A 268,898-nucleotide genomic window follows, 5' to 3' on the forward strand; every position below is an offset into this window, starting at 1 on the left:
CCCACTTAGCTGCTGTGCTGCAGCAGACATGGCCCAGGAGGGGAAAGGGCTGTAGGTGTTTATACATTGGAATGGGCTGCCCAGGGAGCTGGTGGAATCACCATCCCTGGAGGTGCTTAAGGAAAGACTGGAGTGGCACCCAGTGTCCTGGTCGACAAGGTGGTGTTCAGTCATAGGTTGGACTCCATGATCTCAGAAGTCTTTTCCAACCTAATTAATTCTATTATACCTGCAGCATCTGAACCTGCCCATAAATACCAACCATACTCCCCATACACGGTGGGAGGGCTTGGGGAGTGGGGGAGGTCCTTGCCCTCACCCGCACATGGAGCGTATGAGGCTTAACATGCTGCGCCGGGGATGTGCAGGAGTTGGGATACAGAACCAGGAACCCGCCGGGAGCCCACCGGGAACCCTCCGGGCCGCGCTCGGAGCCGGGCCGGGCCGGGCCGCGACCGCCGCCCGCCTGTGAGGGCGGCCGGAGCACGCGCCCGTCCCCATGGCAACGGCGCGGCTGCGCGCCAGGGGGCGCTCTCGGCACCCGCACCCCCACACTGCTCCCCGCAGCCCCCGGGCCGATCCCCCCGCCCTGTCCCGACTCCCCGGGACCCCCCGCCCTCACCCTCCCTGCGGGCTGGCGGGGACAGGCACTGGTGCGGAACCCCTCAGCCCTGGTCCTCGCTGGCACTGCCCATCCTGCGGCTCTGCGGAGTCCTCAGGACACTCCCGCAGCCCACCGGGCAGGGCAGGGATCCTGTGGCACCTGGCTGCAGGTGGGCACGGGAAGGGGTGGGCTTGGAGCGGGTAGGGCAGGGGGAGGTGTGGTGGAGGCAGGGGTGGGCACGGAGCGGGCAGGGGTGGACACGCTGCGGGCAGGGCAGGGATAGGTATGGTGTATGCAGGGGTGGGCGTGCTGCCGGGGCGCTTCGCCGCGTGGGCGCACAGACCTTCCTTGATGGAGCAGGACAAAGGTTTTGTTCTTCTCCCAACAGTGCAGCCTTGTGCGGCCGCGGGCAGCGGCGACAGGCAGCAGCCAGCGCGGCCCCGTGCTCCCACGCCACGGCGCAGGGGGGGAGTTTCTCCTCCTTTGTCCGCTCCCGGCCAGGCAGTAGCCGGTGCGCGGCAGCGCCGGAGCAGCCGGGGAAGGGCCTCGGCAGGAGCCGCGGAGGACGGCGGCCGCGATCCCCTCTGGCCCGGCACAGCCACCGGCTCGGCCTCGCCGCTCTGGGAACGAGCAGCGATCCCGGGGGAGCCAAGCACTTCATGACGGGAACCCGACCAGGCAGCGGGGACGGCAGCTGCGCCCGGGGACGGGGAAGACGGCAGCATTGGGGACAAGGACACTCGCGCCCCGTCCCCACCCCCGGCGCCCGCCGTCGGCCATGGGGAACGGCATGAGCCAGGTAACGGGGAGCGCTGGGGCGGCTGCTCTGCAGTTCGGCCATGCCCGGGCGGCTCGTCCGGTGCCGGAGGTGGGAGACCCTTACCTGGCAGCTGCCTCTGCCGTGCCAAGCCACGTTTCACCTTCCGGCACCGGATCCGGCACAGGGCTCGGCTCTCAGGCAGTTTGTTTATCTGCCGGCAGAGCAAACCGGAGGTGAAACAGGCAGGGACGCTGCGCTGGGACTCGTCCCGACAGCTGCTAGGGGGGTGTGGAGGGCAGGGGTCACAGCGAGTTCCTTCAAGGAAGGGGGGAACCTTTCCCAACACCTTTAATCCCAAGGAACTAGCGCCAAGCACACGCTGGGAGCCCTTTATGACCCCGAGTCTGCTGGTCCCACATCCCGTGCTCAGCGGGCCTGAGCTGGGTATGGGGCTCAGCATCACGGGGCAGAGGGGATGGGCACTATTTTATTTATATGCTGCCCCGTTTTTTCCTCTGAGGATAGGGTCAGCAGGGTGCTGGGGACAGGCACATGCTGTTTATTCATGGTTCAGTGTCCTGCCCTTGGGAGCTGCCCTTGCTAACTAGCACTCTCCCACCCGCTCCTCTCAGTGCCGCAGCTGTGAGTTAAAGGCCCCCCGTCGATAGGAAATTGATCTAAAATCGCAGGAATCACAAAAAAAAAAAAAACCCTTCTTTAAGCTGTTCAATCGAGAGAAGCGTTTCCAAATGTGAGCAGTGAGACAAGTGTGAGTCCAGCTGTGCTGGTGAAAATCACCTCCACCTGCCCAGGGCACCAAATATTGCTGCAGGGAGAAGCTGGTGGAGAACTGGCTGGATACAGGATTGAACTCACTGCCCAGGCAGTGAGTGAGGGAGAATATAAAATAGCTCTGGCTGAGAAGGTTTGCAAGGTGTCCTGCTTCTGCATCTGCAGTGCTGTTAACAGGGGCCTTGTCAAGTAATTATCTTTTCATCATGAGAAGTGGAATTTCCCAGGGGAAATGAGCTGAAAGCACGGTGTCCAGAGCAATCTGTGCCTGGACTGTGAGAAATGGGCATCCTGCAGTGCAGAGTGAGGGGAGCAGAGCTTGGGGCTGGGAGGGGGATAACCACATCCCCTGCAAGCTTCTCTGTGCCTGTTGCTTTCCCATCCCTCAGGCAGCAGGGCTTCCACGGGTCACGGGTGTAGTCCAAGGCTGTACAAAGGTGTATGTGCAACTTGCTGAGCTCAGGTAATAAACCCCAACGAAGGATTTATTGATGATAAACAAGAGGAGCATAATAAAGCTGTGTCTGGCTCCCAGCACCCATGAGAGTGCAGTGCCAGGTTGTTGCAGGTGCTGGGGCTACATCCAGCCCCTCATCCTGGATGCCAGTGCAGCAGCAGCCCTGGGAATGCGCAGGTCCAGCTGCACTGGCACCATTCCTGCCCCGGGGCTGGCGATGGTCATGTCAATGCCAGAACTTTGGCCCCTCCAACCAAGGTCACTGCTTCCCAGTGTGGGTCCCACAGTGGTAGCACAGCACAAGGTCACTGCTCACACTGCCACTTTCCCTTGTGTCCCACAGATCCTTCCCGGCCTCTACCTTGGGAACTTTGTCGGTAAGTGGAACCCAGCTGCTGCAGAGATGTTCTCCAGCTGGGAAGTGGGGCTTGCTTGAGTTGGTGTCTCCCTGCCTGCAAATGCTGCCTGACATCCTGCCTGCACCCACCACCCTGCCTGTGCCCACTGCTCTGCCTGCACCCATAGCCTGCTCTGCTCTCTCACCCAGTTTGGGTTGGCAATAGTGGGAGTGAAGGCACTGCAGGAAAAGCAAGGCAGAGACCCCTTGCCTTTGCATGGTTTCCTTATTTAACAGCTGCCCTGAGCTCTTGAGATACGTGGGGGAAAGGAACCAAGGAGGCAATATGGATCCTGTGCCAGGAGCAGAGGAGCTGGTGGTGCCACACAGATGCAAGGGAGCAGGACTGGGGCACTTCAGGGTGATGCTCCCCAGTTTTGCAGCTGTAGAAGAGGCCAGAGGGGACTGCCCACCCTCAGGAGGGAATTTCCCAGAGGCAGTCACCCCTTCTCACACCAAGTCACTATTTTAAGGGGTTTTCATTGTCAAGGGATAGTTAATGACAAGTGTTGGCATCTGCCATGACAAACCAGCATTTATGAGTACTCCTGCCTCCTTGATGGCTCCTTTGTGAGCTTGGTTCCTTCTGTAAGCGCTGTGGAAATTTAAAACCACTGGTGTGAATTGTTAAGGAAATGTCACTGGAGTGGCAGCCCTGTCCTCCCTGTGCCCCATGGAGCACTTTGGGTTGGGCTGGGTGGGCTGTGGCTTGCTGGGAACGGAGGGACAAGGGCACCCAGCTGCCAGGTTCATCAGGGGGTTCCTGTGATCAGCCTCTGCTGTGGGGCCTAAGCCTGATGCCATCCAAACATCCCTTATCACTCTGCCAGGCAATCCAGGGTGACAACAAGATTCTAGGCCTGCAACATTAAGCTCACAGAGACATTTTCTCCAACTGGAACCTTTTTCAGCCCTGGTAAGCCTTGATTCCAGTGTCACCCCTTGCTGTCACTGCCTTCTGAGGCAGATGGGAAAGTAGCGGGTGCTTTGTGAGTCCCCCAAGAGTCCCTATCTCCCTCCCCACACAGAACGAAGCTCCCCTGCAGGGCATTTCCCTTGAGACTCACTCCTATTAAAATTCACATCATGCCATTAGCACATCACGGGCTGGGTTCCTGAGCCAAGGTTTTACACCTCGTGAAAGTTTAGAAACGCAAAAGAATGAGATGGGGAAATGTTTCCCTTCCTCTCTGCTGCGTTTGCAGCATCTGCTGGTTGTGGCATGAAAGGGAGACACTCGGAAGCTGCTCAGCAAGACAAGCATGCTCCCCTCCCTGTGCAACAACTGCTGTGCTAGACCAGAGGCCAGGATCACAGCCAGAATGCTGAAGAATTGGTGAGAGGCAGGGCATTGCCCCAAACAGCCAAGGGCACCCCGTTTCTGTCCACACAGCTGCAGAGAAGACTGCAAGTCACTGCCCAGGTGTTTTCTACGGAAAATCAGAGTTGATGTAAATTGCTGCAACTCCACTTCAATAGTTCACAAGATAAAGCAGATCTCTCAGGCTGCAGCAAGTCCCAGTGCTACGTATGTGTCTGCTCAAGGAGGTGTGGGCAGGGCACAGGTCTCCTCCCAAGTGGGGACAAGTACAGGCAGGAGGGACACTGCCTGCTGACTCAGAGCGTTTCTGTGCAGGTGTGAATGGTTCAACCAGCATGAGCAGCAAGGACGAGGGATCAAGGAGAGGCCTCTGGTTTGGGATCATGGGATTGGCATTCCAGGTTTCCATGTTTGCCCATGTCTGCACTGCTGCATGTGGGGGTGGGATGCAGTTGATCTGCTGGAGCAAGGCTCTGTGTGCTGGCTGGCTGCAGAAGCAGGGTGGGAGTGCTGTGGGAAGAGAAGGGTAGGAAATGAATACACGTTGATATCTAGTTTTATCCTTCAGATGCCAAAGACCTGGAGCAGCTAAGCCGGAACAAGATCACCCACATTGTTTCGATCCATGAATCCCCCCAGCCCTTGCTGAAGGTAGGGTCCTGCATCAGAAGTCACCATGTAGATTCCTGCAGCTCCTTCCATGCTGCATCTTCCTTCCCCCTCTGAGCATCCCATGGCATGTACACCTCTCCTTGGTCACAGATCCCAGAGGAGCTGGGTGGCCCCCGGCATGGGAAACTGGCTGTCTTGTGGCTATAACCCGTCCTTGAACGCTGACAGGAAACATTTTCCAGCTCTCCAGACTCCTCTAGTTTCCCATCCCCTCCCACGAGTTGCTGGTCTCCCCTTGCCCTGCCCTTCACTCCAGGGAGAGGGTGGCCCCATCCCCATGCAGGGGGATGCTGTGTGGGGGGAGCAAAACCCTGCAGGCAGCTGTGGGCAAGGAGCAAAGGCACTGCCAGCTCCACTCTGACCATGTATGACACCCTGGCTGCAGTGCCTGAGCTTCTCCCTCTTCCTATTCTGTCTTCCAGGACATTACCTACCTCCGCATCCCCCTGCCTGACACCCCTGAAGCCAACATGTGAGTACCCTGGGGTGGCTGGGGATGTGCGGGGAGGCAGGAGGGCGACCAGAGGTGAGGGCTCACAGCTTCTCAAGCCCTCAATGTGCTGCCTCCAGCTCCTCAAGCACAGCAACCTACAGGTTGGAGATGTGATGCCACAGTGCAGGGGACCACCTCTGGACCCCAACAGCATCCCTGTTCAGTGACTGCTGTGAGGGTATGAGCCCTGGGGTGAGGCAAGGGGCAGCCACTCTGCAGCACCCATGGAGAAGAACAGCAAGCATCCCCCTGGGAAGTGTCTGGAGAGGGGAGAACACATAAAAGTTGTGGAGCCAGCTGAGGGCACAGGCATGGCTGGAGGCATGAGCAGCCATCGTCCCACTGCCCCAGCATGAATCACACAAGTCACAGGGCAGCCCTGTGCATCCCCAGCACAGTGCCCCCCTCTGTGTCCCCAGCACAGAATGAGCTGGCAAGTCCACCTTTCCTTGGGAGCAAACAGCACTGAGCTGCTCAGGTCTCAGCAGTGGCTGGCAGATCCCCTAAAACAACTCAAACATGCAGGACTGCTCTGCCTGCAGCTAAAAATGCTGTTCCACCCCTGAAGTTCTTATTCTGTCTGGTTTATTTTTCCTGCTAGCAAGAGGCACTTCAAGGAATGCATCAGTTTTATCCACCAGTGTCGCCTGCATGGAGGGAACTGCCTTGTCCACTGGTAATGCTTCTTCCCCTGTGCCCATTGCTGTGTCCCCCCAGCTCAGCAGTTACAGCCCCCAGCCCCTCACTTTAGCTGCAACCCCTGATCAGAGCCAGCCTGTGCCAGAGGGCTCTGTGCCAATAGATCCACTCAGGATCCACCCTTGGCTGTGGCTTGTGACTCAAACCCAGTGGGATTCAGGCAGTCCCGGAGCCGGGGCAGCTTTTTGCTGCAGCTGAGTGCGCGGGATGAGCAGGAGTTTGGGGCAGGCGGCCAGGCAGTGGCTGCTGTTCCCATTCCCTGGAGAGGAGTGGGTATTTATAGGCACTGATGGCCAGGACCTTGGAAGGGCTCAGGCCTCTGGGAGAGCAAGTCCTTGGAAAAGAAGAACTGAAATATCTGAGGGAAAGGGGTGGAGGAAGAGGCAAGCATGGGGTCAGGGTGTGTCGCTAACCCCAGCCCTTCTGCACTTTCCCTTGCCAGCCTTGCTGGCATCTCCCGCAGTACCACCGTGGTCGTTGCCTATGTCATGGTTGTCACGGAGCTGAGCTGCCAGGAGGTGCTGGATGCCATCCGAACCATCCGGCCCGTCGCCAACCCCAACCCCGGCTTCAGGCAGCAGCTGTCTGAGTTCGGTGGCAGTGCAGCCCGCAAGGTGGGACAAGCCTCTGCCACCTGTGCTCTGCTCCGTGGCTGAGCCTGCCATGGGTCTCAGAGCAAGGACAAGTCCTGAGGGGACTCAGTTTCTTCCCTGCTCCCCTTGCTGGCAGGCTTGGACCTGCCCTTGTAAACCAGCACCTTATTTTCCTTCTTGCTCCTTCCCCAGGTCCGCAGGCACCTGAAGCAGAGGTATGGGATGTCCCCTTTCAATGACGAGGAAGAAATAAAGGCCTTGCTGCCAGCAGGGAGAGAAGGAACATCCAGGACAGAGGGAGCTGTGCAAGGACTGGTCCCAAGAGCCAGAGACATGAGGAGCACAAGTCCCTTCCTGCTGCGGGTGAAGAGGACTTTCTCCTGCATCCCGGCTTGTCTGAAGTGACCCAAGTCAAGGGAGAGCAGTGAGAATCACCCAACAGCCCGGGAGAGAAGAAGGAGATGCAACACAGTGGGACAGGGAGCACTGGGCAGAAACCTGCACAAAGCCCAGCTCCTTCTTCTCTTCTGGGGTGGGAATGTACCACCCTCTCTCTGGGCAGGTTTCATGGACACTGTTGGGCTTTGCAGCACATGCTGGGCTCATCCTCTTCACATCTGGCGTGCTGGGGATGTGGGTCTCTGCCCCTGGGTCACTGCGGGCTCCTTTTTGGGGCAGAACACGGAGTCTCTTCTGCCACAAGCCAGTACCCAGGTGTTGCCAGGTGTAGCACTTGGGTACCCACTGCATGGGCCTCAGGGTGCACGGGAGAACCAGTGCTCCCCTCAGAGCGGTTTTCCCACCAGCAGCACAAGCTCCCAGCATCCAGGTGGCTGGGGAGCAGCGACACAGCAGTGTACCAGCAGGTAATGCCACCACACAGGCTCCCAGGCAAGGGTCCAGCTCCAGACTGGCCAAGCACAAGCCCTGAGCAAGCACTGTAGCTTTAGGAATCCATTGCAACCCATTCCCACCCATCCCAGGGCACAATCTGTAACGGGTGGGAACCAAGCATTTAACCTGGCCAGACCTCACTAGAGCAGAGCCTTAAGCCATTTTGCTTAAAGACTTTCTATGTCCCCCAGTAATAAACACCCTTCTCTGTGGTCTGACTCCCCTGTGATGGCCGGGTTGAAACGGGGGTGCCAAGGGGGAAGGTGCCAGCACGGGACAGGGCTGGAGCTGCTGCTGGCCCCTCTCTGGAGTGGGCTGGGGACACTGGCATGCCTGGACAGGGCTCACCCTCCTGCCATGTGGGGAGGTGACAAGGGAGGCTGGAAATGTGAGCAGCAGGGCAGGGCTCTCTGGGGTCAAGCTCTGCTCCAGGAGAGGTTGGGAGCAGCAGGTGGGAGCTCACCTGGAACCTGTTTCACTGTAGCCTCTCCAATCACTGGATCCAGGAGCACCAGGTCCAGGAGACTGCTGGCTCCTGCTGCTGGGAGTACTGGGAGCCTGGCACCAGCTGAGTATCACAAGTCCCAGACCTGTCCCATTTGCACCTTTTTCTGGAGCAGAGTCCCAGGTGGGAAAGATTCTGAGGATGCCCAGCTGGGTCATCAGCATTGTCCCTGTTGGGACTCAGAGCATGTTTCTAGGGTCCCCCTCATCCCTGCCACCACTCTCCTAGGGGGAAGGGATCCCCCAGGAGACAAAGCTTCAAGACCAGGGTTCCTTCCTGCTGCCAACATCTGCCTGCTGGGCTGGGTGCTGTCTTGGGGTGACCCAGGCAGACTGGGAGCTCCAGCCTCTCTGGATAGATACTGGGCAAACTGAATAACCAGGGGTGCGTTATCCTTCACTGCTCCTGCACCGTCCGCCATGGGATCCCACTCTCCTCCCAGTTCCTTCCAGGGTGCTCTCCCCACTCCCTCGCCCCCACACCAGGCTCTCCAGCACCCTTTGGCCCCCCAGCACCCAGCAGGGTGGTAGCCCTGCAGCCCAGGACCATGCACCCAGGATGGACATGTGCCCCATGCAGAGCTGCACCCCCTCACACTGGGACACCCTATGCCAAGGTGTTTACACCCAGAGATTCATTCCCCTGTTCCCACCATAAATCACACAGGGCCCTGGCCCCTCCAGCTCAGTTTCACAGCACAGCAAAATGTATTTATTTTGGCAGATCTGGTTTGCGCAGCTTGGAAAAACACGGGCAAGGGCAGGGTTAGCTATGAGTTAATGTTTGACTCCTTTTGAAGCTCGTTTTGGCATGAAAAGTTTAAGGGTTAAGCAGCTTCAGCTTCCCTGTGCAGGGAGAAGCGTGGTGAGGAATCCAGTGGGGAATCTGGCTCCGGAGTATCCTCGCTGATGCCCGGGTAATCAGATCCCCCCGGGTCCTGCGTCACCAGGCGGCTGCCACGCCACATGAAATCCCCAGCCAGCCGATAAAACTTATCCTGGCAGGCTGGGGCTGACAAAGGAGCCGGCGGCTGCGATTATCTCCCGGCCTTGGATGTAATCAGTGCAAGCCACTGGGAGGCTGTGCAGTGACTCCTTGCCATCTCTCTGCTTCCCAAGGCAGAAAGGGCTGATGTGGATCCTCTGTTGGTCAGTCCCAGGCCCTTTTCCCAGAACGTGGCCCTACAGCTTGCCCAGATGGGGGGCACAGGGGTGCCTGGGCTTCACTTTGTAACAAAGGGGTCCCAGACAGCCTCAGTAAGAAGAGAAAACCCCTGCCAGCTGGGCTCGTTCGTACACCCCGTGTGGCCCCATGTGCCCTCTGTGCCACGTGGCTGTTCCCTGTCCTCACATCCTCTGGGAAAGCCCAGGACTGGGCTCTCTGCCACTGATTATTCATTTGGAGACTTTGCAGCCCCAGCAGCTCTCAGGCACTTCACTTCTCTCGGCGAGAGGTGACTTTCTCTGACTCAGAGCAGAAAAGGAGACCTGGGGGACTGCAAAAGGAGACTTGGCGGGCAGCAGCCAGGCAGAGGAGCTGGGTTTCCCTGCACAGCGACATGGGGCCCTGCAGCAGTGATGGAGGAACCAACACCAGTGTCACCTCAGGGTGGCCCAGTGACCCAGCCCCTGCCCTGCTGGGGGCCAGTAGGGAGCTGGTGCAGGATGTGTCAGGCTCTCACCCCGGTCCCGGCAGCCCTTGGCACAGCTCATCCGCCCTTCCCACCCGTTTCCCGTTCGACTAAGCACCAGAGCCCCACGAGGCAGATGTGAGCATTAGAGCAGAGGAGAGATTTGAGATATGAGATATGGGGACATGTGACTGTACACACCGCCCTGGAAACCCCGTGCTGTTCCCGCAGCTCCCCGCAGCTCCCCACACCCATGGAGTGAGCAGCTAGTCCCACGGGAGGACACAGCCCCTGGGGCTGGGACATGTCCGGGTCCCCAAAGCAGGAAGACAAGGGAGTAGGGTCCCTTGTTGCCTTCGGGGAGCTGCGGGAACTTCGGGGAGCTTCGGGGAGCTGTGTGGGAGTCCTGACAATTTTAGGGGAAGCTCTTGGGAGGGGTGCAGGAGAGTTCCGCGTGCCTTCTGGTGTCTTGTCCCCTCTCCCGTTGATACAATGCGCCTGCCCCTGTCCCGCGAGTGCAGGCTTCCTGTGTTAAGAAATACACTTCGTGCAGGTCTCTCGGTATGTAAATTATCAGTGCGAGCTGCACATTGTGTTCTGCATGGCAGGAAAAGGCTGGAGCCCCAGGCAAGAGCCGGGAATGGGCGCCCCCCCCGTTGCCTAACAAAGGGCACGTCCCGGGGTGCGGGTCGATCACCCAGAGGCTCCGCAGGAGCCAATGAACAAAGGGAAGAGCCAAAAATCACCATTGGTGTACATGGGTGTACACACTGTGAGGTTCTGAAACCTCGGGGATGCCTTTGCTGGGGGTCCCTCCCGGAGGCACCAGCTCCGGCTGTTGCCAGTGCTGTAACCTTCAATTACGACATCACTTTTTCCTGAACACGGATGTATGACGCTGCTGCGTGGGGAAAAGTGGAGCAGAAAAAAACCTTTAAGACCGTCCCCTCCGCCGTGGGGCAGTCAGAGCCGGCGGCGTGGGCCAGGAAAGGGAAAGTGAAAGCCGGAGTCGCTTTCGGTTTCGCCGCCGGGCCGCGATGGCGGAGCCGGGGGCGCCCATGCGGCTGAAGGAGTGGCTGATCGCGCAGATCGACAGCGGCCGGTACCCGGGGCTGCGCTGGGAGAACCGGCACCGGACGCTCTTCCGCATCCCCTGGAAGCACGCAGCCAAGCAGGATTACCGGCAGCAGGAGGATGCTGCGCTCTTCAAGGTACCCCGGGCTCCCCGCGGCCCCCACCCGGCCCTGGGAGCGCCCGTGGGACTGACCTCCGGGCTCCGTGTGCACTCCCGGGGCTCCCCATTGCCCTGGGCTCCCCACTGCCCTGGGCTCCCCACTGCCCTGGGCTCCCCTCTGCCCAGCTCCGTGCGCACCCCGGAATTCCTCACACAGCTCCGTGCAGCCGAGCTCCATGTGCACCTTACAGGGCACTCTGTGCGCAGCGCTAGGATTTGGCTCCATGCACACCCCTGGGACACAGCGCCCAGCTCCGTGCACACTCCTGGGGCTCCCGGCTGCCCAGCTCCGTGTGCTCCCCTGGACCCCGCGCCAGCCACTTCCCCGCAGCCCCCCAGGACACACAGCCCCCGTTCCCCACTTCCCCCTCAGCCCCGGTGAACTCATGTTCTGGTGGACTCCCTTGGACAGCCGAGCCGGGGGCCAGGTTGTGGCAGCCCCCACAGCACAGGGCCCCCTCTGTCCCTCAGGCTTGGGCCGTCTACAAGGGGAAGTACCACGAAGGGACGGACAAGGCTGACCCCTCCACCTGGAAGACGCGGCTGCGCTGCGCCCTAAACAAGAGCACCGACTTCCAGGAGGTGCCCGAGCGGAGCCAGCTGGACATCTCCGAGCCTTACAAGGTGTACCAGATCGTGACTGACAGAGCCTGTGATGCAGGTATGTTCCTGCCGTCCCTCCTCCTGTGCCAGATGTGGGGTTGATACCTGAACCATGCCTGTACAAGCCCCGTGCTCCACAGACATTACCCTTCCTCCCTGCTCCTCTTCCTCTACGGGTGTCCCAGAGAGCCGGCTGTCTTCCCTGGGGCTGTTCCTGCCGTTTGCCAGGGGTTCATCCATTCTTTCTTGCTCTCTGCAGAGGACAGTGACACACAGTCCCCACGCAGTGAGGACCAGCAGGTGAGCCTACCCTGTGCCATCCAGGCAGGGGAGAAGGTGGGACCCTCAAATCCCCCCCTCACCCATCAGCTGCTCCCCTGCTTGCACACTGCCTGCATCTGTCCCATGGGGCACTGGTGAGGGTCCCCTGTGCTACGCAGCTGCCAGACCCAGGCAGGGGACCTGCTGGTTCATGGTAGAGGCAGGAGCTGGCTCAGGATCCCCCACTGGCAGCTCAGCCCTCACCAAAGCTGCTCCTCCCCCCAGGGCAGCATCGTGGGGAGTCCAAAGAAGGAGGAAAGCCAGAAGGACATGCTGGAGACTGCCCACGTGTCTCCACAGCCCCGGCTCTCTGCCCATCTGACAGAGCGAGGTGAGGAGGGTCCCTCTCAGTGGGATAAGGCTGGGGGCAGGGAGCACACGCTTCTGCCAGGATCCTGCAGGGACTGAGGCAGGGGCTGACAACTCCCACCCTACCCCAGCAAAGCCATGCCCTTAGGGGATGTAATGAGGCCCGATAATGAGCAAACACAGTGGGAAGTGTGGGCCCAAAGCCTTGGGCCAGGAGAGTGCCTGGGAGCCATTGGGGTAACTGCCCATGTCCTTTCGCCACCTCATCTCTGCCCTGGTCCAGGGTGCCTTGTGAGGGGAGTCTTCTATGGCTGGAACCCAACCCATGGCCAGCTTCTTCCTGGATCCCAGTCCTACCTCCCTGTGGAGGATGTCAACAATTCAGGTAGGAGCCACGCTGGTGGGCAGTGCCTTGGGTGGCTGCACCAGGCCAGACTGCCCATGAATTGACCTCCCCCTTGCCCCAGACTGCTGGCTCCACATCCGCCTGTACTACTGTGATGTGCTGGTGAAGGAGGTGACCACCCGCACGGCCGAGGGCTGCCGCATCACCACCAGTGCTGTGCCGGCCGACAGCGAGCACTTCTACGGCCCCTCCTGCATGGAGCAGATAAAGTTCCCCCCACCGCAGGTGCTCAGCGGCCATGGCCACGTGGCCTGCATGACCGACGTGCTGGAGCGACTCCTGCCTCACCTGGAGCGCGGGGTGCTGCTGTGGGTAGCACCTGAGGGGGTCTTCATGAAGCGCCAGTGCCAGGGCAGGGTGTACTGGAATGGGCCACTGGCCCCACACAAGAACTGGCCCAACAAGCTGGAGAGGGAGAAGACCTACAAGCTGCTGGACACACAGCAGTACATACAGCGTAAGTCCTGGGAGACCCTGCTGCTCTCAGGAAGAGGGGCAGATCCTGCCCTGGTGTGGCTGATGGGGGCTGTGGGGACCCCGTGTTCCCTGACAGGGTTGGTGTCTTGCAGAGGTGCGGGAGTACCTGAGCAACGGGCAGCTCATGCCGCAGTACCAGATCTACCTGTGCTTCGGGGAGGAATACCCCACCAGAGCTGGGCACCCCTTCCAGAAGCTCATCATGGCTCACGTGAGTACCCACTGGGGCTGGCACCCCCGAGTACCCCCGAGCCAGGCATGGGGACCATTGTGATGTGGGGACACGGACCTGTACCCATCCTCCATCATTCTGTGCCTCCACAGGTGGAGCCGGTGTTTGCACGGGAGCTCTTCCATCACGCCCAGCGCTTGAGGCCGACGCTGCTCTGCAACTCCCCCCAGCCCTGCGCCCCTGGCACCTCCAGCCACGTTCTCCATGTCCTCAAACAGCTCTGCCAGCCCTGAGCTGGGTGGGAGAAGAGAGCCCAGTTGCCATAAAGTCTCAGAGAGGGAGGCTCTGATCCCCACGGCACCACTCCAACTGCATGTCCCGAGGCAGAGTGCACAAGGTGCTCAGCGTGTGGGACCAGACAAGGATGGATGTTAGCTGGGGTGGGCAGATGCTGCTGCCCCTGTGATTGCTGTATTTATTCCCCAGGAGTCCCCCAGGTGGGATTTGTTTGCTTGCCTGTTCAGCAAGCTGGAGCAGACCTGGCTCTGTCCTTGCACCTTGTGCTGCCAGGACTCGCCATTAGCAAACCTTAGAAATAAAGGTTGTGTTTTCATATCGGTGTTGGGGGCTGGCTCTGGTTTTGGGGGGCTGGTGCTGGTCCAAGCAGAGCACGGGTGGCTGGGGAACCTGAGGGCCAGACAGAGCCTCATGTGGGCAAAGCCAGCTCAGCCCCAGCCACAGGGAAACAGCGTGAGACAACCCCCTGCCCCAGCGCTGGCTCCAGACCTGTCCTGCCCCTTGTCCCAGCCCTTTGGCAGGGGTGGAGGCAGCAGTGAGATGCCTGTTAGCTGCTCTGCTGACCCAGCAACACAGAAGCCTGTCCTAAAGGCACTCACTACCTGTGCCTCAGTTTCCCCTCATGAGTGGTGTGATGGGGCTCCTGGGGCCCATGCTGTGCCCAGAGTTTTGGGAACAATGCAGAGACCTGGACAGAGCACAAGCCCAGGCTGGGAGCAGGGGCTGAGGCACTAGGGTGGGCAGGGGGCAGATGGGCATCTGAGGGCAGGCAGCACCCTCAGTCCTGCCAACATCCCTCACTCAGCCCCACTCCAGCCCAGCCGAAGCCCGGCTGCACGCCGTGAGCAGGACAGGATGAGAACCAGGTCGTGGGAACCTTCCGTGGGAAAAGGGGCTGGGGGAGCCGGGGGCTGTGCCCGCCTCTGCACTGAGGCTGCCGCGGCCGTGCCAACCCCGGGGCCACTGGCTGCTGGCCGCAGGCCTTGGCGGCGCATCCGTCCGTCTGTCCGCAGGGACCAGTGCTGGACGGCAGAGCCCCGCTCCGCCCTGGGCGGCCCCTCAGAGGAGGGGCCCGCCGCCCCCTCGCCGGCCGGCGGGTTTTAACGGGCCGTGCTGGGGCCGTGCGGCAGAGCGGGATCACAGCGGCAGAGCGGGATCAGCGGCAGCGCTGGAACGGCGGGGGCCGGCCGGGAGGATGCAGCCGGACCTCCCCGTCGGCGACGCGGCGCTGCGCAGCCCGCCGGCCCCTGAACCGGCCAGCGGCGCCTTCCCCAGCGCCGAGGCCACCAAGCCACCTTACAGCTACATCGCCCTCATCACCATGGCCATCCAGAGCGCGCCCGAGCAGCGCATCACCCTCAGCGGCATCTACCGCTACATCATGGGCCGCTTCACCTTCTACCGTGAGAACAAGCAGGGCTGGCAGAACAGCATCCGCCACAACCTCTCCCTCAACGAGTGCTTCGTCAAGGTGCCCCGTGATGACAAGAAGCCGGGAAAGGGCAACTACTGGACCCTCGACCCTGACTGCTACAACATGTTTGAGAACGGCAGCTTCTTGCGGCGCCGCCGGCGCTTCACCAGGAAGAGGGGCCTCCGGGAGGCACCGGGCACTGAGGGAGACGAGGGGCGCGGGAAGACCCCCAGACAGCAGGCGCGAGGGCTGCCCGCTGCCCCGCTGCCTGAGGAGGGGAAGGCAGAGGGGGGCTACACCTCGCCGTCGGCCACAGGACGCCTGCCGAGCCCTGCCTCTCTGTCTGAGGGTGCCGGGGTGCCGGGGTGTGCTGAGCCCTGTGCCCGGCGTCAGCCGCCCAAGGCCAGGCAGCCCTGCCTGTACCTGCCGGACATGCCACAGCCCAAGGGGCCGTTCTTCACACCCCCCGAGAGCCGCCCGCCCAAGGAGACTGTCTTCGGGGGGCTCCCGGCGGCGCTGCAGCTGCCCCGGCCAGGTCAGTACCCATTGCCCAGCGAGCGCCCGGCCCAGCACCAGCACCCTGCCCTGCTGCCCGCTCTGCTGCCCACCCAGCACAGGGACCCCCCGCAGGACTCGCCGGCTACCCCAGACACCCCCCCGGGGCAGCTGGAGGGCAAGGAGCTGGCTGCCCCTGGGTTGGGGCCATGTCAGCCATTCGGGCAGGTGCCACCTGCATTTCCTGGCAACCTCCTCGGCACGAGCAAGCCGCCCTCATCCTGCTTCCTGGCGGAAGAGGGCTACACACAGCCCCACCTGCCCGTGTTCGGCTCCTTCAGCCGGCCGGGCCCCGAGGCGCTGGGCAGCAGCTACCAGTGCCGGGTGCAGGCGCTGAGCTTCTGCATGAAGGAGCGGCCCTGCAGCACAGCGCTGGAGCATCTCCTGGCTGCGGCGCCCCCGGCCCCTGCCGCCCCCCGCCAGCCACCCTTCGGGGCCATGGGGCCACGGGCAGGTGAGCAGAAGGAGCCATGGGGGCCGGGGACCGCGATCCCGCTGCAGGGGGGTAATGGCTACCCCCTGGGGCTGCCCCCCTGCCTCTATCGGACACCCGGCATGTTCTTCTTCGAGTGAGGGACTACCCACCCTGGGACCACCCAGCACCCAATAAAACACATTCCCCAACGCTGCCTCTGTGGTCTCTGTGCCCCATTCGAGGTGGGCAGTGGGCAGGGGCAAGCTGGGGACCCTCAGCCCCAGCTCAGGTGCTGGCTGGGGGACACGTGTCCCCAGGGCGGCCTGGCACAGCCCACATCCCCACCAGTCCCTCTGTCAGTGATCACTGACTGGATGGTGAGGCCATGCGGGGACGGGGCATGGCCTGGGTCAGGGCACCTACACCCAGGTCTTGTGTCCCTGGGAGATGCTGGGGACAAGGTCCTGCCACATTGTGGGGCCAGGAGCCCCTGAAGCGCCATCCCATGGTAGTGCGAGGGAACTTTTTCCCTGGGGGTCAGGGGAATGTGCTGCAGCAGAAGTTATCCCGCAATGGAGCCCCACTGTCACCTCCCTGTGCCTGGGACCCCTCCAAGTTCCTGGCTTTGCACAGGGTGTCACACGTGGCACAAGTGGCACCAGCCTCAGTGTGTGGCCCTCCAAATGGACCCGTGTTGCCCCAGGCAGACTGTGGGGAGGCACCAGGGGCTGTGGCACAGTGTGGAGGCTCTGCTATGGGGGGGACAGACAGGGGACAGGGCTCCCTCCCCTCTCTGTCCTTGCTTGCGGCTGTGCCAGTGCCTGGCTGGGATTCCAAGAAGTCCCTGCAGACTCCAAGACCAGGGCAGCCCCAAAGATGGGCTGTGCCAGGGGCTGCAGCTCTGATGGGAACAGCCAGGAAAGTGGATTCTTCCGGCCTGAATCACGCAGGGTGGCTGCCAGTGAAGAGGCACCAGCTGAGTCACCACTGTTGACACTGGGCTGGGCACAGGGACATGTCCCAGCTGGCCAGGCTGGGGGACACTGGAGTGGGCAGGGTCCTCACACAGTCCTAGGATGGGACCTGGCCACCATCCCCTTCCTACACAGCACTGGGACACCCGAGTCAGCACCTCTGAGCACTGAAGTGGGGCCAGAGTGATGCTGGCAAAGTGGGGGGCTGTGCTTGTGCCCCCCATCCTGCCAACTCCAGGATGGGAGAGGGATCTCCCCAGGAGCAGCAATACCCAGACCCCATGGCACAGCCAGCCCTAGGATAGACACAGGGCTCGCAGGGGCTCTCCATGCTGATGTGGGGACCAAATTTGTGTCAAAGTCCCCCCATCTCCCCAAGGCTAGCAGGACTCCAGTTTGGCTAGTCTCAGGGGTCTCTGCGGGGGCCGTGCTGGCACGGAGGGACACTGCCGTCACTCGGGGACCGGGAGCACTGCGGCCGCGTCAGCTCTGTTACCAGCCCCCAGACGGCTGCTGCTGGGCCATGGCTGTGTCCCAGCCCCGGGCAGGGCAGGGGGGGCCGCCCTTCATCATCGGGGACCGCCACTCAGCCCCGGGCCTCTCTTTTCTCCCTTTTTTTTCCCTACCCAGTGGAAAACAATATTTGAGCGCCTACATCATGCTGGCGTCTCCGGAGCGGCCGGCGGCGAGAGCGGCTGACCTCAACCCCCTCCTTCGCACGGTCCCCGGGGGCGCGGGAGGAAGCAAACGCCGCAGCCATGCCCAGGGGCCGTCTGGTTCCCACGCAGCGTGGCCAGGCCCTTCGCCCGCCCCGGCTGGGAACACACGGCCCCGGCTGGGAACACACAGCCCCAGCCCCATGCTGTGCCCGATATGGGATCCCTGTGCTGGGAGCAGTGTGGCGCATCCCACTGTCCCTCAAACTGCAGCAGCTGCTAGGGATGGGGACTCCTGTCCTGCACAGCCTGCACTGCCCGGGAGTGCAGATCAGAGCCATGTGCTCTGCCAGTGCTCCCCTTTCCCGCCCTCACCCCGACTGCCGGTCATGGACCCGCTGTTCTCCCAGCTCTGCCTCCTTCCTGGCTCACTCCCGGCTCGCTGTGGGTGGCCTGGCCCCCTGCCCGCTCGCCCGCTCCCATCCTGGGCTGTGCCGTGGCCGGGGCTGTGCTGCACCCAGTCATGGGGCGAACCTGCTGCTGCTGTCGGTGGTGCTGCCAGGTGCCAGTGCTGGAGGTCTGCCCACTCCCCTTCCCTCCCTGCACTGCCTGAGGGGCTCCTTGTTTCTGCAGGCAGGGTGGGTGCCACAGGAACAGGGTGCATGGGGAGTGTGTGCTGCTCCAGGCTCCAGGGATGGATGCTGAGGACACACGTGTGCACACCCAGACTGCCCTGTTCATCCGTGGGGGTGATGAGGACCCCACACATAAGGGATGGAACTGGCTGCTGTGGCCTGTGCTGGATCAGGAGCAGCCCTGTCCATTGGCTCCAGTGGGACCAGTCCACTCTAAGCAGCTTCAGGGGCTCATGAGCCCTGTTGGCTGGGAACATAGGATGGGATCATGGCTACTTCCATGGGTGTCAGCCATGTGGCCCTACTCATTCAGCCCCAGTGTGTGTCTCTGTAGGGTCCCAGGGTAGGAAGGAGGAAGCTGGAGAAACCAAACCAGGCTGCGGGGTAGGGGTCCCCCACCCTGTGATGTGCTGGTGTCTGTCCATCCCTCTGCCTCAGATGTGCACACACAGGGCTGTGCTCAGGAACACATCCCCTACAGCAGCTCAGGGTGCCAGGAATGTCCGGGGCTGATGGTCCATCTGGAAGCCCCATGGCCACCCCGCAGCAGGGCCCTGCAGCCCCTGTGGCTGGCCGGGGCCAGGGCCGGGACCAGAGCAACGCGCGGCTCCTGGGGCCAGACAGGAAAGAGACGTCACTGCCATGGAGCGTAACTCAAACCAGATGGGGCTGCGCTGGCGTCCAGGCCTGCGGGGTGGTCACCGACAGGAACCGGTCAAAGGCTGCCGGCAGGAAGCGGCTGGGAGGGACGCCTGCGGTGGGAGCCGGAGTCCAGGCTCTGGCAGCTTTAACCACTTCAGGGCCAGCCACAGCTCCCCTGGGCAAAGGGGTACCAGTACCCCCCAGCCCTTGCCTGGGCATCCCACCCCATATGGGCAGATGCTGAAGATGTGAGGACGCCGCTGACTGCTGATCCATCCACCCGTCCATCCAGTCGCTTCCCCTTCCCCCATCTCCCTGGGGTGCTCAGAGCCGTTGGGTGTGGAGACCAGAAACCCTTGGCACCATGCCTGCACAGCCCTGCCCAGGACGTACCAGGTGGTCCCTGTCCACAGCACAGGCTGGACCCATTCCCTCTACCACAGAGATGAGACGCTGCTTCCCATCCTCATCTCACTTATCCTGTGACTGTCAGGCCCCACAGGTGGCAGTAGGGCCTCCCCAGCCCCCCGTAGTGGCAGGTGTGGGCTGTGGCAGACCTGTACATTTATTTACAAGAAGGCGAGCACTGTGGAAGGCTCCATTATGGGGCAGGGTCCCACCAGCCGTGGCTGCTGCCTGGTGGGGACAAGCCTAAAGCCCCTTCCCCTGCTGCAGCCAGCGGGGGTGAGGGGCAGCATCTCCCTGTGTCTCTCCCCAGTGTTTTTTCCAGCAGGCACAGAGGGCACAGGCAGCTCCAGAGCAAACACACAGCCTTGGCTTGGCGGGGCTCAGCCATGGCAAAAGCCAAAGCTGAAGGACCTCTTGCCAACCCCCCATCCCCTCCTGCAGTGGGCAAGGCTGAATGCTACAAACCCCAGGGGATGCCCATCCTCCGGCAGCACCGGGGAGGCCCAAGGGATGCAGGCAGAGAGGACGGGGACGGGACAAGGCGCGGGAGCAGGGGCAGCACCCCCTCCCCAGTCCCAGCAGGTCCCGCGGAGCCCCCGCACAGGGCGGGGAGCTGGCGGCCGCGGCCGGAGCAGTTCCGGTGTGTTGGTGGTCGGGTGAGCGGTGCCGGCCGGAGCGGGGAGCGCGGGCCAGCTGCTCTGCATTAGCCCGCCTCGCTCATCGCGCTCTGCCGGGGACGGGTGAAGCAGAGGTTGTGTTTTTCCCCCGCTGGCAGAACCGAAGGGCAGGGAGGGCAGGAGGAACACAAAGCCTCCTTCTTTCCTTTTCCTCCTTCTTGGCTCCCAGCTGGGGACGCCGTTGGAAGCGTGCTTGCTGCTTCCTCCCTTCCTGTCCGAACAGCAGCTCGGGGCCAGCTCCGCTCCCACATGCCCAGCTGGCCAGGAGGAGGTGCTTCAGCCCCGGCTCCGGTGCCAAGGTACCAGGGTGGGGGTCCGCGGTGCCCTCCAGAATCATCGCCGAGCCACAGAGCTGGGAAGGGAGGTTGGGCAGTGCAGGGGCCAGCGGCAGCGAAGGCAGGGCAGGGCTGCGGCATTTACAGGCAGAGAGGGCACATTTCGAATCCAAAAGCAGCAAGCACCAGGTGGCCGAGGCAGCGGGATCACACCGGAATGGCCTTCCTCCTCCCCGAGGGCACGAGAAGGAAGCGTGAGCAGAGCAGAGACGCTGCAGGTCGGGCATCACGCAGCCGGGCCAGGGCCAGAGATGAGATCAGAAACCTCCACTCCGGAGCAGCCTCACAGTCTGAGGAAATCCCGATGGGAGTGAGGAGGGCTGGAGCCTCAGGAGCCCCAAGAACACTGCGAGCATCCCCAGCGGTGATGTGGTCCTGAGCGCAGTGATGCCGCCCGGCGTGGGACCAGCTCGGCAGAGCTGCTCCAGACTGGTGGGGGTCCCTCTCAAGTAGTTCCTTTCTGGCCTCGGCTCCCCTGGGAGCCCAGCTCAGATGCCCAGCGCTGTCAGGGACCCCGAGCTGGTGATCTTCCTGAAGCGGTTAGCAGCACACACCCCGATGAAATTTTTCTGTGAAAGGGAAGAGGAAAGGTGCTCATCCTCTGGCAAGGGCTGTGGCACTGGAGGTTGAGCCAGACCCTGCTCTGGGGCCTGACACTACTCCTGCCCCCAAAAGCTGTTCTTGGGATCGGCTCAGGAGTAAACACCACATGCCTGATGGGGGTCTTACCTCAGGGGCATCCCTGCTCAAGAGTCCCCAGCCCTGTGTCCCAGCTGCAGCAGCACACAGAGACAGAGCATTCTCCATGCTCCAGATGCCATCCACCAGGACAGGCAGAATCTGGCAGCCCCCTCCCAGCCCCCTCAGAAGCTGCTGACCCTCATGCCCTTGCCGGCCCCCCGCACCTTCCAGCGCCGTCTCATGACGTATTTCCTGAGCAGCACTTGGGACTTGAGCCGCCGGTTGCAGCGTTTGGCCTTTTCTGCCAGATTATTGAGCCAGGGATGCTGCAGGCACTGGTCAGCACTCATCCGAGCACTGAGGGTGAGAGGATTCTGTGTCAACCCTGCTTGAGCTCCTCACCCCCAACCACCCCCTTCTCCAGCCACTCCAGAGCCCCAAAACCCCATAATCCTGCAGGGAGGAACCAGAGGGAAGCATGTGCTCAGGTACTGGTGGGGCTGGGCAGGACCCAAGGGGTCCAACACATCCTGCTTGGGACAGGTGTCCCTGGAGGGATGCAGGACTCTGTTGGGGACAATCAGAGTGGGGCAGAGCCCCTGGGTTTCATTCAGTGCAGGACCCAGGGGATGCCGCATGTCCTGGTGAAAAGGCAGCATGTGATACCCGGGGCCGCTCTGGGGATGCCCACCCCAGGACCCCATGGCCACTGCCAGCCTCACACCTCTTATCCTTGATGATGAGGTTTGAGACAAAGTCCTTGGCCTCATCGGAGACGCTCTCAAAGGTCTCCTCGTCGAAGTACCAGTTGGCAGCCAGGACGTTGTTGAGTGTCTCGGTGTCGTCATCACCCAAGAAGGGGGAGAGGCCGCTGAGCCTGGGGGTGCAGGGAGGTGAGGAGTCAGGTGCTCTCAGGCTGCATCACCTCCCAGACCCCCGGAAGAGAGCCAGTCTGGCCAGGGCTGCTCCAAGGATGTGCTGGCACTGTCCTGTGCTCCTGCCTGCAGCTGGCCTGAGCCTCTTCCTGCCCCCCAGCCCCCAACCTTACATGGCCATCTCCCCATCCAGGACCCCCCACCTGCCACCAAGCAGGCAGGTGCTTGGGGACAGCCCTGCACCCAGCAGAGCTCTGTCCCAGCACCACAGCTCCCCAGCATGGCACTGGCAGCCCCTGCCCAGCCCTGACATACAGCATGTAGGTGATGACGCCCATGCTCCACATGTCCGTGGAGTAGGAGACTTGCTCGTAGTTGACCACCTCAGGGGAGAGGAATTCAGGAGTTCCAAAGTTCACTTTCAGCTTCTCGTTGGGATTGTACCTGCAGCCAAGGGGGATGCAAGTCAGCAGAAGGGGGACAGGCTGCTCCCCCAAACCACTGCCCCTCTCTCAGCAGATGCTGCCCTCCCCAGGTAGTCAGGGAGAGCTGTGGCCAAAGCAATGGCCTAGAGCAGGTCCTGGGGCTCCTGGTACCCAAAGGCACACAGAAATGAAGGGTGGAAGGGGAACAGGGACAAGGGACAGAGCTGAGGAAGAAAACCTCACCTTCGAGCCAGCCCAAAGTCGATGATCTTCACCATGTGCCCAGTGGCAGCGACGCAGAGGATGTTCTCAGGCTGTGGGGACAGGGTGACCATTGCCCCACCACTGAGAAAGGGTCCTGCAGCTGACCCGCACCAGAGCAGTGCTGACCCACAGGCACCCCTCCCACTGCTAGCCAGTGTCCTGCTGTCACCCATGGCCCTGTCATTGTCAGCCCCCAGCCCCGCACCTTGAGGTCGAGGTGGAGGACGCACATGTGGTGCATGAAGCGGATGCCCTCGCAGATCTGCCGGACGAACACCATGCAGTCCACCTCCGTCAGGTGGTAGTCGTCGTCGATGATCCGCTCGAAGAGCTCACCACCCTCCACACTGCATGGGGATGGACCATGGGGTCACTTTGGGGCGAGCTCCCTGCCCCGAGCCATCCTCCTGCAGAGTTCCCTGCCCTCCTGGGGACCCTGGCCCAGCTCCACCATGGAGATGCTGAGCAGAGCCAGGGTGGGATGTAGCATGTTGGGGCTGGACAGCCCCAAGGTAGGCACAGGCACTCACAATTCCATGAAGAGAATGATCTCCCGGGGTGTTTCGATGGCGTCGTAGAGCTGGATGAGGTTGTGGTGGTTCAGCTGGTTCATCACGTCGATCTCCAGCAGCACCATCTCCTGCAGAAGGAGCCGCGGGATGGTGTGGGGTGTCAGCCCTGGCTGTACCACCGGGACAGGCTGTGTCCCCACACCAGGGGGGCACACAGAGCATAACACTGCCACCCCTGCCCAGTGCCTTTCAGACCTTGTCCTTTGCTCCCTGCTTCCGGATCACTTTGGCTGCCAGCTTGAGCCCCGTCTCCTTCTCCGTGCACGTGTGAACTTCACCAAACTTGCCCCTGGCAAGGAAGGCAGGGAGAGGTGCCCATGCCATCAGCCACCCAGGCTGCTGGGGACCCTCACGCTGCACTGGGGTGCTGCTCTGCACTGGCTGAGGCACCCATCCTGCCCAAGGCACCCACCCATCATGACCAGAGGAGTCCCACTGACACAAAGCCACTGCCCAAGGCTGGAGGGCAGCTCGGGACAGGCCAGGGGAAGCACTAGGGCCCCTCCTTACCCCCCCAGGATGTCCTTGGAGTTGAGGCTGAACTGGGAGCTGACACTGGCAGAGCGCAGGGTGACGGTGCGATGTGCGAACGGCGCTGGTGGCGGAGGGACATCGTCTGCCCAGAGAGAAAGGCTGAGGTGAGAAGGGAATCTGCTGTCCAGGGGACCCCACTTGTGGGTACCCCGGGCTGCCCTGATGTGGGGTGAAGACAGGCACCCAGCCAAGCCTGTGGGTACAGGATGTGGCCAGGTATTGAGTGCTGGGCTGTGACCCAGGGGCTCCTGGCTGGGGCTGCACTGGAGGATGCAGCAACCCCTGAAGGCTCCCTTGTTAATGCCCACAGCATTGTCCTGCTGCACAGCACCAACCCTGTTCCATGGCACTCACCCCGCTCCATGGCACCCATCCTAATGCATGGCACCCACCTTACTTCATGACAGCCACCCCCACCATCCCACGTCGCACTTATCCTTTCCAGGCCATGTCATTGTCCGTCACCCTCTCCAGGCCAACTTTCCTCCATGCCACCACCTCCCGTTCACCCTTTCAGGACAGATCCCACTCACAGGGCACCCCATGCACCCATTCCTGCACCACCCTTTCCCAGGTGAGAGCAGGAGCCGGCCTCACAGGGATCCCCACAAGCACCCACTGCCCCCAAGCCCTGCCATCCCCACAAGGACAGTGGTGCAGGATATGAGGACATGCTGTGCCCTGCCACCAGCCAGACAGTCACTGTCACTCCCCAGGCTCCCCTTCCTCACAGTCAGTGTGACCAGAGCAGGCCAGGAAGGGACGTGACATATTTAGCCCTGTTTACAGTGAAAGGGGAGCTCGAAGGCCACCAGGCAGGTGACAAGCCAAGGACAGGAGCTGGCAGCATGGAGGGCAGTATGGGCAGCAGGCAGGGCCATGGGGTTCCCAGGCTGTCGCTCCACAGAGGGTCCAGGGGGGCAAGGAAAAGGCAGGTAACTCATGGCCTTACCCAATATCTCAAAAGAGTCTTCCTTCCCAAAATCAGGGGTGAGGTAGGGGCTGGGGGGTGGCTTTGCCTCCACCAAAGATGGTTGCACCCCAGGTCCAGGCTGCTCCGTAACCCCAGCAGGATCTGGGGGCTGCCCTGTGGCACTGGGCAATGTCCTCTCCCGTGGGGTGCCAGGTGGTTCCAGAGGCTGCAGGTCCCCCAGGGCTGGTGGGCCAGAGCCAGGCTCTGTCAGACCCTCTTTTGGCTCCACCATCGTGATCTCCTCTGCTATTGTCTCCATCTCTGCCACCTCTGCCCAGGGCTGCTCCTCCCTGGAAGCAGGAGTGGGAGGTGAGCAGAACCCAGCCAGCAGCTCCCAAGCCCAGCACCCAGGGACCCAGGGCTCCCTGGAGCAGCGAGGGGGATCCCCCCCATCCCAGGAGGGGGCGGGTACCTGTGGCAGGCAGCTGGGCAGCTCAGGCTCTGCAGCAGGACTGGGCGTGGGGGCTCGGGGATCGTTGGTGGCTGTCCCTCTGTCTCCTTGGACTCTCTCTCCCCTTCACCTTGACCCTTCACAGCAGCCATGGCCGCTGCCTCCATGGGCTCTGTAGCCCTATCCCCAGCCTCTGCTCCAGCTGTGGGAGGCTCCACCTCCGCAGCTTTTTCCCCTCCATCCCGAGCCTTCGCAGCCACTGAGACCTTCTCCTTTGTAGGATCTTTCCCTCCAGCTCCAGCCTTTGATGCAACTGTGGATTTTTCCACCTTTGCAGTTTTCTTCCCTCCATCCTGTACCTTTGCAGCTGCTGGGGACTTCTCCTTTGCAGGCTCTTTTTTGCCTCCACCTTGAGCCATTTTTGCAGCTGGTGTTTTCTCTGCCTTTGCTGTTGCCTTTTCTCCATCCTGAGCCTTGGCAGCATCTGGAGCTTTCTCCTTTGCAGGAATTATGGCTTTCTCCTTCACTGAAGCTGGAGCTTTTTCCTTCACTGGAGCTGGAGACTTCTCCTTCGTGGGCTCCTCTTTGCCTCCATCTGGAGCCTTTTTAACTGCTGGGGCTTTTTCTGCCTTTACTACTTTATTCTCCCCACTCTGAGCCTTTGCAGCACCTGGGGCCTTCTCCCTTGCAGCAGCTGTGGTTTTCTCCTTTGCAGGCTTGGTATCAGCTGGGGCTTGTTCTGCCTTTGCATCTTGCTTCCCTTCATCCAGAGCTTTAGCAGTGGCTGGGACCTCTTGTTTTGCAACCACCGTTGCTTTCTCCTTTGCAGGCTCTCTTTTGCCTCCATCCTGAGCCTGAGCTTCAGCCAAGGCTGTCTCCTCAATAGGTTTTGCCTTCCCTCCTTCAGAGTTTGCTGCAGCCAGAGCCTTCTCCTTGGTGGGCTCTGCTTTTCCACCACTCTCAGCCCCTGACCCACCAGTGGCTTGCTCATTCTTGGGCTTGTCCTTTCCTTCATCCTGCACCTCAGTTACAGCCAGGCCCTTCCCCTCCATGGGCTCCTCCTTCCCTTTCTCATGTTCTCCCACAGCTGGAGCCTTCTCCTCCCTGGGCTCATCCTTCCCTCCATCCTTAGCCTTTGCAGCAGCTGAAGCCTTTCCTCCTTTGAGCTCTCCTGCAGCCAGAGCTTTCTTCTTCCCAGGCTTATCTTTCTCATCCTTCCCTACACCCTGGGCCCCAGTGGCAGCTGGCACCTTCTCCCCGATGGATGCTGCCTGCTTTTCATCAGATACTGCCTGTCCTCCATCATGCTGCACAGCCGAAGCCTCCTCTCCTGGGACTGCTTCCCGTCCATCCTGGGGCTCTGGAGCAGCCAGAGCTGTCTCCTGCTCTGGCTCTGTCTTCCCTCCTCCAGCCTCTCCTACAGCCTTCTCCTGCCCAGGCTCATCTGTCCTTCCGTCATGTGCCACGGTGGCAGCTGGCACTGTCCCCCCAGTGTCGGCACCATCCGCCGCTCCGCCCTGCTCCATGGGACGCTCCAGGCAGGAGGCGGCTGCCCTGCGGTGCTCCCGGTTCGGCGACGCTCCTGCGGGAGAGAAAGTAGCAGCTGAGGGCTCGCCGGACCCGACGCCCTGCAGAGGGGACGGCAGGACTCGGGCAGTGGCTCTGCTCCTGCAGGGATGAGCTGCTGCCATCCAGCCGGGAACTGTGCCCCCGCCGCCCAGCCGGCGGCTCCCCGGCTGGTGGCACCGAGCCAGGGCCCCCACGTGGCCACCAGTCCCGGCACCGTCCCATTGTGCCCCGATATCTGCCCCGCGGTGACTGATCGATGGCCTGACCCCGGCACCTGTCACCGGGTGCCTGGGGCCTCCGACGTGCAAACAGCCAGCGCGGCGCGGCCAGGGTGACAATTTAAGGCCACATCCCACCATGGCAGGGCCGGAGACAGCGGCTCTGGCCCCGGTCTGGCAGTGGGGATCAGGAGAAGTGAGTGCTCCCAGCACGGCCCCACTACTGCTCCCCCTGAACCACACAGGAGGTCCAGCCATGCAGGCAAACCCCATCTGCTCAGGGGCCACACAGACCCCGCACCGAGCAGCCGCCTGCGCTGCTCGTCCCCCTGCCCAGGGGTAACCGGCTCCGCCATGGGGACCTGTTGGTGCCCTGTACCTGCCTCGGACTTCAGCCCAGCACCTGATCCTCAAATCCCCGTTCTGCCCTGGGCGCCACTGCCCTCCTGTGCCTGGTCATCTTTCCTCACCCTGTCCCAAAACACTCCACTGTGCAGCCGTCCAGAGCCCAGGACAGCCCAGCCCGAGAATAAACCCAACAGCAACCATCCCAGTAACAGGGAAGTTGCTTGCTGGTCTACTGGAACAGGAGGTGCAGCAGAGCAGTCCCTGGGAGAGCGTTCCCACATCCCACAACTCAGCACAGGAAGCCCGTGGGGATGGACGTGTTCTTCCCAGGGCTGGGGGCTCCACTATCCACAGGATCCCCACCACCATGCCCCAAGTCAGAAGCCATGGAGACCCCCCCCGGCCCCTTTACCTGGGTCCTGGTGCAGTGGGTGGTCAGGGGGGCAGCATCCGCACTGTGGCAGCGCTGGAGGGAGCAGCCTCTTCTATCCCGGGTGTAACGGAGCCGGATTAGTGGGGCAGAGGAGGATCCTTTACAGCAGCGGGAGCCGGCCCGCTTCGCCTTTCCCAGCACCTGTTACTGCTGGAGCCCGTTCAAAGGACACGCCACTCTCGCCTGTCCCCCGTGGGCTGGGGACACTCAGAAAAGGGGCAGGGGACAGGGACGGACTTGCCTTCTGCTCCAGCACAGCACCACAGGGAGCGCTGGCACTGGACACAGTGGCACCCCAAAACCATCCCACTGGGGTGGCCTGGGTCAGCTGGACAGGGTCCAGGTAACTAAGGCCCTCTAAGGTGCCCACAAGTGACACAAGGTGGCCACTGGCCAACCCATGGGGATGGTGGCTGGGAGTAGCTGGTGATGGTGCTGGTCCCCTGTGCTGCTGAGCTGTGGCCAGCTCTGGCCACTGGCACTGGCCCTTTGGGAGAGCAGCTCCAAGGGACCCTGCACTCTGTGAGTATGATGTGGCACCTCTGGGCACTGCCACTGGGCCTTGATGAAGGTGACAGCAGCTGGGAACTGGGCACTGGCCAATGGCTGCAGCCACCCCTAGGAACCAGTTGAAAAACTTATTTCTGCAAAATCAAGTGTTTTGGGAATCAGGGTAAGAAACAGAGGAGCTGGAGGCTCCAGAGGGGTTGGGCTGTGTGTATGGGTGCTGCACAGACATTGCCAGCTCCTTCTGTGTATGGGTGTTGCACCCCAGGACACACTTCAGGCACTGCACAGGGCTGGATCCTGGTGTGTGCTGGAGGAGCAGGGCTCTCCCCCGGGCTGGGCTGGCCGGGTGCCCCCAGGGAGGCTGAGGTTACCCTGGGCTCCTCCAGCCTCAGCCCCTGCCAGCTGCCAGCCTGGTCCTGCCTCCCAGCTCCCCATCCCACAGCCTCAGGTCCTGCCAGACACCAAACCTGGCTGCTTAAACCTTGCTTTGCTTTCTCCTCAGTTTAAACCTCACCTGTGGCAGGGCTGGAGGCTACAGCAGCGAAGGTGGTGGGGAGGCTGCCCTGGCCAGTGCCATCCCTGATGGAGCTGAGTCAATGCCACCAGCATAAGCAGCAGCAGCCCCCCAAGTGCAGTGCTCACTTTGCCTGCAGCACCTCTCGGGGGGACCAACACGGCCCAGGCAGTGCTGCTTCTCTGCATTGCCAAATCCCAGCTCCCAGTGAGCCACCAGTATGTGTGCCATGCATGGTCTGGGGTCAGACTTTGTCAGTGCTTCACATGTGGCATCGAAAGCGAGACAAGCCAGGATGGGAGCACAGCTGTTCCCCTGTCCTTGAGGTACTGCTGTCGCACCTGTCCCTACCCTGGCCTCAGGCACCCACCATCAACACCTCGATGCAAGAGCAACACTTGCTCAGCAGGACACAGCTGGGGAATCCTGAGTAGACACGGAGCTCTCTTGCTCCAGCCTTCACAGCTCGGATTTGTGGCTTCAGCAAGGCCAGCTCCTTTTCTAAAATCCATGGCAGGACTTGGAATGTGGTGAGGACCAGCAGGGATAATGCAGGAGAGCAGGCACACTGCTCCAACTCTCTGATGTGCTGATGCAGTTGAGTAGAAGCAGAGGTTGGAGCACCACCAGCATCCACAGCTCTTGGTGAGGATGACACCCATGCGGCCCAGTCCTGGCACAGCCACAGCTCCTGTGATGAGTGGGAGTCCCCACCTTGGCCTCTGGGAGGGCCACAGTCAGGAATAACTGGTCAGAAGCTGTGCCTGACCAGCAGGGACTCTGCCCATCGACTGTCATCGCCAACATACACTTTTGGAACTGCCTCTCCCTTCCTCCAGCAAGGGCTGCCAGGCACCTGGAGGCCATCAATGTCACTTCAGGCACATACTGCCACCACTCCACCAGCTTTCAGATCTGCACCCTCCTGGCAAACCCCAGGTGGAAGCAGCATATCCATGCCCAGGCACGAGGCAGGAGCCACGCTCCACAGCCCCCTTGGCGCTGTTGGTGTGGTGGACACTGGGATAAAATTCTCCAAGGAGAGCAGGAGCAAGCACCTAGACACTAGTCAGCCTTTCTGGGATGCCTGCAATCTTCCACACTCCCTGGGAGCAAGGCTGGTCTGCACACAAATCCTTAAGACAAGGTGAGGAAGCAAAGCCCTGAGCGTGGGTACTGGGGAGCCATGGTTCTTCAAAGGCAGTGGGTGACCATGGTTTGGCATTATCACAGATAAAATTCATTTGTGGGCAGAGAGAAATAAGCTGAAATTAGACCTTTGGGAAGAAGGAATTGTAGAATTGAAGGGCAGTATCTGTTGCACTTGGTCTAAAACCACACACCCCAAGGAGAAGCACAGTGCTCTGGGGCTCTGCAAACCAGCCACCACCCAGGCTTAGGGTTTTTTTTCCCCTTCCCATTCAGGAACTTAAGCCAGAGCCTACATTGGCTGCAGCTGGGAAACAGCCTGTCCTGGTGCTATCTGGCAGTGCCTCAAGCACGCTGTTCCCTGGCGACGCCGTTGTCACAACTGCGGCAGCACACTTTAACCTTTACGGTTACCCTGGGAAGGGAGGCTCTGCGGGGCCAAAGCCGGCCCATTCCCGGGAAACCCTACACCCCGGCTAAATCGAGCAGCAGGGCAGGCTGAACAACATCCCCACCTGAATCCCAGCCATGCTGCTGAAACACAAACCAGCCGGGCCGTCTGGCTTAACTGCTTCCATCAGTACCAGGGCTTCCACCATGAGCTGCCATCGTGTCATGACAGGTGCCAGCACGGTAATGGGGAAAGACAAGGAAAAATCCCAACATCATCAAAAGAGCATCCAGAGCAATGTGAACACCACCAGCAGCAGCACCACCAGAGAGTACCAGGACCTGGCTAGGTCCAGGAGTCCTTGCCAGGCCAGGTTCACACAAGCAGCCACCACTCTTTCCCAGTGGAGACAGAAGGGAGAAACAAAGCTGTGATCTGAGGGCATCATCAAGCCTTTTCATAAGAATTTATTCACCAGATAATTTGATCTTGCAATTCAACATGAAAGTCCAGGAAAACATTGTCTGCTTTTTAGTTCCAACTCTGTGTTCAGATCAAATTATTTTGATAACAGATTGAGTACAGCTCAACTAGAAAGGGAGCAGAGGAAGATTTTGTACCCAGATCTTCTCCCCTCACCTCCTCCCCCTCCTTGCTCTCAAGGCATGCACATACTGGTGATGGGCTTTGAGTACTGGAAGATGAAAATGTTTCTGCAAAATCCACACAAGGAGAATATAGATTTTACATCAGTTTCTCAACCTACCCTGACTCTAAAGGCAGGTACTGGAAGAGCACTCAGTTAAATCCCAGTCTCTTGCTCCCGGTCCTGTAAATTTATTCTCCCCAGCACTGGAAAAATCACTGACCACCAGTTCCCTGCTGAAGCCTTAGCCAAATCCCATCCTCTCCAACATCCAGCTCCTTCAGGACATGATTTTTATACACTTTGTACACGAGAACAGCTTTCCCACCGTGACACCACTTCCCTCCTAATTAAGAGGACAGGTCCCACACCCCAGCCCGTGAGAACCTGGTGGGTGACTCCAAGCTCATACAAACACCCCAGGCCCTTGGAGGCCCAGCTGCCTGAGGTTCCTGCCCCTGTTTGCAGTGCATGGGGAATACAAGAGGGCATGTTTGGGGGAAGACGTAATGTCTTTTATTAGACCCAAATGATACCATTGGGGAAAAAATACTGCCAAGCTGTCAGGCACACAACCTCTTCCTCAAGACAGAAGAGGCCATGTAGGGCCATCAGGGAAATCCAGCTGCTTCATCCTTCAGGGATCAGTGGCTGCTCCAGTTCCATGGCCTCATGATCCTGCTTGCCTTCACATTCTTCAGCAGCTCATCATCATTCCAGCTTCCCCCTGACTAATCATAAATATTTGCTGCTCCTGCTGCCCACACGCTGCCTTCTCCAGAGCTGGCACTCGAGGAAAAAGGAAGGGCTCCCTGACAGCAGGTCTGAGGTTCTGTAATGTCCCTAGCCAGTACCAGATCACAGGGAACAGCTCCACCGTGACAGAAATGGGGATAAAGCAGACAGATCACATGGATTTTAGTTTTCAAGAAGAGGACGCTGACATGTCCCTTGTGCTCCAGCCACTCCTGCAAATTTTCACAACAGCAGTGACAGCAGTTTTTCTGGCTGTCCTGTAACTCTCAGCTCAGTGACACAGGGCTATCAGCAAAGCCAGAAAAACGTGGCTGAAGACAGACTGGGTCAAGCTTTTGGGCCAAGCTCTGCCCCAGCTACACAAAGATCCTCAAGAGAAGGGAAGGAAAAGCTGAAATTTGAGCAAAAAGGAGCCATTTCCAAGAATCCACACTGCCACAGGGTCATTCATCCTTTAGTGCCAACATACTTCCCCCCAAGCCTCTCATTCTCCAGTTCCTCAGTTACTAACTGCACAAAGTGGGGATGGCTTTTCCTCTTTTAATCCCAGCACTGAAGTTTTAGGTTGATGCTCTTTGAAACACTCCCATAGAGACCCCAGCTGTTCTGCAATGACATCTCTTGAGCATCACACTTTTTAGGATAATTCCTGCAGAAACATCATCCCTTGGCTACAATAAATGTTCTTCTTGGAATTTAGGTCTCTAAGGTCTTTCTTTCACTGTTATGTCTCTCAATCTATAGGTAAAATAGCAATTGCTTGATGTACTTCAGCAAGAATGAGACAGCACCTCTAACCATCCCCTTAGCTGGAGTCTAACACCAAGTCTGAACTCTCTTTTTCACCCAAAAATCTGAACAAAAAGCTACACACTCTGGGAGTACTTCAACAGTATACAAATTCAGAAGAAATGAAATCAAATGTTTTTCATAACCACCAAACAAGAAAGTTTGTCCAGTTAGGACAAATTAATTCTCAGTTGTCCTTTTCCCCCCTCTCTTCTAAACAGCAGTACAGTAGCAAGCACCTCTGCTTACAGGTGTTTCAGCAAGATATAAAGGTAAAAAAAAAATCAGAGCACAATACTAAGTTAGAAATAATTATTAAAACTTTAATCTAGATGTGTCCACTCTTCACAATGCCAGCAGTTTTGTCCTCTAACACATTTGAGCACTTGGGCTATATTTAGCTCTGCTCACTGCCCAAACTGGCCAGAGATGCTGATGGCTCTGTAGCCAAAAGACCTGCACTGGCAGGAGCTGGGGCAGCAGCTTACAGCAGGTCACTTGCCAGATAAATGGTTCTCCAAATAGAAGAACTTCAGCTATAAAACAGCAAGATGGTTTAATGCTCTAATAGACACAGAGAACTACTTTAAAGCGTGGGCAAGATTTATAGTTGTGGTCATCTGAACATTAACAAGAAAGGCCAGACCCACGCTACGCTGGCTTGAAGGAGCCTCACATCACTTAACACAATTCAAGCTTAATGCAGACTAAAAGGCTAAAAAACAGACACTTGAAAATAGTCCTTAGTGTACAAACACAAGGCAGCTCTGCCAGATGCACACATCTGTGCAGTCAGCCTTTAACAAAAACTTTTCTGCAGGAAAGGGCTTCAGCCCACTAGCCAGAGACAGCAAGCAGATTAGGAGTTTTTATTTAGTTAGGTACACAATATCCATAGGCAATATCAAAACTTAGTTTAGTCTCTAGAGAACACAGAGTCTGTATATGCAGCAAGGCCAGGAGGCACTGCTGGGATGTCATGGGCTCAGGTGGAGTTTAACTACTCAGTACAACAACAGAATCAAACGTAAGAGTTCAGACTGAGCAGCCATGGAAAAACAACTGCTCCCTCTCTCCTACCTAGGGAATGGAGAGGGATGCTCCCTCCTGTTATCACATCATCAGCACCGGAATCTGTCTGAGAAGTTGGGAGACTTTGGCATAGTCAGTGGCTGATCACTGGGCTTCACTTCCAGGCTGCGGTATTTGCGTATTGGGTTTGCCTTGTGAACCTGTGAAAAAATAAATATAAGCAAGGGCAAAACAAAGCAAATGGTTGCAGTTGTGATGAAGCTGAGCTTTGCAGGTGAGCCGTGGAGGAGGTGAAGGCAGGCATCTGCCTGAGACCACCACACCACCCTGGGCACTGGAGTGAGGGACTGGGAAAATGCACAGCATATGTTGGGGTTATAGGTTTTACTAAGATCATTCTGCTTTGATAACTACACGTATGCAGCTCCAAAACTCAGCCATCTCAGAACAGCTGCCTTCTTTGTTTACATAGTTTTGTAGGTTTGGTTTTTTTAAACCAGTTGTGAAGATGGTGAGTTGTCAGTTTGCAAAAGGGAACCTTGGAAAGGCAGTTTGAGCACAGCTCAACAGTGACATTAGCTCCTTAAGGATAATTCCCACATTCCTTTGGGTTACTTTATAACCCTTGCTCAGAAACAGCTCACTTACCATTTCTTGTCTTAGCTTAGCAATTTCTTCCTTTTCACGCTCCTCTTGTTGCTGCCTGATCTGCTCCTCATACCTTTCCCTTAAGGCTTCTGCGTCTGCCAATCGCTTTTCAAATTCTTGCCTTTCTTTTGCTCTTCTTTCTGTTGCCAGCTCAAAGCTTTCAGGAACTACAGAACCAGAAAGGCTCTCTAAGTTTAGAAATAGAGGAGATAACATTGGTTCAAAGACAGTCAGGTAAAGCAGAGCAGTACTAGTGTCAATGGAAGCCTCCCTTTGGAGAGCTTCCCCTTGGCAAGGGTGGTTAGGAGATACCTCCAGGCTTCAGGAAAAGGGAAAACTTTACTCCCAGACGTGAGCAGTGTTAATGCAGACGTCACCCCGTCACGGGTGTTCTCATGGGAGGGAGCAAGCACACAATTGTTAGTACAAACAAGGTTTTGGCTGGTTTTACGCCCTACAAATCTCAGCCTACCCAAGCAGTAGATGCCTTCATCTCATTAGAAACGGGAGGGAAAGAGTGACAGTGCTGCAGAAATGCCAGCTGTCTCTACAGGGAGCTCCTCACATTCTCAGTACCCTTATCCTGAGCTGGCACACATCAATCATCTGCCAATTGCAGCAGAGCTGCTAAATACAGCTGCCATGCTAGAACAGGACAGGGGGGTGGAGAGGAAATCCCCCTGCTCCCAAGGGACACAAGCTGTTAGGCAATTAGTTGATTAAATGCAAGGTACTATTGGCTGCGCTGATGAAGAAGAGGCAACAGCCAGAAAAAACATCACTTAATTGCATCATTTCTGAGCTATTAGCCAAGCCCGTGTAGCAAGTACTCATAACTCTACCTGATAACATCTTATGCTCCTTTTTGGGCACAAAAGGCTCCTGGTACATCACTGTGTTAGGACGAGCTTTAAAACAGGCTGCTTCTTTCTGCCTTTTCAAGTCTTCTTTAAGCTGCAAGAGGAAGAGAGCACATCAAGTGCCAGGCAGAAAGAATCCATCTCCCCATGACCCAGACTCCAGCACTCCCTACACTGGAAAAGCCATGTTGACTTAGTCAAATCATTTCCATAGAAAATTTATTAAAGCCAAAAAGTGGTGTCACTTGTTGCCCAACAGTTTCTTTGCCAAATATAGCCTGAAGAAAGTTTCAAGTGTCCACTGTAGACTTCATGTGAGAAAAGCAGTATCTTATTTATGTGTCAATATACTCCTGGAGATAGTCAGCAAAGGGATTCAGCTGCACAGAGCTGCTACTTAGAAAACACCCACAGATGCTCGTACAGTTGTGGTAAATACCATCATTTACCATAAAGTGAGAAAAAACAAAAAAAAAACAACCCATTGACCACTCCTTAACCCATAGCCAAGTACAGAAAAAATCCTTGCTCAAACTCAGCTACTGATTCAGTTCAAGGAGGACACTTTCTGTAGTCAACCACAACCCCATCAGCTGCTTTAAGTCTGGTCATTCCTATTATCCTTTTCATCCTACCTGCTGTTTCCAGCTCTGGAGCTTGGCAGCTCCCCGTTCATCCACCTGCAGATGGAATGGTTCAGGCTGAGTTGGGGTTTTGACCTTCTTTTCTGGCAGTTTAACTTGGTCAAAGTAAGGCAGAGGCAGTGCTTTGAACTTTGGCACCTGAAATAAACAACTCAAAATATTTCTCGTCCTTTCCTTGGAAGTTTAATAGACAACAGCAAATCCTGCCACACTTTTTTTACTGAAGGAGTGAAATCCAAAGTAGCTTTTAATTCTTACCTCTTCCTTTTGTAGTTCTTCTATTTTTTTCTCTTTTTGTATTTGTCGCTCTCTGTCCCGGGCATCGAAAGAGAAGGGGCAAACTTCCACGTGCCTCTGCTCTGGCATTTTGGGTTTGAAGGGCACTCCATAATGTGGCATAGGATTAGCTTTGATCACAGCCACCTCTTCTTTTTCCTAAAGGGATATTAGCATTAGGATCTGATGTTTTACTTTTGTATAGGCTGCAATTCCTGCCAAGCAAAGCCACAAAGAGCTTTGATTGCACTCCTTTAATAAGGGGCAAACAAACAGTGGACACTGCAAAAATTAGGAATCCAACAAGTATCAATTTACTGGCAGCCTGAACCACAGGCCCAGTTCTTCCTTTTTTGAAACCACTCTCAATTCTAGTACTCATCCAAATTAGACTGTAATTATTTAATATCCTCTTGACAAGAAGGAAAGGAAGAAAGGTGTGAAGCTTTCAAAATCCTGCTCCCCACCTCAGAGAGAAGAAAGGTCATGTGTAGTATCTGCCTTCAGTAACAGAATAGGGAAGGATGAGAAATCTAAGCAGTCCACTTCCCTCATTCATAGCAGCAACACCTCAGAAACCCTTATCAGTGCCCTAGCATTTAAATTATTTTATTTTTAAAAATAATTCAGTTTCTGTAAAAGGAGCAGCAATAACCAGATTGCTTGAAGTGAATGGCACAGGCAAAGGTAACCCTGGACGAACTGCTCACAAAGAGGGAAGGGGCTTCCAGCCCCAGAGCATCCCACCCACATCCAGAAGCATGGCAGGCACCACAGTGAGACCTGAGCCTGGCTCCAGCCTCGTCACAATTGTTACCTTTTCTTCCTCTCTGCCAGACACACGGGTTCTGCTTTTCAAGGTGAAGGCTGGAGACTTGGGGACTGTAACAGGAAGTGCTTTCTTCTCTGGAACACCCTGTTCAGAAGAGCCAGCAAGGAGTTACCCAAGGCCAAGTGCCAAGAACACGGTACAGAGAAACAATGTGACAGCACAGGACATAGCCATTGCAGTTCTTACCTAATGACAGACACTGTTTTCTAAGATCATTAAACACATAATGCCACATAGCTACAAGCATTTTGAAGCTCATTGCCACTCCAGTCCCAAGCCTGGGTGTTATTAAACTTCTTACCACAACATCCTCCAGGATTTTTGTGGGACATGGCCTGGAATGGAATTCGAAGCGCTCTTCCTCCTGCTGCTTCTTACTCTCACGCTCCTGAATCCTTTTTTCTATTTCCAGCTGAAAGCCGATGGGTTGGGTGAGCTCCTTCACAGGAGGTTTCTTGGGCAGGAGCGGCCCACCTTCAAAGATTTTGTGATTGAGTTCTCGTGCTTTGAATTTGTACCTATGCAGGAATAATGGAGACAGTCACCAATTGTATATTAGTGCACAGCTGTAGTTAGCAATTCCTCCTTTGCCTTTAAAACAGCAAGATTAATAAGGAAAATCTTACAGATTGTTTTCCTAGAAATCCAAACCTCTGCCTACAGGCAAGTTTTGAAGTGCATGCAGGCTGCATTGCTATATTGGGTTTACTTTACTCATCAGAAGCTGTGTTCAATCCAAGATCAGGTCTCCTAAAAGCACTTCCTTCAAAATTAATTGTTTATATTTCACTTCCCTACAATCAGAGCTAAAGAATTACGAACAACCTAAAGGAATATCAATGGTGTATGCTCATTCTTTTACACAAAAGGGTATTCCAGAGAAGTGATATTTTGGTATCTGTAACATATTTCTGGTGTGGTACATTCATCCCCTGGAGGACTAGAGTAAGCCTTTACTTACTGCTGAATTTTCTCTATCTCCTCTTCTTCTAACTCTGCAGCAGTTTTGCAGGTGACAGGTCTCAAGCGGTGCTTTGTTCGGAGCACTGGTGTTTTGGGGTGTGTGATCCGAGCCTTCACCGGCTTTCCTGAAACTGAGCCTACAAATTCAAGTCACAGAGACCAGCAGTTAACGGCAAGGCCTGCAACAAACACAGGCCATTTGCTCAGAGTAGTCAAAGCATCTCTTGCTCTACCACCACACATCTGTGGACACAGCCAGGACCACTCACCTTCCTCAGATTTCCTGCTCCTCAAATGGTAACGAGGGGGTGTGCGTTTTTGGAATGCTTCTACCTGCTCAGCAAAGGACACATACTCTGTTGTGGCTTCTTCAAGTTTTCTTTTGTTTCCCTGGGACAGATTGAAAGGTTTGGGGACAGTGGGCCCCTTCGGCATTCGCACCTGGAGACAGAAAACCACAGTCAGTAATGGCCAGGAGGCTCTGATGACATTTCCTATCCCCATGGATGCACAGTATTTGTCCCTTCCTCTCACTGCAAAGAAGTTAACACTTCACATTAAGCACAAGTGTTAACAGTCTGAACATGCACAAGTTATATTGGGAAACTGTATGGAGCAGATTAAAGCATGAAGTGGAATGACTGGAAGATCTGACACTAAAGGGCCCCTTTTTCCACAAGGTTTCTTTGGAGTCTTGTGGCAACACAGACACACAGGAAGTTTGCAGTCGGGTTTGCACAACACCTGCCTCTCCTGTGGTAACCTCTCTGTGGGTCATCAGCCCAAGCATCGCACAAGCAGCAGGGAGGTGATGGCAAGAATCAGTGAGTTGAGTGCTGGCAACACTCTGGCTCTCACCGGAGAAGGGGGATGCTTCCTCAGTACTGCTGCAAAATCCAGCTCCTTGTACTCATTCCCAGGCTGGCTTTCCACATTCTGTTTAATTCTATTCTCCGTGCAGAAGTGGAAATCAATTGGCTTCGTTACTTGACCAGCAGGTCTCTTCATGGGTTGTCCTAGAAGAAAAGCACATGTAAGGACTGGAAGCCTTTTGGTGTGGGGTAGGATTTGTGGAAATATAAACAGCATTTAATTTCTAACAACTAGATAAGTTTTTAAAGAACTCATCTTTAACTTTTCAAAACATGACATAACCCAAACACACCTGTTTCCAGGCAGTTTAGGGGCTGATCTACAGTAAAGGGCTCCTAATATTTATTGCAAAGTCTGGAATGCTTGTTTTCAAAGGTACTTGCACAGCTCTCTGCAGCACTCTCCAGCTGAACCCAACACAGCTTCATTCTGCAATTCAGGCAGAGCCCACCTGCTCCAGCAATAGCTGTTTTCAGATACTCCTCATTCTTCTTCCGCAGCTCCATAACCTCCTGCTGCAACTGCTGCATCTTTTCCAGCTCCTGCTCCTCTGTACTCTTCTGCTTGCTAGAACGTTTGGTCCTCCTGCAGAAGCACATTAGAAACTAAGATATGCCTTCCTGCTTCCCTGATTATTAGCATGATGTTAGTGCAAGGAACATGCTTATCTCCAATGTCACTGCAGGAGCATCACAGGTTGTAAAAACATCCTCTTTAGAACAGATCTGCTTGGGTTTTGTTTTTTCAAGGAATCTCACAGCTAGCTGCTATTCTGCAGACCCATTTGCTGTGTCCATTCTCAATCCGTTAGGAAGAACAACTTTTTCCTCAAAAGAAAAGCAAAAGCTTTCCTGTGCACAGCTTCAGCTGGTGAAATGCATTTCATCCTAATACTGTTGCCTTGACACGGTGTTTACTAAATGTGATACCATCACATGCTAAGTTGAAGCTGAAAACACTCAGCCAGGACTGTCACCTAAATCAACTGTGATTAGCAGACAAGTCACAAGAAAGCCACGTACTTCAACATTGTTGGCGTGGAGGGCATGGTCAATTTGCTTTTCCCTCTCCCTGGGGAGACATCAGAATCCTGCAGGGGCTCTGTCTTTGTGGATGCTTCTGTCACCTTCTCTCTGCTGCCAGAACTAAGAAAACAAGTTGTTAGGGCAAACCCCAGGAATAAACTGTGTTCTAAGTAAATGACCACCTGCAGTTCTCACCATCATGCATAACCATCCCAACACCTGGTGAGGTCTAAGGTACGCCAGGCTGGCCTTCCCTCACCCCAGGCCCAGGTATGGACCATCCAGCTTTCCCTGGTACTCCAAGGTTGCAGAAGGGAAGATTAATTACTGAGTTTTTGGAGAAGGGAGGTATACCGTAGATCATTGAAGTACAGTGGTGTTTCAAAGATCACACTTCAATTTCCTGACCTCAAGCTTATCACCATATGATACCTTAGTGGTTAAGTTAATTTGAGAAATATTTTAGCTGTGACTCTTTCATAGCTAATGACTGCCTGATGACTTCCTGATGGATAAGTTCAGACAAATTTAAAGCTAACTGACAGACACTGAGTAAGGAGTAAGAAGGTGAAGAAGCCCATGCTTGTTTCATTCACATCTCTACCTCCAAACAGAGCAACTCCTTCAGCATTTACAGCCATTTCTTGTTTATGAAACCAGTATCAGCAACCAGTTCCAGCCACCACCCCCTAACCTTCCTGTAAGAACCTTCTCAGCCAGGTGGAAACCCTTTGCAAAGAAACAGTTGTCTCCCTTTTCACAGCCCTAAACAGAAGGACTTGGATGACATACATTCTCATTTTCTTCAAAGGTGGAACCTCTTCCTTATTATCCGAGGCATTAGCAATTCTCTCTGCTTTGATTCTGCCCGGCTGCTTGCGCTGCTGGGTTTTCCCCTGCTTTGTAGCCAGTCTCCTGCCCACTCTAGAGTAGAACAGAAAGCAGAGGTCAATTTTCCCACAGATCTGAGGAGACACCTGACTTGGATAACACTTTTTATGTCAGAGTACCCCCTAACTCCACCATATAAATTGTGTTTAACACAACGATCCAAATGCAGCACGATTTATTAAAGTTTAACAATCCATAAACTAAATATTCTTTGCTATACATGAGCATGCAGAGCCCTTGCATTCATATCAAGAGTGAGTTCTGGCCAAGTCAGGCAGATATAAACAAAGAAACTTTATAAGCCACCTCAGTTTCAGATATCCTCACATTCCAGAAGGTCCTGGTGCTGCCGAGTCTCATTTGACAAGTATGTGAGACACTGCATTACATTTCCACCCTGGAGACTGTCCCTCCAGCTTAGCCTGCAGATCAGGTGTCCCCATACACGATCTCCATACTGGAGAACTCCAGCCCCACAGGATGCCCCAAGAACAGCTAGAACTGCAGATCCTGAGAGCAAGGACCTGCTTAGTTACACCATCATCAATCATTGTACAAACTGAACACAAGTATTTCACCTCTGAGGGGCCTCTGCAGGGGCAGCAGCTGTCCAGGTTGCCAGGGACCCAACAATATTCTGAGAGACTGCTTTAGCCTGGGCACATTCTGCTTCACCATTGCTTTCACCTGAGAAAGGGGCAAGCGTCAGCTCATCTACATACACAGAACAACAAGAAGTAAAACCACATGAGACCTTGCAGAAAACAGTTTATGAAGATGGCCCCACAAAAGCCAGACAGAGGCCTTTCCATCTGGCCAGCGAAAAGCCGGTAAAATTTATTCCCTCCCTGCTACACCATGCCAGCTTACTCATTGCTACTTCTTGTGATGGGACAGAAGACAGAATAACATCAGGCTTTGAAAAAGCAGGGCTGCTGTGTGAGGCCTTTGCCAGATTTTCTGCAGGAGGGACATTCTCCAGATTGGCTTCTCGGTCTGTAAGGAGAGAAAGACTTTCACTATACATACTGTTAGGAACTGTTAACAATACCCCAGAATATCATTATGAGGTTAACAAAGTCAAGTTACAGATGACAAAATTTAAATACAAAAAAAACAGAACAAAAGAAAACCCGTGCATGATTAATGATGCAGTTAACAGTGTGATTAATTGGCACAGAAGCCAGGCCCTAAACAAGGGTCACACCAAGGTGTCATCCAATAAGGAAACCACTCAAGGAATTGGAAGCAACTTACCAAACCAGGAGTCTGCATTGTATACATCATCCTCACTCAGAGTTGCAAAGTTGATGCAGACATTTGGGACATCAAAAGAATAACGGGATTCTGGCTTAGACATCTTCACAGTCACACTGTCCCCAGGAGTCCTCTGCCTGCACCACTAGAGCCATTTAGACAACAACAGGGTATCAGTGGAATCATCCCCCACCTCTTTTCCTCTGCAGGGTTTCTCGAGAAAGGCATTGGGACAGCCTTTGGTACATCCCCCCTTCTTGCACTTCACACCTTAGGGCAGAACTCCTCATGAACAATGCAGAGTTTTATTCTACTGCTGATCTGCAAAGCTAAGGAGACTTTACCACTGTTGAGATTTGCAGGTTCAAAACTGTCAGAAAGATCAAGTTTTGACAGGGATTAGAAATACAGACAAATAGAATTGTATTTTTTAAGAGGAAGTAAATGATAAAGCTTTTCCAGAGAGCCATTGATTTGCACTTCATTCCCTCACCACACACAAAGAAGAGTTCTCACCCTTACAGGATTTACAAAGCTGATGAGATTCACTCCAGAGCACCGCAATGCACAGCCTCTCTCCCTCTCTGAAGGGCTATAAACAAGAACTAATGACACAAAGCTGCTCTTCTATAGAATAAATTGATTTTCAAAGCAGGAAGAGGGCTCTGTAGAGCATTGTTACTGGGCAAACAGTCAGAAGGAGGGCAATGTCAGGCCTCTTGCATTCCATAACACTAGCCCGAGGCTGGCCAGGCTATAAACAAACTGAGCACTGTGACCCGTGTCAAACAGTCCCTACAGTTAATTAATGAAGCACTGACAGCAAGAGGAGTCCCTGTGTCAACAGGTGATATTAAACTCAACAGGAACAGGAATAAAGCCAGTGACAAAGTTATAAACCCTGAAATTACAACAAAACCTTTTTTGCAAAGGTGCTTTTGTGATGCCTTCAACAGCTGTGAGGCAAAGCTCACAAGGATGTTATAAAACACTCCCCAAGGAAATCACCTGAACTTTGCTTTTATGAACCCAAGAAATTCCAAAGCAGCATATTCCTAATCCACAGAGCCTCAGCCCTAAACCACCTGTCTAGGCAGACCACACATGGTTCAAAACCCAGATGGTGTTTCCCAATAAATAACAAAATGGTCAAGAGTAAAGCAAAACAGGGTTTAGGGGGTACCACACTGGTCACAACCACTGGCCCCCGAGGATGGATGCACCAAGAAGCCTCTAGCTCCCCAGAGCAGAACTGTGATAGTTAAAGGGAAAAATGTCATTAGAGAAGCACCAGCTACACAGCTGGGAAGATGTCAAGGTAGGGCCCAAAGAAGGCAAACAGAAGAATTGGAGCCAAAACCAACTGTAACTGAGCTTGAGACATGGCTGGAATCAAATGCTTTCCTACTGCCCTTAATCAAGATAGAATTTCTGTCAACACTTTAGACTTTTTTTAAAAATCAAATGCGTCATCTGCATTCTCCCCTCACCCTCTCCAGTCAGAGGCAGAGCTCTGGGCATCATGTTTCACAGCTACTTGTGCCCACTGCTACACTGCTGCAGTTTCCAGCTTTTTACTGTGTGGAGTCCATATTCTTCCATAGTGTCACCACCCTCATCATTGACGTCACTGCTGACCCCTTCTCTCTCCCCTCTATCCCAGACAGAAGAGAATACTCAGGAAAAGAAAAGGATTGTATCACTGCCTCAGTTTCATACTCTGTTTCTTGAAAGAGACAACAGGGAGGTAAAAGTTATTATGACTGAACTCCAGAGAGTCCATTTCAGTCAGATGAACTCATGGCATCCACTTCTCAAATCCCTACATATCCTCCAGGTCCTGCCCAGAACAGGATTGACAGTGAAGCTGCAGTTCACTGAAAGGCATCCCGCTCCTCCGCCCACCGACTCAGCTAGGACAGGGATCAGCCAGGAATGCTGCGGTGATTTATCGCTCCTGTGCCCACCATGAGGCATCTGCAATCCCAACAGGCTCAGCCAAGCACAGCCCGACACCCGCTGCCCACTCCCTGCACACATTTTAAAACACCCGGTGGTGATTTTGACAGCACAACCACATTTATCTCAATACAAAATTCTTTCTCGCAGCATTCATCCACCAGGAGGGAGGCGTGGAAATTTTTCCTCATTAATAGGGACGTTCCCTAATTAGCAGGCACTGCGTGCATTTCCCCAAGCGTGATTATAGGCATGCTGTAATCCTACATGGATTTAAAGTATGACCCTGCTCTCCCCCACATTCATCACCTCCTGTGTCGACATGGGTGTCTGCAGCAAGCCAGCCAGGGAACCCTCAACCCCTGTTCTGCAGGATCAGCTTTCACCTGGTTTGCAGAGCTGCTGGGGCAAGAAAGGAGGATCTGATCTTCTCGCTTGCAAAAACACCCCAAATTCCTTTTATAAAGAAGCTACTTAATTAAAACCTTAGTTTTCTTTCTAGGTCTGCTCTCTCACTGACCTAAATATGCCTCCAGAGCAGCACAGCCACATCCACACGGAGGAACAGGCAGTGGGTTCCTCTGGACATCAGGTTTCTTTTGAGTAACTACACTTTGGCACGTTCCAGAAGAGTGCCTTGGCATGGTTTAGATTAGTTAGCTTTGAAAAAGGATTACACTAAATTGGAACAAGCATTCCTATCCCAGAATAAGACTGATCCAACAGCAAGTGCAATAGGTATTTTGGAATAACTTCACACCTCACTCTAATCCAAATTAGCTTTAAGATACCGACACAATTCCATCACAGATGTGTTCAGCATCTTTTTCTTGATATAGTTGTGAATTTTGTGCCAGCAGCACCCACTGCCTAGACAAAGGAGCCTCCCAGCCATACAGGCCATGGTGTTGGAGATAGGATGCAGCATTCCAAGATGAGAACTCAAGGTCAGAGGGAGAAAGAATGGAGGAGTTTGAGTTTGGGAGAGTAGCAAGGACAGAATGATAGTGATAGAGACAGGCTGTGACATGACAAGTGGGAATAGCTTCAAACTAAAATATGAGAGATTTAGATTGGATATTAGGGAGAAAGCCTTCCCTGTGAGGGTGGTAAGGCTCTGGCAAGAGTTGCCCAGAGAAGCTGTGGCTGCCCCATCCCTGGAAGTGTTGAAGGCCAGGTTGGACAGGGCTGGTCCAGTGGAAGGTGTCTCTGCCCATGATGGGGGCATTGGAACAAGATGAGCTTCAAGGTCCCTTCCAACACAAACCAGTCTGGATCCCAAGGAGGGCAGAGAGATATGCTCTTTCTTGCTACCTTGCAATGTAGATAAGGCCCTGGTGAACTGGAGATGATGCCTTATCACAACACAGCACTGGAGCTTCACGAGTTACAGGTGTTACTTATGGCAATTCCTAACAGGATCAGAAAGCAGAAGAAACAACAGCAGACACACAAGAAGGCTATTCTAAGCTACATCAGCAGATAAACACAAAGCAAGCTGATCCACATGCCTCAAAACCCAAGACAGGCAACCAGGAATAAGCAATAAGAGCTTCCCCAAGGCTGAGGCAGCTGCATGGGAATGCGCTCTAGCAATTCCAGGGCTTTCTGCTGGGCTTCAACACCAGCTACCACTTAAACACAGGATGCCACACTAACCAGGCAGCTTTAATTCAGCCTGGCAGCTTCTTTATTGTCCTGCAAACCAGAGTTTTCCATTCCTTTTATTGGGATAATAACCCAGACAAAGTTCCTGAATGTTTTTCAGGGGTTAACGTGTAGGTTGGAGCATTAGAAAGGGCTGTAACTCCCTCTCTGAAGCTACAGTCCTGTCACCACAGCCTGGTTAGAACCATCCCACCACAAAGCCATCACCGGAACTCCCTCTGCACGATGCCAACAGCTTCAGAAACTCATCCTTCATCCTTACTTTTCCCTGAGCAGGGTTAAGTGAACACTTACAACACACTCTGGATCTACAGCGTCTCCCTCCTCTCTCATGCCCCTTACTCAAAGTTCAACGGAGCTTTTCTGCAGTACAAAATCAACACTGGATTCATCATCCCCCAGAACGCTGCTGTTGCATCATTTAACGCTCAGTCTGGAAGACAAAGCCTTTAACTCGCCCCAGGTGAGAAATAAACCCGCAGAGAGCTCCGCAGACCCCCCCAGCGGCAGCCAAGGGAGGGGTGAAGTGCTAGCACAGCCTTTGCACTGCTAACGGCCCAGACCCGCCCCCATTCCCAAAAATAAACAGCCCCGACATCTCGTGCTCCCTAAAAAAGATCCCACACGTTTCAGAAGACATGAAGATGGGACACTCTAAGAATAGACGTTCAAGGAAAAGTAAATTATTTTTAGCTAGTATAACCTCAACTAATTGTTAGAGTAAGTTGAAGGTCCTTCAGTTTAAAAAAAAAAAAACCCTAATAAAAATAGCTCCCCTAATGCTTTTTCTGTTACTTAGGCCAGGTTTTCGCTGGTTTACTTCCTTCCTTTTCCCGGGAAGCAGGATTTGGACTAAGAAGAATTAACAGAGATTTACACCGTGAAATACAGAGTTTCATCGCATTTCGCGATTGTTTAAAGACTTAAAACTTTATTTCACTCCCGAGGCACCCACCCCACCGTAAGGCACACGCCTGGCGTTCCCGTACCGCGATCCCACCCGGAGAGCGGGAACCCCCCGCCACGGCGGCTCCTCCAGCTGCCGGCCGGGGGCCCCGGGCTCAGCTCTCCCGGGGAACGACGGGTTCGCAATCAGCCCCCGGGGCTCCGTTACGAGCCCGCCCGCTAAGCACCGCGACAGCGCCTCTGGCCACGGGCTGAGCGGCCGGAGCCGCCTTCCGCCTCCGCTTCCCAGCCGAGACCTCGGCTCCGTTACCAATACCTGGGCTCGGAGAACAGCCGCATAGCCACGGCCGGAGCGAACGGCCAGCTGTGGGGAAGGGCTGAGGGTCGGGGAAGGAGGGCGAGGCCAGGAGTGCCCGGCCGAAGCCCCCAGACTCACCTCGGCAGCGCCGCCGCCACCCCGCGCGGCCGCTCTGCTGCCGCCGTTAACGGATTTCAAACAGGGCTCGGCCGTCCGAACCCACCAATCAACGCCCGGCTCACGCCCTTGACGCGCGCTGATTGGCCGGACCGCCTGGGGACCCGGATAAGCAGACCCCGCGCAGCGCAGTTGTGCTCTCCCTGCAAAGCCTGATGGGAAATGTAGTAATTGCGTGCTCGGACAGCGCCACAGTGACCGGGCGAGAACCGAACCACAACTCACATAACGCACTACGGGACACACTGGGCCAATCGGGAAAGGCGGTGCTCTGAGTGTCGTTCTGGACGGCCTATCAGCGGCCGGCGGGCGGTCCCCAGGGCCAGTGTCAGCTGAGGCGGCCGCGGGGCCGGGCAGAAACCCACCGGAGCTGGGCCTTGGTGCTGCGGCAGTATCCGTGTCCGCTGCCCGGCTTCCACCCGCTGCTCCTCACCAGATCAGCCCTTCTGACTGCTGGGCCCGGGGAAGGCGGCTTCCACCGCCTGGTAAGCCCAGCCAGGTTTCTCGATGCTGTTAGGAGAAAGTGCTCTTTGCACAGTGGCGTTATCGACCCCAAGTGCTGCATAATCTTCCCCGTGGCCTTGGAGAGGGATGGGTTAGGCCCCGGCTCCCACAGTGGCTTTCACCGCTCCAGCACTGCCCGCATAAACCTCCCCTCACAGCCCCATCACGGGCTCCCTGAGCACTGTGGAGACGCAAAACCCCGCACGTAAGTCCCGGACTGCGGTGAGGGGACGGCGGCCGGGCCAGCAGGGCGCGGCGGGAGGGGATCCCGCCGCGGCCGGCAGGGGGCGCCAGAGCTCCGCCCTCATCCCGCGCCGGCGCACCGGTCCAGCCGGCACTGCGCAGGCGCACCGCGCCCCCGCGCCGTCCAACCGACGCTCCTCGCCCAGCCTCGAGGCACCGTGCGCATGCGCACCGCCCCTTTGCTGCCCCCTCCCACCCTACCGCACCCCCCCGGTCGCTCGGCGGGCGATGTGGAAGGAGCCCCGGCACTGCTGAGCGGGCCGAGGCCCGGCGGGGCTCCTGGCGACCCCCGGCGTCACTGCCAGCCGGGCCCGCGCGTCAGAGCCGGGAAGGACGCGGACCCTCCGTCGGCGGCTGAGGTGAGGGGCGGGGTGGGGTAAGCCTTGAGTGACGCGCGGCTTAGCCAAACAGCGAGGCCGCTGCCGGGCCCCAGCCCCTCGGCGCTCTCCTGCCCGCTGATTGGCTGACGTGTCGGCCGCGCGGGCGCCGTGCCGGCCCTCGTGCGCGGCCCCGCCCCCCAGGTACGGCGACCGGTGGGGCCGTCCGTGCACCTGGGGGGGGCGATCCGGTGACTGGGGGGGGGGGGCGGTTCGGGGATCTGGGGGAAGCAGTCCGGTGGTAGGGGCGGCCAGTCCGGTGGCCGGAAGGACCGGCTGCCCCCTGCTGCGCTCCCGCCTGCCGCTGCCCGGCGTGTCACCGTCCCGGCCCCAACGGCAGTGCGCCGCTAACCGTGACTGGAATCGCTCCCGTAAGGACGCAGGGCCGTGCGGCGGCAGCCCCGGTGGCGAGCGCTCGCCGGTTTTCAGCGGTTTATCCTCTCCGCCTGCACGGAGCGAGGGGCTTTGGGGCGGCGGGGGCTGCGATTACCGTCAAACCGGGCGCCCCTGGGGCTGCCGTAATCCTTGGGTAGCCCTGCGCGCCCGCTGCCGTCGCTGCAGCGGTTGGGTAACGCTGGCGGAGGGGGGCGGGGGCGCCGGGCCCTTTAACGGGCGGGGCGAGGCGGGGGCGGTGCTGTCTCGGACCGGGCCGACCCGCAGCTCCAGCAGAACGAGAACCGCCTCCGCCCCGGCCCGCAGCCGGCCTGCCAGGCGCAGCCCGCACCCGGTGAGACCTGGGGTCTGCTCGGAGCGAGCCTGGGGGTCCTCGGGGCTCGAGGCTGGTTTCTGGGGAAGGGGGTGTTGTGGTCGGTCCTCCGTGCGGCTTCAATCTGGTGGCCCTGAGCCTCGGCGTAGAGCTGCGGGGTGATCTCAGTATAACGATAAGCTATCGGTGGTAATGGCGCGGGTGCATCTAAGAGCTGTGGCATTAACCGTTTCGGTGCCTCTCTCCTCCTCTGTGCTAAGGTCAGATGCTTCCATCGGTCGTGAGGAAGAGGAGTGGAGTCGAGACCTGCTAAGTGCTGATCTGCTTGTGCTCCGGACCATGGACTCATTGAGGGTCTCCCAAGTGTGAAAATGTACAGCAGTAACCGGGAGTTAGTGATTGACTTTGTTTCCTACAAGCTCTCACAGAAAGGATACAGCTGGAGTCAGCTGGAGGAGGAAGATGAGAACAGGACTGACTTTGCAGGGGAGGAGGACGAGATGGACGGCGTCCTCAACGGGAGCCCCTCCTGGCATGCACCCACCAGCCACATAGTGAATGGTGCCACCGTGCACCAGAGCAGCCTCGAAGTCCGTGAGATCCGTCGAGCAGCCGATGTGAGGCAGGCGCTGAGAGAGGCGGGGGATGAGTTTGAGCTGAGGTATCGGCGGGCGTTCAGCGACCTCACTTCCCAGCTCCACATCACTCCCAGCACAGCGTATCAGAGCTTTGAGCAGGTAGTGAACGAACTGTTCCGCGATGGAGTGAACTGGGGCCGCATTGTGGCTTTCTTCTCCTTCGGAGGAGCCTTGTGCGTGGAGAGCGTTGTCAAGGAGATGCGGGTATTGGTGAAACGCATTGTATCTTGGATGACCACGTACTTGACCGACCACTTAGATCCCTGGATCCAGGAGAATGGCGGATGGGTAAGAACACCTCTCTGTGGTGGGGGTGGCTGCCCATGCCCTCCCTCGCTCCAGGCTGGCAGTGGGGCCAGTCAAACCGGAGCGCAGCTCCCTGCAATGTTTGTGCTAGAGCTTGTCCTACACCTTGCAGGGAGGATAAAGGGGTGTGCGGTCTTGCCTTCTGCGTTCTTAACACTCCGTTCCAAGAGGGTCAGCCCACCGTGTTGACACAAACAGTTTGTGCTTAAATATGTCTTTCTCCATCCCTGCTTTTTCTCCCTCTCCCTGGATGTTATGTAAAAGACCTGCTTTTCCAAGAGCCTTTGAAAATCTAATGTCATCCAAGCTTGTTCTTCAAGCAGAGCCCTGTCTGTGGGGCATGTTCCCAGTGTCATTAACAGCAGGGAGTGGAGCTTCCTCCTCTCCAAGGCAGTGTTGTGGTGGGCTGGCTGGTGGTTTGCCGAGGTAACAGCTACTTCTTCATTCTGGAAACAGCACTTGCCTTGCTTATGGTGAAGTGAATCCCACAGCAGATCCCGGTGGTTGGGTGGGCTTCTGGGGCTGTCTGAGCTGGTGTGGTGGAAGCCAGGGCCGAGGTGGAGGCAACCTCTGTGCTGGGGAGCTGCTCAGCCCGCAGCTGCTTTTCCCTTGGCAGGGAGCAGTGCTCCCAGCTGCCCCAGCAGCAAACCCTGGGAGCTCTCAGTGGTGAGGTATTAACATGAATAAGCATTTCTTCAGGAAGCATTCTTGAAATGCCGGGTCCGGCTGTGCGGTGCAGCCTGGGACTGCCGGCGGGAGGTATATGACCTACAGATGTCTGAGTTTTCATTTGGCTTCTGCATCTTAGTGATTCCCTGCTGGTGTAACCTTTACCGATTCCCACTGGAAAGAGTTCATGCTGTCAGGCATTGACATCTAAGCAGTGGGGAATTGCCTCCTTCCTGGGAGCTGAGGCCTCTCAGCTCCCTTCAGCTCACAGCCCATCGGCAGAGCCCAGCATTTTGGGAAGGGGACAGGAGCCTTTGAGCCCAGCATTGTGCTCTGCACTCTCCTGACAGAGGAGAGGCTCTCCCCAGCTCCCTGTGCCTGACCAGCAATGCTGGGGACCCCGGAGAAGAAGGGGAGCTGGTGCACCCAGGGAGAGGGAGCTGATTCAGGAACGGTGCAGGAATTCCAGGAATGTGGCCGCCCTGGGGCACTGCCTGGGTGGGGCTGCTCAGGCAAGGAGAGGAGCTTGGTTTCAATTAATAACCCGGGATCCGCTGGCCATTTCATCTGGCTGCATTGTGGCCCATTAGCTCTCTCATCCTGCAGATAACCCTGGCCAAATGCAGAGTTCCTTTCCCCTCCCTCTGCCTTTGGCTTTTAGAGCCACAGATTAGTCTTGGAATTGAGTGATCAAACTGAGGTTTTCAAGCTAGTGTGGCTGTTGCTGTTAGTGACGGATTGGGCTGTATCCTGGAGACCTAGGCGATAATGCAATCTGATTTTTTGTAAATGAACTCTCTGGGGGATTTAGATTAAATCACTGGTGGAAAATCACTGGTCCCTGCTTGTGGGGAATGAAATACCTCCTCCCTCTGTTCCCCACCCCCAACCATCATGATCCAGACTCTTCAATTTTTTTGTGTCTGTCTCTAAATTAATTGTTTGGAACAAATATTTGTTCAACAGATTGCGGAAGGGTCAGGACTCCTCTCTATCTGACCCGCCCACCAGCTCTCTCTTTGAAAATCGCCGTTTCCCACTCAGGGGACCGCCTTGCTCTCTTGTTCTAACCTTGAACCAGGCTTTTAACTTCCCTGCCCAGGCTGTGCTGCTGCCTGGGCTATGCTGGGAGCTGAATGGGAGCCAGGCAGAGTGGTGAAGGCCGGAGTGTGGGGAATCCACACCACCAGCCACCAAAAATCCAGCGCTGGGCAGTGTTGCTACTGCCAGCCTGTTGCAAACCCTGCGTGCTCATTTGACATCTTGGCTGTAGCTTTCCTCCACTCTAAGCTTTCATCATGTCCCTTCTTGGAGGCAGCCATGCCACTCCACGCCAAGGGACAGGGGCCATAAGAGCTCCGGAGTGCCTCACGTGTGGGGAATGCATGGGGATGCTTCGCTTTCCATCGCTCTCGCGCAATTCCAGCTGCAGGGAGAAAGCCGCTGGCCTGCTGCCAGCTCTCCCTGCAAGAGGAGTGCCACCCTGCCCTGGCTGTGATGGAGCCATCCCTCTCCTGCCGCCGTGTTTGCACATGGAGTCTGATGCATTGGAGCTGTTAGAGCCTGTCCCATTCAAACAAAGCACTCCCGAGAGGTGCAGCAGGCAGGTCCTGGTGAGAGGGATGCAAGTTCTGGCAGGTCGGCCTGGCAGGGCCCAGGTGGTTTGTGTTTTGGAGCACTGCAGCACTTCTCTTCCTGGAAAGCCCCTCTGAAAGAGGGAAGGAGCATGGCTCCATCACAAGTGCTGCATAGCCCGGTTGTGTAGGAAGCTCTGTTTCATTCCCCACCAGTGGAACAAAGGCAGCATCGGAGGGCCACAGGCTGCAGGTGCCTTTGGAGGCTGCTGTGTGCTGGGCTGTAGCAGTTCTCTTGAGAAATCATATTTTGAGGCAAGGGGAAATGGTAAATCTTGCTCCATAACGTTAACATAGGAGTGTTTTGTCACATTTACTGGCTCTGCCTTGGTTTGCCCTCCTCTCTGCAATCTGGCACTGGGAAAACAAACAAACAAGAACAACCCAAGGGGAACATTTAATAATCAGCCAGAAGAGAGTCTTGGCAAGCTGTCACATCCAAAAAGGAGGCTTTCCTGGGGCAGTTGCTTTGACCAAGACCAGGTCCCACTAGCTGTGAAGTTCACATGGTGATGCCAGTGGGGATTGGGAGTCATGGAGGGAGAAATCTGGTGAATGGGAAGGAAGGAGGGGGAAGCGCAGGGTGAACGAGAGAGAGCCTGGCAGGCAGAGATGTACTGACCGTGCTTAATCTGTTTGAGAAAGGAAAGTGAGCAGTAGATCCTGCCTGGCTGTGGCCCTCCAGTGCATGACAGCTTTTCCTTCAAGGTTAAATCTACATTCTGAGTGGGATTTAAGGAAGGTTTTCTGGATTGGCTTGGAGTTAGATCTGTGGATGTAGAGTCAAGAGGTTTGTGGGGCATATGGTGGGGACCAACATGAAGGGACTGTGTCAGGCTAGGACTGAAAGCAAATGGCATCTTTAGCACCAGTCTGTCACATGTGAATCCCAACAAACTGGGCTAGGCTGGTGGAGAATGAACTACTTCCTGCGATGGCTCAGTGCTTCCTGGGTTCTCAGCTGACCCTGGCCACACAGGACTTGGTGTGCTGGGACATGTGTTGTGTCACCCTGCAGTGGACTGGAAGCTTATGATTCTCTTTGGGGAAAACCCTTTGAAGATGTCAATATAGCAAGCTCATTTTTATCTTTCTGATTTTTTTTCTGAATGGTAGGAAATGACTCAGCCTGTGTCATATGACAGCACACAGCTGGGATTTCGTCCTGTGCTCTGGCTCCAGGCTCCTCAATGCTTTCAGGTTGGGAGCTAGACTTTGATTCTCAGCTCTTTGGAAATACATTTTGGCCTTGTGCCCCAGGTATCCTGCACAAACTGTCCCTGCCACTACCACATTGCCTGGGAGTGTTGTTTGCCAGAGTTCTGCCCTTCTGAGTGTTGCAGGTTGGGTTTCGGGGTTGCCCCGGCACTTCTAATCCTGTTTGAGATCACAGCCATCCGTTCCATGTGGTGGCCAGTGTGCAGAAGAACTGACTCAGCAGAAGAGTCTGAGCATAGCCAAGGCCATGCTTTGCACTCTTGAAGATGAGTCCTATGGCTTCATCTCAGGCTGAGAGAATTGGGGTTGTTCAGTCTGGAGACTGCCAATGCCTAAAGAGGCTCCAGCGGAGCTGGAAGGGGACTTTGGACAAGGGCATGGAGTGACAGAACAAGGGGGAAGTCCTCCCCACTGACAGAGGGCAGAATTAGAGTGGATATTAGAAGATTCTTTGCCCTATGAGGTTTGTGAGATATTGGCACAGGTTGCCCAGAGAAGCTATGGCTGCCCCATCCCTGGAAGTGCTCATGGTCAGGTTGGATGGGGCTTTGAGCAACCTGGTCTGTGGAGCTCAGCTAGACTATTGCTTTGCACTTTGTCCTCTGTAATTATTTTACAGCCTTGATCCCTTGCAGCTGAGGCGATGGCCCCACTATCATCAACTGCTTGGGGTGAAAAAATTACTGTCCTCTGGCCAGTGGGGTCCCCAGTGTCCCTTCACAGTCCTGAGTGTTCCTCCCTGGCTGTGGGAGCTGGCAGCAGTGTCCTGGCTCAGGCTGTCATACCTGGAGCAACCAGCCTAGGTAGCTGTATCCTCGCTGATGGCCGGAGATCTGGGCTCGGTGTGCAGATCCCTGGCAGCTCCTCATCCAGCCTTCGACCTGGGAGGCTTTTCTGCAGTGCTCTCCAGGAAATGCCATTGGAATGACTTCCACTGCAGCTTCCTGCCCGGCCCGCAGCAGCATTCCTGCCGCTAGACCAAGAGCGATGCAGAGGCTGATTTCAGAGCTTTGCTCTTTACCCCCTTTACTCGTTCTCCTTCTTTGGGGCCCTGCCTGTTTTCCTTGCTGCCTCTCGGTGTGTGGTGCAGTTTGATTACGTTCCTTAGATCTGTGATTACAGCAGGCGCCTGGAAAGCCAAGCTCCTGCCCGTGGCTGGCTGTGGCTCAGAGCAGCCCACTTAACCCCGGGGTCTTTGAGCGAAAGGGATAGCGTTTCCTTCGCTCCCAGGGGAGCCACTGGCAACTCTGATTCGTAAAGCACTCTGAGGCTCTTTAATCCGAAGAGCTGAGTGTCATTTAAAAAAAGACCTGTGAAATAATTAACAAACTGTTTCTTGCTGCTCTGTGTTCACAGCTGCTCTCAGTAATGTCATTCCGCCTGCTCATCCTGCTCTTCTCTAACGCTGGAGCCGGGTCCCTGGAGCGCTGCCCAAGGTCTCTCCTTGTTTCAGCAGCAGTGGGGTGTCCCAGCACAACAGAAGGGGTGGGTGGGAGCTTTCTTTTCCCCAGTGGAAGCTGCAGCTTTCTGTACGTGTCTGGGCTGCTGTGCCTGATTTCCGTGGAGCTCTGGTATGGTTTGTGTACGTGGTTTACCCCCGGGAGCAGCGACACGCCTGCGGCACACACCGGGTGCAGCTGAATGGTGGTGTGGTGCTCTAAGATCTTTGCTGAAGCTGAGAAGGTTTGGTTTCCTTTGGTTTTTACCAAGCAGCTGATGGCTGTAAGCACAGTCCCATCTTGATGTTACAAGGAGTATTTCTCTAGGAGCTCTTTCCCCACTAGCTGTAAAGCCGGAGTATTCCCAGGAGGAGCTGGGGGAAGGGAAGGAATGGATATCAGTTGTAGAAGTGTTGCAGACCTGGTGAACCGAGAGGCGAGGGATTAATGGTGGCTTCTGCCGTGGGAGCAGAAGGGGGCTGGGTGCAGCTGCTCTGTTCCCTCTCGGGACCCCAAGAGCAGCTGGGATGTTGACCTACCTGCTGATTCAGAGCGTAGGTATTCACTGCGGGTGGCTCTGCCTTGCAGTGGCAGGAGAGCAGCCGCTCTCCTCCACCCTCCGCTCTCCTCCTCCACCCTCCCGCAAGGGAGGGATGTTGCCCTTAAACACTATTGTTCTGAGCCACTAAAGATTAACGAACAGAGTGGAGGCATGAAAGGGAAGCGGAGTCCCTCAGTGCCAGGGCACTCCTTGCTTTACTGCCCTGACCTTGGACAGGGAAACTTCCTCCTCCCTGCTCCTCACCTGGAAGGATGTGCGGAGGGGTTCTTGGTGCGAGATCTCTCTGAAGTCCTGCTCCTAATCATCCTTGAGATGCCAAGAGCTCAAGTTAGGGAACATGCATTCCAGAGGGGTGGGAGAGCTTCCCCCACAGTGCACCCATGGAGGGGGGCAGTGGGGCAGGCTCAGGACACGGGCTGGCACCCGTCATGGTCAGGTGGGGAGAAGGGTTACTCTGCCGCAGCGGAACAGCCCAGCGGAACGAGGGTGCCGAGGGCTGCCGGGAGGCAGAGCCGTTAGCAGATGGCTCCAGCTGGGCTTACCGGGGAGCAGGTGTGGGTTTCGGGAGCAGCCTTTTAAGAGAGATGTCAGTTTTGAACCCGGGAGGCTCAAGGGGCTGAGCCGTGGCTGCCACGACTCGCATGCTGGGGAGCTGTGACCTAGTTGTGCTGTAGAAATGCTCGGTTTATTTTTTATTTTTAGGTATTTTGCTTATTTTATCCTCATGTTTAATTTAGTTAGCAAAAAAAGAATCGGAGGGCTGAGCAGTGCTGGGAAGGACTGCCTGCAGGCGGGAACGCCCGCTGCAGCTCCGTGCAGCCAGCATCTCTCCAGCCGCCCGTGTCTTCTCTCGGACACGTGCTCACGTGTACCAGCCCAGTGCTGTCTCTCAGGATCTCTTTAATGGGAAACCCAGTGCACTCAGCGCTGCTGCCTGCCTCCGGGGTATCGAGGGAGGGAGGGAGGAGCGGGATTCGGAGCGTTAACCAGAGAGGCTCCCGTGGCCACAGGGACTGTTTGAATGTTGTGCTGGAACTGGTCTGCCTTTCCTCTGCTGCTGGGAGCAGGAAGCTGGGGGAGCTTGGTGTTTCAGGGGGCTTTGGGCTGGTTACTTTTTCCACCGTTGCTTGCCTCTGCACTGGCACAGTGTGCCCAGGGAAGGGTAATGGGCTGTATCTGCAAAGAGGGAAGTTTCAGGGGGTTGTGCGATTCCCTTGGGGAGAGCTGTTTGAATTTATTGCATTATCCTCCTTCCTGCTCAAGCTTGTGTTTCAGCTGTGTCTGCAGACGTAGCTGCTGATTTAAGTAGATCCAATTAGTAGCTAGCTCCTGGCAGTAGTATCCTGCTTGGGGAGATGAGCCCTGGAGATGAGGAGCCTCCGGTGGGAGTAGGGCTAGGCTCAGCCTTTCAGCCCCTGTTCCTGATCTAGGATGGACCCAGAGCTCCCCGGCTCACAGCCCTGCACCTGAGCTCAGAGGGAAACTGAGGCAGGTGTCCTGCTCTGTGCTGTGCCTGGCCAAGAACAAAGAGCAGGCAGGTTCTCCCTGCCTGTACCGCTGCCAGACAGGTGCTCTTAAGACTGAAATCAAATACTCCAAAACCTGACAAGCTGGCACCAGGCAGGGCTTGGAGCAGGAGCTGGAGTGTGCAAGGAACCTGTGGCCAAGAGCTGTGCAGTGACCTGGCTCTTGGGGTAGGACTTGAAAGGGAGTTACTGGAACTGGCTGCTTCCTGAAGGAGCATGGAAGGGTTTTCTTCTCTGCTGGAGGATGAAGGGCTCTTTGGGAAGCTCAGAGAAGAGGTCTAGGCTGGCTGGCATGGAGCTGGTTTGGTTTGCATGCAGCTAGTACCATGATCAGGTGGAGCAGGACAGCTGTCTGCGTTGCTTCTCTGAACGATACCAGTCCAATTTGCCCATCTCTCTGGTTTGTGCCACCATTGAGGCTGAGGAAGACTGGCGACACTACCAGTGTTGTGCAGGGAGCATGTCTGGTGGCAGTACGTGGCATTACTGCCTGTGTGTGACTCGTGGTGAGCTGGCTCAGGGTTTGGGCTGGGATGTGGGTGCTGGGTGTGTATGTGGCCCTGGGTAGTGCCTGGGTGACATATGACTTACATATGGAGAAAATGAGGTGTTGCTACCTGTAAATCAGCCATCATGGAGCGTTGCAAGTGCCTCCATCCTGTACTTGTATGGCTCACCAGTGTATTAAACTTGCTGGAGAGCTAATGTCTTTTAATAGAGCAACTGACCTCATTTAGAAGCTTCCACTGCACCAGCCAGTGATTATTTCATGCAACAACATGCATGGAGGAGCCCAGGGCAGAGCACAAAGTCTCCTTCTCATGCTGCATCGCTCTCTCTTGTGTTTGCTGCATCAGCTGCCTACTGTGCTTCCTGCCCTCAAGTCAGCAAGGATTTTGCTAAAAGGGACTTTGTGGCTTGAATCATTTGAAATTTCATGGAACTAACAGGAAGTGAAAACAGAATGAGCACATCTTCCTCCTCTTCCTGCGCCTCCACCCTTTCCCCTTTTTCATTCAAGTGGCATGTAAGAATTACAGCAGCCTCGTGAGGTGCCGGGGCTGAAGTGGGAAGTGGTAAAGCTTGGCCGTCGCTCCTCCAGGATGCTGGTGGACAAGTGGCTGAGGCAGGAGAACCAGCAGCTCTTCTCCAGGATCTATCTCCTCTGGGGACCATCCCTGCACCCAGCCTGGCTCCCTTGAGTCCTGGTAACGCCAGCATTTCCTGTGGGGTGTGTTTGGTGAGGCTCGTGGTGCGGGTGAGGACCGGGAAGAGCTGTCAGCATCGCCCACTCACCCCCTGGCAGGAGGGAACGTGGCTCAGCAGCCGGGCACACGTGAGCATGGCACATCTCCCCGGCACAGGTTTCCCCACGGTTACACAAGGGCACGATTGCACAGGAGCTCTGACGTCCGGGAAGAGCAATGACAAGGTGAAAATTGAGCTCTGTTCTCTGGGTGCGGGTGGCCCTGCTGAGGTGCTCTGTCCGGCGCAGCGAGCTGGCCACGGCCCTCTGCTCCCCAGCCCCACAGGCGGCAGATAACCAGGACATGAAAGCAGGAGCCTTCCCTGCCCCCAGAGCGTGCCCCTCGCACAAAGGCTGCTCTGCTGCGGGGCTCAGACACCATCTGTCCGGTGGGGAGAAGCATCAGAGAGACCGTCTTTCCTCGGACTATTCCACTTAATGCCCTTTGGAAAACAATCCCATTCCCAGCAGGTGCTAATCTCTTGAGTGGATCCGGCTCAGCCAATGTGTTCTTCGCTGTGCCTTTGTACCAGAGCCATGTCTCCTGCCAGCCTCTCCTGCCCTGCCGAGCGGGCCTGGTGCCGGCCGGAGCTGCGGCACCTTCGGGAGCCCTCACCCCCGTTAGCTCTGGGAGGAACACTGATGAAAGATGGATGCAAGTGGATTAGTCACTCACATCGTCTCCGGCTTTAATACACATGAATGTTTCAGCAGATTTCTGGAACGGAGAGCGCAATTCCCTGCTCTCCATCTCGTGCTGTGCACAGCAGTCTCCCGGGGCAGGGACGGGGGTTACAGCTGTCACCATAGCCTCTTTCATGTATTTGGAAAACGCTGAAATTGTGCTGAATGGTGTGGGGTTATTGCAGGTTCCCTGGAGCTGGTGATGAAACCAGTTTGACAGGAGGCTGCCTCGGCAAGGATTAGGGCTGGAATGTGCTAGTGAGGGTTTGGTTCTGGTTAGAAAAGAGCTAGCTCTGGCCTGGGCTAGGCTGGAGCCCCACAGCAAAGCTCGAGTGAGAAGAGAAAGAAGAGGGGACGTTCTTGTTTAATTGACCCTTTTGAATTGATGGCTGCCTCCTTCCAAGATGCAGGTTTCAATGAATGCCCCGGGACTTGGGCAGGGACAGCACCCCAGGGCCCACAACACCGCAGCACCAGCTCCAAGGGCAGGAAAGGCAGGAGAGGCAGTGGGTGGGTGGCATTCCCTGCCATTGTCATGGAGATCAGCAGCTGCTTCCCTGGAGGTCACCATTTGCATAACAGTTAGAGCTGAGTCTCCGGAGTATTTGCACCTGCAGCTGCTGTCCCCAGAGCCCCTTCCTCTCTCTGTGTCCCAGAGCCCCTTCCCCACCCCATTCTGAGCCTGCTTGGGATTGCTGGTGGGGACCAGTGGGGTGAAGCTGCAGATCTTCTCTGCCCATGGAAGGGGGATTGGAACTAGATGGTCTTTAAGGTCCCCTCTAACCATTCTAGGATCTGTGTTTCTATGGGGAAGGTCAGACCTACCTTGGATGGCAGGTTCCCTTGCCATGCTTCTGAGTCAGGTGCTCACCTTGACCTCCACTGCCCAGCACTGCAGGCAGTCCTGTGACCTGTGCAGTCACACTCTGTCCCTGCTGCCCTCCTTTCAGAGCTGGGAGTGGTGGGGGCCACACATGGACACAGCATCAGGGGGAGCAGGACAGAGGGAGAACATCCAGGATGTCTCTTCCATATATATCACAAAGGGACCCACAGAGCTGTGTTTACAGGATGCCAGTGGCAGCCTTTGGGAATACTTATGTTTTCTTTTATTCTTAAAGCTCTCAGCTGCCTTTTCCCCCCTGTGCTTCACCTCCAGGTTCACATATGCCAGCCCCATGTGGTGAGCTGGCAGCCCAAAGGGGCTCTGGGAGCAGGTTGCTGTCGATGCAGGGCTTTGTTGTGGTCTGTACAGAGCTGCTGCCTTTCTTTTTCCCCTCCTTGTCTTGCTGCTCAGCACAAAACTGTTCCCAGCATCTCATTAACAAATGTCTGGTCATCCAGATGACTCTGCTCCCGGCCGGCGGTTGCTGTTAGACCTCTGAGCAGGAACACAGCTGTACTTACGGTGAAGGTAAAACAGAAACAGCCTTGTTTTCAAGGGAAACATTGCCTCGTGATGAGAATGCCTGGGTTGGGAGTCAGATGCTGTGGCTCATGCTGCTGGCTCGCACACAGCTCTGGGAAAGGCACTTAACCTCCCTGTACCACTGTTGATCCATCTGGGAACAATGCTGACTTATCCCACGGGAGGTTTTGGGGAACCAGCTAATTTTTGATAAAACACATGAGGATCCTTGGGTTGGAAAGGCTGTTGTGTATGCTGAGGTGGGTGCTGGGGGTGTCTGTCTCACTGGGCTCTCTGGGTATCGGAGCTGTGGGGAAGCTCCAAAGCTCCTTCTGGCGTCCCAGTCTCTGTGTTGAAGTTTGACCAAGTGCCACCAGTTCACCTGAATACTCCCAGTAGAGCCTGGCTCTTCTCTGCTGGTTTTCAAAGCTTTGTCCTGGTATCTCGGTGACCTCCATACCCTTTACCCCCTTGTGCAGGGCAAGGTTTGAGCCCCAAACTGCCAGAGCCCTCCCCTCTCCACTCTCCTGCCTCACCAGAGGCCAGATGGGAGTTTATTGCCCACATCTGCTTCCTTCACCTGCCCCCATGGCTCAGTGTCACCGAATCCTCTTTCCCCAAGTGCTGGGGCTTATCCTGGAAGAGGAACCTGCTCTGCTGACCCTGAATGGGATCCAGCAACTGTTCTCCCTCAAGCGCGGGCAGCACTGGTGAATGAAACGAACCAAACAAATGAGAGCCTCAAATTTTAGGTGTTCACTTTCCCATGCCAGGATATGAGTAGCATCTCAGCCAGATGTCATGCTTCTTTAGTCTGCTCTCCCACCTGGGACAAAACACTTTAGGTCAGACCCATTCCTCTTGCCTTTTTGCTATGGGTTTGTGTGTGGGCACTGGGCAATGTTTGAATGGTTGCTGCATCCCCCACAGTGCTGGGTTGCAGTTGGAGGCTCTGTGAGTGTCCAGAGAACTTTTGGCACTGCAGAGCCTCCCTGCCCCAGCTCTGTGGGGTGGTGGAGCCTGACTCTCCAGGTCCTTCTGCCTCCGGCAAGTAGCATGTGCAGCAGGAGGGAAACACCCCCTGCCCCATCTCCTCCAGCAAGTGGTCATTTAGGCTCCAGCAAGAAAATGTGGATTCCTTCCCCAGCTCTGGGGAGGAGAAGCAAAGGCAGGGGATTGCCTCATGCATAGGAATAAGATCTCTGCTTCCTCATCTCCTGCTCCAGAGCATCCTCCTCTCGGACGTGTCAGTCACCCGGTGTGGGGAAGGGGATGTGACGGGTGTTCTGATGGAACAGCCTGTCCTCTCTGGTGGAAGAGGCCCACGGGTTGAGACACTGACGTGCTGTTGCTACCACAGTCCTTGTGATCAACTCAGGAATTCCAAATATTTCCTCTCAGATAAAGGTGACTGGGGGAGGCCAGAAATATCTGGACATGTCTGGGCAAGCCTGATATCCAAACACCAGGCCAGAGAGGTCAGGATCAGTCCTGGAAGTGCTGGGCTTCAGGTGCAGAGCAGCCGAGGCCTGGGATGGTGTGGGAACAGAGCAAGCTGCTTTTCCCTAACCTTCAACCCACCCCCAGCATGGGCAGGGAGGACGCTCCTGCCTGTTTTTCCACTCCCTCTGGTCTGGGATCTGGTTCCCAGGGGACACATCTGGGATTGAAGTTGTGCAGGGGCTGAGCTATCACAGCTCTTAGGGTGATTTTCCCGGAGAAGGGCAAGGCGCTCTCCTCGAGTTCCCTACAGCCCCCAGCTGTGGCTCCAGCAGCTGCTGCTCCCTTCCAAAGGAAAGGAGAAGGGCTGATGTCCCCTCCCTGCCTGTGCTGGGCTCTGGCTGTGCTCCTCTCCGCCTGTAGCACCCGATAGCACTGCGTTCACTGTGCACCATTTATCTCTCCTTCAGCAAACACTTCCTTTTCTTGGAAGCAAGGGCTTCCTGGAACTGCCTTTCCCCAAGCTCGGTGGCACATGCCATGGAAAAAGCAGCGTGGAGAACCGGCTGCCAGCCCTCCTTGGCTCCCTGCCCTGCCCACGGGGCCCTCTCCTGGTGCCTGCCCCATGGAGAGGCAGGGTATGTGTGTAGCCCTGTCCACCACTGCAGCCTTCCTGGGCACAGTGGAGATGTCCCTGCCATGGGTCAGGAGGAGCCTGTGGAGATGTGTGGGACTCTCAGTGGGGCAGGTCCTACCGAATCCCTGAGGAAAGCAGATTTTCTGGGGAATACATCACGAGGGTGCAGCCGCCTTCCTTCAGCTGAGCGCTCTGCAGCATCAGGTGCTGTGAACGAGTGGTTGGGACACGTTGTCCAAGGGAAGGACCATCCCTGGAGCAAGGGCCCTGGCACTGAGAGATCAAAACATATGCCGAGTTGGAAGGGACACACAAGGTTCATCAAATCCAGCTCATGGCCCTGCACAGGACAGCCCAGCAATTCCACCATGTGTCTGAGAGTGTGGTCCAAACACTCCCTGAACTCTGGTTCAGGCTTGGTGCCATGACCACTGCCCTGGGGAGCTGGTTCCAATGCCCAACCAGCCTCTGGGTGAAGAACCTTCTTCTAACACCCAACCTAAATCTTCCCATACACAGAGGTTGTAGGGGTGGTGTTTTTCGGACAAGTCTGTGCCTTCTGCCCCAGTTCCCTGTGCCCTCCATCCCTGCAAGCCTGCTATCAGTTTGCTGCCACTGCCATGCCCTGTCACAGCTCCATTCTCATCACCAGCTAGCAGCAGAGGGATTTCCGGTATCTGTAGAATTTAAAATATCCCCTTCTTGGGTTTGGGCTCTTCTCCTGTCCCTCTCCTGCAGCACATCACTGGCTGTTCCTGCGTTAGTGGGCTAGCAGCAGGCAGCAGCCCTCACTTTCCTCCCTGGACAGCACCTGCATGTGAGCTCCATCCTGCCCATTCCTGCAGGACCAGGACACAGTACAACACCTCCACAGATCCCGTGCCAGCTGGCAAGCATGATGGGAAGTGAGCTGCCTTCTGCCACTCTGTGTAGGTAGTGGGAGCCACAGGGATGACTGTCATATCCCTGAAGAGGACTCTAAGTGAGGTAGAAGTAGTGATGTGCCCCGGGGTGAGTTAGCAAAGTCCCTGTGTCCCAACACTCTGCCCTTGGGTCTGTGAGTACCTCCTCCTCATGGTCACAGGGTGTGGAAGGCAGCTGGGGAGGTGGCTGGTGGGAGATGGAGAAGAGCTTTGGTGGCAGAGGTGGGTGCTGAGGTGCACAGCTCATCAAGGACCAGATTCCCTGTGGTGGGGAGGCCTGTGGCCATGGAGAGGGACACAGCCCAGCTCCCTCGGAGTAAGCATGCAGGTCTGCTGCACACCCTGCTGTGAAAAGCTGTTTGTGAGCTTGGTCACAGGTGTGTGGCAAGGTGAGGAGATGCCCCACAAGCTGTGACCATGCTGGAGCTGTTCGGTGGGAGCTGGGAGACGTGGCACCATGTTCCATGAATGAGAGGCACCTGGATGCCAGCCATGACCTGTAGTCCTGTGGCTGCAGGCTGTGGGCAGGCGTGGGAGGCAGCGTGCAGGCAGAGCAGGCAGGCAGGGATGCTCCCCCTTCCTGCGCAAAGGCTGTGGTGAGGCGTGACATGAGCACAGCGTCAGCCGGGCTTATCTCTGCTTTCCCAGAGCAGCCGGGTTACTGGAACTGCATTCACTTATCAGGGAACAGGGGATCTTACTTGGAAGATGGGCTCAAGGTGCGACAGCATCAAGGCCCTGCTGATGCTGACCTGCTGGTGATCCCTGAGCCTGGAGCTCGCAGCTCCCTCTCTGTCCAGCCCTGCAGCTCCTGCTCAGCCCTGATAAACCTGAGAGATCCTGGGCCATGTGTTTCCCTGCTGCCTGCCCAGGGCGCCGTCCTGCCCTGCCGTGTGCGGCTTAGGGACCCCAACAGCTCTCCTTACAATGGGCTGAGGTCTTCCCAGCTCCTGCTGCTGCTGGAGATGAAGGGCTGGAAGCAGCCAGCTCGGACGAGCTGAGCCGGAGTGACTGCATTCCTGGCCAAGCCTCATGCTTGGCCTGCTCTCCTGAAGCCCTGGGAAGGCTTGAGCTTGACGACCCAGTGTCTGCCTTCACCACAGGGATTCGTGAAATCCAGCTCGTGTTGTGAAGTAGCCTGTGAGGGCCAGGACGTGGGAGTGGGACATGGGAGGCTCCGCTGTGGACACAAAATCACTGGGAGGATGCACGGTGTGGGCTCCCGCAGCCGTGGGCACCAGCCCTGCTGCTTCTTCCACAGGCCTCGGCCAGGGAATGGAGCCCAGCGGGTTCCCACTGCAATGATTTCTATCACACTTGGATGCTAATTTTAGAGAGCCAAGAGCACGTGATGCATCCCCTGCCCTGCCCTCATGGTGTTCTCCTCACAAATCCTTTCTGGCATCCTCTTCTCTCATGACTGTGCTTCCCCACTTGCCCTCTGTGCATGATGCAGAGCGAGGAAGCACAAGGCATCTGTCACCTGCCCGGTCCCCACCACCGCTTTCCTGCCAGCCCTTTCCCTCCATGCTCCCCTCCCACCCCTCTGCTCACCACTCTCCTCTTTCCACAGGAGCACTTTGTGGTCCTCTATGGGAACGATGCTGCTGCCGAGGTGAGAAAAGGCCAGGAGACCTTCAACAAATGGCTCCTGACCGGGGCGACGGTGGCCGGTGTGCTTCTGCTGGGATCCCTGCTGAGCCGCAAGTGAGCCGCCATCGAGCCCCCCGCAGCCAGGACGGCTGCGCCTTCACCGCCACATCCACTACACTCCACTCCCGAGCACCATCACCGGCGCAGGGGGGCAGCCCCTCCATCCCGGCCGAGCACCCTGCTCCATGGAGTTTTCTCCCTCGTGCCGCCAGCTCCTTTTATTGTAGCCCGTCTTATTTACTGTTCCGTTGTGTTTTAAAGGCGCTGAGGCCAATGCAGCACTTCAGCCACCAGCTCCCAGCGCTGGGGAGATCCAGGCAGCTGGGGAGGGCACAGGCTAGAAGGTGTTCCAGCCCTGCAGGGTTCTCCAAATGATTTGGAAGAGAATAAACAGACTTATTTTTGCATGTGTGAGTGCGTGCGTGTGTGTAGATGTGTCACTAATATAAAGTTCCCCAGCCAGAGCAAGGGCCAGGCTCCGTGCCCCCGTCTCTGGCATGCTCAGGCACCAGGAAGAGGCAGGCTGCCCGATGGGATGGAGCTTCCCTGCAGCATCACTATCCTGTCCTTGCTTCTCCAGTCAGAGCTCGTCCCTGCAGCAGGGGGAGCAGGAGGAAGAGGCAGAGGCCAGGGATGAGGAGCTCTGCCCTTGTTCAGCCTCATGCGAATTCCCTTCTCCACAGATAATGAGCTGCTGGGAGCTGCGGCCCATCCCAGATGAGGATGGTGTGCCAGGCCCAGGGCTGTGCGTGGTTTGAAGGGTTCTTTGTCCTCTTCCTCCTCCTCTCTCCAAATGTAGATGGCTGTGGGACAGTGCTCATCCCTTCCCAGCCTGCTCCTCTGGGTGGCAAAGGAAGGAGGCAGGAGAGGGGGAGAGTGCTTGTCCCTGGCACAAGGGGCTTTGCAGAGGGCTGGGTCTGTGGTGTCCAGGAGTCCAGAGCTGGGGATTGGAAGGGTCAGGGGAAGCACCTTCACAGGGATGGCAAAGCCCAGGGAGCAGCCGATTCATGGGATGAGCTGGGAAGCAAGCCCAGAGGAGATGGGAGTGAGGGCTGGCAGTGGCTGAGTGCCATCTCCACCCCTGGAGAGCCTCTTTGGGGGCAGCAGGAGCTGTTAGCCTCTCCGGTGCTGTCCCACGTTTCCAGTCCCATAGCGCAGGCAGTCCCCATGCGTGGCTGTGACGGGTGCATGCAGTGACTGAGGTGTCTGGCTTCCCTCCCCCCTCATCCCCACGCTGCTCCCGCTGCTGCCGGAGCAGGGAACCTCCGGCCTTTGAGCTGAAATTAGCTTCCAGAATAAACGCCCTCATCCTTCGGAGCCCACCGCGGGCAGACACAGCTGTCCACAGCTTGTCCATGTACATACTGCCCGTGCTCTGCTGTACATATATGAGTAGTTTTTAATTCATTTGTGAATACTATTAATGCTATTTTTGTTATCTTGTCTGTCCGTATTTATGTGTGGGGCCGTGCTCCCTGCAGAGGCCAAGCTGGGATGGAGGTGGGGGGAGAACCGGAGGTTCCGGAGGGGTTCACTTGGCCACTGAGCACGGACTCGCGCTCCCCATGTCGGACCCACTCAGATCCCGCACGGGGAGCACGAGGATTAGCATTAGCCCATTGAACGCTTCGGTTTGCAGGTGGAGGTGAATCCACAAATAAATTTGTCATTCGAGCTGCTGGTGGTGCTGTGGTCTTTGCAATTGTTGGGAATTGGAGCAACTGTGGGCTCAAAGGAGTTGGCTTCAGTGGGATGGATGCATGGATGGATGGATGGATGGATGGGAATGACGTCCTCTCCCTGCCCAAGGAAGGATTGGGGTGCTCCAAGGGCAGTTTGCTGTGGTCCTGAGGGATGGTGGTAGGGTGGGGTGGCACTAAGGGGTGATGGGGACAGGAGAGTCCAGGGCAGGCTCTTAGCTGGGCTGGGGGTGCTGGTTTTGGGGACATGGGCTCAACACCCACAGTCGCGTTGGGAGGAGATGGGCAGGGGACTCACAGCCTCACTGGGACCCACAGCCCCCCGCATGCCCGGGACTACCCCTCAAAAGAGCACCTTCTCTTTGTGCAGGGCTCATTCTAAGCCCGGTTTGGACCACACAAACACTCGAGCTTTTTTGGGATGCCACAAGCATGGGGAACTCCGAGACACCCCACATCCCTCTCACGGCAGGACGCGCGAGCTCAGCCTTCCCCAGACCCCCCTCCCCTGTCCTTTCCGGGGGATCCCCGGGGCGTGGGGACGGCGGCCGGGCCCTGGCGGCTCCATGGGCCGGCGGGACGCGGCGGGAGCCCGTGGACACGAGCACCATCCCGTGGGCAGCGCGAGAAGCGGCCGCGGAGCTGCGGGGAGCGGGAGCAGAGGGACCCTCATGACCAACATAACCGCGAGGACGCGGGGGAACCCCAGTCCCCGAGGGCCACTAGCCCCGTCCCCAGCCGCCCTGAGCCCCCCCCCCCCACGGGACGGACCCCACGGCACAGCCAGAGCCCCTCGCAGCCGGGGACACAGCGATGCCTCATCGAGGAGAAGAGAATGGGACCCTTCCTGGGAGACGCGGCTGAGGGGGCTCCCCAAGACACCCCACAACAGACCGGGCTGAGCTATGTTCCCGCTTTAATCCCTGCCGAGGGTGGGGGGTCTGCGGGTCCCAGGAGTGGGCGGCTCTGCCGGCCACGGGGACACGATGGCATCGGGATGGTGACAGGGACACGGCTGGCGGGGGGCCGGTGGGTTCCCACGAGGCCGGTGGTCTCATGGCTCGTACTGCAGATCCGTGGTGATGAGCACGAAGCCCTGTAGGGAGGCAGGGTGAGAGGGGGGATATGGAGCACATGGGGGACACGGGGGTAAGGGGACAGTGGTGGCACCCACCTGCTGCAGCGAGATCTGGGGTCTGAGCAGGCTGAGGCCATGTGGGAGGGGCAGGGGGATGCCAGCCTTGAGCCACTCTGTGGGGAGACAAAAGTCATAGCAGGGGGTGGCCCTGGTGCAGCTGTGAAGGGGTGGGGACAGGATGGGGACAGCACTTACTGTTTGCCTGGGGCACCCCAAAAAGCCACAGCCCAAACTTCAGCAGGGTCTCCAGACGTTTCACCTGTGGGACAGGCAGGGTCTGAGCCCAGCACAGAGCAGGCAGAGGGGTCCATGGTGCAGGCAGGGCTCAGCTCCCCGCCAGATGTGCCATGCATGGGCTCCACACCATCCCAGATTCTCCCCAGACCCTGTTCCCAAGGTGATGTGGAATCCAAGGCTCCCCTTGGCTTCCCTGGCACAGCCACTCACCTCCACTGGGCCCACGTTTGATGCCACCTGTGTCACATGGAGCCTGGAGGACAAGATCAGGGTCAGAGCCAGGCACAGGGATGGGAATTGTCCCGTCCCAGGGTAGGGACAGGCGGAGCTCCATGGTGGGACCAGGACCCCAGCAGAGCTGGTCCAGGTGAGGCCCTACTGCTAGGGCAGCTGGCACAGATACAAACCGGGGGCAGAATGGGGTCTGAGCAAGCAATACGGGACTCAGAGAGGCAAAAGGACAGAGGTGGGGAATGGGGAGCTCTGCAGGTATGTCCCAGGGGAGCTCAGACCCAGCTCAGGGTCGGGCACTAACCCTGTCAGTTTCACAGTGCCCGCGAGCCTGTTCCTGCTGATTGTCGGCTTCCCCGTCACGTTGGCATCCTGCAGCAAGAAGAGATGTTGGAGAGACCAGGGCAGTGCCTGCAACCTCGCATCGCCCAGCTGGTCCCAGTATCCCCCAGCATGGCCCCAGCCAGGAGGACAGGCACACCAGCCCCAGTCAAGCCCTTTGGAGTCCCCTGGCTCCCTGAGCCGTGGCAGCAGCAGCCACTCACGATGTTCAGCAGAAAGGCAGGGACACGGGTGGCATTGGGCAGCACCACGAAGGCCTCGGCAGAGCTGAAGAGGGTCCCGTGCAGGGCATCAGGACGGAAGGAGAGCAGGGGCTGCCGGCGGGCCCAGAGGTGCAGCTCCATGGGCTGGTCTGGATAGCGTTCCTGCAGCTGGGAGGGACAGGGCAGGGATGGCACAGAGCCATCTGATCCCCACCATTGCCCAGGTCCCATGTGCATCACTGCCCTGCCTGTGTCCTTGTCCTGCCTGTATCCTATTCTGTCTGCATCCCATACTGCCCTCAACACATCCCATTTCCACTGCACCCCATTCCCTGTCCTGTCCCTCATGCATCCCATTTGACCTCAGTGTTATCCTATGTCCCATCCCACCTGTGACCTTTCTCTCCTGCATTCCATCCCTCCTGTGCCACATCCCCCATCCCATCCCTCCTGCATCATTTTATATATGTTCCACCCTCCAGCATCCCATTACATCTTCTGTTCCTCCTGCAATCCCATCTTGTGTCCCATCCCACCTGCATCCTGTCCTACTCCGTGTCCTTTCTCTGTCCCCTTCTCCCTGTGTTCCATCCCATTCACCTGGGGGGAGAAGATCTCCATGCTCTTGGTCTTCAGCTGGAGCGGGAACTGCCGCGGAACCTGGAAGGGAGGGAGGGATCAGGGTGCTGGGGCTGAGCAGGGGTGAGCACGGGGACACCCCAGTGGGACCCCAGTGGGGACAGCTCTGCCCTCCAGCATCCCTACCCTGCCACTGGAGATGTTCCTGTGCAGGGCCCCGGCTGTGAAGTACGTGAAGGCGGCTGAGTTGGCGACGAACTCGGTGACGGCCAACAGCAGCATGGGCTCTTGTGCCATGGGCAGTGTCTTGGGCAGGGGAGTGGGCAAAGCCACGGGCAGTGCCATGGGTAATGCCACAGGCAGCGCTACGGGCAGTGCTGGGGGTCTCTGCTGGTACGTGCCCACCCTGAAGATCTCTCCCTGCAAAGATGCACAGATGGATGTGAGGATCAGCCAGGCTCCCCTGTTCCCAAATCTGGCCCAGGGGTGCCCAGGATGACATTACCTTGAGGGCAATGTCCCCATACTCCTCTGTGATGGTGGGCGGTCCCAGCAGGGAGTGGTCAATGGCGGCAAAGGTGTCCAGCTGGGTGGACACTGCAGGGACACAGGGGTGGTCAGGAGAAGTCAGACCACCAGGCTGCCCGATGGGGTGGAGCTTCCCTGCAGCATCACTATCCTGTCCTTGCTTCTCCAGCCCCTCCCACAGCCGGGCTCTGTCAGGATCCGGCCCCACAGTGGGGTCATGCAGACCCTGCTGGGCACCAGTCCTGTCCACAGTCCCCCAGGACCACCCTGCCCTTCCCTAGTCCTGGGGTCCCCTCACCCACCTTTCATGTGCTTCAGGACAGCATCCAGCCTGTCAACGCCTCTGTGGAGCACAAGGCAGAGCTGGAAGCAGAGCAGGGTGTCAGCAAGCCAAGGGATGAGGGTCTCCAAGCCTCACTGGGCTGTGGGGAGGACAGGGACACCCCAGAGCACAGGCGCCAAGCACCCACCTGCTTGTTGAGCTGCTGCCGCAGGGTTCTTTGGAGCAGTGGTGCCAGCAGGTTGTAGAGCCAGCTGCAGGGCAGAGTGGGGTGCTCAGATCACCTCATGGCACCCACCCAGCCTCCCCCAGCCCACCACTCTGGCTGGGGCACCAGTAATCCTTGCATGCCAGGGACAGGACCAAGCAGGGGGCTTGGCATCACCTGTATCCGTGGTGAAACTCCATGTGCAGGTCGGTGCCCTGGGTGTAACAGCCAGTGGTCCAAACCGTGGGGTGGCCGCTGCCGTCCTCACTCACACCCAACACCGCTGCCATGGCCAGGTCCTGCATGCGGAGCTCCACAGAGCCGCTGTCCTGGCTGGGGACAGAGTGGATGAGCACAGGGACAGCGGTGACATTGAGCCGCCCTGAGTCCCTGTCCCTGTCTCCATGAGGACTCACACAGCGCCCATCTGGGCTGCCCAGTCGGCGCTGAGCTGGATCCGGGCGCGCTGCACCGTCAGCCTCACCCCCACATCCTCGGCAAAGTCCAGTGCGGATTCATTCATCTGCAGTTCATGGATGTGAATCCTGCACAACACAGGCAAGTTGCACTCGCGGCTGTGGCTGGGACAGGGATGGGGACAGAGACAGGGACGCCACAGGTGGCTCTTACCGTGGCACAGCGTAGGTGAGAGTCCCCAGGAGTGGGGTGTTGTAGGAACCTGTCAGGTTCAGTTCATGCTCCTTCTGCAGCATCGACTGGAGCAGCTCCAGCCCAAAGCGCCGGCCTGGGGCAAAGTGGGAATTTGGGGTGACACCAAGGAAGGGAATGGGGTACCTGGGGTGTTAGGGGAGTGAGCAGCCAGGTCCAGGGTGGTCCTTCCATCCCCCATTCCTGGCAGACTTGGCATCATTCCTGGGGGTGCCCACTGGTCCCCTTCACTCCCCATCCTTAGCAGTCTGGGCATCATCCCCCACTGGTCCCCCCCACCCCTGCCTAGTCAGGAGCACAGATTCACCGAACTCCAGTGTCCTCTGGGTCAGCCAGGCCTTGATGCCAGGATTGGTGCTGGGGCTGGTGATGGTGGCAGAGACACAGACGGGCAGCAGGAGCAGGAGGCAGAGCCACGCAGTACCTCGAGGCTGGTCCTGGTACCTGGAGGCTGGAGCAGAGGACATGTCTGGGGGACACGCAGCTGGTGCAGAGACCCCCTCCCTGTGCACCAGCACAGCCAGGACTTATATTGGGGACAGGGAGCCCCGGGTGACATCAGCACACATGGGGACACCACAGTGCTCTGGCCACTGAAAGCCCAGCCTTGCCCAACGCATGACTCAAAGGGGAAGCCGGATCCCCCGTTGTTCCGCACTCGTGGGAGCGGGGGAATGCAGGGTCCCACGCCACCCCCTGCCAGCCCCCCACAGTGGGGGTGCACACGAGCCAGGATACCAGCCAGGGCTCCCCACAGGGGCACAGGACCAGCATGTGGGGACACACGGAGACCCGGCCAGGCCAAGGTCACAAAGAGCTTCAGCGGTGCCCTGCCTGGGAGCAGTGGAGCAGTGGGGGACACAATGAGCTGGTCCTGGGGCAGGGGGACTCCGCCAGGGCTAACAGGGCTCAACCCATTTGTGACAGGGGACAGCAGCTATTCCCACTTTGGGAAGGGCTCTGGGAACCCTGTGTAGGGTTACCTAAATTTCAGTGGGGTCAGGGTGTCTGGGGTGCGGAGGCAGCTCCCAGGGAAGTGGTGAAAATATTGGGACAGTCAGAGTGAGAGCAGAATTGTGCAATCCCCTCCAAAAAATCCCAGCTGTCCGTGAGGAGCTACCTGCACTGCCAAACCCGCCGTCGGTGGGACTATCCCCTAGCCAGGGTGAGCCCCTCCAGTGCCATGGGCTATGGGTGACAGGGGTCCAGCTGCCCTCCTGGATCCAGCCTGGCAGACTCAGAGGTACCTTTAGGATAGGCAGGGCCTCATCCCAGCACCACAGAGGCAAATAGAGCCCACGGGCAACCTCACCAGAGGGACCACAGCCCCACATAATGTACCTTACGGAGCCCTTGAGAGCAGCTGCCCACTGGCCTGGGACCCCCAGTGCCACCAACCATGACTGCAGTGGTGGCCAGAGCCCCCAGCAGTGACCCAAAGGCCAGCACTGACCCTGACCCCCAGCCCCTCTATCCCAGGGTGCCTCCGCCCTGCACCAGCACTCACCGTGACAGGCGGGTGCGGTGCCCCACACCGCGGGGGCCGCAGGTCCTGCCATGGGTTCCAGCTCCTCCGTGTCCCTGGGACCGTACGTGGCAGCGAACACCAGGGATCAGCTCTGACGCCAGTGTCCATCCCGGGTCTTGGTCAGACCACAACGTCACCCATTTCCCCCGTCTCTAATCCCTTCCGGGATGAATCAGGTCCCATGAAAACACCGAGGGACCGGTTGGGGCGCAGGTGCCCGCGGGCTGGGCGCTCCCTGGGGCTCTCCGGTGCATCCTGGTGCTGCCGCATCCGGCATCCCGACACGTGCAGGCGGCTCAGCCCTGCCAGCCTTGCTGCAAGCCTGGACTGGCTCCATCAGCCCCTTCCCCAGCTCTCCTGTGCCAGGAACCCGGTCGTGGCCACCCCGCGTCCTCTGAGGAGGCGATGACGGCCAGGGCTGCATCGCGAGGGCTCGGTCGCGGGGCACACAGGGCTTGGACAGGGGTCAGGCAGAGACGTGGGGACACACATGGTCACACACGGAGCCCCTCTCCCCACAGCTCCAGCTTGAGCTTCCACATCAAGCGGCAATGAACAGGTAAGGACGGCACCTGGGAACCCGGCACGGGAAGAGCCCCAGCGCCTCCTGCGCCGGCCCCAGCAGAGCCCCCAGTCCCGGGACCTTCCAGGCTACTCCAGGAGGCCGGCCCGGGCCATGCAGTGCGAGCGGGCACCGGGAGAGGGACCCACCGCCCCGTCCGCGCCGCGCTACGGGACTGGGAGGGAGGCGGGCGATGGAGGGGGCACGGGTGAGGGTGATAGAGGACCTGGGGAGCGATGGAGGAGACCCATCCAATGAGGGAAAAGTTCAGCCACAGAGACCCAGAGCCCCCGGCCCCGCCACGTGTCCCCTGCTGTTATGTCAAAGGCAGGACAGGGGGGGACAGGCGAGGCAGTGCCTTGATAGCCCAAGTCCCCTACACAGGCCCTGCCAGGGGATCTGCTGGGCTGGGAAAGCACGAGTGGGCACGGACATGGACACACTCGCAGCTGTGACCGTGCAAACACACACACAGGGTGTGCAGAGGCTTGCACATGCACACACCTGTGCCCAGGGCTGGTCAACACCTTCCAGCCCCAAAGCCCTTGACCTAAAGGGTCTAAAGGGTCCCACTAGAGCAACAAGAGCCCCTCCAGACACCCCAGTTTTCCCCTGCCAGGCCCGTAGGAAGGTCTGAACAGGTCTGGAACAGGAGGCTGTGTGGTCCTTGGGGTGTTTGTGAGTCACAGGGAAGCTCAGGTCAGCTGCCCGGGGCACCCCCAGCCCTCGGGGTTGCACAACCTCTGATGCAATTTCCTTGTCCCAAGAGGTTCTCTGTCCCCACAGGCAGGGGTTGCACCAGGAAGAGCAGGAACCACAGGGGCGGGGCCACAGAGAGAAGCACCCCAGGACTTGCATCTGCTCTCCCCTGTAAAGGGACTGATCCCTGCAGCATCACCCCTGCAATTCCCCAGTCCTGACACAGCAACAACTGTGGGAGCCTCGGGAAGGCTGCTGGGTGCAAGTGGCCCAGCTGGGAAGGGGAGTGAAGGCAATCCCAGGCTGCAAACACACCACTGTCCAAGGAGATGGGGAAACCACGCTCCCATCTGGGCACAGAGCCCCACACCCGGCTCATAGCACTGTCCCCTCTGTGCCATCATCCCATCAAGGTGCTGATCAAGGGAAGATACATCCCAGTGCTGCTGCATTATCCCACCACACACCATGGGGTGCAAACAATCTTTCCTCCTGTGTCTGCTCCTCAACACCCCCACGTCTGAGCCCACGGAGTGAAGGAGGGAGCGAGATATGAGAGAACCACTGGGAGAGGCTCTGCAGGGGCAATGCTGGGACACAATACTGGGGCACAGGGGGAATTAGGACCAGCCTGTGAGAGACCCCTTCCCCAGCACCACCACAGGGTCCCAGACCCTGTTTCCCCACACACACCCACCCAGCCCACAGCGGTTTGCACAAGCTCCCCCCCGTTTGATGTGGCACATATCCCCGGGTCTAAACACACCCAAAACCCGGGGGAAGGGGTGTGAGGGGCAGGAAGAAAAGGCACGTGTGGTCATCAGGGCTTGTTTAATAACAAAACTCCAGCTATTGTAGAACAATATTCTCCAGCATCATTGTAATATACAATACGGGGAATGCTCTCAGCAATCTGAGAAGGAAGGATACGGCCCACAGCACCCCCTGCCCAGGCTGCGGGGGACCCCCAGGGCAGCCCCGCCAGGGAGCCAGGGATGCAGGTGAGCCGCGGTGCTCAGGGCCGGGGTCCTGGGGACGATGTCCGTGATGGGACCGGAATCCCGGGGATGACGTCCGTGGAGGGTCCAGAGAGGTCTCAGCGGCAGAGGATCCGATCGGCAGCGGGAATGCACGGAGCCTGCGGGAAAGGGACACGAAACGGCCGGTCAAGACTTGCCAGGAGGGTGCCGGAGAGGACGGGGACGGAAAGGGGGCAGGAGGAAGGGACATCCCCGGGAAGGAGAGGGCGCGGTGCAGATCGGGGGAAGGAGATTCCAGGGAACGCCGGTGCTGCCCGTCAGGAGCGCGGGCCTGAGCCGGTGCCGTGGGGTCCGCACTCACCTCGGGGGAGTCCCCAGCGGCAGCGGGGCGGGGGGGGCCGCACTGCAGCTCCAGCTGCAGGTCCCAGATGTAGTCGATAACGTGCTGCAGCAGCTCCACCTTGGAGACTCGCCGGTGCCGCGGCAGCGTCGGCACCAGTGCCCGTAGCCGCGAGTAGCAGCCCTTCATATCGTACAGCAACGCGGCGGCTGCCTGCTCGGCCGCCCCCGGGGACACCCCAGGGCCCGGCCCGCAGCGGGCGGCCTCCCCTGGCCGCACCGCCTTCAGCGGGCCGCCGGCGCCCGCGGGCAGCGGCGAAGAGGCGACAGCGGCGACCTTCATGGCGAGGGGCTGCGAGCGCGGCGGGCAGGACGGGCGCGCTGCGGGCGGACAAGGAGCGCGCTCCCCGCCGCGCCACTTATAGAGCGGCGGCCACGGGCGGGCGGGGCCGCGGGGCAGCCCCGGCCAACGGCAGCGCAGGAGGGGCGGGCACGGCCCCGCCCGCCCCATTCATGCGCCCCGAAGGGCAGCGTCTTAAAGGGGCAATGGCGAGGAGAGAGCCGTGACGGGCTTGGGCTGCGAGGCGGGGACACCGGCGCGGCGCAGGCTACAGGGGTGCGGAGCACCCACCCTGCCCCGCCATTAAGGCGGGTGCTCGCCCCTCGGGCTCCCGGTGTCGGGCTCCCCGCAGTCCCGCTCGCCCCTTGCCCCCTCAGGACCCCGGTGCCCCTCCGGGCGCTCGGGCCCCCCCCGCACTCCCCGCGCCCCTCCCGCCTCCGCCGCGGCTCAGACCGTGAGACGCCAGGGCCGTGACGTCACCCATTCATAAAACCCCGCGCGCTGTCAGCGCGGCGCCGGGCGGGCGGTGCCCATGGCGACGGGGGCGGGGCGGGGGACACACACCTGCAGCCCCTACGGGGGGCACCGGGACCCCCACAGAGACAGCGCGACCCCCGCGGGGACACCGGCACTCCCACGGAGACACCGGCATCCTCACGTGGATACGGGGGCACCGGGACCTTACAGGAGGCACAGGGACCCCCAGGGGGACACCTGCACCCTCACGGGGGCACCGGGGCACCACGGGGGCACAGGCACACGGGCATCCCCACAGGGAGCAGCCCGTGCGCCGCGCCCCCCGCCCCAAGTTCCGTGTTCCCCGTTCCCCGGAGCTCAAACCTCCGAAGGTGGCGGCTGCCGGGGCCGGGGTCGCCAGGTTCGGGTCCACTCGAGGGGCGGGCAGAGGGGTCGAGTGCTGGGTGCGTGGGGCGGCGCGGAGAGTGGGCTGCGAGCACGGTCCTGCCGCGGGGGAAACCGGAGGAGGTCCCGCCGCCGTGCGAGACAGCCGGTCCTTGCCCCGAAGGGTTTCTGGTCCGGGCTGTAATTAGCGTTACTGCTAATTACCCCGCACCTGCGGGGAGGGCAGGCAGCGCCCCGGGAGGGCCCCCGGGCGAGACCCTGGCATACCCCGAGCAGCACGAAATGGTGAGGGAAGGGAGGGAGCAGGCAAAGCTGCAGCCTCAGACACTCCCGGGTGCGTGGACAGTGACACGCGGTGTGCGTACCGACACAGACACGCAGGGTGGGTGTGAGTGTGCACACACAAAGGCAGGGACATGGACGTGCTTGCACACGCAGATGTGTGGGGGACACACCCAAACGTGTGCACAGGAGAATTCACGCACGTACACAAACCTGTGGAGCACAAACGCAGCCACAAGTACACGCACACAACAGAGGCACACGTGGATGGATGCACACACAGGTACACACACAAGTGTACACTCTCATGCACACATACATCCTGCCTTGCACACCAACGCGTGTGCCCAAGTGCCAGCGCAGCTCTCCCCGCCCTTTATGGGATTGGGCTGGGGGGCCAGACCCTGCTCCACGTCCCCAAGCATGCAGGGAGCCGAAGGCCTCCCCTCTTCTTCCTCTTCTGAGGGGGGGCAGCAATCCTGGAGAGCATGGATGAACTCCAACCCTGCCAGCCTGGCCGGGGGGAACTGGATCCCTCTGTTCCCCCCGTCCCTCCCTCTGTCCCTCCTCCCTGTGTCCCCCAGCCCGGTGCGGTGGTGGTTCCCAGGGTGGGCACGGCGCTGGGGTCGCCCCCTCCATTCAGGGCTCGGCGGAGGGCCCGGTGCTGCCCGGTTCCCACCGCGGCTCTCAAAGCTGCTAATTAGCCCCCATCTGGCGGCAGTGGCCGGGCCGCGGCGGGAGGCCGGGGACATTGTGCACAGGAATGTCTTTCAGGGCCGCCGGCCGGCCGCCGCCACCGCCAGCTGCGCCGCCAACAATGCCAGGACGATCCGGACCCCGCGCCCCTGCCACCGGCCACCCCGGGCGGCGTGGGGACGGGGACGGATTGCGTGGCCGTGGTGGGTGTCATGGCACACGTGGCACAGCCGCCCTGGCACAGCCACTCCGGTTTGCCCCAGCCTGTGGGATGCCCCCGAGAGCAGGACACTCTCACCCCATCCCTCGGCACGTTGGAGTGCTGGGGATGGGGTGCTGGGGTCAGGGCTGCCAGTGTGGCACCGGGACACCGCCTTGGCCACAGCTCGCCTCGGGGTCCTGGCCTGGCACGGCGTGCCGGCCGGCGCAGCAGTGTTGTCCGGCAGAACACAGAGCTTCATTTCCATCTCAATTCTGGGAACGGGGCGCTCGGCGCGGTAACAGCAGCCTCGGCCATATGGTGCTGGCGGGGCTCAGCTCGGCCGGGGGGGCAGCCGGGGGGCGGCTGCTTTGCGCTGAGCAGGGGTTGCCCGGCAGCCGAGCACATCAAAGCCCCCGGCCGCCCCCGCCCCGCCGGGACCACACAGGGCACGGCCGCGCCAGGCCGCCGAGGGGCCGCGGGGCTGCCTGTGCTGCTGTGATGGGGGGACGGGGTACGGCCGGCACTGCAGAACCGGCAGCACCCAGCCCCGCACTCCGGCATGCAGGGCTGGAAGGCGGCACAAGACGCCGCAGGTCAGGCTGGGCCCCCACCAGTGATCAAGACCCCCAAACTTGGGCTGCTCCTGGCCCTGGCTGGGGTTGGGCTCCATCCAGATCCCCTCTCCCGGTGCCATCCGCAGGTCAGCCCTGAGGCTGCACGGAGCCTCCACCCCCCCATGTCCGCATGACAGTGCTGAGCCAGGGTTGCAGATGTGCCGGGGCCGCCGGCACAGCTGGAGCGGGGCCGAGGCCTGAGAAAGCCCCTGCGCATTCCCCTCCCGCCTTCTCCCTTCCCGTTCCCAGCTCCATCCGCTGCAGCCCAGACCAGCTGGAGCCAGGCAGCCCTTCCTGGGATTTATTCCAGCTTCCTGCCCCTCCTCGCCGGCCGGCCGGGGCTGGGGCTGCCTTGGGCTGCTTCCTTTCCCTGCTCGCAGCCGCCGGCCGGGCGCCACCGCCAGTACCCATCATCACACGGGACCCCGGCTCTCAGCACCAGCACCCACCATCACAGCAAAGCATCCCCCGCCCTGCATGGTGGAGCATGAAGTGCAACTGCAGCACCCCATCACCCATCATCACCTAGCTGCACCCCTGCTGCAGTGAGGAGGCTCCCACAGGGCTCTAGAGACAAGCAGCCCTGGTGTGTGGTGTGTCCCACCTCACTCCAGGCACCAGCACTCCCCAAACATGAAACCACCCTCCCCTTGCCTGGCGTTTGTACCCTGGGCACCCCCAGTTCAGCTCATCCCACCCCACTGCAATTCCTGCTGGGAGTTTGGCACAAGGGGCGTGTGCCCAGGAGCTCCCCTGGCCAACGGGCATCTACACCACTGCCCTGAGGTGCCATGGGTGAGTGAGGATCATCCCAAACCCCACATTTGCTGGCAGCAGAACAGGCAGCTTTGGCCCCTGCCCTAGCTGGGCGCAGTTAAGTGGACGGAGGTTTCCTGCCGGAGTCGGCACATCCATGTTTCCACAGCCCCCACGGAGCCGGAGGGACCCTGCGGAGAGGGGAAGGTGGCCCAGCAGCGGTCCAGACACAGTGGAGCCGTGTGGCCTCGGCCCTGGCGGGACCGGAGGTGCCACAGGCCCAGGTGCAGCAGGCGAGCAAACCGGGGAGCGCTGAAGTGCTGGCTGCACTGGCGGCTCCTTGCAGGGCCCAACACACTTCCTTCCTCCTGGCCGGCCCTGGCTTATCGGCCAGGCAGGGTGAGGGGTGACCCTGCTCTCCCCTTCCCAGGCCTTCCGCTCCCTGCAGCCCTGGGAAAGCTCCCTGCCACGCTTCCACCACACCTACAGCAGGCACGAGCTGCTCTGAGCTCTGCGGGGCAGCAGGGAGACAGGAGGGTGATGCTGGCACGGGGGGTACCCTGTGCACCCCCCAGCCTGCTCCTGCACTTTTGGGGCCTCTGGAGGCTGCGTAGGGATGCAGCTCCCACCACTCGAAGCCAGGGAGGACGCAGAGCCTCCCAAGATGTGGTGCCAGCCCCACACCAAGGGACACACCAGGATGGGGAGTGGGGTCCTGACTCAGGGTAGGGTCCTGCACCCCACGGCAGAGCCAGAGTCCTTTTCCACGGAACACTGGAGGCTGGTGAAATCACATCTGGAGTCTAGACTCAGCGACTCGGTGGGCTGGGCCTGGCGGCCGTGCTGTACCCAGACCCTGCTGCACACTGTTTGCTTAGCTGGAGGTATTTAATTGGAATTAAAGTGGCCCCTCTTGTTTTTGCGGACAGGGCTGTTGGAAAAGGAGCTGTAAGTCATAGAAAACATCTGTAGGAGCCTGCGAAGGGTCATTAGATGGCAGAACGCGAGGCGCCACTTTTAGTGCTCGCAGCCGGCGCAGGGAATAATGGTTCAATACGGCTTTTGTGGAGGAGCTGCCAAGCCAGCAAACACTTTCTATTTATTCTGGCAGTGGGCATGGCCAGAGGGATGCAGGATCCTCCACATGTGGGCCCCCAGGAGGGGTAGGGAGGACACTGCCAGTGTTGCAGGACACAGGGCAGCTGGTCCCAGTGGAAGCCGAGGTGGATGCTGGAGCTGCCCCTGCCTGCAGCCCCTCCAGCCCCCATGCCTGCACCAGCATCCTCTGCCCATCCCAGCCCCAAGGGGTGCAGGATGGTGCCTGGCTCCCTGCAAGGAAGGGGGACAATCCATGCTGTCCTCACCCTGCTCCAGGGCTGGGTTTGGAGTCACCCACCCCTACCCCTCCCACTCCCTCTCCCCCAGGCCATGGAGGGTTAGCCTCAACTCGCTGAGCACCCCAGCAGCTGAGGCAGAGCACGTCCCCACCCTGTGGGGTTCCTGCATCCTGATCCCTGCTCAGCCACGCTGCTCTGGGGCCAAATCCCAGCTCAAACCCACACAGAGGTCAGTGACTGCAGCCCTAAATCTGGGTATCGCAAAGCAGGGGCCAGGCTGGGGGAAGGCCCAGTGCCAGAGGAGTGGGAGGGGGAAGGGGACGGTCATTTGGTCACTTGGAAACAGGCAGACAATGGCCACCGGCCCCACTGGGAGAAGGTGTGTGAGCTGGACGCCAATCCCAGTGCCGGCTGAGCAGCTGAGCAGGGGCACGGCCACACCAGCACTCCTTCCTTCAACATGGTTTAATATGAGAGAAAGCAAATGCACAATACAAAATTTAAAAACCGGCATACATCGATACCCCACCTGGGTGGCTGCTCCGACACACACAACACGATGCTCTTGCACAATTGTTTCATCGTCTGTCACTTGCAGAGGGTCTTGAAGGGCCCCAGCCCAGCAGCACTGGGTATGGCCCACGGGCAAGGTCACTTCTCCTTCTTGGAGGCTTCTGTTGGCTCTTCTTTGGAAGCCCCTGGCACCTCCTTGGGGGTTGAGCTCTCCTCGTAGCTGGGGACAAGAGGGACATGAGTGGGGCCAGCTCCTTCTGGGGACAGAGCCCTCTGCCACGTGGGGACAGCCCAGCCTGTGGCCTTGGGGTCTGCCCTGCTGCTGCTGAGGACAAGGTGGGCTCCAGCCATCAGCCCCCAGCACAGGAAACCCCATGGGGCAGAGCCCAGGCAGGGAGATGAGGGATGCATCCCCCTCAGACATCTCCAAGGATAGGGTGGACCCAGCCAGGGGCCAGACTGTGCCCGAGGGTCTGTCCTTGTTCCCAAGAGCACTACTGGATATCCTGGATAGCACACGCTTTCCTTGGCTGAGCAATGGTGCCAGTGGAGCCGGTTAACAGGGGAACTGCAGCAAGACCAACAGCAGTGTTCCCTCCCGGGGTCGCACTCCTCTGGCTGCAAACCCCCTCCAGCAGCAGCCCCAGGGCTCTAGCTAAGGAAACAGCAATGTTGCTCCAAGCAGAAAGGACAAGAGCTGGGATGTCAAATCTTCTTGCCCTTCCCAGTCTCCTCTCTCAGAATGGGAGAGAAGCTGGCCCACAGCAGCGCAGCAACAGCTCCAGCCTCAGCCCATGGAGCGAGGAGAGCTGGAAATACGGAGAGCTTGAACCAGGGAGAGCCAGGACCTGCCCCTACCTGGCCAGAGCGACAGACAAGGGGCCCCAGCGGCAGTGGCTACATGGCACTAGGGCTCTGCTGCCGGCGTCGGCGGGGACAGGACAGTTTCTGCTGCATGGAATCAGCCAGGCTGGCCGGCGAGCCAGACACCGTGGGGAAGTGGGTAAGTCTTGGTGTGTGTGGCAAGATTTCAGCAGAGGATTCATAGCTGCAGAAGAGAGAGGAAGCAGGAAGGGAAAGACAAGGACAGAAAGGAGAGGGGGGAGAGAGAAAAAGCAGAAGAGTTTTGGAGTGAGAGCACTGAGAACGCACCACCCTGTGCAGGAAGCCTGGCACCCCCCTTCACCTGCTGGCACCCGCTGGCCTCTCCTTGCCTGCAGACTCCAGGACAGGGCTGCAGCATGGAAAAATGAGCACTGAAACTCAGGGATGAGGCAGCTCCCACTGGCATGAGCAGAGCCAGGCAGCCAGAACCAAAGGAGAGCAAGCCTGAGCAGTGGGGAGGTGGTAGTGGAGCAGCCCAGGGGCTGGGCAGGTGACAGGGAGATGCAGCAGACCCTGTCCTGCCACTCAAGGACAGCGTGCCCACAGCAGGTGTGAGGGGCAGGATGGGTTCCCACTACTGAGGGAGGCAGAGCAGAGCTTCCCACCTAGCCTAGGGAGGTTTGGAAAGGCTGAGAGCCATGGTGCTGATCCCAGTGTCACCCACCTCTGCTCCACCAGCACCCCTTCCCTGGGCCGGCAGCACGGATCTGCTCACTCCCACCCTGCCTGCAGACCCTCGCTGCTGTGAGACACCATGTGCAGGCAGAGACCACAGGAACTGCCAGCTCCAGGGAGAATCAGGGCGCAGTGCAGCAGCACAGCAGAGCTACACCTGGTGGGATTCCTGTGGTGGGAGCCACTGTCCTCCAGGCATCGGTCCCTCTGAATCCCACTTCCTCTGCCTGGAACTGGAGCCACTTTAAGGGAGGTCTGGCCCCATGGGCTGTCAAGTTTGCAACCCTCCAGCATCCTGCCCTTGCCCTGGCAACATTTTGCTGCTCAAACAGCTTGTGCTACTGCTCTGGGGGTGGGGGGGGTGCACTAGCCCCTGGCTATCAGGCTCCCTGTGCTCCTTGCTGCCCAGCGGGCCCAGCCTCACAGCTCATCTCTCCCCAGTTTCCTGGCAGGAGGTGCTGCTGCTGTCAGCTGGTGAGTCACAGCACTGGGGAGAGCGGCTGCAGGATCCCAGGTGCACAGGAAGGACGATCCCAGGACACTCAGTGCCTGCAGCAGCGATCGTCAGAAGCAAACATCAAAGGAGGGGCAGGTGCGGCAGGGCTGGGGATGGCCCAGCTGAGAGCCGCTGGGAACACGCATACCTGCATCTCCCAGGGGAGGGGAGGGGAGGGAGGAGGGAGGACAGCTGGCTTCCCGTTGCGCCCTCTGAGCAGGCTGGGAGCTCAGGAAGGCTCCCCGGGGAAGGGGCACTGGGGAGGCTGGATGGTGCACAGCTCTGCTTTAGGATGTTCCCTTCCCTCCTCTGCATCAACCATCGTTACTGTACTGAGCCACCACCAAGTCTCAAGCATGACAGAAAAACAGCTCCCAGGCAGGAGGCCAGAGCTGCCCACAGCCTGGACAGGCTGAGGGAACAGCTGGAGCACAACAGCCCAGTCCCCCTTCCTCTGTATCCACAGTCTGTGGGGCAGGGAGACTGCTGCAAACCAGGAGACTTTGCCCAAGCAGGGATGTTGGGATGTGCTCAAACCAGCCTTGGCTGCTCTCACAGCCAGCTCTGGCTCCACTTTTTCCCCACCCACAGGCCCTGGGACACAATGACCAAGTATCTCCACACCAGGTGTGCAGTCCCACCCTCCCCTGCCTGCCAGCACATGGGAAGAGCCTGTCACTGGGGTGTAAAGCAATACCAGGTGCTGCCTGCTGGTACCACACCACAGCTCCCACCCAGCTCCCGGGAGGCGGCTGGAGCCAGGCCCGGCGTGTACAAACACAGACCCGCTCCCTCCACCCACGCACGTGCCGGCGCACACCCAGAGCATGCCCAGATGAACCCGTCCCTCCAGCTGTGCCCAGGCGTGGGAACATCTGCACGCTTCATGTGCTCCAGCGCCGCCGGCAAAACAGCTCCATCCCCAGCTGAGGCTCACCTGAACATTTCAGTTACTTCTCCCTTTGCCAAGGCCACGAGAAGTGGGAATCCAATGCAGGCGGGGACCAGGTACAGCAGCGCAGGCTGTGGGGAAGAAAAACAACTGTTAAACCAAACCACAAATCACCCCTTGGGAGGAGCGCAAGGTGAGCTCATGGCCTTGTCTCCTCTGCACCCATGGTGTCTGTCACACAGCTGCACAGATGGTTAACACCCCAAAAAGCAGCTTCAAGACCTAAGTCAGAGCTGCAGCAGCATGGAGCCAGATTGGTATTAGGAGGAAATTCTTCCCTGTGAGCGGGGTGAGATCCTGGCACAGGCAGCCCAGAGAAGCTGTGGATTGTTCAGTCCTGGGAAGTGTTCAAGGCCAGGTTGGACAGGGCTTGGAGCAGCCTGGTCTAGTGGAAGGGGTCTCTGCCCGTGGCAGGGGAGTTGGAACAAGATGGTCTCCAAGGTCCCTTCCCAAACCTTTCTGGGATTCAGTGAAAGTCCTCACTGTGAGGTCCCAGTGGGCCATGAACACACTGAAGCCCCTGTGCAGACCACAGTGTATGGGCTCCCAAGGCCCCCTGCAGCACAGCCAGTGGGTGCTCAGGGTAGCTAGGCTGCAAAGAGCCAAAAAACACAGGGCCCCTGGCTGAGGGGCTGTTGTTGGCAACAAGGAGCCTTGCCCCAAACAGGCCTCTGCTCCAGCTGGGCACAGGAGCTTTGGACAGGGAAAGGTACAGGCAGGCACTGGAAAACCAAAGCCAAGAGAAGAGGAATAAATCTGCTTTTTCCTGTCAGGATGCAGAACTTCGTGGCCAAGCTGGCCTGACCCACTTGGATGTGCATCCACAGGAGGCAGCAGGGTGGAGCTCACCTGGGCGTGCTTGAAGATGTGCATGATGAATATGGTGAGGCCCAGCCCAAAGATGTAGGCCACAAAGCTGGTGTAGAAATACGTGTGCGTGTTCTTCTTCAGGCTGTAGGGAAAGGGAAGAGCTCAGTGACCTCAGGTCTGGAATGCCAGTGGCCGAAATGGAATTGGCCTGGTACTCTCAGCCATCTCCCACCATGCTGGAGTGTGGGGAGCAATGTTCTGCCTGTGCAGCCCCCTGTGTTGTGGGAGCAGTGTGGGACTGGAGGCAGTAATACCCAGGTGAGGGGCTGGAGAAGGGAAGGATGCAAGCAATCCTGCTGCTGGATGGCAACTGGGAAGGGCTGGGGCTGAAACCCAGGGAGAAGGCCCTGTTGTCTTGGTGGAGACTGGCCTGTCCCTGGCTCTCAGCAGTTGCTGTTTTATCACAGGGCAGGCTGTGAGAACTGGGATTCCCAGCAGGTGCAGGCAGGATGTGGGTGGCAACACCTGGAAGAGCTGGCATAGACCAGAGGGTCTGTGCAAGAGCAGTGGGAGCGGGGCCACACCACTGCAGTCACAGAGCACCCTGCTTCCCGGAGCCTTTCGGTGTGGGGCAACTGCTGCAGCCTGGCTGTAGGTGCAGCTTCCCTGGAGCTGCTTCCTCCAACATCAGTGGTAACCTGGAGGCAGCCAGCACTGCCAGGCACTGATTTGCATCCACGCGAGCACTTCCCAGGTGCCAGCACTCCCAGCTCTTTCCCACGCTGTCACTGCTTTCTCTCACTGCCCTCCACTCCTTGGTTTCAGGGAGCTGGTGAGGCTCTCTGGGGCTGTTACATGCTGCTGCCCCGATTCCCATTCCTATGCTGCCTGCCCTACCTATGCCTGAACTCAAACCACTCGTCCCCAGTGCTCAGGACATACCCACAGAACCAGCCCCCTCTTCCAAGAGCTTTTCCTTACACCCACCCTGGTCCCAAGTCCCTATGCCCAGCTCCAGAAGGGAGCACATGACTGCGCTCCTGGCTCCCCCTTCTCTTCTTTCCCCTACAAAAGCAGCTCAAATATGCTGCAAGATCCAACCTGCCGGAGACCCTTCCCTGCCGCCTGCTCACCTGATATCAAACCGCAGCAGCAAGGCAATGAAGATCCCTGCAGGGAGAAGGAAACAATGAGGGGCTGGAAGCGACAGAGAAGGGACAGCGAGGGGCCAGAGGAGCAGGGAAGGGACAGCGAGGGCCTGGAGGGGCAGGGCAGGCTGAGGAAGGCAGGGCAGGACCCGCGGCGCTCCGGTGCCGGTGCCGTGCCCGGGGTGACAGTGCCCTCTCGTGGCACGCGGCACCGGGACAGCACCCGGACCCGCCGGGAGACTCCCAACCCATCGGAGACCCGCGCGGGGCTGCGCCTGGCCAAGGGCAGAGCGAGGCACCTGCCCAGCTCCCCGCAGCCCCCTCGAAGGAGATCCCAGTCCCGTCCCCGCTCTTCTGTCCTCACCCGGAATGACGATGTCTCCCAGTCCCAGCATGGCGAAGTTGTCAGCGTCCAGCCCCTTCTCCAGCAGGTCCTGAGGGAAAACCACTGCGAGGGGCAGAGCGAAGCACAGTGAGGGAGAGTGTCCCCACTGAGTAGACCCCAGCCCCACTGGGCCTGGCAAACAGGGACAAGAAGCAGGGCAAGGGACCTGTTCCTGCCCTCAGCCCCCTCCTTCCCTGTAGCTCCCCTTGTTCTTTCTCTGACAATTCCAGGACAAGAAACCAAGGGGTCCCAGGACCCAAACTACTGCATGCTCCACAGCAGCACCAGTTCACCCCTCCTGCTGCTTAGGGCCTCTGTGTTTTTTTTTTTGTTGTTGTTTTGGGTTTTTTTTGTGGTGTTTATTTGGTTTGGACTCTTCTTTGTAAAGGTGAAATTGTGCACTCCAAAGGTGCAGAGTGACCCAGACAGACCAGGGCTCTGCAAACCATCCCTCTCCAGAGACCTGCCTTGACTTGAGGCTGACTAATGACAGGGAGGAGGGGTCACTAGCAGGAAATGCTCCTGCACACATCCCAGCCCGAGCCATCTCCAGAGGCGGAGGGTGCATGGGGCAGGGCCTGCAGCAGAACAGACCCCAACACACAGGGAAGATCTACTCACGTTTTATTGGTGCCTCGAATGATTTGGCAACTGTCACCATCACATTGGTGCCAAAGACCTACAACAGAGGAGCCCAAGGTGACCACAGCTGCACAGGAACACACACATGCTCAGCTACAGCCTCACCCCGGGCCAGGAGTGGCCTCAGTGGCAGAAAACAAAATGTGGGCGCAGGAGCCCTGCAAGCCAGCCCACTGTCCGGGGGAGGAGGCACATGACGGCACTGGAAGAGGTGGCCACTTCATGGCTGTCCTGCTCTCAGAGCAGCATGGGGACAGCACTCACATGGCAGAGCTGCTGCCCACCACCCAGCCCTGCACCTCGGTTCAGCTTTAATCAGTCAGCTCCATGGAAAGTCCAGCTGGAGGGCAGGAGCTCCCAGTGGAGCGTGCCAGCCTGGGAGCTTCCAGCAGGGACAGGGGCAAGTGTCAGATCAGCTGCAGTGTGCTCTGAGGTCATTTACTTGCACGCCCCTATCAGCTGTAAATACTGGCAGCGTTTGGGGGGTGGACTGTAAACACTGAGGGCAGCCACCCTGACCTCTGCTCCTTTCCATCTCCAAGCCTCCAGTCCAGCAGGCACAAAAACCAGGTGCTGGTTAGCACTGGGTGAGCAAGACCCTGGAGCCTTGGATTAAAGGGAAATCTTAAAGCATCAGATTAACTCCCATAAGGTGCAGCAAGTTCTGAGCATTGTCACAGAGTGACAGGACTCCACACTGGGATCAGGGGAAAAAAAAACACCACATGCAAATTCACCCCCAAGACTATGTGCGGGCAACAGCATCAACCCACTGAGATCTCCTTCCTCCTTGAAACCCTCCTGGGATCTCACTGTGATTAAATCCGTGCCAAGATCCAAGTGACCAGTTCCTGCAGAAGGGCACAGTAAGAGGGCCTCCACTTCAAGGCAGCCGTTCCGTAAGTCTCTGGCAATACTATAATCCTTGGGGACGCTGAGGTGGGAGACAGCCAGCAAATGGAGAGCAGAGGGGTGCACTCATTGTCTCCAAAGCACCAGGAAGACGCTCACACACTAAGCAGGGCCTGGGGCACCAGGTGTGCTGAGGCAGAAGGCTGAGTCCTCTCCAGCTGAGAGCTGTGGAGGAAGTGGCCCACAGGCTAAAAAACCACAGAGCCCAGAATGTTAACGAGCCTGGGAAACAGGGGCAGCACTGGCCAAGTACAAAACAACCCACAGTAGCCAGGTGTAAATATGGAGGGATTACACAGGCAGCTGCAGAGCTGCTGGACAGACCTCAGTGTATACAACGCTCTCAGACATTTGGAAACATGGTGATTCAGAAGGTGGAGGCAGCAGGAAGGACTGGGAAATATGGACATTACAAGGAGTCACATTCTCCATGCACGGAGCAGAGCACACGACTGCATTCCGGCCTTCCCCTCCCCTTTCCTCTAAAAAAGCAGCTCAAATACACTGCAACAAATAAGGAAAACCTCAAAAGGAAAAAGTCAGGGTGCAGCATTGGCTGAGGAAAAGGGACTGGAGGCATTCCAAGGTCTGGTCCTCTGTGCAAGAGAACAGAAGGACACTAACGAAACCAGCAGATGAGAGAGCCAAGGCACAGCTCACACAAGCAGGCTCAGTGTGCCCCAGAGCAGCCTCCAGCCCACCCAACAGCTGTCAGGCATTGGGATGACCATAGGAGGGAATATAGGACCGGAGATGACACACACTAAGTACCCCACAATAGCCCTGATGAGGTCCCTGTCAGCCCTGGACTCTCTGAGTGAGAAAATAAAACACATTTGATGAGCCACATTCTGCCACTGTGGATTCTGTCATCAACCCTGCCACACCCCTCTGGGCTGAGAAAGTGAAAATTCTGACTGCAAGCGTGTGTCCAGCCAGCATGGTGCCTCCAGAAAGGCAGAATGCCAGATACATGCTTCCACCAATGGCCTGAGGAACGCTCCTGCTTACCCAGAACACGTCGTAGATGAAGAGGCCTCCAAGCAAGATGCAGCCAGTGCTGACATTGTTTAGGTGCAGCAGCTCCACCCCGTTGAGGGAGAATGCCAGCCCGAAGAGATTGTTGGCAATCCAGTGCTGAGAAGGACAGGAAAAAGAGATCTAGGTCCCACTGCACATGGAATCCCCATCTTGCATGGAAATGGGTCCGTGTCTGATCCAGCCCAGTTCCCAGCTGTGCCTCATTTACCTTTCTCAGCAGGTACCAGACCCCCACAACACTGCTCAAGGCCAGGCACACAAGATCCTTGGTGTCAAACTCGTAATTCACTATTTCTGCAAGAAAACAGAGAAGTCAGACTTGGGGCAGGCTGGGCAGTTCCCCTTCCCGTGCAGGGCTGAGATGAGGATTCCACAGCTGGGAAGCCCAGAGCTCAGTGCTCACGTCCCAAACAAGAGGACTGTACCCGTGGTACACATGTGCAAACCGCCTGGGAACAAGCACTGGGCCCTGGAAAGCTCAGACCTTCTCCTTCAGCCAGACTCTGCACATGGACAGCACCCGAGGTCCTGCTGTCAATAAGGAAATTGGATTCAGGCACTGCCTAAGGCAGGGAGAGATAAATCTTCTCCCTCTTCCTGTGCCAGTTAACTCGTGGTGGTATCACCAGAAATACTCCTTTACCAGTAAAGCTACTACAGGGCAGGATACTTATCAAAAGCATCTTCTGCCAGTGCAAAGATCTGGCCCAGATAAGGCAGCACAAACCAGTCAGACCTGTGCTTTCCAAGGGGCTTAAATAAAGGCTGTGCTTTTAACAACAGCTATACCTCCATCCCCCCTACAGCACTCTGGGAGGTGTTTCTGGGGTCTCCCTGCCAGCCAGAGGCAGCACAGAGGCAGAGTGCCAGCCCAGCTCTGCAGGGACACACGGGGCTCACACTGGCTATGGAAGCTCAGCGGGGAGCAAGAGGCGAGTCTTTGAGAAGGTTGTTTCAATGGGCTGAGAGTCATAAGACCAAAAAATAAAGAAAAAAAAAAAGAACAGTAAAGGCAGAAAACATTCAGGCTCCCCTGAAAGACCGGCGAGCCAACGTACCCTCCTTGCTCTCCCCGGAGCCCTGGGTGAAGAGGAGCTGGTACTGTTTGTTGGGGAAATTTGCAGGGAAGAATCTGTTCATCATGGGGCTGAAACGAGAGGTGCAGAGAAGGGCAGTTTGACAGAAACCCCGCAAGAGGTGCTGCCCAGCACCTCTGCATTTGAGGGGGCCCCATGCCCCCTCCCAAGATGGGGAAACGCCAGGTTCTGCTCCACCAGGGACTGGCAGGAGCCACAGCAACTCATCCTGCACAGAGATCTGATCTGGCTGTATGTGACAGTCCCCCACATACTCCAGGGCAAGAAAATGGAGCATCACCCACAAGAAAGAAGGACCCCCCCCCAGACCCCAGCAACCCTCTGGGTACCCAGCACTGGCTGGGCCATCACTGACTGGGTCTGCTGCAGAGCCAGAAGCAGAGCAAAGCCCTTGCACAGCACCAGTCTAGGGAAAGCATCTGGTCCCCAACGCCCCAGAGCTCAGGAAACAGGAAACCAGTTCAACTTTTTCGGTTACTGAAACAGCCTGAGCTTTCAACACCTTGTGCCATGCACTGCCACGAGAGGCCAGGGACGTTACCATGAGTTCCAGCTGCCTCTATCACCCATCCCAATAAGGGTGCTGAAGAGTTCTCCCCTCTGCAGGGCAGCAAGAGGGGTTTAAGTTGGATATTAGGAAAAGGTTCTTCACCCAGAGGGTGGCTGGGCTCTGTTACAGACTCCCCAGGGATATGGTCATGGCCCTGAGCCTGCCAGATTTCAAGAACTGTTTGGAAAACAGTCTCAAGAAAACAGTGGGATTTCTGGAGTTGTCCTGTGAAGGGTCAGAAGTTGGATTCGATCCTTGTGGGTCCCTTCCAACTCAGGATATTCTGATTCTGTGATGCTGAGCCACTGAAGCTCCTCAGGGTGAGTTGGCCTTGTCCCATCATAGCATCCACTCACACCTCCACAAGCTCTCCCAGTGATGCTGTATGGGGTGCTGGCTTCCCAGGACCCCCAGGGCTTTGGTTGCCACCACCAAGGGACAACACCCTAAGAGGCTGGGCAAATACCCTAAAAACCTGGCTCTGCTGCAGGGTAATGGTGCTCTAAAACCCTCCCAATAAAATGAACTGAAGCCTTGGGTAGCCCTGTGCCAGTCACACCCATCCTTGTGCTGTACCTGATAGTGTGGGACAGGGCCAGGATCCCCAGCACAAAGAAATACATGGAAAGCAGAAGATTGATGTACTCTTGAGAGAATATCTGCAAGACAAAACCACACAGGGGTTAGTTAACACAGCATCCTCCCCATCCTCATGCTCCTGTTGGCAGCAGCTGTGTCAGTGCTCCAGGGAGATGAGAAGAATAACTGAAATAACCCAAATTCCTGCATGCTGAGGGAGAATATGTTGGAAATAGCCATGTGCTCAAAGAACAAGCACAATGGGCCCGTGAGCTGTTGCGCATCTGTGAGCTGCAAAAAGGAGGCCAGAGCTTCCCCCGCAGAGCAGGGAGTGAGGCACTGCTCCCAGGGGCTGCCCAGGCCCAGGGCAGCAGCAGCATCCCCTGCCCTAATTAAACAGGGCATTATTAAAACTCCTGCCCTCCAAGATACACGCTCCCTTACTGAATCACACACCTACAAACCAGCGTGGAGGGATCCTGGGGCCATCCCTGCTCTCCTGGAAGGGGGATGCTGGAATAGGAGAGCACATGGCACACAGCCATTGGCAGAGAAGGGACTGAACTGCACCATTCCCAACTCTGCACCTTAACCCTCACCTCCTGGACAGCCAGGAGCACCCTGGCAACCTGCAGGTCTCCCAAAACAGCACAGCTGGAACTTGCCATGCCCATGGACCACTCTGTGCTGCAGCCCTACAGCTCTCCAGACCCCTCTGGGAGCTCAGCCACATGCCAGACCTGCATGGGCAGCCCAAGGTGCTTGAGGCCAAGACACCTTCTCCACATCACCAAAAGCACATGCTGCTAAGAGCTCCCATCCACTACTCAGGTCATCTGACTCTGCCTGTGGGCTCTGAACGTCTAAAAGACTTCACCTGATCACACAGGGGCTCCCCCAGACTTGCAGCCAACATGGCTCCAGGAGCACAGCATGGAGCACAACACAGAGGCACCAGCATTTGCCCCTCAGAGTCCCTGGCACCCTCTGGCTGCAGCCCGTGCCCTGTCAGGTTGCCTCACGAAGGCAGGAAGAGCTCAGGGCTATTTGCTCCTCGGCAGCTCTCCAGAACCAACCTGTGCACCAACAGGCTCTGATTTCCCCCAAGCTGTGACAATTCAGGCAAGAACTGACGTCCTCCTGCGTGGTGACACTAAAGACCTCAATCTGTGCAACCTTACACACCTTCTGCCCCAACACTAAGGGCCAAAACCAGAGTCAACCCATTATGGGAGCTCCTGCCAGGCAGGAGGACGTCCTGCCCCAGCTCCAGTGCCACTCACTTACTTTAAAGAAGAGGTAGAGCCCCAGGAGGGTGCAACTGGCAACAATGGGAAAGCGAGCAGCGTCTCGGCTGGTAATGGTCTCTGGCATCTCTGAGGAGTTCTGCGGAGGGAAGGAGAGGACAGGAATGGATCAGCCCCTGCTCTGACTTCACACCTGAGCAGGGGGGTGAACAGACACAACACGCAGGGCTCCACAGTGGTTTCGAGAGGGACAAAACACCCACCGGCCCCTGCTGTATCTGGAGGTGAGCCTGTGTCAGAGGCAGAGCCTGACATGGAAAACACAAACCTTGCACTTGTCCTTCCCAGAGCAGCCACAATTTACTGCTTTTCTCCTCTCGGAGAAGGAAAAAAACCCTGTGCTGGCGTTGTTCCTTTCTCCCCTGCCCAGAGGGGAGCTGGGCTCCCTCACCGCTCACGCCCAGCCAGCCCCATCTGTGCCACCATCTGTGATCACCCTGCGCACGACGCGTCTCTCCAGCCACCTTCTCATCCCTCACCTTGCTCTTGGGACACTTCTCGTGCACAAAAGCCCCAGATTTATAAACCCCTTCCAAGACATCTTCCAAGACATGCACCAGCTCAACCAGCCCCTTTCAAGCCATTTCCCACAGGAGACCTTCAGGTTTCCAAGGAGGCAGAGGGCTGCCTGTTTTCTGCCTGTCCCCTGCCTGCTCCAGGCCCAGCTGGCTGCTGCTCAGACATCTAATCTCACTCAGGCAAACACCTGCGGCCAGCACAGACCGAGGACACCTCAGAAGCCCTTATGCAGCTTATCCCAGGAACAGCAGTTGTCCCATGCTGTGCCCAGCAGTGCAGAGGCACCCAAATTCCTGCTGCTCACTGCAGAGTGAGAGATGAGAACCCCCTGCCCTGAACCACGGCTGGGCTCTGCTCACAACTCCCCACCACCTGGGCTGCCAGAAGCCCCTCAAGATCAGCTGAAGCCCCTGATATGAGGCTTAAGGGCATACAAGGAGACTTTAAAAATAGTAATAGATCAGACTGTGTGAAACAGTCCTCCCTCCTGAGCTACAGCAGCCCAAGTGTTGGGATTTAAGTCCCTGCTGTGAGATGCAGAGAACAGCGGGAGGGGTACCGGGACAGGGCAGGCTGTGCCACAGGAGAGCACCCCCGAACCAGCCCCAGTGCCGCGGGGCAAAGCCACACGCGAGTCCCACCAACACAGCTCCTCTTGAGGAGGGACAAGGGACGGTTGTGTTTTGCAGCACTTGAATTTATCGGGGCGGTGAGGACGTGGCTAAAGAAGCCCCGGGGAAAGCCAACTCTCTCCCCGGCGTCCCCTGCGTCTCCAGGCCCAGGGCTGGGGACATGCAGCTGCCGGTCCTCCCGTGGAACGGGGCGCCCGAAGGAAACCCTTAGGGAGAGGCGAGGCCTATAGGCCCGGCTGCCCCGAGCCGCGGGGGTACCTTGCTCTTGGCGCAGCTGACGGAGCGCAGCGCCCCGAAGAAGATGGGCAGCAGCGCCATGAGGACGAGGCTGCCGTAGGCCAGCGCCATGCCCTCGGGGGTGGCGGGCGGGCGGGCGGGGGTCCCGGCCCCGGGCGCGGCCCCGGCGGCGCTGCCGTTGTGCGCCGCGGGCTCCTCCATGGCGGCTGCTCCCACCGCGGTCCGCACCGACACGTCCCCTTACCGGCCGGAAGTGCGTCACGCGTAGCGGCGCTGAGGCCGGCCCCGCCCCGCGGCCCCGCCGCCAGGAGCCGGGCAGCGCTCGGAGCCGCCGCCCCCGGGCCGCGACCCCCGGGCCCTCCCTGCGCAGCCCCCGCTGTCTGAAGGGCAGGGGAGAGCCCGAGGAGGCGCCTACTGGCCGGTGTCCCGCAGCCCCTCCCCGAGCACGAGCTCGGTGGCAGCTCTGTGTGCCATACACCCGAGGGAGTTGGGTCGGGGGCTGCTGGGATGCTCTGGGTTTTCCTGCCCTTCACCGTTTTCCAAGGACCTCCCCCCCCCCCCCCCCCCCCGTTTTTGGGAATCCTCCTGGCTGCTCGCAGCCCGCCCGTGGTCAGAGCCAACGGTCCCTCTGTAAAATGCCTTATAAATGGCAGCAAATTCTCCCCGTGCACTGGACTGGGACCAGGGTTCTGGTGGAAAATTGGCCGAAATGTGTGTTTTTCTCACAAATACTCCAAGCCACTGGCAGCTCGGCTGTGCCACCTTTTCCTCCTCCTCCTCCTCGCTGGGATGAAAGTCTGCTGAGGAGCAAAAACTGGTGAAGATCTGAGCACAGTGAAATGGTGCTACCCCCAGTTTAGATCTGAGCCATGGGCAGGAGATGGGAGCACAGCAGGGATTAAAACGCAAGTCTTTGATTTTTTTTATATGTCTTTTAAATTTTATATTTTAAATAGAAGGAATCTATTTCAGGACCGGGGTGATTCATAGTTCCATGTTTCAGGCGGAGGCCAGATGGGAAGGCCTCCTGGGAGCCCCTCTCTGCGGGGTTGGCCTCCTGCCCGGGATGCTGCCCTCTCCCTCCCTCTGACTGCTACTCCCACAGCGGAGAAGGATGGGCAGCAGCAGGCAGTGTGCCCCACACCCCACTGCATCCCACCCTGCTGCCTGCCGTGGCCCAGCCTGGCACAGCACAGCTCCTGACCCTGTTACTACCCCTTCCGAGGATCCATCTGCCTTCTAAATCCCAGCCTGGCTTGGGAATCCTCACAAAGGGCGGGGTTGCTGTGCAGAGTGAGAGAGGGGAGTCTGGGGCTGCTGTACCAGGGTGGCTGCGTGCCAGCGAGGAGCCAGCGGGGTCCCATGGAGGTGGGAGCGAGCAGGGTGGTGGGCACCGGGGCTGGTAGCACTGGGGGCTGGGGGAGATTGTACTAGGGCTGGTGGCCACGCAGGGATGGATGGCATTGGGACCGATGGCCACCCAGGGGCAGATGGCACTGGGATGGCCCCGAGAGCGCTCACTGGAGCAGCCGGTACCATCGAGACCCGGCACCACCTTCCCCAGGGGTGGGCCCAGGCGGTCCCTGGCTCCCTGCCAGCACCTCTTCCTTCCACCCTCCCTCCGTTTCCCAGCGCTTCACCGTGGCCCCCCTTGGCCTCTCCTCCCACTCCTCCCATCCTCCAGCACGGCCGCATTTTTCTGGGTTTGAGCTCATTCTTTCCACTCCCCTCTCTGCTGACTGCCAACTTTCCATCCCATGGCCCCCCTCCCCCGTCTCCTGCCACAGGGAAACACCAGCTGCAGCTGCAGGAGGGACCGGCAGCAGCAAGGAGCCCCTGTCCCTCAGGTGCAGCCCCCAACCCCGGCGTGGCTGATGCTGTGTGAACCACAGCATCGCCTCCAGCAGCACCAGGAATCGGTGTGCCGGGAGCTCCAGGGCAAAGCAGTAGGAGCAGGGCAGCAGCAAGGATGGAACAGCAATGCCATGGGCACTAAGCAGCACAGAAAAAAAATCTGAGCACCCACCTCCCCATTTCTGAGGACAAAGCTTGGGATTTACACATTTGGAGAGGTGAGACTGAGACTCTGAGAGGAGAGACTGTTTTCCCATAGGGACAGGGTGCTGCCCCATCCCAGTGTCCCATTTGTGCCAGCCACAGCCCGTGGTTCCCCACGGTCTGACCACAGAGCGAGTGGAAACTCCCGACCTGCGTAGGAGGGCACCCCGATCCTCCCTGGCATTGAGCCCGGGGTCCTGAGCAGGTTCCCTCATGGAATCCCAGCTGCTGGATGGCAGCACAGCCTAAAAACAACAGGCAAAGCCCACACGGCTCCAGCATTGCCTCCCCGGGTGCCCAGGGTCACTCCCTGCTTGCTGCAGCCAAGCACGTCCCTTCCTGGCTGTGCCATTCCACTCAGCTCCTGCTCCCTGCCCCTTCCCGGGGCACCAGGAGCCACCAAGTGCCCGGCTCCCTGCCCAGGCTGCAGCTCCCACGGTGCTCAGGAGCTTGAAACCTGCAGGTCAGCAGAGCTCAGCCCTTCCCAGAGGCTTTTCCAGAGCTGGGAGGTGCAGGGGTCTTCACAGGGGATGATGGACCACTGGGTGAGGAATTGGTGGTCAAAGGGTGGCCAAAGGAAGCCCTGGGCAGAGGCTCTCCCTGCCCCAAGACATTCCATCTCATGGAGAAGGACCCAGCCAAGGCCTGGCTAGAGCAGGAAGCAGATCCTCAGCCCTGGCCACAGGCAAGGAACGGGGCTTCAATCTGACCATGTGGCTCTGGGATGTGGCTCCCCAGGGCAGGGACCCAGCAGAGAACAGCAGCTCCCTGATGCGGTTTATTCTGCAGATCAAGGGTTTCCCCATCACACCAATACAGAGAGAGCACAGAAACACTGGTGCCAGGGAGACAAAGCCCTGGCACAGCAGGGTCTGGGTGCCAGGTGATGCCTCTGGTGCTCCCCTGCCCCCTCTCCCCAGCCAGGGTCCAGGCTGTCCAAGGTGGACACTGCCACAATGCCCTTGCCAGTCCCTGCTGCCCTGCAAAGGATGGCACTGCGAGCAGGACCTGCCACACTCCTGGTAACCTCCAGCCCTGCTCTGGGGCACAGCCACCCCTCACCTCCAGCTCCGCAGGAGCAGCAGTTATCCAAAATCTCACCACTCCAAGTGCAGGTACCTGTCCCATCCTCCAGTCCATAGACCTGGTCCCACTTATCCCCTCTCCTGGAGGGGAGTGGCTGGATCCAGAGCACCTTTGCATCCCTCAGCACTGGTGAAAACAGCTCCACATCCTCAGCATCACTCCAGCCCTGGCTGAGCTCTCTGCAGAGCCACCAGCCACGCTGCTGGCAGAGAGCAGAGTCCCAGCCAGCCTGTGTGGAGGGACGGGACTGCGGCTCTCAGAGCACAGACAGGTCATGGCAGGACTTGGAGCGGACTTTGAGGGCCACTTTGCTGCTGTTCCTGGCCACCAGCCTGTCGAGGAAATGCCGGGCTCTGCTGGTGAGGCTCTCCTTGTGCTTCTGGCCAGGCGTGGGGTGTGGGTGGGACTTTTTGCCCCCTTGGCGCAGGCGGATCTGCCGCACCACCCCCTCAAAGAGCTCAGCCACGTTGTGCTGCAGAGCCGCCGACGTCTCGATGAACTTGCAGTCAAAGACAGCAGCGCAGGCCTGGCCCTCTGCAAGGGAAGGGCAGGGAGTTGGCAGGGCCCTGCCGGCAACCCCGAGTGCTGTGGGACAGGCACTGCCACATGCATGACAGCAGCTGCACGTCCAGGGACAAGGGGAGAGATGTGGGGGAAGCAGCTGGGCATGAGCCCCCTCAGGAGGTCTCCACTAGCCAGAACCTTCACCCCCTACTCACCTTCTTCGGACACCTCACGGCACCGCACCAGGTCGGTTTTGTTCCCCACCAGGATGATGGGGATGTCCTCGGCCTGGCGCGCGCGGCGCAGTTGGATGCGCAGCTCTGAGGCGCTCTCGAAGCTGTCCCGGTCAGTGACAGAGTAAACGATGATGTAGGCGTTCCCCACCTGCAGGCAGTGGCTGCAGCGCTGGCTCTTCTCACCCTGTCACCACATGGGGAACGAGATGTCACCAATCCGTGGCCGTGACCACTTCCAGGGGACAGCAGAGCACCCTGGCACTGTCAGCGCACCCCACCAGGCCCCACATTGTGGGGAACAGATGCATGACCCTATTAATTAAATGCAAATTAAACGTTTTTGATTTTGAGGGGAGTGTTTGGGAGTTTTCCTCTCTATCAACAACAAACTGGGGCTGTGAGTTCAGCTTGATGTGGGTAGGTGAAGCTGAATCCCCTGGGAATGCCCTGGGACAGTGTGGTGGGTGCTGCACCCCGCGTGATCCAGCACTGCTGGGCAGGGTGGGAATAAGCCACAGCAGAAAAAAAGGGGGCATTGTCGGGGTGTTACAATGCTGGGGCATCTCTGGGCAGTGCAGGTACTTGCCAAACACACCCTCAGTCCATGTGGGTGCTGCACCCCTGTCCACAGCTAGGGCACTGACTCCATCCCCACTCCCGGGGACTCACTGCCTAGTGGCACCTACAGGAATGCAGGGCCCTGGCATGAAGGGAAGGAGGGAGGCACTTGGAGGGAGGCAGTAACAGCAGCACTGGTATTTCTGTCCAGGAGATACCTCATGTGCTGGGCATGAGGAATGCCCCATGCCAGGCTCCCTGGGGCACCGTTGGTCTGTTAAAGCATGTGTTCTGGCTGGCGATACCGACTCGTGGATTTACCCAGTTGGATCCTTCAGCCCCATCCCAAACCATTTCCGTGCAATTTGATGTGGGTTATCTTATCAGCACTCACACCAGCGAGGACACAGCAAGCAGCCTCCCATGCCCGGGGAGGGTGGGCACAGAGCTGGGCAGAGATGTGACCCCAGCCTGTCTTGTCCAGTGTGTATCCCCTGCTCCACGGTGGACAGGGGAGCCCCAGGTTGCCCTTCAAAGTGCTCAGAGGCCCCGAGACAGCGTCTGTGCCCATACAATGTCCCCATAGCACATCCTGGCTCACCGAGCTCCCTCTAACACCCAGCCCCACTGTACCCGCTGCTCTGGCTCCCAGGTGTCCAGCACCAGCAGTGTGGTCTCCTCGCCATCCACGGTCAGCCTGCGCTCGTATGCGGCCCCTGCGGGACATCAGGAGAGCCCGGTCAGTGCCGCACTTCCCAGACAGCCGGGTCCCGGGCTTCTCTCCGCCTCGCCCGTGGGTTTGTCCCATCGTGGGGCCACCCTGCAGCAGATCCCCCCATCAGAAACCCACCTCCGTGCTGGTCCAGCAGGTCCCGCTCTTGGACGCCGGCGAAGAGATTGACCAGGCTGGTCTTCCCCACGCCGGGGTCACCCAGCAGCACCACTCGGTACCGAGGCTCCCTGAGGCTTGGGGAGCCCGAGGAGTCGGGGGACCAGCTGTCGCGGGGGGCCCTGCCGCCCGGCTCGGAGGCCGTGTGGCCGAGCTGGGGGTGACAGGGCTCACCTCGCGAAGTGGCCCCAGAGCCACCCGGCCGCGAGAGCGGGGTGCTGGCCCTCCGCCGCAGCGGGCTCCTGCTCCCGGGCTGCGTGTTCAGGGTCATCCCCGGCTGCAATGGCAGGGGGCCTGTAGGGTGGCAGTGGGTGTCGCCCCGAAGGGCACCCGCACCCGGCAGCCCCCGACCGCGCCGCTGCCGCTCCTGTGGCCGCTCCCGCTCTGAGCCGACGGCAACTCGGGCACAACTTTTCCGAGACACCCGCAGTGCCGTCTGCCCCGGGCTTTAAGCCCCGGGAGGTGGAGCCCCTCGCCGCTCCGATCCCTCCCCCGCCGGACACACCCCCGCCCGCACCGGCCTCGGCCCGGCCCAGCCGCCCTGTCCCGGTCCCCGAGGTCCCCGAGGTGCCGGGGAACGGCGGATTCCCCCGGGACGCGTACCCTCGGTCACGGGGAGCAGCGGTTACATCGGGATTCTGCGGGATGCGCTGCCGCGGGTGGGGGTTCCACCACGCTGCGGTCCTGTGTGGAGCAGGATTACCCCCGTTCCTGGCCGTGGTCTCGCCGCCCCAGGCCCGGTTCCACCAAGTAAGGAGCGAGCCGAGCCTGGTCTGGTCCTGCCCTGCCCAGGAGAGGATGCACTTTTTCAGGACCTAGAAGCCCGGAGCCCGGCTGTGCAGCTCCATCTCCAAGATGCAGTGATGGAACACAAGGCTGCGGCTCTCCTGGCACCGGCAGTAGCAGGAGCTGTTTTTATTTGAACCTGTCTGTTGATCCCAGGCACTGGCAGGACTGTCCCAAACGGTCCCAAACTGTCCCAGTGCGGGCACTGATCTGACCCTACACTGGGTCACCAGTTCAGCCCACACTGGGATGTACTGCAGAGCCTCATGGCACCAGGGCTGGTCCCAGGACATCCTTCATGATCAGAGCACAGCGATGGGGAGGGGAGGAATAACAGCAACACTTTTACTGTGCCATGAAACCACATCAGCAAATGCCCAAGGTGCTGAGCAGGACTGGGGGGAAGAAGGGCTGAAGGCAATGGAGTCAGCTCGGCACCTCATTCAAGCCTGGGCTGCTCCAGGCTCTGGGCAAGGGGCTGGCATCAGACGAGGGACACCTCCTTGGTGGGAATGCTGAGGACCACCCCGGTACCCAGCATGCACCCAAGAGAGGAGAAAGTTAGGAGGGGCAAAGCACAGAGTGGGAATAAGCTGCTGTGCTTTGGCTGTTTCGGTATGAGGAGGACCAGGAGCAGGGTGACGGCTCAGATTGCGCTCAGAGGTGTCCCATTCCCTGCATGGCAGTCCTGTCCTTAGGGGGCACAAGGTGGGTGGAGGGAAGCCTGCCTTGTGTCAGCTGTGCCACCCTCTCTATGTCCCCAGGGTCCTGCACTGGCTCTCAGTGGGGACAGCCCAAATGCTTGTTCTGGGACCCAGGACCATGCAAGCAGCTGGAGGAGCAGGGAAACACTTTAAAACCAGGTGAGGGTAGTAGCCCAGCTCCTGTTTAGTGTAAAAAAGAGCCAAACCTGACCCCCAGGCAACCCAGCAGTATTTTCTCACGCCTCGTGGTCTGCCACAGTCACTGACCTCTCTGCCAACCACCAAAATCAGTTCCAGCCCAAGCCCTCCTCCACCACCCTCAGACCACCCTCTGTATGGCAGGCTCAGCTCTTGCCAGCCTTCCCAGAGCAGCAGAGCCAGACACAACTCCTGGGGCTCTGAGAGGGAAAAGGAATGAATTCAGCCACTCTCATTGTCAGTCCTGAAAGACAAACAGAAGCAGAGAAAGCCTGTTGGAGCAGCGAGGTACATCTGCTTTCTCGCAGTGGGGACAAGCGCGGCAAGCTGGGCTTGCTCAGAGCTGCCTCATCCATCTCCGTCTCTGCCAAGGACAAACTGTGTATCCAGAGTGTCCCAGCATAGGGCTCAGACCTACTGGTGAAATCCACCCAGAGCCCCTGGGAGCAGGAGGATTTTTAAGGAGGGGAAGCTGAAATGCAGATGGGAATGGATACAGGGGGGGTTACCACCCCTCTGGGCTCCACACGCTGCCAGCGACATGCAGGGACCCAGGGAGGGCCAGCACGAGCACTGTGCTCCTCTGCACCCTCACATTCCCAGGCTGAGCAATTTGTGTCTGATTTTGCTCTTTCAAGATGCAAATCCAGTGTCTGGAAGCAAAGAGTTAATTAGTAAAATGAAGGGCTGGTGATGTCGTGTGAAAAGTTGCAGGGAGGTCAGTGGGAAAGGGCTGAGGATGGTGGAGAGGGCTCTGGCACAGGCTCCCGCTTGTCAGGGCGGGTAAGCACCAAATGCCTGACTTGTGATGTTACAGAAACTTTCCACTTGGGCCTTCCTGCTATTTTTAACTCTCCTCCCATCCACCCTCAGTAACCCCAGCCCCACCAGCTGCTGAGGCTAATTAATTCCCCTTTTTTCATAATTTTTTTAAACAGAAAAAAAATAAGTTCCACTAATCTATCACACAGCCACTCGCCTCCTCCCTCCTGACATGTTCCAGGCTTTCCTCCTCCTTCAGCTTGTGCCTCCATAGCTACAGCAATACCTGTCTTCCAGCTAAAACCCAGACCCGGGTGCAGGAGATCCAGTACCCCTTGACACCCACACCGCTGCTGCTCTGCTGGGAGAGTGGCTGCCCAACAGGGTGATATTTTCATGAAAAATAATCCCTGTGTGCACCTGGGGAGCAGGAGCTGGGACACGCCAGGAAGGAATGACCCCACGAGCAGGCCCCCCTGAGCACAGGTTGCCGTGTGTCACAGGGCTCTCCCCCCCCCGGCAGGCTGATGGGAAGATCATCCCCACAGAGTAAATGGGATTCATTCTCAGGAATGGAATTGTTTGACATTTGTAAGATCAACACAGTGTCTTCAACCGAGGATGGAAAGCAAAGGTAACACGACTGTACAGACTCATTTCACAGTGATGTGAGCAACTAGCTTCCCAGATTATTTTCCATTGTTTTTTCTATGTCCTGGAGTTCTGCCCTCACTGTGTCCAGCCAGTTCTGACAGCAGGTCTGCACCACTGCCTTCATCCTCTGCACAGGGAGAAATCCAGTCACTGCTCATTCCTCAGAGCTGGGAAATGTCCCCTTGCACCAACCCTGACCTTACCCTCAGGCACTTCTGCTTGCACTGGCAGCACGGAGGAATCTGTCACCGTGCCTGGTGCCACTCCACACAGGAGCGGCTCTGGGAAGCAGAGCGGTGCTCCAGCAGCCAGCTGGAGCCAGGGACAGTATGAAGGAATGGATTTAGTAGGCTGTTGCAGGAGTGATACTGCTACCGATCTATGGAGAACCCCTCCCAGCTGGCTCTTTTGTCCCTTTGGCAGCCACTGTGCCTCCTGGGACAGCCCTACATCCCATTGATCCTCATCATCCTCTGCCCCCCGGGGACCCCCGGACCCCATGGCCCCCGGGAACCCCTCTTCGCTAAGGCTCCTGGGGATGCCCCGTACCCCCCGAAACCTGAGCCGGTCCCCACGGCGACAGCGGGCGGGCCCGGGGACCGGGCGGGGCCCACGCTCACGGGAACGGGCGGAAGGGACGCCCCCTGCCGGCTCCGCCCCGGCACCGCACCGGGACCGGATCCACCGGGCGGGGTCTGGGTTCCCGGGACTGGAAGAAGCTGTGGCAGCCCGAGCAGCCCGGCGGGACTGGCCCCGGGGGGCGGGGACTCGGCTGCTTGCGGGGCGGCCGGGGCCGGGAGGGAGCAGAGGAACGGCTGTCCCGGGGAGCCTGGGTGCACGGGATCAACGGGGATGGGCAGCCGCCTCCGGCCCCGCAGAGCTGCTCGACGCCACGGGCGTCCCGTGCTAATGCACACCCACCCGGTCCTGCCGGCGGAATGGCAGCGAAGACCGGAGGTGTGTGGAAGAGGCCGAGCAGCTGCCCCGTGCGAGGGCCATGCGTGTGACCGGTGCCGGCCATGACCTCCGCCTATACCGAGCGGGAACGGCTCGGGGAGGCGCCGCTCGCGGGCCCGGTGCAAAGCCGCGCTGGAGGACTGTCTGATGTTACCCGCGCGGCGGGGGCTTCGGGACGGCGTGGGGAGCGCCCGGGGCTGTGGGCCGGGCCGGGGGGACGGCAGGCACCGGGGCAGACCCCGGTGTCCCGGCTGGCCGCAATGTCGGGGCAGCCGGCAGGTGCGGGACAGGCCACAGTTCCCGCTTAGAGCGCAGGACGGCGACAGCCCGTGGTGCCCGGCCGGTCGCGGTGCCCGCTCGGGTCGGGCGCGGCTCCCCTGTCACCACAGCAACTGGCGGCGGCGGCGCAGCCAATGGGCGCGGGCCCCGGCGGGCCCGCGCGCGGCGGCGGCAGCCAATGGGCGCGGCCCCCGGCGGGCAGCCCGCGGTCTCCGGGGCAACAGCGCCGCCGCCGCCGCCCCATTGGTGCCGCCCTGCGGAGGGGGCGGGGCCCGGCCGGGGGCGTGGCCCCGCTCGTGGCACCGGGGAGCCGCGTGTCCGCCTCGTGGGCAGCGCGTTCCGCGCCCGGCGCTCCCCTCCCCGCCGGGGGCCGACCCCAGGGAGACGCCGCTGACATGGGTGGCGGGGACACGTCCACGAAGGCGTCGGTGTTCCCACATGGCGTGTCGCCGAGCGGTGCAGGCCCTAGTGGGCGGTCCGGGGACTGTTCCGGGCCAGGGCTCTGGCGAGGCGACCGGGAACAGTGGGTGTCCCGGGAGCCCGGCGGGCCTGCAGGGCAGGGGTCAAGCGCAGCATTCCGGGGTAATACTCGGTGTCCCGGCCGGTCACACCCGTGCAAAGGCTCCCGCGAGGGGTGTAGGTGCTCCCGAGGGTGCGCGTGTCAGGGTCACCGGGGACATCGGGGTGCCTAGACTGGGGGAGCAGCGGATTACTGGCAGGAGCTGGAGCATCCTCGGTACCTGAGGGCACAGAGAGGTACCGGCGTACCAGGATGCTTGTCTGAAGGTACCGGGTGTCACCGGGGGTTCTGTGCTGTCCAGGTGGGGGTACTGGGGGCTGCCGAGTTGCATCGGTATGGGAGGCATCGGCGTGCCGGGTTACCGGGGGGTAGCGGGGCGTGCCGTGTCTACTGGGGGGGTAGTGGGAGTACCGGGAAGAGCAGGGGTACCGGGGCGTGCCGGGTAGCCGGGCGGTACCGGGGGTACCGAGGGGTGCCGGGTAGCCGGGCGGTACCGGCGGTACCGGGGCGCGCCTGGTAGCCGGGCGGTACCGGGGGTACCGAGGGGTGCCGGGTAGCCGGGCGGTACCGGCGGTACCGGGTAGCCGGGCGGTACCGGGGGTACCGAGGGGTGCCGGGTAGCCGGGCGGTACCGGCGGTACCGGGTAGCCGGGCGGTACCGGGGGTACCGAGGGGTGCCGGGTAGCCGGGCGGTACCGGCGGTACCGGGGGTGCCGGGTAGCCAGGCGGTACCGGCGGTACCGGGTAGCCGGGCGGTACCGGGGGTACCGAGGGGTGCCGGGTAGCCGGGCGGTACCGGCGGTACCGGGGGTGCCGGGTAGCCAGGCGGTACCGGCGGTACCGGGTAGCCGGGCGGTACCGGCGGTACCGGGGCGTGCCACCCTGCCATTCTCTCCAGCAACCCCTCTCGGCGGGCGCCCATTGGCTGAGCGGGATCTGCCCCCCCGCGCCGCGGCCAATGGGCGGCGGGGGGCGGGGCCCCATTGACAGACCCGGCGCGGCGGTGTTTACCGGGGCGGCGGGGGCGGGGCGGCCGCGGCTATAAGAGCGGCACCGGGGGGCGTGCGGCTCCCGGGCTGCCCGCACCGCCCCCGCGCACCCCCGACCCGCACCCGGACCCGCACCCGGACCCGCCGCAGCCACCCCACGCCGTTTCCGACAGAAGCATCCGCCGACTTAACCGGGGAGGCATCACCGGGGCGGCGGGGAGCGGAGCAACCCCGGGGCGGAGCCCTCGCGGCGTGCAGCATCCCCGGGCAGTGCGGAGCATCCCCGAGCCGGTACAGAACATCCCGGAACATCCTCGAGTCGGCGCCGAACATCCCCGGGTTGGTGCGGAGCATCTCCGAGACGGTACAGAGCATCCCGGAGCATCCTCAGACCGGTACCGAGCACCCTCGAGGTGCTACAGAGCATTCCGAAGCATCCTCGGACCGGTGCAGAGCATCCCGGGACAAGGACCGCTGCAGAGCGTCTCCGAGCCGGAGACCACCGGGCCGTCCCGGGACCCCTCCGGAGCATTGCCGCGGCCGCCGCCCCGGCGGAGCCGGCCCCGCCGTGCGCCCCCGGGCCCCGTCGCGGCCGCCTGCGCCCCGCCCCGCCGCCGCCCGCTCCGCACAATGGGGGCGGCGCGGCGCGGCGCGTAGCGGCGGGCAGGGAGGCGGCGGCGGGAGGGGAGGAGGAAGAGGCGGAGGCGGCGGCGGGGTACCCGGCTCCGGGATGGTGCAGCGCGGCCCGCGGGGCCGGGGCGCGGAGGCTCGGCGGGAGCCCTGCGCCCCACTGCCCGCCCGTGACACCGAGCCCGCCTGGTGCAAGACGCCGAGCGGGCACATCAAGCGGCCCATGAACGCCTTCATGGTGTGGTCCCAGCACGAGCGCCGCAAGATCATGGACCAGTGGCCCGACATGCACAACGCCGAGATCTCCAAGCGCCTGGGCCGACGCTGGCAGCTCCTCCACGACTCCGAGAAGATCCCCTTTGTCAGGGAGGCCGAGCGCCTGCGCCTCAAGCACATGGCTGACTACCCCGACTACAAGTACCGGCCTCGGAAAAAGGGCAAGGTGGGCACCGGCGCAGCCCGTCCGCGGCTCCCAGTGAAGATCAAACCCTCCGTGTTGGGCCGTGTCTCAGCCAGCCGAAGGCAGCCCGCCAAGCTGCCCACCGGCCCCGACACCCCGCAGGAGCCCGCAACAGAGGTGCCCGCTGAGGACAGCCCTGTGGTGCCTGGCACGGCTGCCTGGCACCCGGCACCCGACGGGGAGCACAGCCCCCAGGAGCCCCCTGCACCCCTGAGCCCTACCACACCCTGCCCGGAGCCAGGGAGGTCCCCAGAGAGCGGGTCCCCCTCTCCCATGTCGGCTGGGTCCCCTCCCTCTTCCTTCAGCTCCTCCGACGAGGAGCTGGAGGAAGAGCTGCTGGGGATCCTGCCCGGGCGGGCGCCTGCCAGCGCCACCTGTGGTGCCCTGGACTGGTCCGTCTTCGACAAGGACCACGACCTCTTCCCGCGGGGAGGCTCCTCGCACTTCGAGTTCCCGGACTATTGCACGCCCGAGGTGACGGAGATGATAGCAGGGGACTGGCTCATGTCCAGCATCTCGGACTTGGTCTTTACCTACTGAGTACCACGCTCTGCAGGTAACGCTCAATTTTATTTTCACCCACAATCAGGTCATATCAAAAAACAACCCAGGAAAAAAACAAACAAACCGAAACCAGCTGTTTACATGCAGGAATCAGGTATTTTGCCTTGAAGCTGCTGGAAGGCAGAGCCCCTGCTCCCCCGCCCCCTGGCACGCACCCATTCTTCATCCGTCTGTCTGTCCGACTGTCGCCTCGTGCCCGCAGGACGCATGGCTGCCCGCCGCGGTTATTTGCCCATGAAATGCATCTCATCGGGTTTTCATTGTCACACCCGGCCGCTTCCCCCCATGGCCCCGGCGCTGACAGCCATGGCTGCTCCTGGCCGCTCCCATCTCTGCCAGCACCGTGTGCCCTCCCGCTCTCCAGGAAGCAGGAGCATCCATGCCACCCCAGCTCTTGGTGCCCACCCCACCTTCCCCATCCCTTGGAGAATGGCTGATTCCGTTTGGTTTTTGACTGCATTGAACGCATGGCTTCAATTTTCTCCTCTTCCTCTTTTGCAACCCTTGGGGAGGGATGCCGAGCCATGCCAAACTGTCCCTTCCCAACTCCCTATTTTGTGAGGGGTCCCTGGCTTGGGGGGTTCAGAGTCCCACAGCAGTGTCTCCTTCCGTGTGGCATGTGCTCCCCGCCACTCGCTTTGGGTAGAGTGAAGTTGCACACACGTGACGAGCACGTGGGCGCGGGAGGCTGTGTTGTTTCTTTCGCCAGGCAGTTGTGCAGGGAAAGCTGTGCCACGGAGGGAGCCCGTGTCCGGAGTCACCCCAAAATTGTATGGGGACGAGCCCTTCCCTAAGCAGCCAGCCCTCATTTTAACCTAGGAGCCTGTGCCTGTGCAGGACCTGCTCTGCGTTGGCTGACCTTGGCCAGCGTAGCCAGGTCTCACTGTGCCCGGCCGTGGCGTGTCGTGCTGCCGGGATGGCAGGGAGCAGCATGGAAGGGCAGGGTGGCAGGGAAGGCCAGCTGTGGAAAATCTGCCTTAAGCAACCACACAAACTGGTCCAAGAGCAGCTGCAGCCAGTGCTGGTGGGCGTGTGGGGTATGGGTGATGCTCTGACGCAGAGCTCCTCCACACAGCACCACTCTGGGCTCTGCTGCCGGCCACGCCAAGAGCAGGAACATGCTGGCAGGGAAGATGCTGCTGCAGCGGCTCCTCCAGCTGGGATTTTCTTTGCTTTTCCTAATGGCTCCTGCCTGCAACAGCCGCCTCCTCCCACTGCCGGGAGCACGTGGCTGCAGTGCTGGCTCGGCAGCTGCCGCAGGCTGTGGTTGGGGGGGCAGGGGCTGCGCTCTGGTACAGCTGTGCTGGGTGGGGACCCCACACGTCCCTGGGGACGTGGTCATGGCTGGGGCTGGCAGCATCTGTAGGAGCTGTACTGGGCTCGGTGGCAACCGCTGCTTGAAGCAGCCCTTGCAGTCCCTCATGACCCCGATTCCCCAGGGGTCTGTGTTTGGAGGGGGCCCCTCAGAACCTTCCCGGCCAGTGGGGTGCTGGCGGCAGTGGAGCACCTGCTGCCTGGGACTCTGCCTCCCTGTTTTGGGGCTGACAGTTCCCCCAGTCACAGGCTACCCCGTGCCTGCCCCTTGCTGTCAGGCTGGACTGAGCCATGACCAGGGGAAGGACATCCCCCTCTCATGTCCTGGCATCCCCTGAGGTTGCCTCCGAGTAGGTGTCTGGCCCTGCTGCTGGTGGCCCTGGCTCAGCCATGGGGATAGGCACTGCAGTGCAGGGAGAGGTGTGTCCCCAGGCCCTTTGCAGGGATGCTTGATGTCCCCCAGCCCAGTCCCTGGGGGCCTCTCGAGGCCCCCCGCGATGGTCAACCATCAGCAGTGTAGATGTGTCGGTGTGTAGCGGTAGCTGTGCGTGTGTGTTGGCATTAGCCACGGTGTTTCGGTACCCCCGTGCGGGTGCCAGCCTGCGGAGCCAGGCGGGCATCACGCATCAGACACGTGTTCCCTGGATAGAGCGCGTCGTCTTCTCTGCGTCCCCTCCCTCCCCGGCCATCCCCCACCGGATCCAGTCCCGCCCCCAAAAGGTGGAAAAGCCAAATAAGCGCCGGGACAGCCGTGATTCTGGCAGCCTGCTCCCACCTCACCGCCGCCTCGGGGGGACTCTGCCTTCCCACCCCCTAGGCAGCCCCGCGCCAGGAGCATCTGAAGCCCCCTCCCATGTGTGAGCCGGGTTTGGGGTTCCCGTGGGGTCCAGCGGCCCCAGAGCTCTCTGACACACACAGATCTCACCCAGCACCTCGGTGCCTTCTTGGGGTGCACAGCCACCCCGTGCTGTGGCCAGGGGTTTTCAGGGAGGGCAACGAGGCTGACGGTCACCTGCCCTCCATCCCTGTCCATGGGGAAGCCAAAGCCCCCAGGTACCAGCAAGGCCTGAGGCCACACTGAGGGTCTCGCATCACATGTGTGCTTTGCTGACCCTGGAGCTCAGGGCTCAGCTTCCATTCCTAGGGAGGACACGGGTTCCAGTGGTCCCCTATGTGCTGTGCATCACCCTTGAGCCAGGGTGATCCCTCCACAGACTGTCAGGCGAAATATTTCCTCAGGAGCAGGTTCTGGGTCAGTGCCAGAACTGGAGCCAGCGCCGGGGTCCCCTGCCCTGGCCGCAAGCACAACATCATCCGCTTTGTCCCTGTCCCCACCCCTGTCCCCCTCCTCGAGTTTCGCCGGGTGTGTTTGTCAGGGAGAACCGTCGTGGACAGTGGTGGATTTTCTGTGCCGTGTGGTTGTAGTGCTTAGAGACCCCCCCAGCGTGCGGCCCCCTCCCGCTGCGCCCCCGCTGCCCGGTGCTGGCTGGCATGCGTGTGCGAGCGTGTGTGCGTGCGCGTGCGACATCCCGTCATCACTCCAGACAAAGCGAATAATAATAATAATAGTAATAATAAATAATAAAAATAAACCAAACCTCTCTCAGGAAGCAGCTGCCCTGGTGGCGGCCGAGCGGGCCGGGGGTCCCCGGAGCTGGTGGGGCCCCGGCGCAGCCTGCAGACGGGTGCCAGCGCTCGGGGTCACCTTTGTAGTGTTGTGTTAGTGAAGGGTCCCTGTGTCTGTTACCGTGGAGAAACAGGATTTTAGCCGAGGGGCAGTGACGACCCCATCTGGGCCCGTCTCGGGCGTGTGACACGGCTGGCCCTTGCTCTGTGGAACCTCGGCGAACAATTATCCTGACTGTTGTGATTATGGAATAAAGTGTGTTGGTCTGCTCCCCACGGCTCCGGCTCCTTCTGTGCTGCCTCACTCCTCTCAGGGGAATTTGGGGTTCCCAGGGCTATGTGAGGTCCCCAGGGAGATGTGGGAGTCCCAATGGCCAGCATCCCTAGCATGTCCGTTCCCACCCTGAACCCCGGTTCCTATGGGCTCTCCCATACTGGGGAGGTTCTCCCTCATCAGTCGATGTGGGCTGGGCGTCCCTGGGAGCAGTGTGAGCATGTGCACGTATGTGCACGTATGTGCCCGTGCATATGCAGCCCCTGGCCCCACCCGTGTGTGTGTGTGGGCAATCCCGGCACCGCCCCCGACTCCGTTCAGCCAGGGGGAGGGGACCGAGGGTAATAAACGGAGGGGGAGGGGACCGGGGGTACTAATCCAGACCCACAGGAGGGCCAAGGGGGGGCCACGAGGTCACGCGCCACTTGCATCACACCCAGACCCCCGCCCCCAGTCTCGCCGCAGCTGTTGCCACGGCAACAAGAGGAGCCCAGAGCATCCCCGGGTACTGCCAGCCCCTCCTGCTGCCCCGGCGCTGCTGGGGACGGGGCTGTCCCCGAGGGAGGGAGAAGTCCAGGGGTTTCCCATGCCACGGTGCCCCCCAAGTCTGCAGGCTGCACCCACGGGAGAGCCCCCATGCACCGGCCGGAGCCTGGGCGGTGCCACAGGGGCAGCAATGTTCCAGTGTGGCATCACCGCAGCCCCCGGCCGTGGGATTCGTCTCTGCGCAGGGACACTGCCGAGAGCAGGGGGGACCATGGGGCAGCTACGGTCACAGCTCACTGGCCATCACCACTGCCCTCCTGACCTTACCAAAGGTCAGGGCCACACGGAGCTGGTGTCCAGCCCCCAGCATGGCCTGCACAGGTTCTGAGTCACACATGGCAGTGGCCTCTTGGCTGCCCCAAGGTGCCACATACCTTCCACCACCACTCCTCCTACCCCCTGCCACCCAAAGGGTCTCCCTCCCAAAGGGCTCCAAGAGCTATTGAGAAAATGGCTCCTGTACAAGCCACAGGGAATTAAAAAGAGCTAACAAGGCTGCCAGCCTTGAGCCATCCAGCCAAACCTACTTCCAGCCTGGTGAAGGCAACTGTATCATCCCAGCTCAGTGGACCATGCCCTGGGTATTGGGCATCATGCCCGGGATCTCCTCCTGCAGCCAGGCACCTGGCCTGGGGTACAGGGCAGGCCGGGAGGTCAGGCTATTTCCAGCCCCACGCTGCGGACGGGGGGGACACCCCGGAGAGCCAGCAGCACACACAAGGCCTGGCGTTGGCCCAGAGGGAGGCAGATGGATGGAGAGCAGTGACCAGGGCACGCACGCACCCTTTGGCTCTGCTCCTGCTCCTCTTCCCACGGGGTTGCTGGGTGTGAGGCCATGCTGAGCTGGCCTGGCCACTGCAGGGAAGGTGCCAGTTCTGGGCCACAGGGTGCCACAAGAGCGGATCTGGCAGCCCCGGCCTGGGGAGGGCAGGAAGTGTGTTTAGTAACTGTTTATTTTACAGTTTTAGGGTTTGTAGAAATCTGCATTTACAGGGGGTGTGTAAGTCTTTGTACAGAGTAACTGAAGCACCCGCAGCCATGGTCTCCTCCCAGGCCCTTCCCCCTGCCAGGGACAACACAAGAATTAAAGTGCATCATGGCCAGGGAATGGAGGGGCTGCAGGGGCTCCTCCTGGGGGGCTTCAGCCATCCTCCTTCAGGGTGGTGTACAGAGCGGTCCTGGGCCCTCCAGCAGCATCCCCAGGTCACCACACTCTCCTGCAACCAATGGTTTCTAAAGTGCTAAGTGACCCAGCTCCCAGTCCTGCTCTGCTGCTCTGGGAGTGCCAAGGGAACAGAAATTGGCTCTGCCTTCAGCCACACTGGGAGGAGCCCCCTGAGCAGCCCCAGGTCTCTCCAAGGGCACTGGCACCATCGAGGAGAGGAGGGAACAGGTCTTGCTGCCTGCCTGGACAAGGGCAGTTTCACACACTCCACATTTCACCTGCAGAGGCAAAGGGAACTCCTGCTCAGAGCTTCATGGGAACATAAGTCAGGAATGACAACTGCCCACCTGCCCTCTGGCCAGAAAGGCACAGCCCTTCCATGAGCAAGGGCCCACGGGGCAAACCAGAACATACCCAGGGCAGTAATGGGCCAAGAGGGGTGCAAGTGGGGGGTGCTGAGCTTTGCAGGGGATGAGTTTTCTTCTCTATCCCCAAATCCCTTCAACTAACACCTCCTTTTCAGGTGTGCAGCCCCTGGGCATGGCACAGATGGCTTTGGGCACAACAGAGCAATGATGAGGCAGCGGGAGGGAGCTGTGAGGGACAGGTAAGGGCACTTGAGGGAGATTTAGCAGCTTGGGGGAGAGGTAGAGGCATAGAGTGTCTATTGGCTTTGTCTCAGTGGGACACCGAGTTGTCTAGAAGGATTTGCCGCTTAGCTTGGAGGGCAGGGAGCGCTGGGACTGCCAAAGGGACTGGTGGGGAGATGGAAGCTATGCAGGGGTCAGGGTGGCCTTTCTGATAAACCCCTCATGTTGTTTCCAGAGGCGATGCTGAAGCCTGATCAGCTTGTGGGGGAGGTTTTTTGACACATTTCCTAGTGCAACTTCAATCTTGTGCAAAGTGTTTCACAAGGTGGAAAAAGCCTTTCTCCATGTGGGCATGTTAGTGTCCACTTCCAGAGCTATTCAAGAAGTCTGCAATGGGTGTTTACAGTGCCACCAAGACTGGCGGTAGCATAACCTGGCACATGACAGCACGCACCTTCGGCAGGGTGACTGCACTTGTGTCTCACTTCACTGACCCCAGATATGGTCACAGCACTGCCAGTGCAGCAGTGGCAGTGCCTGAGAGCTGAGGGGAGCTAAGGTCTGCTCCTGCCCCCTGCAAACAGATCAGGCTGCAAAGATGAGGAAGCAAAAAGAGCCAGGGAATGTTACACACTGAAGAGAAGCTCACAGCATTGTGCTGGCAGGGGTGTGGGAAAGGTTTGGCGCTACTCAGACGGTGCCTACAGGACAGGGAAGAGCTGGAGCACCGGCAAAGCTGAAGGCAGATCGCGGAAGCAATGAAGAGCCAAAGGGCTGCCCTGTTCCTCAGGAGTGCAACAGCCCTCTGCCCCCACACACGCAAGCACCCAGACCAAACCCTGTTGGACTCTCTCCTCCAGGCAAGGATCTGCTCTCACTCCCACTAGTTTTCCCCAATGGAGAACGCAGGATCATTTGGGCACAGCCCACACACAGCTCTCCTTTTGTACAGTCACCTGAACAGCCAAACTTATCCATACCTCTGTTTCCTCAGGGGACAGCGGCAGTGCCTGTCTGCTCACCCTTGCACAGGGAGAGGGGAACAAGGTGAGCATGGTGTGGGGAACCGTCCTGCTGGGCCGGTTCCCTCAGTCTGTCACAAAGGCCAAAAGCGTCACTGGACGCAACAATAAAAAAAAATAATCTTCAGACAGGTCGTTTCTGGACACGTCCTTCATCAAATATCAGCCCTTCCCACCCGGGAAGGATGCAGTGACAGGGAAGGCCCTTCCTCCGGCTTCAGGGGAAAATCTGCAGTTCAAACTTGGGTGCCCACTCCAGTGCGCTCTTCACAACAGCCAGGGCAGCTGCTCCCAGTGCCACCGTCAGCCCCATCACTGCCAGCTTGACAAAGCGGTTGGTCCGGGGCTTTGTCAAGATGGATTTTGTCCGCTCCTCTCCTCGGAGCCGCTCCTCCCCTCGGAGCCGCTCCCTGAAGCGCTGCCTCAACACAGTGTCTGGTCTCTGCTGCACTGATGCCAACTCAAAGTCCTTAAAAGTGGAAGCCGCAGTTCTGCAAGAGAAGGAACTGGTCAAGGAGTGTCCCCCGCTCACCTTGGAGACCAGCCTCCAGTCATGAAGATCTCCACAGGGAGGCAAGACCTGGCAAGGGGATGCAGGGAACACATGGGCTGCTCAGCACTCACCGTTCCGCCTGAGCTGCCTGAGCTGCCTCCTTGGTGAGTTCGGATGGTGGGAACTGGACAAAAAGGTCCCCAGCTTTGCTGATCAGGGACTCATAAGGAAGGTCCTGTGGGATCTGGGACAGGAGGTGGTGGACAGAGGCCATGTCACACTCGCAGTCCAGAACTTCCTGCTCCCGGTGCAGCACAATCTACAGAGGAGTGAGAGGAGGACAGACAAGGAAGTGGGGACAACTTCTTGGCACATGCTGGCACTTGTTTCAGAGCCAGAAGAAAAAAACACTTCCAGCTGAAAGACCTTCTTCAGGAGGACACACTGCAGTGAAGCATTCATTGGGAAGAGAAATGCCAAACCCCTTCTGAGACTCTGAGGCCGTGGAAAGCCTCTTTCAGGGTACTTAGGTCTGTCTGCTGAGCAGAGCCTGCTATTAGCAGGTCAGAACCTCAGCAGGGTTTAACTCCATGACTTGCCCTCTGCCATAGGAGGATGGGCAGGGGGACGCATAGTGCAGGGCTGTCCCCAGCCAGCCAGGCATCCCAGCATGAGACCAGAAGCAGGACCAGCACATGAAAGGAAATAAAAACACTGTATCATGCTGCCTCCACAGCACTGAACTGGTGTGGCCTGCACATTTGGACACCCTCAGGCTGCCGAGTTCCCCTGGATCCCACCTGCCCTTTGCCATCACCAAGGACATCACTGACCTTGGGGGGCTCTGCAGAGCAGGGTGCAGCTGGGGACAGCACCAGCACTGGGTTTGCCAGCCTCCCTCTGCAGCCCCAAACTCCCACCACCTCAGAACAGCGCAGTTAATCCCTGACCATTCCATCAATACCTACCACAGCCGCAAAATAAATGGGCATCAGTGGGTGGCAAGCCAGGAAGAAGTCATATAATCGCACAACGTGCCGGAAGTCGGACAAAACGTGGCCAAACCAAGTGATCAGCCAGCTGAGAGCAAAGATGGTTCCCACCTCCGCACTACAGAGAGAAAGAACCATTAGGTCAGCCTGGAAACAGGGATGAAATGCTCCCAAAGCCACCCCAGCCGTGCCTGGAGAAATAGAGCTGGCTGTCAGTGGAGCACTGAACCCACCCCCAAAGCAGGAACTGCACCTCTGACACAACTCCTAGGCACAGTGATGCCACTACTTGTGTCACATCCAGTGGGGGCCACAGCAGAGGCCAAACGCTGCTTCCAGGGGACCCTGAATGTGTGATGTATCATGGCACTGTCTGGCTTGCTGGACTGAGGGCAACTGAAGCCCTGCAGCACAGCCAGATGTTTGGGTTCCTTCCCACCCTGAGGGCTTACGAATTCTGGGAGTTTGCAATCAGGGTTGGTACCCAAAGACATCCTGGCTGTGAAACAAAAGACACACCTGCCCAAAAAAGGGTTCTGAACTGACTCTTCCCATTCACCTTCCTGCTTCTGCTTGATCTGCCCAGGCACACTTGTATGTCCCTAATGCAACATCGGGGAATTATCCCCAGAACTAACAACAAACCACAGCAAGGTGCCACCAGCCACACAAGTGGTCACGTGAAGCAGTTGTAGCATTTTGTACAACACTGTCCCCAAATCCCCAGCCTTTCCAACACAGACTGAACACAACTGGGATGAAGATGGCAGCATGTAAAGCCCCTCCAGACAGGCAGCACAGGTTTGAGCCTGCTCAGAAATGAGTGTCACATGGCTTTGGGGTGTCACCATCAGCTGTGGGACAGCTGTGGACTCCCTGAAAAAGTCACTGAGGTGCTGGGGATGTGCTGGTGCAAACGGCCCTGTGAACAGTAACCTGAGACCAGCAGCAGTGGAGAGCCAAGAGGCTCTAAGGGAACATTTGCATACCTCTGCATGAAGTCATGCACCTCAGGGTTCACGCGGTCTATGATGGGCATCAGGTAATTTAAAATGTGCTTGGTATTATCCATCGTTGGGTCCATAAAATCCCTGAGGAAAGATTTAAAAGAAGCTTTGTGAAGCAACAATGTTAGCTGGCTCTCCCTCCAGGGAGGCAGCAGAAGGTGAAGTACATGCAAGAAACAGCCTTGCTAGCAGAGTGGCCCCCAGACCCAAAGAATTCTGTCTCTTTGGAACAGCCTCCTTCCTGCTTGGCTGGGACACACAGGGCTGAGCTGCACACAGAACCCAGGCCCAGACCATCATGCTGCTGTCAGCTGACACTTCTTATTTTGCTGCTGTGCACACAACAACCTCAAAGCCTTTCCAGCACCCAAGATCTAGCTCCTGCCTAGGAGAGGAGAGATAATCCCTCCAAACCACATTCCCCAGCTGGAAGCCTGCTCTTATTTCAGTGCACAGACAGGAGAGACTCTTCATGTGAAGTACAGGACACCGGCAATATAGACCACAGTGCCCAGGGCTATGCAAGGACAAGTGGGAGGCAGGTGCTGAACCAGCCCCCCGGACTGGAGAGGCTCTGACAGCCACACAACCATGAATAATGCATGTTTGTTGGCTTTTCCAGCTCCAAGAGATGCTACAAATTAACTGACAGCCGTCAATTATCCCTTCCCCAGGGCACAGCTCCCTGCAAAGCCATGTGCTGTCGTGGGTCAGGCTGCCCTCACAGCACCCCTCTGGGTACACGCATGACAGGAAGCTGCTTTAACCCAAGGCTCTGCCTTCCCAACTCCCTTTCCAGGCCAGCTCCACCTGTGCAGGTATCCCCACAGCCTGAGGACACATAGTTGGCTCCCCTCCTCCCACTGAGTACCTGAGATGATGCGTTGAGAGCTTCTCCACCAGTGCCGTGGCCAGCCTGTCCCCCACCACCAGGAGGAAGGTGACCACGATGTCATGGTATCCCTGGTAGTAGTGCAGCTGGGGGTTGCGCTTGAGGACGTGGAGGATGATGTCGATGAGCTCCTCCTGCAATACTTCCCTCTGGTCATCCGGCATCCCTGTGGGAACAGCAGAGGTGGCACAGCTGTGTCACCTACCAGTGCCTGCTGTGGGAGCAAGGACGACTGTGGTGTGCAAGGAGCACCTGTGCATTTACTAAATTGCCTGATCTCAAGGGAAGCGGTGCAAAGGGGAGGGAGGTAAAACTGGCAGAAAAAACTATCCAAAGCCCTAATGCTGTCTCCCAAAATTCTCCAGGCCCAGGGAAAGCTGGCCAGTTGCTGAGAGGTTTAATCTTTAGATCTGCAGAACCCTTATCTGCAAGGAAGCCACTGTGGAGGATGAGAGCAGGGTTTACTGATGTTTGCACAGTGCTGCTGTGAAGAGAGAATTTTCTGTACATCCAGCACTGATGAGGATGTTTTAGTAATTTTTAATTTCCCAGGAGATCTAGGAAAAAATTCAATGGGACCCATTTTCACAGAAACTGTGCCAACTGCATCAGAATGCAAGGCCTCCACCAGAACAACTTTGTATCAGTCCCCTGCTAACAACGCGTTTAGGGACAGGATGTCACAGGGAAAACATTGTTCCTGCCCTGCACAGCTGCAGCCAGTTTCTGGCAGTCCTTGTCAACAGATAAAACGCCCAAAGGCCAAGCAGAGAGTCCCAGCAGAGATCCTGCAATGACAAAGTTCTCCTTTTCCTCTGCTTTACTAATGTGGTTAAAAATAGGCAGGAGGCTGCCATTCAAGGGCAAAAAAATCCGTAGGAGCAGAGCCTTCAGGAATCAGGCCTGCACACAGCATCCACGCCTGCAAGAATCAGAGTGAATCAAGTGTTTACACAAAATAAAAGTGGCAGAAGGGGGAAGCAGGTTCTGGCCAAAAATAATGACTGCTCTGCACAGAAAGCTGCTGGATTTAGCATTTTATAAATAACACAAGGCACAAGTCTCTCATCAGAACTAAACAACTGCAAAACCATTTTGCTTCTAAATGTTCCAAGTTCTATTAAATTTGGTGCAAGAACCTGATTTTGAGACTGTTTTATACCAGGGGTTGTTCTAAGCACACACAAACCCACCTTCCCTGGCCCTGAGCTAGACCATGGACTAAAATAAACCAAAGCAAATGGCTTGTTTCTCAAGCTTTCCATCTGTCCTAATCTCAACAGGTCATAGTGCACAAGATCCATGCAGGATCCGTCCTCCCTCTGCTGCAACTACCTACCGGTAGCAGCCTGCTGGCAGAGGGGCTCAGTGGGGCAGGGGAAGTGCAACGTTGAAAGAGCCACATCAAAAACCATCTGTGCAGAGACAGCTGAAGGAAACTGATGACTGCAGAAGGGCTTCACTGCAAGAAGCAGCTGCTGTGAGCTCACCAGAAAAAGGTTTTCTAGAAGGCAGGCCCCTGGAGTAATGGAGTGTCACCTTCTGCAGCCTCCCAGGGAGGTCTGAGCCAGGAGGAGCCCCACGGCATTGCTCTTGCCCCCACAGAGTGGGAAGAGCAGAATTCCCCCTCACCTGGTGGGAAGCGGCGCAGGGATCGCCGCACATCCAGTAACACTTGCTGGTAATCCTTACTGTCCTCTCGTAGCTCCTTCCCTGCTGAGAAAAAGAGGAACAGGGTTCACATGAAGTAGTGCAACCATACTGGGAAGAGAATGAGGTGAGGGAGCTGGGAAGATCCCTGCTGAAGGTGGACATGAGGCTGCACACACTCCCTACTGCACTGTATATCCCCTTTTTCATGTCAGCCCTGTCCCTGCACTTTTACTGCCACACATTCTGACACTAGCAGCAAATGAGGCAATTATTTCTTTAAACAACACATGTTAAAGTGCTTAAACTGACAGCACTCCCAGCACTCCTAGAAACATCTCTGCTCCACAGTTTTGCTGTGCAATTCAAAGTGTACTCAGCAACAGAACCGGAAAAGTGCTGTGGAGACCACAAAGAATCATTTATAAAATAGAAACAATTCAGAAGAAAACCTCACCCAGGATTAGCTAAGACAGTTAAAACAGAAAAGTTCAGCAAGCCAGCAGATCCTTTCTATGCGATCATGTGAAGTTAAACATTGTCTTCCAGCAGCTCTGGTCACCTTACATCACCCCTAATGTCACCCAGCTCTTGACTGAGGCGGGGGGATGCACATTTCCAAACGACCACAGAATCAGGAACAACAACAAAACCTGTCCTAGGTGACTATAAAAGCTACAGGACCCAAAGCTCCTGCATTGCTAAGGTTTAAAAACCATTTGGGTACTTCACCAGGAAGGTTGTTGTCCCTGTGCCTCTTCTGACCAAAAACCACACATGCTTCACACAACAAACTACTTCCTGCAAGTGACACCTCGGGAGGATTTTGGCCATGCCAGGACTCAGCACAGCCACTTCTTCATGGGAGCAAAACAAATCAAGTCTGACTCTTTCTGCTGCAGGTGAACTTACATATGTCAGCTAATGCTCAGGGCCACGCTGACCGCATCCATAATGAACTGATTCCATGACTATCACTAAAGGAAACAACAAATGTTGTTTTCAGAAGTCGTGTATTGTTTACATACAACACACTATTGGTGCTGCAGTGAGTTCCCTTTGTACATGAGCTTAGTGGGAAATGCAACACACAGAGGGAAAAGACAGGTCAGAAAGCACGTTCCTCCTCTAGTGACAAAGGTCACTGAGCTGTTCTTCCTGAGCAGCTGAGTCCAGGCTGTTCCATACCTGGAAGAGGGGGCAGGTCGTCTGTATTAACACTGAGCAGCTTTGGCCACACTTTGCACCGGATCTCATCCGTCAGGAGCCCGCCCTCGCTGATTGCCATCCGCCTCAGCACCGCCACGTCGATGGGGTCACTGTTCAGAGCCTGGTAAATCTCTGCCACTTTTCTTTTCTTCTTAGCATCAAAGTCTGCAAAAGGTCACAGAGATGTGAGCTGACAGGCAGTGCCAGCACACAGCGGGGTCGAGCAACAGCCACTCACAGCGATGTCACACACACACACACGAGGGAGATGACACAGGACAGTCGTCACACTGTCAGGACAGGGGTGACTGGTGGTGACTCCTCCAGCTGGGTGTCCCCATTTCTGCAGGCTCAGCATTGGGGGCACCTCAAAGGGCACTCTCACTGCTTGCCTATCAACCCTGGGGGTCCCACCGTGGGAGGCAAATGTTGCTTCTCCTGACACGGGAGCCACCACCAGTGTCCAGACAGATCCCTCAGCTCCCATCCTTCCCAATGGCTCATGGCTCCCTAAGGGACCAAGACAGCTCTGCAAAGCCATCCCAAAACTCTTTGCTCTTTGATGCAGCTGCCAGCTCGGATGTCAAGTGTCTCCTAAGACCAGAACTTAGCAAAGCATTCTAAAAAAGTTAGGAAAGTGTTCCCAAAGCTGTGTTCCTACCAACTCCCAGGTGCAGCCGTCCTAGGAAAAAGCCTGAGCATTTCCACTGACAGCAACAGACATAAGAAAGGACATAATTATACCAGAGTTAAAGAATCATAAGCACACTGACTTGTCCTACAACAAATCCAAACCTGCCAGCCATCAGCACACACAGAGCTCAGCAAGTAGGAAACAATTCCCACTGTTTTGAGGAGCACAGGAACTCGGGGCAGGGAGGAAAGGGGGTATTACACAAAGCACATGGTGCTTGGGTTAGACACACTTACAGGACACCAGAGTGCTTCCCAGAGAGCGGAGAAGGGACACTACTTCACACCACATGGTGGAATTTGTCACCGCTGCCTCACGTGAGGAAGGAGAGAAGTGGCCGAGAGCCACTCGATATCCCACACTGGAGGAGTTCCCAGTAAGGAGGCTTTGCTGAGCAGCCGCAGGACTGGAGTGCAGGATGACGACACAAACGCTGCTTTTCCCTAAAGGCTTTTCCCATAGATGCAATGACTCTCGGGATCCAAACAGGAGTCGTTCTATAAGGGCCGTGTCTATAAGATTTGGGGTGGGAGGAATTAAAAGGATCTCGATGGAGAAACAGCTGTTTCCCAAGGCCGCACCCTCCCGGCAGCGATAGGGGAGCTCATTCCTCTGCCCACGTGGCACCTCAACCACTGCCCTGGCCCTCTGCCTTCGAGCTCCCGGCTGGAAGTGCAGCTCTCAGCGAGGTCTGAAGGGAGCTGGCAGGTCGGCAGGCTGCTCACATACACGGACGATAAATAGGTCGAGCAGTGGCTGCTCTCCCTTCTCAAAGACCCTTTAAAAACACTTCTTGGATCAAAACAAGCTGTAATAGCCTTCGACAGAGCTCCGCCTCCCTCCGAATTCCAAGTTCCTGGTAACATTAAATCTCCTATCGCTCATACAGTGACTACAGCTTCTTTTATTTCCTTTCCCGCCCCTTGTACAAGCAGAGTTATTTGCACAACAGAAGCCAGCTCTGCTCAGCCGGTTCCCTATTCCCAGCCAGTTCCCTACCCCCAGCTGTTCCTGATCCCCTGCCACACGCACACACTGGGCTGTCACATACCGATGCCTGGAGAAGGAGGAGACAAAGCCTACGGAAGAAAAAACTCCTGTTCACACACAAAGAACTTAAGGAGTAGTGGGAAGGAAGGAGCACCTCCTCTCCGACTTAATGATAAAGACCCCAATAATTACACTTTTCAAACACACAGTGGACAACAGCTGCGAGTATTACCAAAACCAGTGCATTTCAAAGCATGTTTTATGCAACCACAAGACCTTAACTCGCAGGTTCACACTTGGAAGAAGAGACACAAACCCAAGGTGACGGCGGTCTAAAACCCAGATGGGTCCGCCGGTGCTTCTGCAGCGCTGCAGGCACCGAGCACCGGCACACGGCCTCGCCAGGTCGGGCCAGACCCAGCGCTGCCGCAAAGCCCTCGGTCACTGCCGGGACCGCCAGCACCAACCGCGCCCGGCTGCTTCCTGTCCGCCCGAGCCCGCGGCGGCCGCACAGTCGCAGGGTGGGCCGAACCCTCCGCTGGGTCCCGGGACCCCCGGTTCTCCCGCCCGCTCCCGCCGGGGCGGCTCCGAGCGCAGCGCCGGCCCCGCCCCGCCGCCAGGGGGCGGCGCCGCGCCCGCAGGGGGCGCTCCAGCCCCCGCCCCCTCAGCGGAACCACCGTCCCCCGCCCGCCGGGCCCGGCCCAGCCCGTACCGTGGCCGCCGACACCGTTGCGCGGCGGGCTCTGCCGGGCCATGTTCCCGGGCGCTGCGGCGCATTCCGGGCCGGACACCGGACCGGGCCGGGGCTCCGCGCTCCCCGCGCCGTCCGGTCCCGTCCCGCCCCCGCCCGCTCCCCCCGCCCCCCGCCTGCCGGCGCGCGGGCGGGACGTCACGGCGCCGCAATGCGCAGGCGCGGCGCTGCCAGGAGGGTCACGCAGGCGGCGGCAACCGCGCATGCGCAAACGGGAGCGCGCAGCCTGCACGCGTCCGCCCCGGTGCGCCTCAGGGGTTATTTAAAACAAAACAAAAAACCAAACCCCCAACCCTCCCCGAGGTCCAGGGCACGGGTTATTCCCAGCGCTGCCGGGGGCGGGTAGCACACCCACAATGGTGCTGCACACAGTGGCTGTTGCCACCACATAAAAAGTGCCCGTAAACCCTCCAAACTCCCCCGTCAACGCTTTGAGACACCGGCAGTGGGAGAACAAGCGCCCGGCACTTCTGTAAGGGCTTGTCAAGTCCACAAAGCTCCTTCCGTGCACAGGGTTCCGTGGTTTCCTTGTGCAAGGGCTGACGGGCACCGGGACCATCCACCACTCCCAGTTTCCTCTTCCACACGTCTTATCCTGGTGCAAACCTCCCTTGCTTGGAATAACGAAAGAACTGGGTTAAATGTCCTGCATGGCTCAGAACCAGTGCAAACAAGCTGTATTTTGTCATACTGGGTGCTTTTACGTTACAGCACATTGAGGTAACAGTCAACACAGTCCAACTTTCACATCACTTTAGGATATAAAAGATTAAGTACAATGGATTTCCACTGGATGAAGGCATGGAGAAGAAAGCTACCCTGGTGTATGTGAAAAACCTCAACTCCTGCCAGCAATCCTCACAGAAAGGGGCAGTGTTCCATGTCCCACAAATCAGTTTAATACAGCCCACATATTCCGTCCTAAAATTAACTAAGCAACGTGGAAGCACGTGTCCATCTCCTCTAAAGAACAGATAAGGGATAAGTGCCTAGGACAAGCAGGAGCTGCAGTCGAGGCATCAGCACCCACTGAGGAACATGAAGATCACTCAATGTCCAGGAGAACAACTGCTGCAATGGCTTTGGGATGAGAGGTCACTGACAGGGACAGGGGCCATTGTGCCTGCAGCCACACCAGCTGAGCCACCCTAGCAATAGGTGATGGAAAACAAGTCACAGAAATCCAGTGTGGGGCAACAGGCACAAACAGCTAACGACTGGTTCATCATCTCAATTCCCCACCATCATGGCTGAGACAGAAGAGGAGGGTTTTTTGTTATGGCAAAAGATCCTTCTCCCAGGAGATACTTTGGCTTGTGACATCTGTGTAAGGCTTCTTTGCACTGCGCCCCACGGGTGTGACAGGGACATGGCCTTCCCAGGGCACATGTGGCTGTCACCACTCCTGTGTCAGTGTATGACCACCCCAGGGAGGCCTCTACACAGGGAACTTAAATCTAACCTCGATAAATAAAACCAAATGTTTATTTACACCAAAGAATTCCAACACTGGATCTTTCACATATGAAGGACAAAGTATATATACACAGCAAGGGGTAGCAGGGCTGTAACAAGGGTGCTTTTCCGTTGTCAATGATAATATTTGTCCACAATTACTGATCTACCATTTCAGTTTAAGTTAACGTCTCCTCGCTCCTTCCTCTCAGTGCATATTTACAAGACTGTGAGGTAACTGGTATTCTCACCACATGGCACGTGAGGGAGGGGATGGTGGGTGAAGATGTGGGATCGGACTTGGCGCAGTCTGATATTTCCAGCTTTAAGTAGCCACCAGCTCAAAACCTATAGAAACAATTTAAAAACAATATACCCAATAACAAACTAATTCCAGAGATCCAAGCCAAGCAACGGCTGGAAGAACCCTCCGTGAGAAAGGGGCTGATCAGAGCAGGGCTTACTCTACAGGAGCACCTGTCTCAGGAGGCAGCAAGGACTCCATTGGATCAGTAACTTCATTTTTAAGACTAAAATTACATGCAAGGGGTGAGTTGGCATTCTGGTTGACTCCTAAGGAGACATTATCCAATCCAATCAGGGTTTTGGACACTATCTGCACTTACTCCTTTTAAGCTTATCCCACCTCTCCCTACTGGAATTGTCTCCTCAGTGTACCCTGGCTGGGACATATGCAGGACATGGGGTTCAAGTGAGTGGTACTTAAGAATCCCCTCCCCTGCCTCATGAAGACTTGGTTTGGTAGTCTCTGGAGAACAGCACAATCCCCCAAGGTGTACGCTTGTGGAGGAATAATGGTGGGAACATGAAGAGAAGAGATTTCCAGCAAGATGCAAGAGCTTGGAAATGCTGTTGATTCATCATTGTTATTACATGAAGAGTTGTTTGTTTTGTTTTGTTTTTTGGGGGGGGGAGGGGTGGGGGGGGGGAAGAAAAACTGTCCAAGAAGTATTCCATCTGTAGGTATTTTCAGGGAATCCCCTGAGTTACGAAAAGTTCAAGTAAAAAAAGAAAAATCAGCCTATAATAATTTTGTATATAATGACTGAACTACTATAAATCCACAAGCAACAGTTCAGACACGGTGTCTCCAAAGCGTTCATCCCCTCCCTTCCCCTGCCAGGCACGAGCTGCGTCCTGAGGAGAGGTGGAGGGGGAAACCTCTTCCCCACCTGACTCAGCTCAGGCAGCAGGAGACAGAGCCCGTCACTACTGCTGGGCGCCCGCAGCAGCTGGAACCGGCATCCCCAGGGTGGTGGTGGCAGAGATGACGGGTGAGCCTGCTAGAGGTCCAAGGGGTGAAGGTGTTGGCACTGAAGAAATCCCTGGAAGAAAGATAGGTAAGCAGGAATTAGAGTGAAACCACAGGGCACTGCTATCCAGGACAGCTTCTGAAGTCAAGTGGGAGCTTTGTGGGTCAGTTACATTTTCAGAACTGCCAAAATAACTGAGACTGAAGATCTGTCACTGTTCTCTGCAGCTCTGGGGAGGGCACAGATTTGCACACACCTGAGTGGCACTGGTGTGTGCCTCTGCACCTGATGGGCAGAGATGTGGCAGGATCACAGAACAGTTTGGGTTGGAAGGGACCTTAAAGCTCCTCTTGTTCCAACCCCCCTGCCATGGGCAGGGATACCTCCCACTAGACCAGGTTGCCCCAAGCCCAGTCCAACCAGGCCCTTAAACAATTCCAGGTATCAGACAGCCACAACTTCTCTGGGCAGCCTGTGCCAGTGGACTGTCCTTCAAACTGCTGCCAGAAAATCAACTGCAAAGCACTTACTGTTTTTTAAAATAAGACCAGAAAAACAGGTCAGGCTGCCCAAGGCCTTATTTATCAGGCTCTCCCACCCACTTTGCAGCTCTCCTTGCCCTTGTCCCCAGTCCTGGGAGATGACCCAACGCTGCCCCACCTGCTGAACTCTCCCTCCTGGATCCGCCCACCCACCCCACGTGTACAAACATTTTAGCACACCAAGCACCAAGAAGAGTTGATAGAACCGACCTGACATCATGCTCGCACTGCTGACAGGAGTGCTGCCACCTGGCATGTTGGACGAGCCCATCCGAGCCTGGTCTTTCACAATGGGATCTAGGAAGAGCACACTACCAGTAAGTGCTGTGTTGCCAGAGAGCTGCTGAGGCACACGGACTGCCTGTGGCCTCTGTGCTCAGCCAGTCCTGGCACTCTGCCTGTGTCAAATAACATCAACCATCATCTATTGAAACACAGACATTTCCACCAACTCCAGTGGGAAGCACTCAAGAAGGTACCAAGGTCACGCAGTATCGGGGAAAGTCAGCTAAATGATGTGATTTGGGGTTCAGCAGGACTGTCTGTCAGGAAAAGCTGAGGGATATTATGGCAAAGTTGATCTTTCTGTGCTAAGCAACTACGTAATTGCAGAAAGCCAAACCCAGAAGCTTTGGGTGTAGCAAGCAGAAAGATTATCAGTAATTACAATCACGTGTCATGTCTCTATACACATCTCACATCTCTGTGAGCTGTCAGGAGTGTCACTAGAACTTGTCTTCCGTGAGATGATCACAACTTACTTTATTTTCAGCTGCATGTGAATAATGCTCTCACTTGAACAGGGACAACCCCTTCCTGCCTCCCAGGCCTCCTGTATCAGACAAGGGAATTCCAAACTCTGCCTTTGCTCATGCTGAGCTCAGCACGACCTGTATCTTTTTGTGGACACAAGTTAATGAACTGTTTGTCCCAACTCTCACATTCCAAGCTTTTGGCTTCACTAATACTCATACTAGCAAAACATTTCCCTGGGATGTTTCCAACAGGTGTAGCACAGATCAACAGTTTGTTAATTACAGGGGTCCCTTCAGAAGCAGCAGCAAAAAAAACCAACCAAACCACCTGAGCAAATATTGACATTATGCATTATTGCAGCTGCTTCAAACCCCGAAATAGCAGTATCAGCGAAAAACAGCAACCATTTAAAAGCATTTACTAGTGAAAGTAACATTTTCACTTGCAAAATCAAGACCTGAATATAGCAGTAGCTAAGCAATTTAGCAACAGGAGTTAAAATGCCTGTTTATCAACAAGTCTAGGTTTATCCAAACACAGGAATCCATGCATACCTGCAGAAAGCAACCCCAAATCACGTAATTTAGGTGACTTTCCTTGATATAACCTGCTGATTCATGGGCCTGACATGGGTATCCAACACTGATTCCTTGGCTGGTGGAGGTGGCACACAGAGACCAGCAGCATCAGCTCCAGCACAATTATTTGCAGAGACCAGGCTTACATCATTGTTGCCATTCTCAGTTCCCATCTGCACAACCCATGGGAACGGAGATTTCCCAGAGGCAGAACTCTCAGGACAGCAGCTGATACTTACAGAAGTAGGGGTGTTCCATGGCTTCTCTTGCTGTGAGTCGTGACTGGTGATCATATCGCAACAGCTTGTCTAAGAAATCCAGAGCTTCTGGACTCACCAGATGTTGGTTCTCGCTGTGGACAAAGCGCTCCCATCGCTTGCGGGAGTGTCTGCAGGAAAAGAGACCCAAATCAGGCCAGGCAGGGGACAGTGATGCCAAAACTCACTTTCTGAAGGAGCAAGAACTGTGACAGAGATCCAGCCCTGAGGGAGGCTGCAGCTCTGTGCAGCAGCCGCGGGACTGAGACATTCCAGAACAGAAAGCAGTGTCACTGTGTCTCCACGCGGTGGCACAGCAGTCACAGCCCCAGCACAGCCACCTCTGCCACCACAGCCCCTGCACAGCCCTGCCACGACCCCAGACAGCAGCAGGACTAATGTTCAGAATGGACTACAGGCCTAAAATTGTAGGTTCTGCTCTTCTCTTATGCACTTGAGTTCCTTTAATTTTAGTACCAGTATGAGGGGAAAAAACATATAAACACCATCTTTAGCAACACCTGTTGTTTAGCAACATTTTGCACCATAATGCAGTGAGAATGCAATTAGAAACACCATTTTGGTTTTTTCCCCCCCAGACTGAAGAGAGCATTTGCCCTTCATGCTTTCTGCTCCAGTAGTTCCTTTATTGCCTAGATGACATTTAAAAATCTTTCCTCAGGTCCATTTCCATATAAAGGACTACACAAAGCACTGGCAAAAGGGACCAAAGGCACAAAGTGACAGTTCTCCAGAATCCTGGCTCTGATTTCTCCCACAAATTTTTGTTCATTTCAAGGTCTGTTGACAAAGCTGTAACTGTCTGGGTCTACCAAAGAGACTCCAGACCTTGGCTCACCTGCCCAAGATGTCATTGAAACGTGGATCCAGCTCAATGTTGTATTTGTCGATGTAGTCATACAGATCTTCTGTCCCCAGCACCTTGGCTATCCTCACCAGCTGGGAACAAACACAAAAACAAGTCACTGCTATGAAGTTATGGTAATACCAGAGCCTGCATGAAGATACAGCAGCACATTCCCTTGGGAGCTTGAACCTGGTCCCAGCAGAGTGAATCAGAAGCCACAGGATTCAGCCTGTGGCTCTGGCTTCCCCAGCCACACAGTCCCAGGCATCAGGAACATGCCTCCACTCACAGCTGGAACTCAGTACCCCAAGGCAGCCAGGAAGGGAGCCATAGACCCTAAAATCTCTAAAACTGAGACCTTGCAACACTACCTCCCGTAGTAGCAAGAAAATATTCAAAACCAACAGAGGGTAAAGGCGAGAATAACTGGTCAAAAAAGCTGAAACTCTGGATCTTCCATGTGAAAGGTAAAGCACCACCCCAGAGAGCTCCAGAATAAAAGTTTGAGAATAGAAGGTCCCTGTTCCAGAATATTTGCATGGCAGTCACATGCTGAGCATGTGATAAAGGTTTAAATATAAAAAATTTGGCCTAAAGGCAACACATCAAAGATTTCAGAATCTGTATAAACATGTACCAAATGTGCACTTTCTATACAGAGTGGCGGGAGAGTGAATAGTGGCAGGAGCTTTCTACATAACATAACCTCAGGAAGAGTCAAACTATGTACTAAAACACACCAGCCTTAATATAACTATTTCTACAGCTTTTCCCAGACACCTACTGAGGAGCTCCTAAGTACAAAGCTCTATAAATCCATTTCTATTTAATTGGTTACATAATCTTGCACACTTGAGAAAAGGAATATGGCTTCAAACTGAGCAAAGAAGCCATTAGAGAAATGCTTAAAAATTCTCTGGATGACTCGGTAGAAGCCTAAGCAGGAACCCTTCATGGTGCTAAGAGAACAGACATTGTACATGACCAGCTCTCACCTGATCATAGTTGTCATGGCCATGGAAAAATGGCTCCTTTCGGAATATCATACTAGCCAACATGCAACCCAAGCTCCACATATCCAGACTGTAATCATACATCTGTACAAAACCAGAAGGACAATTCAATTTCTAATGAATTAAGCAGAACAGACCTCCAAGACTAACAGGGTTCCCCCCCCTCCCCCGTGATATGAACACAGCCATGTTATGCTGGAAACAAACTGAACTATCTTCACGTATCTTTGTCCCTGAATACTGTTCAGCTCAGTGTTCCAGTTACTCAAACTGGGATACAGCAATTAGCAGGACAGCAGGTATCCTAGTTCCCTCCCTGTCTGCCAGGATACTAAAGATCAGAGCTTTCTTCTCTTTTCACTGCAGACTCCAAATGTTATAAACCACTGAGAAATGTGCGTTAGGAAAGGAAGCATTGCAACAAGCAACAAAAGGTGTGGACTCCCCAGGGTCCACGGGCAGGTGAGGATGTGCCTTTTTCCAGAACCAGCATGGTCTGAAAGTCACCAGGAACACTGTGATTTCCATAATGCAAACTGCCATCAGATATGAGGATGCTTTTATAGTTTAATTTAGAAGTTTGTGCAGTACTCGCTGTTCCCACGGGGGCTTTGTTTCATTCCTGTACCCCACTGCAAACACAGCCTTGCTAAAAAAATATTCAACATTTGTATTCCAAGATCCATAATGATAGCTCTGCAGCTTTTCCTCAGGTCCTGAGACTACTCATTAGTTTCTTTCATTCAGTGGGCTTTATGGCCACTGCTTTCTGCCATACATTTTGGAACAGACTGTCTTCAGCTTCAACTCTCTAGACACCTGAATTTTGGGTTTATTACCTTGAAATGGTACTGACTTTCCATATAAAAGTCAGTAAGAAGCCCTGGTAATTCTTACCTGATAATCTACAAGAAGTTCAGGTCCTTTGAAATATCTGGAAGCCACTCTGACATTGTACTCTTGGCCGGGGTGATAGAATTCAGCCAAACCCCAGTCTATTAGTCTAAGCTAGAAATGGTAGAAAACAAAGAAAAAGGCTCAAGGGATGCTCCAGCTTTCCATTGGCTGAATGACACTGGTGAGCTTAATTTGAAGTTATTTTACAAGTCTTCCATTTTGAATTAATTTGATCACCGTATCTGGTTACATATTCTCCCCAAACCCGTATCACCAAGCAGTCTAAATAAAATACCTCTCGTTACAACCCTGCCTGTGTGTTATATGTGACCAAGTAAAGCCTCAAAAAGCAGCACAACATTCTCATCTTACATTTGCCCACACCATGAGAGCGGAGCCCCCCTTAAAGAGGTGTGCTAGTACCACTACACAGGAGTACCCAAAAGGGATCCCAGTTTGCCAAGAGAAAAGCAGGACCCCTCCCTACCCCCCAGCCACCCCACACTACCTTTCTGTGCTCATGGTCAATCATGACATTGTGAGGTTTGACATCTCTGTGCATGATTCCCATGCTATGGCAGTAATCTAGAGCCTGCAGGTGAAAGGAAACAGATGCTGGAGTGACAAGAACATCTCAAGTTCAGCCATATTCAGAAGTATTTCCACACATATCAAGTCTTAACTATATGACAAGATTGTCCCGTGTTAGATCCTGGACTAGACTCACTGATCACAGAAAATAATTCTAGAGCCCCCTCTCAAAGGGATGTCCCAGCAACACAAGTGTCTTGACTTCACTTCATGTGCTTCCTCACAAAAATTGGAATTTCAGAGTCTCTAAGAGCATAGTTACTAGGCACTAATGATCACACAAGCCCCCCTTCTCCAGACTCCTAAAGAGAAATTACTTAGTTCAGAAGAATAGACAAAGACATTTGACTCACATTATACTAGAGCACAAACCCAGCCAGTAACAGCTCCCAGTTTTCAGAAAGCTACGTGTACTCCTGATTTAGGATTTTAAGGTATCTCAATGTACCAAAAGGCTCTGTTAGCCACAAAAGAAAAAAAAAAAAAAAAGACTAGAATTTGTTGCAGAAACAAGGCTGAAAAATTGATATTGGCTTGATATTTTTCTGCCCAATTCTCTCTTTCCTTTCCTCAGTGATATAATGTCACTATCATCAGTGACATGAGAACCATCTCTACAGGATTAGCTGAGAGTAAATACAAGAAATAAACCAACAAAACGGCAAAACACCAACTTACCTTCAAAATCTCATACATGTAGAATCGAATATCATAATCTGTTAATGTCTGGTATAATTGCTGTGGGACACAAACACATCATGTCAGTGCTAAACATCCAAAAAACCCATCACATCCCAGTCAATCCAGAACATCCAGCCCTGTTCTGGGCTGCTGTCATTTTCCAAACCCATTTGAAGGTATAGTCCAAGTTTCCCAAGTTACTCTGATCCCATACCTGACTCTGATCAGTCTGTTCCTATCCCTTTACAAATCCCATACATAGTTTACTTCCAGATCTGCTCAGACAGCACTTCCTGGCTCCTGTCACTATCTCCCTCTGGTTGTACCCACCCAGCACAAGCATGGTGGATGACATTGCACAGCCCTTCTTCTTCTGAGGCAGGTCAGTAAGATGGGACAAAGAAACATTTAAATCCTTATTCCCAGGAGCATGAAAGGCCACAGAAACAGCTGTCTACTTTTAAAGTGGTTCCAATAAATACCTGTACACATAAAAACCAAAATGCCTCAAAGAGACACTGATGGGCCACCAGATAACAGACTGATTTGCTCCCAAGGTTAAATATTTCTTGGAATCTGCATTCTCATCTTGTAACTTTTGTGGCAAAATGGTACTGGTGGGCTACTGTCCCAGCTGTATTTACCTTTAAAATTAAAAGCATTTCCTATGCTGGAAGGAAATGCCTGTCCTACATACTTGCCCTTCCCCAGAAAAACAGAACGAGTGGTTTTCAAACAGAAAAAAAAAGCAAAGTCACATCCCGCACTGTACCTTAAAGTCTGTGTTGTTTACATGTTCAAAAACCAAAGCCGGTGTTCGAGACTGAAACAGAAAAAAAAATTTAGCCCTGTTATGTTTCCACTTAGGATAATGATTTAAATAATTTTTTCTCCTAAAACTGCAAAAAACCCCTCTGCCTTGGACATATTTATGATTCCACTCAGACAGAGAGCAGAGCCAAAGCCCACAGCCCCCGGCAGCACTGTTTGCAGAGTGAATTAACTTGTCTCAGCTCACTGTTATCTCCTCCTCACAGAGTGAGGGGCTAGAGGACCTGTGGGGGAAGGGCCCTCTAAAAGAAGTTTATCAGATTAAGAGCTGATCTGATTAGTCAATTCAAAAGCAGGCTTTAAGAGCAGGGGAAAACAAAAAGCCAGGTCAGAGCCAAAATCAAACAGAGCAACTTCATCCATAACCCCAGTGTACCCCTTGAGTTCCTCCCTTACTCACCACAGGATCTTTTACTATATCTGCAAGGGTGATTATATTGGGACCGCCTCGCAAGTTCTCTAAGATCTTGATTTCACGCTTGATTTTCTTCTTTTTAACAGGCTGAAGAATAAAAACCCGAAGTGTAAGATAAAGCCCTGCAGTAAAGTGAGGCTAATAGCTCAACACCCAGATGACAACACCCAGGTGACTGCACATCAGCAAAATATATTGGCACCTTTGCAATTTAACCTGAGCATGCATCACACCAGTAAGGGCTCAAATATCTGCTGTCTCCTTTCTAACCATACAATCCTGACAGCTACAGACAATAATTCCATGTGAAGAAGAGGCAGGAAGATGGCATTTTTAAAAAAAAGCTCTCTGAACACGATCTGATGGGACAAGAGGAAATGGCCTCGAGTCATGCTAGGGGAGGTATAGGTATCAGGAAAAAATTTCTCCACAGAAAGGGTTGCCAAGCCCTGGAACAGGCTGCTCCAGTGGTGAAGACACCATCCTTGAATGGATTTAAAAGATGTAGATGTGGCACTTGGGGACATGAATGCTGGGGTGCTGGCTGGACTTGATTATCTTTGAATGCTTTTCCAACCTGAACACTTCTTAACTGGTATGTGGCAAATGTTTAACTATGAGAAGTCCATGGGCTATTGGAGGCTCACTAAATGAAGGCCACGGCCATGACAGCCTGCCAGGACACTGGCACTTAGAGAAGCTGAGAATTTTGTATTCAGTTGTTACGTGCTGCTTAGCTCCACGTAAAAAGGTGTTGCACATCAGGGCTTCTTTAAGACAGAGCCTAATTCCTTACAGGCAGAAATCTGACTGAATAACCAAGTGTAGGGCTTATATCAGGAGGCTCAAAATGATGGCCTGTTTCACTGAGTGACACTCCAAAGCCAGGCTTTAAGGATTTCAGTTTTAGAACATCAAACAGCCCTTTCTGGCCTCCTGATCACCTCAAGACAGATTTTATCTCTTGCCCAATCCCCAGCTCACCTTGAGAATTTTAACAACTACTTTTTCGTTATTTGTAATGTTGATGGCTTCAAATACTTCACTGTATTTGCCTCGGCCTAATTTTCGAACTAGCTGGTAGTCATCTTGATTTCTGTGGAGAGAAAAGGTTAGAGTTCCAAAGGGCTCAGTCATTTCCATCACAATTTATAAACTGCTCCTTAACACTCAATCACTGCCTCACTTCCCAGACAAAGGGGATTAACTAGTGCATTACCTCTCCTGAACAGGATGATTTAAGAATTAGGAGAGAAACAGGGAGCTTCTATTTGCCCAAAATAGAGTCAAGCCAAAACTATGGATTGAAAGCCCAACTATGTATTCAGCATCAGCAAACTTGAACTATCCCTTCTCTCTGTATTTGGAAGCTCCATTTTTCTTTGTATAATGCTGGTAAAATTCAACAAAGACAGTAAGAGCAAAAATCTAAGTGCAAGACTGTTTAAAAACAGTCTGGGCACAAAGCAGCACTTATGCTCAGACGACTGTGTACATTCCAGAAACTGGGAACTGCACAGCTGAGGGCAGAACTCTGTCTGGGCCCTCCATACCCCAGCTATGAAGCTGCCACCACTGCTGTCTGATTCTGGGACACTTTAGTCATGAGCTCAATTTAGACACCTCCTTCCTCCAAAGAGAAGCAGCCATGTCTTTTCCAGGCACTTGCACAGAGCTGAGCAACAAGTCATAAAATAGCATGTACCTATTTAAGTCGGTGGAGTGTCTTCCCTCATCCAAGTCAGCAGCAACTTCAGTTTGAAAGTCTTTTCATGTCTTTTCAGCCCTACACTCAGGACTGTTTGGATTGTTTCAGAAAAAGATTTTCTTCCCTCTGAAAGGGGAAGTTTCCTGACTACCTGGCAAAAATTCTTCAAACTTTTAAGGAAGCTGCTATAAATGTTCCTCCACAACTGGGGATTTAAAAGTTTGGTAAGAAGCATTTTTCTGAAGAGAAGCTGTAATCCTTTCACTTGCCATCTGCCAAGAAGCGTGAAAAAGCCTCATGCAGCCCAGAGACTTACCCCCACTCAACAACATGCGACTCATAGTCCCAGTACTCCCGGGGTCTGTGTGTGTTCACATCCGTGTAAACTCTGGCCCTGCTCGGCACGGGTCCCGACATATCAGACAGCTTGGCAGGCGGAAATGAGATGTGAAATCAGATGCGACCTGGTCTGCAAAGCCGACAGAGAAAGGCCTCAGATTCCCCCACCTGCAGACAGAATATAAACCAGAGGTTAAATTCTCAAGGTACTTCAAAAGTATTTAAGTTAATCATTAAAAGCTGCTGCAAATGAAGGGCTGGAGCCTGCCCAGCCACAGGCCTGGGATCGCTTGTCAGAGCTTGAAAGCCATTTGTCTGCTCTCCCTCTCGCAGGACTGGCCCCTAGCAAACCAACCCCCCGACCTCACAACTTTCAGCACCTTATTTCCAACTGCTGGTTGTAGAAGTAACTTTCCAAAAGGAAAGAATGCCACGTGCTCTGTATCTGCAACAGATTACCTCCTTTTGACTCCGGAGTGAAAGCAACAGCCACAGGCTGCCATCTCACCCTCATCACAAGTCTTGGGCCATCCAATGTAACCAAATCAATTCTGCTGGGACAGGAACCAGCTTTAGTCACAACTCCCCACAGTCAAAATATTAAATCTGACTGTCCAAAAGACAGCAGCATCTGCATTGGATTATGATGCTTTAGTCAAACATGAAAGAAATGCACTGCTGCAAGAGTCTGAAGATGTTCCTTTGCATTCTGCTTGCCCAAAGTACCTCCAAGCCTTCCTCCTTACAGTGTGATTTTTGCAAAGCTTCTGGTAAGTTTTATCAGTATTGAGACTAGTCAAAATCACTCAAAAGAAAGTTACTGTATGTCAGAGACAAACACTGTATTTTTATCCTATATGTCTGAATATTTTATCATCTAGATCTGAATATTTAAGACAGAAGTAACTCACTACAGCTTTGTATCAATATTGTCCTATCTAAAATAAATGTGGTGCCTTTGCATCTCTCAAATCTTTCACAACAGGAAGTTAACACCTTTTTAGATGTTTAAATACAAGAATCCCCTTGTCAGCTTTCAAAATAACTTACAAGAAAGGGAGTTGTACTGGAGCAGGGAAGAGCATTGACTGATGTGCAGCAGCACATGGCAGGGCCATACAGGCCTGTGTATGTGCTCTAACAGTGGGGAACGCCTATTATTTAAATTAATATACTTATTTGCTATGCCAGTCTTATCCCTTCACAGAAAATGGGCAACTGCCAGACTGTAGGAGGAAGTAATAGCCCCATTAATCACACATTAATGAGAAAGACCTAGAAATCTGCTTGGAGCAGTTAGCTTAAGCTATTAGGACATGTCACACCAGAAGAAAACTCCGAAGCAAAATCCTGCTCTAGAGGCAGAGTCCTGTTGTTTATCTGAGGTGTGCAGCACCCCAGCTCCTGTGAGGACCCAACAAGAACCACTGGCTGTGAAGATGGTGGAGGACCTGGGGGACACAGGTCTAATGTCCTTCACCGTGTCACAGAGCCTGACCAGCAGCTGGTCCTGCATCCAGAGGCAGAAGTGCATGCAAGGGCTCTCTGACATGGACGAAGCCTCCTCAGGTGGGACAAAGCCCAGCACTGGGTTATTTTTTGACCTACTGACACACGAATGGTAGACCAGGTTGCAGTAATCCAGTCCCAAGGTTAAAAAGGGACACAGCACTATCCCAAAGTCCACAATGAAGGGTGACCAAGGCCTTAGACCAATAAAAGAAGGATGGGGCACTTCAGCCATGTGTCCGGCTAATGGAAGAATATGAAGTATTCCTAAAAATATAGTAAGTCTATTCCTGGACAAAATGCTAGTCCTCTCACAAAATACAATTTCAGAAGATGAGGCAGCAAACATCTAAGACCTCAAAGCATTTATGTGGCATGACTCAGACATTTAGAAATTAGATGTCCCCAGGCATTACTAGAGCATGCAAGTTTACTAGAACAGTTTAGTACAGTGAAATTTATTAGATTGCAAAGTTCAGTCACTGTGTTTTTGTTTCTCCTCATTTCATGTGCTTCTGGCAGGAGATACATTGGCCATTTCCTCTGCCCAATACTCCTTGAGAAGGAATTAACTGAACTTATACATGTCTCAGATGACTTAGCGATTTTAATTTTTAAGCACAACCCAGTATCAATAAAGCACACACGACTGCTCCCCTCACCCAGCTTAGCAAGATCAGTTTCAGCACAAAAAAAAAAAAAAAGAGAAAAAGAAAAATCAATCACATTATCTAAAGATAGATCAAATTTCACAGTGGCTATTTTTTGTCACGTAGCTCTAGCCTAGCTCAAGCAGCACATTGTAACAGGCTGCTCAGGGAAGGGCTTTTTCAGGAAATTATCAACTGTAGCTTCTAAGAATGGCACACAATGTCTATTTACGAGGGTAGGTATTATTGTCTACTGTTCCTTACGCAGGAAGGGGAGAGAGTCTGCACAGATAACTTAATTTTAAAGCAAACAGAGCAACAGACATACACAAACTTACCCTGCCTGAAAGCTGCTCACTCACTCTGCTCTAAACTGCCAAGGAATTTGTATAGATTTTGCCTTCAGTGCCCCTGGAGGGGGATTATTTTGCAGTGGATCCAAACTCTTTGGCAGAAGGGAATGACACAAATAAGGACAGATAATGGGGACAGGAGCTGACATGCAAGTGTCAGTTGAGCCTGCAGTTTTAAGGCAAAAAAATCTATAGTATGAGCAGCAATTCCACCTAGAGAAGTGTCCTGAGCTTGTTCTAAAAGATGAGTTCTATTTCTGCAGAATCCAAATAGAATGCTGTCATTTATTAATTCCTGCATTAATGACAGAATCATAGAATAATTCAGATTGGGAGAGTCTGCTAAATATCATCTAATCAAAGTAGATGTGGTGGGATCAGGGTCCAGTGTAGCCTTGAGCATCTCCAAAAACAACATTAAGATTTTAATTTCTCTGGTAGAGAAGTGTTTTACTAGGAAACAACCATGAGCTTTTAGGCAACATACCAGAGGTCACAGAGAGAGGAAGACAAAGCTCCCAACTACAGTCTGACATGATGTTCACGGGAAGGCCTGCCTGTGCAAGGACACAGAGCACGGCTTCTCTTTCAGCACCTGTGGTGACACCCCTTGGACAGTTATCACCCAAAAGGGCTCACACGACAGCTACAGCAAAGCAGCACCATGCTAAAGTTTCACTGTTGGCTTTTCCCCCACAGGCCTGTCCTCAAAAATGCCGTTGAGTATTAGCAAACTGATAATTAGCTGATTTTTCACACAGCAGCCTTATCAAGAGGAACCCTGCTCATCCCACACAAGAACAGAGCCAAACACAGCTCCTGTCCTGCTGACAGAGACTCCACAGGAGTGCCCAGAGATGAACAATTGTGCTATTACCATACAGGAATTTTTTAACTGGAAGGCCTACTAATTAAAAAAGATCAGTTCTTAAAAGTTTTAATTCTTCTAACAGTAGCCTGTTGTCTGAATAGTTTGGCAGGTTTAGATGTTTTATGCCTAAAGTTCAATAAAAGAGTAAAAAACCTCTCAATGTTCACTTTGAATCTGATTTTTAAAACATTTTAATCTAAACCAGTTACAAATCCCCTCATTTTTAAAAAGGGATGTTATCATCTTTACAATGCATTCTAATTCTAAGGGCAACCATGACCCCCCATGAGAATTTGATATTTTGTGAAGTATCCATACTTCCAGGACCTACTCCAATTAGTACAGGAATTTCCTACACCCTCTGTCCTTCCAGATGCATGCACTTAGAGCAAGTAGCAACAAAACACAGCTAAGAAATCCATGCAGATTAGTTTCTGAGAAACACACCTACTTCGCCTCTAGTAAAATTTGCCTTTTTTCAAGTCCACAATAACTGAGATACTGGAATGACTTTTTTCTCCTCTTAAATGGAAATGTTCTTGGCACAGAACTTCTCTCAGGCAGTTACTCACACAGACCTTAGAACCTACAAAGTTGCCCCAGTATGATGCAGCTCATATACAGGCTCCCAGTGAACTAAAAGCCAAGAGCTTCCCAAGTTCCAAGGAACTCACAAGTGCTATCCAAGTGATGACCTTTGTGGATAAGGTCTGGAATATAAATAATGTACCCAAGAACACAAGCACCGCTTGACACTGGCTTCCCTGTGGATTGCTGCTAACAGCATGCCTTGCCCTCATTGTGAGCAATATATTGCCAGGAAGATCCAAGTTCATGCAGAGAGAGTGGAGTGAACCCGGAAAACCTTGTTGAACACCATATAAACCTGGTTATTCCTGATGACCCACCTGAGCTTGGCTTCAGTGAGCCCACAGCAGTCCCAAAGGAGTAAGACAGGCCCTGAACTGCAGCAAGCCGAACTCGAAGAGGCAAGAAAACATTTCCATTGCTTTATGAATTCCAGATAAGCTCACCTTCCTCTCGAGGAGAAAGCGAGGTGGACAGATTGGCCAAACAGGTCTAGAGACTTTCCCCTCACTTCTACTTTCCCTATGTAAGCTCATTACAGTGGCGATTGTGCCAGCCTAAGACTGTAAACAGGCTGAGACAGCAGCGGGTTTGTTGTGAGAGAAGAAAAGCTCTGTCAGTGGAGAAGAGCAGAATTACAGCGTGGAGTCTGGAATCAAAAGGTTATTCCCCTTCTTTTATCTACAACTGCAAGCGAGATGTTACCTTTCATAGCAGAAGGCTTAAACCCAGCCTCTAAAATCATGAGTGCAAAATGTGATTTGTTAGGGTGAGCAAGAATTACAATTATCAGATAAAATTGTTGATGATTTCCCTCACATAGCCCTGTAATCCTCCCAAGGAAGAGTACCCACTCTTTCAGAGTTTGGAAAATATCTAATACTGAGAAACACCACTGAAATTAAAAAATCAAGACATGCCTACATATTACAGTACAGCCTGTTGCCAGTCAACATCAATCAACATCCAGCTTACCTTTAAAAGAAATAATAGCAATCAACTTTATAAAGTAATATGCTCTGTCTACAAAAGAAACCTGATTTGTGTGTTCTCATGATGCTGAAACTTCAGCAGTACAAGTATGGAACAAATGACCTCCAAAAGTCCCTTGCAACCTATATTTTCCTATGATTTTATAGCCAAAATAGAAACAAGCCTGGATTAACAAAATTGATATTTCACATCCTTTCCTGAAGATCATTTACCTACTAAAGGGACCACATCAATAGAAATGGAAATTTTAAAATCTGAGTTAAAAAAAAAGCTTAGGTTTGGAATCAGACTTTTCTCTGGGTATTGTTTTGGAACAGCACAGTCTGCTTTAACTGCATTTTCCACCAAAATTATTTTCCAGATTTCTTTTAAATAGCTGGTTGTGTCCGACTGTGGAGAAATAACAAATCATGATATGTAATGACCTCAACATTCTCTTAAAAAAGAAACATGAACTGTTGTGATTAATTCAAAACAAGACATGGCCAGTCTGTAGGGAAAGCAGTTGACAGGTTTAGCTATACTGGAAGAAACATATTGGAGTAATTCTGCACTAGAAACATCCTAAATTTAGACTGGCTCTTCCTTCATCAGCTCCACTGACTCCTCTCTGAATTCTTCACGGTTCCTGCCAATGAAGAAGTCATCCCCTGTAATGAGGATCACAATCTATAGGGAAGTCACAGGAATGGTTTTACTGTAACTCCATGTTTTATGATACTCTTCACAATCTTGGGGAAAACTTCACTGTCCCACTTTCCCAATTCAAAAGCAGCATCTAACACGTCTGTCACCCTCCAGGATGCCCTGGCAGTGGCTCTGGTGCCACACGCTCTCCTGGCAGCAGGTCTGACATGCTTTGTCTTCCTTTTTGTTCAGATCTGTAACAGGTGAATTTTAGCACAGCTCACATGAACCCTCTATGGGTCTCCAGCATCTCAGCCTGGTTGGACACCTGTCCTTTGCCAAACATCAGTGTTGGCAACAGCGCATGGACCTGGGGCAGAACACTGGGGTTACCTCCAGCAGCAGTGACAGGAATGCTGCTCGCTCCATCTCCTAAGGGATTCTGTGCTGAACAAACAACTTCCCAAGATCATGAACACTCACATTTTCAGAGCTAAGTTAGTCAACAGCATGTGGAGCAAAGGGAAAGACCCCAAAACACAAAGACCCCAAAGCTGACCTTGGATGAGGCCATGTAGCTGCAGGGGGTAGCAACATCAGCAAGACACCCAATCCCCACCACCCGAGCACAGGCTCTGCCTCTTTCCATGCCTGCAGCTTCTCCTGCCACCGCACCCAACCACCCATAAACCCAGCGGATATCCTCACTGCCAGTGCCAAGGACTCCTGACACAGTCTGATAAAAATGGCTGCAATATAACCAGGCACTGCTAAACGAACCTGTCCTTACACACACACACACACACCAAACAAACCAATGATAAAACTCCTCTGCTTGCACCTCTTCCCCAAACCGACAGTTCAGGCTGAGCAGGGAGTGCAGGAAAGGTGGGGGGGATTTTCTTTGGAGGAGTATCGCTTTAGGTCTGCGCCCTGAAGCCAAAGCAAGACTTCAACAGTCTTTTTCTTCCAAGTTCTTTTTCTTCCAAGCAGCAGTTCTTTTTCTTCCAAGAGCACTAACAAAACTATATCTTCTACTGGTGGAGCTTTGGACAGTATTCCAGTTACCAAAACTACAGTTTCTGGGACCCCAGCAACACCAGGGAACTCTTCCTGGAGGCTCACAAAGGGGAATGTTTCAGCAGCACCACAGGCTCTTCACAGCTGACATCAAGTTCCATTGGCAGCATCCTCTGGAAAGTTCTACCTCCCTAATTGCTGCTAAGCGACACAGTTGTTTTCCTCATTAATTAGTACGCATAGAGTACTGCCAGGACAATCATTCAGCTGATTTGACTCCTATGGTTCATGTACAGAGAGGGATTTAGGCAGAACTCAGAAAACTGACCTATACCAACCATCTGTAAAAGTTATAAAGTTTTAATTGATCTGATCATGAAATTCTTAGAAGCAGGAACAGTTACCAGAGCCAAAGGATAAACCAGAGGACACTGCCTGTAACTATTTCTTCAGGAAATCCATGTGATCAGCTGTTCCATGGAGCAGGCAATGCACCACAAACCATCTCCATCACTCAGCCAGCATCCAGCAGGCTCAGCAAGAGACACTTGGTGCAAACCCCTGCCAGCAAGTGAAGTTCTGAATAATTCTCTAAAAATTTATCATTATTAACATAAAATGAAACTAGCTACCACCATTCCAAGAATCAAATGGAAAAAAACAGCTATTAAACTCCAGCAATCAGCACTCTCCTTCACACCTTACAAGCCCCCAGTAACGCCATGGTGCCAAAACTTGTAACTTAATTTATAAACTCAGTTGAAATTAACCTAGATGCTGCAGAGTGAGCAAAAAGCCCTTTTTTTCCTCCTGGAGTACAACCAAGTGTGGAATAAAGGCTGGAATTCAAGAGCACTCTGGTAAGAGATACAGAAACCTGTAACAAAGGCCGTAAGAGAAGGAACACTGCAGGAGCTCTTGCTTTTCTAGACTGGAAATTAATGTGTTGTGCGCATCCATGCTCATCCATTTTCTGAATACTAAAAATAAAGACTTTCTGACAACTCACATGCACATGTGCAAATATGCTCTGAGAAAATGCCTTCTCCAAAGGCTTTGGTAACAACAGGGAGAGGCACCTTTTTGGCTCTCTGGACAGACAGGAGGATTTGGGGCCACTTCTTCCTACCACAGGAAGACCTTTCCTAGCCACGGAAAGCAAGTTCTGGCATGTAATTCTGTGTTAGTATGGTGGATTCTCCCTGAACTTGGCTTAATTAAAAGAGGACTAATTTAGCCTTTGGTTGTTCCAGAAGGTGCAAGGGCAGAGCCTACTTCTCTGCAAACACAGAGTGAGTAACTTCAATTTTCTAGGTCTGCTGTTAACACTCTATCCAGTGGGAAACATGCAGCCAAACTCTTGCCTTGACTCAAAATTGTTTTCTATCTGGCACACATTTTATTCACCACTCACATGAAATAAATTGCCATAATATGATGCAGCCATTACATGAACAAGAGCTGGACAGCCTCCTTTAGAAACCACTTCCCTGTAAATGGTAATATTAATTAAAAAACAGAACTCAGTAAGGAGGACATAACCTAAATCTCAGAAATAAAGTCTGTGGAAAATTAAAATTATTGAAGTTGTAACCTTCCAAATGTAAGTCTGTGATGGTACCAAGTCCACAAAGAACTCCAAGCCTCCCTTCTGCTCTTCAGCCTCCCAAAGCAGCAGCATGAAATGGGCAATAAAATCATTTGTCTGGAATAGTGTGAACACAGGAGCAGGTAAGACTTTGTGCCAGGCTCATGTTGCTGCTTCTCTACTGGACTCCTGACCAGAAAACATCCATGAACCACTGATCCTATGACCTCATCAACAATCCCATTTCTCATCAGTCTTTCCTACCAATATGTAAGTTTGGCACCTTGATGGCAAAAGGGGCCAAAAACCAGCTTGGAAAAACACTCTACATTCAGCAACAGCACTAACACCAGCTCAAAAAAGCTGCAGCCTCCTCTTCCAAGCAGTTTTTTCAGGTTCAAAGGAGAACTCCCTTTCTCCAATTACATTCTGTAAATTCCAGGGAAGTCAGCTCTTGGAAGCCCCTGGAAGGAGATATCCAAGCTTAGAAAAATTATCCAAGAGCTGTCTTGCAACAAATGTTTGTAGCCAGACTGAGTCAAGGCAGTCCTTCCTGATTTTAAAATCTTGGGTTTTTTTTTCTCTCAAGACCCTTACGGGACAATAAGATCTAAGATGGCATCAATCTCATGCACAGGGTTTCTAAAACAGATATCTTAATGCAAGCAATTCCATAATGGAGAAACGGTGAGAGGTGGAGGTGAGAGGTCTGGTAACCCAGAAATAAATCTCTGCCTCTTCAGAAATGTGACACGAAATTAATCACACCACCACAATGTCACCCATTTGTTTCTCCTGTCTTCCTTTCCCTTATTCCTCAGAGGACATGGGAAAGGCAAAATGAGAAAATTAGTTCTGCAAGGAGAAAATGGAGAAGAACTGAAATGGAAGTATAAGGACACCCACCATTTAATAAAATTGGGAAAAGTTGGGTAGATGTTCCTTTTATCAGAGCAGAAAGTTTCTTTCTCTACAACTCCACAAATCTATAACCACCTTTCAGCATCCTATATACCCTGAGATTCCTACTTCCAACTCATTCCATGCTGATAAACCTAATCTGCATTACTCAAAAAATGCCCCAAATATCAAACACTGAAGTCTTTCCACATTTCACTTTCAGGAAATGGTATTTTACCAAGTCAATTCCCAATCTCAGGACTGCATCTTCATTCTCCCATCTCACCAGCTTTTTTCAAACAAACAAGTTCCACTAACTGCCCCTACACAAACCTCAACAACCACCAAACCTCCACAATCCACTCTAAACCACCCTGCATGAAGCTCCATGCCATTCCCCCAGGTCCTGCAACTGATCACCAGAGCCCACAGACCAAGCAACTTTCCATGATCCAATTTCCTCTACATCTGCTAGAACCTACTGCCAATTTTACTATCACTTTTCCAAAGAGCCATATTCCCAACATCCAACAAGACTCGCTTTCCCTCAATCTATGAACCCATGAGCCCTGCCAAACCCTTAGAAAACCTGTTCTGAACCTCTCACTTGGAAGTCACTGCTTTCTCCTCCAACATCTACCTCTCACCACCTTTGTCCATGCTCTGTGTCTCGTCCCCTCACCCAGGCACATCAGCCAGATATTCAGCTGCATGAGTTTTTGCTCCTTTGCTGCAGTCAAAGCCAAGACTATGCTCCCTTCCTCACTCCAAGGCTGGTGTTCCCTTCTTCAACCCTGTTTCAACTCCCTGTGGGCAGCAGCTGACTGGTCAAGCTCTCTGGTCTGAGTGCAGGATATGTGCACCCAACTCTACCCCTACACACACTGGGAACAAGAAGACAGCAGGTTTCACTAACAGTAGAAATTATTTCACCAGGTATTGCCATAAATCACCAGAGAAAGGTGAAATAAAGGGAACTTCTCTCCACTGGCGAGATGAAAGGGAAGGATCACTGCCTACCACCAAAGACAGACATCCTTCACGCTCAGGGAAAGGTCTGGACCTTTACAATATGCCCTTCCCTGCCTGCAGTCATCCAGGGATTCCATCCACAAGGCACAGGTAGATCTTCTCCTGAGTGCAGAGCACTGCCTGCCCTGTACCTGGGATCGGACATCCCAATTCCAGTTTTCATTTTCCAGTTACAGACACAGTGCGTGTCTCCCCAGAGGATGTGATGTAGGGACTGGAACATTATCCTAATCCTAGTTTTAGGGCTAATTAAGGAACTGATGAAGCTTCATGCTTTCCCCAAATCCTGCCTTGAGTCTTCCCAACCTCACTTTCTCCTCTCCTAGCAGAAACTTCACCCTTTTCTACATCACACCAAAACCAGCAACTACAGGATGAGCGATTCCTCTGCCCCAGCTGACGATGCACCCGGAATCCACGCTGGATTCACATCCAACACCCAGGTCTGCTGGCAGGATGGCACAAGCCCCAGCTCTGAGTTTGAATAATTTGAGCAATTCTGTTTCAGAAAACAGAGGGTGTTCAAAGAACAAAGAAATCACTCCCAGCCCCAAGCAGAAATGCTGGGTGTCCACTTGCTTTCCTCTGAACAGCTGCCACTGTGCCCAGTCCCCTCTGGCAGGGACTCTTCACAACCCATCTGTGGAGTGCACCTAGGATTGAGCTTCCATGAGGAGCCAGGTGAGCACATGGCACAGCCCTCTCCAGAGACACGTGCCCAGTTTCAAAGCCCAGCACCGAAGGTCAGTACAAGAGCAGCTCCCCAAAGCCCCAGCCCAGAGTCAGGTTTGAGCAACACAAACCCCAAACCATCACAGACCCCACTCAAGGGTACCAGGGCTGGAAGGGACCCACAAGGATCATCAAATCCAACTCCTGGCCCTGCACAGGACACCCCAACAATCCCACCCTGTGCCTGAGAACACTATCCAAATGCTCCTTGAACTCTGTCAGGCTTGGGGCCATTACCACTGCCCTGGAGGGCCTGTTTCAGTTTCTGTCCGCCCACTGGGTGAAAAAACCTTTCCCTAAAATCCACTCTAAACCTCCCTGCATGAAGCTCCATGCCATTCCCCCAGGTCCTGCAACTGATCACCAGAGCCCATAGATCAGTGCCTGCCCCTCTGCTTCCCTTGAGCATTCACAATCCAAACTTTATTGGTTTTACCCCAAGCCCTTAATAAGAAAGAATAAAGTGATCTGACACACATGGGGTTCCATAATATTATCTGACCCCCTCCTCTTACAAACCACATTTTACCAACAGCCACATAGCTCTCGGTCCCAAGGCACAATTAACTAAATTACAGCGGGGGTAAGACTGACCACCACTGCTTCCACAGGCTGGTGCGGGAAGTCGTGAGAACGACCTTCCCCTCCACCCAGAAAGGCCCAGAACGGAGTCCCTGCGCAGCCGGGAGTGGGAGCGAGCACAAACAGGCCTTTTCATACCCCTTCGCATCCCCCCGCTTCTCCGGGCAGGGCGAGGAAAAGGCACGACCGAGCAATTTAGGTAAATAACACCTACACGGCCCGAACGTGCGAGCTGGGAGGGCTGGGGGAGGGGACGGCTCCCGTTCCGCGGGGCCCTGCCCTTCCTGCGCGGCCGAGGGCGGCCCCGCACCGGGCTGGGGGCAGCGGGGCGGCCCCTACACAGCCCCTGCCCGCTTCCCCCGGGGACTGGGAGCCCCTCCGTGGGCAGCAGGCGGCGGGCCCTGCCCTTCCCGCCGCACCGGACCCGCCCGCTCTGCCCGTTGCCCCTCAGCGCCGCCGCGGCCCCGCTCTCCTGAGGGGCGGCCGCGGCCCCCCGGCCCACACCGCGCCCGCGGTGGGGGGGGGCAGAGGGGCTCAGGAGGCGCAGCGGCGCCTTCCCCCCGCCGCCCGCTCCGCCCGCCACCGCCGCGGGGCCCCGCGTGGGCGCCGGAGCCGCCGGTACCTGGCGCGGCCGCCGCCGCCGCCGCCGCCGCCGCACACAGACAATATGGCGGAGGCACAAGGCTCGGCCGCCGCCGCAGGGACCAGAGCGAGGCGCGCCGGAAACGGAAACCGCGCGAGCCCCGCCACGCGCCGCGGAGGCGTGCGCAGGGAAGGGTGGAGCTCGCCGCGGGGGGTTATGGGAGTTGTAGTCCATAATGGTGACGACGGCGTGGCGTGGACGCGGATTTGTTCCTGCTCCGTGTCCAGCTGTGTCCCCGTGAACTGCGGGGAGGTGGCGGGGTCCGTGTCGGCCTCCGCGGCCCCGGCGGGAGGCCTGACCGTGAGCGGCGGCCGCTTGGGCCCAGACCCTCTGTGGGGCTGTGCGCGGAACGTGCCGCCAGGGGGCGACTGCGGCATGCGGAGCTGCCCCTGTACCGGCGCTTCCATCGGCCCCGGTACCGGTCCGTCCCCCGCTCTTACTCACGGCCTTTCCACGGTTCTGTCCTGGCCCTTCCACAGCCCTGTCCCAGCCGTTCTCCGGCCCTTCTCTGGCCCTTCTAGCAGCCCTTTCCCGGCCCTTCCACCGGTCCTGCCCCGGCCCTCCCAGAGCCTGCGGCCGCCGCAGAGCAGTGGGGTCCTGCCAGGGTATGGGGGCTCTGGCGCAGTTAATGGAAGGGCTTATCCCTCTGCTGAGCCTGCAGCCAGGCCAGCAACCAGGCCAAGCCTTGACCTGTTCCTGCTCCCCATGACCTTCTTTCCCTGCTTTTCATCTTTTTAGCATAATTTCTTGCCGTGCAACCCAGGACACATCACTTTTCTCCCCAAGGATTGGCCAGAGAAGATGGTCCACCGACACATTTGGTGCAGGCTGAGCTGTGGGAGACCCCGAGAGGGGAGGAAAGGCATCCAGGTTCAGCCTGAACTCGAGCAGGAGCCTGGGCTCATGGCACACTCAGAGCAGGGCTAGCAGGGGACATGCAGCTCTGGGCTGGTCACCGTCCTCCCACCCTGTTCAGGCTCTGGTTCGAGCTGTGAGCCAGCCTGGAGGGGAGGGGGTCGTGCTGAGCTGTGTCTGCACCCCTCTGACCCCCCCAGATCTCCCCATGCCCTTCAGAAGGGAGCCAGCCTGGCCCACCCCACCCCGACCTCATGGAAAGCTGAGCACAGCCAGGCTTCACCCCACTTCCCTCCCGGTGTGGGAGTCTCCCCCAGGGGAGGCCACTGGCCCAAACCTCGCAGCCCCTCACCCCGGGTCACTCCCATTAGGTAAAGGAGCAGCTCGTCCTGGCGGGGGTATCTCCCTCTTGCGCTTTCCTTGTATTGTACGGGCCTGGGTCATCGAGGAAATCTTACAGGTCCTTCTGCTGCCGAGTGGTCACGGGGGAAGCCCGGCCCCCTTCCCCCCATTGTCAGCGGCCGGGCTGTATCCTCGCTCCAAGCCCCGGCCCCTAAAAATAGCTCTTTGTCAGGCGATTGTTCCGACACCTTCGCGGCAGCATTGACGTGGGCCGGAGCGGGAGAGCGATGGGGTAGGTGGAGGGGAAGGGCTGGAGGTCCCCCCTGGGACCACTCCGAGGATTTGCCGCTGATAACGGCCCCTGTTGTGGGGAAATGGGCTCCCGGCGCGCGGCACGGTGCCGAAGGCCTTCCCGTGCCGCTGCTGCCCGCTGGTCACCTCTCCCCCACCTGCCCCTGCCCTCCTGCCAGCCGTGCACTGCACCCCACCCTGGGGTCACCAAGTGGGGAAAGCGGCTTCCCAGGGCACGGGGGGGACAGAGCCCTGCCAAGACCCCAGTTCAGATCCTGCCCCCCCCAAACCAGCTCCCTGGGGTGTCCCTGTTCACCCCATTGGGTCCAGGGCAAGCGGGGGCAGCCCTGGGGCAGTGGGGCTGCTGATGTGTGGGAAGGCTGCATTTCAGAGGGGTTAAGGCCATCCCTGCAGCACTGTCCCTGCCCCGAGCATCTGCAGGGGGCCCCTGCAGTGAGACCCGTCCCCACTCAGAGCCCCAACCACAATGCCTGTTGGATTGAGTGTGGGCCCTGCTGTGGGATCCCGGGGAGCCAGCACCACTGCAGGGCTCGTGCTGGGAAAGGGGCTGTGCAGGGGAGACAGCCTGGGACAGCCCCTCCCTTGTCACCCCCTGTCACTCACTGCCAGCTGAAGGTGATGGCCCCCCCCGGGCCCTCTCCTGCCCAGCCACCCCAGCTGCAGAAGTAGGATTTTATTTCCCATGAATAGGTCTGGATTAAAATAACCTCCTGGCCCAGATCCCTTTTCTGATGTGGCAGGAGATGTTTGCCCACAGCCCTGCTGGGTATCCGAGCCTTGACCCTCCAGGCTGCTGTCCCCATGGTGGGGACATGCCCATCCTCTGCCTGGCCCTCAGGGATGTATCCCGCTCCCAGCCATGCCCGGCCTCACTGACTTGGAGCTGCTGACCCTGCTCAGCTGCTGTCCCCAGGCCGAGCTGAGCCCCCAGGGCCGCCAGCCGTGGGGCAGGGCACGGGGCCAGCCCTGCTCTGATTACCCCCAGCGCTTTTTCCTTTTTCTTCCTTAATTTACTGAGTGCTAAATCCAAATATTACAACTTCCCCTCCACGCCGCTGGTTACGCAGGCGGCCCCAACCGGGCATTGTCTTATTGTTTGCAGAGGGAAGCTCCAGCGGGAGATTAACCTGGCGTTCACCCCACGCACGGCCTCACACCCTGTCCCTGCTGCGGGGCCTGTGTCCCCAGGGACCGCAGCCGGCACGAGGTCCCAGCAGGGTGAACGGCTTTGAGGGGTCCAGTGCGTGGGGGGGACGTGGCAGGGTGGTGGCAGCCCCACAGCAGTGTCCACTGCACCCCTGGGATGGGTGGCACCTTGGGGCATTCTTGCTGTGCATCCCTTGTGATGGTGAGGATCTGGCAGGTGTCTTGAGGGTCTCAGGCAGATCCTTTGCCAGGTTTCTTCCCCAGGGACCCTGAGAGGATGCTGGAGGGTCAGTACAGTCTGAGTCTGCTGGCATGGGGAGGCAGGGACTGCCCAGCATCCCAACCTAGAGGACCATCATGCTGCCCCCTGGTCTGCCCATGCCATCCCATCCTATCCTAACCTATCCCATCCTATTCCCCCCCATCCCATCCCTGACTGCCCATCCCTCCCTGATCCTTTTCTCCACTCTGCCCTGAGCAGCAGAGTGGTGTCATCCTGTCCCCACTCACTGCCATCTAGACCTTGGGGATCCCTTCCCAGTCCTTCGCCCCCAGGTCCAACAGGGCTGGGAGTGACCTGTGACACTCAGTTAAAGGCTGTCACTTTCACAGGGAGGATTTCCCAGGCAACAAGCAACTGAGCTTTGCTCCAGGATACACTGGGATCTTTAGCATGAGCCTCGACTCTGGGGGAAGCCCAGGGAGGGCCATGCAGCGCCCAAAGGTGTTGCCAAAGGACAAGGAATGAGGAGGGCTGGATCCTGGGCCCAAAATCTGCCTTTGTGTCCTCTATCCCTGTCTGGCTCCTCCTGCTTCACTGACTCAGGCTCAGACATGGTTTGACCCTGCAGCCCCATCCTGGGGGCGGTGGGTCAGGAAAGCAGTGCTGCCCACAGACTACAGGCTCTGCCTGACCCCTGTGCCCTCCGTCCTCCCACACCCCATGACCAGACAGACCCTTCTGTGTCCCTTTCTGGCCAGCAGCCCTGGTGCACAGCAGTATCAGGGGCTATCAGTTCCTGGCCCCCCATCACTGGAGGTGAGCCCCAGGCTGGCCCCCTGGCCACAACTCCAGCAGCTCCTGCCTGGCCAGACCCAGCCTCATCCATCCTATCAGCAAGGCAGCTCCCGGCACCCGCGGGTGCAGCCCTGCTGCATTCCAGCCTGGCTGGCCAGCCTGTGGGGAGGCTGAAATATTTGGGAGGGGAATGGAGAAGGGAAAGGGGAAAAAAAATAATAAAATAAAAATCTATAAAAAGAAAGTTTAAAAACACAAGTTAAAGAAAAAAAATACCAGGCGCAGAGTGCAGCTGCGGTTCTGGTTCCAGTTCCCAGGTGATGTCAGGCCTGGAGCCTCTCCAGCCCTGGCCCCTCAGAGACGGTCTTTGTGGGTTCAGCACTGAGTGTTTTTCCTTCCTGAGACTCGGGGACACCTTCCTGTCTCAGAGAAAGCGGCCAAGAGCCTTTCCAAGGGTGTCCGCACGCAGGAAGGGGAGAGGATGGGAGGGGAGCATGACTGGGCTCGGTGCGGGGCTGCGGCTGCCGGGGAGCTGGAGGTGGCCGTGGGCGATCAGTGGCCACGGCGCTCACCCCACACGGGGCAAAGGGGCACCCGGCTCCCACCAGCCCAGCAGCTCTGAGTCACCGTTTCCCTCTCATGGTGCTGGGAGGGGCTGGAATGTACTGGGACCCACAGGCTCGTCACTGGGACATGCTGGGATCCATAGCCCCAGTACTGGGATGTGCTGGGATCCATAACCCCAGCACTGGATGTTACTGGGTGCCCAACTTCTGCACTAGGATGTACTGGGACCCAGGGCTGTTACACTGGGGCTTGCTCTGGGGTCGTTGTGCTATCCTTGGCACTGGGGTGTGCTGAGATACATGGCCCTAGCACTGGGATATGCTGGATCCCATAGCCTCAGCACTGGGACATACTGGGGTGCATAGCCTTGATACTGGAGCTTTCTAGGGCCCTAGTCTCTGGCACTGGAACATACTGGATGCCCAGCTCCTGTGCTGGGATTCACTGGGGCTCATGTCTTTGTACTGGAGCTTGTTGAGGCTCCACTTGCTCGCACTGGGACATCTTGGGACACTGGTGCTCAGCCGTGGGACATACTGCGACCTATACACTCAGTGCTGGGACCTGCTCTGCCCCCAGCACTGGGACCACAGCCCTTGCTGGCCCCCTGGGGGGCTCCAGAGCCGCTACTTCACGGGGACGGTCCCCTTTCATGTGCAGGTCGGGCTGTTTGCAGAGCACAGCATCCCCCACGGCCCCTGCCCCCCGATAAACCCGGGGGCAGGGATTCTGTGTCCTGGGCTGTTTGGAGAATCTCACGGCTGTTTATTGGGGTCTGGGACACATTAGCCACGCTGAGAACAAACCTCTCCCACCCACCCCGGTCCCTGCTTGGGACCAGCTCTCACAGCTGCGCCGCGCTGTCAGCTCCATAAATCAAACCCGGGGGAGGGAGCCCAGGGCAGGCTCACCTCGGTGAGCAGGGGGCCGAGAGGTGCTGTGGGCTCCCAACAGAGCCCCTGCCTGGGGCAGGCTCCAGAGGGACCCCCAGTGTGCTCCCCCTTCTCCATGCGGGCTCCAGGACCCCAGGGAGATAGAGCAGCTACAGTTCTTCAACCCTTGTGGGGAGCCCCCAGCCGCCCCATCCACAGCTGCCTCTGCTCCGTGGGACACACCGGCCCCTGGGAGCCGCCAGCTCTGGCACAGCACCATTCCCAGGCTCAGCTCTCTGCACCGCCCAGCCATTCCAGCCCCCTCAAGCAGAATCCCATGTGGGGGTCTGGCCTGGGAACCCCCCATGTCCCCACCTGACCCCACGCAGGGGCTGCTGCCTGCTGCCCCACCATGCACAGCTCTGCATGGTCATGCACAGCTCTGCATGGTGGCAGTGGCAGTCACAGTGGGGACAGTCATTGTGCTGGTGGCAGTCATAGTACTGGTGGCAGTGGTGGCGATGGTGGCAGTTGTGGTGGCAGTGACATCACGCCAGTCATGATGTATCAGGTGGAGGGGAAGGCACAAAAGCGGTTACACCAACCCCAACCCACCAGCTGGGCACCTGAGGCTGCAGCACAGGGCTGGAGGTGCCATCCCCATCCCATGGCGCGGCACTGACCCCCTTGGGACTTCTGCAGCCTTTGCGGGGCCAAAGCTGTCATCAGGGCCTGGGGACACAGGGACACCCAGGGGTCTCACCCCATGTGAATCCCACTGTGGCACAGGAGTGGGTAGAGCTGAGATGGTCACACTGGTTCCAGTAGCAGAGCAGCTGTGCAGGGCAGGGGGGTCCAGGGCCATCTTGGGGACCCCCACCTCACCCCACACTGGGGTGACAGGCAGGCACTGGCCCATCAGAAAAATAGGGTTTTATTTTCCAAGCGGCTGCACGTGCACAACCAGCGTCCCCAGGGCCACGACACCGTCCCCCCGGAGCACCTCAACGCCGGCCACACACAGGCCCCTTCCAGTCCAGCCCCGGGGCGTGGGGACCCCCTCCCCGGCCCTGCCCCACGTGGGCAGCCTCGGCCACGGGAGCGTCCTCCCACCCCACTGCCGGCTCCAGGGCCAGTGTCGGTGTGGTGCCAGCCTGGGCTCGGCTGCTGCCACCTCGGGTGAGCAGCTCCCTCCCTCCCCGCTGCGGTCTCTGGGCTGGCATGTGCGGGCTCCATCTGCCTCTGCCGCTGTCTCAGGTGGGTGCTGCCGGACCCCGGCTCATCTCCGTGACACTCGCAGTGGGGTGACCCCTCGCATTTTCAGGCAGTTGCCCCCGAGGTCCCTCCGACTGCCCTGCAGAGAGAGGAGGGAGAGCTGCAGGTACCGTGGGGTGTCCGGATGGGGGGAACCCCATTCCTGCCCATGTCCACCACACCGACTCCTCCATGGGGACCCGCTGTGAGATGGCCAGTGGCTCAGTCCTGGGGCAGCTCCATGCTGCCTGGAGTGGACAGACAGACAGAGGGGGCCATGCCTGACGAGTGGTTGGGTGGGTGGCTGGGAGGTGGGTGCTATGATGGAGCCCTCCAAAGTGGGTCCCCCTTGGCCTTGCCATGCTGCAGGACACAACCCCCATGGCTGCTCAGCACCTGTGGCCAGGGCCAGTAGCACCCCAGGACAGACACATGGCCCCAGACAGATCCACAGCCCTGGAGAGACTCACATAGTCCGGCCCCACAGCTCAGCCCCACCTCCCAGCAGGGAGCTATCAGTTCCTGTATCAGTATAGCCCACACAGACCAGCATGGTCCAGATTTAGCCCAGAACATTCCAGTAAAACCCAGCATGGATCAGCAGAGCCCAACACAGCCCAGTTCCAGCCCAGCCTATTTCCAGCCTTGCACAGCCCAGCATGGCCCAGTACAGCCCATTTCCAGACCATTTGCAGTGCAGTACAACCCATTTCCAGCCCTGCCCATTTCCAGCCCAGTACAGCCCCTTTCCAGCTCAGCCTCAAGGCTGGGATGCACAGTCAGATCCCAAACCAGCTCCCACCATTGCCCTCCAGCACGAGCTTCCCAGCCCCAGTGCCTCCACAGGGTCCCCTGGGGGATCCAGCACTGTGCCAGACTCCTGGCTCCAGCCCCGGGAAGCAGCCAGAGGATCCCAGCTGGGGCTGCTCTGCCAGGGACCAAGGCTGGAGGACCCCAGGAGGGCTGGAGAGGCTGCTGAGCGGGTGGTAGGAGCAGGGGAGCAATTAAAAATGGAGCAGCAAAACTTGAAAAAGCTCTGAGGGCTGGAGTGTGACCCATGGCTGTACTGCTTGGGGTCACACGTGGGACACCTTGAGGGTCTGTGGGGACAGTGGTGGGTACAGCAGCCCCTGCTCACAGCCCTGCCAAGGGATGTCAAAGAGGTCAGGCAACTTCCAGCCCTGCATCCCATATCCTGCACAGCTGTTCCTCAGTCAGGGGCACCCAGGACCCTGGCATGGGCAGCAGGGTGGGCTCACCACAGGAAAGGTGTCCCACGACCTTCAGGATGTTGGGGGGGGGATCAGCTGGGTGGGCGGGGCAGGGCAGGGCAGGGGTGCTCTGCCATGGCCATCTCAGCCCTGTGGGAGATGTGCCAGTGCTGCCAGCAGACCCTGCATGGGAACACTGGATGGGAAACTCTGTCTGGCCCCCCTCGAGGGGTGTCTTCTGGGCTCTGCCTGTCCTCATCACATCAGAGAGCTGCTGGAGTAGCCCTGCCACAGTGCTGGTGGGCTGGCAGGGTTGCGTATGCAGATGGGGATGAGGATGGGGATGGGGTCAGCCAGTGAGCTCTGAGCTCCCCCTGGGACGGCCAATGCCGCCAGCTCTGGGGTGTCTGTTTAACCCCTGAGACCTCCCAGCCCGGATGGACGTGGGGGAGCAGCCCAGCCCTCTGACGTGAGCAGGAGCTGTAGGCGTGTGGCTACAAGCAGGATTTGGCCAGGAGCAGCCGAAACCTCCAGTGGGAGCTGGAGCCAGAAGCTGTGGTTCTCACTGAGCCATGAGTCTCCTGCCCCGCTCAGCCCAGGCAGGGTCTGCTGCCCCCCATCCCTTTGGGACATGCTGAGCCTTCTGCCCCACTCAGGCCAGGAGGGGCAGGAGGATCCCTAACCCATCCCAGAATCCCGCTCACCCCTTTCCGCTGGTTGCTGAGGCAGAAGGTGCAGATGCTGCGGGGCTGTTTGCTGTCCAGGTCGCCCTTGGCGCCATAGATGGCACTGAAGCAGGGCTGCCCGTCCTCGCAGCCCTCGCCCAGCAGCAGCACGTTGGCCAGGTGGGAGATGTAGCTGGAGGCCAGGCGGAGGGTCTCGATCTTGGACAGCTTCCGATCCACTGGCTCGGTGGGGATGAGGGTCCGCAGGGCGGTGAAGGCCGTGTTGACGCTCTGGGTCCGGTCCCGCTCCCGTGCGTTCGCCGCCTGCCTCTGTTTCACCATCACCATCGGCCCCGGCTTCCGCGGCAGCTTGCGGCGAGCCTCGGCGCCCTCGCAGCAGCCGAACGACTGGTCCGACGTGTCGCTCTCGCTCCGGTTCTCCTCGTCCTCCGAGAGCATGCTGAGGTCGGGGTAGAGCACGCGGGCGGCCACGGGGCGCAGCATGGTGAAGGCCATGGTGGGGTGCCCGCCCGCACCCCCGGCCCTGCTGGGGGGACCCCCCGGGCTGCGGGGAGCCTTCCCCCGCCGGCACAGCTGCGACGGCGGCTCCGGACGCCTTCCCGCTGCTGCTCCGCTGCGGCAGCTGAGCAGGGCTGGGACGACCGTCTGCAGGGGGAATCGGGATTTATACGGCCGGGGAGGGGCTGGCTCCGGAGCCCACCCCCAGCCGGCCCCCCGAGCTCCGGCCAGCGGCCAGCGGCCAGCGTCCTCACCCCAGTCCTGAGAGCCAGTGCTGGCTCTGGCCACTGGCCTGGCCCCACTCCAGCACGCTGGCCTGGCTGTGGGCACCTTGACCCCAGGTCATGCCCACGGTGGTTCTGAACCGTGGCAGCGCCAGGGCCACTGTCCGGCAAGTGCTTCCTGTGCCATGGCCTCTGGCACCTGCAGAGCGATGTCACACATAGCCCACAGGAAACGTGTGCTGTCCCTTGCCAGCCCTGGGTCCCACACAGGGTGGCATGGGACGAACACAGGGCACAGGAGCTGGGATGGGGAAGGCAACCAGGAGTGGGTGGCACTGGTGCGGTGCCTGGGGTGTTTGTTAGAGGGATGCCAGTGGGAGAGACACTGCTGCCCACACCCTGCCACGGCCCACTGGCAGGGTCTGTGCCCAGGAGGGTGCCCGGGGCAGTCAGGGAGCAGCAAGGGCAGGCAGCCCCGTAGGGATGCACTCCTTGCTCCTCTGTTCCCAGGGCCTGGCACCCTGCCTGCCCACAATGGGAGGGGGCAGGGGGACATGCAGAGACACGGGCGGCACTGCCGGCAGCACTGCCAGGAGCATTTCCTCCCGCCCAGGAGGAAGGTGTGTGCCGGCAGTGGAAACACAGAGTCTTTTCCTGAGAAGGAAGGGATGAGCCAGCAGCAGCGGGAATCACCAGTGTCCTGGGAAGGGCTGGGGGTGTCCCCCAGCCTGATGGTTGCTCCTTGTCATTCCTTGGCTCTCAGTACCACAGACCATGGCCCTGCTCCTCCTCACCAGGGAGGTCTATGTGAGTCCCACTCTGCCTTCAACCCCCCCGCCCTGAGCCCAACACTCCCAGGAGCAGGCAGGGGGGCAGCCAGCTGAACCAAGCAGGCAGGAGGCTTCCTGCCTGCCTTCCTCCCTTCCTCCTCCTCCACGATACTCCAGGCATGATTCAGGTCAAGTGGCAAAAACATGTGGAGGGCAGGACCTGGCTCCTGGCAGATGGCGCCAGGGCTGCCGGGGATGTTGCTGGGGAATTTGGCAGTGCCAGCTGCAGTCCCCACTGTCCAGCAGCTCCACAGCCAGGAGAAATCTTGGAGGCTTTCCAGGGCTGGGACAGTGGCCATGGAATACAGCCGGCATATCACGAACACCTCAGTGAGGTGGTCAATGGGGTGCCCTGGGGGCTGTGGAATGGGGTGGCATCATGTTCCTCAGTGCCCCATGGCCAAAAGCCTATGGCTGCAGGACTGGAGTTGACGATATGGCTCCTGGGGTCTGGGTCCCCCCAGGGGCTCTCCTGGTGTTGCCAGGGCTTGTGGCTGCTGGACCATGACAGGGGCAGCTGTGCTGCCTGGCACCAGCACCACTCCACTGCCTCCATGCTGCTGGCTGTGAGCAAACGGCCCCTCTGCCCCCCACGGGGCACAGGCAGCCCCCAGCCGGCGGGACCCTCCTGCCCTGTTTTCCTTCACCATTTGTCTGCCTGTGCAGAGCCTGTAAATCACGCGGTGGGGGGCAGAGAGATGGGCTGGGGGCTGGCGGTCCTGCTGGGGCTGAGGACATGTAGGGCTGCACCAAGGGCCAGGGGTCCCACTGGGGGCAGGGAAATGCAGGGCTGAGCAAGAGGACAGGGATCCCCTGGGGATGAGGGTGGGCAGGGTTCTGCACTGTGTCCGCACTGACACCTCTCACCATGCATTAGTCCCCATGAGGGACCCCAACCTTCTGTAGCCCCTGCCCAGGTGCAGACCCCCACAAAAGGGCACGTGCAGGCAGTGCCAGGAGCAAAGCTGGGGATGGGCAGGCCCTTGGCATGACAATCAGGGAGCAGGCAGGGAGAAGGCAGGTGCCTGCACGGAGAGGGGAACCCCCACTCTGCCCTCCTCTCGCCCCTGAGTCTTACTGGGCTGGGGGTTCACAGCAGCCCCTGGCCCTGACAGGCAGCAAGACGGATGGCAGGGGCTGTGTACTCAGCTGCACGTCCCACACATGGCCACCAGCTGACAGGGACAGGCTGCGGGGGTCACCCAGTCCCCATGCCCAGCCGAGCTGCCCGCGGGCTTTTCTGGAGGGCATGGCCACGTGTGGGGTGCTGGTGGCCTGTGGGGTCTGGAACATGGCGGGGCACAGACAGGAAAGGAGCAGCAGACAGGAGATGGCTCAGTGTGGGGTGGGGATGGCACACAGGAGTGCGTACATGTGAGTGTGCGTGCAGCTGCACACATCTGTACATCCAGGCATGCATAGATGTGTACATCCGTGTGTGTGTGTGCACAGGGCCATGTGTGAGTATGAGGGTGTGTGCACGGGTTTGTGCAGTTTCACGTGGATGTGGATGTGTGCATGTGCACGTGTGCCTGTGGGTGCCATGTAGACTCTGAATGCCACCACCTCCTGCTGCAGTGACATCCCCACAATGGCACAGACGTGTATGTGTTACCACTGCCTTGCCAGGTGCTGCACACAGAAGGATGGATGGACAGGAGCTGTCATCCCTGACTGGGAGAACAGCAGGAGCCACGGGAAGCAGGGAACGCTGCCGGCTCCCTGCCTGTCCAGCTGCCTGTGGATGCTGTGGCTGCGGGGCAGGAGGACGCGCGGCAGCAGCCGAGTTTTCCTGTGCTGCCTGGCAGGTGTGGGGTACAGACGTGAGCCCCTGTGCCTGGGCCCCCCCATCTCCCCCAGCTCTGTGGCCTGGGCTCTGACTCAGCTGGGCAGCACGAGGCGCAGCTGAGGCTGTGGCATTGCAAACCCTCTGTGGGCTTGAGCGGGTGCCAGGACATGGTGGGGTTTGGCATCACAGCTCTCCTGGCTGATCCAGCCAAACTAGCTGACCCCCGGGCAGAGGGCGGCACCAGGCAGTGGGTCAGGCATTCACGGGACCCTGCATGGGACATACAGCATGGAGGGGACATGGCCTGAGCATGAGGTTGCAGCCCTGACCCAAGCTCAACCAGGCATCCCCTGCTTGGGGGGCATTGTGGGGTTGGGATGCTGGGTACCCTGAGAGCCAGGTCCTGCCTCTGCTGCCAGGGAAATGCCCCCTGCCCCCCACACCAGGGAGTGTTTATCTTCGAGGTGATACTTAAGTGTAAGAAAATAAACAGGGAGCAGATGGGCCAGGGGCCAGGGCTGCCCCCAGCCCCACGGGATCACTCCAGCCCTGCTGGGAAAACACCACGGCCGGCGAGGCAAATGGATTCCAGACCCACGGCAATGCTGGAACATGTGGTCACCAGGACACTGGGCCTGACCCTGTTGAGCCCTGGTGAAGCAGTGCTGGACTGATCCGTATTCAACCCCACCCCATCCCATCCCACTATATCCCATCCATCCCATTCCATCCCACCCTGTCTTATCATATCCCATCCTCTCCCATCACAACCCATCCATGCCATCCCACCACATCCCACCCCACTGAGTGCCCCAAGTCCACAGCCCTGACCAGACCTTGGCACCAGGGGATGTCCAGGACTGGCTCCTCTGCCTGTAGATCCCAAATTTCAGGGTGCTCAGGCCAGTGAGGCTGCAGGCCTGGGAGCAGCCCCATCCCAAAACCACAGTCCTGTCCAGCTGGGCACACACAGCCTCTGAGTCCAGCTGCCTCCTGCCTGACGCTGAGCCCAGCGACGCAGGGGTCTCATCCCAGGGGAGTCTATCCCTGCTCCCCAATGCTGCGAGACCAGAGAAGGCAAACTTGGGAGCCCCTGGGGCCACTGGAGCCCCCTGGTGGGGAGGGACATGAGTCCCATGGGGACTGGGCATTGTGGAACATTTGGGGGAACAGGAGAGTTTCCCCATTTCCCAGATCGGGGCTGTTTTAGGGTGACCTGGTGGGTCCCCAGGCAGTGTGGGAAGCACCAGGCCTCCTCCACCCCCCGGGCTGTACCTGAGGGCTGGGGCTGCTGGTCTGGAAGGCATTACACGCCTGTCGCACAGGGAAGTCTGTCCCAGTTCCGGAGCTGGGACCCACCCCCCACCCGGCCCGGGCTGGGGGGAGCCCACAAAGCGCCTTTGTTCCTGCCCTGGAACGAATGGATTGGAGGCAGCCGGATTGGCTGTCAGCCGGCGACACCAGAGACCCTGCGGGTCAGGCAGAGGGAAGGGGGACAGGTGGAGGATGGATGGATGGAGGCAGTGCAGGGCTCTGGAGAGACCCACTCCTGTGCCAGCCAGGGGGTTGTGGCACCAGCAGCTCCAGCTGGGAACCAGCTCCCACTGCGCACACCATGCCAGCCCCACGGATGTACTGGTCAGCCCTGGAGATGCTCACACAGCACCTTGGGCACAGCGCCGGGTCCTGGCTCCCAGCTGGTGCCAGGGAGCCCTGGGAGTGATGTCAGGACACCCTGGGGCTGGCACGGACACCTGGCACTGTTTGCAGGGGATGCTAAGCTGGAAAAGCAGATCCTGCAGCAGGCCTCCCAAGTGGAAGAAGCCTCCATAGCTTGCAGGGAAAGTTGTGGGATCTGGGCAGCCTCATTTCGTTCCCACTTTATGGAGTCCCAGTTCTGCTGAGCTGCCTTTTGTCCAAGGGATGAGGGGCACAAGCCCATGAGAGTGGGGCAGACAGAGTCCATGTGAGATGCCCAGCAGTGGGGGCACACAGGATATGGGCAGACATCTGTACCTGCCATGGGACACCCGTTTGGGGGCACTCTGGAGAGGTCCCCATTGCCACAGGAGCTGCTGCAGGAGCTGCCGCAGGAGCTGCTACCTCCTCCTCCACCCCCCGCTCTCTAACAAGAGGAAACTTTTTAGCACGCCACAATTCTTAGGAGAAATTTATGGCCCATCAGGGAGCCCCGGGCCGGGGCTGCTCTCCGTGAGCGCTTGCAGGGCTTCCTCCCGGCACACAGCTGCTTTGATGCGGCACATGCAGCTCTGCCACGCCGGAGTCTCTCTCCAGTCCCTTCCCTCATCCAGCACCCCCAGCCCACCCTGCTCTTCCTCCCCAGTGGATCCTGCGGAAACGTGGAGGCAGCGGTAAATTGTGCCCTGTCTGATGCCAGCACTGCCAGCTCCTGCCATGCAAACGACCCAGCCGTGCTCTCCTCTCCCAGCCCGTTTCTGCGTTGGGGGGGACAGGATCCGTGCGGGGAGGAGCATGGCTGATGAGGCAGAAGTGTCCGGCCGAGGTTCCTGTCCCAGTCCTGCTGCTGACTCATGGCGTAGTGAGTGAGTCAGTGGCCTTTCCCCTCCCTGGATGGAGGCTCTCGACTTAGAGGGATGCTGGGATGCCCAGGGGATGCTCGAGGCGTTTTTTCTAGGCTGCACGTGGGGTGACGACGTGGTGCTTGCAGAAATGGCAGCTTCCCAGCATGGCGGGACCACATGCACCCCCACAGCTGGGCCAGAGCTGACCCTGAATTCCTCTGCATGGCAGAGCGGGCTGGCAGAGCATTGTCCCGTCACAGCATCCATCCCTCAGCACAGCATCCACTCCCTCACAGAACATCTATCCCCCTGCAAAGCATCTGTCGCTGTCCTGTGTGCCCGCAGCCACTGCTCTTGCTGATGCCAGGCCACCATGCTGTGGTGTGCTGTGCCATGCTGCACCACTGCATCCCTGCTCCCAAGCTCAGCATCCCCTAGAGCACCAGGCTAAGGAGCTGCAGGAGTTTTGAACACCTTTATTCCAGGTGCAGCAGCGAGTGTCCCCCCCCCCAGGATTTTGGAGGTCCCACGGAGACTGGGACCACGGGTGAGCCCAGAGTTGCTGAGGGAGGGCTGGGGACTGGCCATGCCGGGTCGGCTGTGCCTCTTCCCGGTACGGCTGTGTGCTGCTTCTGTTGTGTCCCGGTTCTCCTGTACCCCTTCCCGGTTCAGCTATGCCCCGAATGAGCTGTGACTTGTCCCACTTCCAGTGTGCTCCGGTTCAGCCATTCCCGCTTGAGCCATGCCCCGGTTAAGCCCGTTCCATCCCGGTTCAGCTATTCCCGGTTGAGCCGTGCCCCGGTTCAGCCTGTTCCATCACGGTTCAGCTACTCCCGATGGAGCCGTGCCCCGGTTCTTCTCACCCCAACCGGTTCATCCCGTCCCGGTTCATCCCGTCCCGGTTCATCCCGTCCCGTCCCGTCCCGGACCCCGCGGCCGCGCCGGGCGGCGCAGCGCGGCACAATTGCGCCACCTGCCGGCCCAGCCGGGCGCTTCCCGGTACCGGCGAGAGCCTGACCCGTCCCTGCTGGAGGGATCCCGGGGACTCTCCAAGGCTGGGGGACCCTGACCCATCCCGGCTGGAGGGATCCCGGGGACTCTCCAAGGCTGGGGGACCCTGACCCATCCCGGCTGGAGGGATCCTGGGGACTCCCCAGGGCTGGGGACCCTGACCCATCCCGGCTGGAGGGATCCTGGGGACTCCCCAGGGCTGGGGGACCCTGACCACGTCTTCACCAGGCGCTCACGGGTCAGAACCAACAGAGACAGAGCGGGCTGCTGGGCATCCTCGGGGTGCTGGGCTAGCGCAGGTGGGGCGTGGAGGAGCCGAGGTAGGTACGGAGGTCGCTGAGGGTGGAGGGGATGATCTTGGCGGGGATGGTCTCCCGGCGGAGTGCCTGGTGGGCAGCGAAGCGGTGGCAGCCCCCAAAGGAGTAGAAGTAATCGCCACCCTCACTGCCTTTGATCCAGAGCACGTCGATGGGGGGCACCCGCTCGGGATCCTCCTGGGAAGGGGGAGAAACATCCAAGAGCAACACACCCCGGCACTCCCAACCTGTCCTGACACCCCCCGACCTGACTGTGCCAGGGCTTGGGTGCTGTCAGCTTCCCCGGCAGTGCCCTCTGAGTGGGTGCAGGAGGGGCTGCCTCTGCATCCCGGGGGCTGTGCTCACCTGCAGGGTCTCCATCAGGCTCTGCACCTTTTCTGGCTCCAGCTCTGCCGGGATGGGCCGGATGAGGACACGCATGGGCACGTTGTGCACGGCCGAGATGTGCTGTGTATGGATGCTTCTGCCTTCGGCCTCAGCCATGGCTGTGGCTGCCGGCCGGCCTTGGCCTTCCTCTGTCCTGCTCAGCCGAGCCCTCCGCTCTGCCCCGAGCAGTGCAGCGCCCAGCCGGGCCTCTCTGCTTCCTCCTGGCCCAGACATCGTCATCGTCACTGCCGCCGCCCCACGGTTTTGCAGAGTCACAGTGAAGGGGCAGGACAGACTTCCGGCCCGGGTGCCAGAGCCGGCTGGCCCGCTGCCCGCTCCGGAGAGCCTGCGGTCAGGGCTGCCCTCAGCTCCTCTTTCCCTTGGGACACCCACGGGCACGCGGCAGCTGAGCCGCCCCCCTCTGTGTGCTGGGGATCCCCATCCTGTCCCCGAGAGTCTCTGGTCCCACCTGGCCGTGCCGGGGCACTAAGGATCATCCTGCAACTGAGAGTTGGGATACGCCCACCACCTGCCTGGCTGTACCAGGAACACGTCCCCAACCCAGAGCCCCCTCCCTGCTGCGCTGACACCTATGGGGTCCACGGCAAGGAAGATGAGGCATGAAACAACTCCAGAGCCGAGCAGTGATGCCGGGATGCTCCGCAGCTGGACAGGCACTGAAGAACTTCAGCCCTGAGCCTTTCTAGGTCATTTCTTCAGACCAGTGTTCCAAGTGGGGAGAGGCTCCCAGGAAGAACTGGGTTTCCCACACCTCTGGCTGCTGCAACCGGGGCACCCTGGATCTGCAGCAGGAGCACGATGACAGCGGATGGCTGCTCCCAGTGCCCTCACCGTGGCTCCCTGGTATCATGGAGGGTCCCCAGCCCCAGAGCTGACTCGGAACTGTGCCAGTGATGGTCAGGGATGGGTTTGTGAGGCTCTGGAATTAGTTTTTTGCTAGGTGAATCTGGTGATGACTTTGCGGGTGAAAGATTGCACTGATGTCACTGGGAGCTCAGGGCTCAGCTAGGTCTTTGCTGACAAACTGGATGCTAAAAATAATTTGCCTTCCCTCATTGGCACCCACATGTGGGAAACGATGAGGAGAGAGGGGTGGGGAGTGGCAATGCCTGTCTGCTCCGGGGAGCAGGGGCTCTGCTGCGTTGTTGCCACCGACGAGTTGAAATAAAATTTGCTCACCTAATCCTCCCCATCCAGCGCAGCGGCGCCCCAGGGGTGTGTGAGCATTGCCGGCGCCCTCCCCGGGCTGCCCGCCGGGCTCTGCGCCCGCTGCCGGGATTTCACACGCCGCTTTACTTCCAGGTCAGCGCTCTGCCGTGCTCACAGCCCCCGGCGCTCTCACGAGCAGGGTGGCATCGTAACCCCTCCTTGTCACAGCAGGGGTCGGTCTGGCCGCTGCCCACTGGCTGCGGGGCTGGCAGGGCCACGTGGGCAGCGTGGAATGGATGCTCCGGGTGCCTCAGCCACCCGCTCCCAGAGTGCTGCCAGGACATTGCCCCTCTGTTTGGGGCAGTTCTCTCCACGATGCTCCAGCCCAGGAGTGGGCGTGGGCACAGGGCACCGTGGGATGGACAGGCTGGCAGCTCGCGTGCCACCACCCGCCACCTTGCCGACACAAATCCCTCAAGACACATGGTTAGTGGCAGAAATCCCTTTTATATCCCTGAATTGCGTTACAAGTAATACTGCGGGTGGCCGGATCTCAGTAGACTTGTCATACTGGGGCTGGCGAGTAAAAAACCTGGCAGAAAAAATCTATCATGCACGGAAAATTATTGCTGTAGTATCTGCTATTTACAGGAGAGAGGGGCAGTGGCGCAGTGCTCCAAGCCTGCCGGCCTCAGGACACCGTGCTCCGCGGAACGGCGCCGGCATCGTCGGGAAAACCCGGTGGGGTGCCCGCGTGGCCAGGGCGATGCTCATCCCCTCTGTGGGGTGTGGACGTGTGGTCACCGTGCCATGGCAGCGAGGACCATGACAGGGACATCCCCACTAAACCCGTGACCAACACAGGCACCGAGGCAGCGGGAGGAAGACGGCGCAGGGAGGAAGACGGCGCAGGAAGACGGTGTGGGGGTGCGCGCGAGTGCGGCCCCGCGGGGTGCCGGGCTGAGTCCCGAAGTGTTGGGGACCGGCACAGGGTGACGGGGCTGTGGCAGCTCGCGGCCCGAGGTAGGAAGCGGAGGCGTGGGTCGGGCCCCGCTCCGGAATGCCGTGCGCGGCGCTTGCTCCGGGGCCGGTGCGGAGGCGCTCCGCCGGGAGGTTGCATAGAGTGGCTGGTTTGTCCGCACTGGGCTGGCGCGGGGCACGGAGCAAAGCAGGAGCCCGTGGCAGCAAGGAAGACAAAGAAGAAGGGCTTTGCCTTTGGGGGAGGCTTGCAGGACATGGAGCCTGGGCTGCCGGGCCAGCTCGTGCCCTCCTGCCTCCGTGCCCGCCACGCAGTCCGCTCTCGGGGTCCCGTCCCCCGTCCGTGTCACCGTGGCTGTGTCCTGGGCACGGCAGCTCTGCTGCAGCTCTGCCACCTCCTGCGAGCCAGCGCTGGCATGGCCCGGCCAGTCTTGACAAATAAATAGTGAAAAGCGTAAGTAATAAATAATATAAATAAGAACATTTAAATAGACTCACCCAAACTTTACAGCTACTCTGACCCCCTCCTCCTGAGTGCAGGTGGGGGGCAATGGCGAGGGAGCCGGGAGCCGGCTGGAGAAGGGGCTGGGGATACATGGGGGGTGGTTGGGGGGTTCGGGTGCTGCCTGCCCCAGGGTTGGGTCTCCAGCCCAGCTGCCAGCCCAGCCATTTGCATGGGGAGGGGGGCTGCACCTGCCTGGGGGGCTATTCCCCATCACCATGGCAGGGGCCAGTTGTGCCTGGCCAAGCCGGGAGCTGGGAGCTGATGGAGGATGTGTCCTGTGGATCTCTGCTGGAAGCCCCTCGCTTTTCCCTTGGCTCTTCCCCTGACTCCAGGGCTGCATATCTGCAGGGCCAGGGTGAACACTGTGCCACGGGGCAGAGGGGCAGCAGGGGGCCCTGGGTGGTGGGCTGCAGGGACCCCAGGCTCCAAGGGTGACTGGCAGCCCTGCCCTCCGTCAGCCTCAGTAGCCGTCAGTCCTGCCGAACCAGCAGTAGCACCAGCCCATGGTCCCATCAGGATTAGGGTCAAGGGGAGGGTTTGCTCCTAGTGGGGAGCAGAAAAGTGTCTTTTCTCCCCCGGGATCCCCCGGGAAGAGAAGCAGCAGCTCTAAATAAATAATAGTAATAAATTAAATAAATAGAGGTGGAAGTCACAAGCTAGGGGAGGAAAGTCTCTCCTGGGTCTGGAAGAGGTCCCGAGGTGAGTCCCCCGCAGAGAGACCTGCCTGGCTGCGGGGTGTCTCTGGGACCAGGGGAAAGGAACTGGGTCCCACTGTGGGGGACCCCCCTCCCAGGGAGAAGCTGGGGAGTGAGTCTGTGGGGATGTGTCCTCCAGCCTCAGCACAGCAACAAACCAGCTGGCTGCAGCTGCAGGAGCGCTAGCACAGGGACTAGGACCAGGATGGGATAGGGATGGGGGTGGGGACAGGGTGGGATGTGTAAGGGAATGGGAATGGGCATTGGATGAGATGGGGACGGGGATGGGGATTGGATAGAAGGATGAGGTTGGGAATGGGGATGTGCCACAGGGGTTGGGGGGCTAGTTCCCTATTGCACAGCTGTGTTCGGAGCCCTTGAAGCAGGCGGACTCGTAGTGCTTGTTGAGGTACGACTTGAGGGCGAAGGTCTTCTCGCACTGCTTGCACTTGTAGTGCTTGAAGGCGGAGTGGGTCTGCATGTGGGCGCGCAGGTTGGAGCGGTCGGCGAAGGCTTTCCCGCAGTGGGAGCAGCCGAACGGCTTCTCCCCGGTGTGGGACCGCATGTGGCCCTGCAGCAGCCAGGGCCGGCTGAACGCTTTGCCACACACGTCGCACTTGTGCTTGAGGTTGTGGGTGAGGACGTGCATGGCCAGGGCGGGCATGGAGACGTACGCCTTCCCGCAGGTGGGGCATTTCCTCGCCATCTTGCTGTCCAGGCTGCGGTGGGTCTGCTTGTGCCGGCTGAGGTTGGAGGAGGTGGCGTAGGTCTTGCCGCACTCGGGGCAGGAGTGGCGGTGGCTGCCACGGCGCTGGCTCTCGCTGCGCCGGCGCGACCGCCCGTCCGTGATGAAGAAGGCATCCATGGAGTAGCTGTCTGTCACTGCCGCCTCCCCATTGAAGTAGCGGGCGGAAAAGCTGGACTGGGGGCTCTCGGGATCACTGTACTCCTCGTGGCCGGGTGCGTAGGCTGGGTCTGGTGGCGGTGGTGGCAGACCTTGCTTCTTGTCGGTGTCATAGCCGGCTGGCGCCAGGCAGTGCTGGAGGTACCCTGTGGGGACAACACAGTGGGGTCATTGTCCCTTCAGAGCAAGCTTACCAGGGACAGGAAAAGCCACGAGCCAAAATTGCCCATAGGAGGTGCAGAACCAGGGTTGTCCCCCCCCAACTGGTTCCTGTCCCCACTGAGCCACTGAGCACCAGAGCTGCCTTCCTCTGCTCTGGCTCCTGTCTGCATCTGTTAGCAGGATGGATCCCATCCCGCAGGGCTGCCTGGGATGGGAACTGGGGCTGGAGCTGCAGAACGTCCAGCTGCGCTTGCCCCGGCTTCAGGCAGCCCCTGGGGGCCATTAGCCGCCAGACAGCTGTCGGTGCCGGGAGCTCATTGTTCACCGGGGCCATACCGGTAATGAGCTATGCTCCGTGGGCAGCCGGGATGAGCGGGATGAGGCTGCCCCAGGTTCCCCTTCCTCAGCAAAGGGGCTGGGAAAGCCCCTCACCTCTCTGCTGTCCCCACAGGGGCTATTCCTGGAAATGGGACAGTGGCAGGAGGGCAACAGCACCTGGTCCCTGGCCTCCTGCCAAACTGCGTACCTACAGCCCCCCAGATGTGGAGCCAGGCTCGGGTACCACTCCACTGGTGTCACACACATGTGACATTGGTGGAAGTCTGCTCATGACCCTGCTTCGTATGCGGGACTCCCATCCTGTGTCAGAGTGGGCGCTGCGTTGGCATCATGGTCCCTCTGTGCTGTCACACAAAGGTCACTGCAGGAGCAGCAGTGCAGCCCCCTTCCCACCGGGCCAGCAATCCTGGGGACATGCTGGCACTCAAGACCCCAAAACTGGTCCCAGCAATCCCCTGCCTTGTGAACACTGGTCTTTGCAAGCTGCTTCAGAGGCCTCATCCCCACCGATGATGACAGAGGGGCTGGCGGGGGCCTGGGGTCAGTGTCCCACCCCACTGCAGCTGCGGCCGAGCATCCCCTAAATCCACACCCCCCGGCAGCACCCACAGGACCCCTTGGCAAGCAACCGCTGCCGTTTGTCCCGTAGTGGCCAGGGATGCCCACGGTGGGGAGGGGGCTGCATGGCGGGGGCAGAGCCGGGCCCCCCCGTTCCCCGCGCCGTGCTGACAGCGCGGGCTGTGCAGAAAGCGCTCTGCTCAGCAATTTCTCACGCTGCCTCCGAGCATGCAGCAAGGTTATTTCCAGGAGAGCAGCGTCGGCAGCTTCTGCCCAGCTGCAGCACATCCCTCCCCCACCGGCTCTTGGTTGATGGGGGGGGAGCAGAGGACCCTCAGGCCAGACGGGCTTTGCACCCCGGCCCCTGGCAGGGAAAGCCCACCAAGGGCTGGGGAGCACTAGAAAAGCGGGGACAAGCACCGCAGCGGCTGGACGATGTTAGCTTGTTCATGGCTGGATCAGGCCCATTCCCGCATCCAGCTCCGTCTCCCAATCCACGAGCAGCCAGGAGTCCCCAGTCTATGCAACAGACCCCCTCAATCCACGGCCAGCCCCTGTTTCTGAGCAGGTGCCTGGGCTGCCCCGTTGCGGGGCTGTGCCAAGCTCCGGGAACTCCGAGCCCACCCCAGTGTTCCCCTGCAGGACGGGATTCCAAGGACCACGGCCACCCCCAATCCAGCCCTTTGCACATCTCCCGCTGCTGGGGGTACCCCCTATTCTCCCCTCTGCCTCGCTCCCCGTGCCCCGGAGGGCGCCGGCCTCCCCCGCGCTCCCAGGGGGGCTCGGGGCACCGCTGCGAACAATGAAACCCGCCGGCACGGCGAGGCTGCCGCCCCCCGCCGCCCCCCGCCGCCCCCCAGACCGGTTGCTTCGTACCCCCCCAAGCTGTCGTGGGAAGGAGCCCACCTCGGTGCCCCAAGGGCGGGGGACACTCGGGGCTGCCCACGGGGCTGACGCTGTCACGCAGGAGAGGTTTCCCCAAGGACCAACTTCGGCAGCGGCCGGTGGCCCCGGAGAGGGGGACAAGACGGCGACGAGGGATGACACACCCCACCCCGCACCCCTCGCCCGCCGCGGGACACAACGCGGGGACCCCCGCCCCGTCCTGCCCCGCGTTCCCCCGGTGCCCCGCCGGGCGCAGAGACAATAGCGGCGGGGGGGCCCCTTCGGACCCCCGGCCCCGCACTCACCATCGCCGGCGGCGGGGCCGGGCAGCGCGTAGGGGGGCTCCAGCGGGGCGTAGGGGGGCGCGGGGGCCCCGGCGGCCGGGAACGCCTCCGCTTTCAGCTTCTTCACCAGGAAGGAGCGGGGCATGGCGGGGCCGGGCAGCGCTGGACACCTCCGGTACCGGCACCGCCACCGGCCCCGGCCCCCGCACCGGCCCCGGCCCCGGCCCCCCCCCGCCCCGGCGCTCGGCCCCGGCGGTGCGCACGGAGAGGCGCGGGGAGGCGAGTGCGAGGGGCGGGGAGGCGGCAGGGCGGCGAGGAGGAGGAGAAGGAGGAGGAGGAGGAGGAGGAGGAGGAAGAGAAGGAGGAGGGGAAGAGGGGGAGGAGGAGGAAGGCAGGCGGTCGGGGGGGGAGGGGGCCGCTTCGCCCGGCCGCGCCCGGAGCCCCCCCAGAGCCCCCCGAGCCGCCGGCAGCGCGGGGTGCCCCGGGCATCACGACACTGTGGGGTCCCTGGTCCCTCCCCCTGGTTCCTCCCCCCACCCCGGCCACGGACAATGGGGACACAGGGGGACGGGGGGGAGAACGGGAGGGGGGGGGGACATGCCTCTGCCTCCCACCGCCTTTGTCTCCCTGCCGCCAGTCCCGGGGGCCAGGGAAGGATGGGTCTGCCGGGCGGGAGTCTTCATCCCCATCCCTGTCCCCATCCCTGTCCCCCGTCCCCATTCCTGTCCCCTGTCCCTTGTCTCCATCCCTGTCCCTGTTCCTGCTTCTTGTCCCTTTCTCCTCTCCTTGTCCTTGCTCCGTGTTCCCATCCCTGTTCCCATTCTCACCCTTCTTCCCTGTTCTCATCTCTGTCCACAGTCCCTTTCCACTGTCCCCTTTCTCTTTCCCTTCTCCTGTACCTTTTTCTCTGTCCTCAACCCTTTTCCCTCTTCCCTGCCCTCATCTCTGTCCCACCTCTGTCTTGTCCCCATCCCTGCTCACTGTTCCCATCCCTCTTTTCCCACCTTCTCTCCCTTTCCCATATCCCTGTCCCACTCCCAGTCCCCAGGAAACACAGTGACCTTTGGAACCACAACAATAGCCAGGCTCGTGGCAGTTCATTGTTCCCCGCCAGAGCCCCCACTCTTGCTCCCCCCTCGTCTCACTGGAGCCCCCACTCCCACTCCCCTCCCTCCTCTCTGCACTCCGCTGCAGGCAGCCGGTGGTCCGGGGCTGCTTTTCCCTGCAGTTGTGCCATCTGAAGGCCGGAGTTGTGCCATCTGAGGGCCAGTGGGTGACACGGGGACCTGGCTGGCAGCTGGCCCTGCTCTCCCTGAACCTTGTGCAATGCCGAGAGTGTTGCAGCACTTAATAAGGATGGTTCCTCAGCTGTCACTGCAGGCAGAGCACAGCTGGCACAGGGCAGCCCTGGGCACACTGGCCCCTTTGGCCGGGGACGTGGCACTTAGTCTGGGGACCAAAAGCAGCACTCCCACAGGCAGCACCACGGGTCTGCCTGCCCCCAGCCGTGTCTGCTCCTTCAGTCGTGCCCAGAGCCACGTCTGGAGCCAGCCCTGCATCGCAGTGCCCCTGCTCACTGCTTTGTGCGGTATCCCACAGCCCAGGGCATCCCACAGCATCCCACAGTATCCTGTAGCCCAGGGCATTTCACAGCCCACATCATTCCACAGCCTAGAGCATCCCACAGGCCACGGCATCCCACAGTGTCTGATATCCCACAGCATCTCACAGGATCACACAGCTCAGTGTATCACACAGCTCACAGCATCCCCCATCCCAGAACATCCCATATCCACAGCATTCCACATCCTACAGGATCCCAGGGCTGCTCCCCGTGTAGTCTGGGGTCTCTCCACTTGCTCCCACAGCGCTCGGCCAGGGATTGCCGGCAGCACCACGAGCCCCATCTGTCCCTGCAGCACTTCCCTGACGTCAAGGCTCTGCCAAGTTCAAGGTCACCTTTCCCGGAGGGCTGCGGCCCCGAGGGGACATTGCCTGCCGGGCTGCTCTCGGCATCCCACACACACACTGGGCTCCCGGCCTCCGCTCCCTGATTTATTTATCCGTGCGTGTGCCTGTTCTCTCCTGGAAGGCACGTTTGCAGAACGGGCGATTACTTACGCCCTAGTTGGGCCTGCCTGCCCGCTGCCCGCTGCCCGCTGCCTGCCCGCTGCCTGCCCACTGCCTGCTGCCTGCCCGCCCGCTGCCCTGGGATTTTGTCTCTCTCCAGGCTGCGGTGTAATAAGGGAGGTAATTAAGTGTAAAAGGCAGGAGGAGGGAGGGCTGGGAGGGGGGAGCAGCCCCGGCTCCTTTTGGAGGCAGGGGACTGCGATAATGTATGGTAATAACCGCAGCCAGCCCTGCCGAGCTGATAGCGCTGACGGCAGCGCCTGGGCCCCCCCAAACCTGCCCCCACCACTGTGGGGAGGGGGAGCAGCGCCAGAAGAAAGGCTCAGCCTTCCTCCACCCGGTTTGTGCCTTCCTGAGCAGCTGTATGGAAATAATTCCCATCGGAGGCAATTGTTTCTCTGACAAGAGAGAGGGGGCTGGGGGGGTAACGTGGGTGAGGGGTTTTGGGGGCTCTCAAAGGTGGGGTTTTGGGGGCTCTCAAAGGCAGGATCATCCTCTTGGGGGGCAGGGGAAGAGAGGTCAGGTCCCTACTTCAGCTCCCAGTCTACCCACAACGGACACATCGTGCTACTGGAATGAGACAAGCTGCCCCGCGGTGCCCCCACATCTCTCACTGGTCCTCATCTCCCCCATCCTTCATGGACCCTGGACACAGGCTGTGGGGTCAGCCAGGATCTGCCAGAGGATGCCCACTAGTGCCGGGGGGCAGAGCCCTCACTCCTGCCCTCTCTGCTGCCTCAGCTGCAGGACCCCCACCACTGCCGGCTTGGGGGGCTGCTGGCCATTAGGTATTCCAACTGCGTCCTTCCCAGAGGCGCCCGGGTCGCAGCCGGAGCCCCGAAGTGGCTCCAATCCGTGGTCTGGTGCTGCTGCCGGCGCAGGGAGCAGATGACAGACAAAGGGCCGGGGACAAAGGCCCGGCTGCCTTGTGCCCCAGGGAAGGGGCGCAGGCGCGTGCAGGGCACGGGTGCTGTCCCACCCCGGGGCTGCCGCTGTCCTGACCTCCCGTGCTTGCCATGCCCCAGTGCCCACTTGGCCCCCGCCCTGGCTGGCATGGCTAGGGCACAGTTGGGTACCAGGTGGCCCAGCCCTGGCACTGGTGCTGTGCCACCCCTGCCGTGGGCATTGTGCCCACACTGCTCTGGTGCGGGGCTCTGCTGTGGTCCCTCCCCAGCTCTGCGCGTCTCAGGGTGCAGCAGGGCTGAGATGGGGTGCAGGGGGCACACGGCTGTGGGGAGGGAGCAGAAAGCACAGATGGGACCACAGCAGAGGGTGGCAAATATCATGCATGTCCCTCCAGTCCCACTGTGCCTCAGTTTCCCCAGCTGCTATTGGGGGCCTTGTGAATGTCCCGTGTCCCCCCACCATCCCCCTCCCCACGGCCACCTTTGTCCCCACTCCCCCCAGCTGGCTGCAAACCCCCTGTCTGGGGGCAGCTGCCACAGCACAGGGCCGGGAACGCCACCGGTGCTGCCGGGTGCAGCTGGGGCTGTGCCCACCCACAGAGTCCAGGGGGGCTTTAGGGCACGATGCCAAACGGTGCCAGATCCCCCAGGGGAAGGGATAGGACACGGCCCCAGTTGAGAGGTACCCAGGTGGGGGGCACTGGTGTATGGAGGGTGCGGGCAGCAGGGAGGCAGAGAGCTGAGTAAAACACCTTCTATTGCTTTCACATGATGGGAACAATCTGTGGGACAAAGCCCCGGAGATGCTGCTCCCTGGCAGAGCCCATCAGGGAGCTGGTCCCAGACCATCCTGGTCCCACTGCTGCTTCCATGCCAGCCAGCCTCACTGATTTTGGGAGTTCATGCTGGCAAGAGCAGCAGTCTTGGGGTGCCCACCCCACTCATGCTGGGCACTGCAGGCTGCAGTAGTCAGCAGATTTGAAAAGGCTGTAGACATTGACAAGGGGGAACATGAGCAGTGCCCCGAGGAGGGAGCCCAGCTGCTCCAGCACCCCGTACCACACCAGTGCGCTGTGGCTGCGGCTCCGCAGGATCACCCCGGCCATTGCCTTCACGTAGGAGAGCGTCCCAGTGAACAGCACCCAAGAGAGGACCTGGTGGCACAGATGAGAGAGTGGTCAGGGCTGGGGGATCTCCACTGTGGGGACAGGTGAGGTCAGGTCCAGGTGTGGTGTCAAAGACCTCCCTGAGTGAGAGGGACACCGTAACTTACGATGATGGCATCGCCCCACTGGGACTGCTGGAGGAGTGGGCAGGGACTCATCACCGCAATGGCCATGTTGTAGGCACCAAAGCCTGTCCCTGCCATGGTGAGGATGCCCATCAGGGTCAGGGACCTGCAAGGGACATGCAAGTGTCACTGGAGAACACTACCTGTCCCTGGTGAACAGCACAGGCACGCAGCACATTCCAGCTCCTTGCTGGCTCCATCCTCCTTTCCTGGGGTGTCTGTGCTGCCAGGGCATGGGCACCCCACAGACCCCCTCCCACCCCCAACTCTTGCAAAGTAGGGGCCACTCTTAACGGCAGAAGCCCCTGGTGTGCACCCTGCTGCAACCCCCAGGACCCTACAACCCACCTGCTGGGCAGGAGCATGGCCACGATGCAGGCGAGGGGGTTGGCCATGGAGCTGAGCGTGGCTGCCAGGTGATAGGTGGTGTGTCCATAGGGCAGGCAGGAGTAGGACTGCACAGATGGCAGGACCCCATTCGTCAGGGCACTCACCCAGGTGATGAGGAGGTAGATGAGGGTGAGCTTGGTTAAGGAGTAGGAGAACTTCTGCGGCAGGATGTCCCCAGGTCCCTTGAGATCCTTTGAGCATGAGCAGCCTCTGTTCAGCTGCAAGTCAGGTCCCTCGTGAAGGACCTGGTCAAATGAGTTCAGCACGATGTTGCTGGAAAAGAGGTGCTGCTTAGAGAGCTCCCACACCTTGGGCTGCCGGGTGAGGAAGAAGAAGGCCAGCAAGCAGGTCAGCATCATTGCAGTCATGAGCAGGAAAAAGATGAGGGTGGAGAACTTGGGTGGGAGGTAGCGTGACTCCAGATGGAAAATGGTGCTCTCCATGGTCTCATTGCCGGTGGTGATGTTGACCTCGTAGCTGACATTGGTGCAGCTGGAGATACCAGAGCCCTGGCCCAGGGCAATGAGAGCAGGGATCAGCCCACTGAGCCCTTCTCCTATGAAGAAGGTGGATGTGTACTGGGGCTGCAGCTGCATCATGAAGGGCAGGAAGGTGACGGAGGAGGTGCAGTCCACCAGGGCCAGGAAGAAGGTAAGGACTAGGAAGGGGATGCTGTGGGATGTCCCGGAAATGAGGGACGTGTGGTTCCAGAGGAAAGCCAGGAGCAAGCAGGCCATGACACCCACGGACACAATTGCATAGATAACAGCCACCTCCTTCAGCAAGCCAGGCCGAAAACGATTCATGAGGGTGACGAAGAGTGGTCCCACGTTGGCCATCTGGATGATGATGGTGATGTACGAGGGCAGGTACCACTGCTCTGGCAGCACCGTCACCAGCAGTGGCACCTCCACCCACAGCCCGTTGATGGCCACCCAGGAGCCCATGCCAAAGGCACAGGCCAGAAGGTGGGTGAGAAGTGCCATGGCACAGGGCTGGGTGCCTGGGCCTGGGAGTGACGCTGCTGTGCTGTGGGGAGAGACTTTGATGAGTGGTGAGGTGAGATCTGACCCTTCCAGATCCTGGCCCTGTCCTCCCATGACGACTGCCTGCATTGGTAGAACAGCTTCCCTCCTACATTCTGTGGGGGTGTGGGGCCCACAGCCCAGCCCATCCCCACTTTGCCCTCTGCAAGTCCTGTGGACCCCTCTGCCCCCTTCAAGTGACGACAGGGTGCCCTCCTGCCCTGGGTGTGGATCCTGATGAGCTCCACCTGGTCTCATCCCGGAGGGCTGGGGCTTGGGAGCAGCAAGTGCGGTACCCAGGAGGGCATTGAACCTGTGCCAGCTCACGTTGCAGCTCGGTGCAGCCTGGAAGGGCTCGGCACAGCCGGGTGCAGGGTGAAGAGGGCTCTCACCTGGGGGCTGAGTGTCCTGGGCAGCTGCTCTGCTGGGAATGGACGCCTCGTACCTCCCACTGCATCTGCAGGGCAGGACGACGCAGCGCCCGTCCCCTCCCAGTCAGGACCCGCGCGATCCCGACACGCCCCGGTGGCCGCGGGAGACAGGCCCCAGCAGCCCATCCTGCAGCCCAGCCTCGGCTCGTACCAGTCAGCTGAGTCAGCTGGGATCCAGACACCTCCCTTGCCCACTCTCATCCCGCCCCTGGGAAGAACTCTGACGTCCCTACGTTCCGTGTCCCTGCAACCCCGCGGAGCCGTCTCCAGCCCTCTCCCGGGGCGTTGAGGCCGCCAGAGGAAACTCACGTCTCACGGGGCTGAGCCTGGCGGGCGCAACAACCCGCTGATGGTCCCGGCCCCGGCCCTGCGGGGAGGCATCGGGGTTGGAGCAGGAACCAGGAAGGAAACGGGCTCCGGTCTGACCGGTCCCTCGGCAATCTCCCAAGGGGAACTCACTGCGCTTTGGGGACAGGCAGCACCACGCGGGCTGGAGCCACTCCTGGCTGCTGCAGCAGTGACGTGAGGCGAGCACGTCACCACCTCCGGATGCGTACGGGTGATAGCCTGCTCTGCTCCTCGTCTTTGGTCCCAGCTGGCAGAGTCCCCAGCTCAGGGGGGTTATTATTCTTGGCGGTGTCCTGGACTTTGTCCTTGTCCCCGCCTGAACTGCGTCCCACCTATCACAGACTCTTCTTGCAGGTGCAAGTGTCACCCGGTGGCGGTTCCTGTCCCCATCAGGATCTCTGCGGGGTCAATGGGTTGGCACGGGCCGCTGGGGAACCTCCGAATGTGGCAGCTGTCCCACCTTGGGACACCGCGGGGACCAAGCCGTGAGCCAGCGGATGAGCCACTTGCACCGGTCGGGAGGTGACACGGCTGAGGAGACAGACCCCAGGTCACCCCCAGCAGCAACCCCCCCCTCCCAACCCAGGACCCCCCGCCCCAGGATGCCTCATGGCAGCTCTTCCGCCAGCACCCACCGGGTGTCGCTGGGAGAGCGGGCTGCAACCCAGCAAAACTTGGGGCTGCCTTCTTCCCGTCTGCTTCCCTGCCTGCTTCCCTGTCCTACCTGCCTGCAGTGCTCGTCCCTGTCCCTCGGGGGAATACAGCCTGCCCCTCCACCCTGTCCTGCGCCTGTGGGAGCACCCGCGGCAGCCAGGACCGTTGGGTGCAGTGGGGACAAGAGTGTCCCTTGTCCCTGGGGCTGCAGGGACGCTGGGTGACCGTGGCGGGGGATGGTCACAGTTTGAGGTACCGCTGTGATTTAACCCCAGCAGGCAGCTCAGCCACCCGCAGCTGCTCACTCACACACACGCACACCCCGTGGGATGGGGGAGAAAATGGGAAAAGATAAAGTGGTAAAAGGGACAAAACTGACGGATTGAGATAAAGTCTGTTTAATAGGAAAAGCAAGGATGTCCTACAGTCCAGGATATTGCTGGGGGGGGGGGGGGCAGAGCTGTCCCATCCAAGTCCCCTCCCAATTTCTATGCACCCCCAGCGCTCTCACTCGCTGGTGGGGAAGCAGAAAAGTCCTTGGGGCTCTGTGAGCATGGCTCAGCCATGATCAAACACTCCTGGGTTAGCACTGCTTTCAGCAAAACTCCAAAACAGTCCCACGCTGGCTCCTATGGGCAAAATTATCTCTGTCCCAGTCAAACCGGTACAGGACCCCAGGGGACCTGGAAGGTGGGGAACAGGTCCAAGGTGCTGGGGGGAAACCAGGGGCAGGGGGCTTGGAGTGAGCCCGGGGCAGCTGAGGTCACTGTGTGTCCATGGGGATGGAGACAGGGAGGGGACGGCAACTGTCCTGTGTTTAATTTGTCAGCACAAAGAGGTGGCTCAGCCGGCAGTGAGACCCTTCCCGGGGGCGAATGGCTATGGGGCAGAGGCAGTTTGAGGGGGTGCTGGGTGTGGGACCCCCGTGCTGCCCCTTCACACTACTCACCCAAATCCACCCGACGCGCGCTGCCTGCCCTGCCTGTGCCTTCTCCGCCCCCTGCCTGCCCCCCCAGCTGAGCTCCCGGCCCCCCGGCCCCTCGCCCCTCCGCACCCTCGGCAGATGCAAGCGCAGGCCCCGGAGGCAGATGGCAACATTTGGTAGCCGAGTGGTCCCTGCCTGCAGGACTTTGCTGGGCTGTGATGACCATCCCTCCAGGAAGCCCCCTCCTCATCCAGCCAGGGCTGGGGACCCCATCCCAACCGCAGCCAGTGCAGGCTGGGGGGTGCAGCAGGGATCCCCAGGGTGGGCACACTGCCCATGCTACAGGGGTGACAGGGTGGTGGGAAGGCATGGAAGGAGTGGCAGCTCAGAAGAGCAGGGGTCTGTCCTTGAACTCAGCCCTGGCGAGACCCATCCCCTAATATCTTCTATGTGTGAGCAGTGGGGATTGTCTGCCTGGGCAGAGGGTGGCTGCTGCTCCATTGCTGGGGGACAAAGCGACCCCCTCACTCCAGGGACTACTGGCCACCTTATTTGAGAGGCTATGACCCCCAGACTTGGGGACCGGCTGGCGGGTCTCAGCCTGGACCCTGGCAGCCCCAGCCCCATTTGCATTCCATTTCCATGTGAAAGGAGCAGGTCAAGTTGAAAGTTGAAAGGCTGGTGGGGGGCAGCCGGGAAGGGGCCGCTGCCGGAGGTGAGACTCCAACAAAAGGGCTGGATCCCCAGGGCCCAGTGTTCGCCTGGCCATGGGCTGTGGCCACGGCCCCACGGCAGCCACCATCTGTGGGTCTGTGCTGCCGCCACCACCGGCCAGACAAAGGCCTCGTGCCCGGCATGTCCCCATCTGTCACCTCCCTGGCTCCTGGATCCCTGAGCAGAGACCGAGTGTGAAGATCCGAGTGCAGGCAGCATCATTCCCTCTGCCCACAGGGAGTGGGGATGATGCTTGGTGCAGCAGGTGCCTCCCCATTCCATCCCCATGTTCCTTCTAGAGCGGCTCCGTAGAGCTCTCGCTGGGGAAACTGAGGCAGGAGGAGGTGGTGGCTTGTCCTGGGTCAGGGCGCGGCAACGGGCTGGAATAAAACACCAGGAGTTAACACCCAACATGAAGGGGTTGGGGACCTGTCTGCGTGGGGGTGCCCACACTGCAGAGCCCCAGCCCCGCGGCTTGGCAGGTGTTGCCAGGCACCCGTAGCTGCCTCCGCCCAGCACTTCCAGGGAGGGAATTCACCTCTCAGTGTATTTTTTGCTCATTGGCACCTTCATTTAGCATTGATGCCGAGGCAACAAGATAATGCTTGAGCTATGCAAAAACCTGCAGCTATGCAGAAAGAAGGAGTTACTTTGTAACAGGGTGTGTGAATGAAGCGCTTTTTAGTAATCAGCAAATTTAGCCGAACAAGCTAACTGTAAAAACCTAACCACTGGCTATTTGAGCAGACAATGTTACAGAACATGCGCAGGGAACAGGGGTGAAAACTTCAAGCCCGAGGAAGACTTATGAGCCTTCATCAAAAACGACCACCAGGAGGCTGACGACCACCTCGTTCAGGAGCCTCGCGTGTGCTACAAGGGCTGACATAATCCTGTGATTAGAAAATATGTTGCAATATGAAGGTTAGGAAAGTATACTGTGCACATTAAGTAAAAAAAAAAAGTATAAAAGCTGGTACTGTGCGAAGAATAGACGAGTGAGTTTGTGGTGGAGTTGTCCCCCTCACTCCCGGCCTCGAAGAAACACATACCTGCTCCGTGGGCCTCATACTATGTTATCTTGCCTACTTTTCATGCATCAGCAACCAGGAGGTCCCTGGCACGAGGGAGTGTCTGGAGGAGGTGAGAGCAAAGGCACTGCCAGTGCCTGATTGTCCCTCTGTTCACAAACACCGTCCACGTGTCCCTGGAGAAGCGGTGGAGATGCTGCACCGGGCGCTGGGGGAGCATTCCTGCAGAAGGCGCCGTCCCAGAGCATGTCCTGGGATGCTCCCGGGAAGGGCGAGGCTTGGGGCGCTGCCTGGATCCAACGCCCTGCTCCAACGGGCCAGACGTGCCCGAGCAGCTCCTGCAGCCTCCTGCCTGCACCCGCACGGCCTCGGCACCTGTGGGGGGATGCAGCCTGCGGGCTCTGCCCTCGCCTACCAACTGGGATTTTCCAGCTCAGCCCGTTGTGTGAATCTGGGCTTAGGGCGGCCCTCTGGCTCCCGGACTGTGTGCTTCTCTTGGCCCTTCTCCCTCCACCAGCTCCTTGTCTTTCTTGCTCCAGGAGCCATTTGAAAAATGCAGAACTGTAACTGAGCTCCATGGAAGGAGCCAAACACTCATTCCTTCTGTGCAGAGCTGAACGGAGATGCCTTTAGCGTGGAGCAGGAGCCGCCCTGGGGCTGGGTTCAGGCCAGCGGGTTCAGGTGGCTGCAGGCTTGGTGACCCTGTTCCAGTCTGTCACCTCCCTTCCTACTATCCCATTTATTTTCCTACATTTTGGAGTTTGTTGCTGCTGGGTGCGTGAGGAAACACGGTGAGATTTCCAAATCAGAGCAGGCCCTGCCGACTGGCCACACCAGTGATATAAGGGAATCTGGGTGCCCACAGGAATGCTGGGAATTTCTCCTGCATCCCTGAAGCCCTAACCCAGCACCAGGACCATCTGCCCACAGCGAGCAGTGACATCCAGAAGCGTTTTGGCTTTGTCAGTGTGAGCACCTCGGGCCGTGTACGCATCCAGGCTGCCCAGCCGGCACCGCGGGCTGAACCGGCACCTGGGACGTCACCGGGCACCGTCACACTGTGTGACGCAGCCTGGCATGGAGGAATGCCCCGTGGTTTCGATCCCATGTGAGCGCTGAGTTGCCTCGGAGGGCGTCCTCGCCCGGCGCTGACTCAGCGGCAGCCGCCGCATGCAGAACCGCTCCAGCACCCTCCAGCCGCTGGCACGGGGGGAGACGGGGAGGACGGGGAGCAGGAGGCGTGGGGACACCATCGGGACACCCTCGGAAAGAGAGCAGGGAGAAGAAGCGTGGCAGCTGATCCGTGCCGAGGGGGCTCCCACGCCGCAGGGCTGATCCAGGTGGGTGGCGGAGGTGGTGCTGGTCCCCTGCTGGTCCAGTGCCAGCAGAATGGGGCTGGGTGAGCCGGTGAAGGGGTCATAACCGTGTACCTCTGGAGCATCTTCTCCAGGGAGGAGGTGACCCGGTGTGCCATGTGAGCGTGGCTGGACTGCCCACTCCAGGAGGGAGAGGAGCTGGGGCCACACTGGGCAATGCCCAGAGCTCAGATCCCCGCGCTCCGACTGGGTTTGGGGCACGGGATTATGTTGCCGTGTTTCTGGAGCTGTTCGGAGGGCGGCTCCGCTCGGCTCAGCTTGGCTCGATGCAGCCAAGCTCGGTGTGGCCGTGCCAGGGCAGCGGCTCAGCACCGCAGGAATGTGGAGCAGCAGGTTGTAACCGGCCGGGCTGTCCGTGCTGGGGAGGGGACCCCAAGCCGGCCACAAGCGGCTGTTCCAGGGGTCCCGTGTCCTTGTCCCTGCACTTCGACAGCCGTGGCTTGGCTGAGCATCTGGTACAAGGCTGAGCTCCAGTGCCTGGCATGGGGATATTTTCCCGCTTTGCCTTGCCTGGGGGGCACTTTTGCACCCCTGTGCTGAGTCGGGGAGCCCTCCCTGTGCTGGGCACAGGTACAAGGACAGTGAAGCTGGCCATTGGCACAGGGGCTGGGCAGCACTGGACCCGAGGGGTCGGGCAAAGGGGTGCAAAGAGCTGCCTGGGAAGGAGGCAGGAGGATTTGTGCCGGTCCTGGGACCATTCTCAGCTGTCGCCACGCCTGGCCGCCCCCCCTGCAGACATTTTCCAGGTCAGGAGACAGCATGTCGCCCCAGGCAGGGGACGAGGACGGGGACAGGGACAGCCAGCCTCCCCCGGGCCACTCGTCTGTCACAGCGTATCAGGGGGATGCACCGTGTGCTGTGCAGGGACCCTGATGGGGTCCGGATTCTGGGGGTGCTGGGGCTGACACGCTGGCACCCGTGGGCTGGCAGGGGGTGTAGACATGGTTCAGCTGTGGCTCAGCCATGGCTCGGCGGGGCTGTGGGTGCCAGGGCTGGCTCTTGCCGCCGGCGGTCAGTGCTGGGACAGGCGCTGGGCTGCTCCCAGGAAGTTTGTGCACGCAGGTGAGCGGGTGACGGTGGCAGCCGCCTGCTCGGGGCTGCCACGGAAGCGAGTGAGGCCACAGCACACCGGCCCCCGTCCTGCCCACCACTGCACCGGGTGAGTGCTGGGGCTTGCTGTCACATCCTCAGGGCTCATCAGTGCCCCAAATCGGGACCCTCAGGGGGAATCTCAGAGCAGCTTGGGAAAGGGGTGGGGAAAGGGGTCTGACCCACATATTCCTCTGTGTGCCTTGCCACTGCCGAGCCCCTCTGGGTATTGGGGTCACTCTGGGTGTGCCCACCCCTGGTCAGGGGACTGCAGAAGGGTGCAGGGCTGGTTTGGGTGCCCTCCCCCCCCTTTTTCACTGTGGGCGGGCTGATGTCTCTGCGTGACCGTTGTGGCGGCTGCGCTTGTTGGGGTTGGCAGGGACCCAAGGACACGGGGTGCACAGGGCCCCAGGCTGCTCCGAGCACACCGCGGCCGGGGAAGCACGAGTGGAAACAACCCCCCGTGAACTCCACGTACTTTCCAAGGAGCTCCAGGATGGGAACAGGGAGCCTGGGTGCAGTCCCGGAGCTTGCGAGAGGGCTTGAGAACTGAGGGAACAGCAGAAGGAGTGGAGCACCGAATCCACCAGCCCGGCAGGGTGGTGGGTGATGGAACCCTGGGCATGGGGGATGCACCCCTGGGAGCAGGCAATGCACCCCTGGGCAAGGATGTAGATGAGGCACCCCTGGGAGAAATCAGTGCTTCCCTGGGAGTGGGTGATGCACGCCTGAGTGAAGGAAATGCACCCCTGGATGTGGGCAGTGCACTCCTGAGCACGGACGATGGGCACATGCAATGCACCCCTTGATGCGGGCGACGCTCCCCCAGCACCTGCGACCTGGGCAGAGCATCAGTGAGGAGCGCTTGGCTCTCTCCGCCCCCCTCGCTCCCCAGGGTGCCCCTCGCCCGCGACCGGGGCGCCCTCCCCGCCGGCGCCATTGGCCCCGGTGCGGTTTGAAGCAGGCGTGCGGCGCGGATTGGCCGGAGGAGTGTCGGGGAGGCTCGGCGGTGGCCGCGGAGGCGTGGTGACCGCCTTCAAATAGGCAGCCCGGAGCCGGCGGCGCAGCCAGTGCAGAACTGCACAGCTCGGGTTGTCTTTGTCTGCCGTGGGGCCGGGGCGCGGGCAGGGGCAGCATCGCCGCCGCTCTCACTCCGGCCCCGCTCTCACTCCGGCCCCTCTTCTCAGCCGGCGGCACCTGAGCCCCTCGCTGCCCGTGGCGGCCGCCCACCCCGTGTCCCTGTGCCGGCACGGAGGATGCCCGTCGAGGCGCTGCAAGCCGGTGACACCATGAAGGGGGTGACGGTGACGGCGCCTTTCACCTCGGCCATGCCCGTCCGCATCCTCCGCAAAGGGCCCGCATATTTCCGTCGGCACGCCGAGCCGGGGGCCGGGAAGCCCAGCGCAGTGGAGAGGCTGGAGGCCGACAAGGCCAAGTACGTGAAGAGCCAGAGGGTCGCCAGCACCAAGCAGGAGCCGGTGAAGCCACTGCTGCTCAAGCAGCCCCTCTTCACCCCCGGGGTGCGCCGGGCTGTTCTCACCCCCAGCCGCAGGGCACCCCCGGGGCCGCGTCGCGCCGATGCTGCCAGCCCGAAGACCTCCCTTGACCTGGAGATCCTCAACAACCTCATCAACCTCTGTGACAGCCCCTTCCCTAAGGCGGAGAGCCCGCTGGGCAGGGAGTGCAGGTGGCGGGCGGAAGCGCCGGCGGTGGAGGGGGCTGTCAAGCTACCGGAGAGCCCGGCCACCACCAAGCCCCCCGGCAGTGTGGCCGTGCGGAGAGTGGACGTCCGTCCCTGTGGAGCTCCACGGAGCCCAGTGACACCGGTGCCTGCATCCCCCATCCCAGGTGGGCTGCCTGTGACCCCGTCCCGGAGCTCACCCGCCCGACCCGAGAGCGCCCGCCGGCAGCCGCTGCTGCACCGCTCCAAGTCGGACCTGAGCGACCGGCTCTCGCGGGCCACCGCCGACCTGGAGCGCTTCTTCAACTACTGCGGCCTTGACCCCGAGGAGATGCAGGACATGGGAGCTGAGCGCTTCGCCCGCGCCAGCTCCGACATCGTGTCCCTCAAGTTCCACAGCGTGAGCACGGCCAGCTCGGAGGGTGGCCACTCGCCACCCAGCGCTGCCACGCCGGAGGGGCGGCCGGCCGAGCGCGTGCCCTACGGCATCTCCATCATCGAGCGCAATGCCCGTGTCATCAAGTGGCTCTACGGGCTGCGCCAGGCCAGGGAGCCCCAGCAGGTCTCTGATGTGTAGCAGTGCCACGGTGGGCACCGGGGATGGGTTGCTCATAAGTGGGCAATGCTGGATGGGGACAGAGCACAGGCTGTGCCCTGGGAGGAGCAGGGACCTCTTGGGGGTGACAGGACCCTTGAACTCAGCCCTGCTGTGCTGCAGCATCACTGGCCTGATGTGGTTGCCAGGGATCCATTGTCAGAGATCTGTGCCAGCACTGGAGAGCCAGGTCCCTGCAAGCCCGTGGGAAGGCAGAGGACACGTGTCCCTGGGTGTGTGGCTGGTCCCCAACACCCACGGGGCCTCATGTGTGGCTGCCCTGCCTGCACTGCTGGCAGCTCCTGCCTGTCCTGCTCCTCACCAGCACCCATGGGTGGGGTGCAAGGGGCTGGTTCCCCCTGCATGGAACAGGGACACTGCACCGAGGAAGGAGCTGCCCCCTTGCAGCCTCCACTGAGAGGGTCCCACTGCCTGGGGTGGTGGTCACATCCTGGTGGTCCCAGCTCATTGCTGAAGAAAAGCCTGGTGCTTTGAGGGGTGAGGGGGAAACCTGACCCCCTGCTTCAAGCTGCCCAGGGCTGTGTGTCTGTGTGTGTGAGTGTCTGCAGGTGCCTGCGTTCCCCCCCCAGCTGCCAGTGGGCACAAAGCTCCCACCATGCTGGGCCTGGTATTTATGAAGACAACAGTTCCTGTTTTCTACTCTTTTTTCTAATGTTTGATCTGTAAATAATAATAATAATAATGATAATGATAATGATAATGCAGCTGGTTTTATTAAATGCCTGTGTTTTGGAGGCTGTGTGTTGTCTCTTGAGGCGGTGGAGGACGGGATGGGACAGGGACCCTTGGGGTGCCGTAGCTCTGCAGGGCTGTGGGTGCTGAGCGGATGGGTGCTGGAAGGGAATCATGGGTTCCGTGTTGCCGTGTGCCAGCGCGGGGCCCGGCGGGCACGGCAGGGCGGCGGTTGGGTCTGGCAGGTCCCGGCAGAGCCCCAGCTGTTGGGATTTCCCTCTGTGCCATGCACCCTCCCCTGCCTCCTTCCCTCACTCTGGCAAAGCTTGGCCAGGTCCCAGCCCTTCAAGAACTGGGAGATGGGGGCGGCAATAGCAGAGACCTCCCAGGTGGGCTGGGATCAAAGTCAGCGCAGGGAGCGCTTTGAAGATGAAAAGCCCCGTGTGTTCTCTCAGGGCAGCCTCGCATGGCACCGCAGCCCTCCCGGCACCTCAGGTGCCACCTGTGCCCTGTGGTCCCCGTGCTCCTGATGCATCCCATGCAGGCAGGTGTCTGCTGGGGAAGGTGACATCAAAGCCACCAGCAAGCGGATGCACACAGAGGAACCTACCTGGACCCTGGGCTTGCCGCTGCCTCCTTTCAGTGCCAGCCCCCTTAGGCAGCTGCTGGCCAAGGCAGCACCAGGGGCCCCTTGACCAGGGCTTCCATCCAGCGCTTGCGGTCCCCAGAAAAGCTCTCATAAAGAAGAATTTACCACCCCAGCTTGATTCCTGAGCTGCTGTGTGTCCACCCAGATCCCCTGCCTGAGGTGCAGGATCCGACTCCTGCTGGGGTATTGTCAGGTCCAGCTGCTGGGAATGTGGAGGGCAGGATGTGGTGTCAGGACGTGGTGACAGGACATGGTCACAGGACATGGGGATGGTATCTGGCTGTGACTCAGGCTGAGGAAGTGCTCTGGGGAGGACACACACACCCAGGGGATCCTTAATGACGGCACATGGGGCACTGGGTGCCTTCCCAAGGAAAATACCCTGGAAACCAGAGGGTGACAGGGACCCGAGGCACTCGCTTGGGGACAGGCTTTGCCCTTGGGGAAATCTCTGAGGGAACCAGATCCTTGCTGGTGGCTGGGACCGGCTGTGCTGCCGGATTCCTCAGCATGGTGTGTCCCAGGGCTTGGTCTAAATTTGCTTCTATGGCTAAGGAGAAGGGGAGGGCCCCACCAGTCCCCAGCCAGGCAACGGCTGAGCAGCCACATGTCCCTGAGGTGCTGCCAGTCCTTAGTGTGGCTCTGGTGTCCCGTGTCCTGCATGAATGGGACCTGACATGGCCATCCAAAGCCCTGGGTGCTCATACGTGCATGCATGATCCTGTGCATGCAGGATGTGTGTGTCTGTGTGTCCATGCCCTCACGTGTTTGTGAGCAGTGTTTCGATGTGCACACACAGATGCACAGACAGCAGCCGTGTTCCTGAGGCAGAAGTCTCCATCTGACCCCTGCCCATGGGACTGCCAGCATGAAACCCTGGCACAGACGTGTTCAGATGTGCGTGTTCCCCCCCGGAATGCCCCCCCCCCCATCGCCTGCCCCACTGGGGACAGCAGGACAGCACCGTGCTCCCTATCACTTTCCCTGGCAGCTGCTTCCCGGTGGCTCCGATTTCATGGGGAGTGCAGCTGAGCCCATCAGTTATTTCCAGAGAGGAGGGACAGCCGGGGAAATGTCCATCACCCTCACCCTCTGTGCTGAGATTCCCCATGGGTGCCCCTTGTGCAGGCAGGAGGTGCAGGCAGGCAGCCAGGACAGAAGGAAAACCGGCAGTGCCGCCCCCCGTGTTTTCCATTTTTTAATTATTCCCCACTGATGAGCATCTTCTGGAAGCGCCAACAACGTCACGTGCTTTAATCAGTGTTAATTAGCGGGTGCCTCGGGACAGTGATGAGGGCAGGCAGCAGGAGCCCCCCCGCTGCTGCGTGCACAGCCGGTGTTGGTGCCAGCACCCACCACCTCCCGCCTCCCGCCCCCTTTAACCCACAGCCCCCTCCCCACCCACGGCCCCCCAGCCCCTTCCTGCCAATCCTGGGGCCCTGCCAGCCCCTGCCAGCACAGTGTCTGCTCCCAGCAAGCGCCTTCCAGAAATGGGCCACTGACCATCCCAGGACTGGTCCCCATGAGGGTCCCCAAGGACACCCCCTGCTGTTCCTGTCCTCTCTGAGGGTTGGAGAAACCCAGCTCCATCCCGTGAGGAGCAGTGCCTGTCCTGCCATACATGGGGACAGTGGCTCAGGCCATGCTTTGAAGGGGACAGCCTGTGGCCCTCTGCACGGCTGTGTCTGGACAAAAGGGGAAGGAGGGATGCCACCAGCCCCCCCATGCTCATGAGGATTCCTGTCCCACCCCAGCCCCTCTAATCCTGCAGGAAAACAGGATGGTGGGGGATTTACAATATCCAAAACCAGTGAAAAGGCAAAGCCCCCATCATGTCTGGGGCCCCTCTGAATGCACATGGTCCCAGCGGTTTTCAGAACCCCATCACTGGGGGGGTCTTGGAGCCCTGTCCCCAAGACAAAACCCTGAGGCCCAGCAGAAATTCAGGGAGAGAAGCTAAGGCAGGATCAGGGGGTTTCCATATGCTGAGCCCACTTCGGCAGGTTTGACTTTGTTCCCCTCCAGCTGCTGCAGCTCCAGCTCCTGCAGCGCCCTTCACCCCTGCCCATGGTCCCTCCAGCATGGCTGTGGTGACACTGCAGGCTTCTGGAAAATGGGATAAGCAAGAGTAAAAAATATAACTCGTGGCAAAAGTTCCCTGCAGCAGCTGGGGCATCTTAGCTGCCCCTAACCATCCCTTGTCCCGGACTTCTCCCTCAGCGCTGGCACTGGCCACAGGCACGTTAGAAGCTGGTGGGTCGGATCATCATGCGGGTGCCCTTTAGGGAGTAGCTGGGCCCCTGGAAGTGGTGCCAGCGGATGCCATTGAGCTTGCGGATGTTGTTCCGGGCTGGGTAATAGATGCCATTCAGGTTGGAGAGGCCACAGGCATCAAACCACCATCCTGTGGGAAGGGAGCAGGGCGGGAGGGTGGCATCGCAGGCTGGCACCCACGGGTGCTGTGTGGGGGTGTCCCCCTGCTCCACTCACCTCCCGAGAGCATCTGGGCGCACTTGCAGAGACAGTTGTCGTTGTCAGCGTCACGGGTGCTGAATTGGGTGCCCTGCAGTGCCAGGCCACTCTGCTGCCCAGCCGTGCCACTGTAGTCCTGCAGCGACAGCCTGTGCCCAGTAGGAACACAGCCACTGTCACTGCCGGCTGCCAGGGCGGGGTCACAGAGCCCTCAGCACTGCTCAGGGGCTGCCAGAAGCTGAACACAGCACAGAGGGATGCGGGCAGAGATCCTGCGGTTCCAGCTTGGCCTCCTGTCCTTGGTCCCCAAGGGTGGAGGTTGTGCTATGCTGGGGCAGAGAGGACCCCCCGAGTCTCCTCCCGTCCTCTTGCTGGGGGTCAGCTCAGTGCATGCATGGGATGGATGGTGCAGGGGATGTCTGGGGTCGGGTTCCACCTCCAGCCCACCAGTGAAGTCCCCCAGCTGCTGTCCACTCTCCTGCCCATGGCCAGGAGCACACAGTCATGGCAAGCTGGGCATCAGGAGTGCAGCATCCCTCCCTAGATGTGGACAGCCTGGGGATGCCCAACACCTCTGGGAATGTCTGGTGGCCACAGCTGCATCACCTCCCTTGCCCAAACAATGAGCCCCAGTGCGAGTGCCCAGGTTACTGCCTGGGATAGGAACTCCCACTGGGATAGCAAATCCCACTGCCTTGATGCAATTTTATACATTAAAAATCTACTTTTCAGGAGCCCAAGGGATGAAAGTGTCACAGCAATGTGCCTGGTGCCTGGCATCATAACTACACCAGGACAACTCAGTGAATCCTATGGTGATCTTGCACTTCCCTGGGGCACACATTCAGCCCTTGCCCCTGGCCACTGCTGCCCACAGGGCCTGGGGACAGTCAGAGATGGGGAGTGGGTGGCCATCCCCACAGTGCCTCTCTCCTACCTGTAAAACTGCCGCTCACTCCCCAGCTGGAATTTCCTGTAGTGGGCATACACCTGGCTGCCCTCCCAGTCCTGCAGTTCGACCCTCAGGGCGTAGGGCACCCGGCTTGTCAGCAGGTGCACGGCCTCATTCCCCAGCCAGTATTCCCCTGCCGCGTCCCCGAAGCCCTGTGGAGCATCAGGGTGGGTGACTTCAAGGTGCCTGGGGTGCCCCCAGCGTGTCCCCCTCCCTGGTCAGGCACACACCTGCCTGTACTCCCTCCAGCTCCTCTGGAAACTGAGGCTGCCGTTGGCACGAATCTGGATGATGGTCCAGCCCCCTCGATCCGTCTCCATGTCACAGTACACCTGCAAGGGGAGTGAGGGATCGGCTGGGGGTGCCTTGGAGTGGGCGGCCAGGTGCATCCCTGCCAGGCTGGGCAGCTCAGCGCGGGTGCTCTATGGGTACTGGGGCTGGCTGAGGGGCTGGTGAGGGTGTGCTGTGCCCAATGCCTGGTTGGGGGGAGGTCTCTCCACCCTCCATGGCTGTGGGCAAGGGCTGGAGTCTGGTGCTCGTAGGTCAGGGTGCCTTTAAAATCAGTTTTATACCCCCATTTGGAAGGCCGTGCTTTCACCCCACGGGTGCTGCCTTCGTCCCTGTGCAGCCCCCAAGGCTGGATGGGGTGGAAAAACTGCTCTGGGACATGCCAGGCAACAGGGATCTGGTGTGGGGCTGGTGTGCACTGGGTGGGCTGCTGCAGGGAAGCCCTCTCTGGACTGTGCTCACCTTTTTGGGCTCGCTGAGGTTGGCAATGTGCAGGGTGTAGATGCCACTGGTGCGTATGCCCGCCCGGCGCACCTCGGCACAGTCCTGGAATTGCTGCTCCTGGCCAGGTGATATGGCTGTGGCAGAGAGGACAGTGAGAAGGCAGAAACCCTGATTACCCTGCAGCCCTGCCTGGTTTTGTTGCTCTTCCCTCTCCCTTTGGATGCCTTTGTGCTCATGGATTATTTTTTCCTTCTGCACCATCTCCTGAGGGCTGGGCAAGGCAGCTGTGCCACCGGGACTGCTGCCAGCCTAGACCCAGGGGTTTGCCATGGCTGGGAATGGCATCAGGCTGTGGACCCACCCCCTGGGACTCCAAGCTGCTCCTTGGTTGCAATGAGTGGATCATTTTCTAGTGGAAGTTGTTCCTGCCCATGGCAGGGTGTTGGAACGAGATGAGCTTTAAGATCCCTTCCAACCCAAACCATTTTATGATTGAACGATTCTGTGATTTTTGAGGTGAAGTCACTCAAGCTGAGCAGACCACAGGGGCACCCTGACACCCTCCTGGAAGGATGAGGAGGTTTCCCACTGCCCCCACTCTGCCCGCACACCCCGCTCACCTCTGCCCTGGGAGACGAGGTGCACCAGGCTCTGGACAGACTGGAGGAGCTGGAGCTGCTGGCGCTGGAGCAGACTGGTGTTGGCACTGGCAGCCAGCAGCGTCCTTTCCATCTCCTCGATGGTGCCACTCTGCCGGCTCAGCAGCCGCTGCAGCTTCTCCTTCTCCAAGTGGGCCCCCGCCAGCTCCGCCTGCTGCTTCGTCTCCATCTCCAGCACCCGCACCTCCAGGATGCTGGGAGTGGGATGCAGCGGTGATGGGGAGGCAGAGTGGAGCCAGCTGCAGCTGCAGTGTCCCAGCGTGTCTGCAGGGACCCACTGCTGTCCCCATCCCCTGCTGCACCCCTTGAATTGTACCCTTACACCTGGGATGTGGCCAGCCAGGGGAACTCAAAGCCCAAGAAACCCTGCTGGGGTTGTACAGGGACCCCAGCCAGCACCTGGAGGGGTTCAAGCCCCCTCAAAGTGCAGTGTGAGGTGGGAGAGACTGGCCTCCCTGGGGGGTCCAAGGGCTGTGGGGGTCCCTGAGCTGCCCCAGCCCCTACTTGTTTCTGTTCTGCAGCTTGTGGATCTCGTTGGTCTGCAGCAGCAGCTGCTTCTCCAGCTTGGTGGTGGACAGGGAATTCTCCTGGAGCTGCATCTCGATGCGCCACGTCTGATTCAGCACCTGCCTCGGGAGCAGAGGGGAGTGTTGGCATCAGCAGCCAGAGCCACACACACCCCTGGTGTCACCGGGCCGGCCGGTCTCTGGCACACAGCCCTGGTACCTCCACCACTGGGCATTAAACCCTGTGTCACCTCAAGGAATTGCTTTTATCTGCAGACAAATCACGCCATCCACCATGGTCTCAGGGTGGTGGGGATGTTGGGACACATGGGCCACGGGCCATACCTGGGCCTCCACATCAGTGAGCTTGCGGCTCTGCTCGGCGCTGCGGTTGAGGAGGGAGCTGCCGATCTCCAGCATGGTGGCGGTCTGGTTCTGCACTGCTGTCTGCCGCAGCTCCGCCATCTCCGGCTTCATGCCGCTCTGGATGTAGCTCTCCAGCTGTGCAGGGAAGTGGGGATGCAATGGGTCATTTGGGCACCTCTCCGGTGTCTCAGCCTCCCAGCTGAGCCTGGCACCACTGGGCACAGCCTCCAGGCACAGCCCTGTGTTTCTGCATGGCTCGACCCACCTCAGGGCCCTTAGAATCTTATCGGAGGACAGAGAGAGACGAGCTGCTGCAGGGGAGGCTCCTCAGGCACCGGCTGCCAAGATTCCTGGGCTGTGGTACCAGCTGGGGCCTGGCACGGGCTTCTGTATGCCCAGGTGTGCTGGTGAGCTGGGTGCCGAGCAGCCAGGCAGCGAGTGGCTGGCATTGGCATTGGCATCAGCACTGACATCAGCTGCCAGGCCCCAACCACTGGTTTCCCAGGGCTGGGGATATGAAGGGTGAGGGGACACCATCAGCCAGGGAAGGTGGGCATCCGGCACCCGGTGCTACCCCACCACGTGGAAGTACTCGGGGCTGGGAAGGAGCTGGCTGCCACCACAGCTCGGACACAGCTGAGATGACGCTTCCGCTTTCCCAGCCCGCGGGGGAGCCGCCTTTCCCAAAGGCTTTGCTATTTCTGGCAGCCCTGCCATGAGGTTCCCATTCAGCCCCTCCCCAGGGTGATGGCCTCGGTGGGGGCACGGTCCCTCGGCGGGGGCCACGGGGAGCGGAAGGGGCCGTGCTGCCGCCCACGCTGGGAAAGCAGCCCCTGAGAGCAGGAGGGACGGGGGCTGCCCAGCTCCCTGCACCCCACAGATCCTGCTGTCCTGCAATGCCCAGATCCTGCTCCCTGCCTGAGCTCCCCAGTGCTGCAGGCAGAGCCCCACATCCCCCTGCATCTTGCAGGGTTGTGGACCAGAACCAGTGGGGCTGGGATGCTGCTCTCTGGGCGGTGTGGAAAGCAGGCCGTGGTGCCGGGATGTTCTGCACCATGGTGGGAATGCAGTGGTGCTGGGATGCTTGGCACTGTGTCGGGCAGGCAGCAGTGCTGGGATGTTTGGCATCATGCTGGGCAGCAATACCAGGATGTTCAGCACCATGGCAGGCAGCAGCATTGGGATACTCAGTGTGGGAGTGGGGCCGGCAGCGGGCCAGGGCACAGGGCTCTGCACTTGTTTGGCATGACGAAATCCCACTGTTCCCTCCTTCCCGGCATCAGGCAATGGCAAAACCATCACCCCACTGTCAGCACCCATGTGGGGCTGGAGGGTCTTGGGGTGGGAAGGTCCCAGGGCTGACCATCCCAGCCAGCATTGCCTGCACCCCCCTCCCTGGGGATTTTCCCTTGCAGGAACATGCTCTCAGGGAGGAAGCGGGGAGAGGTCGGAGAGCCACGTCTGGAAAACATTTCCCCGAGCTGAGGGATTGCTGGAGAGTTTCCCTTTAACCACGTCGTTAATCTTGTTGCTTCACAGGGCTTGGGGAGGCCTTTTCTCCCTCTCAATCTTGCTTTTTGCTTGTTTTTTTTTTTTAAATAAACATATCTGTGAGCCGAGGGCAGAACATACCCACGGAAAAGGTCAGGCTGGCACGAGGAAGGCTGAGAGCTCTGGAGATGGAGCCCTGGATCCTGGCTCCAGCAGCTCCCTGGGAGCTGGAGTGGGGCACAGTGTCCCCAGCCATGGGTGGCATAGGGAACACAAGTGAGACAGGCTGTGCCAAGGACAGGGAATCCTTGATCCCCCCTCCTTCATCTCATGGGTGCTGATGTGAGCTGGGCTCTCCTGAGCTCAGAGACTCATTTCTCCACCATAAGTGCAGAGCTGGTGGGAAAGCTGTGGTGCTGTTTTGGTCACCCCAAAACATCACCATGGAGCAGGAGGAAACTCAGCCACTTGCTGTCCCCATGCTGGGATCCCATTGCCCACACCTGGATCATCCTGTGCTGCCTTCTTGCAGCCACATCCCTCCCCTGTCCCAGTTCCTATCCTGCCCTGGCATTTCTAAACATTCCACAAGCACTGGCTGGGGGATCCTTGAGCTACACATGGGTAGAAAACCCTTCACCTGCTCCCCACACCCCTGCACCCATCCCAGGGTGAGCAGCACCAGCCCCTGTGCCTCAGAGCTGCCAAACTGCCCCTGGAGACCCTATCCAACCCCATGTCCCCCCCTAGACCCAGCAGCACAATCAAATGTTTGTGTTTGAACTAAAATTAATTCCTCCTGAGACAGGAGCAGCCAAAGTGTCCTTGTGTGCTGGGTCCTCGCCATGTCCCAAGCAAGGGGTGCTGAGTGGACCAGCCCCCCAGTGCCGTGGGTGGGGGTTCTGGAGGAAGCTGGTGCTGGAGATGCCTGAGGGGGCCTGGGGAGCCCTGTTGGGTACCAGGAGACCTCCCAATTTCTTAGCATGCTCCAGGGCTCCCCATGCCAGGGCAGAGCAGACGGGGATGCAGCATTGTTTATGACCTGTCCCTGAACCCAATGCCTCCTTTGAGCCCTCGCTTGTTTGTTCAGGGCTGGAGTCTGACCAAAACAAGCGTTCTTGGGCAGCTCTGCTGAAATTTGGGAAGCCGAGGAACAACAGCAAAAAACATAGCTTCAAGCTGCCTCTAAAAGGAGAGAGCCATGCTGCAGGATGGGGCGGGATGGGATGGGATGGGATGGGGTGGGATTGTTGTGATGGGATGGATGGATAGAACAGGATGGGGATGGGGATGGGGTACTGGCTGCTCAGTGCTTCACTGCCTTGTGCTCCTTGTGCCTGTGGTGAGGGGCATTGGTGCCCACAGCTGTCCAGATGTGCAGTCCCACTTTGCCTGTGGCTGAGTGCTCTGGACAGGGCCATGTGCACCCGAGGTGAGACCCCTGTCCCCTGCCTTGCTTGGCCGTACAAAGGCTGCCCTCATCCCGAGGGAAGCTCAGAGCTGGCCTGGGCACACAGGGCACAAAGACACCAGAGCACAGGGACACCAAGGCAGAGAGCTGAGGGCACAGGGACTTCAGGATGGTGTGCACCCAGCAGGTCCCACAGTGATGGAGATTCAGTGCCACCAGCCAGGTTGTCATTGGCCCTGCTGACCCCTCTGAAATACCCTGGGCTGGCTTCCAGCAGAGCCACAGTTCAGCTTTTTCCCAGCTCTTGAGGAATTTGTTCTCTAGGATGGCTGAGGGGACAAGGAACAACGTCCTGCACGTCCCTGCTGCCTGCACTGTCCCCCACAGCCAGGGTGGCTACCCAAGCAGCGTGGCTGGCACAGACCATCCCCAGGACCCCCACTCAGTGTGTTGGCCCCATCCCAATCCCTGAGGGCTGTGGGGGCTCGGCACAGGGACATCACCCAGGAAATGGGAGTGCACAGGCACACAGGTCCCATTGCAGCCTGGTGGGACACCACAGGACATGCATGTGGCTCTGCTGGGTCAGTGACAGCTGGGGACAAGCTGCTTCCCCTCTTATCAGCGCAGGTACCCAGTGTTCCTGGCACAGCCCCCCAGGGATGTGTCCCCTGGGACGAGCTATTCCTAGGTCTGACGAAGGCAGCTGCAGTCAGCTGGTGGGGGCTCCAGGAAGGAAATGCTGCTTCCTGCCTCAGGCATTGGGGACGGGGCAAGCCAGTGGGGGCTGGGGGTGGCAACCCTGTGGGTACACAGCCTCACTGGTGTGGCACCCCACTGCCCCCACCCTGCACCACCCACAGGCCACCCAGGAGCCATGAGTCCCTCACCAAGTGCTGGGAGCTATTCCAGAGCCTGTAAGAGGGAAAATGATGAAGCTGGAGAGATTTTGGTGGCCCCTGCCCTCGGGACCCTCGCCCTGCCACTGGCCAAACCCCTTCCCAGTATCCTCACCCAGAACCTGGAATGCTGATCCCCAAGGGATGCTTGGCATGGCTAACGCAGCCAGGACCACGAGGAGCCTTATGGCAACGATGGGCAGGGAATACAGCCTCAGTGGGAAGTGATCTGGGTGAGTGATCTGCAGCACCCATGAGCTGCAGCACCCGCAGAACCCTCAGCACACACCCCTTCCATACAGACAGAGCCTGCTGCCAGCTGCACCCCTGCAGGGAAAAGCTGACCTGGATGCTCAGGTAGGCACAGGCCCCAATGCCCACAGCTGTGCCACAGGGATGCTGCATGCGTGGGTGCTGGACACAGATCCCTGACCACAGCCCCCCCGCTGCCTGTCCCCACACACACACGCCCCACACACCCCACACACCCCACACCCTACCTTCAGCAGCCACTGGGTGCTGTTCTCCAGGATCCTCTCGAGGTGTCGCAAGCGCTGGGCAGCCCCGTGCCCGGCGGTGCCGGCCGGCGAGTCCCGCTGGAGCAGCACGCTGGCCGGGCCGGGGACAGGAGCGGGGGCGGCCGGGCAGGGCAGCGGGTCGGCCTCGGGCAGCACGAAGGTGTAGCTGCAGCGGCCGTGCTGCACGCGGTGGTAGCGCCGGCGGCCGCCGCCCTCCAGCGCCCGGCGCTGGGCTCCGGCAGCGCACAGAGCCGTCGTGGCACAGGTCAGGGCCACGAGGCCGAGGCTGAGCGCCCGCATGGCGCGGGGGTCCCCGCGGGACCGGGATGCCACGGCGGGGGATGCGCCGGCAGCTTGCTCCGTGCCGGGATGGGTCAGTGGGCGCTCGCCGCCGCGTCCAAGCGCGGCGATTTCGGCATTTCCTCCCTCTGAGCCGGCGCTGGCCGCCCCGGCCTTTTATCGCCAGCCCTCGCAGGGGGAGAGGGGAGGAAAAAAAAAAAAAAAAAGAAAAACAAAGGAAAAAATCTGTTTAAAAACAATACTTCTATCTTTTTTCTTTCCTCTGAGTCCACTGCGGGGAGATCAAGTTTCACACGTGATCTATAAATGTCTCACACACACTCTCACACACACTCGCACACGCAGCCCCGTCCCTCCCCCGGCCGTTCTCTGCACAACTCACTGCACCTCCCGGGATGGGCAGCACCACGGCAGCACCGAGCCCTCCCACCCTCCAGCCCTGCACCCTGCAAGTTCCCCCGATCAGCACCCGCTGGGACTCACCACACGCAGGCACCCCCACCCCAGGCAGCACAGCTCCCTCCCCGAGTCCCAGCTATTTATAATGCCAGCGGGAGCCAGGCCTGGATTTCACTGCTCTGGCCATGGGATGAGCCCGTGGGGACCAGGAGTGGGGCTGGGTCCCAGGCAGAGCTTGGCAGGACACATCCAGACTGTGCGTGGGGCTTGGCGTGCCCAGATCCCAGGCCAGGGGTCTGCCGGGGGCTGTTGGGCTCCAGCCAGAACTGGGGAACACCACATCTGCCAGCCCATGTACTGGGATAGGATCTGGGCTGTGTCCCCCAGGAGGAGACAATCCCAGTGGTGGGACAGGCTGCCAAGGGGATTCCCAAGCATCTCAGCCGAGGGGGATTTTCTCCGCCAGCCAGAAAAACCCCCTGGTGATTCCCAATCCCTGTGGAATGGCAATCCCAGTGTCACACTTGTTGCTTGCTCCAGTGCTCGCTCAGGCGAGTGATGCTGGTGGTACTTTAAATAAAAGCTTGAAATAAAAGCTTTCCCCAGTGCCCCAGTGCTGGGGGGCCAGGGCAGGGTGTCCTCCCACAGGGACCCAAGCTGCCGAGCTGGGGAATGCGGGATTACACCGTGGCCACAGCCAGCATCCCAGTCCAGGATCTCCGGCAGCAGCTCGTGGGAATGGGGAAAACAGGGACGCAGGAGCGATGCCGAGGGTTTAATCCGTTTATTTGTCATGAAGCGAACGGAGGAGCTGCTCCGGCAGCTTTGTGCCGGTTCTGGGGCTGGCTCGATGCTGACACCCAGCGCTCCCGTCCTGAAGGGTCTGTGCAGCCCCCGCAGCCCCGACACAACGGGGCCAGCCCCGGCCTCCCCCTGCTCACGCTCAGGGCAGGGACGGGGAGTTCGGACCCCGGTAAACCCCGAATGCAGAGCTGCCTGCGGCTGGGACAGCGATTTAAGCACACACGTGGTATGTATACACCAATGCAGCCCGCTGTGCCTGTGGACACACACAGCGTGACAGGGAGGGACAGACTGGCACGCCTGGGCTCAGCACCCCACGGTCACGCCCCCGGTGATGGCTGGGAGGGGGTTGCAGCGCTTCTTCCAACACATCCCAGTTTGGGGATGCAGGAGGCAGCAGCATGCCCTGCCTGGGCTGGCACTTTCCCTGTCCTAGACCGAATACAGCCGTGGTCACCACAAATTCCTGTGCCCATATCCAGGTGGGAGAGAAGCTCTTTGAGCCTCTCTGCGAGTCTAAAGACGGCAGGATTTGGCCCATGAGGATGCTGAGTGCTGGGCTGGCATAGTTCCCAGAAGGGTTCCCAGTTTGGGGGTCCAGCTACCCCAGGACAGCGGGATTTGGCCCTTGGTTGTGCTTGTGGGGATGCTGAGCATGAGGCTGGGCTGCTGTGAGCAATGGCATGGTCCCCAGTGGGGTCGCAACCCTGGGAGTCTTGCTGCTTCCCATGCCTGTGGCTGAGGATGGGGAACACTATCCAGCACCTGGAGCAGCTCAGAGGTGCACTGTGTCCCCCAGCACACCCATAAAATCAGGACCCTGTGGATCCAGGGCAGCTCCCAGCCCTGGGGGACGGTATCCAGGCAGGCATCAGCTTCATTAGCAGGGTCCAGCCCCTGGTCTAACCCCATCCCACCCGTCTGGAGGAAGGGAAGGGATGGAGCAGGCTAGGGGAGAGAGAAGACCAGAGGAATAAAGGAGCCACCCCCTCCCCAAGCCCTAGGGCTTTGCTTTGGACATTGCAAATTAGATTTTCTGAAAAGGAAATGTTTTACAGGCCATAAACCGTCTCAAAAGAAAAGGGGGATGGGGGGGCAGAGAAAATTGTGCAATTTTTTTTTTTTGTGGATGGAAAAACAGGGGTAAGATGGCTGGAGCACTGTGGCAGGAGCTGGCTGGGAGCTCCTGCCACGGTGCTCCAGCTCCCGTGCTGGTGCCTGCTAGGTGCCCGTGTGCCGTTCTGTCTTCGGCTTCTTCTGTCGCTTTTTGCCTTTATTTTTGGGTTCAATTTTCTCTGCAACAAAAAAAAGGAGGAGAAAAGGAGGGCTCGCTCATTGTCCAGGCAACATGATCTGACCTGAGCCCCATCCATGGCATGCTGATCCCACATTCTCCCTCAGGATGTTAGTGCTGGACCCAGTTACTCATTTTCGGGACCCCAGAGCCTTCTCCCGGTCATGAAACAGCAGCGAGGGGCTGTGGAGGGGTCTGGGTGTGCTGGTGGCACAGGCAGAGGGACTGGTGTGTCGTCCCCACATCTCCTGTGGCTGGACTCTAAATTCTGGTACCCTGAGATCCCTAGGAATGGCCTGGGGCAGCTCAACCAAAGCGGGAGCTGCCCAGAGAAACCCCAGCTTCTCTCTGAGCAAGGACTGTGGATGTCAGAGAGGGACAGCGGCTGCACCAACACCCCAAAGCCATGGCACAGCCATGCTCAGCTCTGCCATGGTGTGGGAATGTGCCTCCCTTCTCTCTGGAGATGAAGGTGGGCAGGTGCTGCCACCACCACAGGACTCAGAGAGCCCCTGAGAGGTTTTGGGCATTTGGGGTGCATCCATGCATAGGTGCTAAAGCTCTCCCCGTGGATGCCCTCCACGTGTGGATGGTCCCCATGCCAGTGGCACAGCTAACGTGCTGGTGGAGCCTGGATGCATCCCAGGTCAACCCACTGTCAGCTTTCCAGGGTCAGGCTGTTGGGACTCAAATCGTTGCTCATCCCGAGAAGCTGCCACACACCCTCCAGCTGGCCGAGGTGTTGGTGCTGAGACACCAAGAAACAGGGATTCAGGATAAACCCTGCTGTGCCATGGACTCCAGTGGGAAGGGGAGTCCATGCTAAGGATCAGAATGGTAGCCCCAAAAAACAGGGCAGCTTTGTCTGTCCTTGACCCCCTGTGCCCACTCCAATTAGAGTCACATGGGTGGGGGGTTCAGCGGTGTGAAGGACACAAGGGACCATGACTGTCCCTGGTGCTGCATGTGCCAGCACTGTTGTCCCCAACCCTTTCCGAGGACTCCAGTTCTTGTCCTGCCTGGCTGTTTCTCGGCTCTGATCTCCCAGACAGTTGCCACCCACAAAGGAGAGGGCACGGCACGCATGCCAAGCGTCTGGAGAGTGGGACAGACACCCAAGGCAGATTTACAGCAGTGCGAGAGGTTTGTGGCACGGCCAAGCGTGGCGGCTTTTCCCTTCCAGCCGCCTGGATGGCTCAGAAGTGGTGGCACAAATCTCTCATCACACGGTCGGGTCCGGCTGCCTGCCCTGGCTTGCCTGGGCTTGGGGTGTCTTGGATGCATCAAGTGAACTCCTCGTCCTCCTTCAGCATCTGGATCCCATAACCCAGCACTTGGCCAGGCGGGCAGGAGCCTGGGAGCGAGGGCAGACGCACGCTCTGCTGTGGCAGGGATGCCGAACAGCCTGCCCAGGAGTGGGAGACGTGGAGGGGCTGTTCTCTCCTGCGGGGGCTGCTTGGGGGGCACTCATGGGATTCCTTCTGCTGGACAGGGGATGGGCCTGTCTCTGAAGCTGATCCCAGACAGCAGCCTCAAGAGTAGAGTCCTGCCAACCCCTGAGCCCATCACCATAGCCCCAGGGCTTCCAACTTGCAGGAGCAGAAGCACAGGCAGAGGCAGGAGGCCAAGCGCTTTTCTGGGGGGCCTTCCCAGTCACCTCACAAGATGAGGTGCCCCTGAAACACTGGTACAGCAGTCCCTTCCAGTGGGACCCACTGTGTGACAGGCAGGGCTGGGCATGGGCACGGTGCTGCAGGACTCAGTGCTCCAGAGCAGCCTGTCCTCCCACACTAAATTTCTTGCATCAAACTGTCATCAGCTCTGCGGGTCTGGAGCTGGCACAGACCAGAAGGGAGGGGAACATTCTCAAAATCGATGCCACCTGGCACCCCAAAGATGTGAGTTGGGACCTGGGTGGAGAAGGGAATCAGCTCCTCTGCCCTGTCAGCGGGAAATATTACTTATGATTGATGGTGCTGTGATGAAGCCTCTCTCCTGGCTCCGTGGCCCTCGCCCAGCACGCACATCCTCTGCTGCTGCCCCCCTTCATCCTTTTTCTCTCCACCCTCAGAGTCCTGTCCTCTCTGATCCCCGCCACGCTGGCGGTGCCGACCAGCTCATCCCACAGCATGGAGTGATCCCGCAGCTCCGAACCGCAACCCTCGGTGGCTCAGATCTGCTGCCAGGCACTACAGATCAGTATCTCATGCATCCCCCTTTCTGCCATTTATTAAGTGGAGATTTATTAGGATAGCTTCAGTCCAGATGCCTGCATCCAAAAATTACATCAGCCACGTCCTGGTTCCCATCGCCAGCCCTGCACCCGTGCACGCACCGCCTGGACAGACCCTGCAGCACGTCTGGTGTGTGAAAGGTGGGGGGATCCCTGAGCCAGGGAGCCCCCAGCCTGGGGACGAGGTGGGGAGAAGCACAGGAGCACGAGTGAACATCTGGCTGGATGAGCCATGGAGGGGGACTCTGCCCTGGAGTGTCTCTCAAAACTTTGGCCATCAGAAATCCCCTGGGTGATGCCCTCCTGCTCCATGAGCGATCCAGCTTTTGGGTAGCTCAGAGGTTTTTGCAGGAACCTCCCCTGTGTGTGTGTGTCTCAACCCTCCTTACTCACAGCTGTGGTGCAGAAAGCCTCCCTTCACGTCGTGGCAGGATGGGAGCTGGAGCTCGGCAGCCTCATCCCACCACGGCGGTTCATGCCAGTGCCCAGCCCAGCATGGAAGGGGACACTGGCTCGTCCCAGGCAGTCTCGGGGACTGCCAGGTGGGAGCAGCTAGCCCTAGGGCTGCTCAGCACATGTGCCTGAGCTTTACCCAGAATTTCAAAATGCTTGGGAGATGACAGCATGGCTCGCCGGCCATTGCCAAACCCCTGCTGCCACCGTCCTCCTGCAGCGACCCTCGGGCTCACTTCGGAGGGACGCGAAGCTGTCCCCAGCCCCGGTGGCGCGGTGCTCACCTCCCGGGCAGTGCTTCTTCATGCGGCACCTCCTGGTCTCCAGCAGCGCGGGGCAGGCAGTCCCCTCCTCCCGGGCAGCTTCCGGCACCTCCCGTACCCGCGTCTCCACTCCCCACTTGCAGCCGCAGGTCCGGCTCTCGTGGGTGCAGGCGCTCCACTCGCTCCACGGCCCCGGCTCGCACGTCTCTGCGGGGACAGGGGAAGAAGGGATTGGTGACCCCTCGGCATCAGGCACATCCCCAGGGGCGGCGGGCACGGGGTGCGGGTGCTGCTTACCTTGGCACTCGCGGGTGCCGGGCTGTGCCGCAGTGCCGGAGGGGCACTGCCGGAAACACTGGCCCTTGTACAAGTAAAACTTGTCCTTGCACTTCATGCAGAAGTCTCTGCTGAAGCAGCTCTCGCAGCTGGGCGACCTGCACTCTGCCGGGAGGGACGGCCGGTCAGCGGGACAGCCCGGGGCACCCCCAGCACCCACCGGGGACCCAAAACCTGCGGGCTCCAGGCTGCAGCTCTGGGCAAAGGAAAAGGGGGACCAAGCCCTCCCAGCCCGGCCGCCCTTGGATGCAGTGCCACCAGGGATGCTGTGGGAAATGAAGCCATCGCCCTTCCCACAGCACTGGGACCCGCAGGGTGGCGAGGGGAGCAAGGGGCACGAGTAGGAGCAGGGGGACCCCGGCTGGCGCGGGACGTACTTGTGCATCTGTTGACCTCCAGACCCCGCACACCAAAGTAGCCTGGGGGACAAGTGTGGACGCACATCCCGTACTGGCGGATGCCGTCCCTCCAGATAAGCAGGAAGAGCCGGTGGTGGCAGGTGATGCAGCCGTTGTCCTCAGAGCACAGGACGCAGCCCGTGCAGTTTTCCAGCAGGCCGGCACTCGCTGCGGGGACAAATGGAGGAGAGGGGCTGTGGCACAGGTGCCGAGGTGGGTCCCAGCCCCGTGGCAGCCCCTCTCTGACACACCAGGGTGACGGCACTGTCCTGTCTCCCTGCAAATACCACCCCACCTCCCTCCACTCCTCAAATCCCCACTTCTGCCCACACTGGCAGCTTGGGGACACATGGAGCCATCGCTCCCAGCTTGGTCATCACTGATGGTCTCCATCACTCCACAAAATCCACACTGAGGGTTTGCCCCATGCCCAGCACTGCCCGTGGGTAACAGCCTGAGCCACATCCCAAGCTAGCCTTGCCCATCCCATGGGAAGTAGAACTGCTGGGTCAGCGGGTAGAAATATGCTCTGACCTGGATTAATCAGTTGATGCCTGTTAAGTGTCAGAGGACAAAGAGCATTTTGGATGCACTCAAGAGGCGCTGAGATAAGCATCTGTCTGTTTGCTCAAGAGCCTCTGCTGCCTCCCTGGCTGCCTGTGCTGTACTCCCAGCCTGTGGGAGGGTGACTGACCCTGAGGTCGGCTCTGTTCCCAGGGACAAGGACAGGGTGCCAACATCCACCAGCCCTGAGAGACATCGCCAACAGCTCCTTGCTCCCTGAGCTCACAGAAAGCAGCCTGGAGGGATGCTCCTGGCACAGAGGCTCTTTGGGAGCTGGGGAGCTGAGCATCGAGCTCTGGGGGCTACACACACCCTGCGTCTTTCTGCAACTGCAGGATGGCTGGGCATCACAAAAGGGGCCACTGAACTCCTGCATGCAGGCATCTAATGCCTTCACCATGCTCCTGTGTTGGGAATTGTTTCCTTGGCTCTGGCACCACAGGGTGAGTAGCAGTGACAGTGCAGAAGTCCCGGTACAGCATGCTTAGGATCTGGGCTCTATAGCATCATAAAATCACAGAATGGTTTAGACTGGAAGAGATCTTCAAGATCATCTCAAACCCCCTGCCATGGGCAGGGACACCTTCCACTAGACAAGGTTGCTACAAGCCCCATCCACCTGTTGGGTGCTGCCTGGCACGGACATAGACTCAGCTTTGGGAGCAATGCCTGGCACTGGTCCCTCTGGCCCCAGGAGTTGCATCAGAAGGGTCCCACGGCTGTGGGGCTGGGGCAGAGGTGCTGGGGAAGCCACAGAGATGCTGGCAGAGGATTCTGTCAGATGATGATGGCAGGCAATGCCTCACAGCCCCGTGTGCTGGTCCCTGGCACAAGCCAGTCCATGACGCTGTGGTGCCATGCAGTTGTCCCCAAGCTGGCTCATCCCAGTCCCTTCTCGGGGGCACACTGTCTGGGATGGCAGCACTGCCAGGAGCCTTCATTAGAGCTGCCTCTGCTGGGAGCGCTAACGAAGCACCTTGGATCCATTAAGTTGTTATGGTCTCCGTTACATATTTACCAAACGCTGACAACATTTGTGTTCCTGGCTGCAGCTGGAGCGGCTTCCCTGGAGACCCGTAGATTTACGAGCCTCTTTCCCTTCCCTAATTCTTTTTGATATTTAGGGTTTTTTTTTGCTGCTCTCCTTCCAACCCCATCCAGGCTAGAGAAGGTGGGGACCCTTGGATGGACTCTGGGGGCTCCTTCCTCTCACTGGTTTTGGAACTAATCCCATGGTATGGAGCTGGGAGAAGTGGGGTCGTGCTCCTCCACCCCATGGTGCTGCTGGCATGGCACACACATCTCTGCCACCGGGAGTGACACTGGGAGCCACTGCAGAGCACAACAGAATGTGGCTCATGCTGAAACCATGGGATTGAGGATTAGGAACAAGTGGTGGGTTCTCCTCCTGCCAGCGGTGATGGCAGAGTGCAGGGCTGGGCTGGGTACTGGGCAGGGGGCACAGTGGGTACCTGAGACGTGCTGGACATGGATGTGACATCCCCCATCTCTGCCCACCCTGCGCCCAGTCCTGCTGGAAACTGGGAGTCTCCGGGGTGCTGGACTGCCCAGATCAGAGCTCCCAGTGGCGGTACAGAGACAGTGGGGTGCTGCAGCATCTTTCGTGGCTCCTGGACCCTGTGCTGGACTTTCTGTGCTGGTTATCCCAGGGGATATAAGATGTCTGGGGTGTGAAGCCATGGCCAGACCCCCAGGTGTTGCCAAGACCTGAGGGCCTTGGAGCACTGTGCTATTCAGCATCAAGTACTGGTAGCTGGAGCCCCTCTTGGTGCTAGGCTGTTTCCTGTCAGGGGTCTTTTGGCCACCACCAGCCTGGCCACCCACATCATCACGCACACCTACTGCCTCCGCATGCCTTTAACGTGGAACAACTTCAAGGGAAGCTCTCTGGCCTCCAGTCCTGGGTGCCCTGGTCCTGGGAGGTCCTGCCTCTACCCTGGCACATGTTGGCCCCAAAACCAAGGCATTCCTGGCATGGAGCTGATAACCAGCCCTGGCCCACTCCACACAGCCAGCTGGCACTGCCTGACACTGCCCAGCAAGGGGACATGAGCCAGTGCCCAATGGAGGGGTCATGCACCTCAGCACAGCCCCAGCACACCCTGCCCTTGCCCAGGCACTGAGCAGTGGCTCAGCTGGTGCCTCTTCCTGGGGAAAGGACAGGACAGGGGACAGGCAGTGCCTGCTGTGGCTCTGAGCATCCTTCCAGGAGGTTTTACTCCTAAGGCACTTTAGTGTGTTATGCAGAGAAAGAAAATATTGGAAAATCAGCCTGTTTTGTGCTATCCCCACTGTGTCTGGCTCTGCTGGCGTTTGCAGAGCTGGTCCCAATGCCAACCAGCGTCCCTTGTCTTCTGCCAGCCCCAAAGCCAAGTGGCAGGGCTGGCACTGGGCAGGCAGTGCCATGGGGCTGCACTCTGCATCTTCCCGCACTGCCAAGCCAGCCCCGTGCCACACACCCAGAGGGGAATGCAGACAGTCCCCAAGGGGGCTCAAGGGAAGGGTTGGGGGATGCTGGGTCCTGGCACCCTCCAGCCCTGGTTCACAACTCCTTCCCGCTCCGTGTAGGCAGGACAGGCAGCCTGGTGTCCCAAATCCAACCCGCAGTACCCGAGCGGGACAAGCCCACTGCAAGCACCATACCTTGCTTCTTCCACCGGTTCTGCGCGAGCATTTCCATGGAGCTGATGAATAACAGCAACATGAATATTATCCACTGCATCTGGGCAGGAGTGATGTCGGGCAGGGAAAGAATCAAATCATCCAAGCGGCTGGCGGGCTCGGCTCCTGCCAGAGCCGGTGAGGGGTGTTGGGAGGGCGACGAGCGGCTCCGGGCTCACACCATCCCAACCCGAGCTTCGGGCACACAGCCACACTTCAGGGCAGCATGAGCCAGTGTCACTGGGGCAGGCTGGGGCTGTCAGGCCCGGGGAGTGCTCATGGTGGCGGGGAAGTGGCGTCTGCTCCGGAGAGCTCTGCCTTTATAGTCAGTGTCAGCCCCCTCTCCTCACCCTCCCCTTCAAAATAATAATAATCCTAAAAAAAAAAAATAAAAAATCTCCCAGCAGCAACAAAGCGACTGGCAAACGCCCTGGCTGGATCCCCCCGGAGCACTCCAGCCACCACCTCGGCTGGGAACCGTCCCGCCGTCCCGCCGCGGTCCGACTGTCCCGCTGCCATCCCAGCGCCGGGGTCACAGCGAAGCCCCCTGCGATTTTGGGGGGGAGGAGCCAGGCGAGTGACGCTGCCTGCGCCGGTCCCCCCGGCTCAGCCCCCCCGGCTCAGCCCCCCGCTTCCAGCACCGGCAGGGCTGGGGGGGCCAGTGACAGCCCCCGGGCAGGGCTGAGCCCCCCGGTCGCCGGGAGCCGTGGTGGGTCTCCGGCAGCTCCGGCGGCGGCTGTGGGTCTGCCCCGGCTGTCCCCAGGATTGCAGCTGACTCTGATTTTCCGAGCGCTTCTTAGCTCACCTCCCTCCGAGCTGCGGGAGCGGAGCCGAGCCGAGCCGTGCCAAGCCGTGCCAAGTCAAGACGAGCTCACTGAGCGGTTCTGGGCTCTCACGCAGCTGTCCACACCCTTTGTCCCACGCTGTGCTCCCCAAAACCCACCCTGAGAGCTGTGCCTGGGGTGGGATGCAGGACAGGAGGGGGACACCTCACTCGCCAGGCACCCGAGGTGACCTAGAGGCGCAGGTCCCCATCCTGGAAGCCCCACGTGCCTGTCCCATCGTGCCAACCCTGTGCCAGGAGCCGTACCCTGGAACAGCCTGGTGACCTCCCAGCCAGGGCTTCAGGGCCACTGGCCACCAGTGACAGCCCCAGTGACAATGCATTCACCCCTGCCATCACCAAGTGCAAACCAGCACATGGTGTCCCTCTCCTCCCCCCATAGGGGGCACAGAGGGACTTTCTGGGCACACAGAACCCCTCTGAGCATCCTGGGGAAGATGATAATCCACCTGCTCATCCCATACACCAATAAACTGCAGGTTCCCACCTGAGATGCTCTGGGTCTGCATCACCTGGGAGGGACAAATGGGCTGGGGGCTGCTGAGAACCAGCAAACTCATTGCACTAGAGCAGACCACCCACGGGGCCACAGGGGATGTGTCCATCAGTGTCCTGGGGTGTCCAACCATGCCCAGGGACAGTACATTGGGGTTAATCTTCTCTCTACACCTCGAATTTCTCCCTTCTGTTTCCCTTCTCTCCCCCAGCCCCTGCTGAGCCTCTCTCCCCAGCGCTCCCATGCGGTACTGCTGCATTTCATTCCTGAAGGGTTAATGATCAGACAACAAAGGAGCCATTTCAGACCCCTTTGGCCTCACTGTAGGAAACCCGGAGTAATAACTGAGGAAACCAGGAGTAATAATGGTTGGGATCACTTCAGGTTTTTTTTCTAATTATGAAATAAATTGAAAAAGTACACATAAAATGCATAAATTGCCGCATCTGGCTCAGCCGAAATTTCCATAAACAACCAAAACTGCAGCATGGCATCACCATCAGGGGTTTGCAAGGGCTGGGGGGCCCATGTGGACATGGGGATGCTGCTGCCATTCCAGCACAGAAACACAGGGCTATGGGAATGGCCTTGGGGATATCTGAGTGTCTCCAAATCCTGGCTGCAGGCAGCTGCATTGGTGTGGATGGCCGTGACCTGAGGGAGATGCGGGCACCACAGGGCAAGGAGCTGCCACAAGTCCTGTTGGGTGCCAGCCCAGCTGCCCTGGAGGCAATAGGGAATTTCCTTGTCTAGACCTGGAAGGCAAACACTGGGCAAGGGCCGGGGAAGCACCTCATTCCTGGTCACGCTCTCTGGCTGCTGGCATGGGTGAGCAGGTGTTGGCACAAGCTTTGCCAGGGTGACCGGTCACAGGAGGACTCACTAATTAGACAGCTCTCATTAGAGATGGATCCTCGGGGCAGCGCGTGGTCATTGCTCAGCCCAACCCCACCTGTTTGGGATCACGGGGGACTTGCCAAGGGTGGCGGAGCCACTGTCCCCACGCCCCTGCTGCTGTGTGCCAGGTATCCCTGAGACAGCAGAGAAATACACACGTTTCCCTTATTTTGTCTATTTATGACAAATCCAAATGGCAGTGGGAGGAGAGGTGGTGTCTGCTGTTTAACTGGGCACCTGGCAGCCCTGTGTTATGCTGGGAGGGGTTTGGGGGGCTGCAGGGAGGCGGGAAGCCCAGCCGATGATGCCAGAGCAGCACCCGCGGTGACTCAGGGATGATGCCGGGGAGAAGCGAGGCTGAGCCGCGGGTGCCGCTGGCAGCTCCCGGCTCCTCACGCAGCCCCGCTCCACGCCAGCACAGAGGGAATGAAATGTTCCTCCTCCGTCTTCCAAAGCAGAAGGGAGAAAGTGTCCAGAAAGATAATTTGGAAAGTTTGTTTGACACTTGAGCACACTTTCATCTTCGGAAAAATCTTGGTGACCTTCCAAGGCTGCACCGCCTGCTTCCCGGCACGGCAGGCGCCCCAGGGCACACGCCCGTGGCACCATCCCAGTGGCTGCTTTCGGGATGCTCGGGGCTCTGGAGGGGACAGTGCGGTCCCGCCGGGCCCACAGGTCAGCAGGGATGCAGTCACAGAGGTGGTGGCGCAGGGATGCAGGCACGGGGATGCAGGTGCGGGGATGCTCCTAGCAAAGGTAGTAAAGTGAAAATTAAATGTCTGGAGCTGGCTAGCAGCAGAAGGAGACAGGAAGGGGCAAGGGGATGGAGCGAGCCCCTGGATGAGGGCGGGGTTTTCTCCACAGGTGCCATGAGCTCCCAGCAGCCACGAGGGCTGGGAGGGATCTTCTCCAGTGCATCCCAGGCGATGAATATGGGTTTGATCAGGGGAGTGTTTGAGCGGATGGTAGTGGATAAGGAAGAAAAATACTTGGCATTCCTCTCCCATCATAACAAGCCCAGATGCTTGGACAGTGGCAGCCCACTTCCCACAGGAATGGAAAGTCACAGCTGCTCTCGCGCCAGTTCGGCAGAGGCCCTTTCCCTGCTCTTATGAAATGCCAGCTCCACCTAATGCTGCCCCGCAGCCCTCACGGGCATCCCGTGACACGGCTCCCTCTGTCACCCGCATCCCTGGCGGTGGCACTGCCCATGACCCTGCTCGAGGAGAGGCAGAGCTCAAAGCAGGGAAACCTGCTGGGAAAGGCCAAGTAATAGATTTACTGCTGGTATGGCTGGTGCTCCTTCCCACATGCCAATATGCTTGGAATACCTGGACTAGCACAGCCCTGCAAGGGAGGAGTGCTCTGGGGAGGCTGATGCCGTGGGAAGTTCTAATGGGAAGCAGCTCCTGCCTGGTCAGAACTGGTGGGAGTAGCTCCAGCCTCCTGGCAGCCCAACTCACCCCCTCCCATGCCAGCACAGAGCCAGTGAGGTCCCTCAGTGCCAGGATGCCATCAGCTCTCCCAGATGAGAAGGAAGGCGTGAAGGTGGCTTATTTTAGCGCTGCCATTGCCAAGTGCAGCCTGCAGCACACTCATGGCACACTTGCACTCCTCCTCTTCCTCCTTTCCCTTCTCCTTTTCCTTCTTCTCCTCCTCCTCCTCATGCCACACTCCAGCCATTCCTGGGTTTGTGGCACCCAGCCTTCCTGCTGTTCTCAGGAAATGTGGCACCCCAAGAAGCTTAAGATTTGCCATAAATCAAATCCTTCATCCCAGAGCAAGCTCTGGAGCTCCATCTCTCTTCTTGGCTCCTCTGGCTTGCTCCAGTCCTGGACGCCTGCGTGGCTGCACAGCCTTCAAGTGCTCCATCTGCCAAAACAGGAGCAAAGCCCAAAGAGAGACTTGGCATCACGTGGCGCTGAAGGCCAAGGGGCAGCAAGAATAGGAGAGGGAGCCGGGAATAAAGGGAAGACGAGCAGCGGGATGGGAGGGAAGGCTTGGTGTAGAAACCGAATTCCTGATCCATGTCAGCAGAGCAGACTTCCAGTGTTTATTTTATCTCTTTAGTTGAGCCCCTTTGAGGCAGAATATATTAAATGGCCTGACTTTATATAATGGAAATAATTGAAACAATACTCCTGCTTCCAGCCGCAACGTGCCGCAATTTCAGCCAAGAGTGGCCAGCCTCCTCGAGGTGGTTGGGGACAGCCGCTACCGCCGCTGGCGCTTGTTCGCCGGTTATTGTTGACACATGTCAGCGTCGCCTTCCAATTTCCATACAGCTGTCAGAGCGGGGAGAACACCCAGCGGCTGGTGCGGGGTGGGCTCAGTGCCGGCCAGCACGGACGGGTGCCGGGGATGACGGTGTCCCCACACTGGGCTCCTCTGTAGCCACGGGGCCGGTGGTTATGGCTGAGCTGGGATTTCCCAAGGGGAGGTGGTGCTTGGGCAGCACTCTCAGATAGCCAGGAGATGAGGATGGTGGAATGTGGAGAACCTTGGGAGGAGGGAGGATGCGCTTGCTCGCTGCATGAAGCATTGAACTGGGACCTTGGTATTCACTGGAGAAGGGGAAAAGAGATGGACGTGAAGGCTGGGGGTTGTTGAAGGTTTTATCCAGCTCTGCCCCAACAGTGGGTGACATTGGGGCAGGGAATGCCCCACAGCCCCGGCATCCCTGTGGGAAAGGATTTGCACCAAGCTCCATCCTCGAAGCCAACATCAATCTCCATCCCACATAAGCCACTGAAACTCTTATCACTGAAAATCTGTCATTGCTCCTTGAGCAGAGCTGAATGGATGAAACGAGCAAACACGGTGGTGAGGAGTCACCAGTGTTGAGCCAGGCCATAAACCAATTCCCATTTGCTGGCACTGCAGGGTTCCTGGGAAGAGCTGGCAGGAGGTGAGACTAAGAGCAACAGCAGGCAAGGTCTTCGAGGAACTCAGACACGGTGTGAAAAGTGCTCCAGAATTCTTCCTGCCATGGCAGCCACTCCCCCTGGCCGTGCACAGTGGGGGCTCAGGGAAGGTTTCTCCAAGGAAAGGCAGGGGATGGGACTTGCAGTGCAGGGCAGGGAGCCTGGGGTTTGGGGCAGCTGGACTGCAGATTCCTTTGCTGTAGGGAGCTGGAATTCCCCAGATGAGTTGGGTGCCGCTACTGTGCCCACACCACCCCTCAGCCTGGGCACAGCCTGCTCTCCCAGCAAAGCCAAAGCATCGGTGACCATGGAGCATCCTCCTCTGTGCCAGATGTGACTATCAGCTGCCTCTGCATTCCCTGCAATGAAAATCATGTGTTTGTTACTGGAAGGGAGCAAGGCACTGGTATTTTAGTAGCTGGCCCTCTTCTATTCTCCTAAGATCCATATATGCCAAATTCCAATATTTTTCCTTTAATATTTGGACTATTTAAGGAAACTATTGAGAAAGACAGATGGAAGCATCAGTCAGATGGATGTTCCTGGCTCCACGTGAGACAGCACTCAGAAGTACCATTCTTTCTCAAATAATTGTAATGTGACTACATGGTTCCCTTCTTGCACATCATTCCCCAGGAGGGTAAATCCTCTGACTCTGGTGGATGACTCTCACCAGATGGAATTCAGCAGAAGACAAAGGCTTTGGGCAGGCTGCTGGCTGGGGATGGGGAAATTCCCCCCGGCAGCCACAGAGCCTGGGGAGGGCTGTGGAAGAAGCCACAGGCTGTGGAAGCAGCCACTGTAGTCGTGGCTCCGGTGCCCGTGGCCAGCCCTACCCATGCCCCGCTGCAGCTGCAGCTCCCAGTGCATGTGCTGCCAGTGAGGGGACATGGTGAGAGGCTGAGGTGACCCTGGGCAGTGGAAGGCAAGCAGGGTGCCCATCTGTGTGCCCTCAGAGAAGGAAAACTTGGGATGTGTGGCTGCACCTGCACCTCAGTTTGTACCAGGGCTGAGAGCCTGATGTTGGTTCTGACATCACTCAGCTGGGACTCGGTCACCAAAGGTTGTGACATTGTCTAAAAGCTTACTTTTAAGCCATTTTGCTAAAAATCCAATGCTAGTGTCTCAGCTCTGGGAACTGCCCTGGGTCCTCTGGCTGCAGCTGAACTTGGACTTTCACAGAATCCCAACCCTCATGGACCTCTCGTGGCAGTAAGATGTGATCATTCCATGACAAAAGCCAGCAGCTCCTCAACTCCCGCCTGCCCTGGCCCCAAAGCTGCAGGGATGTGCTCATGCTTTGGACACCAAGCCAGGAGGAAACAGTGTGTCTAGGAGCCTGTCCTTTGATGGAGCCTGCTGTGCTGGCACAGGGCTGGGAAACACCCAATTTAAGTTCATGATCCAGCAACTGGAATTTTGGTCTCCCACAGGGATATGGGTCCCTCCTCACCCTCCCAGGCTCAGGATCCATCCTCAGTCCTGCTGACATCCCAATTCCCAGCTCTGTCTCTGGGTCTCTAGGGCACTGCCTCCCATCCCTCCCCTCCTGAACAATCCAGGGACGTGGCACAGCCGGGCCAGCCTGGACTATGGTCACCAGCCCTGCCGTGGCTGCCAGCACCCCAGGGCCGGCGGCCGTGTGCCACGGTGACTTATAAAGGCTTTTTTTCAGAATTAATAACAGGAGAAACACAAACTTTAATATTTCTGAAGTGAAAATGGAGTGATAATTGTATTTAGCCGACATTCAGGAAAATTATTACCACCTGGCAGCCCCATTTGTGGCTGACGTCAAAGAGCACCATAAACCAGCGTCAGTTTGGAGAGTACCAAAAAAAAAAAAAAAAAAAAAAAAAGAAAAGAGCAGAAATTGTGACCTTTGTATTAAAAAAAATCTAAGATCAGGAGTGTCCTGGGATGCTGGACAGAGCAGGTCCCCAGGGGCTGTTTGCTATCAGGAGTTTGACTAACACTCAGGGGTGCCAGCGGACATGGTCCTCATAGGTCAAAGGAAAAGACATGGAGAAAAATGCTCCCCTCTTCTTTGGTTTTGTTTTTTCAGTCTTGTATATCCTGTTTATGCCACTAACAAATTCAATTTTCAGGAGCTGGAATAAAGACAGAGCCTAAGCTGTTTAAAATGGGTTGTGGGCAGCTCCCACTCAAAGCACACAGAGGAGGTTCATCACCCCAAAAAACACGACATTGCAGCAGTGGGGAGAAAAGGGGTTGGGGTGGGACAGTGGAGATGAAGCACTGATGGGGAGGGTGCCAGTTGGGTGCCCTGAGCCTCATGCCGATTCCTGAGCATCCGTGCTGCTGCAGTTGGAGGAGGGATACAAGGGCATGATCTCCAACTGGTCCCCAGTGCCATGGCAAGACGCAAAGCCGTGGCAGCAGGCTCTGGCTCATGGAAAGAATTCTTCACTTGGGAATTTGAGCAAAAAGATTAAATGAAGTAAAAAATGTACGCTGCACTGTGAAAGCAGAAAAAGAACATTTCCAAATGTGCCCAGCCTCCTCCGCACCCTGCATGCACTCCAGGCGCTCTTAGCCACCACCTCTCCTTCCCACGGCATTTTAGGGGTTCATGACTCCCCACCACAGGGGAGAGCTCTGTCTTGGCTCAGAGGCAACCACAACATGGAGAGACATCAAGACCTGGTGCCCTCATCTCTCTCCATCCATCCCCACTCTTCCCTGGCTGTCTGGAAGGCTCCCAACAGAACCAATTCGGCCACCCATTGCAGTAGTGATGTTCCAGCACCTTCCTGCAAGCAGAGGGTCCCTCCTGCTGAGGAGTGCTCTGAGGTGCAAAGGGTGATGCCGGTCCCAAGGAACTGATGCTACTCAGAGTCCCCCTGGAGACAGGGAATAAACCTGCACCAGCTCTTTGCAGGAGAGATATTCCTGTGCTGGGCCATATCCAGGAACAGGGGTCCTGCAAGGATCACAGAGCTGTTTCCCATGGACAGAGATTTCCAGGGTCGTGGCATGGCAGTGCTTTCCCACTGGAGCAGGGCTTCTGGAGCAGGCCTGCTTCCAGACATTGGGGTTGAGGAAAAATCCCATCATACTGTGATGAAAGAGTGATGTGTGGCATGGCCTCCCCAGGTGCAAAATGTCTCCTCCCACAGGAAAAGGGGGTAACGAAAGGCTACTGATGTTCTGAGCTGTTTAACCGTGCTGGTTTGTTAATTTGAGCCCTCCTGGAAGACCACACAGCAATCCCTGTGCTCCCACACTCTCCCAGCTAGCCTGACAGAAGCAGGGCCAGCAATGGTTCCATCAGCCAAACCAGTTCTGGCTCCAGTGCTCCCAGTTCCAGTGGAGCCATGGGGATGTCTGTCTGTCCCCACACGGGGATGAGCCCCAGCTCTGCTGACAATGGCAGGGCAGGGAGCACCTGGGTTTGCAGTAGGTTTGGAGGGTCACTGTCCTCGGCCATCCCAATGGTATTGCACTGAGCCTCAACCAAACAACTGGAGGTCACCGAGACCACAAACAAACAGCATTTGATTAGATTATTTTTTTTAACATATTCTTTTTCTGAAAAAACAAAGAGAAGAGGAGAATTTGTATTTCCTGCTCATGTGAAAGGAATTTGCCAGCATGTGGCGGAGAAAGCAATGCTGGTGGCCTGGAGAAGCCACCACCTCATGACTCTGGTGGCAAAGAGGAGCCAGGAGGTGGCTGGCAGGGAGGCTCCACACCCAGACACCTGCACAGGGGCAAAGGCTGGAGCAGGGAGCCCTTGCCAAGGCTGCAGCTGCCTAAACCTGTGTGCTGGGAAGAGGCAGGATGGCGTGGCCAGGCCAGGCTCAAGCCCCAGTGCTGCCAGGGTCTGAATGCCTCAGCAAAGCGGCAGCGGCTCCCAGCCAAGGCTTCAGGAAGGAATTTCAGAAAGTCCTTGGTGTGGCCTCTCTTTTCCTAGAACAGATCAAGAGCTGGGATCTGCTCGGCAATCCTCCCCCGTTATTTTGCCAAGTTCCCTGCAGGGGTAAGAGGAGCAGAGTGAGGCTGATCTGAGAAGGCCTCAGCATGCTGAGGTTAGGGAGAGAGTCTGCATGGGCAGAGGGACCATCACGTTGGGACTTGCATTCCCACAACCCTGAATCTCTGCATCCCTTCATCTCTGGATCCCTGCACGTCTGCCTCCCCAAAATCCCCACATTCCTGCATCCCCTCATCCATACATCCCTCTATCCCCATATCCCTGCATCCCTGCCTCCCCACAGCCTGTGCTGTTCTCAGTTTAGTCAAACATCCTGTCATTCTTCCCAGATGGTCAGTGCTGCTGGTTGTCTGACATATCCAACTCCACTTGACAACTCTGCAGCCCTGGCATCTTGCTCTCGATCAAAGTTAATTCACCGAATTCTTTAGTTTCCATGTTAATAATGGATAAATCCTGTTGCATAATTATTTTCCACATCATCTCCCTCCCCTGGTGCTGAGAGGCACCAACCACCCTACAGATCCCTGCATAGCTGTGGTGAGGGTTGGGCACCCTGGCACTGCAAAGGGGAGCCCTTGTCCCTGGTCCCTTGAGGCTGGGGATACTGCTGGGCTTGAGTTTCCCAATCCCTGGAAGTGCTCAAGGCCAGGTAGAATGGTCTAGTGGAAGGTGTCCCTGCCCATGGCAGGGGAGTTGAAACTGGATGATTCTATCATTCCCAAAGCCTCCAGCCCCCTCCCCAGTGCTGCTGAGGCCCCAGGAACCCTCTCAAAATACTGGGGGGTCTCAGACAGCCCTTCACCAGACACTGGCACAGCCCCTGCACCCTACTCCAAGCACCCCTCGGGCATGCTCCAAAGAGGAAATAAGGTTGGAGAGAGGCAGCCAGGGTCCTGTGCCAGGCAGGGACATGGACCAAGGTTCAAAAGCCCTGGGGGACTGGCAGCAGGATGCAGTACCATCCCCATCCCTGGAATGGGCCCTCCTGCTGGTTCTGGGGACAAGGGCGGCTGCGGGCAAAGGGAGCAGCAGTGTCAGTGCACAGCCAGTTCCCAATTTGCACCAGCCTGGAACAATGACAATGACAATGGTAGAATTAAAGAGATGAAAAATGTGTCTGTGATTTAAAGAAGCTGGAAACACCCAGAGCAGGGAACAGAGGGCAGGAGGGTGGCTCCCAACTGGCCATCACCCCGGCAGCAAACGGGGTCCCTAATGCCTCCAAGCTGTGGAGCCCTTCATGGGGGGCAGCCTGGCTTTCCACAGTCACAGCTTGGGAATAATTAGAAGATTTTCTTGTCGGGAATTTCTTGCCAGGAGTGGCCGTGGGCTTTCACGCCTGCACCGAATGACTGCGAGGGGATGGAAAGGCAGGTAGGGGGTCAGTGGAGCCCCGCGGCCTTGTGCAAAGCATCTATGTCCTGCTCCCATACGGAGAGCAAAGGAAGGGGCAAGGCTGAGTGGTGGGAATAACCACAATCATCTAGGCCTCAGCAAATGGCAGGGCCCACTCCGGCACCAGTTTTGAGGCAGCGGCCATATCTCTCCCATCCCTGGTTTTCCATCCAGGATGAAGTGGGAGCAGGAGGGGGCATCTGTGCCAGACCATCCCTGGCGCCTGCCATGACAGAGGCGGCAATGGCTGGTCCCAGCGCCAACCCGCAGTTCATCCCCCCTCTTGGGTTCCTCTCCTTTCCTCCCTGGAATTTTGCCCTCCTGGTTTATTTTTTCTTCTTTTTTTTTTGTAACATAAAATTTTTCATAGCCTTTTAAACACTGTAAAAATTTAATACAAAGGAAATTAAAAAACCCAGAGGAACTATTCTCAAAATAATTTCACAATCTGCACATATCCCTCAGCAAATTGAATTTGTAGGAAATAAAGAACAAAATATGACAATAAAGGGCTTCTAAACAAATCTTAATGTGTCACATATGGAAGTGCAAATGCCAGCCTGTGTGCAGGCACTTGGCAGAGGTGGGTGGCATGTGGGTCTGGGGGGCACAGCTCTGCCACCCCCCAACACTGCTGGGAGTCCCTTGCACCCCTGGGGGCAGCTTGAAGGAGCCAGGAGGGTTTTGCTGCCCCAAACTTCACACCGTGAACACAGGCTGAGCATGTCTTCCTTGTGTCCCAGCAGCTCTAGCTCTGGTGGCGATGCTGACAGCATGTTCTGCTTCATCAGCCTGGATCCTGACCAATTTGTGGCAGTTAATGGGGAAAACTTCAAAGGATCTGAATCAGCCCTGCTAGGGTCCCACTGGGTGAGCTGGGAACCTCCTGCCTCACAGCAATGCCCATGGCATGGCTTCCCCATGGCCACTCAGCACCCCAGGGTCTTGGTGGTGGGGGGACATGGGTGCTTACTGCACCCCCATCCTCACACCCCCATCCCACACACACACCCCCAACGCCATCCACCCCCACAAAAGCCTCTCCTTCCCAGATGTTCCTTGGCCAGCTGTGGCCCTGCCTCTCCCCCTTGTTTTTTTCCCCTTCTATTAATAAACCTGGCACCTGAAGAGGAATTTTCCCTGTAAACACCCAGCCTCACACTTTAGTGACTTTTGTTCTGTGTTTTAATTAACGAACTGGAAAAAATGTCAATTGTTACCCACCACGGGCACGTGTGTCCCGCAGGCTGCCAGAGGTGTGTCCTCCCCGCTCTGTCCCATGCTGTGGTCACAGGGCAGAGCCACCCTGACTCTTTGCCAGAGGGAAAATAGGGGGTATCTGGAGTGTTGTACCCAAATTGCTATTGCACTGCTGCACCCATACACGGCACTGCTCCTGGGGGATCCAGGTGCTCTCCCTTGTTCAGATGCCCCATCCCAGATGGTGAATGTTGCTGGTTTATCATGGTGCAGCCCATCCCACTACGACTGGACCCCTTGCACCCCCTCACCATCTCCAGCCCCACCGGGCAGCACGTTGGACCAGTTTCATCAGGGAATATTCCACACCAGCCGGGAAGCCGATACTCCCCGAGAACATTGCCTCATCCCAGCCGTGCGTGCCTGGGATGGAGAGAAATACTGGGGAGCTGCAAAAGACATCCAAAAATTAATGTACTGTCTGCAGCAGCGCTGGGGCTGCAGCCCGGGGGAAGCGCCCGCCGTGTGGCATGGAAGGAACTGCAAAGAAAAGGGTCTTGCGAGGATAGCGAGAGCTGCGCGGCAGGAGCAGGCTTTGCTCTGCAGGCTTCCCGCAGCTCCAGGATAAGCTTGGGAAGGGACTGGCTCTTCCTCCATATGTAATGCCACCTCCTCCTCGCTCCCGCAGAGGGAAGATGCTGCCAGCCCTGGAATGCTACAATGGTGTCTCCGCATCCATGCACCCCCACCTTTGGTGCTCTCTGCAGCCGCCGTGACCTCGGGCATCTCCCCCTGCACTCGCAGCAGAGAGCAGCGCTGCATCCCGGGTTTGCTGCCGGGGCTCAGGCAGTGAGCAGAGGCCAAGCCCGTGTGGGCAGCGCAGACAGGCAGCCCGTGGGCAGGGCGCTGCCCGTCTGGGGCTGGGACACCCCGGCAGCCAGCTTGGGACACCCCGGCAGCCAGCTGCTCTTGCTTTGATGTGGAGTCCCTCAGGCTCCGCACAATGCAGACTGGGGCGGGATGAAGCAAGGGTGATTGATTGTCTTGTTTTGTTCCTCCAAGGCTGTCCTGGACCGCTCGTATTCACAGCTGAGATCCCCCAAGAGCAGGGGTTGGCAGCGTCCACCCAGGCTGCAGGGATGGGGCTGGTGTGGTGCAGGCTCTGGCTGGAGGCAGTGGGCTGGTGGTTTGAACCCTCTGTGCCTCAGTTTCCCCATCACCACTGCCCTCTTGGAAGCTCTTGGTGTCTCTGGATGAAATACATCCCCTGAAACGGTTCCCCATTACTTTCAGGTGTGCTGGGCATTCCTGGAATTCAGGCAGAAAAAAGGGAGTGCAGGAGCCCTACCAAGGGTAAAGCTCATTAGGACTTGAGCATGTTGACCTCTGAAAAATGGAGTTTAGCTCCATCCAGTTGATGAATCACGACCCTGTTTGTGCGATGCACTCCCTGCAAGCAAGGTTTCCACCGCAGAACTAACAGGCTTTTCTGGGAAGCACTGGGGTTCTGGGTTTCCTAATTATTTTCAAACCCTACTGGCAGCTTCTCTCCGACAGGGATCATGCCTGCTCGAAGCGCAGCACTCGGGCGTGTTTGGAGTCCTGAAGCACTAATTGACTTTAGCTCGGCCTCGCTGCTGAATGCTGGCTCTTGCAGCCCCAGTCCCTCCTCCTGCCCAAGCCTGCCTGCATGTGGTTTGCATTTCTTTCCCAGAGAAAAAACCCCTTTCTCCTGCCTCAGTGTCATCTTTCCCTGGAATTGAATTTAGGGGAAATAAAGGGGAGGCCAAATTTTCATGGAGTGACTGCCTCCCCTCTCAAGGCAATGATGGCAGTGACGGGAAAAGCCCATTCCAGGAAGTCCTGTCCCAGTCCATGTCCCTTGGCACTGGTGATTTCAGTCACAATCAGGTGGCTCCTTATGAGCCAGTAAGCCCTGAGGCATTGAGCAGATTGTGGAGAAGCTACTCCAGCACTGCTGGCTCTCCCTGCTATGCAGCGGGGGATCCCATCTTTCCCTCCCACTGTGTGCTAGGAAACTGCTGCCTGCATGGAGCAGGACAGGGATTCGGGAAGAAAACATGGCAGTGCCATCCGTCACCCAGCCCTGGGTGATGCATGGGAGAGGAGCAGCAGTGAGCTGACCCAGAGGGAAGCAGCAGCCTGCAACACCTGAACATCAGCCACGGATTATCCACGGCCCCTCTCTGCCTTCTCCTGTGAGACTCTGGGTCATACCCAGCACACAGAGCACAGCACAGGGGTGAGCCAGCTGCCCTGGCCGTGCTGGCTGTCATTCCCAGCACAGAGGGCTCATGGGCTGCCAGCGGGGCAGGCGGTTGGGAAATCTGTTTCCTCTTCTGCTCATTACAACACCACAGTGGGCGCATGCAATGGGAGCAGTGAGGCAGTGGGAAAGTATGAAGGTCAGGGGAGTCTGCGGTTTGTGTGACGGAGGTGACCCCGGCTGATGTAGCCTTCTACCTGCTCAAAGCACCGCCGTCCGGCTGGGATAGCTCCAGCTACCGCCTCCCCTGGGACATCACCCCCATCCATGCTCTGTCAGGGAGCAGGCCTCCATGATGTTCCTGGATCATGTTCCCAGGTTAAAGTGGGAGGAAAATGGCCAAGGGCAGCTTCCTTGGTGCAAGAGCTGGGTGTGAATCATCATGAACATGTACGAGGCATCAGGACACTGGCTGCTCTGAGGGCTTTGCTCAGCTCTCACAGCATCACTCCTGCTCCCAGCTGTGTTCCAGCAGTCACAAAAGGGACATGGCTGCTCCGATGATGGCACCAGCGTGCCCAGCAGCCGCTGTGACGCGCTGGCCTTGCAGCACAAGTGTGCCAGCTCTGCAATCCTCATCACCTCATTAGTGACTTGGCTGTTGATTCCAGCCAGGGCCAGGCTCTCCGTACCTCCCACACAGTTCACAGGCCCTTACCTCTCATTAGGGGGCTGCTTTCATGTGGCCAGTGGTTTTCATCATCAGTGAGCCACAGAGCAAGTGAGGCACGGGAGCAGAGGAAGGAGACAACGGGGAGTCAGGCAAAGCCACCATGGCAACATGGGTGCTGGAATAACAGCTTTGATGTAGTGGCAGTCAGCCCCAGGGCCATGGGCTCAGGTATGGCAGGGGCCTGGCTCCCAGGAGGGTCCTGTGGTGAGGGGATACATGGAGGCATCCTGCTTTCCTCACTGCTGTGCCCACAGAGGGGCTGATCAGGCCAAGGGGGACTTGGCACCAAAAGTCACTTCTCAAGAGTGGTCCAGGGCAGCTGACACAACACAGTGTGGGAAAATAAATTAAGGATGAAAATATGGAGGTGAGGCCCCAGGAGGACAAGCTGAGGTCTGGAAGAGAGCACATGCTGAGCGACGAGAGGGTGGGGAGTGGATGGTGGGTGAACAAGGATGGCAGCAATTTGGATGGGAAATGGAAAGGTTGGCAAGCACTCAGCAGAGCTTCTGTGTGATCCTGCCGAGACACCGACAGCTCCTGAGGCCACCAATCCCAAATACCCTGTGCTCCTGCACCTGCAGCAGTTCTGCAGGAATCTAAGGGGAGTCCATTAGCAGCACTGGGATACAGGATTCCGGATCAGGTTTCTGGAAGGACCTATGATTTCAAACTCTGCCTCACAAGTGGGCATTCAAATGGAGCCACTGGTAGCTGCCTGGCCCACCCAGGGCCGGGCTGTGCTGGGAAAGTGAAATGTGGATGCCATCAAAGCCTGAAACCGCGGCTGCTGCCCGGGAGTGAGCCGAGCCTTGGGGTGGAAATGCTGCTGCTGCTCTGAATCACATCTCAGCAATGGAGAAGATCCGGCTGAGGCATTTCCTGCTGTTCCCAACTCATCCCCATCTGATGCCTCCCTCATGGAGCTCCTGTGCTGAAATCCTGGCCCTGTGGAAAATCTGCAGCAGCTTTCCTGATGAGTCCAGCTGTCTTCCCTGAAGACAGGAGTGTCAGAGTATGGTGGGAGGTGTGGTGTCTCCTGGTGGTGATTCCCATGGGACCTGCGGGACTGTGGTCGTTCAGCGTGGGGGTCGTTCAGCCCGGGGGTTGTTCAGCCTCAGTGACTTCTTGAGAGGGAAATGGAAAGAGCGAGCAGTGCAAGTTAATTAATTGACGCATAATGAAGTCAAGATGAGTATCCCCAAGGAGCTGAAGCTCAGATTAGGAAAGCAGCAGATGATGGTGTTCCCTGGCTTTGTCCTGAGCCCCAGTCTCCTGCCAGCCACACTGATGACATTGGCTCTGGCCCAGGGACAAGGAAAAAAAGCCCCTGAATGCCTTTCAGTGGCAACTTTAATAGAATTTAGGTGTTATAAACACTGACCTAGAGAAGGGAGTTATGAAAGGGATGAAATAAACCCATCAATGGCTGTTTGGTGCTTTGGTGTCTTTGGTGAAGGCTTCCTATAGCAGCACAAGCAGACCCTGCATGGACTCAAATGCTTTTCTGACAAGAAAGAGCTAGGAGTAGGGAAGGAGGCTCAGGGTGACTAACCTGGACGCTGCTGGATGGTGCTGGGCAGAGACCCTTCACAGGATCATGGAATCCTTTAGGTTGGAAAAGCCCTCTTAGATCATCGAGTGCTGTTGCCCCAGCACAACCAAGCCCACCACTAACCCACGTCCTTGAGTGCCACATCTACAAGTCTGTTAAACCTCTCCAAGGATGGTGACTCCACCAGTGCCCCCGGGGCAGCCTTTTAGTGAAGAAATTTTCCCTAATATCCAAAGCAAACCTCCCCTGGCACAACTTGAGGCTGTTTCCTCTTGTCCTGTCCCCTGTTCCCCGGGAGCAGAGCCCGACCCCCACCTGGCTGCACCCTCCTGTCAGAGAGTTGTAGAGAGAGAGAATGGTGCCCCCGAATCTCCTTTTCTCCAGGTTGAGCCCCTCTGGCTCCCCATCTGCTTCTGGTGCTCCAGCCCCCTCCCCAGCTCCATTCCTTTCTCTGGACACGCTTCAGCCCCTCAATGTCGTTCTTGTCCTGGGGGGCCCGAAACCGACCCCAGAACTCGAGAAGCCTCAGCAGTGCCGACCACAAAGGATCAGTCACCGGCGAGCAGCCTCAGGAGGCAGCCCGGGCCCTGCGCAGCGGACGGGGGCCCTCTAGTGAGGGGCGGTGCGGCCCCGGCTCCGCCCCGGCCCGGAGCAGCCATGGCGGGGCTGGAGCCACTATATGCCTTGGCAAGGGCCGTCATTTCCCGCCCGCAGGACGCTCTGGTCTGTGGCATCCACTGGGAGCTGGTCCGGCACGGCTACCGCTGCCTGGGCACCGGCGACCAGGTATGGGCCGAGCCGTGCTGCGCCGCCGCGGAGGCCTAGTAGGCCACGGTGAAGCCCCGGCCTTTCCTAATGCCGCTCGCCGGCGCCGTGCGGCCGAGCCCGGCGACCGCTGCCGGAGCCGGGGGAACCGCGCGGCGCCGGCGGTGTTGGGGCCACCCGGGCCGGTGCGGGGTCCGAGGGGCCTCGGTGCTGCTGTGGAGGTCGGAACTGGCGACTTCGGGGTTGGGGAGTGTCCTGGTGTTGGGGGAGGGGGGGAGTCCCTGTGCTGTAGGGGGTCCCGCTCTTGGAGGGATGGCGGTGCTGACAGGATCCCGGTGCTGGGGGCGCCGAGGGTCCCGATGCTGGGGGTGGTCTGTGGGATGTCGCAGGACGGGAGATCCTGTTGCTGATGCGCTCATTATGACTTCGGGAAGGGAGTTAGTATAGTGCTAAGTGGAGCTTGGTGCTGAGGCAGAACTCTGTAATAAAAGGGAGGTGTCCAGTGCAGTGCTAAGGAGTAAATGTACTGGGGCAATACTGGAGTGGGGGGCCAGTCTGGTTCTGGACCCAATGCTAAGGTGAGGGTCTACTGAATTGGGATCCTAATGGGTGTTGGGAGAATGCCTGATGTGGTGTTGGGGAGTAATGGGGGGTGCAGGACACTGTCATGGCAGAGAACCCTCCCCAGTACCAGAGGAGGGGACAGTGTAGGGCCCCCCAGCAGCACTGATGTCAGGCTGGGACAGACATGATGATAGCCTTCCCCCCTACCCCAGAGAGCTCTGTGTCATGCTGGGGAGGTGAGGGGGAGAGTCTGGCAGGGAAGAGCATTGTCTCCCAGTCTGGGTATTTGTTACCTCTTCCTCCTCAGCAAAGGGTGGTGTAGTCCCTCCTGTTCCAGCACAGGGATGCTGAGGGAGGCTGGCAAGCAGGCAGGGCCAGCCTATGGGAAGTAGAGTCCTGCTTTTGCTGTCGAGACTGTGAAGGCACTGAGGGATCCCCTCCCAGAGACCTCAGTTCCCTCCTGGATCTCACTGTGCATCCAAGACAAGACCCCCGCCCTAGGAGGTCATGCTGGGCTCCTGGGCAGGGTCTTGGCAGCTTGTCTGTTCTGTTGCAGCCAGGTCCTGATGAAAGGAAGTCAGAGCTGTTGCCCACCGGCTGGGAAGCCAACAAGGAGGTGTATACACTACGCTACAAGTCCACGGATGATGCCCATGAGCTGCTGCTGAAGGCCATCATGGTGGAGGACAGTATGATCCTCAACGTCATGGTGAGCACCCACGTGGCCCATGGGGGTTTGGGGTCCTTTGGCTGAAAAGAACACCAGGGGCAATTTCTTAAATGTTTGCTTTTGCTCGTTCTGCCTGGAAGCAGTGTTTGTCCCTCCCCTGGGGCAGACTCAGGGGGTGTTTGTGGGGCAGAAGATGTGGCCCAGCATGAAGCTGGTCAAACCCTTGCTGTGTCAGAGCAGTGGGACAGTTGGCCTTGAACACTGCAGCCCAGGAGCTGCCCTGCTTCTGTCCCTTTCCTAGCTCAGGACATCTCTGCAGCCCCCAACAAGCACCTGCTCCAGGTAGCTTTGCTCAGTGTTTCACCCTTTGCAGCCTGTACTGGGGAGAGGGAGCAGGGAAAATGTTGCTGTATGCTGGGGTTTGCTCCTGGAGATTCAGGCACAGCACAGGGATATGGCAGGAAGCAGGTGAGCCCCATTCTTTGTATCCCAAGCCTGGGGCTGGTGTTGTAGCTTCTCTGTCCCTCATTCCCAGCTCTGCCAGGCTGCTCACTCTGCTTTACCTGCGTTTCTCCAGGATCGGAGCTCTCAGAAGGTGGCAGATGTGACCTTGGCAGTGGCCGACTACGTCAACCCAGAGCACCTGGACGATTTCCACAAGTAATCTCAGTTTCCTGGTATTTCCTGCAGGAGAAAGTGTCCTACTGGCATGGAGAGGGGGTCAGAAATCAGGTTGGGAGGAGCTGGAGGACTTACTCCCCAGTACAAACCCAGGCCAGCCCTGAAATGCAGCCAGAACTCTGTTCTATGCCTCCCTCTGCACAAGAGATTTAGAGGACAGTGGGATCATGGGTTGGAGCCTAGGGGAGGGCCACCCCACCTGGAAACAGGCCATTTATTTCTAGAGCATTGTGCTGGGTGGACACTGCCCAGGAGAATGACAGCTTCAGCCACATCTGCAGTGTCATGTGCTTTCCTCCAGTGCAGACTGGTTGGGTTGGAGCAGAAGGGAGTGGCTGGGTGACACCTTGCCCATCTGAAATGGGGTGGGGGCTTTCATGCCCTTGTGGGCTGGTACCACTTCCTGTCCCCTCTGTGCTGCCAGCAGGGGACATGTTTTGTGCCAGAGACGCTTTGGGCTTGTCTGTCCTCTCCCCATGCCTCTTGCAGCCTGTCCAGCACCCTGTGTCCTGGTGCCATGGCTACCCCAGCCCATTGCCTCCCCTCTCCTTGCTGCAGGGTGTACAAGAACACCGAGGAGCTGAGGACAAGGATCGCTTCAGGCATCATCGCTCCCCTCAGGGGCCCTGCAGAAAAGGCCGAAAAGGAGCCTGAGTCCAAAAGGGATGTGCGCTGGGATGAGGACCCGCTCCGGCTCCCTCCCCGGCAGCCAGTGGGCACAAGAGCCCCATCCAGGTGAGTAAAGAGTGTGTGGCTGCTGAGAGCCCCCTGTCAGATGGGGTGTGACCCAAACTACACATCAGGTCCCCATCTCACACACGTGAGATGGGGAGTGTAAGGGATCCAGACCTTCCCCAGCTGGATCAGCCTGGACATCTGGGTTTGATTTGGTTGCTGGAGAGGGATGGGCTGTTCTGGAGCTGTGTGTTGGACCGACAGACCCAGGAGGGAGCAGGCAGGGTCTGGGGCTGGGAGGTGACGTGTGGGTTGAAGGACAGTGGCCCTGCTCTCTGCTGGTTGAGGGACTGTCGGGGCTGGCAGAGCAAGGACACCAGTAGGAAGGACAGTTGCCATTGTGTGGCTGGGACACCAGAGGTGCATCCAGCCAGGGTGGGGTGCAAGGCTTCCTCTTCTTGTTCTCCTGACCCCACTTTCCCCTTGGAACCATTGCTGGCAATGCTGGGCAGAGGGGACACATGGCACCTGCTTTGCCATCCCTTTCTGATGCCTCCCAGTCATCCCTTGTACGTGGCAGGCGAGTTTCCCCCTCTCTCACACACACACTATGATGCCCTTTGGCTGGAAGTCAAGAGACACTGCAGTGGCTCTGCCATCTCTTGGGGACCAGCTGGGACATCTGGCTTGTGTGTCACCCCACTGCTGTCTGCTGCCACTCAGGGTGCGAGAGGCTCCATGGGGAGGCCTGGGAAGACAGGCTGGAGCTGGGCACTGCTCTGAAACCATGTTACTGGCATGGATTATTGACAGGGAGATCTGCCAGCTGGCTGCAGGCCCACCACCCCACTGTCCCCACACTCCTAGAAGTGGGACTGTGACTGGGCTGGGACATGCTGGAGAGCCTGGCCTAGCCCAGAACTGCTTAGGGATCCCCTGGCATGGAAATTCCTGGTATATATGGACAGCTCCTACTTGAAGCAGTGGGAACAACAGGCTCTCTTTTTCTCAGCAAGCTGCTGCCACACACATTAGTGTCCTCATCCAGCAACACCCTGGAGCAGGGAATGCTGTGTCCTGGGCCTGGGATGGCTCCCAATGGCAGCTCCCTCACACAGGGTCCCACAGGTCCCAGGGCCCTCCAGGTGTTGCACTGTTTGCCGTGGGAGACCACCCATGGGCACAGCTCCACGCAGCTTCTCTGCCCTTCCCTGAATATCTTGCTGTGTTCTGTGTTTCAGGCCTTCCCCCTTGAGCCCCTTTGCTGTTGGAGGGGAAGACCTGGACCCATTTGGGTGAGTATGGCTCTTGAAGCACACCCTACTCTGCCTTTGGGGGGTGGGGGATGTGAGGTGGTTGGAGACCACTGGAACAGCATCTAGCCAAGTGTCTCTGAGTGGGGATGGTGATGGGACAGTTGCTCAGTGCAAATTGTGAGGGACCAATTGACAGTTGCTAAAGCTCAGTATGGTTCTAATATTGTAATAAGATCCCGTCTCTTGCATAAATGATAGGTTGCAATCTGTGTCTGTTTAATAATCAGCTTGTATTAATTTAACACACAGTAATTCCTGCAGTAAATCAAAGCTGAATACGTCGTTAAGTGAATGTAAGCCTCTAATTTAAACAGTTACCAGCTGCTGTGTCTCCAGCCCAGCAGTCTGCAGAAGGGGAGGCTGAAAGCCGAGTTCACAGATTCTCAAGTCCTGTTGCAAGCCTCCCGGCTGTCTGAGGCACTTGGAGAAAGCTTGGGCAGAGGCTGGGCTGTCTGGAAGGCTGAGCTTCATAGATACATCCTTGATACTTGGTTTGGTCAGGCAAGGCAAACCTGTCATCTTCCACTCCAGTTGAAAGCACACAGTCAGACAATAACCAGCTTGTGGTGTCATTGCGCAGTGTCCTGCAGCCCAGAGGAGTCTCCTCTTTGGAACCACTCTCCTGTGGGGATGGCATTTTTTCCCCTTTTGCAAGACTTGGTTCTCCATGGGTTTGGCTAGAAAAGGGACAGCTAAAAATGTCCCTGCTCAGCTGGAAAGAGAGGCCTGGAGCTGGGGGGACTGGAAGGAAACCGGATTGTACAAGGAGAGGGGATTCATTTTGGGGGAGGCTGTCCCTGTTTCTCTTGGTGCCTCCAGCCCTTCATCAGAGATTTCTCTGTAAATGACAAAAAAAGATGGTAAATGGAAGCAGATTCGTGACACCTGCCAGTGCTGGGGCTGGAGACCCAGACTCCCAGAAATATGCTCTTGGGACCTGGCTGTCCCGGGGCGCTTTGGGCAGCCGTTCTGACCTAATGGAACTCATTAGCACGGTTGTTAATGACTTGTATGATGGCAGCGGTGTCCGGAGGCTCCAGCCGCATTTGCACAAAGCCGACCATGAGGAATGGCACTCGCAGCATGGGGCAGCTCTGAGGAGCCGCCGTGGTCAGCAAATGACTTCCAGGCAGTTCTTTGGAAAGGCTTGTGGGAGCCCAGCCGGCTCTTGCGACACGGTGCAGAGCAGGACAGGAAGCAGGGATGGAACATGGGTCTGCAGTGAGGGCCAGCAGGTCTGGTGCTTCTTGAAGGAACAGCCAGCACCTCTGCTATGGAGACAGGTTGAGAGATCTGGGGCTGTTCAGCCTGAAGAAGGCTCCAGGGGCACCTTAGAGCCCCCTACAGTTCCTAGAGGGGCTCCAAGAGAGCTGGAGAGGGACTTTGGACAAGGGCCTGAAGTGACAGGACAAAGGGGAATGGTTTCCCACTGACAGTGGGTCAAGTTAGATTGGATATTGGGAATAAATTCTTCCCTGTGAGGGTGATGAGACCCTGGCACACTGGAAGTGCTCAAGACTGGATGGGGCTTGGGACAACTTGGTCTAGTGGAAGATGTCCCTGCCTGTGGCAGGGGGTTGGAATAAGATGAGCTCTGAGGTCTCTTCCTACTCAAAACTGTGGGATGTTCTGCCATGGGCTGCCTCACTGGCTGGTCCTGGGAGCTTTCCTTCCCACGTGCCATGTGTCAGGTTAACCCCTTGTTCCCGTGCTCAGCATTTCTTCTGCCGTTCTCTCTTTCCAGTGCCAGTCTCATCTCCTCTGCCTTTTCTCTCTCCAGAGGTCGGAGTGGGGGAATGATTGTGGACCCTCTCCACTCTGGCTTCCCGCACCCTGGTATTGACCCATCGTCGGGCATCCCAGGCCGGCTTCCCCCAGGAGCTGTCCCACCAGGCGCCAGATTTGATCCCTTTGGCCCGTTAGGAGCTGGGCGACCCGGGTAGGTCCTTGGCCATGCTTCCAGCCTGCCACTGGATCCCAGCTCATCCCTGTTGCTGCAGGCCTGAGCTCTCCTGTTTGACTTTGCTCTGAATTTCTTTCCAGGCCAGATCCTGACCACCTTCCCCCTCCAGGCTACGACGACATGTTCATGTGAGGAGTCACCACGTGGCTGCTCACGAACAAGTCTTCTGGGAAGCAGGGGCACTTTGCCTCTTCACCCCTCGTTTGATGGGCGTACATCTTTCCAGCAGCGTTTTCCTCCTCTGTTTTGGGCCACGTTCCCATGTGTCCCATCAGCTATAAAGGCTTCCCTGTTTGCAGAACAGAAGAGGGGGCAGTAGTAGGTCGTTTCTTTCCCTGCTCCTCTGAGGGTATGTGGCCGTTTGCACCCAGCAAGGTGGGAGCGTGGGGTGCAGCGTTCTGGGAGTGGCCTGGGTGTTGTGGGATTTCTCCTCTGCTTCTGTGGGGTGGCAGAGCTTGCTGCTGGGGTCTCACAAGGGGTGGGTGTGAGGAGGGAGCTGGCTCCTTGCTGCTCCTCTGCAGGAAACCACAGCAGACTTGTGAAGGGGACAGCCAGAGTAAGCTCCCCACAGAGTGGGTTTCTCTCTTGCTCTGTATCTGAGCAAGGCACTGATTGAAGGGCTGGAAAGCCCAACCCACAGGGTCTCCATGGGCAGACCCCCAGCAGCAGCTGGGATTACAGCTTTGCCTGCTGGCTTTGAAGAGCAGCACCAGAAAAGCCTTTGATGTGCATGAGAAGAGACAGATTGAATTCCTGGCTCACCTTGCCCCCTCTCTTTCCTGCAGCTGTGGTGTTTTTCATTCCTGGGGTGTAAGTGAAGCCCTGCTGGCAGTGTGGCGAGGGGTGCCCACTGGGCACTGCAGGAGTGTGGGGTAAGAGGGAGGGTGCTTTGCAAAAGACGTTTCTAGAACACATTCTCCTGCTGTCAGTCTTGTTGTGTGTGGCTCTGCCTGGCTGGCTTGGGGAGAATGGCTGAGATCTGCATGGCTCAGGCTCCTGAGCTCTCCGTAGCAACCCCCCTTCCCCACAGATTCCCCAGGTTGGTTGATTTTGGGCCTGCAGCTCATCTCTCCTGCCAGGGGCTCATTCTGTTTTTCTTCTCGTGGTTTGATCTCTTAGAAGGATGTTCAGGAGACTGAAATAAAAACCTGACAACAGTGTTGTGCTGGTGCTTACTGGGGTGTCCCCCTGTGTTCCCTACTGTGCAAGGGGAAGCCCCAGAGCCCTTCTGGAGGCAGAGATTCCATGCTGGGAACTCGCTTTGTATCTTCCCCTGAGCAGCAGCGCTTTTCCAAGACGATGTAACTGTATTAGGAAAATGGAGAACAGCCCAGCCCTGCTCCTGCAGTAATTGCCTCTCCGGGGCATTGAATGCTGTTGGAACGCTGCACGCAGCTGCGTTGGCAGAAATAAAAAAGGGCAAGGGATCCCCCCATCTCTCCCTTTTCCCAAAAGGCTTTTCCTTTTAAAACCTCTTTGCCTACAAATGCAGTTAATAAAGCTGTGTTATGGTGTGTGCCACCCTGGGCTCTGCACATGTGGGAGCAGGGAAGACCAGCTGGAGAAATCTGGTGCTGGGAGCAGCTGGAGTATCCCCTGCATCTCCCTGGGGCTCATGCATGGACCCCCGTTTGTGGAGGGGCTGGTTCTGAGCCCAGACCCACTGAACTATGCAGAGGTTTTTCAGAGGAAGTCCCACCTGCAGACCCACGTGTGGGTTGTGGGCAGTACCCACGACCAGAGCAGCATGGGAAGGATGGAGAGAGACACACGGCTCGGTGAGGCCATTGCTCTGGCTCATCCCCTCTGGCTCTTGGTACAGCCTGTGCCCATCCACAGCTTCGTTGCAGGAGAAAGAAGCTCCCAACCTTGCTGCTGGGGTTGAGGGACTGCAGACCCCAACCTTACTGCGTGAGGGAGCAGAAACAGCTTTGGCCTCATCGAGAGGCCCCTCTCTGCGGGGGGCAGCTGTTTTCTGTGCCTGAATTAATCATGTTCTGCGACCTTCCAGGAGGGAGAGACGCAGCCGGCTTTGATGGGGCTAATTAAAGCGAGTCAGCGCCGGGAGAGGCTGCGGCAGGGTGAGGAACTGGCTTTTGTCTGCAGCTCCTGGCCCCGGCGGGTCCGTGGTGTTGTGCAGCTGGGAAACAGGTGGCAGAGGAGGGGAGTGGGTTCCAAAGGGGGCAAATGTCCGATTGAGGCCTTTGCCTGAGCCTCTGGGCTCCCAGGGCCGACCTGTCCACTCTCCAGAAAGGATGGGTAAAAAGAGGAAAGAATCCTCCTCTCCATGTCACAGGACAGGACAATGGATACAGGAGACTGTGCCCACAGTTGGCTTGGGTCCCACCAAAGGGCCTGGAGCATGGCAGAGGTGGCTCCTGAGAACCAGTGATCCCAAGCACAGTCTTTATTCCATCTGTAGGGCTTGTGGCCAGCACAAACTCCATTCCCTGACAATGCCTGGGGGGCAGCCGACCCCATTGTGGGTTTGTACCACAGCGGCTGTGACAGCCAGGTCTCCCTTCAGCAGGAGGGACAGTTCAGGCCCTCAGCCATGTGTCCCTGTCCCCAGCACTGCTGTTTCTACCCTAAGTGACAGAAAACATTAACATGCATGGGAGCACAGTAACACACCCCACGTTAATTTTTATGGGGAGGCTGTGAGGAGCGGCTGGGGCTGGGTGTGCAGTCTTGGCACAGGCTCAGCCTCCCTCCGCCAGCAGCAACACTTCCACTACACGTTTGAAGAGAGGCACTGGATTATTGGTAATGGCTCAGGATCCCCAGAGAGTCCTTCAGGCCATCTGCCAGCCCGCCCAGCCCACAGCACCTGCCTGCATGCTCCCGATGGGATGGCAGAACCCCCCGGTGTCGCTAATTACTCTGCAGCCGGTGCTACATCCCTTGGATCCTGGGTGCAGGGAAGCTGTGTGTGTGGCCCAGCTGGAAAACAAAGCAGCCCCCGTTATATGGAACTGGGAAAGGCACGCTGGGCCCTCCCTGCTTGCTTTGCTTGCTCCTGGCACAAACAAAGCCCCAAAACACCAGCACTGGGGGACTGGAGAGCCATTGACCCTCATTCCACTCAGGCTGCACAGCATCAGCCTTTCCCAGCCAGATTTTTCTCAGCACTCTGGAATATTTTGGACTGCTTCCTACTACTCCTCTGCACATTAAGCATCACATGCTAGTGCCTCTTCCCCAGTGCCTGCCAGAGTGATGAAGGGACAGCCAGGTCAGACAGCTCTACATCTCTCTGTCGCAGCCACCCTACACCTCAGCCTAGGGGAGCCTGTGTACAAATTCACATCCCAGCCCTGGAGTTCTCTGTGGGGAATCTTCTTTAATGGCACTCCTTCCTTGGCACAATTGGTTCATTGTAAATAGATTTCGCTCCATGTAGAGGCTTCCCCCCAGTCCTGCAGGACTCAAGGCACAGTCCAGCAGCGTGCTGACAAAACAATAACAGCCCCTTCCTGCAGTCTCTTGAGTAGCCTCATGCTCTAATCCATGGTAGTATTTCTCGTGCTCACATACAGCAGGTGCTCAGCAGCTGTAACCTTCACCAGGCTCAGCCTTTCACCCTGAAAGCACTCTTTCCATCTTATTTAAAGTAACAAAAAGGGATGAGGATGATTTCTCCATCTAACGGGTTTATTTCTCTAATCCAGACATGCAGGGCCAGCACTGAGTTACAGGAGGGACATACTGCCTTCTCAGGGCAAAGCCTTGGGAAGGCTCAGAGCTCCCCCTTTCTCCCCTTCTTCTCTTCTTCTCTTTCCTCCCCTCTCTTCCCTCCCACGGCATCACCCCCTCCTCCACCCTAGGGCCCCTCAGGGACAGCCACAATGATATTTATCCCCCCTGCTCTCCTTGGACCCTTCATTTGGCCCCTCGGGCTCTGCTTAAAGCCATTTGCCCCAGGCTGTTGGGGACAGGGAATGCTTGTTTGGGGACGAGGGCATAGCCACCCATTTCACTCCAAGTATGGTTTTATCCCAGGGAAAGGTTCCTGGGTGGCAGGATTGCAGGTGTGAGGTGATTCGAGGTGGTTTCCTGGGATCCTACAATAAATACAGAGCATTGCTGGTGATGTGGTGACAGGGAGAGGGGCATGTGGCCCTTCACAGCAGCAGGAAGAATCATCTGCAAAGCATTATATGAAAACACAGGGCAGAGGACACTGTCCCCAGCATACGAGGGGACACTGGAAGCCCTAGAATAAAACCCAACCCAGGTAACCAGATGTAAAAATCACTTTTGTGTCAGGCTGTCTGGAGGGATTTGTCCCTGCCTGAGAACGTTTGAAGTGGGTAACTTATGGGATGGATTGAAAACTGGTGGCAGTTCATGATAAACAGCACCTTTTGTGGGTCTGCATTTTCCAATGGGATAATTATTTTCCTTTCCCAGCACATTGCTCATACCCATTTCTCTTTCCAGAGAACATTGTGCTTTAATGACGCTTCATGTTTAATTCCCGAGATGCAATTTTGCCTTCACACCACAGACAACGGCCCTTGAATCAGCAGAAAGGCCAGCGTGGGGACACCCCAGCAGCAGCACTGCCAGGCCAGCGTGGGACACAGCCACCACGTCACCTCGAGGCACTGAGAATCATTTGCTTTCTTCTGTACGGAGCACCATGATTTTTGAAGAGGCCATTCCGGGGCTGCTGGTGGTAGCGGGATGCTTGGCACAGTGCGGGCGTGTGTCCTGGCCTTCATCCTGCTGTGGGAATGGGGCTGGTGGGGTGTGAGGGCTGAGGGGTGGCAGGGGGCTGGACCCCACCCCATGGGTGGTGGGCATGCTTGCTGCCTCCTCTTCTGCCCGAAGCAGTGCAAGCACCAGCTCTGTGCCAGAGTTTTACAGGAAACTATTGCTAAAACTGGTCACTGATGGCAGAAACAGATCTGTTGGGAGGAGCAGTCAGGTCCTGGCTGTGGGAAGGAGCTCAGTCTCACATCCAGCCCAGGCTGCAGCTGACCATGGCACAGAAATCCCATGGGTGCCTTGATCGTGCCACTGCCATGATGCTGGTGGCAGGATCCCATCCAGGAACGTGCTGGGGAGGCGACACGGGGTCCCAAGGCCATGCTGTCCCAGTGCTGGTGGTGGGGAACAACCCAGGCCAGGACCATGCAGTCTGGTGGAGTATCCCAAAGCCTCATCATTCCGGTGCTGTTGGGCCGGAGCACCATCCAAGGAGGGTTCAAGGAGGTGAAAATGGTGGCTGAAGGCTGGCGTAGGCAAAGTCTCACCCAATGGTGTCGGTGTTGGGGTGCAGCAAGGGGACCCCGTTTCTGCCAATAGCGGGGGATCCCCGGGGTGTGCAGGGCTAGGAGACGGGACCCTCGGGGGTCTGGGGTGGGGGGCTCAGTTGGCTCTCCAGCAGCGCCCGCGTCCCTTCAGCTGACACCCTCCGTAGCCGCAGCCGTACCGAGCCATAGGTGCCACCGGTGCGCCGGGCGGCCCGGGCGCGGCGGCGGGCGGCGGCGGCGGCCAGCAGCAGGGCGGCGAGCAGGAGCCCGCCCAGGGCCAGCAGCGCCAGCCCGGCCACTGTGCAGCGGTCGAGGCGGGCGCGGAGCCGGGCTGCCCGAGCCTCCAGCCGCTCCATCTGCCGCGCCGGCACGGCGGGGTCGGGCCGCGCCGCCCGCGGAACGGCCCCCGCCAGCACCACCAGCGCCGCGCCGCCCAGGGCGCAGCCCAGCGCCAGCGCCAGCCCCGGGCCCGCTGGCACCGGCCCCCCCGCACCCGCACCGGCTCCCGCACCCGCGGCCGCCGCCTCGTCCGGGCTCCGCAGCTCCGCCGCCCGCGGGGACGCCATGGAACCGCCGCCGGCCTGCGCGGCCAAAGGTGAGCGGTCGAACGGGACGGGATGCTGCTCTGGGTCAGAGACGGGTCCCCGAACCGGGATGCTTCCCCAAACCAGAGCCGAACCCTGGGGACGGGATGCTCCCCCTCCCCGGAGTCGTTTCCCCTGACCGGGCTGCCAACCCCACCCCGCAGGTCTCCGAACCGGGCTGCTCCTCGTCCTGGGATCCCGCTTAGCCGAACCGGGCTACCTTCGGAGCTGGGACCCCGCCTGGACTGTCCCTCTTCCGCGGAGCCGACCCCCCAGACCGGGCTGCTCCCCGGCACCGGGCTGCTCCCGTTCCCTGAACCCGGCACCTGCCTCTCCGAACCGGGTCGTCCCACCTGGCTCTCCCCCTTCCCACCGCGCGACCCACCTTCCCGAATCCGTCTGAAACCCCCTGTGGGGACCTGTGTCCCTGTGACCCCACTAAACTGCCCCTCTCCGGACACTCTCCTCCCGCCGGGCTCTGCCCTCCGGTCCCCCGCTCCCGCACCGGGCTGTGGCCCCGTTCCGTGCACCGGGCTCCGCTCCCGCTTCTCCGCTCGGTCTGCCCGCCCCGCCGATGTCCGCACCGAGCTGCCCCGCTTCCCCTCCCGGTCCCCCGCGTCGGGCTGCCTACCCCCGCCGCCTCCCCGCCTTCCCGGGCAGGTGCCGGTGCCGCCGCGGGGCGGGCGGTGGGTGCCCCGAGCTGCGGTCGCGCACGGCCGCCGCACGCACACGCACACACAGACACGTACGGGGGGCACACACATGCACTCACACGCACACACCCGGGAGCACACCGGCACCTGCTGTGCACGTACCCTGTGCAAGAGGGACCCTTCTGTGCACCCCCCTCGACAGCGCCGGGACCCTCCGTGGGCACCCCGGGGGGCTGCGTGGGGAGGGGCTTTGGAGAGGACAGAGCAGCACGCTGAGTTTTGCGTGGGGTCTGCCTGGAGGACGTGCCCCCCCCAAGCAGCCGTCCCCTGTGGGGACCCGGGGCAGAGCTGGGCTGGGGACACTGGGGCTGCAACCTGAGCATCCCCAGCTGCAAAGACAGCAGGGAGAGGTCCCATACGGACGTTGCCCACCCTGAGTCCCCACAAGGGTCCAGCCTGTCCCCAGATTCCCAGGGAAAGTGGGGGTTGACCTAGGTTTGGGCCAGGTATGATATGCCCCAGCCTGGGACATAGGAGCCCCTGGGTCCTGCCATGATCCCACTGCAGTCCCATGGCGTAACACACCCCTTCACACACACACACACACACACACACACACACACACACACACACACACGTTATTTATTCAATTTTTCACAGAGCATTCATGTCAGTGCCTGCACTCTGCTTCCCCCTGCCCTGGCACCAGACTCAGGCCCGTGCCCTGGCAGTGACCTGCTGGCAGCCACACGCTTTCCCTCGTTTGTTAATATGACATGGTCTATTTTCACATTTGGAGCAGTGCCTGGAGGTGTGGATGTAAATCCCAAGTGATAGCGGGTGGGCTGCTGACAGCTACCGGGAAGGTTTGTCCATCGCATTGCCATTCCCTTCAACACCTTCACATGCTTCCAGCATCTCCACAAGCACACCCAGTGCTGCAGGTGCTGGGTGAGCTCACAGTGCTGGGGCTGCAGGAATGCCCCTTGTGTTCTGCACCCTGTCCCCATTGTGTCCTGAACCCTGTCCCCCCCCACAGTGTATTCCTCTGCAGCTACACTGGGCTCTGTGTTACCCATAATGTCTGGGCACTGCCCTGCGTGAAGATGTCAGATGGGAGTCTCCTGCCACCTGTGTCATGACAGGGGCAGGGATTTTCTCTGAAGTCTCTGTCAGATACAGCTTAAATGAATAAAAAAGGGTCAGAGAGTTTAGGGTGTGCCACACAAATAAAGAGGCGCATTTGTGTTTTCTGAGGGCTGGACTGGTGCAACACCATCCAGGCTCAGCACCCGTCTGGGCACAGTGTCTATCCATGGTGGTGACTGGCACCCTCTAGTCCAACACATGGCACCTCCAGTCTCGGAGATGCAGCAGGGGCATGGAGCTGCCATGGCAGGGGGCTTGGAATGAGATGATCTGTAAGGTCTCTTCCAACCCAAACCATTCCGTGACTCTGTGACTCTATGAAACGCAGGGCTTCCAAGCACAGTGTCCCCAGAGATGCAACCAGAAGTGGGCCAAGAAAGAAGCAGAATTAAAAATAAATATAAGTGCATCCTGACACGTTAACTACATTTAGAGAGGCTTTAGTACCAACCCACTCCACAGGAAGGCAGGAGATGCTTGGAGACAAGTAGGTCATGGGACACAGATTGTCCCAAATCAGCAGGAAGAGATGGATTTGGAGCAGGCGGGCATATCACTGTGAACAGATGGGCAGGAGCAGATCTGCTGCCTCACCATCGCCAAATTCCCTGGGAAGACAGAACTGCCACCAGTTTGCTCCTGAGCAGAGCTGTGGTCAAGCCCTCTCTTCTGAAGCACCCAAGCCCTGTGGCTGCCAATGCACCCAGGGATGCCAAGGCCAGGAGCCCTGCCAGGATGGGGATTTGTGGGGCAGAAGCAGAGCCACTTATGCCGTGGCTCCCACCTGCCTTCATACAGGGGTCAGGGCTCCATGCTGTGGGGTCAGGGCTCCATGCTGCCCAGGGGGCTGTTCCTGCACCCCAATCCCACAGCAATGCTCGAGAGGCCACCTGTGATGGATGAGGTGGAAGGATGCATCCTGCTGGCATCGCTGCTTGCACTGTGCTGCCCCAGGATCCCACTGCCATTGCTGGATTGGAGCTGGAGGGGACCCCAGGCATTTGAAGGGCCTCGGGGTAGCCCAGAAACCTTCCCCAGTCTGATCCTGAGTGGCTGAGCATGAGGCTGGGGGCTGGCAAAGGCCACTCCATCCCCAAGGTGCTGGCACTAAGGGAAGGGGAGGAGAGACTGAGACAGCCAAGATTTATGCTGCCAGCGCAGGAGCAAAGAGAGGAGGGAGACAGCCAAGGTCAGAGGGAGCACTGCCAAAATTCACAATGAAACTGCAGGAGTGCCGGAGGGGAGAGACAGACGACTTGGAAAGAAAGGGAAAGAGGAGGGAGGGAAGGAGTCTGGGAGATGGAGCAGGGTGAGGGAGCCAGACGGGGAACCAGGGATGGGAACATGTCACTCCTCAGACAAAATGACTGAACACACATGAGAGGGACAGCAAATGGGAGCCTCAGGCAGGCAGAAGACAGCAGGGGCAGGAATGCGATGGAGCTAGACAGGCTGTGGACCTGGCTCTGTTCCCCGACACAGCCCTGTGCAGCACAGCCCAATTTGGGGGAGTGCACTGGTGCCCACTGGCACTGCTGACCCCTATCCAGCCTCACCACCGAGGTGAAGTTTCATTCCTTCCTCCTTAGCATTCACAGCATCCCACGGCAGAGCCCCCGCAGCCAGCATGGCTCAAGGTGACTCGGAGGTCAGGGAAAAAGCAGCCGGGCAATTCAGGAGCTGGCTCTACATCACTGAGAGATCCAGCAGTTTGGGAGGAGCAGAGGTGCCCCACACATCACGGCCTCCCTGCCAGTCCCTCTGTGCCCCAGACACAGCACTCCAGTGCTCCCCATGGATGGGGGGCGGTTCTGATCCAGCAAACTGCTCCTGGGAGCTGTTGCCACTGGCAAGGTAGGCAGGGCTGGACTTCAGCCTTGGTGCCGCAGAGGGCTGGAGCTGCACAGTGAGCATCAGGGTGGTTTCCTTCTTGCAAGGCATGGAGTACCCAGATAGGTTTGGTGCCCTGGAAGAGCAGTGCACACCTACTCTGGGGCTCGTGGGAGGTTCCTCCAAGTCCCCGTTGGGGATACACCACTCCAAGGATGGTTTATAGCAAAAATCCCGCTCCTTCCCCAAACATCTGAGCCCCAGCCCAAAGGCAGCTGGAGGGATGGAGCCCTGCTTGCCACTATGACCGGCTGCAGAGCCGCACTGGGAAGAGGCTCAGCACTTTCCTGGTGATAATTAAGATCTCATTATCTTCAGCTAACACTAGGGAGACAGGGAAAACCACAGGTGCCTTGTGATATGGCAACAGCTGATGCACTGGGCCGTGCCTGGGAGCAGCGGGAGCCTTGCTGTGTTCTGCCTGAATATAAAGCATGGAAAGCATGAAGCAGAGGGTGACAAACTATTTTTTTCCTAGCTGGTGACACCTAAGTGTGCAAACATACTGTCTTCTCCTCTCGGGGGTGGCTGGAGCTGGCACAGATGGGTGGCTGTGTATCTTTTACGTTCTCCCTCTGCACAGAGGTCCGACCTGAGGCTCTGGTTTTTTGTTTGTTTGGGATTTTTTGTTTATTTTTTTGTTTGTTTTGTTTTTTCTTCTTCTGCAAATTTCCTTCACCAGGGGAGTTTTATCAGACGTGTCTGGAGCCACGCAGGAGCTGCTCACCTGCAGAGAAAGAGATGGGGCGGTGTCTGCAAGCGGGCTCTTAGAATGTCAAGGGTGAAACGGATTGGGAGGAGAAGAGGAGGGGAAGAAGGAGGGGAGGGGAAAACAAGGAGAGGAGGGGAAGGAAGAGAGGAGAGGAGAGGAAGGAGGACAGATGGAGGAGGAGAGCGAGATTGCTTTCCACTCTCATGAAGCTAAAATGAGGGGTGTTCCCGGGGATGTGTGGGTACTGCCGGTGAGCCCCAGGAAGGAGCAGGGAGCCATTTACAGCGGCAGGTCCGGGAGCCGTGCGGAGCCGTGGCGAGTGGACACGGGCCCTGCAGGGACCGCGGCCGGAGCTGCCCCGCACCGGCTCCGAGGGCGGGACCGGCGTGGGACCCCCGGGCGGCGCCTTCCCGCCCTCGGCTGAGCCGCGGCTGAGGCCCGAGGAGGGTCTGCCCGCCCCGCCGAGCTCCCTCAGCCCCTGCTAATTCCCCCTTCATCCCCGCAGAGCCGAGCTGGGCCCCCTCATTCCCCCTGGGGCCCCTCAGCTGCCGGCTGTGTCCCTCCATCCCTCAGGATCCCGCTAAATCCAACCCTCCCCTCCTGGCATTGCTCAGGCCCCCAGTCCCCTCAGATCCCACTAAATCTCCCTGTCCCCTCAGTGCCTTGGTCACCCCATCCCCTTAGGTCTTGCTAAATCTTCAGGGCCTGCCTGGATCCCCCTGTCCCCTCAGGCACCACTAAATCCCCTCTGACCCATCCTCTAAGGGTCCTGCCAAATCCCCCCCTGTCCTCTGAGGGTCCCGCTAAATCCTTTCATTCCCTCAGTGCTCTTAGGGTTCTCCCATCCCCTCAGCACCCAGCTGGGTGATCCCAGCCCCTCTGGATCCCACTAAATCCTCATATCCCCTTAATATCTGCCTGTGTCCCCTATCCCCTCAGATCCCAGTAAATCCTCTCATCCCTTTCAGTGCCTCGTTGTGTCCCCCCATCCCCTCAGATCCCACTAAATTCCCCCTTTCCCGTAGCACCCGACTGGGTCCCCCATCCCCTCAGATCCCACTAAATTCCTAGTCCCACCTGGTGCCCCAGGACCCATCTCCTGTTGGAAGGGGAAGAGCTCAGGGAATTTTGTCAGGGCTGCCCTGAGACACTTGGCCAGGCACCATGTTCTATGTCCATTTGCTCATCAACAAGCGGGGGCCGCTGGCCAAAATCTGGCTGGCTGCCCACTGGGAGAAGAAGCTCACCAAGGCACATATCTTTGAGTGCAATTTAGAGGCCACCGTACAAAAAATCGTCTCCCCAAAGGTAGGCTGTGGCATGAGGAGGCATCTCCTGGAGAGTCCTGGGGTGGAGGTGTTGGTCTCTCTGTTGCTTCTGTGTAATATCTTAATATTTTTGCTAAAAATACTAAGTCCTGAATAACTTTTTTTTTTAAATCCTCACAGTTTGCTATAGCTCTGCGAACCTCTGGACACTTACTCCTGGGAGTGGTGCGGATTTACTGCAGGAAAGCAAAGTACCTCTTGGCAGACTGCAGTGAAGCTCTGACCAAAATGAAGACAGCCTTTCGCCCAGGTATACACAAAATTCAGCATTTTTCAATTTGTGTCCTTTACAGCTCTCATTTTAAAAGTTAATTTTTGGATATTTCTGTTAAATACACATTACTGATCCCAAAGGAAACTGAATGTACTAGTGCCTACTGCTGATATTTAGTCTGGCTTAATTTAGTGTGTTTCCAGGCCTTTGACTCCCTTAACAGGAGCAGTATCTTAAGCGGGCTTGTAAGAAGATGCTTGAGTTCAGCCTCCATTGCTAGATAATTAATTTAATTTCTGATGACACCGACAACATGTCTAACAGTGTCAGTGCCAGACCTGACAGCATGTTTTGAGCTCTAGCCATGTTGACAGGGAGAAGGGAGCTGGGATGACTGGATCCTTTTCCAACAGGCTCTGTTTGTCACACTTAGGCAACAAATGGGAGGCACTGTTGTCTAAAACAGCCTAAGAACACCAGTGTCTATTGCCAGTTTTAATGTGCTTTGTGACCTGGTCTGCTTGCAGAATAGGGAATAATTACTCTGCATTATTCTCAAGGATATGATCACAAAATTATAGAATCCACGGAACCATTTAGGCTGGAAAAGCCCTCCAAAACCCAGTCCAACTGTTCACCCAGCACTGCCAAGGCCACCACTAAGCCATGTCCCCAAATACCACGTCTTTTAAGTCCCTCCAGGGACGGTGATTCCAGCACTACCCTGGGCAGCCTGTGCCAGGGCTTGACAACCCTTTCAGTGAAGAAATTTTCCTTAATATCCAACTGAAATCTGCCAGGCACAACTTGCAGCTATTTTGGAGATAAGATCCTATAGCAATTTGGAGAGCACCACACAGGTCAAGAACATGACAGAACAGTCACCACCGCAGCAACAGAGATGCCAACTAGATAGAAGGAGGGAGAAAAATCTCAGCAGAAGTGGTAAAATGCTGAAAGAGGTTGTCTGGGAGTGCTGTGAAATCTCCATCAGCAGAAATAGTCAAAAGCAATCTGATTTTGAAATTAACCTCGTTCTGAGCAAAAGGTTGGGTTGGATGACCTTCAGAAATCCCTTCTCACCTGAATTTTTCTAGGATTCTCTGATTCCCAAGTAATTGCAGTCTGAGTACATAATTAGTTGATGCTGGAGAACAGTGTTATGGAGACAGAGCAGAGGAAAGGAAAACACAATGATTCATTTGCAGTGCTGTGAAAGACTCTGGGCTAAACGTCAGCTGGGAGAACCTTCCAGGGACTTAAAACAGCTGTTCACCAACACAAGTACTTGCATATTTCAGGTCCTGTTGTAGCAGACTCTTTTGTACCTGTCTGTAAAAAATAGATCTTCTTAAGGACATGGCAACTGAAATTCTGCTTTTGAGCGCCTAAGCTTTACCTTTCTGTGATTTAGAATGGCAGCAGCCCCTCCTGACAGGTTTATAGGCTTATTATACCTCCTTGGGAGAACACTACTTTTATTTTATTGATACTTATTTTGTTATGTTGTCTGTTTATTTCAGGGCTTCTTGACCTTCCGGAAGAGAACTTTGAGGCTGCTTATCAGTCCATTACATTACCTGAAGAATTTCATGATTTTGAAGCACCACTACCAGATGTAAAGTAAGTGCTTCCCTAGTTTTTGTTCACTCTTCTAGTATTTTCAGAAGTAAAAGCTATACTTGCTGTTATCTGATCGAGACTCAGGTTGGGTTGTTTCCATTCAATAAGTGAATTCTCCTAAATTCTGAGCTTTACAAGGCTACAGCCACAGGCGTTGTGGCTTTGGTAGTTTTCCTCTGTCCTTTAATCAACAGACCGTCACAATGAAATAATGTCTTACACTTAGACTTCAGGATTTTAAATTGTCTGAGTGAAGGATGCAAACAGCTTTCTGAACCTCAAGAGAAGAGATAAAAATTAGTATTAATCCTGAAAGATGTGGCCAGTAACCACACAGTGTTGTACTGTTCCACTGGGTAACTTCGTTTTGTTTCTGCTCCACTGCTCTCCAGGGCTGGGGTGTTTTATCAGCAATAGTCAGCCTGGCTCCTGAGAAAAAGCCAGCATATTTCTTAGGCTTTTCTGACACAAATCAGCATTAATGTAGAAAACTGATGAAAAGCAGGAGGCCAAGTCATGTTTCTGATGCCCCGAAGGTCCAGGACAAGAGATTTCCACCGAGGGTTGCTCTGTACCTCCTCATAAATATGCTTTGATGGGATCAGTAAGGGTTTATTATTTTGGAAGTACAGCTGCAATATAATACACTTGAATAAAGTGCCTCAGTGTGCTGATTCTGTAAAGGGGCCTTTTCTGCCTGCCCAAAGAGTTGTGTCATTTGGTTGAAAAGATGTTTCACCAATCAATTGTCTTCTGGCAAGGGCCTGGTAGATACCAGGGCTTGGATGGGAACAAAATCATGTAAGCCCAAGTTTACTGGAAAAAGAGTGGAAAAATATGGGGGCTTGTGATAAAATGCCAGGATTGAAGGCTGCATAGAAACAAGCTTTCACGTTTCAGCTGAATGCTCAATGATTTTCAGTTCGCCCCATATTTTTATAATATTTTTTTCATCAGGGCCATTGATGTTGCTGAACATTTTACCTTGAATCAGAGCAGAGCTGAAGAAATCACACTTACAGAGGATTATGAAAGCAGTATACTTCTCTGTGATAGAAACTTTGGTGAGAGAAGTTGAGAAAATTGGAATAGTTCATAAGGGGAAATGTTTTATGTGAAACTTTTATGTGAGCCCTTTCCACGTGTGAAAAAGCTGTGATTAATAGTGCATTTGTTTCATGCTTTTGCTGATTGGCCTATCATGCTGTCTTAGGTTTAAAATTTTGTGTAAGCAATATAATCTAGTGTCAGAGACTGAGAACCAAACCAAAAATTTCCTACCTTTACTAAATTAGATAACATTGTTTATTTTTTATTCCATTTGCGGTATGGGATGTCTTGCAATCTTTTAAAAATTGCTTGAAAAATTAGGAAACTAATAAATCCGGGTTTCCAAAACTCACACAGATGAGGGATCAGGAATTGTGTGTTCCCTCAGATGAAGCAGCAGATGCACTGAGGAGACAGAGCTTCTTTGAGGGCAGTGTCCTGATGAGCAGTAACAGCCTGGTGGCTGATCCCAATTCAGCCAGCACCAGCGGAGACAAGTCTGTGCTGCACGAAGATGTTTACTGCTTCCAGGATGACCATTTTGGGGATGAGGACGATGCTGCAGATATGATTGGTAGGGTTTGCCACAGGCAAACAGAATCAGTTCCTTTCCAAATATTTTTATTCTTCCAGGAAAACAGTCAAGACAGTACCAAAGTGATTGCTTTCAAACATAAATTCTATGTTATTTCTTGTTTTCATATTTCATTTTTTTTCGACTTGTCACTAAATCTATGATCACTTAGGCACTGCCAAGTGAAATTGGTTTAAAGGCTGTATTTCATAATTTTAGAATTAAGGGCATTAAAATTATGCTTAATGTTTAACAATTTCATTTCTATTTTTAAAGGTGAAACAGTGCAGCATTTTTATCCTTACTTTTGTAATAACAAAAGCAGCCAAGTAGCTTCTACATCATTATGGCTTAGAGTACTTATGTAAACCTTACAGATTTATACCTTTTAACACTATCAAGGCCATAATTTTAAAAAAAAAAAAAAAAAAAAGGTGGAAATCTCAAACCTGGGACTAATCCCCTCCTTTTTGTGCTGTTGCAGACACCCATACCACTGGCGGCCATCTGCGGAAGCTGAGCTTGCTCTTTCTTTGCAGAGTATTAACCTTGAGTAACATTAGGCTGTATCAGGCTATTTCATGACTACTAAGGCTTAGAATGATTAAAATTATGTGTTTTGTATTTAAGAAATCCTGTTGAGGGATGAGGAAAATGTCCTAGATAAAGACATTCTTGATGTGGAGGAAGCACGTCCTTTGTCACAAGATCTGCCAGAGAACTGCACAGCCAGTGAGTTTGCAGTGTCTGCTCCATCTCACATAAACCCTCTGTTCCCTCTGTTCCTGTGTTAATGCCTAATGCCACTCGCATTCAGCTTTTTGTAGTATCCTGTGCCTTTTTCCTTCTTCACTTATTTTGCTTTTTTTTCCCCCCTAAACTGCTTCATCCACCATTTTCAGATAATTTTATTTGATATAGGGATTCCAAATTTGGAACTTGACATTGCTTAGAAACACCTTCATGTGACATCCTGTTGGATATGCTGTTGGTCCACCCTGCTGCTCACAGCGTGATGTCCCTTTTGAGGGGGAAAGAAACCCAAATAAGGCTGTCCTGTAACTGTGAACTTTCCCAGTGAGAGCTTAAAAGGTGTCTTCCAACAGAAACAATTCTGTGCTTCTATTTCTGGTTTCATACTTCTGCGACAAATGACACTTAAGTAGCTCATAAAGATGTTGTTAATCTTCTTTTGGTTTGATGTTCATGAAAGAAATTAAGCTTTGATAACTGTTTCTGAGAAATTTTTGCTATCTTAAATCCCTACTCCCCCATCACAGTGTTAGTTTAAAACAGATTTCTGGAACAGCTTTAAAGGGGTAGAGTGGCTCTTGCCTCTCTTTGTACTATTGCTGGTGCTACCTGTTCCTTTTCTGTTGACAGAAATGTCCACACTGCATGCACTTGCCTGGAACTGGAAACAGATAGGGATTAAAACTAAACACCTTTCCCCCTAAACACTTTCTGTTGTGTGGGTTTTTCTCCAGATCAGTTCTTCTGTCTCTACTACGGCCTGGTCATTCTGGGATCAGCGAAGGGAAGTGTGCAGGGCAGAGTATGAGCAGGAACTGGTGAACATAATTGAGATTTTAAACAAAACCACAGTTTCCTATTTCTCACCATTTCTGTCTGGTATCATGCTCTGTCATGTGATTGAGAAATTAGTCCATATTGTAATTTTTTTTTAAATTTGGGTTATTTGCTGGGTTTTCTTGCAGTTGAGTCCAATTGCGCCGACACCACCGTTAAGGACGTAAGTCACACAATGAGTGAGACAATCCTTTTGTTCAAAGAAGAAGGATTTCTGCTTGAGCCAGTTGATGATACAGGTCAGAAGTTGATCAGTTTCTTGCTGAATTATTGCATTAACTATGTTTGATTTTCTTCTTAGTAGTGAAAATACTTGCAAAATAGATTATTCCCACCTTAGATTTCATCTGCTCCTGCTGTCAGAGTTCCATTTTATGGCAAATATTATACAAATCCAGTGTCAGGTTATTTATCTCAGCTGCCCAAATCTCTGCTTGTAGTTTCTTCCATGTACCAAGTCAAGTTTTGTTGCTTTTCAGCTCTGGTAGCATTTTAAGCCTGGCCTCAGGGGTGGTACTGAAGATTCACCTGAATAACTTTAATCGCCAGTGACACATCAGTGATTTTTGTATTTAAAATAACAATCTTAAAACTTTCAAGCCTTTGGAAAACATTGGTTTGTGAATTTTTAACAAGATCCAGGGTGGAGAGTATTACATTTCCTCTGTGTCTAAATGTCCCCTATCACGTTGGTGGCTGTTTATGAATAAACAAGCTTATGTCGACAGCAGTATTTACAATATTGGAATTCTCCATCCTGCCCAAAAACTATCCAGGAAGTTATGGCTATATAACCAATCTGTGTCTTTCTTTTGTGTTTACATCTTGATTAAATTGCTAAAGGATTAAACTGACAAATACAGATATTAATGATGAGGTAATGAGTGCATCAGAAGTTCCTGGAGCACTTCCTGATGGATTAAAGACAGCTTATTCAGTCTTGTTGCTCTATCATGTGTTCTCATTAAGTTCTCCTGTTCCTGTTTTCTTTATTACAATAGTCATTTGTCTTCCAGAATTAAATATATGGGTATTTCCTGTACAAGAGTACAAAGAGTGAAAACTTTATGGAAACTTTTGAAGGAATGGCCTGTGGACTTGTACTTTGAGTCTGAGTGGTGTTTGGAAGGTCGGCAGCCAGCTTGATTCACAGGGGTTTTTTTGTGTGCTTAATGTAGAATAGACCTTAAGACTTGTTATTAATACTTGTTTTATGTAGCTGTCACCCAGAGGAAAAAAAAACAAAGAAAGAGGAAGTTGCTGGTGGATGTAGAGAAGGAGCTCAGCTGCAACACCATTTACAAGCAGCTCACCAACTGCACGGACCTCCTGGCCACGCTGGACCTCGCTCCCCCAACCAAGAAAACGATGATGTGGAAGGAGTTGGGAGGTGTGGATATACTCCTCTCCCATGCATCACACCCCATGGGTCACATTGAGCTGCAAAAGGTAAAGATCAGTTCCTTGTGGGGTCTGTGCCACTGTGTAGGTTCTGGGATTGTTGCAGAGCTGGGATCTGACTGAGAGAGGTTTTGCAGACTCAGCTTGATCTAAACTTGGTGCTGGCTGCAGGTGTGCACTGAGCATTGCTCTGCAGTACAGGTCAGCTGGACGCCTCATGGTTTGCTCACTCACCACTAATTGCTGCATCCTCTGTGGGGTCACAGCCTTAGCCTCCTGCACTTCTACAAGTGAAACACTACAAAAGGAACATGAGAGCTGATAATTCATTTCACACACTGGCACCTGACTGATCTTATACTGAGACACAACTTTTTACATTTCTCCCCATTTCTTTTGTACTTTCTCCTTTGTTTTATTGTTTTCTGGTTTGTTTCTGCTTTGTAATCAATTTGAGACATCTTTTGTTTATATTTACTTTAAAGGTACATTAGGCATATTATTAGAATATTGCTAATGGATTTGGAAGGGTTCACTGCAGCAGCTCAGCTTCACCACTTAGAGTCCAGCTGCAGAATTACAACTTGCTCTTTAAGAGGATGTAAACTGCAGATGTTTCTTTCTTTCATCCTTCCTTACTGGCTGGCTTCATGAAAAATGATCCAAGCTGCTCCTAAGATGTTTTTTTGATAGAATTCATGTTGGAGATGCAGAAGGCTATTACTTAAAAACAAAAAAAAATATTGCAGATTTTCAGAGTGACCTAATTAAAATACTGAAATTCTAGGTTGAAGTCATTAATATACAGCTCTTATTCATATATTTGTGTTGATGTTTGCAAATAATCTGACAAGATATTCTGAAAGCAAACACAGAAAAAATAATTATTTTCAGTTGTTTGAAAAATGCTTCAAGAGTGGCAGATGTAAGATGAGAGCAAATGGAATACAGAGGATGTCTGAAATGAAAGAAATGAGAAAAGAGCAAGACACTACAGGTAATATTTTAATTCTGTTGTGCAGAATTAGCTGTTCGAAAGTATTTTCTATTCTACATAATGTTGGAGAGACACATGCATGGTGTTTGTGTGCAGTATTCTACGAGTTACTACTTTGCTGTTCTTTTGTTTCTTAGAAATTAAATTAAATCCAAGTCTTTTCTGCCTTGTGGCATAAGGAGATATTTTTTGTTTCACCTTTGGTTTCTCTAATTGTCTCTGAAACTGCAGATTTGGGTAATGTTGTTTGTGGCATTTTTTTAATACAATTTTTTAAAAAAGCTTCCCACTTATTCTAAGCTTAATGAAACTGCTCTCCAAATTTCCAAATTAATGTAAATAGCTCGATCTGGAAGATGTGTTTTGGTTAATATCAGGCAAGAAGAAATGTACCATTTTAGATCTTCTGAGAAGGATGTATCCACTTTCACTCCTTTGCTCTGCTGGGAACCTAACCTGCCTCAGAAATTAATTAACAAACCTCCTGTGAGTCCATAAAGGTCAACTTTCAGAAAAGGAAAACCTCCCTTGGAAGGTTCTTCTTCCATGCTCCTGTTGGGAATGATGTTTCTTCAATATTTTCTCATTCTGGCTCTTCCTCTCAAAGACTGTGAACTTGGGTGTGATTTTTAGGTTTCAGTGGGGTTTTTTTTAAGGACAGTGATTCACAGTAATTGCCTCTTCAACCTTGGTTTTCTATTAATACAGAGATGCTGCCAGTAGAAGAGCCAAGTTACCTGCAGGAGCCAGCTCATTCCGAGACTGAGAGAAAAATTAGAAATGATTCCTTTATGTTGACATCACAGAATGACAGAAATGAAACCAATGAGAACTGTGGCGAAATTATAGTGAGCAGTTTTCCTCAGTTTTAGAGACCTAAGTGTGTCTATTGGTTCCACTTTTTGCTAAGGTTCCATTTAAAACATATTAAGAAATTACTTATGTTTGGAAAGGATGCTAAAACCAGTTAAGAAAGCATTAAGTAGCTTGTGTGATGAAAGTTTATTTATAATTACTTGGTAAACTCTCACAATCAATGAATGAATGATGAATTAAAATGTCTGTTAATCAGTATAGATTACAATCTAATCACTAAGTATAAATGAGATCTTAATATTAAATAGGAAATATTGTACTGAAGAGATAAATATAATCTTTATATAGGATAAAACTTAGATTTTGCATCTCACATTGAGGAAGTACTTAAGCAATAACAAATTACCTATCTCTTCCATCTTCACTTATGCTGAAGGGCATTCTTTAGAGAATATGAGGCTCATTAATGTTGAAAAGTGAGAAAATTGGACCTAATGGCAGTGGAAAATGTGTGCTCTGTGAATAGGTGTAGATTCAGCTGTAGGATAAATCCTACAGCAAGGTCCTTCCTTGTATCAGGAAAGACACAGTGGAAATAGCAGCTATTAATTCATTTTGGAAAACTTCATTACAATAAATTCTTTGAACAGAACTGTGTAAGGAGAATTGCAATGTGTGCATAAATGGTCAGGCCTAGTGATTGTCTTTTTCATGCTCACAGGAGGATGGAGCAGCTTTCTCTGAGAGCTCAAAAAATTCCCTGGGTCAAGAAGCTGAAGCACAGCAGGTGGAGGTGCCAAAGGTGCGTGTCCTAAGCTGATGGCCCTGGATTGTTTCAGAAGAGAACCCTGTTTCTTAAAAACAAACCAACATCTCATAATGTTCTTACAGTGAGTTTTGCTTCCTGTGAGAACTAAACCATTTCCAAACCTGCTGGCTCTGATGCTCAGACACTCTGAAACCAGGGCAGTCAGCTGCAGACTTCAGAGGTTAAGCCCAAAATCCCAAGCCAAATATTTGAACATCTCTTTACGCCCCTGGCCAGTACAAATCCTGTCAGAATGCCAGTCCTGCAGAGCAGTACCTGGCTGTGGAGCTGCCTCACTGGGACCATGTCCATGGCCTGTTGCACCTGAGCTGCCACTGTAGCAGAAAGCACATGGTACCATTCTTTCCGCTGTCTCACAAAACCTTGTGTGAGCACAGAGGTGTCAGAGGCACCAGATTCCCCGAGTTTGGCCATCCAGATGCCCAGCTCCGGCTGGATTTTCAGTCAGGCTAGAACTCCTGTTCTTTTTCTCATGGTGTGTGACTTTTTACACACCCTGACTAACCTTCTGTTTACTTCCTCTCAAGGAGCAAACAAGGACCAAGAAAGACAGTGAAGAAATAAGATGGAGCAAAAGAAATCTTCGGTTACAAAAAACTTTACAGGTACCAGTGCTGGATTTTGTTATTAGATACCAAAAGCTGGTGTTGATTTCAGCTGGATCATATCAGAAAAGCTCTTCCTTCTACTGTCCATTGTGTCTCTGCCTTTCACTTGCAGCATGTGGGTTTTTTTATATTTCTGTGGAAAATCAGGATTCTGGGTGCTTGATATGTGGTGTTCCTTTCCACAGCTGCTGGAATCCCTAGAATTTTCTGAATGCTCTTTTTTTTTTGAACGTATTTCAAAGGTTCAGTCCAAATAATAAATAATTATTTACACCTGAGTATAGGCTTTAAAAAACAAGAGATAACTCTGAAACCAAAGAATTGCTCAAGGATATTTATTTTTCCTAATCACAAAACATGATGGAAGCACTCCATGAGTGTAGTGGGATTTGGTGGAATTGTAGATTTTAGTAACATATGTAGGTACCGACACTATTATGGCATTAAAATGTTAAGAGCCACTTCTATAAACACAGATGGAAGATACCCAGAGAAGTTGTGGACTCCCCGCCCCTGGAAGTGTTCAAGGCCAGGCTGGATGGGGCTTGGACCTTCAACCTTGTCTAGTTGAAGGTGTCCAGGGTGAGGGAATGGATGGTCTTTAAGGTCCCTTGAACCCAAACCAGCGTGTGCTGCTATGATTCTGTGGAGATTGGATCCTATTTGAGGCATTCAGGCAGAGATATTCCCTCTATGCAGTGCTCTCTGTTTGGATTCCATGGGCTCCAGTGTTACCGGTGGGGAAGCTGACCTGACTGATTTCTCATTTCCTCATGCAGCAGTTGAAGAGATCAGGTGTGTGTTCCTTCAGTTTTCGGGAGCTCTGCCGGAAAAACAACCGGAAAGAAGCTGCAGCCACGTTTTACATCTTTCTGGTGCTGAAGAAGCAGCTGGTCCTTGAGCTGCGGCAGCATGAGCCCTTTGCTGACCTCACAGCCACTGCTGGGCTCATGTTTGACAAGATCAGATAAACTGATCAAAGCTTAGGTTGCATTTTCCAGCAAATAGTTTTCCTGGAAAAAGATAAAATGTCTTGTCAAACTGTGGGAGCTGAGCAGAGTTCCCTATCCTTTATACCACCCAGTAATGGCTTGCACAGGGATCCTGCCCTAGGTGATGACTACAGGGCTTATTATTGATATTTATAGTTACATGATGAGTTATATGATAGTTATATAATATGTTAATAAAATACCACTAAACTATATAGTCTGCATAAGAGATTTGCACTGTGAAGGATTTTATGAAAGTCCTTAAAGGAATTTTATAAAAGTCCTTGAAAGGTTTTTATTAAAAAGTCCTTCAGAACCTTTCTCAGAGACTACCTTTGGAGCTTAAATTATTTTTGACAAGGATTGTGTCTGTTAATTCTCTAATACTATCAGTAAGAGTCATCTGTTAACTCTCGGTAGCAAAAAAATTTAGACTATTTAAAATTATTCCTGTCAAAGAATGTTCAGTATTTCATATTTTAAGATCTAGCAGGGTACTGTCTCTTGTGTTGTTTTTCTATTTCCTAGAAATTCTGCAATTTCAGATTTCACAGAGCTTTTAAACTTACTAACACCTTTATTCATGTGTAGACCTATTTAAAAATGGATGTTAACTGAAATATTATTAATTCATTGCATTTTTATCTAATTTAGGATAAACTTTATCCTTTTTACTGTCATTTTCTGAAGCTCTTGGTTTCCAGTTGCCTACCACCTGTGCCACAGGGATGGTTGTGCTCCATTCAGTTGCTTCGGTGCTGTGGGGACATCACTGTCCCTTCATGTGGAATCAATAAAAATCAGAAGATGTTTCCTTTGCTTGTTGGTGTTTCTTCTGAAGGATCAAATCCTGTGGGTTCATCTCAGGGTCAGGGACTTGGTGATTTTACTTGAAATTGGAAAGGATGGGTGATCTTGTCACCTGACTTTCAGGTGTTCACTCACCTCAGCGACACCCCCGTTTCTCTGGGCCCACTAATGTGTGTGGTTCCTGTCCCACAGGGTTCAGGGAGGTTTGGGTTTGAGGGTCTCTGTAGGGGAGTAAGAAGGCTTTAAAAGAGGTGAAACCCCAGCGTGGGGCAGGGGGATGGCATGGGGTGGCCACTGGCTGTGGGGGTGTTCCAGCTGAGTGTCCTTTCTGAACAAGAATATTTGATGAAATAAGTAATGGGCCTTTGCTGCTGCTCTCTGAGGGGTTCCTTTTCTGCATGTAAGGAAGGGAAGAGGGTCCCTGTATGGTAAAAACCTCTCCGTTTTCTGCAACAGAAATGCTATTTTGGGGTGGGAACAGGAGCATGGCTCAGGCCAAAACTGGAGCCATCTTTTCCTTGTGATAGGCCTGGCACTTCCAAAGCCGGGTGCTGACCTGAGAAAAGGGTTTGGGTTTGGTGAAAACCTCACCCTCTCTCCCTGCAGCAGGCCCAATCTCCCTGGAGCAGTGCTCCCACTCTTCAGGTCAGAGTATCCTGGGAGACCAAGCACTGCAGACTGCAGAGGGAAGGAGAAACCATTTTTCTTTCCCAAAAGCCATCAGGAATGACTCTGCATCTCACAGCAGAGCTGCTGCCTGTGCCACATGGTCAGAGCTGCTCCAGTGGCAGCAGATGTGATAACTCATTAATTTTCCTTTCAAGGAGAGAGGCTGTGCATTGGATTCACCGGGAAAGAGGGAAACAAAAGGCAGCTGGAGGCAGGCAGGAATAAATGGGAGGCAGGAGATATATATATACACACTGAAAACAGTCTGTGTCTCAGGATAAATGAGGTACAAATCATGCAGGAAATAGTGCTGGAAGAAAGACTGGCACGTATTTACCAAACAGGTTTGTCAGAACTCTGGAATAACCCTGGGGGAGTGACAAAGAGAGCTGGGAATGTCTGGGAAGCAGAATGGGCCTCGGGTCCAGACCCAAACCAGGAGCAGGTTCTGCTCTGACTGTGACTATTTCCCACATGAACATTTCCCTCCATAAGTCTGTATGTGGATCCACACACGCTGGATGTTCAGTGGGTGTTTGTAACACGGGCACATGTGCATCTCTCACGCTCCTGGTCTCCACGGGGGTGTCCGCAGCCGACCTTGGGTGCTCCTGGCCATGGGCACCAGAGCAGAGCTGGAGCCAGTGCCCTGCTGCCCCCCGCAAAGGCTGCAGGACGTGGCGTGGGGGCTCCCGAGACGTTTCCTCAGCAAATAATTTGGGAAGGCTGATCTTGACAGTTACAGCAGGAAGCGTGTGGGAAGTGCCATGAGTAACCGGGCTGTGCTGGAGGACGTGCCGTGCCGTGCCGTGCCAGCCTTCAGCCTCATCTCTCAAACCTCCCGGACCCCAGTCACAGCCCGGGACAGCTGCTCGGGGTGGCTGTTGCTGCTTCTCCACCCCAGCCCCGGCGATTAGGGCTGAGCCAGAGGGACTGAAATGGGGCACAGAATTCCGGTTATTTCATTATTTTACTTTATGAAAGTGCGTCACTAATCAGAGGCAGGGATCTCCTCAGAGCTGGACTGCTTCAGATGAAAATTAAGGCTCTGGGGGGACTCCAAGGGCCGGGTGGCCGCAGCGCGGGGCCACCCCGACTCCCCCCTCCCCTTCCTCCGCCTCCTGCTCCGGGGTTACGCGGGGCGAGGAGCCCAGGGCCACCGGTCGCAGGGCACACCCGGCCCGCGGGGCTTCGCAGACGGGGAGGGACCCCAAAACCAGGCTGGTTTCTTTTTTTGAGGTGGTTGCGCCGCTCCGGCAGAGGGGAGTTGCCATAGAAACGGCGGGGAAACCCGGCGGGGGGGCCGGGGGGAGGCACCCGCGGCGCCGTCGCTTTAAGATCGCAGAGGAGGGAGCAAATTACGCAGCTGCACGGCTCACCCCTCCCTCCCTCCCTTCTCCATCCATCCCTCCCTCCCTTCTCCATCCCTCCCTCCTCCATCCCTCCCTCATCCCTCCCTCATCCCTCCAGCGCTCCCGGCCGCCCCGCCGCACCCATGGAGGCCGGCGCAGGTGATGGAGGCGGGGGAGGGCGAGAGGTGCGGGGTGGGGTGCGGGCCATCGCACCGGGCATCGCACCGGGTACTGCACCGGGCCCCGCGCCGCCGCCGCTCACCGTCCGCTCTCTCCCTTCCCCGGCAGGTCGCTGAGCCCCCCGCCCCGGCGCTGCCGCCCCCGACATCGGCGGGGCCCCGCGCAGGTGAGCGGTGCGGGGCGCGGTGCGGGGGGCGCGGTGCGGGGCCCCGCGGCCGCCGTGACTCATCCCTTTCTGGCTGCAGATTCAGGGTGGAGGGAGGCGGGGGGCGCAGCCGGGTCCGCCAGCACCGCTCCGCATCGGGGGCGCGGGAGGGGGAGGGGTTCCCGGGGCACAGGGTGCTCGGGGCGGGTCACGCATCGGGCCCGCAGCGCACCCGCATTGCGTGTGCCAGACCCCCGCGGCACACACCAGACCCGTACTGCTGCACCAGAGCCCACGGCATGCGCTGGACCCCCATGGCGCGCACTGGACCCATGTCTGACTTGTCAGACCCATATCTAATGTACCCTGAGCCACACTGCAAACCCACCTGGACCCCCACCACACCCCCGGTCCTGCTTCACAGCCCTGGACCCATATGACATGCACTAGACCCACACAGCAGCATCAGCCACGCATTGCACTCGCCAGACCTGCACTGCACTCGCCAGAACCACATCTCATGCACCTGACCCACTTCACATGCACCAGACCCTCCCGGCACACCCCAGACCCTCCTTGCGCACCACAGACTCACATTTCATGCATCAGACCCTCCTTGCATGCCCCAGTCCCACATCACATGCACCAGACCCATATCTCATGTATCAGATCCTTGTCACATGCATCAGACCCTCCCTGCAAGCACCAGACCCTCACTGCACACCCCAGACCCACATCTCATGCGCCAGACCCTCCCTGCGTACACCAGTCCCATGTCACATGGATCACATGCACCAGACTGTCCCTGCACGCTCCAAACCCTCCCTGCATGCCTCAAACCCACATCTCGTGCATCAGACTCCCCCTTCAAGCACCAGCCCCATATCAGTCATGCAGCATCCCAAAGTGTCTCTGGCACCATGGGGCATTGCAGGAGCCAGGGCTGCTCTGCAGTTGACATTTTATTATTTAATGGCTTCGTGCTCCATCTCCAAAGGGACACAGGATCACCCGAGTGGGGTGATGAGCTGGGTGCTCTGTTGTCTCCTCCCCACAAGGTCAGTGCTGTGGCTGTCACACAGAACCCACTGCTGGGCGCCTGTTCTGCTTATAAAATCCCGGTGTTCCCACCCTCTCTGGGCAACGGGCACGTTGTGCTGTGACCTTGTGCCAGAAGATGCAAATCCTGGTGTCCAGGGCTCCCAGGGTGGAGGTCAGAGGGGCAGTGCCCATTCTCCCATCTCAGAAGTGCTGCAGCGGGCTGAGGCAGGAGATGTGGTGTGTGGTTAAAGTAGGCCATCCCAGCGATGTGGAGACCAGGGCTAATCCCCCGGCACCGCCGTCATTCCCAGCCCTCACTCAAGGTGGATGGTGGTTGGGGGAGACCTTCTTCCGCTGCGCCGAGGCACAGAGGGGAGGAGGAGCTGTTGCACTGGAAGCTGGGTTTGTCTTCCAGGTTTTTGCCTTTGTACCTCGAAGGAGTGGGCTCTTGCTTCTGCTTCACACACCTCAGCTCGGCTCCTGCCAGAGCACCTGTGCAGTGTGGGCTGTGCAGTGGGATGTTACCTCCATCCCATCCTGCCAACCTTCCTGGCCCGGGGTGAGACCATGGGGTCTGCTTCCTGGGTGTCCCACTCCTGCTCTCATGCTGCTACAGTACTTGACATGGAGCTCTTTCCCATTTCCCTTTGGATCCAGAGTCCCCAGCGAGAGCCCAGCCTTTGCCCTTTGGTCAAGCACCTTATTTTTAGCTAATGAGGGCTGGGAATTGCCACCTCCCCATTTGGAGTTGCAGCCAGGTCAGCCAGAAAAGTGATGAGCTGCATAACCCGAGCTTTCCAAATGGTGTCTGTTTTCCTGTAATCTCTGGGTGTCAACTCAGCGTTTTATAACAAACAGGAGAATAAAAGGAGATGCTCCTGCCTTTTGGAATGGGACACAACCACTCTTAGCAACATTGATTTTTCTGGTGGTGTTGCATAAACACCCCGTGGGGTTTGTGTCTGCTTGTGCCTCGAGCACTTGGCTCTGCCCTGAGCTGGATTTAGCGGTGGCCTTGGCAGTGCTGGGTTAGCAGTTGGATTTGAAGGTATTAAAGGTATTTTCCTACCTAAATGGTTCTGTAATTCCATGATCTCCCTCTGCCCAGAACCCAGGTGAAGCTTTGGGATGAACCTGTCTACACTGGAGCAGAGGCTTCCAGCCTCTGGAGATACTGCCACATCCTTGGAATCTTCTAAGCAAAAGCAAAGCAATCCCATCATCCCAAAAATCCCCTATGGCAGGAGGAGTGTTTGCCCTCAGCTGCCCAGGTGGTGGCCCCAGTGCTGACCCCCTTCTGCGCCAGGACTTCTGCCTGCTGTGGCTGCTGGATCCTGCTCCTTCCCAGCTGTGTCCCAGTCCCTTTTCCAGTGCAAGCAGCCCTGTCATTTTCACTGTCCAGGGACACAGGGCTCTGGTTGTTGGCCACATGCAGCACTTGGCTTATTTCTAGTGTGAAGAAAAGCAGAGCTGGTGTCAGAAAGGCAGGGCAGGTCCTGGGGAGCCCTTGTTGGCCCCTGGAAAAACAAAGCTGTGGTTTCCCTCTCCATGTTCCCTCTGCTTTAAATCTTGTTCTTCGTGGAGGGCTGGAGATCTCCCAGGGGACCCGTGGGGACACCACAGTTCCTCTCCCAGGTCTCTGCAGTGGTGAAGCTGCTCTCAAACGCTTGGGCTCAGTGCCACCATTGCAAAAGATTCCTCACACAGGACATGCCAAGGGAAACACAGGAATTCAGCAGCAGGCAGGATGATGGGAGCCTCGACAAAGGAAGCAGTGAGCGAGAAATCCGGGGAAATGTGGCGGCTGCTGGCACAGCAGTGTTGTGCTGAGGGTTGACACTGGCAGTGAGCTGTGGGCTCTCACACCTTCTCTCATGTTCCCCGTGGGGATGGGGTGAGCTGGCAACAGCTGGATCCCTCTGAATCCCACAGGAGCTGAGCTTTGGAAGCTGATGGGAGCGAACTCTTGAGCCTGCAGCCATGAAACCCTCAGAGGAACAAGCTGAGGAACCATCAGAGGCTTCACTGAGCCAGTGATGAGGGTCCCTCCGGGGGTCCTCTGTCCCTGTTTCCCATGTGAGAAGCATCTAGGAAGGGCGATACCTGCTCAGCCTGGTTTGTCCATCACTGGCACAGCCAGGGGATCCAGCAAGGAGTGGGGAAGTGGCAGGATTTGAGCCAAAGAAGCATCTCTGTGGGGCAGTGATCCAGCTGAGCCTGGGGAAATGTTCTTCTGGGGCACCAGGCTGAGCCCCCACTCTGTCACTGCTCTATCACTGCTCTGCCATCCATTGCTGTCATGGTGTGATCAGCAGGCCAGCAGTGCTCCAGGTCCCCTCCATGGCTGACAGGAGCTGGGGACAGGAGATGAGCCCCATGGTGTCACCCACCCCGGCACTGTGGCACTGTGGGGGACTTGTGCTGATTCTGCATCCCAGCCCTCTGGGGGGGATCCGCTTTTTCATGCTGTAGCTCCAGCTGTTTCCTTATCAAGGCCCATTGCTTTTATTTATCAGGAATTCCCCAGGCTAATTCCACTGCATGGAACAAGCCCTGGTTTTTGCTGTTGTTTGTAAGAGTGCTGCCTTTCTGTTCCACATGTGCCAGGACACTCACAGGGAGTTTTGCTGTTGACAGCACCAGGAACACGTTGGTCCATGCAATGGACAGCATCCACCCTGCTCAGCCCTCCAGCTGCATTTTGGGGGATTTGCAGCGTGCTGGACCACGTGCAGGTGGTTTGCAGGAGAGCCTCTGGATTTGGTGTAAGTTGGAGTGTCAGACCCTGGCCCATGTGGGCATTCCTGGGCAGTAAGGGCAGACACAGAGGTGCTGTGCTGAGCAGGGTCCTACTGGTCCCCCAGTATGGAGACAAGCCAGTGCCCCCAAATCACCTTCATCTTGGTCCGTGAATTGTGCTGACCACCCCTGCTGTGGAGACAGGCTGAGAGAGCTGGTAGAGAAGAGAGGGCTCCGGTGAGACCTTAAGAGCCTCTTCCAGTGCCTAAAGGAGCTCCAAGAGGGCTGGAGAGAGACTTTGGACAAGGGCATGGAGTGGCAGAACAAGGGGGAACAGTTCCACACTGACAGAGGGCAGGGTTAGACAGGATATTTGGAAAAAATTCTTCTCTGTGAGGGTGGTGGGGCCCTGGCACAGGGTGCCCAGAGAAGCTGTGGCTGCCCCATCCCTGGAAGTGTTCAAGGCCAGGTTGGATGGGGCTTGGAGCAACCTGGGACAGTGGAAGGTGTCCTTGCCCATGGCAGGGGGTTGGAACAAGACAAGCTTCAAGGTCCCTTCCAACCCAAACCATTCTGTCATTCTAACTCCCTGCTATGGGCAGGGATGCCACCCACTAGACCAGGGTTAATCTTGGATTTCCCTTGGCTTTCCCGGTGAGGCTCCATTGGTGCTGCAATCGCTCATCCTGGTCCATGTGATGGGGGTAATTCTGAGTGCAGATCCATAATTTCCTCCACCTTTAGTAGCCACATACCACACGGGAAGGTGTGTGTTCAGCTTTGGTGCTGGATCTGCCCACCCTGCCTGCCTGGGCAGCCCACGGACACAGTGAGGCTTCCGGGGAGACTGAAGTGGCCCACTGATCCTCTGGGAATAATGAGAATTTATTACCACTGATTAAAATCCAAACACCCTGGGTGCTGTGGGAGGCATCGAGCCTCAGCGTGGGCACCAGACGAGTCTGCAGCAGTGGGAGGAGGACGACGAGGAGGAAATGAGGTCCCCAGACATGAGGCCAAATCCAGGTGTCCCCACAGAGCCCTTCCAGGCTGCGGGTGCTGGCGGCAGGTGCCTGGGGTGTGGTGGGGGGGGCTCTCAGGAGCCCCATGTGCTGGACACACACATGCCACCTGCAGTGCTGGCACTTGCTGGTGTTAGTGAGGCACAGAGGGACCCCTGCACAGAGCAGGGTGGCATGAGGGTGACCTTGCCATGAGGGGAAAATCCAGGTACAGCTGAGCTACCACTGGGCTGATGCTGGGTCCCACTCGGCTGCCACTCAGTGCCTACCACAGGGCTGATGCTGGGCATCCCTGGAATGATACCAGATACCACTGGACTGCAGGGGAGAGGGTGAGGAATCAACCCTCTCAAATCTCTCTAAATCCCTGCTCGAGAGCTGTTGGAGTCCAGGCTGTGCCACAGCCCCACATGGCGCTGCTGGAGGGTGACGGAGAATCCTGGAGGATGCTCCCGCCAGCGTGAGGCCACGCACGGCTCTTGGTGGATGCTGATTCACACTGCTGCAGTAGCAGAGCTCGCTGCCTACTTGGGAGCAGTGATCCAGCAGGACAGAACACTGCCTTTCCCTGCCCAGGTCATCTCTGGGCAAATCCATCCCAGGTGGGAGCAGCAGGATCCCCAAATCCTTCTTGCATTGTCCCAGGGTGCTGGCACCCCCCTAGCATGGGGCACTGTGCCTGCTGGGTCTTGGGGCTTCACAGAACCAGCACTCTGGGATCTTCAGTGATCTGGTTTGGGGATCAGAGAGCAGGGAATTCTGGACAGAGGAGGCCTGGGGCTGGCCAGGGTGGGCGTTGAGGTATCCTGGAAAAGAAATAACCTGGGGTGGCAAATGCAAAACGCTGCACTGGGGTGAGCTGGTTGTGCCCCCCTTCCTGTTCTGCCTCCCCTGTTGTCCCACTCCTTGCACTCCCCTGGAGCAGGGCCAGCAGCACTGAGTGTTTCCTGTCACCCATCGATTATCTGTTGGCAGGTCCCATCTCCTGCATTGCTCTGCCAAAATCTGAGATAAATGCTGGCATTGTGAATGAGCCTGGGGGTGGGGGGCTCCCCATGCTGCCCCTGGCCTGTCAGTCTCTGGCAGCATGGGAGCACAGTGGGGATCACAGCAGTGCCATGGGATGCTCGGCAGGATGCAGATGCTGAGCAGATGCTTCCCTCACTCCCTCACATCCTGCATGTGCCCGAGGTGCTGCAAGCCTCTGGATGTGGCCTATTTATTTACAGCAAAGAGGGCTCTGTGTTTCCCAAGGGATTAGCTGCTGCTGCCTCATCATGCAGGGATCTGTTCTTCCTCACCTGATTTCACTGCTGAATGGGGGATTTGCACTTAATTAAGGAAAAGCAGGCACCCAGCCCACTGCAGGGAGAGCTGCCTGCCCAGGGAGCTCCATGGCTGGGTCAGAGCCCTTGTACCATCTCTGCCCCCAGTAATGCCACCACTGCAGGTACTCTGTGTCCCTGTGGCATTACCCTGCTTGCTGGCAGGGATGGGCATCTGGGAGCAGGGGGAAGCTTGTCCTATGATGGGCTCCAGGCCATGGGCAGGCACCTGCTCTGCCTCTGTTCTGCTTTTTAGATTAAGAACACCCCTGCCCTGTGCCCACAGCATCCCAGTGGGACCACAGGCATGCAGCATTCCTGCACTTCTGGGCTATCTGTGGGAGACAAGTGGGAAGCACAGCCCAGATGTGCAGGGGATGCTGTCCTCATCTGCCCCTGTGCTGGTGGCCCTGGGGACTATACTGATGCCCTGGTGCCAGGGCTCACCCCAGAGGGTCCCCATCTCACTGGGGCCATTTTCCTGCCTTCACCTCCTCTCTCTGTTGCCTTCGCCCACAGTTCCCTGTGCCCAGGACCCGTGGCACCGTGGCCATGTCCGTGCCGGGGAGCAGACGCGCATCCACAGGATCACGAAGGTGAATATGCTTCAACCTCTGGCCTCGGGACTGGACACCAGCGCCTGCAGCCGGGATGGGACGATCCCCACGATCCCCACACCTCCACCACCGGCTGCCACTTCGCAGCACGAACCCCCAGCCCAGCTTTCGGGGGTTTGCATGGCACTGCCCGCTGCACAGCACTTCCCTGTCCGTGCATGCAGCTCCCCGAGTGCTGCACGCCCCGTCCCTCTGTCCGTCTGTGCCACAGGCAGGACCGACCCCTCCGTCCGCCCAGGCGAAGGCAGGCAGTGGTGGAGAGCACTGGGTTGGGGCAGTGAAACTGGGAGGTATGTTAGCCCTTGGAAAATCTCCCCTTGAGCTGAGTGATAAAGAGAGAAAAAGAGGGAAAACGCGTTTATTCCCCTCCCAATGTGTCCATGACCTGGACTGCCGTTATGGAGGTCGGGCTCAGTGTGGGCAGGGAGCAGAGGCAAAGCTGCCCACGTGTAGCTGATGCTCTGGCAGATGTGGCTCGAGCTATGCCGGGACTGTGCTCCCAGGGGATTCTCAAGGGGCTCCCAAGGGGCTTCCAAGGGGATCCCAGGGGCTCCCAAGGTCCTCAGGGTGCAAGGATGCTGTGCCAGCATCCATGGGCTGCCACGCCAGGGAGGGGGGAGCGGGTGGACATCCCCCCCAGCCCTGCCTTTGTGCCCGTCGCCATGTCCGTGCCATTTTGATCCCTGCTGTTTGTTTTGTCCTTTTGTCTTGTGTGTTCTCGGTGTGGTGGTTGGCAGTCGCGGGGTTTATGGACGGAGTGGCTTTGCCTCCTTCTTTAAGTCTTCAGCGCCCTCAGCCACTCGGCCTGAGACACAGCCTCTTCTCCCTGCCTCCAGGCGCCCCTCGCCCCCCGGGAGGGACACCTACGGCACCTCCTCGCTGAGCAGCAGCAGCAATTCTGGCTCCTGCAAGGGCAGCGACAGCAGCCCCACCCCAAGGTAACCCATCACCCGTGGCCCCAGGGCGGCTGCCGGGTGCCCCCGGGCAGGGGGAGCAGCCCCCCGTGCTGCCGGTGCCGGTGCCCGGCGGGAACAGGAGCGCAGGGGCCGCTGGAGCGAGGCTGTGCGCTGGGTGGCTGGGGGAGCCGGAGCTGGCGGAGCTGCTGGTGTGTCTCCAGAGACCCTCACTACCCTCCTCCTCCGAACCTCTCCGCCGCTGTTGTTGTGTCGTCTCCCTTCCTGTCCCCCCGCCTGCCACCCAGGGATCCCCCGTCCTCTTCCCTCCGTCCTGCTGTGGCTGTGGCTTGCACGCTGCACGCTCCCTCCCGCCACTCCCGCATTCCAAGGAGCACCCGGATCCTTCCAGACCAAAGGCACGAGGGCAAGAGCTTCGCTTCCATCCCCTCGTGTTGCCCGGCAAAGGTTTGGCAAGAGCTGGTGGCCCCCTGGCTTCTCAGCAGGGAGTTCCGGGTGTGTTCGGGGCACAAATAGCCGGCGATGAGCTGTGGGATGAGCCCCGAGCTGTGGGATGGGCACCAGCCCCAGCCCCGCAGGCACAGCAGGCCGTGGTGCACTGCTCATCTCCTGCCTGCCCCTGCCAGCTCCCAGAGGTGGAATCATTCTGGGAGGATCTGAGGGGCCCGAGGGTGACATAGTGAGCAGTTCCCATGCGTGCTGCGGCCGGGGGCAGGGGCCATCCTGCTTCCATGAGGCATTCTAAGGCATGGATGCTTCTAACACGGTGCTTCTGGATGTGGCTAAAGGCTGCTGGGCTGATGGACACCATGCAGGGGGCTTTGGGATGCCTCCCTTCCATACACGGGGAGTTTGGTCCCCCCACTGCCATGCCAGAGCCACTCATGCAGCTCCCAGCTCTCCATGTGCCTCCCAGCCTGGCCTTGTAGCCCTGTCCCTGGCCAGCCCCTGCTCTCTGCACTGTCCCAGGCTTTGGGCCTGAGATGTCACTTCATCTGCCCCAGTGCCAGTGGTGGCGCAAGGAGGGGCCAGAAGTGCTGCTGGCCCGGTGTGGAGCAGATGCTGGATTCCCTGGCTTGCTCCCCGCAGGCAGGACAGCCACCATCTCAAGACCTGCTCCATCCCAAACCCTTCCATTCCCCATCTTGTGCCTCCATCTCTGGCGGGGCTGATCCCACCCTGGGGTCTCCATCCACATCAGTTGTTTCCAGGAAGGTCCCTTTGGGCACACAGCGACCCTGGTGCCCCCAGTTCTGATCATGCCCCAGCAAAGTGCCCAGCACCACAGAGGGCTCAGCACCTGACAGCAGGACCGGTGTGTCCAGGGGCTGCACCCACCCTCCTACCAGGGCACAGCACTGAGGACACCCACCTTGTCTGTCCTGCCAGAGGCACAACACAAAAGACACCCACCCTGCCCGTCCTGCTCTCAGGGCTCCTTTGGGATGTATTATGGGGCTGCACTCTGAGAGCAGGCCTTAGGACCCCTGGGTCAAGCCTGTGCTGACCCTGGCACTGGCAGTGGGTGACATCTGTGTCCCTGCAGGCGCTCGTCCAAGTACAACCTCTGCAGCGATAACCATGGGATAAAGCCACCGACTCCGGAGCAGTACCTGACTCCTCTGCAGCAGAAGGAGGTCTGCATCCGGCACCTGAAGGCTCGCCTGAAGGACACACAGGAGCGGCTGCAGGACAGGTGAGCATGGGAGCAGCAGGCACAGACCCCATGGTGTGGGAGCTGCTGGACAGGGTGCCAGCACCAGCCATTGCCACCCGCTGTGGTAGCTCCTGTCTGGAACTGATCCTTCTGGGTGTCTCAGTTCCCAGCATGGCATCTTGTCCTCGTGCTTGTGCCCAGGCACCGAGGTCACAGCTGTACCGCGGCATTGCCAGCACGTGGGATCTGGCACTGCTGCCTGTCCAATCTAGGAGCTGCAGATCTGGGGACTAGAGAGCCCCACGTCCCACCTGCAGTGGCTGTGCTCTCCCCTCGTCCTGGTTAAGTCCCTGCCATGCTTTTGCTGAATTTCAGCGTCAGAGGGTGGCTAATCCCCATCTGCTCCTCTCAGGCTTAGGCACAGCCCCGCTGCCGTGCCAGCTGTCACGTGCCCACCCAGGGCACCTGCCCACCCCCACGCAGCCCTCGGGAGCCCTGGGCACTGCAGCCCCTCTGGGGGAAGACTGAGCGTCACTTCTAGGGATCCCTGAGCTCCCATTGCTCCCAACAGTGCTCCCAGGGGGCCCTGAGCATTAGTCCTGAGGGTCCTCAAGCATCCATCCTTGGGGTCCCTGAGTGTCACTCCTGAGGGTCCCTAAGCATCACTCCTGGGGGTCCCCAAACATTGTTCCTGAGGGTCCCTGAGCATCACTCAGAGGCTCTCTCAGCATCACTCCAAGGCTCCCTGAGCATCACTCCTGGGGGTCCCTAAGCCACTGGATCCATCCCTTATTCCCAGCTGGGAGTTTTACTGGGTGATCTGATTGCAACCCAGTGCTGGGCACACGAGGACAGGGCTGTCCCTGCAGCCCCCTCAGCGCCGCGGTGGTGCCCTCCCGTCTCTGCAGGGATGCTGAGATCGAGGACCTGAAGACGCAGCTGTCACGGATGCAGGAGGACTGGATCGAGGAGGAGTGCCACCGCGTGGAGGCCCAGCTGGCGCTGAAAGAGGCTCGCAAGGAGATCAAGCAGCTGAAGCAGGTCATCGACACAGTGAAGAACAACCTGCTGGAGAAGGACAAAGGCCTCCAGAAGTATTTTGTGGACATCAACATCCAGAACAAGAAGCTGGAGACGCTGCTGCACAGCATGGAGGTGGCACAGAATGGGGCGCTGAAGGACGAGGGCGCCGGCGAGTCAGCCGGGGGGTCCCCAGCCCGATCCCTCACCCGCAGCTCCACCTACACCAAGCTGAGCGACCAGGGAGCCGGGGACCGCAACGTGGGGGGCTCGCAGACCATCTCGCTGGACGAGGGGGCCGACAGCAGCTTCGTGGGGATGGAGGAGGCTCCGGGCCACACGGACCCGCTGGAGGCGGGGGGTGAGCCCGGCACCCGCCTGCCCCCCAGCAACACCTACGAGAAGGTGCTGGGACTGCGGAGCAGCGCGGAGGCAGGGGTGCAGGCCAGCTGCATGCAGGAGCGGGCCATCCAGACGGACTTCGTGCCCTGCCAGCCCGACCTGGACACCATCCTGGAGAAGGTGATGAAGTCCCAGGCTTGCAGCTTGGGCAGCCCTACCTCCGCCTGGGTCTCTGAAATGGAAGACACGATGCCCGTCCCCGAGCTCACCAACCCCACCGGGACCACGGACCTGATGGTGGCCGAGCCCGACGCCGCGACGGCGGCTGCCGGTGCCGAGGGGGGTGTCCCCTGCAACCCGGCGGTGCGGCAGCCCCCCAGCGCCAGCCCCTCGGTGGCCATCGCCTGCGTGGCGGAGGAGGAGCTGACGGAGGTGACCGGCTGCGAGACCAACCCTTCCAAGAGCTACTGGAGCCGCCACTTCATCGTGGATCTGCTAGCGGTGGTGGTGCCGGCGGTGCCCACGGTGGCCTGGCTGTGCCGCTCGCAGCGGCGGCAGGGCCAGCCCATCTACAACATCAGCTCGCTGCTGCGGGGCTGCTGCACCGTCGCCCTGCACTCCATCCGCAGGATGGGCTGTCGCCCCGTCGCCAGCCCCGGCCCCGGCGGCACCGCCCAGCCCTGACCCCTCCGACGCCCTCCACCCGCCCCCACGGACCCGACTGCTGATTGTAAAGCCCCGGCGTGGCACCGGCGGGTGGGAAGGGGCCGAGGGGTCTGTGGGTGCATCGAGGTGCGCTGCCCCGCCCAGCTCCTTTGTCCTGGAGGAGGGAAAGAACCGTTGTTGGAAGAGGTGTCTGCTCCCAGCGTCAGCCCCCGCCGACGGACACCGTGCCTGTGCCACTGGCTGCGGGGGCTGTGGGGCTGCGCCCGCCGGAGGGGGCTCTCTCTCCATCGCGCTTGCTTTTTATTTGTCACCGGTTTATCCCCGGGGCCAGCCCTGCCACGGGCGGGTGATGACAAGGAGCCGCTGGCAGCGTGGGGCGCTGGGGATGCAGCGGTTCCTTGCTCCAGGTGCAGTGTCTGTCTGTGGGCAGGGGGATGGGGGGTTCCTGTCCAGACACAGGGATCAGCTCCAGAGCCGTTCGGTCCAGCCCGCCCTTCCCTAGGAGATGCCTCCCCACCTTGGGATGGAACTGGGCTGCAGCTTGCTCACGGAGCCCCCCGAGGAAGCCGTGGGCTCTCCCTCCCCTTGCTTTGCACTATATTCACTTTTTTTTGGGTACAGACTGAAGCCCGGCTGTTGGGACTCTTGCTGCAGGGGGCTCCTGCAGTTTTGTCAGCCGTGCTGCCGGTGATCGCACCATGTGCTGGAGCTCGGATGCCTTTGCTGGGGTGCGGGCAGTGCCGTGCAGGCAGAGCCAAGCCCTTTGCCTCCCCGGCCCACCCAAACCCCTGCTTTGCCGGGGGCCGCCGGAAAAATGCCTTTTTTTCTGTTGTTGAAACACAAAGACAGCAAGGATTGATCAGCGGGGCTGTTGGGGCACGGGACTTGGGGCTCCCTGGGGCACGCCGTGCTCCCACCCCACGAATGTCTGTGGTTTCTTTGTGACTTGAACTAACAGTGTTTCCCCCCAACCCCAACCCAAGCCCACTCCCCCACCCATGGGTGCCACCAGCCAGGTGCCCTGGCAGCTGGTGATGCTCCACACGCCGGTGTCCAGTGGTCCCCCAGAGGGGCATGTGCCACGTCCTGTGTGCTCCACCCCCCGTGCTGGGGGGCAGTGGGGACAGCAGCTCTGCCACCAGCACAGCACCAGGTGCCGGGGGAAAGATTTAGGGAGCAGCAGTGTCCAGGCAGCTGGGGCAAATGTAAGCAGAGCTGGGATATTCGCCTCTCGTGCAATGTATTTGTGGATCTGTGTACACGTCTGTTAGACCATCCAAAGCTTTGCCAAGAAATAAATGTAACGACTATATTTGAAAGACAAATCTATATAATATATTTTTTAAATACAGAACTGAAAAAGCTGTAACCCCCCTCTTCTTGTTTCCCCTGTCCTGTACTCGCTCTCTGTGGTGGATGTAATAAATGTCGCTGGGTCTGTGTCTGCTTTGGCTGGAGCCAGCCCTTGGCATCCGCCCTGAGGGGGGTGGCCCAAGCAGGGACACGGGGACAAGGGGACCCTGGTACAGGACATCTGCCCCATCCCTGCTGAGGAGAGGATGAACCACCCAGCAGCCACCAGCCTCTGAAGGGAGAAGGGTGTTTGTGCTAAAATAGCTCCTTTTGAGGTGCTGTGGGGTCCCCTCGGCAGGTCCTCCAGGCTTCCAGCATCAGCTCCCAGGACAGCGGCGACGGTATCACAGGTCAGGGATGGAGTGGTCCATGGATGACTTCACCAGCCCTGACGAGAGCCTGAGCACAGGGAAGGGAGGTCAGTGGGGGGAAGTGGGGGGCCCTGTGGGTAGTGGGGGGTCCCTACAGCCCCTCATTCTCACCGCTTGACCATGTGCTCGTAGATCACAGTGGGGATGATGGTCAGTGTCACCACATTCCCAGCCCCTGCCAGCACCTCCATGAGCTGCTTATCCTGCGGGAGAGAGCGGGGGGTCCGTGGGGTGCCTGGCTTTGCTCAGTATCCCCCTCCCTCCTGCATGTCCTGCACCACCGGGGCACAGCCCTACCTTCATGCCGATGACGTTCTGGCCATTCACCTCACAGATGCAGTGGTGGGTGAGGAGCCCGTTGCGGGCAGCCGAGCTGTCCTTGGCCAGCGACACAATCTTCCCCTTCTTCACCACGATGCCGATGTGGCCGGTGCTGTCCTTGTGCACGGTCACGGTGCGCTGGAAAGGCCTGCAGGGAGACCACCATCAGTGCTGCCACCGGCACTGCCATCCCCACCGGTGCCACCACTTGCTCACCTGTCCCGAACCACCATGACGATCTTTTCGGGGTTCGCCTTCTTCAGCGCCCGCTGTGCCTTGTCACTGCTCCAGCCTGCACAGTTCCTGCCGTCGATCTGCAGCACCTGGTCCCCGAAGCGCAGCCCCACCAGCGCTGCCGGCGAGTTGGCCTTCACCAGCTGCACGAAGATGCCCTGGGGACACAGTGGAGTGGTGGCACAGGGACCAGTGGCCGTGCCCTGTGCCATGCCATCTGCACCCTGCTGTGCTGTGGCACGCTGTGACATTTAATGCCACACATCGCTGTGCCACGAGACAGTGCCATGTCACGCTGTGCTCTACTGTCATGCTTATGCCATGTCACATCATGCCCCATGCCGTGCCCAGCCCCATGCCAGCCCAGCCCCTCACCTGGTCGACGTTCTTCAGCTGCAGCCCCGTCTTGCCCCGCTCGTCCTTGCACAGGTGGATCTCCCGCACACCCGGCTTGATCTCTGCCCGCCGCAGCCCTGCGCTGTTCCCGCTCAGGGGGGCGACCAGCTGGCCTGGTTGGGGCCCAGCCGGGGTCAGAGCCTGCGGGGGAGCTGGGGGTCAGTGGGGACAGGGGGACACAAGGCCCTGTGCACCTCAACCCTTGGGAGAATATCCCTTTCCCAGGCAGGATGAGGAACCAGAGGGATCCCCATCACGGCATGGAGAGCCCACATGGGGCAGGGAGAGCTGCCAGCCCAGACACCTACGGCGCTGTCCTCTGTGTGCAGGTTCTTCTGGATCTCCTCACTGGACAGCGCCAGCCCCATGTAGTTCTCCAGCTCGGCCAGGTTGGGGTACAGCACAGGTGGCTCTGAGGGACAAACCGAGGGTGGTCTCAGCTCCTGGGGTCCCCAACCCACAGCTATTGCCCCCTCCCTCCCAGGAGCCCCCTGGGAACATGGGATAGCAAAGAGAGACCCCAAAATCCCATCCTCAACCCATGCATTGAGTTGGGGGCAGGTCTCAGCTGAGCCCCACCCACACTGAACAGCACTGCCCACCCAGACAGCCCCTGCACAGAGTGAGCCGATCATGCCCCACCTTACCAGTGCCTGAGGTGAGCTTCGGCTTCTCTGTCACCACTGTGGTGGCAGGGGTCCTCACCCCAGCCGCTGCCTGTGCCTGCCAAGAGACAGGGTCTGCTCAACGCTATGCCCCCCACCCTGGGGGGCCTCTGAGGTGAGACCCCACAGGGACCCATTGGGGTCTGCTCACCCCCTGTAACACTGCTGTGCTGGCACTGACCTGCAGGACCTGGTGGCCCTTCATGTCCTCCAGGGAGGGGTAGAGTGTTGCCATCGCTGCTGCTGTCTGGGGAGGACAGGGATGGGGTGGTTCAGGGACTGGGGTGCCTCTCTCCAAGCATCCCTCCCAGCCCCTGTGCTGGAGATGGGCTGTCACCTGGAATCTCCAGTGTGACTCAAGGCTATGTCACCAGGGCCACCACCACTTCCTGGTGGCTGGGTGCTGGGCACTGACACCTGGACATCACTCAGCTAGTGGCAGGTCCTGCTCCCCATGTTCACCTGCCCCACAGGGCCATCCCAACATCACCAACGTAGGGGAGCAGGATATCCCATGGGAATGGCCCCTTTGCCCCCTCATCAGACCCCTCTGCTCCCCATGTCCAGCTGGCCAGTGGGGCCATTCCAGCATTACCCAGAAACAGCAGTGAGATGTCCCATGGGAACAGCCCTTGTACACACCATCAGCCCCCTCTGCGCCTCATGTTGTGCCCAAGGATGTGCCCCCCAAACCTACTCTATGGCATTTCATGCCCCAAAAAGCATAAACCAAAACTCATGGTGTAGGGGCCAAATCCAGACCCAGCTCTGAGCCCTGCGGGAATCAGGCAGGATCCCACCCACAGCCCAGAGACAGCAGCAGCACCCAACAGACAAGACCAACCCCCCCACCCAAGTCCAACCCTGGGACCCATGGACTCACCTGCCAACAGCTCCCAGATCCTTGTGACACCCTCTGCCTGGCTCCTGGATTTTATAGCCAGACCCAGCCCAGGGAGGGGCCAGACAGCCTCAGCTGATTGCACTCCCGACAGGTAGGGCACAGGTGAGGAAGAGGAAGGTGAAGGCAACAATGCATAGAGCTCTGTCACTGCAGGAATGGAACAGGGATTGGGATAGGGACAGGGATGGCTTTCTGTAGGTTCGGGCATCCTGAGGGAGCAGGGATGGGGCTGTACGCCCCCCATGGTGGCCCACTCTCTCACTGCATCACTTCTCCTGCCAGCCCCAGCACTTGGCTTGGCCCCCCAACTGGGCCCCACCCCCCCATTATCATTCCTGAGCTCCACAGGCCCTGCTGGGGGAGCAAAGGGGGTTCCCCACCATGAGCCCCTGCGTGGGTGGTGGCTCCCACTGACACCTCTCTGCCCGGGCGCGTGGGGCTGACGCAGCCGTGACCGGGATCCCGTGTCCCACACCCTTCCAGCCGTCACCTGGGACATGTGCCAGGTGTGGGAGTCCCACGCTGCCGGTGGAGGAACTGAGCCGGCACAGAGCTCAGCATGGCGTGGCTGTGGCATCCCGATGCCATGGGCCATCACCATGGCACCTGGGGATCCAGCCCTCCAGCACGCACTGGTGACATTCTGCTGTTGGCAGTGGGGATGCCATGGGCCACTGTGGCCCCATGAGCCGGGCAGGGGGGTGCTGAGGGTGCTTGGGCAGGCCTGGAGCTGGTGGCACTGGCCCAGAGCTCCCTGGCACGGGGCCAGTCCCACCGTGGAGCCGCAGCCAGGCACGTCCCAGCTCCCTGTGCCTCCACTCCGGTGTGCCAGGCCAGGAGGAAGTGTTTTATTTACTGGTGTTATTTTTAGCTGGATGGTGCCCGGCTGCCTTGACCAGCCCAGGACAAGAACAACAGCCCGAGCGCCAGCAGCAGGGAGAGTCCTACACAGACAGGGAGGATTGTTCCCTGGAGTCTGTTTGTTCCCGGAAACCCTCATCCCCACAAAACCACAGCTGGAAGGACCCACGCCCCACCTGCATTCGTGGGTGCTGCAGGAGCCATGCAGGGGCTGAGGGCCCAAGGGCAGGGGGCTTCCCCCAGCCTCCCCCCTGCCCTGGCTTAGCCCCAGCCAGAAGCCACGGCACTGCCTGGCACCGGTTAATAATTAAAGCAAACAGCTTTGCAGGAAGAGAAACCCAAACTGGACTCAAGCTTCCACCCAGAAACGGCCACAGCAAAGGACACAGCAGGGTGCTGGTGCCCCACAAGCTCCTGTTCTGCTTAATTGAGTAGCAATTAAGGGCAGTGCTAATTCCTGCACAGCCCTGTGCAAGCACCAGTGATCCTGGATGCATCCCAGCGGCCGAGCTGCTCCCTCCAGGACCCATTACACACAAACTTTGCTTGGCAGCTGGGCCAGGCTGTGTTATTGATCGTGGCTGTGTTATCAGTCATGGCACACTGATCAAAGGTTGCCAGCAGAGCAGCCAGGCAC

General features: G+C 57.4%; 24 protein-coding genes across 43 annotated transcripts; 8 read left to right on the forward strand and 16 right to left on the reverse strand.

Moving 5' to 3' along the window:
• Positions 1-567: 567 nt before the first annotated feature.
• DUSP15 (dual specificity phosphatase 15) lies at positions 568-13,954 on the forward strand. Its single transcript, XM_069034562.1, has 16 exons — positions 568-773; positions 993-1,403; positions 2,957-2,990; positions 4,900-4,982; positions 5,426-5,475; positions 6,098-6,172; positions 6,638-6,809; positions 6,981-7,191; positions 10,757-11,028; positions 11,523-11,712; positions 11,914-11,954; positions 12,201-12,306; positions 12,568-12,669; positions 12,752-13,147; positions 13,260-13,378; positions 13,492-13,954. Exons 2-16 carry the CDS (start codon positions 1,383-1,385, stop codon positions 13,630-13,632), a joined length of 2,013 nt encoding a protein of 670 aa, XP_068890663.1. The 5' UTR covers positions 568-773; positions 993-1,382; the 3' UTR covers positions 13,633-13,954.
• LOC138121243 (uncharacterized) lies at positions 619-1,329 on the reverse strand. Its single transcript, XM_069034561.1, has one exon. The coding sequence runs from the start codon at positions 1,327-1,329 to the stop codon at positions 619-621; it is 711 nt and encodes a 236-aa protein (XP_068890662.1).
• Positions 13,955-14,782: 828 nt separating the features above from the next.
• On the forward strand, positions 14,783-16,199 carry FOXS1 (forkhead box S1). Its single transcript, XM_069034189.1, has one exon. The coding sequence runs from the start codon at positions 14,832-14,834 to the stop codon at positions 16,176-16,178; it is 1,347 nt and encodes a 448-aa protein (XP_068890290.1). The 5' UTR covers positions 14,783-14,831; the 3' UTR covers positions 16,179-16,199.
• Positions 16,200-19,467: 3,268 nt separating this feature from the next.
• MYLK2 (myosin light chain kinase 2) lies at positions 19,468-26,615 on the reverse strand. The gene is made up of 11 exons (XM_069034098.1): positions 25,084-26,615; positions 24,651-24,961; positions 23,675-23,780; positions 23,360-23,453; positions 23,123-23,232; positions 22,798-22,939; positions 22,572-22,642; positions 22,219-22,347; positions 21,753-21,905; positions 21,253-21,385; positions 19,468-20,916 (listed from the first exon to the last, which is right to left on the reverse strand). Exons 1-11 carry the CDS (start codon positions 26,586-26,588, stop codon positions 20,836-20,838), a joined length of 2,835 nt encoding a protein of 944 aa, XP_068890199.1. The 5' UTR covers positions 26,589-26,615; the 3' UTR covers positions 19,468-20,835.
• Positions 26,616-32,687: 6,072 nt separating this feature from the next.
• TPX2 (TPX2 microtubule nucleation factor) lies at positions 32,688-46,755 on the reverse strand. Of its 3 annotated transcripts, XM_069034179.1 has the most exons (17): positions 46,656-46,755; positions 41,687-41,831; positions 41,300-41,425; positions 41,008-41,143; positions 40,331-40,462; positions 39,536-39,658; positions 38,965-39,098; positions 38,499-38,656; positions 37,910-38,081; positions 37,639-37,777; positions 36,979-37,195; positions 36,663-36,761; positions 35,828-36,004; positions 35,561-35,707; positions 34,908-35,019; positions 34,066-34,253; positions 32,688-33,617 (listed from the first exon to the last, which is right to left on the reverse strand). In XM_069034179.1, exons 2-17 carry the CDS (start codon positions 41,787-41,789, stop codon positions 33,507-33,509), a joined length of 2,274 nt encoding a protein of 757 aa, XP_068890280.1. In that variant the 5' UTR covers positions 41,790-41,831; positions 46,656-46,755; the 3' UTR covers positions 32,688-33,506. The 3 variants fall into 3 exon arrangements, with proteins under 3 accessions (XP_068890280.1, XP_068890279.1, XP_068890278.1); XM_069034178.1 differs by lacking the exon at positions 46,656-46,755 and having other exon boundaries at positions 41,008-41,116; XM_069034177.1 differs by lacking the exon at positions 46,656-46,755 and having other exon boundaries at positions 34,066-34,232.
• Positions 46,756-47,224: 469 nt separating this feature from the next.
• BCL2L1 (BCL2 like 1) lies at positions 47,225-66,181 on the forward strand. Of its 5 annotated transcripts, none has more exons than XM_069034181.1 (3): positions 47,225-47,800; positions 48,785-49,450; positions 64,428-66,181. In XM_069034181.1, the coding sequence occupies exons 2-3, from the start codon at positions 48,896-48,898 to the stop codon at positions 64,563-64,565; spliced, it is 693 nt and encodes a 230-aa protein (XP_068890282.1). In that variant the 5' UTR covers positions 47,225-47,800; positions 48,785-48,895; the 3' UTR covers positions 64,566-66,181. The 5 variants fall into 5 exon arrangements, with proteins under 5 accessions (XP_068890282.1, XP_068890286.1, XP_068890284.1 ...); XM_069034185.1 differs by having other exon boundaries at positions 48,790-49,450; XM_069034183.1 differs by lacking the exon at positions 47,225-47,800 and adding an exon at positions 48,052-48,189.
• A 1,070-nt stretch (positions 66,182-67,251) lies between these two features.
• Positions 67,252-72,181, reverse strand: LOC138121144 (bactericidal permeability-increasing protein-like). Its single transcript, XM_069034383.1, has 16 exons — positions 72,130-72,181; positions 70,930-71,073; positions 70,584-70,698; positions 70,370-70,498; positions 70,131-70,286; positions 69,936-69,999; positions 69,768-69,828; positions 69,443-69,534; positions 69,124-69,357; positions 68,959-69,018; positions 68,359-68,526; positions 68,118-68,185; positions 67,793-67,835; positions 67,541-67,604; positions 67,382-67,458; positions 67,252-67,303 (listed from the first exon to the last, which is right to left on the reverse strand). Exons 1-16 carry the CDS (start codon positions 72,179-72,181, stop codon positions 67,262-67,264), a joined length of 1,569 nt encoding a protein of 522 aa, XP_068890484.1. The 3' UTR covers positions 67,252-67,261.
• A 2,044-nt stretch (positions 72,182-74,225) lies between these two features.
• Positions 74,226-75,135, reverse strand: ID1 (inhibitor of DNA binding 1). Its single transcript, XM_069034052.1, has 2 exons — positions 74,753-75,135; positions 74,226-74,549 (listed from the first exon to the last, which is right to left on the reverse strand). Exons 1-2 carry the CDS (start codon positions 75,071-75,073, stop codon positions 74,508-74,510), a joined length of 363 nt encoding a protein of 120 aa, XP_068890153.1. The 5' UTR covers positions 75,074-75,135; the 3' UTR covers positions 74,226-74,507.
• Positions 75,136-80,265: 5,130 nt separating this feature from the next.
• Positions 80,266-93,414, reverse strand: HM13 (histocompatibility minor 13). Of its 2 annotated transcripts, none has more exons than XM_069034209.1 (12): positions 93,220-93,414; positions 91,791-91,889; positions 90,501-90,583; positions 89,336-89,424; positions 88,486-88,571; positions 88,248-88,373; positions 86,304-86,361; positions 85,662-85,745; positions 85,283-85,319; positions 84,189-84,291; positions 83,325-83,410; positions 80,266-80,551 (listed from the first exon to the last, which is right to left on the reverse strand). In XM_069034209.1, exons 1-12 carry the CDS (start codon positions 93,397-93,399, stop codon positions 80,470-80,472), a joined length of 1,113 nt encoding a protein of 370 aa, XP_068890310.1. In that variant the 5' UTR covers positions 93,400-93,414; the 3' UTR covers positions 80,266-80,469. The 2 variants fall into 2 exon arrangements, with proteins under 2 accessions (XP_068890310.1, XP_068890309.1); XM_069034208.1 differs by lacking the exon at positions 80,266-80,551 and adding an exon at positions 81,169-81,379.
• Positions 93,415-95,002: 1,588 nt separating this feature from the next.
• On the reverse strand, positions 95,003-98,959 carry REM1 (RRAD and GEM like GTPase 1). Its single transcript, XM_069034016.1, has 4 exons — positions 98,491-98,959; positions 98,274-98,356; positions 97,062-97,266; positions 95,003-96,876 (listed from the first exon to the last, which is right to left on the reverse strand). The coding sequence occupies exons 1-4, from the start codon at positions 98,798-98,800 to the stop codon at positions 96,599-96,601; spliced, it is 876 nt and encodes a 291-aa protein (XP_068890117.1). The 5' UTR covers positions 98,801-98,959; the 3' UTR covers positions 95,003-96,598.
• A 6,143-nt stretch (positions 98,960-105,102) lies between these two features.
• On the forward strand, positions 105,103-109,248 carry SOX12 (SRY-box transcription factor 12). Its single transcript, XM_069034438.1, has 2 exons — positions 105,103-106,024; positions 106,120-109,248. Exon 1 carries the CDS (start codon positions 105,109-105,111, stop codon positions 106,006-106,008), a length of 900 nt encoding a protein of 299 aa, XP_068890539.1. The 5' UTR covers positions 105,103-105,108; the 3' UTR covers positions 106,009-106,024; positions 106,120-109,248.
• A 1,185-nt stretch (positions 109,249-110,433) lies between these two features.
• Positions 110,434-121,337, reverse strand: TBC1D20 (TBC1 domain family member 20). 5 transcript variants are annotated; one of them, XM_069034274.1, is made up of 8 exons: positions 121,209-121,337; positions 118,792-118,977; positions 117,586-117,669; positions 115,933-116,119; positions 115,044-115,145; positions 114,031-114,172; positions 113,194-113,381; positions 110,434-113,060 (listed from the first exon to the last, which is right to left on the reverse strand). In XM_069034274.1, exons 1-8 carry the CDS (start codon positions 121,249-121,251, stop codon positions 112,787-112,789), a joined length of 1,206 nt encoding a protein of 401 aa, XP_068890375.1. In that variant the 5' UTR covers positions 121,252-121,337; the 3' UTR covers positions 110,434-112,786. The 5 variants fall into 5 exon arrangements, with proteins under 5 accessions (XP_068890375.1, XP_068890377.1, XP_068890376.1 ...); XM_069034276.1 differs by having other exon boundaries at positions 117,586-117,666; positions 121,209-121,316; XM_069034275.1 differs by lacking the exon at positions 121,209-121,337 and adding an exon at positions 120,813-121,041.
• Positions 121,338-122,714: 1,377 nt separating this feature from the next.
• On the reverse strand, positions 122,715-145,621 carry CSNK2A1 (casein kinase 2 alpha 1). Of its 2 annotated transcripts, XM_069033970.1 has the most exons (14): positions 145,520-145,621; positions 133,430-133,620; positions 132,390-132,501; positions 131,391-131,492; positions 130,932-130,982; positions 130,157-130,216; positions 129,396-129,479; positions 128,888-128,998; positions 127,973-128,074; positions 126,969-127,069; positions 126,092-126,240; positions 124,729-124,815; positions 123,896-124,048; positions 122,715-123,050 (listed from the first exon to the last, which is right to left on the reverse strand). In XM_069033970.1, the coding sequence occupies exons 2-13, from the start codon at positions 133,528-133,530 to the stop codon at positions 123,933-123,935; spliced, it is 1,176 nt and encodes a 391-aa protein (XP_068890071.1). In that variant the 5' UTR covers positions 133,531-133,620; positions 145,520-145,621; the 3' UTR covers positions 122,715-123,050; positions 123,896-123,932. The 2 variants fall into 2 exon arrangements, with proteins under 2 accessions (XP_068890071.1, XP_068890070.1); XM_069033969.1 differs by having other exon boundaries at positions 122,715-124,048.
• Positions 145,622-150,618: 4,997 nt separating this feature from the next.
• On the reverse strand, positions 150,619-154,427 carry TCF15 (transcription factor 15). The gene is made up of 2 exons (XM_069034410.1): positions 153,822-154,427; positions 150,619-152,006 (listed from the first exon to the last, which is right to left on the reverse strand). Exons 1-2 carry the CDS (start codon positions 154,296-154,298, stop codon positions 151,932-151,934), a joined length of 552 nt encoding a protein of 183 aa, XP_068890511.1. The 5' UTR covers positions 154,299-154,427; the 3' UTR covers positions 150,619-151,931.
• A 5,721-nt stretch (positions 154,428-160,148) lies between these two features.
• SRXN1 (sulfiredoxin 1) lies at positions 160,149-161,661 on the reverse strand. Its single transcript, XM_069034257.1, has 2 exons — positions 161,361-161,661; positions 160,149-161,192 (listed from the first exon to the last, which is right to left on the reverse strand). Exons 1-2 carry the CDS (start codon positions 161,619-161,621, stop codon positions 160,989-160,991), a joined length of 465 nt encoding a protein of 154 aa, XP_068890358.1. The 5' UTR covers positions 161,622-161,661; the 3' UTR covers positions 160,149-160,988.
• A 1,388-nt stretch (positions 161,662-163,049) lies between these two features.
• SCRT2 (scratch family transcriptional repressor 2) lies at positions 163,050-168,006 on the reverse strand. Its single transcript, XM_069034256.1, has 2 exons — positions 167,883-168,006; positions 163,050-165,779 (listed from the first exon to the last, which is right to left on the reverse strand). The coding sequence occupies exons 1-2, from the start codon at positions 168,004-168,006 to the stop codon at positions 165,073-165,075; spliced, it is 831 nt and encodes a 276-aa protein (XP_068890357.1). The 3' UTR covers positions 163,050-165,072.
• Positions 168,007-171,636: 3,630 nt separating this feature from the next.
• SLC52A3 (solute carrier family 52 member 3) lies at positions 171,637-174,575 on the reverse strand. 4 transcript variants are annotated; one of them, XM_069033985.1, is made up of 4 exons: positions 174,493-174,575; positions 172,536-173,606; positions 172,170-172,293; positions 171,637-172,050 (listed from the first exon to the last, which is right to left on the reverse strand). In XM_069033985.1, the coding sequence occupies exons 2-4, from the start codon at positions 173,561-173,563 to the stop codon at positions 171,838-171,840; spliced, it is 1,365 nt and encodes a 454-aa protein (XP_068890086.1). In that variant the 5' UTR covers positions 173,564-173,606; positions 174,493-174,575; the 3' UTR covers positions 171,637-171,837. The 4 variants fall into 4 exon arrangements, with proteins under 4 accessions (XP_068890086.1, XP_068890085.1, XP_068890084.1 ...); XM_069033984.1 differs by having other exon boundaries at positions 174,343-174,567; XM_069033983.1 differs by lacking the exon at positions 174,493-174,575 and adding an exon at positions 174,185-174,323.
• Positions 174,576-178,791: 4,216 nt separating this feature from the next.
• Positions 178,792-183,162, forward strand: FAM110A (family with sequence similarity 110 member A). Of its 3 annotated transcripts, none has more exons than XM_069034347.1 (2): positions 178,792-180,240; positions 181,358-183,162. In XM_069034347.1, the coding sequence occupies exon 2, from the start codon at positions 181,427-181,429 to the stop codon at positions 182,426-182,428; it is 1,002 nt and encodes a 333-aa protein (XP_068890448.1). In that variant the 5' UTR covers positions 178,792-180,240; positions 181,358-181,426; the 3' UTR covers positions 182,429-183,162. The 3 variants fall into 3 exon arrangements, with proteins under 3 accessions (XP_068890448.1, XP_068890449.1, XP_068890450.1); XM_069034348.1 differs by having other exon boundaries at positions 178,792-179,045; positions 180,144-183,162; XM_069034349.1 differs by having other exon boundaries at positions 178,792-179,045.
• A 2,040-nt stretch (positions 183,163-185,202) lies between these two features.
• ANGPT4 (angiopoietin 4) lies at positions 185,203-194,419 on the reverse strand. Its single transcript, XM_069034341.1, has 9 exons — positions 193,777-194,419; positions 189,455-189,610; positions 189,108-189,229; positions 188,565-188,797; positions 187,963-188,078; positions 187,443-187,544; positions 187,198-187,364; positions 186,279-186,409; positions 185,203-186,192 (listed from the first exon to the last, which is right to left on the reverse strand). The coding sequence occupies exons 1-9, from the start codon at positions 194,092-194,094 to the stop codon at positions 186,032-186,034; spliced, it is 1,506 nt and encodes a 501-aa protein (XP_068890442.1). The 5' UTR covers positions 194,095-194,419; the 3' UTR covers positions 185,203-186,031.
• An 872-nt stretch (positions 194,420-195,291) lies between these two features.
• RSPO4 (R-spondin 4) lies at positions 195,292-203,749 on the reverse strand. Its single transcript, XM_069034159.1, has 5 exons — positions 203,503-203,749; positions 200,254-200,442; positions 199,838-199,981; positions 199,562-199,747; positions 195,292-196,592 (listed from the first exon to the last, which is right to left on the reverse strand). Exons 1-5 carry the CDS (start codon positions 203,579-203,581, stop codon positions 196,519-196,521), a joined length of 672 nt encoding a protein of 223 aa, XP_068890260.1. The 5' UTR covers positions 203,582-203,749; the 3' UTR covers positions 195,292-196,518.
• A 16,627-nt stretch (positions 203,750-220,376) lies between these two features.
• PSMF1 (proteasome inhibitor subunit 1) lies at positions 220,377-227,546 on the forward strand. Its single transcript, XM_069034313.1, has 7 exons — positions 220,377-220,538; positions 221,638-221,790; positions 222,329-222,411; positions 222,991-223,167; positions 224,349-224,402; positions 226,204-226,362; positions 226,467-227,546. The coding sequence occupies exons 1-7, from the start codon at positions 220,410-220,412 to the stop codon at positions 226,516-226,518; spliced, it is 807 nt and encodes a 268-aa protein (XP_068890414.1). The 5' UTR covers positions 220,377-220,409; the 3' UTR covers positions 226,519-227,546.
• Positions 227,547-236,190: 8,644 nt separating this feature from the next.
• RAD21L1 (RAD21 cohesin complex component like 1) lies at positions 236,191-249,469 on the forward strand. 2 transcript variants are annotated; one of them, XM_069034440.1, is made up of 13 exons: positions 236,191-236,378; positions 238,084-238,213; positions 239,701-239,800; positions 240,758-240,864; positions 241,239-241,424; positions 242,055-242,156; positions 243,143-243,253; positions 244,234-244,463; positions 245,310-245,412; positions 246,121-246,260; positions 246,950-247,030; positions 247,585-247,662; positions 248,445-249,469. In XM_069034440.1, exons 1-13 carry the CDS (start codon positions 236,358-236,360, stop codon positions 248,634-248,636), a joined length of 1,581 nt encoding a protein of 526 aa, XP_068890541.1. In that variant the 5' UTR covers positions 236,191-236,357; the 3' UTR covers positions 248,637-249,469. The 2 variants fall into 2 exon arrangements, with proteins under 2 accessions (XP_068890541.1, XP_068890540.1); XM_069034439.1 differs by lacking the exon at positions 236,191-236,378 and adding an exon at positions 236,779-237,943.
• A 2,095-nt stretch (positions 249,470-251,564) lies between these two features.
• On the forward strand, positions 251,565-264,378 carry SNPH (syntaphilin). Of its 2 annotated transcripts, none has more exons than XM_069034605.1 (6): positions 251,565-251,647; positions 251,777-251,834; positions 258,460-258,847; positions 259,394-259,495; positions 261,018-261,167; positions 262,037-264,378. In XM_069034605.1, the coding sequence occupies exons 3-6, from the start codon at positions 258,543-258,545 to the stop codon at positions 263,172-263,174; spliced, it is 1,695 nt and encodes a 564-aa protein (XP_068890706.1). In that variant the 5' UTR covers positions 251,565-251,647; positions 251,777-251,834; positions 258,460-258,542; the 3' UTR covers positions 263,175-264,378. The 2 variants fall into 2 exon arrangements, with proteins under 2 accessions (XP_068890706.1, XP_068890707.1); XM_069034606.1 differs by having other exon boundaries at positions 258,460-258,536; positions 259,295-259,495.
• Positions 264,379-264,468: 90 nt separating this feature from the next.
• Positions 264,469-267,648, reverse strand: SDCBP2 (syndecan binding protein 2). The gene is made up of 9 exons (XM_069034607.1): positions 267,380-267,648; positions 266,678-266,743; positions 266,479-266,554; positions 266,140-266,243; positions 265,811-265,972; positions 265,418-265,593; positions 265,178-265,349; positions 264,992-265,083; positions 264,469-264,908 (listed from the first exon to the last, which is right to left on the reverse strand). Exons 2-9 carry the CDS (start codon positions 266,729-266,731, stop codon positions 264,854-264,856), a joined length of 891 nt encoding a protein of 296 aa, XP_068890708.1. The 5' UTR covers positions 266,732-266,743; positions 267,380-267,648; the 3' UTR covers positions 264,469-264,853.
• Between the last annotated feature and the right edge of the window lie 1,250 nt (positions 267,649-268,898).

The sequence above is a fragment of the Aphelocoma coerulescens genome, chromosome 20 (assembly GCF_041296385.1).
Source record: "Aphelocoma coerulescens isolate FSJ_1873_10779 chromosome 20, UR_Acoe_1.0, whole genome shotgun sequence".
Classification (NCBI taxonomy): Eukaryota; Metazoa; Chordata; class Aves; order Passeriformes; family Corvidae; genus Aphelocoma; species Aphelocoma coerulescens.

Coding starts and splice junctions, on each gene's coding strand:
- LOC138121144 (XM_069034383.1), bottom strand. CDS start 72,181: ATGGCAGGACCTGCGGCCCCCGCGGTGTGGGGCACCGCACCCGCCTGT. Junction 69,358..69,442: donor ATGGGGACATTGCCCTCAAG/GTAATGTCATCC, acceptor GCATCTTTGCAG/GGAGAGATCTTCAGGGTGGG. Junction 67,605..67,792: donor CAAACGTGGGCCCAGTGGAG/GTGAGTGGCTGT, acceptor CCTGTCCCACAG/GTGAAACGTCTGGAGACCCT.
- TCF15 (XM_069034410.1), bottom strand. CDS start 154,298: ATGGCCTTCACCATGCTGCGCCCCGTGGCCGCCCGCGTGCTCTACCCC. Junction 152,007..153,821: donor TCAGCAACCAGCGGAAAGGG/GTGAGCGGGATT, acceptor CTCTCTCTGCAG/GGCAGTCGGAGGGACCTCGG.
- REM1 (XM_069034016.1), bottom strand. CDS start 98,800: ATGACCCTGAACACGCAGCCCGGGAGCAGGAGCCCGCTGCGGCGGAGG. Junction 98,357..98,490: donor CCTGCTGGACCAGCACGGAG/GTGGGTTTCTGA, acceptor GATGTCCCGCAG/GGGCCGCATACGAGCGCAGG. Junction 97,267..98,273: donor CCTGGGAGCCAGAGCAGCGG/GTACAGTGGGGC, acceptor ATGTGGTGACAG/GGTGAGAAGAGCCAGCGCTG.
- PSMF1 (XM_069034313.1), top strand. CDS start 220,410: ATGGCGGGGCTGGAGCCACTATATGCCTTGGCAAGGGCCGTCATTTCC. Junction 223,168..224,348: donor GGCACAAGAGCCCCATCCAG/GTGAGTAAAGAG, acceptor TCTGTGTTTCAG/GCCTTCCCCCTTGAGCCCCT. Junction 226,363..226,466: donor TTAGGAGCTGGGCGACCCGG/GTAGGTCCTTGG, acceptor ATTTCTTTCCAG/GCCAGATCCTGACCACCTTC.
- TBC1D20 (XM_069034272.1), bottom strand. CDS start 119,797: ATGTGGTGTGAAGTAGTGTCCCTTCTCCGCTCTCTGGGAAGCACTCTG. Junction 118,978..119,742: donor GGGAAGCACTCTGGTGTCCT/GTAAGTGTGTCT, acceptor GACCTTTTGCAG/ACTTTGATGCTAAGAAGAAA. Junction 113,382..114,030: donor CCATTTATTTTGCGGCTGTG/GTAGGTATTGAT, acceptor ACTCCTCTGTAG/ATTGTGCTGCACCGGGAGCA.
- RAD21L1 (XM_069034439.1), top strand. CDS start 237,800: ATGTTCTATGTCCATTTGCTCATCAACAAGCGGGGGCCGCTGGCCAAA. Junction 242,157..243,142: donor GCCAGAGAACTGCACAGCCA/GTGAGTTTGCAG, acceptor GTTTTCTTGCAG/TTGAGTCCAATTGCGCCGAC. Junction 247,031..247,584: donor AGCAGGTGGAGGTGCCAAAG/GTGCGTGTCCTA, acceptor CTTCCTCTCAAG/GAGCAAACAAGGACCAAGAA.
- SCRT2 (XM_069034256.1), bottom strand. CDS start 168,006: ATGCCCCGCTCCTTCCTGGTGAAGAAGCTGAAAGCGGAGGCGTTCCCG. Junction 165,780..167,882: donor CGGCCCCGCCGCCGGCGATG/GTGAGTGCGGGG, acceptor TTGTCCCCACAG/GGTACCTCCAGCACTGCCTG.
- SNPH (XM_069034605.1), top strand. CDS start 258,543: ATGCTTCAACCTCTGGCCTCGGGACTGGACACCAGCGCCTGCAGCCGG. Junction 258,848..259,393: donor TGGGGCAGTGAAACTGGGAG/GTATGTTAGCCC, acceptor CCCTGCCTCCAG/GCGCCCCTCGCCCCCCGGGA. Junction 261,168..262,036: donor CAGGAGCGGCTGCAGGACAG/GTGAGCATGGGA, acceptor CCGTCTCTGCAG/GGATGCTGAGATCGAGGACC.
- SOX12 (XM_069034438.1), top strand. CDS start 105,109: ATGGTGCAGCGCGGCCCGCGGGGCCGGGGCGCGGAGGCTCGGCGGGAG.
- ID1 (XM_069034052.1), bottom strand. CDS start 75,073: ATGAAGGTCGCCGCTGTCGCCTCTTCGCCGCTGCCCGCGGGCGCCGGC. Junction 74,550..74,752: donor CCGCTGGGGACTCCCCCGAG/GTGAGTGCGGAC, acceptor CCTTTCCCGCAG/GCTCCGTGCATTCCCGCTGC.
- SRXN1 (XM_069034257.1), bottom strand. CDS start 161,621: ATGACGATGTCTGGGCCAGGAGGAAGCAGAGAGGCCCGGCTGGGCGCT. Junction 161,193..161,360: donor GCCTGATGGAGACCCTGCAG/GTGAGCACAGCC, acceptor CCCCCTTCCCAG/GAGGATCCCGAGCGGGTGCC.
- ANGPT4 (XM_069034341.1), bottom strand. CDS start 194,094: ATGCGGGCGCTCAGCCTCGGCCTCGTGGCCCTGACCTGTGCCACGACG. Junction 189,611..193,776: donor GCACCCAGTGGCTGCTGAAG/GTAGGGTGTGGG, acceptor TTCCCTGCACAG/CTGGAGAGCTACATCCAGAG. Junction 188,798..189,107: donor AAGCTGCAGAACAGAAACAA/GTAGGGGCTGGG, acceptor TCCCACTCCCAG/CATCCTGGAGGTGCGGGTGC.
- MYLK2 (XM_069034098.1), bottom strand. CDS start 26,588: ATGGAGCAGGGCGGAGCGGCGGATGGTGCCGACACTGGGGGGACAGTG. Junction 23,454..23,674: donor TCCAAGGACATCCTGGGGGG/GTAAGGAGGGGC, acceptor CTTCCTTGCCAG/GGGCAAGTTTGGTGAAGTTC. Junction 22,940..23,122: donor ATCATTCTCTTCATGGAATT/GTGAGTGCCTGT, acceptor ATCCCCATGCAG/TGTGGAGGGTGGTGAGCTCT.
- CSNK2A1 (XM_069033970.1), bottom strand. CDS start 133,530: ATGTCGGGACCCGTGCCGAGCAGGGCCAGAGTTTACACGGATGTGAAC. Junction 131,493..132,389: donor TAGTTGTTAAAATTCTCAAG/GTGAGCTGGGGA, acceptor TTTATTCTTCAG/CCTGTTAAAAAGAAGAAAAT. Junction 128,075..128,887: donor AACTTCTTGTAGATTATCAG/GTAAGAATTACC, acceptor GGTTTTGTACAG/ATGTATGATTACAGTCTGGA.
- BCL2L1 (XM_069034181.1), top strand. CDS start 48,896: ATGTACAGCAGTAACCGGGAGTTAGTGATTGACTTTGTTTCCTACAAG. Junction 49,451..64,427: donor TCCAGGAGAATGGCGGATGG/GTAAGAACACCT, acceptor CTCTTTCCACAG/GAGCACTTTGTGGTCCTCTA.
- DUSP15 (XM_069034562.1), top strand. CDS start 1,383: ATGGGGAACGGCATGAGCCAG. Junction 6,173..6,637: donor GGGAACTGCCTTGTCCACTG/GTAATGCTTCTT, acceptor TTCCCTTGCCAG/CCTTGCTGGCATCTCCCGCA. Junction 11,029..11,522: donor AGGATGCTGCGCTCTTCAAG/GTACCCCGGGCT, acceptor TCTGTCCCTCAG/GCTTGGGCCGTCTACAAGGG.
- FOXS1 (XM_069034189.1), top strand. CDS start 14,832: ATGCAGCCGGACCTCCCCGTCGGCGACGCGGCGCTGCGCAGCCCGCCG.
- RSPO4 (XM_069034159.1), bottom strand. CDS start 203,581: ATGCAGTGGATAATATTCATGTTGCTGTTATTCATCAGCTCCATGGAA. Junction 200,443..203,502: donor GAACCGGTGGAAGAAGCAAG/GTATGGTGCTTG, acceptor TTGTCCCCGCAG/CGAGTGCCGGCCTGCTGGAA. Junction 199,982..200,253: donor GGAGGTCAACAGATGCACAA/GTACGTCCCGCG, acceptor CCCTCCCGGCAG/AGTGCAGGTCGCCCAGCTGC.
- LOC138121243 (XM_069034561.1), bottom strand. CDS start 1,329: ATGCTGCCGTCTTCCCCGTCCCCGGGCGCAGCTGCCGTCCCCGCTGCC.
- SLC52A3 (XM_069033982.1), bottom strand. CDS start 174,059: ATGCAGTGGGAGGTACGAGGCGTCCATTCCCAGCAGAGCAGCTGCCCA. Junction 172,294..172,535: donor GCCATGCTCCTGCCCAGCAG/GTGGGTTGTAGG, acceptor TGTCCCTTGCAG/GTCCCTGACCCTGATGGGCA. Junction 172,051..172,169: donor AGTGGGGCGATGCCATCATC/GTAAGTTACGGT, acceptor CTGTGCCACCAG/GTCCTCTCTTGGGTGCTGTT.
- TPX2 (XM_069034179.1), bottom strand. CDS start 41,789: ATGTCTAAGCCAGAATCCCGTTATTCTTTTGATGTCCCAAATGTCTGC. Junction 34,254..34,907: donor GGAGCATAAGATGTTATCAG/GTAGAGTTATGA, acceptor TTCTAAACTTAG/AGAGCCTTTCTGGTTCTGTA. Junction 33,618..34,065: donor CTAAGCTAAGACAAGAAATG/GTAAGTGAGCTG, acceptor ATTTTTTCACAG/GTTCACAAGGCAAACCCAAT.
- HM13 (XM_069034208.1), bottom strand. CDS start 93,399: ATGGAGGAGCCCGCGGCGCACAACGGCAGCGCCGCCGGGGCCGCGCCC. Junction 84,292..85,282: donor CTGCTGCGGTTTGATATCAG/GTGAGCAGGCGG, acceptor CTTTCCCTACAG/CCTGAAGAAGAACACGCACA. Junction 83,411..84,188: donor ACATCTTCAAGCACGCCCAG/GTGAGCTCCACC, acceptor TCTTCCCCACAG/CCTGCGCTGCTGTACCTGGT.
- SDCBP2 (XM_069034607.1), bottom strand. CDS start 266,731: ATGGCAACACTCTACCCCTCCCTGGAGGACATGAAGGGCCACCAGGTC. Junction 266,555..266,677: donor AGGGCCACCAGGTCCTGCAG/GTCAGTGCCAGC, acceptor GTCTCTTGGCAG/GCACAGGCAGCGGCTGGGGT. Junction 264,909..264,991: donor TACGAGCACATGGTCAAGCG/GTGAGAATGAGG, acceptor CCCTGTGCTCAG/GCTCTCGTCAGGGCTGGTGA.
- FAM110A (XM_069034347.1), top strand. CDS start 181,427: ATGCCCGTCGAGGCGCTGCAAGCCGGTGACACCATGAAGGGGGTGACG.